The 233,484-nt window shown below is 43.8% G+C and overlaps 2 protein-coding genes across 2 annotated transcripts; both read left to right on the top strand.

The window, feature by feature from the left end:
- Positions 1–74,041: 74,041 nt before the first annotated feature.
- TIMELESS (timeless circadian regulator) lies at positions 74,042–209,163 on the top strand. Its single transcript, XM_082247164.1, has 31 exons — positions 74,042–74,183; positions 91,787–91,940; positions 93,070–93,184; positions 94,967–95,029; positions 104,953–105,054; positions 108,514–108,669; positions 109,475–109,608; positions 111,643–111,730; positions 117,486–117,662; positions 119,902–120,119; positions 123,128–123,231; positions 123,365–123,534; positions 129,639–129,761; positions 129,842–129,993; positions 130,096–130,193; positions 137,313–137,436; positions 137,811–138,012; positions 139,652–139,803; positions 139,896–139,981; positions 146,233–146,356; positions 147,379–147,461; positions 155,672–155,814; positions 159,735–159,945; positions 163,387–163,455; positions 176,940–177,058; positions 196,542–196,746; positions 197,267–197,321; positions 197,741–197,808; positions 200,237–200,300; positions 208,675–208,745; positions 208,834–209,163. Exons 1-31 carry the CDS (start codon positions 74,087–74,089, stop codon positions 208,938–208,940), a joined length of 3,834 nt encoding a protein of 1,277 aa, XP_082103290.1. The 5' UTR covers positions 74,042–74,086; the 3' UTR covers positions 208,941–209,163.
- Positions 209,164–225,147: 15,984 nt separating this feature from the next.
- APOF (apolipoprotein F) lies at positions 225,148–226,350 on the top strand. Its single transcript, XM_082246917.1, has one exon. It carries the CDS (start codon positions 225,225–225,227, stop codon positions 226,248–226,250), a length of 1,026 nt encoding a protein of 341 aa, XP_082103043.1. The 5' UTR covers positions 225,148–225,224; the 3' UTR covers positions 226,251–226,350.
- Positions 226,351–233,484: the final 7,134 nt, after the last annotated feature.

Genomic DNA, 233,484 nt, shown 5'->3' with positions numbered 1-233,484 from the left:
AAGCACGCCCGTCTCCCTCTCATCATTATCATCATTATCCGAGTCTTGTTGCTGTTACCTAGCTGTTCATTGATAATTCCGGCCTTCCTGAAAAGCTCGGATGACACTGGAGACGGATACCTTCACCCAGGCATCCACGATCCACTGGCAGATAGTGGCGTAACTCGTTTGGCGTTGCCTCCCTATCTTGGTGAATGTGTGTTCGCCTTCTGTCATCCAGTCTCCCATGCAGCTCACAATTTAACTTTAAACGACCTGTTGACACCAATATCTAGCGGCTGGAGTTCTTTGGTTTATCCGCCCGGAATGATGGCAAGCACCGAATTAGTTTTCTTCACTTGGGTTTTGACAGTATCGGTCAGATGGGCGCGCATGGAGTCACAGATCAATAGGGATGGAAATTTGTGTAAAAAGCCATCCGGTCTCTTGACGTAAACCTCTCTCAGCCACTCAGTCATCGTCTCCTTGTCCATCCAGCCCTTCGGGTTAGCCTTGATGATGACGCCAACTGGAAACTTTTCTTTTGGCAAAGTCTTCCTCTTGAAAATTACCATGGGTGGTAGTTTCTGGCCATTAGTCTGGCAACCGAGAACTACAGTGAAGGATGACTTCTCGTTTCCTGTAGTGCGTATAGATACCGTACTGGTCCCTGTTTTCTCAAAAGTACGGTTTACGGGGATATCAAAGGTGAGGGGGACCTCGTCCATGTTGGTGATGTGTTCTGGCTGGATCTTCTTTTCATTGATCTTGTTCTTGCAGTAGGTGCGGAAAATGGCCAGCTTTTCTTCGTAATCCTTTGGCAGTTGCTGCGAGATAGTAGTTCTTGTGCGGATGGAGAGATTATGCCTTTTCATAAAAACAGAAGCACCAAGAGGGACCTCCTTGAAAGTTGTTGATCTCCGTGTCGCGTGCTATCGCTGTTGCTTTGAGTCGAATCGACACAGTAGAGACGCTTCTACCTGCGGTTCTCTGTTCAATAACCCACTGTTCAATTTTGTCCTCCAACTGTGGCCATCTTGCTTTGTTTCCTCGGGAACTCAGTTTGGTCTTCTTTACCTGGCGCAGGGCGTCTTCTTGCTTCCTCCACTTCTGTACCACTGATTTATTAATGTTGAATTCTCTCGCAGCTGCTCTATTTCCATGTTGTACTGTGTGGCTGATAGCGTTGAGTTTGAAATCCACTTCGAAAGCATGTCTCTTAACAGGAGCCATTTTTGGGGCAGCGGGTATAGAAAATGAATGAATGAATGCACACTACGTCACACCTCCTGACTACGATGGCCGTAATGCTCAATCCAAGCAGTGCAGCTTCGTAGCTTACCAAGGCCGTGCTAAAACATTTTGACAGATTTTTGAGTGCCGTGTACCACATAAATCAGTTCTAGGTCAGAAAACACAGCCATACATTAGGCGCACCGCATTTTAAGGCACACTGTCAATTTGTGAGAAAATTTAAGGATTTTAAGTGTGCCTTATCGTCCGGAAAATATGGTAAGTAAGTTGTGTCACAGTAGATGAATCTGGTTGAATAGAAAAAAAAACATATGATACAGTCCATCACGCAAATGACAAAGGAACAAAAAGTTGAAAGCATATAAAACCAAGAGCATGGCATGGACAGTTATCCTGTGCAACATAGTAGATAACCTACATTCAACCCGGTATGATAATATACAAAATAACTGTCTTTTTTGTAATGTTGTACTGAAAATAAAGAGAAAAAGTAAAGGAAACAAGAAGAGAGAGCTATTCCTGCCAGTTTCGAGTCCCACTCTGTGTACTGAACATGATAATCATGGCTGCTGAGCCCTGATTACCGTGGTCAGTTTACTTGCCTCTGTCATCTGCAGCTCTCCTGTGGCTGTCTTGCATTTATCTAGCAAGGTTACATTGTGGTATAAGCAAGGAAGCTGGGCCTCTGCAGTGTATAAATGTGCTTTTACTATACAAATATACTGTACATACAAAACTATTACAATATTAGGAATACAATACAAGACTGACAGATATAACAATTCCTAGCAAATAAACAGAAACTATGGTCTATACAAAAGTACGCTGAAGTGTTACTTAACTCTGGTTACTGTGTGTTTGTGATCTCTTTTGACAACACGGACTCAGGCTTCTTCTGGAGATCAGGCAAAAACTTCTTTAGGTATCTTTGGCTGGTACAGACCTTACTTCTTTGGTCTTAAGGCATAATGGCGTCCTGTCCAGCTTATGCCTGACAACCTTTTATATGTCAGGTTATCAAGCTTTTGTTGACAACTGTTACCAACTTGTTTACCTTAACAACAAAATAACAGACTGCTGCACTGTACCATTTTCAATTAGAGAGGCGTTCTCAAATTCTACCTCAAGATGGCACCCTGGTCTATTTGACCAGGTTATATATGTCAGGTATTGCTTACGACAGCTACACAACAATACACTGAACAACAGTCAACTAAAATACAACAATGGTATATAAGTTCCCATTATTTTCGGACAGCCTGTGTACTTGTTACCAAGGCATTAGTTTGAGAAGCATCCATTAAAACACAACCTGATTTCTGTTTCTGTGAAAATCATTATTTTGATATATAAATATTTATATCAAAACGCAACACATTCCGCCCTTGATTTTTTTCTCCCATATTTCTGCCACTAAGAAGGGGTTTCAATCTTTGGCTAAAAGTTCATTAGAAAGTCCATTTTAAACAAGTCCAAGCTTGTAATACATCAAATTGCTCTCCACAGCTCTTGCGGTCTATCATTCGGTCCATCATGGAGCCACTTTTCTCTGATCTTCATATAGATCAAATCAGAGACAGCCTGTGGAGTGGAAAACAAAGCAGATTATCTGTTCCTTCTAATAATACCAAAAGAGTAGACCTCGGCCCTTAAGCTACAATCTCTCCTCTAACTGGGTCTATAACCAACACTTTGCAACCTGCCTGTATCCACTTCTCACCCTCCCAAAGAACCGATAGGGAGGAGATTAACTATATGGATATTTCCCAGAAGATCACTGCTGTTTATTTTGGAAGGTCTGATGTTATAGAGCCTCACTTTCAACTCTTGCCGAGAAGTATCCACTAACCAGAGTCCCAGCCACTGTCCTGAAGCTCATCTGCATATGCAAATATAACCTCAAACCTTCCTGCCAGATTCCCTCTCATTCCTAGATAAGCTTCAGCTATGTCACTCTTGGTTTCTATGTAATGGGAAGCAGTAACTTGGTACCTGTTAAGCCCTGTTCTTTCAGGAACCCTATGTAAGTACTGAACTGTACACTCCAGCTGTGGAATCTGTGCCCCAGCCCCCACCATCCACTCATATGGTATGCTTTTGGCAATTGGCTAGATCTCTACAACATGACTGCCTGTTTGAGGATCCGATTCCCCCCCCTAAATGTATATGTGGATCTAAGTTTGCATATCTGGTCCTTTAATAGCGTGTAGTATCTTTTAATCAAACCAGCTGCCTTTGGATGGTATGGAATATGGCTCAACCAGTACACTCCAGAGTCTTTGGCCCATTGCTGTACTGTTGATTCAGTGAAGCATGAGCCCTTATCACTTTTGACTTGTTTGGGTCAGCCATAAGCAACAAGTTTCTTGAGCAGTTGAAGCTTTGCAACTTGATCTGCATGCTTGCAAGGATGAACAAGCAAACGTCCACAATAGGTGTCCACTGCAGTGCAACAATATCTCAGTCCAGTGTTTCCCCGGGGCAGGGGGCGGATGAAGTCAATCTGTCAAATCTCTGCAGGCCTCTTGTCCCTCTTAATCGACCCAGTAGACTATTTTTGTAATGGCCATTATTGCACTTCTCCACACACTGTACATTTCCCTATTACAGTCTTTATCATGTCCATGGATATGGGCAATCCTCCCTGCTGTGCCCATTCATATGTTGCTTTCTGCCCAAAATGGCCAGATTACTTGTGGGCCCAGTTGGCCAAGTTCATCAAGACAGGATCAATTGGCACAACTGCATTCATATTGGCAATTTTGTCTGCCACTCTGTTCTACGTCGCTAGCCTGTGAGGCTCTAGGGAGCGAGCGCGTGCCGCCGGAGGCTCGCTCACGGACCCCCCGCGCGTGTGCCCGCGGACCCGATGTCCGCCAGGCACTCGCAATTGTCCGTTACAGCGGGAGAAAGGCAGGCGGCTAATGTAAACACAGCCGCCTGTCATTCTCCCCTGTGTAAGAATGGAGATCATACGGTTCTGCTATGTAGGACCGTTGATCTCTGTTCTTACACCAGTAGCCACATCCAATCACAGTTGGATCAGGGGATCCCCTGATGACGTCAGCGCGTCTGACGAAACGTGCGTCGGGAACGTGAGACCGTGGAGTTCCGGGTTGGTGATACGTAGGAACAGAGGAGCGTCCCGTACACCGAACCCATGCTGAATTTACCCCATGAAGGCATTCTGTTTATGATGTTTGAGTAAGTGCATTTCTATTAATAAACCCCAATATCAGAACATACTACACTATCGGAGTCTCCTTATCTTTTTCCCTATACCACCCTGGAAATACTTGGAGTTCCTTGTGCGAGCTGAGCCATATAAAGGGACCTGAAGGATAGCTTGGAGGCATTTGTGGACCATATATGCTGTTTTAGACCCCCTGTAATTAAGGGGTCCACCAGCTTCGGTAAGAAGTATTTACCCTGAGCACTGGGTGGAGAAAGTCCCTATGGTGGAGGTCCCTCACTTGAAGCTAGAGTGATATTCAGTCATTGCTGAGAGATCCGTATTGCACCGGGCACTTTAAGGACTGTTGATTTATTTCACTAAGGACTTTTTCACATCATATTTATTTATTTATTTATACTTATTTATTTATATGTTTATGCACACAAGCACTTTTTTGGTTGTGTTTTAAGTGTTTGAGCGCAATATATTCACCCTTTTTTCCACTATTTATGCGTATACACGTTTTTATTGCAGCTTGCACTATGGAAGTAATTCCTCACACATATAATTAATATTTGATTAATAATTTAACTAATTTATTATCGAATATCACCATTTGCGCAGTTTCTTTTGGGCTACCAATTTGTCATTCAAATAAAACAATAATAGCAAATATCCTCAATATAAAATGCTCAAGTAATACGATAGGTGAAATGACATAAAATGACAATGAATATATATAAAATATATAATTGTGGGGTGATAATCAATTATAAATAATAGTCCATGTGCAAAAATGTGCAAGAATTGCTTCAAAAGGAAAAGTGACTTTCGTGATTCTTCACAGTAATCAAGTGACTTTCGTTGAACTCCTAAACGTGTCACCAGAAGTGAGCTATATCCTCTAGTATGTGCAATGGCCGCTCACCTCCAAAAACACCTTTAAAGGCGTTTAGACAATCACTGGAGTGGGATATGTAATCCTCCTCCACAGGCTTCTATTGGTATCTCTGGGATGTCCTTTGTATCTTAATGGGTGTTGTCCGCCTCGTTTGTTAATGGGCATTAATCCTCCAGATATTCTTAGTACACTCAGAATAATGAATGGGTACTCATAGTGAAGTATATCAAGGTATTATATATATATATACATACAGTGCCTTGCGAAAGTATTCGGCCCCCTTGAACTTTTCAAACTTTTGCCACATTTCAGGCTTCAAACATAAAGATATAAAACTGTAATTTTTTGTGAAGAATCAACAACAAGTGGGACACAATCATGAAGTGGAACGAAATTTATTGGATATTTCAAACTCTTTTAACAAATAAAAAACTGAAAAATTGCACGTGCAAAATTATTCAGCCCCCTTAAGTTAATACTTTGTAGCGCCACCTTTTGCTGCGATTACAGCTGTAAGTTGCTTGGGGTATGTCTCTATCAGTTTTGCACATCTAGAGACTGACATTTTTGCCCATTCCTCCTTGCAAAACAGCTCGAGCTCAGTGAGGTTGGATGGAGAGCGTTTGTAAACAGCAGTTTTCAGTTCTTTCCACAGATTCTCGATTGGATTCAGGTCTGGACTTTGACTTGGCCATTCTAACACCTGGATATGTTTATTTGTGAACCATTCCATTGTAGATTTTGCTTTATGTTTTGGATCATTGTCTTGTTGGAAGACAAATCTCCGTCCCAGTCTCAGGTCTTTTGCAGACTCCATCAGGTTTTCTTCCAGAATGGTCCTGTATTTGGCTCCATCCATCTTCCCATCAATTTTAACCATCTTCCCTGTCCCTGCTGAAGAAAAGCAGGCCCAAACCATGATGCTGCCACCACCATGTTTGACAGTGGGGATGGTGTGTTCAGGGTGATGAGCTGTGTTGCTTTTACGCCAAACATAACGTTTTGCATTGTTGCCAAAATGTTCGATTTTGGTTTTATCTGACCAGAGCACCTTCTTCCACACGTTTGGTGTGTCTCCCAGGTGGCTTGTGGCAAACTTTAGACGACACTTTTTATGGATATCTTTAAGAAATGGCTTTCTTCTTGCCACTCTTCCATAAAGGCCAGATTTGTGCAGTATACGACTGATTGTTGTCCTATGGACAAAGTCTCCCACCTTAGCTGTAGATCTCTGCAGTTCATCCAGAGTGATCATGGGCCTCTTGGCTGCATCTCTGATCAGTCTTCTCCTTGTATGAGCTGAAAGTTTAGAGGGACGGCCAGGTCTTCGTAGATTTGCAGTGGTCTGATACTCCTTCCATTTCAATATTATCTCTTGCACAGTGCTCCTTGCGATGTTTAAAGCTTGGGAAATCTTTTTGTATCCAAATCCGGCTTTAAACTTCTCTACAACAGTATCTCGGACCTGCCTGGTGTGTTCCTTGTTCTTCATGATGCTCTCTGCGCTTTAAACGGACCTCTGAGACTATCACAGTGCAGGTGCATTTATACGGAGACTTGATTACACACAGGTGGATTCTATTTATCATCATTAGTCATTTAGGTCAACATTGGATCATTCAGAGATCCTCACTGAACTTCTGGAGAGAGTTTGCTGCACTCAAAGTAAAGGGGCTGAGTAATTTTGCACACCCAATTTTTCAGTTTTTTATTAAAAAAGTTTGAAATATCCAATAAATTTCGTTCCACTTCATGATTGTGTCCCACTTGTTGTTGATTCTTCACAAAAAATTACAGTTTTTTATCTCTATGTTTGAAGCCTGAAATGTGGCAAAAGGTCGATAAGTTCAAGGGGGCCGAATACTTTCGCAAGGCACTGTGTGTATATATATATATATATATATATATATATATATATATATATATATATATATATATATTGTCATTTCACCTATCGTATTACTTGAGCATTTTATATTGAGGATATTTGCTATTATTGTTTTATTTCATCAACATTTTTACACTTTATATATTTTATACACCTATTAATGCTCCATCAGCTTGAGTTATCTTTTCACTAAAGTCACAAAGCTTATTTGCATCTATTCCATCACTTTATTCTCATCATTTTACACCCATTGGTGTAGGAATATATACATTTTTATATATATTTATATCCTGTTGGATCTATATGATTATTTAGTGAAATAAGCGCCGATTACCCCCCCCCCCTTTCTTTTAATTCCTGTTAGTAAGTGGTGACACTACAGAATTGGCTGTCTGTTTCAGAATTTTTGTTGAAATCTACAAATTAACTCCCACCCCTCCTATATCTTATACCCCATTGGTAGCGCATTGGCCTCCTTTTTCCTTTATTTCAGTCCTTTAAAGATCACCCAGCTGTCAGTGTAGATAGTGACATGGGAAGAAGAACCCTCCTGAAGAGTCATCACTATTGCTTTCAACTCTGCATACTGACTGGACTCTCCAATCTTGGTTTCCTGCAGGACTGAGTCTGTACTCGGGTTGTAGGCTGCTGTTGTTCATTTACGCCCAGACGAGGTGACTATGGCTGAACCATCAGTGAACCATGCTGACTCCTTCATTTTTTCTGACAGAGACTCAAAGGGTGGAGTCTCTTGAATGGAGAATGACTGCAACACAGGAATTTATTCCTCTGGCTGAGTGCTGGTAAAAGTAACAAGCCCTGTCAACTATTATAAAATGTCTCTGACATACCCAGCTGCAATATTCCCTCTTTCTTGAAGGTACCACTTCAGTTTCATCAATGTCTGGTTCTTGGCAACAGCTGCCCTATTGGTCAGTCCATTATCTCCAATCCTGCTATTGGCAATGCAGTATGGATGGTGACTTTGTCCTTTCCTGTAATAGTCTCTTTGTGTTGAAGTGCTGTGTAGGCCCCAAAGAGGTACTTCTCTAGGGGCGTGTATCTCTTCTGTGCCCCTGTCAGTTGCTTGGACCAGCATCTGAAGGGTATTGCTCTCTGTCCTTTCTTTGCATTTGGCTGCCACAGATTCCAAGATATGGTACCATCCTGCTCCACTACATCCAGCTGAAATGGTACTCCTTGTCCCACGGGTCCCAATCCCTGATGCTGCAAAATGGCTTCTTTAGCAGCCAGGAATGCGATCCACTGCTCTGAACCCCATGAGAACTCAGTCTTTTGCCTTGTGACATTGTATATAGGCCTTTAAAATCAGTCCAAGATGTAGGATGAAAGATCTCCAGAAACCCACAACTCCAATGAAGTTCTGTGCCTCCTTTTCGGTAGTAGGGGGTGACAGTGCCTGGATAGTTTGCATAACTGTCTCTGGAATTTTCCTCTGTGGCCCAGTCCACATCATTCCTAGGAATTTCACCTCTGTGGCAGGTCTGTGGACTTTGTCTCTGTTGATAGTCCACAAATCTTTGGAGAATTAACATAATCTTCAGGAAGCAAGGTGAAAGTGTACTGGAGGCCATCCCACACAAAGGCAAACTGGTTCTGACACTCTGGGTCTATCAAAATAGAAAATAACCCAATAATGTCTATCACAGCATTATATTCTACTGCCTTTTTAGCAGTTTTCTCAATGTTTCAGATCATATCAGGTACAGCTGGCTTCAATGGAGGTGCCACTTTGTCTAGACCTCTGTATACCACAGTCATTCTATAAGTCCATCAGTTTTCTTTTCTGGGAACACCAGAGATGAGAAAGGACTTACAGCAGGTCTAAGGATTCCTATGCTCAACAGTCCTTGAATAGTCTCCCCAATTTCTTTGTGGCCTCCAGGAAGTCTGTACTGCTTAAGACAGACTGGTTTCTCTGGTGGAGGAATGAAGACAGGTCCATTTTGCATGACCTCTGATCACAGCCTTCACCGCTATAACCAGATACGCAAAAGTGTAACTTCAGCTCCAGAATCAACTAAAGCCATCACATGTGTAGGAGAAGATGGCTTCACCCACCATACAGCGACAGGTGTTTATGGAGCGTCGGTTTCCTGCTATCACAGGAGACCCACCTTCCCTTCATAAAGGATAAGGAACCTCCCAATCCCCTTTTCTTAGTCTCTCTAACTCCTCCCCAGGATAAAGGGATTTGGGTTCAGGTGCAATTTTGGGAATTGATTTGGGACTAATAGGAGGGGGGTCTGTTCTGTCCTCTTAAAATCTAGGCTGATGCTATCTTCACTAGGCATAGTGTTTCTAACCCTGACAGTTTACCCCACTAAATGTTTCCACCTCTTCAGCATTTATCTCATCTTTAGGTACTCCTGCGTTTAATAGGTCCACCCATAAGTTTTTCCAAGTCTGGTTTTCTCTTCACTTCGTCTTCTCTCCCACATTCCCTATCTTTTCTGGAAAAGTTATTTTCTGCCTGTTTTCCTCCTGTCTGGCCTTGACCTTATCTACTGCCCTAACAGGTTTTGTTTTAGTCTCCTCTAGCTCCCCCAACTGGCTTAAAAGGGTAGTGGCTTCATGAATCTTGACGTTTAACCCCAGGCCTCCCAACAAGGACAATAACGGAGCCCTGTGTTTTAGTGGCGCAGACTTCAATAGCTTAGAGCGCAGAGCAGACGTGAAGGGTTCCATATTTGTACCCATCTGTAACGGAAACGCCGACCCACACTGTACTTGTGGACTTCCATCAGTATACGGCTTCCTCCAAGTCGTGGACATAGATATCAAATCCTAGCCGCCCCCATACAAAGCTAGCCGACAACTTAGCTTATATAAGTTTTGGAACCGTTTATTCAAACACAGGCACAAAGAGATATACACTGTGGGACAACCCCCCCTCCCCCTTAGCAGCCAATACACATACACATATACATCCCATAATAAGTTGATCTTAAGGCAGACAGAAACAATAGAACAATGGGATACAGGTACTTAACAATAACAAACCCCACCCCACCTCATTATCTAGCAAGGGTCTATGAGACACTCCTGCAATATTCTAGAAATCTGAAAAGGCAAATTGTCTATCTCTATATACTTCTCGAGGGACATTGTTCAGAAATATTATTGTCCCAAGTGAAAGAGGCCCTTCACTCTTTCAACACAAACCACACTTATAGAACCCAGGATAACCCGGGTTAACAGGAAATGCTGAGTCCGGTGTGGTTGTACAGCGAGTCTGATTAGCGCAGACCCGGCTGGGGTTCTTGGTCACCCTGTGCAACTAATAAACACAGGGTGACTTACACATGAGGGGCCGGAGAAGCTGGACAAGGAGTTTCCTGACCTCTCTAAAGTAATCTGGGTTCCACGAGCCCCCCAGCCAAAGTGACTCCTGTCACACCATCTATTCTGGAAACATATTTATACAACACATCTCACGTAACCTGGAAATACCCTCTCCTATGTTTCTCCAGGAGTAGGAATTTTCCAGGTCACTAGGACTAGCGTATACTCGGACTATCCCATCTCTCAGGAGGTCTAACAGTAAAAAATTCACACTAAACTCTTGGGCTTTTCGCATGGCCTTACGCAATTGTGGATCATGGGTTAACACTCCCATAGCCACTGTTTCCTTGCCTGATAAAACACTGTGTCCCTTCATCCCACAGACGTAGGAGTCAACTCCTAGGGGTTTGATTTGTTTTGCCAGCTTATGGAGTTCAGTTTGTGTAAACTCCATTACTTTTTCAAATTACACATCTCTGGGGTTGCGATAATGAACCACCCCATCTGCCATATCCTTTATCATGCTGCCTTTTCCTATGCTTAGTAATGAGAGGTCTGGCACCCTTTTTCTTTCCCATTGGATGATCATCATCAGGAACATCAAACTATCTCCTCATCCTCACTATCATTTGAGGAGAGCACACCCTCACAATTCCAGTTTTGTTACGTACCCTGGCTTTACGAACAGGTTTATGGCCCTTCCTTTTCCTTAAGGCATTAATTGATTTGGTCATGAAGGCTGCACACTGCACTTGCAAAGCATCAGCCCAACTAGCAGTTTAACGCACACACTCCAAAGCAACTGCTAGCTGGTCTTTAAATGCCCTATTCTCTGCCTCTGCCTTCTCCCTTCTCTTTGATTCAGTATAAGAGAGCATGAAAAAATTACCAACCCACTATGGACACTGTCCTCTTCTGTGCTTTCCCTAAATCCAACCCCTTAAGACTAAAATCTACAAAATGATCTGAGACTTCATCCCCCCAAGTCTTATTCAAGTGAGAAGCATACTTTTCAAATTCTTTAGCTTGAGGCTGCTACTCATTGTCTCTTGCCCAGATAGGCAAGCTGCACGCTCCCTTCTGGACACCAGAATCCTCTGCAGCCTTGCTTTTCCCAAACAGCTTACACAGCATTTTTACCTAGCACAAGGTACACGACACACTACAGAGGAACAGGTCTGTCTCAGTTAACTTATAGTGCAGGTTGCCGACATTTATCTAGCAAGGTTACTTTGTGGAATAAGCAAGCAATCGGAGACCTCTGCATTGTATAAATGTGCTTTTACTATACAAAAATGCTGTACATACAAAACTATTACAATATTAGGAATATAATACAAGACTGACAATTCCTAGCAAATAAACAGAAACTATAGTCTATACACAGTAAAAGTACACTGAAGTGTTACTTAACTCTGGTTACTATGTGTTTGTGATCTCCTTTGACAACAAGGACTCAGGCTTCTTCTGGAGATCAGGCAAAAACTTCTTTAGGTATCTTTGGCTGATACAGATCTTAAGGCATAATGGTGTCCTGGTCTTAAGGCATAATGGTGTCCTGTCCAGCTTATGCCTGACCACCCTTTATATGTCAGGTTATCAAGCTTTTGTTGACAACTGTTACCAACTTTTTTACCTTAAAGAGGTTGTAAACTCGTTTAAAAATTTTTTTTTTTACAACCTGCAAGAGAAAGACATAATGAGCTAGTATGCATCGCATACTAGCTCATTATGAAATACTTACCTTAGAACGAGCCCCCGCCGTGCCGCTCTCTTACCTGTATGACGGGCGACATGACATGTCGCCCGTCTTCCGGGATCGCGGCATCCGGTCATCTGATTGGCCGGAGCCGCGGTGACGTCACTCCCGCGCACGCGCGCGGGAGCCGACGGTCACGGCACGGGGCTCTGAAGGAACGGCACGATCAGCCGTTCCTTCAGAGCGCATGCGCCAGTGACGTCACTGGCTGCATTAAAGGTAAATATCTCCTAAACGGTGCAAGTTTAGGAGATATTTACAGTACCTATAGGTAAGCCTTATCATAGGCTTACCTATAGGTACAACTTCCTGAGGAGGGTTTACTTCCTCTTTAACAACAAAATAACAGACTGCTGCACTGGAGCATTTTCAATTAGAGAGGCGTTCTCAAATTCTACCTCAAGATGGCACTCTGGTCTATTTGACCAGGTTATATATGTCAGGTATTGTTTATAACAGTTCCACAATAATACACTGAACAACGTCATCCAAAATACAACATTGGTATCTAATTTCCCATTGTTTGTGGACAGCCTGTGTACTTGTTACCAAGGCATTTGTGGAACAAGTATCTAAAAAAATTGAGACCGCTCCCAGGCAAAAATGTACACCTCAATCTTACCGGATCCTAAAAACAAGCAATAATCTATTTACAAAAGAATAAAGACATAATAAAGCTCTTAGACCAGGGTGGGAATATTGCAGTTATGAACTGGGAACATTATGAACAGATGTGTTTTCACAAAATAAACGGAGAATGCACCTATATCGACTAACCGGGTAGATTAGTTCACCAAAGAATACAGGGCACTGATTGGTCAAGCATACCAACAGGGACTTAACAAAAGTACCTTGGAATTTCTCAAAGTAAAGCATCCGAAAACACCTATATGTCCTAAAGATTCACAAGTGTCTATTGAAACCTCTCGATGCCCTATTGTTTATTGTTGTAGTGGTATAAAAATCTGGTAGTGATGTACACCTCGAAAATATAAGAGAATCAAAAGGAGGGGTTTGGGAATTATAAATTAATAATAAAAGCGGTGACTGAATTATAAATATAATTAATAGACAGTGCCTCTAGCCGTTTAAGGCAAATATTAACCACTTAAGGACCGCCCCACATACATTTACTGCGGAAGGGCGGCCCTTAAGCGCAAAATCACGTACCTGTACGTGATTGTTTTAGAAAGTCTCTAGGGGGCATGCACGCGCCCCTGGAGCCGTGCTCCCGCTGTGATTGGCCCCCAGCCATCCGTGATTGTTCAGGAGAATGACAGAAAGTCGGTCTGCCTATGTAAACAAGGCAGACCGCCATTCTGTCAGACAGGAAGAGAGAGATCTTGTGCTCCTTCCTGCAGTCAGTCCATCCTCCACACAGTTAAATAGCACTCCCTAGGATCATACTTAAGCCTTTGGATTGCCCCTAGTGTTAACCCCTTCCTGCCAGTGTCATTTATACAGTAACAGTGCATATTTTTAGCACTGATCACTGTATTGGTGTCACTGGTCCCCAAAAAAGTGTCACCGGGGGCCGACTTTATTAAACCTCCAGCTTAAGACTGCTTTGGCTTGTTTATTTATCGCCACATTCCAATCAATTAACTCCTGCAGTGGCGAATTGGACAGCGTGACAGCAACAATGAATTCCGCCTTCAGCAGCGTTGAGCTACGCTTAATGGCGATCACGGCTTGTCAAATTCTCATACTTATGTCTATGTGCACAGAGTAGTCTTACATAGCACTGTGGTCTAGTGGGTTTGTGCACATATCCTCTGATGAATGCATCTCCCTCTACCGTAGGTTTGAGGCTGACCATCTCCACCTAACTTCTTTTCTGTATTATTTTTGTTTGTTTAAAAACTCTAACGGATTGGATCATTTATATTGCTACAAAATTTACATCATGTACATACACATAACATACACTGTGAAGCACTTGCAAACTTACATTATGTTCAGCGATTTCATAATCTCATCTGTGTATAGATTCGAACTAATGCTTGCACAGTGCAGAGCAAAGCATTCTAACCACTACACCACTTCAGGTCCACATTAAAAACTCACACGTTTTCTATGGTCTTCTTCCTAGATTCCCTACAATGTTCAGTACCTTAGCTATATGTGCATTTTAGCCTTAACACACTCCTTTCTTTTTACCAAACAGCTCTATTCTGCAGAATAGCTAAGTGCTGTGCAACTTAACTACAGTTAACAATGTCATGCAACGTCATGGTTTCAAATCCCAACAATCACTACACTTGGATCTCTTTTCACTATCATTTTTTTTTGTTTGTATATTTTTTTTTTGGGGGGGGGGGGGGGGGTCTACATAAATATGCAGAGCACTAATGGAACAAACAATTTTAACTGTATGAGTGTGGTCCTATTTTTCTGGAGCTGCAATTGTTTACACATTTACCATGGTTGTTGAATTTCAGGAACAACAAAACATATATGTGTCTGGTATTGGACTCTCTCCATATTTTAACAACACAGACCCTCATAGTCCAACACTACACTTTGCCTCACACCTCAACACAACACTGTCCCATCCCTACCCTACATTCCAACCCCTCACATCACCAGTACAAGCAGCATGCAAAGTGCAAAGCTCCGGCATTGGCAGCTTAAATCTGTAGCCACCCACGAAAAAATAAAGACATGTTCTGTTCAAAAGTATTTATTTTTCATGGAATTACAGCATAAGGAGGGATGCAGCAAGGTAATATTGACAGTCTCCAGTCCGTGTGCCTTTACTGCGCCAGCCCACGATCTTTGCTCCATGGCTACATTAGGCAAAGATACGGGATTCAGATATCTTGAGCAAGTTCATGCAGAGTCGAGAAGCAATTCTGCACCTCTACCAGCTCATAGAGGACAGGCATGGCCAGGTTGCTGTTCAGCTTCCAAGCCACTTCTGAAGTTCCAGGGTGTTCATGTTGGTGATCGAGGCCAGTTCTGGGCTTGTGCCTCACAAAATATCCACTGACCACAAATGAAGATGAGTGGGGTCCATGAAGGTGGGTTTCTACCAGCTACAACCGCAAGCAGTACCACTGCTGGAAAATTAAAGCAAAGGATAAGCCATTTCATCATGAAAATCACATCTTACTGCCCGCTTGCTTCATTTTTAACTTCATTTATTTTCTACATCACGAGTGAAATTACACATTTTCACGCAACTTACACAGATTGATAGTGGACACCACTAATTGCCAGTAGCATACCAGTTTGGGGCATTTCCAGAGCATGTGTATAAAATCACCTGTGTGCAATTTGCACTTGGGACACAGGGGCGAATGACGTCAAGCCCACGTGTGAAGTTGTTGCAGAGTTCTATAGATGCGGTGTAACACAAACAGGTGAGAACGTTTATGACTAGCAGATACAGAGACCAGAGGGCCTGCCTCAAGTATTTGCTCCCATCGATCACCATCAATGGGACCAAGATCTCTTTCCCACTTCATCCTGAAGGGGAGCAGGGAAGAGTTCTGCAGGTAAGATAACAGAGTATTATACATTCTAGAAATTATACCTTTCTTCTCCCTGTCCCTAAAAATTGATTACAGAAATGGGGATTCAATCAACCTCAGTGGGGTGTGTCGGCCCTGACTCCGAAGTGCATGAAGTAAATGCATGTATTGATATCTACAGTTTATAAGCTGCAGGAACTCTGCCTGTAACTGAGCCAGAGGTTTAATAGCTGGGCCGCACAGCTGGGAGAAATATTTAACCCCAGCTTGTATCCACCCAGGGAAGGTACCCAACCTAGCTAATTCTCCATAAAAGTAGTTATTCCACAGAGGGGTGAGAGCAAAGAAGCCAGAGAGGCCCATGCCCATATCCTTAAATGCTAGATCAGTATTCCTTGAAACCTGGGAAAAAGCTGCATCTACTTTGGGCTTTTTATTCCAAACCCAAGATTCATCCTCATCAAAAGAGAATCTTTTCTTAACAAATATAGAGAAAAAAGGGGCCCTCTCTGGATCATTCCATTCTCTCTTCACAGCCTCTGACAGGACCTTGTGCACAGGAAACCAAGGCCTTGGTACATTTTATCACGAAGAGATAACTAGACCTTATCTTGTTGAATGTTCAGGGTAGTATAAATTGTTTTTAACAAATTGCTCACATCCTCCAGGGACAACTTGTTTCCAGGGCTGGATGAGCCTAGGGGTTACTGGAGCTGCAGTTTTAGGCCTCTACCCTCAGATAGATCACCTGTCACACACAAGTAGCAAACCATTGTGTTTTATCAGCAGCGCTATAACCCCGGCTTATTCCTTCTGTCACTACTGGCACCAAGAGTTTCTGCCTGGGAGCAGGGGGCAGGTGCATTGTGCTATGTCGATTGTGAGATAGTGAGACACAGGATCAGCACAACACCGTGCTACACAGAGGATGGAGGAGGCATGATTGCTCCTCCTTCCTGTCCTATCCCTGACCTGCCCCACACTCCAACCCCATGATGTGCACACACTGCCAGTGAACGTGGTTGCTGTGTGGGCATGTGGAGGGGCAGATTTAATTGCAGAGCGGAATATTTGGTGAGTGTTCGCATGCAGAAACCTCCTTCACATTTCCAGATGTCTCTTCTGCTGCTTCTCTCTCCTAGACAGTTCATTCAGACATGGAGCTGCAGTTTGGCCCTGCCCCCTCTCTCTCCTGATTGGCTAACTGACTTTGACAGCCGCAAGAGCAAATGGCACTCTGGCTAATCAGGAGATTTGACGGCCGAGGGACTCGTGGACATTGCTGTACAGAGATAGGGCTTAAAGCGGTAGTATACCGCTTTTTGTGATTTTTAACTACAGGTAAGCCTATAATAAGGCTTACCTGTAGGTACAATTAATATCTCCTAAACCTGCACGGTTTAGGAGATATTTGTGCTGCATACAGGCGCTGACACGAGCGGCGCTTGCGCTCTGAAGGTTCGGCGGACCTTCAGAGTTCCTTGCCAGGAAGTTGCTGGAAAATCACTCCCGCGCACATGCGCGGGAGTGACGTCATCACGGCTCCGGCCAATCCCAGCGCCGGAACCGCCGAACCCGGAAGAGACGCCGAGGGATCATGTCCGCTCCCACAGCGGTGTACGGGGGTCCGTGTCGGGGCTTCGTTCTAAGGTAAGTGTTTCATAATGAGCTAGTATGCGCTGCATACTAGCTCATTATGCCTTTGTCTTGCAGGGTTTTTTTTTTTTTTTCCTTTGAGTATACTACCGCTTTAAGTATTAGGGTGTGCTGGGGAGGCTGCTTTACACAGAAGGCTTTTGAATGCATTAAGAAAAAAAAAAACTTCTGACTTTACAACCCTTTTAAGGATCTGATCCCTCGCCGTATCTGAGGTGAGGAGAGAGATTAAAGCGGAGTCAACCAGAACTCTAAGTTTCTGTCTACATGGGTAGAAGCCAAGACGGGCTTCAGGCTGGCAACCAAAGAATCCCATGCACTGCGTAACAGGATATCACCTCTCTTTTCCATGAGATTTTTCAATGCACCCATGTCATCAAAAGCAAGATCCGCGTTTTTGGACATATTGGAGAGTGGCAGGTCCAGCTTGGGGCTTATTCCATGATTGTTCAACAACCTCATTGAAAGGAAACCTCCTTTTAAGGCTGCTGGAGAAATTTTTTTAATTCTAATTTGATCGTATCAAGAAGGTAATCATGAACAGGAAAAACCCTGGATTTTTTCCTATGCATCCCCAGATACATAAAATTGTGTTTGGACAACTGCACCTTTTCCTTCGCATTCACATTAATGATTAAAAAATCATCCACACCCTCCAATGATAATTTATTTCTGGAGCCCCTGGTGGATTCACCACTTCTAGTCTCCCCTCCAAGCTTGACTCTGCCTAGGAAGACTGGGGAGATCTGGCTTCCTCCCCGACTCCTTGCTTGCCACCTTCTGAGAACTGGTGTCTGCAGAAGCTGCCGGCAAGCTAGGGTACTGAACGTGCGAGGGAGTCTGCATCTTATCCGAGACTTGAAAGAGCTAAAAGTAGAAGATAACTCATCCCTAATGGATGTCAGGATTTTATGACAGGCTGTGGTAGACTCATCTTTAACCAGACTGTCCACACAAGTGCAGCATAGAGGTTTGCTCCATGTTGTACCTGGCTTTGCTGCACACACAGCACACTTCCTCTTGGGAGCCTGCGTCTGGACCTTGTCCTGTGCCTTGGCTTAAAACCAGAAAACACAGTACCATCTAGACGAGACATAGGATCCCAATTCTGCAAAAACACCCAAAGTGCCTGAGAGAAAGAAAGGTACCCGCTCACCCGAGACTACTCTTAGCCCATGCAGAGAGAGGAGAGACCCCACAAGATTTGCAAGAGGGAAGCAACCCCAAAATTACCTGTGATTAGCTGGTACCAGAGTGCCATTGCACTGCAGGAGGATTAATCATGCTCAAGTCTGTGACCCACACAACCTCTGCTGGGTCTGCAACGCCATTTACAGCCACCCAGGATAACAGCCCCGGTTTGTCCTGAAAGGAGACCGGAACCAGCGTTTTCAGCACTCGCTGATGACATCAGTGTCAGCCTGGATTTGACTCGCCTGTCACTGCCTCAGTCAGCCTGGAGCGTAGGACTCTGCTCCCAGCAGGAAACAGGCAGGAGCCACACATCCCATGCACAAACCGGGACACGATGCACCCTCAAACTGTGGGATGTGACGCTGCCATAATGGTCCAGGCCCTCACCAGGCAATGAAAACAGGGGACCCACAGCCACACAGACTGCATGGAGAAGGTATCACGCTGTGCACAAAAACAACAAGGACTGCACCAAGCACTTCCTGTCCCCCAGAAACAGCCTATGAGGTCCACAACCAGTTCCAGGAAACATGTGAACCCCCCGTGCGAAGGAAACATTAATACAGAATGGAAGGCCTGGAGGACCACCTAGGGGGGGTGGGGTTAACATGTTTTCTGTGCTGGTGGGAGGAGCACTATGTCTCATGGGTTGTCCTGAAAAAGGAAGGCTGGAGTTCCCCTTTAAAGAATCAAATGTACCCAAACATTCCATTTTACTCTGGTGGATGAGCTGGTTTGCCCACCCAGCGCCTTTGTAGACTGAATTTCCAGAAGTGAGATCTCTTTACCGAAGAACACAGTTCCACCAATCTACCGCAGCTCCTACAAGGGTTTTATACCTCCCAGTCAGATAGTCCTGCACTCCACTGACTGCTGCATTTTGTCAGAATTAGCAAAAGAAAAAAAAAAAAAAAAAAAAAAGAAGAAGAGAAGTAGAAAGAAAGGAGACGACATCTCTAAAACTAAAATATGAGGGAACACTCCACTCCACCCCCACTGAGATAAGCACAGAGTGGACACCACATACTTCCTGGAAGGGGACATTGTATCTTTATTGGGTGAAAAACAACAGAAAGTGGTTCTAGAATATAGGGGACGGAGGGGCACAATATATTTTGTGGTGGTGAGCAACCCATTTACTCCAAATAATACCAGCACTTCCATGTCCACTTCTTTCCTTTTTACCTTAACCTTTTGCTGATCACCTAATGCAACAGGAAAAGATGAGCATTTGTTAACCACTTGACCTCTGGAAGATTTACCCCCCCCCCCCCCTCTCCCCCATGACCAGGCAAAAGGGGAACCGACAATTTTGAAAAAATAAAATAAATCATACATATGCTATTTATATAGAATTTTACTTTCTGCTATAAAACATATCCAATAAAAAAAAAATGTCTTCATAAATTTCAGGCCAATATGTATACTGCTACATGTTTTTGGTAAAAAATAAAAGTGTCCCAATAAGCATATATTGATTTATGTGAACCTTATAGTCTATGAACTATGGGATACATTTATGAAAATTTTTAATTTTTTTAAACTAGTAATGGCGGCAATCAGCGACACTTTGTGGGAACCAGCGACACTAATACAGTGATCAGTACTAAAAATATGCGCTGTCACTGTACTAACGACACTGGCTGGGAAGTAGTTAAACATTCAGGACAATCAAAGGGCTAACTGTGTGCCTAGCCAGTGTTTGTGTGTACACAGTGTGGTGTTTTCACTAGGGAAAGAGGTTCTAGTCCCTGCTCTGAAAAGACACAGAATTCATACTCCCCCCCCCCCCCCCCATCAGAACTGAGATAATCCTTGCGTACATAGGCATATCTCAGTTCTCTGTGTTTTACGAAGATCGCTGGGTGCTGGAGGATATGGAGTCCCCAAGACCTGTGGATCAGCTTCTGTTATGAAATATCACAGCAGAAGCAGCCCGCACGCACCACCTACAGGCAGAAATGCCTGGCACACAGCTGCTTCCCAGTGGCAGTAAAAGTGCTATAGGGCAGTCAGCAAGTTTTTTTTTTTTTTTAAATTGGAGCCTGAAACGCGTTGCAGCCATGATCAGTGGATGGCTGTTGCATTTCACAGTCACCTGCAGACTATTGCTCCAGCCCCAAGCATGTAGAGAAACAAGCCTTCTGTTTTGGGGTGACAGGAAAATAAATGGACTACAAGAGCAGGTGACAACTGCTGTCTGGCTCACACGTGGGTTTGGGTCCTAGTCTGAAAATGCCCAAAAGCAGAAAATTCTAATTCATTGGCAGTTTATCCTCTGAACAGTATTTTCAAATCACTGACCTGGAAGAGATATACAGTCAGTGATGTCAGAACACCTTTCTGCTTGCTTGTTCCAGAACATTGATGAGGGAAGTAGAAGCCATTAGATCTGTATGGCAGCAAGACAAATTGCAGTTTTAAGATGCAAGGACTGAAGTGGCGGCCTCTGTATTTCCTATGGCATAGATTCTCTTGTATTGTACACATGAGGTGACCAAGTCAAGACCTCTGGCAAGGAGATCTGAGTGGACATTCCCGAGATTCTGCAAAGTTCAATAGGGATTCCAACCATACTTGAAAGAAACTTCCCAAGTGAGACCCCTGTTATGTTGAGCCTTGAAATAAAGGACATCTGCGCCAATCAGATTGCATTCATCTCTGTTCGTTTACTGAGCATATACCTTGTACGAGGGATCGCAGTGGTTACAGGAGAACTGCGATGATTATTACAGTTGGTTACACGTTTTTATAACAAAGTGATTACATTGAAGTCTATGGTGGGCATAAACCCAAGATACACAATTACACAATACATTCCTTTACTGATGGCTTCAAAAAACACATATGGTCACCTCGACCTCTTAATGGAGTCGAGTGAAAGGTTAGTCTGACATTAGGGGAGATTAATTATGTGAGGGGAATAACATCTTACGCCTCACCCGCCCCAACTTCTTACCTGATCCTTCATCACCAACTTCCCACCTGACCCCCCTCCCTAACTTCCCACTTGACCCCCCATCCCAACTTCCCACTTGACCACCTGACCCCCCTCCCCAACTTCCCACTTGACCCCCACATCCCAACTTCCCACCTGACCCCCTCATCCCAACTTCCCACCTGACCCCCTCATCCCAACTTCCCACCTGACCCCCCCCCTCAACTTCCCACCTGACCCCCATCCCAACTTCCCACTTGACCCCCTCATCCCAACTTCCCACCTGACCCCCCTCCCAACTTCCCACTTGACCCCCTCATCCCAACTTCCCACTTGACCCCCTCATCCCAACTTCCCACCTGACCCCCTCCCCCAACTTCTCACTTGACCCCCCCAACTTCCCACCTGACCCCCCATACCCAACTTCCACCTGACCCCCATCCCAACTTCCCACTTGACCCCCTCATCACAACTTCCCACCTGACCCCCTCCCCCCCATCACCTGTCCCAACTTCCCACCTCACACCCCCCCCCACCGACTCCACTTCCCACCTGACCCCCCCGACCCAACTTCCCACATGACCACCCCCCCATACCAACTTCCCACCTCACCCCCCTACCTCCCCGTCCCACCTAGCCCCCCCCACTATCCCCAACCCCACTTCCCACCTGACCCCCCCCACCTTCCCACCTGACCCCCCCCCCCCATATCCACCGACCCAACTTCCCACCTGACCCCCCCCCGACCCAACTTCCCACCCCCATACCAACTTCCCACCTGATCCCTCCCACCTCCCACACCCATCCCAACTTCCCACCTGACCCCCATCATCTGTCCCAACTTGTCACCTGAACCTCCCCCCACATCCCCCGACCCAACTTCCCACCTGACCCCCCCCACATCCACTGACCCAACTTCCCACCTGACCCCCCCACCGACCCAACTTCCCACCCCCATCCCAACTTCCTACCCTGACTCCCCCATCCCAACTACCCACCTGACCCCCCATCACCTGTCCCACCTGTCACCTGACCCCCCCATCACCTGTCCCAACTTGTCACCTGATCCCTCCTAATCACCTGTCCCAACTTCCCACCTGACCCCCCCCCCCCACATCCCCAACCCAACTTCCCACCTGACCACCCCCCCGACCCAACTTCCTACCTGACCACCCCTCCATACCAACTTCCCACCTGACCACCCCCACCTCCCCTGTCCCAACTTCCTACCTGACTCCCCCATCCCCAACTTCCCACCTGTCCCAACTTGTCACCTGACTCCATCACCTGTCCCAACTTGTCACCTGACCCCCCATCACCTGTCCCAACTTGTCACCTGACCCCCCCATCACCTGTTCCAACTTTGTCACCTGACCCCACCCCCCAACCCAACTTCCCACCTGACCCCCCCCGACCCAACTTCCCACCCCCCAACTTCCTACCTGACTCCCCCATCCCAACTTCCACCTGACCCTCCTCACCTGTCCCAACTTGACAACTGACCCCCCAATCACCTGTCCCAACTTGTCATCTGACCCCCCCAATCACTTGTCCCAACTTCCCACCTGATCCCTCCCCCATACCAACTTCCCACCTGACCCCCCAATACCAACTTCCCACTTGACCCCCCTTCAACCTCCCCCGTCCAAACTTCCCACCTGACCCCCACACTGTCCCAACTTCCCACCTGACCCCCCACATCCCCCAACTTCCTACCTGACCCCCCCCACATCCACCGGCCCAACTTCCCATCTGACCCCCCATATCAACTTCCCACCCCCCCATACCAACTTCCCACCTGACCCCCCCACCTCCCCTGTCCCAACTTCCTACCTGACTCCCCCATCCCCAACTTCCCACCTGACCCCCCCATCACCTGTCCCAACTTGTCACCTGACCCCCCCCCATCACCTGTCCCAACTTATCACCTGTCCCAACTTCCCACCTGACCCCCCCACATCCCCCGACCCAACTTCCCACCCCCCCATACCAACTTCCCACCTGACCCCCCCATCCCAACTTCCTACCTGACTCCCCCATCACCTGTCCCAACTTGTCACCTGACCCCCCCTAATCACCTGTCCCAACTTCCCACCTTACCCTCCCCCCCACATCCACTAACCCAACTTCCCACCTGACCCCCCACATCCACCGACCCAACTTCCCATCTGACCCCCCCACATCCACCGACCCAACTTCCCACCTCACTCCCCCATCCCAACTTCCCACCTGACCCCCCCAATCACGTGTCCCAACTTGTCACCTTACCCCCCAATCACTTGTCCCAACTTGTCACCTGACCCCCCCAATCACCTGTCCCGACTTGTCACCTGACCCCCCCAATATCATCCCAACTTGTCACCTGACCCCCCCAAATCACCTGTCCCGACTTGTCACCTGACCCCCCCCCAATCCCGTCCCAACTTGTCACCTGACCCCCCCCCAATCATCCATCCCAACTGATCCCCCCCATACCAACTTCCCACTTGACCCCCCCCCCCACTGTCCCAACTCCCCACCTGATCCCCCCCCCCCCACTGTCCCAACTTCCCCCCTGATCCCCCCCATACCAACTTCCCACCTGACCCCCCCACCTGCCTACCTGACTCCCCCATTACAACTTCCCACCTGACCCCCCCCCCCCCCATCACCTGTCCCAACTTGTCACCTGACCCCCCCAATCACCTGTCCCAACTTGTCACCTGACCCCCCCAATCACTTGTCCCAACTTGTCACCTGACCCCCCTCCCTCAATCACCCGTCCCAACTTCCCACCTGACCCCCACCCCATCACCTGTCCCAACTTCTCACAGGATCCCTATTACTTCCCTCTTAGCAGAACCTCAGCCCGCATAGAGGAAGCGGGTGTAGGTCATGTCACACTGGAGACCCAAGTTTCAAGCTACAAATTACCCGCCAACTACTGTCGCACGTCTCAGAGCGGACTGTCTCATAACTCCAGTTGCGGTAGGGGTGGACGGAAACTCAGGAGTCTTTGCACATACTGGTGGCTCAGTTTATAAACACTAGGAGCTCTGATACCATCTATAATAAAGATATGAAAGATCATTTAATGAAGCTTGCCTAAGGGTAGGAAGAAAGTACCCCATGATAGAGTGTACCCCCCCCCTCCAGTGTGTAGGCTGGTAGGATCCAAGGCTGGGCTGACACAGGGGGCTGACTGGAGGTTCCCGCGCCAGTGCGGGCTGTCCCATCCTGTGAGATTGTGGGGGGGACGACGCTACAGAATGGAGATTGGAAGGCGAGGAGCATGTCCTTGTCCCTTCGTGTGTTAGACACAATGTGGCAGGTAAGTGACTGTGCGCTCAGCACTGGGTGTCAGGAACTCGGTGGCTCCACGGATACTCTGCAACTCCATATCCCAGCATGCACAGCACCACGCTGCCTCTGTGTTGTGGATGGGAGATTTCTGAGTGTCTCTGTACTGTATAGGACTGTATCAGCTATGGAAGTACAATGTGATGTGTGCTCATTCATCAGTTATATGTGAAGGCAGCAGTATTGCGCTCTGGGCTCCATTCCCGCTGTGTGCCGTGGGGCTCCGTTCCCGCAGTGCGCCGGGGGGCTCCGTTCCCGCAGTGCGCCGGGGGGCTCCGTTCCCGCAGTGCGGCGTGGGGCTCCGTTCCCGCAGTGCGGCGTGGGGCTCCGTTCCCGCAGTGCGCCGGGGGGCTCCGTTCCCGCAGTGCGCCGTGGGGCCATATTCATTGTTGGGGGTAACTAGTTACAAAGTAACTGATTACAGTAACTACATTACTTTTTTTGATAACGAAGTAACGTAACTAGTTACAATACTAATATTGGTAACTACACTACTTTACTAGGCTATAGGAACGCGCTTTCCTGCGTTACCCAAGCCGTGCGATACAATCGTTATTTCGAAGAACAGAGAGGGATGAAGTTTATGACTTTTTGTTGCACTTTATGTTTTAGGGCCCTTTCACATGGGCGTTCCGCATGTCCGCAAATCATCCTATTTTTTTCCGGATGATATACGGACATAATGTAAGTCAATGGCATTGCGGAGGTCATCCGCTGACATCTGATTTTCATCCTGTCAGTTCTGTTCCGTTTTTTGGAACAGAACCCTATTTTTGTTCCGTTCAAAAAACAGGACGCAAAATGGGATGTCAGCAGTGTCATCCGCTGACATCCGCAATGCCCATAGACATACATTATGTCCGTATATCATCTGCAAACGGATGGGATGATATGCGGACATACGGAGCGGATGACACAAGTGTCATCGGCTCCCTGAAAAAAAAAAAAAAAAAGCACCGGAGCGGAGAAAAAAAACTGAACGGCCGAGTGAAAGAGGCCTTATTCTGTTTTTTTTTTCAGGTTTTGTTCTCATGTTTCCCAAAGCCTGTGTTTATACAATAAACTCTATGCAGAAAGAGTGTCACGTATCTTCTTCTACACGGTCAATTAAGAAAGAGGAAAGTAAAGTAATAAGTAGTGAAGTTACTTTTCAAATGCAGTAACTAGTAAAGTAATCTCATTACAATTTACAGAAGTAACTAGTTACATTTTTTGAGTAACTACCCCAATACTGGCCATGTTCCCGCATTGTGCCGTGGGGCCATATTCCCGCATTGCGCCGTGGGGCCATATTCCCGCATTGCGCCGTGGGGCCATATTCCCGCATTGCGCCGTGGGGCCATATTCCCGCATTGCGCTGTGGGGCTCCGTTCCCGCTGTGCGCCGTGGGGCCATATTCCCGCAGTGCGCTGCAGGGCTCCGTTCTTGCAGTGTGCTGTGGGGCCATATTCCCTCGGTGTGGGTCTCGGTTCCCGCGGTGCGCCGTGGGGTTCGGTTCCCTCGGTGCGCCGTGGGGCTCGGTTCCCGCGGTGCGCCGTGGGGTTCGGTTCCCGTGGTGCGCCGTGGGGCTCGGTTCCCGCGGTGCGCCGTGGGGTTCGGTTCCCGCGGTGCGCCGTGGGGCTCGGTTCCCGCGGTGCGCCGTGGGGTTCGGTTCCCTCGGTGCGCCGTGGGGCTCCGTTCCCACTGCTTGACGTCTGTTGGACGGTTCCGCCACTTGGACTCATCCATCAATGTATATGTGAAGGCAGCAGCATTGTACTATGGGCTCCATTCACACTGCTATACAATATTAAAATATGGCCTGATGCACCTCCATCCTAAATAACATAGAAAGTTGCAACAGTTTGCCCTTGGGACTTTAAATGAGGTGCAATACGCTCAGTGATGAGATATAAAATGCAAGTTTATTAGTACATACAATGTCAACAAGTAAACACGGACAGGTACCATATTGTCAAACAGATTTGTGATGTTATACATAGTATATTATATATGCATAGTCAGGTGCAGTATTCTATAGAACAATCCATGGTAGGTATTAAAATGCATCCTGGTAGCCCGACGCGTTTCGTGAACAACCGTTCACTTCCTCAGGGGTTGATGCGATACATAAATTCTATGAAATAAAACAGTTTGGGGTATGTAATAAAGATAATAGGTAATGTACTAATGCAAAACACCAAGGGGCCCATACTTAAAAAATCTTTTGAAAAATAAATCGCATGCTCATATTCCGTTGGCTGCCTCTGGGAATGTCTATCCCGGGAGCTGTGGGCCTGGGATCCACGAGGGCCTGCCAGGACAAACAGACCATACACAAGCACAATCCAACATGCTGTGGCAACCACAGTGATGGCTATAGGAGACATATCTATGTATCAGACTCCTTTCTAAAGTGTATATGAATAGTAATATCAGCAGTCAATACAAGGAGTATAATAGTGTACAATATGTAGGGGTATCAGCCAGTACAGTAACATTTGGAGTGAGCCTGAGTTCAAAAAAATATATACAGTATATATATGATGCTCGCTCAGAGTAATTGCTATTAATGGGCAATAAAGCAAAAAAGTGTGAAAAAGGATCAATGATGTGTGATTAAAGGAAAAAACAAAACAAATAACCCCCAGGGATCAGAGGCCTCAGAGGAAAAGGTAGTGAATCAAGGTGACCTGCCTAAGTGGGAATATGTAGCAACATTGACTGATGTGCACTCATATGACATCCTAGGTGCATTGAATACATCATAATATGTAAGGCATATTTTTTGCTTCGCTGCGGGACTTTTTTTTTTTTTTTTCACGGAGCGGATGACACTTGTGTCATCCGCTCCGTGTGTCCGCATATCATCCCATCGGTTTGCGGATGATATGCGGACATAATGTATGTCTATGGGATTGCGGATGTCAGCGGATGACACCGCTGACATCCGATTTTGCTTCCTTTCCGTTTTTTGAATGGAGGAAAAAATAGGATTCTGTTCCGTTCCAAAAAACGGAACAGAACTGAAAGGAAGAAAATCGGATGTCAGCGGATGGTATTCCGCTGACATCCGCAATGCCATAGACATTCATTATGTCCGTAAATCATCCGCAAAAAAAAAGAATGATTTGCGGACACACGGAGCGGCCGTGTGAAAGGGCCCTAAGGGTCAGAGAGAATTGGAGAGAGGGAAGATGAAAATAGACTCCAAGTTGATTTGGTACTGAAGAAAGGAAAAAAAGGGGATAAACGGGGCCTCCAAGTCGCCAGTCTCAAAGACTGAAAAAGTGGATGAAAGTGCCCTACCATAGTGAAGCAATACTCTGGCAAGAGGTTGCATGTATCATCACCGTGGAGCCACCGAAGGCAAGTGCAGCGCTGGGTGTGGCTGACTCGGGAAGAAAGAAGCATCCCAGCAATGGCCGCCATCACGTGGGAAAGATGGCGCTGAGCACACATCCAACCACACCATGGTGCGACCTAGCCACATGGACCGATGCAATGATATTACTGCGGGGGCGCCAGCGTCCTACGCTGGGTCCCCCACGTGACGCCAATGTTCTCACAGGCACTATCCGCCAAAGATGGGCGGGCGGGGACCAGAAGGATGAAGAAGCATCACAGCTCCCGGGACAGAGACTCCAATTGCGGCTCCAGGGAAAAGAGCATGGGATAATTGGTTGGAAATTCACATATAACAGTATAGCCATAAAGGCACAAACAAAAATGCAAAAAAATACACGGTCCAAAGGGTGTAGCAAGCCAGGAATGGGCAAGAGGTGTCTTCCACCTAATATACTGTTGTGCTCATAAGTTTACATACCCTGGCAGAATTTGATTTCTTGGCCATTTTTCAGAGAATATGAATGAGAACACAAAAACTTTTCTTTCACTCATGGTTATTGTTTGGCTGAAGCCATTTATTATCAATCAACTGAGACTTGTTCTCCATAAGATCTGTCTTGCTGTTGTTGATAGCACACCGCATTGGGCGGATCCACACCAGCTATTCTGTCTAATAGCGACTTTTGAATCTGTTCCCTACCATAGACTGTCAATTTAAAAGTAAGGCTGACCTAATGGGGAACAAATATCTCAGTTCCCCCATCAGGCTCCACCAACCCCATGTATGGGCATTACCACTATTCCTGGCCCTTTGATTACATTTCGTTTTTGGCTAGGGAATATTCTGCCCAAAAGCTGAATTGGGCCAGGGATACAGTAATGTGTGGGAAGCTCTCACATTCATGACAGCTTCCCAACACAGACCAGCCCATCTCTGAGCACTGGCAAACCCCTGTACACCAGCTCAGAGTGCCATTTTCCAGTCCTGTGAACTGGCAGGGATTATTTATAGAAGAATCTTTTGCTGCCATAGTGACAGCTCCTTAAAGTGGGGGTAGTTAGGATTACCTGAAATTGACACCTGTGTTGGTAATATTACCAAAAACCACAGGTTTTGATTTAGGCCCCTTTCACACACGCTGTCCGTTTTGTCTGTTTTTCATCTATTTGTTGACGTATGAAAAACGGAAATCAATGCATCTCTTTGGAAAAACGGATGTAAATGGGTAATCATCCATTTACATCAGTTTACATCCGCATCTGTCATCAGTTTTTTTTTAAACTGATCAAAGGCCTATTTTTCTTCTGTTTAAAAAAGCGGATTGGACGAAAAATTGATGTAAACTGACAAATGGTCAGATTTTCATCCATTTTTGCATTGGTAGCAGATATAAAAAAAACTGATGAGAAACTGATAAATACTTCATCCATTTTGACGTGACTGAACTAATGAAATGAACGGTCCGCATGTGTGAAAGGGGCCTTACTAAAATTGGAGAGTGCAAAATCTGGTGTAGCTGTGCATGGTAGCCAATCAGCTTCTAACCTCAGCTTGTTCAATTAAGCTTTGACAAAATAACCTGGAAGCTGATTGGTTTCTATACAGAGCTGCACCCGATTTTGACCTCTCCAGTTTTAGTTAACCACTTCCCTACCGGCGTATAGACAAATGATGCCGGCAGGTAGTCTTTACTGATCCGGGCGGACGTCATATGACGTCCGCCCGCTCTCGCCGCTACTGCGCGCCCCCGGGGGCGCGGTGATCGGGGGTGAGGCTCGTCCCTCGGACTGAGCTCAACCCCGATCAAGGTAAACAGCCAATGAAATTGGCTGTTTACCACGTGATCGGCTGTGTCAATCACAGCCGATCACATGAGCGGCTCCAGCGCAAGCCGCTCGTTCTCCCTTCAATGCGCACCCCCTGGGGGCACGCAGCGCGGCGATCGTGGACGACGCTCGTCCCTCGGACAGAGCCCATCCCCGATCTAGGTAAAGAGCCAATGAAATTGGCTTTTTACCACGTGACCGGCTGTCAATCACAGCCGGTCACAGAATGTCAGTACCTTTCACCTACCCATCAGAGTACCCGAGTACCTGACGCCTGAAGTACCCGAGTACTTGCCGCCTGCTCATCAGTACCTATCACCTATCAGTATCAGTACCCATCAGTACAGTATCACCTATCAGTATCAGTAATACTCATCAGTAGCCATCAGTACCTATCACCTGCCCATCAGAGTACCTGTCGCCTGCCTATCGGAGTACCCGAGTACCTGCCACCTGCTCATCAGTACCAGAGTACCTGTCACCTGCCCAGCAAAGTACCCGTGTACCTGTCACCCTTCATACAGCCACCATGCCAAAGTCCAAAAAGGTTTATATACATCCTCCGTTTAAACCTAAATACCGGTGTTATGGTAGCAGATAGCTGCCATAACCCTGGTATTTTTTTGAACGGTGGACAGTTGGCTTTTCGGTTAGGGTGGTCCCAGCGGCGCATTCGCCGTGGGATCACCCTTCCGGGATGGCGAAAAAGGTGCCCCCCTTCTGCCGTGTTCCAGTCCTTTTTTTCCGCTTACCGGACCCACCGGCAGCGAGGAAAACGATCCGGTCCCGGATCCTCACAGACAGGATGCCTAGCAACGGGTTTAAAGGTCCCTTTTTTTTCCATTTTATTTTATCTTTTTTTTTTTTTTTTTCAATCTTTTAGTGTACTTGTGAGATCTGAGGACTTTTTGATCCCAGATCTCACAAAAAAGAGGTCCCGTACCTATTTCTATTACAAGGAATGTTTACATCCCTTGTAATAGAAATAAAAATTAACAATTTTTTTTTTTAAACGGTGTAAAAATAATAAATTAATAATAAAAAAAAAAAAAAATTAAAGCGCCCTGTCCCCGCGAGCTTGCGCGCAGAAGTGAACGCATACGGAAACCCCACCCACATATGTAAATGGTGTTCAAACCACACATGTGAGGTATCGCTGCGATCGTTAGAGCAAGAGCAATAATTTAAGCCCTAGACCTCTGTAACTCTAAAGGCCCGTACACACGTACCGATCGTCGGCATACAAACGTCGGTGGACGAAGGATCTGCCGATTGTACGCGTGTTAGTATGGTGCCTCCGACAGATGTCTGCGCACAATCCGCGGACAAAAGTCTTTCTTGCAAACATGAAAATTTTTGTATGCCGACACCAGAACGGACGATTGTTCGCCTGTCAGTACACAATTCGGCCGACAGACCGCAGATTTGCAAGACTGGGCATGCTCAGAAAATAGAAAACACAGGGAAAGTTAACCATTACATGACATCACTTCTGCAGTCGGCGGACAAAATTCTTGTGCTGTCCTTGTGCTGTCTTTGCACTTTTCAGCAGACACCGACATCCCGGGGAGAAAAGAGGAACATTTGTATGCCGACCATCGGTACGTGTGTACGGGGCTTTAGATGGCAACCTGTAGAAATTTTTAAAATGTCGCCTATGGGGATTTTAAGTACCAAAGCTTGTCGCCATTCCGTGAGCGTGCGCAATTTTGAAGCATGACATGTTGGGTATCTATTTACTCGGCGTAACATTATCTTTCACATTATGGGAAAAAATTGGGCTAACTTTACTGGTTTCTTATTTTTTAATTAAAAAAGTGATTTTTTTCCAAAAAAATTGCGTTTGGAAGACCGCTGCGCAAATACGGTGTAATAAAAAATATTGCAATAATCTCCATTTTATTCTCTAGGGTCTCTGCTAAAAAAAAATATATAATGTTTGGGGGTTCTAAGTAGTTTTCTATCAAAAACAACTGATTTTAGCTTGTAAACACCAAATGTCAAAAATAGGCCTAGGCAAGTGGGTAGGATGTATGATGGTGCTCCTTGGATGTTGGGCCCCTCTATATGGCTAGGTTGTGAAAGAGTCTCACACATGTGGTATTGCCATACTCAGGAGGAGTAGCAGAATGTATTTTGGGGTGTCATTTTTGCTGTGTACATGCTATGTGTTACGAATATTCTATAAATTGACAACTTTGTGCAAAAAAAAAAATTTTTTTATTTTTTTCCCACATTTTCCAAAAACCTGTGGAAAAAAATGACATGTTCAAATGACCCATAATGCCTCATAGAATATACGTTGGAGGGTTTGCTTTCCAAAATGGGGTCATTTTGTGGACTTTTCCATTTTATTGGTGCTCTAGGGCCTTCAAAAGTGTGATAGGTAGTAAGAAAGTTTTATGTGTATTTATGCTCCTAGAACGCCTGAAGGTGCTACTTGGATAGGAAGTCTCTTTTTGTGGCCAGGCTGTGTAAAAGTCTCACACATGTGGTATCACCATACTCAGGAGGAGTAGTGGAATGTATTTTGGTGTGTCATTTTTGCTGTGTACATGCTATGTATTAGAAATAGCTTATAAATTGACAACTTTGTGGGGAAAAAAAAATGTTTTTCTTCATTTTCCAAAGAATTGTGGGAAATAATTATAACTTCAAAAAACTCACCATGCCTCTTACTAAATACCTTGGACTGTCTACTTTACAAAAAGGGGTCATTTGGGGGGTATTTGTACTGTCCTGACATTTCAGGGCCTCAAGAAAGGAGATAGGCCGTCAGTACATCTGGTAAGATCAATTTTCAGTAATTGGTACCATAGCTTCTAGACTCAATAACTTTCACACAGACTAAATAATATACACTAATTTGGGTTAATTTTACCAGAGATATGTAGCAGTATAAATTTTGGCCCAAATGTATGAAGAAAAATAAATTTTTTGCAAAATTTTATATTAGAAACTAAAAAAAGTGTTTTTTTTTTTTCAAAATCTTTGCTCTTTTTTTTTTTTTTTTTTGCTTATATCACGAAAAAAAAAAAACCCTGTTGTGATCAAATACCACCAAAAGAAAGCTCTATTTGTGTGAAAAAAAATTATAAAAATGTTGTTTGGTTACAGTGTAGCATGACTGAGCAATTGTCATTCAAAGTGTGAGTGCTGAAAGCTGAAAATTGGTCTGGGCAACAAGGGGGTCTAACTGCTCTGTATGGAAGTGGTTAATCAACCCCGCAGTATCTTTTGAGACTTTTGATGCCAGCTGTTTCCCAGGGTTGTAGTGAATAATTCTATGTATTGCGAAGGGAGCAAGTGTATCCAGGGAGGATGAGAGTGCACTATTGTAGATTGAAATGGCATTGTCAGGGCAACACAAGTAGATTTTGTCATAGAGGCAGTCAGTTGCAGAGTAGAGAAGAGAAGGGTTTAACCACTTCCCGCCCGCCCTATAGGCAAATGATGGCAGGAATGTGATTGCATTATCCTGACCGGACGTCATATGACGGCGGCAGGATAATGCGCTCTGCATGCCCCCACAGGGGGCGCGCAGAGCGGCGATCGGTGCTGCAGTGTGTCACTCTGACACACCTCATCTCCGATCTCGGTAAAGAGCCTACTGATGTAGACTCTTTACCATGTGACCAGCTGTGTCCAATAGTAAATAGGAAGTGCCGTTGATCGGCTTTCTTCAGTTCATGCCTGACAGGCACGAGTAGAGGAGAGACGATCTGTGGCTCTCCTGACAGAGGGGGGGGGGGGGGTCTGCACTGGTAATCAGAGCATTGATTACCAGTGCAGACCCTTGGGGGGGGTGCCACTAGAACCACCAGGGATGCCCACCTATGACCCCAGGGATGCCCACAATGGCCACAAGGGATGGCAATCGGGTTTAGGGAGCCCGCCAGTGTCCTCCCCATCAGTGCTGCCCGCCAGTGTCCTCCCCATCAGTGCTGCCCACCAATGCTGCCTATCAGTGCCCACCAATGCTGCCTATCAGTGCCGCATATTAGTGCCACCTCATCAGTGCCTGTCAGTGCGGCCTCATCAGTGCAGGAAAAAACTTATCTATTTACAAAATTGTATACCCTAGACAAAAACTTTTTTTTTTTTTTTTTTCAAACTTTTCGGTCTTTTTTTATTTGTTAAGCAAAAAAGAAAAAAAACCTTGCGGTGATCAAATACCACCAAAAGAAAGCTCTATTTGTGGGAAAAATGACATAAATTTGGTTTAGGTACAGTGTTGCATTATAGCGCAACTGTAATTCAAAAGGCAACAGCGCTAAAAGCTATAAATTGGCCTGGACGGGAAGGGGGAAAAGTTCCCGGTATTGAAGTGGTTAAGTAGGAAGGTTTCTCCAGGTGCAATTCCCAAAGTGGCCAGTGGCTAGCACATGTGGTAATTGTCAGCTGCAAGTACATGTAGCACATGTGTAACTGCCCTTCCATGCCCAGGGCATGTACAATAACCACCCAGCGCAGTTAGGATAATTCCTCACATTAAGGGCTCATTCGCGTGGGCGCAGTGAGCTGTGCACTATGGAAAAATGTGCATCTCTTTGGCCAGAAGTGACGGGTGTTTGTGTACAGCCATCTGTACAAATCAATGAAAGGCTGTGGTAATTGCTTGGACATCTGAGTGTTTACTTGTCTACAGGGACAGATGAGCTGCTTTCAGTGCAAACGGTCTGTGTCCAGGGGGTGCATATCCATCCTTGTACACAAGTAATCGCTTTGATGTGCAGTTACCAAACATACAGCCACAGCCTGTCATTGATTTGTACAGGGGGGTTTATGCCAACAGCTGTAACTCCCGGGTGCAGAGGTACACAATTTCATCACATTTGTTTGTGCTGCATCAACCAATCACAAACCTAAGAAAGCAAGGCCTCCCATTGGTTATGGGCAGGTACATCTTTATAGGAGAATTTTACCCAAACCAGTGGGATCAATACGGTCTGGTTCCCCTCCCTGCAGCCTTGCCATTTTTAATAGCGTACAGCTCTCTGCGACAATGGAAATAGGCCCATATTCAGTGCACCAAGCCAAATATCTATCTCATCTCCACTGACTCTGGCCCAGGGGTAATCTTGGCTTCATGGTGTCCCATTTCCTGTGTAAATATTCCCTGGCAACAAAGCCATGACCCATCTCCCGTGTCCCTATTGACGGCTCTACTGTTTCTGGACTTCTTGACCTGCTTGTAGCCTGCTTTAAAATTTGGTGTTTTCTTTTTAACCTTCATTGTCCCTAATTCCACTGGCACACACCTCCTGTTACATTCTGGATGCTCTCTACCATCTTTACAGTCTACCAACCACCTTGGTTTATTTTTGGTCTGAACAAAGTTTACCAGAAACTGTGGGAAGCTGTCACACGATAGCATCCCACGCCACCCCAATCAGTTGGGACATTCCCCATAATTGTCCCAATATCATTGACCTAATATAGCGATATGGTCATATTAGGTTAATGATGTCACAGGAATCCTTTTTCCTTTGTGTACGTGTGGGACGGTGAATGGCCTGGCCTAAGCTGATTGCATCCACATTGGCCACATCTTGTGACATCCGAGTTCATCTCTAGTCTGCATAACTGCTGACACATTCATAACGTTCCCTGAGGTGGTTGGCAGATTGTAAAGGTGGTAGGGGGCATATAAAATCCAGATGTGATTTTATTTACCGTCTTATATCCTAAAAAGCGCAAATCATTTCCAGGGTTCAAAGGGCCCCCCTTCATCACGACATTGTTCTGTTGAACAAAGTATGTACTGGACTTAAATGGAAGATTCTGATGGGTTATTGGTGATTGCCTTTAGCTTGGATTAACTAAATAGCATTTAGAGTGATGATACTAATTACCTCTCCAGTTTCCACCCCCCCCCTCCCCAGTTCTTTCAGTCCAGAACAACTCTGGTCTCAGCCCTGGCCCTCAGGGCACACTAACAGGCCAGATTTTAAGTATTACCTTGGGGAGATGCAGACTAGAGTACTGCAATCACTGAGCAGCAAATTATATCACCTGGGATGTATTTCAGTTTTCTTGACAACCTGGCCTGTTAGTGTGCCCTGAGGACCGGAGTTGAAACACTGGTCCAGAACACACTTATGCCCTTTCCCCCCTTTCCGATAATCGTACGACAAAACTCGCTTTCTACCTGATCCCACGATAATCTGATCGTTAGTACACGGCTTTCGACAGCCGATCACGACAGTTCATCCAACAAAATCCGAAGGGACAAACAGGAAAACTTCTGTCGTACGACAGCCTCTTTTCATCAGTACACTATGCGTCCGCTAAAAATCGATCGACAAAGACCGCGCATGCTCAAAAACACTAAAATGGCACAGAAAAAGCCTGGCTGCTATTGTTTTTGTTTTGCACCATCTGATGCGTAGCTAAGCAACCAGGAAGCTTTTCCAGAATCGTACGACAAAAATCATAAGGTTTGTACGCATTGTTGAATTCGATGTCAGTATCATGCAACAAGATGCGAACGATAAGTCATCCGATTATCTGAACGTGTGTAAGGGCCCTTTCACACACGTAGTCCATCAGGTGGACTCAGTTTTGCTCAGCGGGGGATCGATCCACCGATTCCCCGCTGAGCAGGAGGATGATAGCTGTGTCTCCACTCACAGCTGTCAGGTCCCCATGCATCTCTATGGGGGAATCTGATGGGAACGTACCGTCTGTCCGTTCTCATCCGAACTGCTGGACGGATGGAAAATAGGGTTTCCATCTGTTCAGATTTGATGGAATGGATCGGACGTCAGCAGACATGTCTCCGCTGACATACGATGCCCCATAGACATGCATGGGGGAACTGTTCAGATCCGCCAAAAAACTGACGGGCGGATCTGAACGGTCCGCCTGTGTGAAAGGGGCCTAATAAAAAAAAAAAAAAAAAAAAAAAAGGCCTCAGAGAGAGATTTTAGAAACTGGCAGGATCAACAGGTATTTACTCCCGCCAATATAAAAACTCTGCTCAACAATTCTGAACTTTTGAATTTCGCCTTACTTTATCTTAATGCCAGTGCTCATTGTGATAAATAGAAGGGTCAAACTGTCCAGCAAGGGCACAGAAAGCAAATAAACCTTAACAATACAAAAAGGTGCGCTCAGCTGCAAATATGTGAAATCAAAAAACTGCTGCAATCAAACACTCCTTGAATAGTGAGGAGAAAAAGACATAAAATAAAAAAGATGCGCCGTTTAACTGAGATATTATCCTAAAAATGATTAGGTAACCGATGCAATAAACAATGTGCAATAGGCAAAATCAAACCATAGTGAATGTTCAAATTTTGGGCAGTGTCACTAGATAAGTGACAGTTTTGTTGTCTAGAACAGTGTATCAAGTTAATTACATAAAAAAGACTCCCAGACAATGCTTTCTGAGAGGAAACGCATTGGATTGGAGCTAGCAAAGTGACGTCAACTAGCGTGGACCGCACTGCAGACGGTTGTTCAAGACTTTATCCCATATCACTCAAATTCATTGTCCCTGATGTAAGTACAATTTTTATTTAATAAATCAGCTTTATATGCATTAAAGAGGAAGTCAACGCCTCCTTTTTGTTTTCTTTTTTTCTCCCTGCAAAGTAAATGCATAATGTGCTAGTATACATCCCATACTAGCACATTATGTGACATTTGCCTGCAACAAAGCCCACGTTGTCCCCGCTGCTGGCTGCATCCATCTTCGCCCGTCTTCCTTCCGAGTCTGCAGACTCTGGCTGTATTACTGGCCGGAGCCATGTGATGTCACTCCTGCGCATGCACGCTGGAGCCGCCGGTCACAGCACAGGGCTCTGAAAAAACGGCACGGGCGGCTGTTTCTTCAGAGCTCATGCGCCAATGATGTCATCGGCTGCATGCAATGTAGATATCTCCTAAATGGTGCAAGTTTAGGAGATATTTACAGCACCTATAGGTAAGCCTTATCATAGGCTTACCTATAGGTAAAAGTCATCAAAGTGGGTTTACAACCACTTTAATGCACGATGAGCATCTTCCATTATCTTTTATAACCACATGCTGTTATAACGAAATTAAGGAGCACCATAAGCCTGGATACATTCCCTGGAGCTGGCTGATCATTTTGTCTTCAGAGGCGTTTCAACTCACACGCATATTATCTCTTGGTGGGATCATTTGATTCGGTAAGTGGCCAATTTTCACAAATGGAGCACAGCGGTGACACTTTCCATTGTGGATTATTTCAGTTTGTTGTATTTGCATGTGGGAAAGTTGGAGCATCATCTTTTCACTAAATGCATTGAATTGTGGAGCACTGGACTATTTTTGAACTTTTTTGCACCATTTTTTATTTGTCAGATCGTGGCTACTTTTTCACAAAAATATTTTTTTTGATGTAATTCACTTGATACACTGTTCCAGGCATCAAGAGTTTCATTTATCTTGTGACACTTTGCCATTTGAACATTCACTATTGTTTGGTTTTGCTCATTGCACATTGTTTATTGCATCTGCAGGCTGAAGTCGAAGTGCCGGTTCACATTTCTCCAATCACAGAGATTGCATGTAATTCGGAGCGCACTGCTCCTAAATTACATGCGATCTCTGTGCAGTGCAAATTCAGCCATACAGTTTGTATGGCTGAATTCGCACCGCAATCGCACCTAACACGCACAGGACCTTTTTTTTGGTCCGCAGCAGAATCTGATCGCATGGTGGTTCACACTAGTGCGATCCGATTCTGTGCGAACTTTCAGATCACACTGCGATATGCGATTTGATCTGGGGGTGTCGTTAACTTTTAATTGACACCCCCAGCATATCGCATACGGCAGTGTGAACTGCCAGGGGTGCAGATGCGATGTGGGAACACGCTGTATATTCGCAGCGTTCCCGCATCGCACAAATGTGAATCGGAACTAAAATAATCTGATCTCTAAAATAACTCAACGATACAATGTTTCTTTTTACCTCTTTCAGCACATGTTGATAAACCCTGCCAGCTGCTTTTTTTTTGACAGCTGTGAGCAGGGAACGGTTCCTCACTTGTTACATATATCGTGGAAATTATGGATTAAGATTGTGAGGAGTTTGATTCAAGATCTGGATTTTTTTTTAATGATTAATTGTGCAGCTCTATATACACTTTAAGGGCCCGTTTACTCTTGCGGTTGAGGTAGATGGTGGTGAACACAGGCAGTTGGGTTGCTTTTTTGCCTCCCTTAAGCTGAAAGGCAACTATACAGAGGTGTACACATATCCCCTGTTGCATTAGGACTGTAGTGCTGCCACCAAATGCAGCTTAAAGTGGAACTTTACCCATAACCAGGTGCTAAAAAAAATGTTCTTTACAAGAAACCTACAGTCCACATTAATATTTATGTTTCCAAAATTAGTATGTGCTATAAATTGCCTCCAGCATTGCTCCTGTCTCTTTTTGCCGGAGGCTGTATTTTGTTGAAGCCCAAAGCCCCAGCAGTATATCATAAATCAGGACTAAACCCATTGATTTAGGCCCCATTCACACTAGTGCGACTTGTCCCTCGATTTTGGACCGCAAAATTTCATGACAAATCGTTTTCCATTATTTTCAATGAGCCCCATTCATATCAGTGCGTTTTGAAGTCGCACCGACTTCAAAGTAGTTCCTGAACTACTTTGCCACGATTTTAATGCGTTTTGAGGCATTTAGCCTTGCCATTGCTTGCAAAATCACGCCGCGAAATCGCAGGCAAAATCGCGGTAAAATTGCGTCGCATAAGTGTGAAAGGGGCCTTAACGGTTTCAGAAAACACATTCCTGGAGTGCTGGGATTGCGAACTGTCACATTTGCTTGTATTTTTAACCAACTGTCAAATCATCAAATGGCTGGTGTCATGACGGATCACCTGTGCAGCACCATGACAGTTGCAGATCAAACAGAAGCAGCTTCCTTTGCTGTAAAGGACAGGAGGATTTAATTCCATTTAAAGTCTGTCAGCAGATCGGCCTCTACAAACTCAGCAGTACCTAAAAATGAAGAGCAAGTGCAGGGCAGGGTGAGATGGTGTATTACTGGATTTTACACAGTATGGGCACTTATTTCTAATGTTTTACATACAGTAGCTATAACTGCCCAACCTAAAGTCATCTAGCAGGACCTAATTTTATTTATTTTTTGCAAATTCTTTTTATTAGTTTAAAATGGGTACAAAACAGAGCCTCTGGGCATACCCCGGCTCAAAATATATACACAAAGACACAGAGTTGTATATTAAAACCTCTAAAGATAACACAACCTTAAGCTTGCTGCAAGAAGGGAAAAATTATATGTACCCCTGCACACAGAAAAAAAACACAGTCCATATGAATAACCGTTAGCTCTACCTTGCCGTCAGTGGTCGGTCACTCTTCTCTACAACACCAAGGAGCCTGTAAAACCAGGACTTCATTTTCTGACTAAAGTTCTACTTTATTCAAATGAATGGGGCTTGTCCACAACTTAGTGTAATTCACAAAATTGTGGCAGGGTGGAGGAGCATTTCTATGGGTAAAACAGCCTGCGGGGAGGTGAGATGTTGTCTTTCACTGCCTGTTAACCACTTGCCGACCGCCGCACGACTATTTACTGCGGCGGTCAGCCCCTCACAGGCAGAGCGACGTAGTACTACGTCACTAGCCTGTGAGGGTCTAGGGAGCGAGCGCGCGCCCCCAGAGGTGCGCTCCCGAGTGGTCACGGACCCCGCCGCGCGTGTGACCGGCAGACCCGATCGTCCGCCGGTCACTCGCGATCGTCCGCCGGTCACTCGCGATCGTCCGCCGGTCACTCGCGATCGTCCGCCGGTCACTCGCGATCGTCCGCCGGTCACTCGCGATCGTCCGCCGGTCACTCGCGATCGTCCGCCGGTCACTCGCGATCGTCCGCCGGTCACTCGCGATCGTCCGCCGGTCACTCGCGATCGTCCGCCGGTCACTCGCGATCGTCCGCCGGTCACTCGCGATCGTCCGCCGGTCACTCGCGATCGTCCGCCGGTCACTCGCGATCGTCCGCCGGTCACTCGCGATCGTCGGTGGAGAGGGAAAAAGGCAGGCGGCTAGTGTAAACAAGCCGCCTGTCATTCTCCCCGGTGTATGAATGGTGATCATACGGTTCTACTATGTAGAACCGTTGATCACTGTTCATACATCTCAAGCCACAGCCAATCACAGTTAGAATCACGCCCCTAGGGACACACACAGCCCCTCCCTCTAAAAAAAAAAAAATTAACCCCTTCACTGTCAGTGTAATTTTACAGTAACAGTGCATATGTATAGCACTGATTACTGTAGAAATGTCACTGGTAACCCCAGAAGTGTCAAAAATGTCATTCAAGGGTCCGATCTGTCCGCCGCAATGTCGCAGTACCGCAAAAGAAATCGCAGATGGCCGCCATTACGTGTAAAAAAAAAAAGTGACAAAAATCTTTCCCTTTGTTAGTAAACGCGATAACTTTTGCGCAAACCAATCAAAATACGCTTTTTGCGATTTTTTTTTTTTTTTTTTTTTTTTTTTTTTAACAAACATATGTAGCATAAAACAAATTGGCCGAAAATGTAAATAAATGTAGATTTTTACATTTTTTTGGGGGGGAATTTCATATAAAAAAATGTGAAAAATATTGTTATTTTTGCAAAATTGTCGCTCTTTTTTTGTTTATAGCGCATGATCAAAAAATCGCACAGGTGATCAAATACCACCAAAAGAAAGCTCTATTTGTGGGAAAAAAAGGACGCCAAATTAGTTTGGGTACAGCGTCGCACGACCGTGCAATTGTCCGTTAAATCACGCAGTGCCGAATCGCAAAATAGGCCCTGGTCAGGAAGGGGGTAAAACCTTCCGGGGCTTAAGTGGTTAAACACCTCTAAACAGCCATCTACCATGGGTGGCTTTTCAGAGCTGCTGAAATGTGGCTGCATATCCAAACGTAGCCTAATGCAGCAAAAAGAAATCTATGATCAAAAAGGCTGGTCACAAACTTTGACGGTGGAAGCCAAACCTAAGGGAAGTATGTTTAAATTTTTTTTGTCGAAATGATGGGTGGGCCAACATTTAATAAGCAGACTTTACATATAATTTAAGGTAGTTGGAATATACACTGCTCAAAAAATTTAAAGGAACACTTTGATCAGATCTCAATGGGGAAAATTATCACGCTGGATGTCCATACTGATATGGACTGGGTAATGTGTTGGGAACAAAAGGATGCCACATCGTTTGATGGAAATATAAATTATCAACCTACAGAGGGCTGAACTCCAAACACTCCCTCAAAAATCAAAAATGGAAAAAATGATGCAGCAGGCTAGTCCATTTTTCTGAAATTTCATTGCAGCAACTCAAAATGTTATTTAGTAGGTTGAATGGCCCCACATGCTTGTATGCATGCCTGACAACATCAGGGCACGCTCCTAATGAGACAACAGATGGTGTCCTGGGGTATTTCCTCCCAGATCTGTACCAGGGCATTACTGAGCTCCTAAACAGACTGTGATGAAACCTGGTGGGGTCGGATGGACCGAAACCTAATGTCCCAGAGGTGTTCTATTGGATTAAGGTCAGTATAGCGTGGGGGCCATTCAGTGGTATCAATTTCATCATTCTCCAGGAGCTGGTTGCATACTCTCGCCACATAAGGCCGGGCATTGTTGTGCACAAGGAGGAACGCAGGACCCACTGCATCAGCATAGGGTTTGACAATGGGTCCAAGAAATTTATTCAGATTCCTAATGGCAGTCAGGGTGGCATTGTCTAGCCTGTAGAAGTCTGTGCATCCCTCCATGAATATGCCTCCCCAGACCCTCACTGATCCATCACCAAACCGGTTGCGCTGAATGATGTTCCAGGCAGCATAACATTTTCCATGGCTCCTCCAGACTTTTTTGTCAGTTACATGTACTCAGGGTAAACTTGCTCTCATCTGTGAAAAGCACAGGATGCCAGAGGTGGACTTTTCAATTCTGGTATTCAATGGCAAATGCCAATCGAGCTCCACATTGCTGGACAGCGAGCACAGAGCCCACTAGAAGACGTCGGGCCCTCAGGGCACCCTCATAGAGTCTGGTTCTGATTGTTTGGTCAGAGACATTCACACGAGTGGCCTGCTGGAGGTCATTTTGTAGGGCTCTGGTAGTGCTTATCCTCCTCCTTGCACAAAGGAACATCCCAGTCCTTCTGATGGGTTAAGAACCTTCTGAGTAGAGTTATCTGCCTGTCTCCTAGAATCCCCTCCATGCTCTTGAGATTGTGCTGGGAAACACAGCAAACCTGGAGGAGTTGGATTGTGCAATTTCTATAGGGTCCAGATATCTCCTCATGCTACCAGTAGTGACACTGACCCTAGCCAAATGCAAAACTAGTGAAAAACAGTCTGAAAAAATGAATAGGGGAAAAAAAAATTTCAGTGGCCTCCACCTGTAAAACCATTCCCATTTTGGGGGTTGCCTCATTTTTGTCCATCTAATGCACCTGTTCATTTCAATGTATTGCATTATTAGTGTTTGCTGAAGAACATTTCATATCATACACGTGGGCCAATGAGCATAACCTAAAACATTAAAACAGATTACTCTTGTAGCAGGTGAATGGCAATGTTGTTGAGAAACGAGCAGTGCAGACTTTTATTACATATGGGAAAGGTTTGTATAGCATAGATAGGTTGGCTATAAGCCTAGAAAGCAGTAGTGGGATAAAGCGCCATGTGGAATGAACATGATCACTGTGCTCACTGATTCTGCATGGATTGAGCTGTGATTTCTGTTTGCCTATTCATAGTATCACATGGTGCAGTGTCCTTTTCGAAGGCTCTCACGTGGGTTTAGCAGCTGAATTGAATCTCTTATTAAGATCAAGCTGTGTACTACATAGCCCCTCCTCTAGAATCTCATCCTCATTTTCATCCTCATTCTGCTAAAATATATTGCTTCCTATATAATCTAACCTCTTAACCACTTGCCGACCGCCGCCCCAATATATATGGCGGCGGTCAGCCCCTCCCAGGCAAAGTGACGTACCGGTACGTCACTAGCCTGGGAGCGAATAGGGGGCGAGCACGCGCCACCGGAGGCGCGCTCCTGCCCCCGCTCGTACCCGAAGAAGCCGGCGCGTGTGACCGGCGGACCCGTTGTACGCCGGTCAGTCGCGATCGTCGGGTGGAGAGGGAGAAAGGCAGGCGGCTAATGTAAACAAAGCCGCCTTTCACTCTCCCCTGTGTAAAAGCACTGATCACTCGGTCCCGCTATGTAGGACCGTTGATCTGTGCTTTTACACACAAAGCCACATCCAATCACAGTAAATAACACGCCCCTAGGGACACACTTAACCCCTCCCTCTCCAATAAAGTTAACCCCTTCCATCCCAGTGTCATTTTTACAGTAACAGTGCATATGTATAGCACTGATTACTGTAGTAATGTCACTGGTGCCCCCAAAAGTGTCAAAAATGTCAGTCAATGGTCCGATCTGTCCGCCGCAATGTCGCAGTACCGCAAAAAAAAATCGCAGATTGCCGCCATTATTTGTTAAAAAAAAAAACAAACAATAAAAATGACATCTTTCACTTAGTAAACACAATAACTTTTGTGCAAACCAATCAAAATACGCTTTTTGCGTTTTTTTTTTTTGTTTTTTTTACCAAACATATGTAGCAGAAAACAAATTGGCCTAAAATGTTAAGAAATTTTTAAATTTTTACATTTTTTTTTGGGGGGAAATTTCATATAAAAAATGTGAAAAATATTGTTATTTTTGCAAAATTGTCGCTCTTTTTTTTGTTAATAGCGCATGCTCAAATACCACCAAAAGAAAGCTCTGTTTGTGAGGAAAAAAAGGACATCAATTTCATTTGGGTACATCGTCGCATGACCGCACAATTGTCCGTTAAAGTCACGCAGTGCCGAATCGCAAAATAGGCCCTTGTCAGGAAGGGGGTAAAATCTTCCGGGGCTTAAGTGGTTAAAGTGTTACTAAACCCACAACCGTAAAATCAGTCTGTGTATGCAATAAAGCATACTTGTTATACTCACTTTGGAACCTAAGGGGTTAATTCTGTGCAGTGTGTAAAAAGGCGGTTTGATCCTGTCTTCTCTGATCCTCCATAGTCCCCAATTCATCTACTGATAGAACAGGCACTCTGCACATGCTCAGCTTTGTGTGTATTGCTAGAGAGTTTTTTTTTTTTTCTTGAAAAGTGCATGTGATCAGCACAGGGCCAATCTGCACTGTCAAGACAGAGGGTCAGGGGTCCTGCAGCCTCATAGGACAGTCAGAGTAGAATAAAAAAGGTTTTTCTCTTTTGTTCCTTGATGGACACAGCGCTCCATATACAAAACCATAGGGTTATATCGCCCCCTGCAGGAGTAAGACACTAGGCAGAAAAAAGACTTGGCTACGCCTATGGGCAGTCCTAGGTGGTATACATCCCCCCTTTCTGCTAGGCCTTCAGTTTTTTTCCTGCCTAGTCAGGAGTAAGGACCTAGCTCCCTCCTGGAATCTCTGGTTCTGGCAATTTTTTTTTTTTTTTTTTTTTTATGCCTTCACTTCTCTTAAGCTTCTGCCAAGACCTACAGGATCAAAGAAGAAGGGATTCCAGTCATTTTAGTGGCCCCGGACTGGCCTCGCTGACCTGGTGCATCTAGTTGCCAACGTTTCCTTGGAGGGTTCCTTTCAGGGAGGATCTGCTGTCCCAAGGGCGGAGGATCTGCTGTCCCAAGGGCGGAGGATCTGCTGTCCCAAGGGCGGAGGATCTGCTGTCCCAAGGGCCAATCTTCCAGCCTGCTTTACAGTCGCTGGCTTTGACAACTTGGCTGTTGAAAGCCAGGTGCTGAAGGATAAGTGATTGATTGTCTGAATCAGTGATTCCTAGGCTGTAAAAGCTAGGAAATTTAGTTCTTGGAAGATCTACCATCGTACATGGAAGACGTACATTGGTGTGAATCCCTTGGGGTTCCTCCTCGGTCTTTTCAGTGGCTCGGATCTTGACCTTCCTTCAACGGGGGGGTTATACAGAAGTTGGCCTTGAGTACTATCAAAGGCGAGGTGTCGGCCTTGGAGGTTTTCTTCCAACAACCCCTGGCTACATCTTTTGTGCATACCTCTCTTCAGGGTGTTTGACACTTGGTCCCTCCGGTGTGCTCTCCCTTGTCACCTTGGGACCTCGATTTGGTACTTTCAGTTTTCTAGAAGTCTCTCTTTGAGAATACTTCTTTGGGAGTTTCTCCTGCTTACGCTGTCCCAGACGGTGGCCTTTTTGGTGGCTATCACCTCTGTGCGCAGGGTGTCAGACCTGGTGACGTTATCCTGTCCACCTTATTTGGTGATTCACAGGGATAAGATGGTGCTTTGCTCCTGTTCCTAAGGTGGTCTCTGATTTTCATTTGAATAAAGACATGGTGTTGCCTTCCGTGTGTCCTAGGCCATAACATCTGAAGGAGATTGCCTTGCATGCCTTGGATGTGGTCTGGGGCTGGGCAATTAGGGTGAACATGGCAGCTTTAAAGTTGAACAAAGTCTTAAGAGTAAAAAACTGCTAGCAGGCAAGCTCTTGATCGCAGAAGAGACATGCAATATCTCTTCTGCCAATAACTAAAACCTACCTGCCTGCTCAAAGTCTTCTGTAGAATGTACACAGAGCTGCACATACGATGTTCAGTTTACATACTGGCTCAGTGCTTGTCTAGATAGACAAAGACTGGCACCCAGTAGAAGCTGGGGAGAAGTTGTGGGTGCTGGAAGGGGACCTTGTGGCCATCAGACTGATGAAGAAGAGGTATGTACAGTAATTTGGAGTTTATTTCTGTTTTAAGAAGAGTGGTTGGGTAAAAACCAGTATAAAAAAAAAGCAGTAAAAATGTGACCCAGCTGCATGTTTTTACATCGACCCTGCACACACACCACAAGTGTGCACAAGTATAGGGGAAAGTTTCCGCGCTATTGGAGGAAATTGAGTAAATAAATGACTGCAGCCTACCTCAAAAATATAGATAACTATATTTAGTGAATGTGGGGAAAAGGGAGGTAAAATGGCGCTGTCAGACTAATAAATAGGAAATCTAAATATATCTTATAAGTGCACTGGTGATAAAGTGAATAAAAAATCAAGGTATATAAAACTTAATATGGTGAGTCCTTAAAAAGTGTAAATATGTTTAAAAGAAATTAGTAAAAAAATATGTATATATATATATTATCGTGATAAATAGGTGAATAAGAAAATTAAGATATAAGTAATAAATTATTGAAAATCAATTCAGTAAGTGATCTTAAAGGTGTATATATGACTTCATACAAAATACATTAAATAAATAAAGTGATGTTTTAAATATCCTCCATAAACAATTAAGGTGCTAATTAATCAAATATATATTGTGCTAGTGGCCCAAACAATAAATAGCTTTGTATAAAACTGTACACAATCAATTCATAAATAGTGTCCCAGCAATTTAAATAACATAAATAAATAAATGTAAAGAGAATATATAGAAAAATTGTCCATATAAATAGCCAAATATTAAATGGTGCTGCAAATGTAATTGAGTCCCAAGATGGGAAATGAAGCAGGGATTTTAACAAGAAAAAATGGATTCCAGGAGTTCCAGACTGATGGGGGTGCTCAATACAGGAATAAGTGCTCCCCTCCTATTACTCCCGCACTCACCAGATGGTGGTACCCCCACAGGGGTAATCAGCGTTTGGGGTGACTCTCAAAGGTCCCTCCGAAGGCTGGCTAGTAATCCACTTAATCCCGACTTCATATGCCGTATTTTTCTCCAGGGGAAAATTGATGAGAAATCCCTCCTCTTAAAGTACTCCAATATATTTGAGAGATCCGGATGAGGAAAGAAAAAAGGGGCTCCAATAGTGAAGTATTGCAAAAAATAGGTGCTTTATTCATATAAATTTACAATACTCACATTCATTAACAGAAAAACGGTGCATGTATGTCCTAGGGACCGCAACACCCTCGTGTAGCGGTAGTTCCGGGACGCGGTGCGTTCCACCGGCCGGATGTGCGTCTCAGTCAACAGGAAGCGGAACTGACGTAACCACGCTCTACGTGTTTCGTCATCAATGACGTCATCAGGAGCAGCGTATGGTCACGTCAGGTCCGCCCAGTGTTATACTTCCTGGTTGCCGGGCAACGTTAATTGCGAACTCCATGGCCGCCAATAGGAGAAAACCTTTTCGGCGCGTCATGAGTTGCCGGGCAAGGACATATTTAACATTTAAAAAGGATAAAACGGACATAAATTCTATTGGTTAAAATGTCAAGCATCATCTGTTACTAAGTGGAATTGAGATGTCTAGCAATAGTGAAAGAAGATACGATATATAAATACTAACAGAACTGTTATATATTTAAAAAGGCATGATGGAATGTAAACGATAAATAAATATTAAAAATTTATATAAAATTAAATATAAAAACAACTTCATTTTTAATTATTAATTGGAGATATCTTAACGATAAGTAAATGGATACTAGAAATAAATATAATTGGACCGGAGTCCATTAAAAGTGCATCCGTGCAGTTTTAAGGTAATAAAACAAGAAAATATATAAAAATCATTAAATTCAATTAACGGGAAGAATATTTTATAAAAATGGTTGCGATATAAACGCGCCTCCTTTAAAAATAAATTTAAAGCATACTAGTTATGGTAATTTATAAGATGTTTTTTTATAAAATATTCTTTTTGTTTTATTACCTTAAAACTGCACGGATGCACTTTTAATGGACTCCGGTCCAATTATATTTATTTCTAGTATCCATTTACTTATCGTTAAGATATCTCCAATTAATAATTAAAAATGAAGTTGTTTTTATATTTAATTTTATATAAATTTTTAATATTTATTTATCGTTTACATTCCATCATGCCTTTTTAAAGATATAACAGTTCTGTTAGTATTTATATATCGTATCTTCTTTCACTATTGCTAGACATCTCAATTCCACTTAGTAACAGATGATGCTTGACATTTTAACCAATAGAATTTATGTCCGTTTTATCCTTTTTAAATGTTAAATATGTCCTTGCCCGGCAACTCATGACGCGCCGAAAAGGTTTTCTCCTATTGGCGGCCATGGAGTTCGCAATTAACGTTGCCCGGCAACCAGGAAGTATAACACTGGGCGGACCTGACGTGACCATACGCTGCTCCTGATGATCTCATTGATGACGAAACGCGTAGAGCGTGGTTACGTCAGTTCCGCTTCCTGTTGACTGAGACGCACATCCGGCCGGTGGAACGCACCGCGTCCCGGAACTACCGCTACACGAGGGTGTTGCGGTCCCTAGGACATACATGCACCGTTTTTCTGTTAATGAATGTGAGTATTGTAAATTTATATGAATAAAGCACCTATTTTTTGCAATACTTCACTATTGGAGCCCCTTTTTTCTTTCCTCATCCGGATCTCTCAAATATATTGGAGTACTTTAAGAGGAGGGATTTCTCATCAATTTTCCCCTGGAGAAAAATACGGCATATGAAGTCGGGATTAAGTGGATTACTAGCCAGCCTTCGGAGGGACCTTTGAGAGTCACCCCAAACGCTGATTACCCCTGTGGGGGTACCACCATCTGGTGAGTGCGGGAGTAATAGGAGGGGAGCACTTATTCCTGTATTGAGCACCCCCATCAGTCTGGAACTCCTGGAATCCATTTTTTCTTGTTAAAATCCCTGCTTCATTTCCCATCTTGGGACTCAATTACATTTGCAGCACCATTTAATATTTGGCTATTTATATGGACAATTTTTCTATATATTCTCTTTACATTTATTTATTTACCGTATATACTCGAGTATAAGCCGACCCGAGTATAAGCCGAGGCCCCTACTTTTACCATAAAAAGATGGGAAAAATGATTGACTCGAGTATAAGCCGAGGGTGAGAATGCAGGGTGGCGGGCATGGTACAGGAGAATGCAGGGTGGCAGGCATGGTACAGGAGAATGCAGGGTGGCAGGCGTGGTACAGGAGAATGCAGGGTGGCTGGCGTGGTACAGGAGAATGCAAAGTGGCTGGCATGGTACAGGAGAATGCCGTGTGGCTGGCATGGTACAGGAGAATGCAGGGTGGCAAGCATGGTACAAGAGGATGCGGGGTTGCGGGCATACGGCTGCGGCTGTGTTTTCACTTACCTGTTCCAGAGGCGCCTTCATTTTAAAACGTATACGTTCGGCTATTCCCGGCCTGTCCCGAGCGGCGGCGGCGGCGCATGCGCGGTGACATGTATACGCCGGGCGGCGCCATTTTTAAATCTTAAACACATCGGAGCGGCCGGGAACTTTTTTTTTTGACTCGAGTATAAGCCGAGGGGGACATTTTCAGCACAAAAAAAGGTGCTGAAAAACTCGGCTTATACTCGAGTATATACGGTATTTATGTTATTTAAATTGCTGGGACACTATTTATGAATTGATTGTGTACAGTTTTATACAAAGCTATTTATTGTTTGGCCCACTAGCACAATATATATTTGATTAATTAGCACCTTAATTGTTTATGGAGGATATTTAAAACATCACTTTATTTATTTAATGTATTTTGTATGAAGTCATATATACACCTTTAAGATCACTTACTGAATTGATTTTCAATAATTTATTACTTATAGCTTAATTTTCTTATTCACCTATTTATCACGATAATATATATATACATATTTTTTTACTAATTTCTTTTAAACATATTTACACTTTTTAAGGACTCACCATATTAAGTTTTATATACCTTGATTTTTTATTCACTTTATCACCAGTGCACTTATAAGATATATTTAGATTTCCTATTTATTAGTCTGACAGCGCCATTTTACCTCCCTTTTCCCCACAAGTGTGCACAAGGCCTAAGAAATATAATGTACCTTTTTCTCCTCACTAGACGAGATGTGTGTGTGTGTGTGTGTGATTATATATTTGTTTATTTTTACAATAGTACGCATTTTGAGATCTATATTAATCAAAATGCGTACTATTATTACCGGGCTCTACTGCGAATACAAAGTTTTATTTTATTTTGTTCATCCCACAGACTTAATGAAAAATCGAATACTGGTTTAGCCTCAGTGCTAATGAAAACCTCATCTTGCCCTTTGAACATACTAGTATCTTGGGTACCTGTCTGAAAAAGGGGAAATGATTGTTAAAAATATCCTGGGAAGCTGCAGCGTTCAGTCCCAGTATATAAGCCAGTTCAGTAGCACAGTCCCTAACTAAGGCCTGGTTGCCACCTATGTAGGTTGCAGTTTGCATATGCCAGGTGAATTTTGTGTTTTTCAATGCACGTTTTTGATCCATTGAAGTCTATGGAACCAAAAAACAAAAAAAAGTCCCTGGCCCTTTCCATAAAATGCGTAGATGTGAACGTGTCCTTAGAAAAGCATGCTAAATGGACTGTGGTGTGTTTTTCAAAATGGGGAAAAAGTCCTAAAAAATGCATATATGTGAACCAGGCCTAAATGGTCGATCTATTCAGAGGTACAAAAGATGCCTGTCCTTAAACCCCACTTTACCTTTTTGGTAAAAAGAATAATCAGTGGTTCTGCAGGTCTTAAAAAGAAGAAATCGGCTGTGGCTGCATTACTCGCCTCCTCCTCTCTAGTGCTGTCCTCTGCAGACTTAGTATCAACCAACCCAAATCGTCATGGACACTACTCCTGGGATTGTCACCACACCGGCTTGGATGTGCATTACTCCTGGACCGGGAGTTGCTCACATGTCAATGCGTGAGCCCTGCTCTGTCCACAAGGAAGGGTCGCCCATTACCACTGCCAAAAGAGAGCTTTTGATGTCCCTGGTGTGCCTCCTGGGTTCTTCAAGGGTGCCTTGGCAAAATGCCTAAAAATTGCTACAGGTTTTTACTTTGCAACATTACAACACTGGGCACCATGCAGGACAGGTCATGCCATTGGCATCCTTACATCCTTGGGCACTATGCGGATCAAGCCACTGACACCCTGACAACCAATTACATCACTGGTTGATAAGAACGACCGGTGCTTGCATAGAATCCTTGTTTACTCTTCCCGTCTTCATCAGCTCTGGGGTCATATTGGCAAGTAGAAAAAAGAGAAACTGAAGGAGAAGAGAAACGCTAGCATACTAGTCAGTACATGTTTGCAATTGTGGAGGAATAAATCTCTTCTAATGTTGGATGGCCCATGTGTATGGAAATTGCTGCTATATGTAACACTATTAGTTTGTTTTTGTTTTTTTGGAATGGGGTGTCTCGAGATTGTGCAAAATTTTAAAGGGTGTCGCAACTGAAAAAAGGTTGAGAAACACTAGACTAGAAGACTGCAGAATTTAAAGCAGAACTTTACCCATAACCTGAATAAAATAATGTTCTTTAGCAAGGAATATACAGTCCACATTAATAATTATGCAACCAAAATAAGTGTGTGCTGTAAATTGCCTCAGGTATTGTTTGCTTTTCTTCTTGCTGGAGGCTGCCATTTTGCTGAAGTCATGAGCAGCAGTAAATCTTTAGGTTCGCAGTAGATTGGCCTTTTTTTCAAATTCGCCGCAGTGTCTAAAAATCAACTGAGCATATGCAGATCAGGGTGAGACAGCGTATTACTAGATGTTAAACCGTACAGGCACTTTATATAGGTATACCTGCAAAAGGAGCCAGCCTGAAGTGATTTGGCAACACTTAGAGCGGAGTTCCGGCCTCAAAATCGATAAAACTCGATTTTGGCCCATCCGCTTGCTAAGGGGAACCTTCCACTTCCTCCCTCTGCGGCCGCAGCCTGCGCCGTCACTTCCGGTTTGCGATGACTCCTGGGAGCCGAACGTCATCTCTCCCAGGAATCAATGCGCCTGTAACAGCCCCGCTCGTCACTTCCGGTGCAGGTGCGGTATTCACTGCTAAACAGCTTCTGGGCATGCCCAGAAGCTGTGCAGGGATGCCGCGCCTGCACCGGAAGTGACGAGCTGGGCCAGTGCAGTGCATTGTGGGACTCCGACCTCACGAAGAGGACACGAAGATGGACGCTGCGGCTTCAGCTGCCCACACCTAAGATGGCAGCGCTGGAGAAGAAATTTTCAAGGTAAGTATTTCTTCTTACAGGTAAGTGCGACCTGGGACAGTTCAGAGGATATCCATTATGGAATGTACTAGCCCTGACTATCCCGGGGGGTATTTTTATCTAAATTTCACCCCTGAGGCCGGAACTCTGCTTTAAAGTGTTTGCTACCCCAACACTTCATATCCCTGATGTGTGCCTGCTGTACCATGTACTTGTATGATAAAGTACCCTGTCCTCTTTGTATTGCTTCTTTTATGTGAAATCCCTGGGGTTCCTGCTAATCCCTCTGCTTGTATGTTTTATCTATACCAAAATGTTTTGCCTTTTTCTATTTTAAACTGAATGGGTTGTTTTTACGTAATGACCATTTGCAATCACTTAAATTTTCTGACTAAAGTTCCACTTTCAGATATTTTTTCCTTTTCATTTTAAGATTTTTTTAAAAATGCATTTACTAGGGGGTTTACGAAGAAGGGGGCAGGTTGAGGCACAGCCATGTGATCACTAATATTGGTTCCATAGTGATTGCTGCATCTGGGATTCACTGTTGTGGAGGTGTTTTCTACTTGCACGTTTTTGCAGCACTTCCCTAGGAGTGATATATATCACAGGTTGTATGGGACTACCGCATTCATAATTATATGGCCTTAGGCTGGGTTCACATTAGCCACGGCTCAGAGCATGGGTCCGGCGTGTCTGTTCACCGTTTTTCAGTTGTGAATCCGGTCTGAACTTTTTTGCTGAATTCGCACTTGAAACTGACCAGAAGACGCACAGGACCCTTCTGCAGCTGCAGCCGCCCCATAGGTGTGAACCGGATCCATTGAGAGCCAGTCACATCTCCTGTCATGCGAATTGGATGCGGGAAAACCCACATCCAATTTGCCTGAGTTTCTTACCTTATGGTTTTTTATTGTTGTTCTGATTCATTAAGGTTTTTTTCTCCTGATTTGATAATTGCTGAAAACACCACATCAGTTCACAGACCGTTTTCTGATTATTTGATGACTGCTGAAAGCACATACAATATCAGTTTACAGACAGTGGTTATTACTCACAGATAAACTATTGGTGATTTATTTTTTATACACACTTATAGTAACTAGTTTTCCTATCTTCTAGACTATTTCTAGAAGCACATCTGTGTCCCCGTATTCCTTTTGTTTCAGTGTGAAATGTAGCTTAATATTCCACTCGCCGTCATCAAATCACATATCATTTTGAAACGAAGCACACATTAATTTAGTGGATGTGTTGTTGTATTTCAGTACTTTTTAAAAGCCCTAATTGCTTATGTCACATGTTCAGCATGAAGGTGGAAATTATTTGATCCACTTACAAAGAAGCATACACTGGTATCAATGTGACGCAGGTTGCTGACCTATTTTTCTTTTAATTCAATTTTTTGTGCAGCCAGTTGCATTGTGGATTGTGTTTCATTGCAGATCTTTACATGGAAACATAAGGATTGTTATGTAGTGTCACGTTTCCAGAAGTCGGTCACCATTGTACCAGTCAGACCCGGAGCTGAATGAGTTGTATTGGTTGTACTGGCTCAGCGTGACACTGCTGGTCCCCGTGTTCTGGAAAAATCTTACAGCTGAACACAGGGACAGAAACATTCTGAGTATCATGTTATATTTTCTTGCCCTCAAACAAAACACATTTTTTTTTCTTTAAATTAAGTGGTCTTTGTGATCGCAAACACAGATTTGGATTGGACATTGTATCTTGCAGCCACTTCAAGATCTGTTCATTGCTGTCTGAGGTCAGGTGGTGTTGCTACATAGAGGTAATATATGCGGCTATTATTTTTGGTATTGTTTTCTACTACTATTGCAAGGTAAACCTAGTCATAAGAAAGGTTTAGGGTGCATTCACACTTGGAACTTCACCCTGCCTCTGATTACATGAGAGAACCTCAGCGGCAGTTCCCGTGATTGGCCTTAGAGGCAGCATCATTGAAAGCAATGGGAGGCTACCGCCTCCCTCAGCTAATCACGTACTCTCGCAGACAGTCTACATTCAGGGCTGATCACTGTCACTGCATGAGCGATTACCTGCAAGTATTACGGGAACCCTCGCTTGGGTTTTCTCAGTAATCAGCAGCAGGGTGCTTTCGCAAGCGCAAATGTACTCCTAATGCTGGGTACACACGGGAAGTTTTTTCTTCGTTCAACGCAGTGGGCTGAACGAAAAAAAAAACCATACAGGTCGCCGCACTAACACCTTTAATGTTAGTGTGGCATCTCCTCACTGAGTTATTGTGTTCTGACAGGGGGACTAGCACCTCCTCCAGAACACATTCAATGGCTGCGAGCGCTGATCGGATGCTGGGTCTCACAACCGGCTTCTGTTGGATGAGAAGCTGTACACACAGACCAAAAGTAAGCCGGTAACGGCTGAGCCAACTGCTTTGACAGTTTTTGGCCTGTGTGTTCCTAGCTTGAGTTCACTAATTAGATTTTTTTTTTTTCTGTTATGAACAGGTGAAACTAGAACGAAAACTGGCCAGTAATTTATCTTTTCTACTGGTGACTCGACTAGTTAGATCTCCAACATAGTATTTCTGAGCTCTATACATTAAACCCCAAACTCTGGGCAAAAATATTTTTCACATGCAGTGGGTGCTCGTCTTCTCTTTCCTTCATTGACGGACAGAGCTCCTGATTCTTCTTAACCATTGGATTATACTGCCCCCTACAGAAGTAGGTCACTAGGCAGAAAAAAATCTGGACTACGCCTATGGGCAGTCCCAGGGGGTATACACCCACTCTTCGCTATAGGCACTCAGTTTTTCTGCCTAGTCAGGAGTAAGGACCTAGTTTCTTGCTGGGATCTCTGGTCCTGGCGATTTTTTTTTTTTTTTTTTTTCTTTTTAAATGGAATTTTTTCCTATCTTTGTTATTTTGTTCCTGTGAGAAGCTACAATCAACTGCTGGACTGGCTACAGACTGGATAATCTAGATCCAGAGGGTCCCCCCAGTCTGGTCAGCGAGTATGTGCAGACTGCAGCTCCGCGCTAGGTCGGCCGTGACATAGCCCCACTGGACAGGGGCTGGCCTGCAAGTTAAAAGTCTTGCGGGGACGCATACGACCTGGCCTCGGCCTGAGTCTCCGCGTTTCTCCTGGCCGACAGTACACACATTACGATGGAGCGGTGGTCTGTCCGGAGCGGTGCCCACCCTGTTCTTGGTATGATAAGTAGCTGTCCCCCCTCTACTCCTGGAGGGTTGGAGGGTTTTAAGGGTGGACGTGGGCCCATCCCTGGGACTGTGGGACCCCCCCCCCCCCGCGCCTCTTAAAATTTTGGTGGTCACTGTGGGTCTTTCGCCTCCCTTTCCCCCTTACTGGGTGAGGTTATGAGCTGGCTGTGTTGCCACGTGCCCTTAAAGGGGGCTGGTTGGAGTTGATGCTTATCGGGTTTTTCCTGGTGTGCAACGGGGGGTTGAGCAGGGTTCCCTGCCACCCTGGGGGTTTGTGACTGGGGCAGGGATGTCCTCTTGTTGAGAGCTGGGGGAGCAGATAGTTTAGCTTCCGCGGGTATGCGCCTCACGCGGACAATCCGGCCAAAAAAACTTAGGCCGTGGCTTTGTGGCCTACTAGTCGGAAACTACGTCAGGTGGCCCCTATGAGGGTGGCTGAAGCCACTGCCTCCCATTTGGGCATCCGCCCCCCCCTCCGCTGCCTCTGGGTGGCTGGCTCTGCTGGGGCTTGCGTCCAAGCGGCTGGGCACCCACAAAAAGTTAGGCCACAGCCTGCAGGCTTTCTAGGCCATGCGGCCGAAAATGAAAATGCACTAGTGGATGCACTGTGTGTCAGTGCGTGACGCTTTAAAAATGGAAGTTGCGGGTGATTCTGCATGCTGCGCCGTTCCCTTTAGGCACTCACAGGCCCTCCAAAGCGGCGAGGGTGTTCACTTTTCCGCTTACTTTGACAACATTGTCACAAAACAGAGGGGTTGTCCAAAACGCAGTGGTTCCTAAGCGCTTTTTGCTTGCGTTGTTCTTCACGTGAGGATTAACTGCGTTTTTAAAGATGGACGGTCCCACCTGTAGTGGACATGTCGGTTTCCAGGTTAAATAAAGCTACCTTCATTCAGATTGATGTGTCCCTGGCCTTTAAATATCCAGCTGATAGGAGGGTGGAGGCCCTGGCCCGCCATATGTTCGCTGTGGCTGGTGTGGCACTTAGGTCGGTAACTACAATTTCCCTGGAGTAGCAAGGTCTGACTGTGTGGGCTAAAATTTTACGCTGGGACCTGGGGGGAAAACCGCTTCCCCCTGTCTTGCGGAGCTGGTGGATAAGTTGGTTTAGGTGGTACAGTTTATCTGTTATGCCTCTTTTGATGTGGCTTCTTTGATTTTTAGGCTGTCTGTGTCAGCAGTGGTCCTTCGGCGTACTATCTGGCTGAAATATGGTACGGACCAGACTTCTACACTGAACAAAATCATAAACGCAACACTTTTGCCCCCATTTTTCATGAGCTGAACTCAAAGATCTAAGACTTTTTTTCTATATACACAAAAGGTCTATTTCTCTCAAACATTGTTCACAAATCTAAATCTTATCTAAATCTTATTAGTTAGTGAGCACTTCTCCTTTACCGAGATAATCCATCCACCTCACAGGTGCGGTATGTCAAGATGCTGATTAGACAGCATGATTATTGCACAGGGGTGCCTTAGCCTGGCAACAATAAAAGGCCACTCTAAAATGGGCAGTTTTATCACACAGCACAATGCCACAGATGTCGCAAGTTTTGAGGGAGCGTGCAATTGGCATGCTGACCGCAGGAATGAGACAAACAAAAAATAAAAATTCCCAGTTCAATTTGCTAACCAGTTTGTTTACCAACCAAATTAACCTGTCTTAACAGTTTGCGTCAAAACAGCGGTTTAGTTACACGCATGTGTAAGCTGCAGGGCCACTCCATGGCACCCTGTATTACCTGCAGTCCTAACTCTAGTAAATTTATGAGAGTCTTCACAGTGGAAGCACATGCAAGCTAATGGATAGATAGGGGGCAGGTGAGCCTGGAGGTGATCCATCCCTCCTAAAGTTACTTGGGGGCATAATGGAAGCCCGGCCAGTGGTATTACAGCAAAGGCATCCAGTATGTCCACTGTCCATATGTTGACTGCAGGAATGTCCACCAGAGCGGTTACCCATGAATTGAATGTTCATTTCTATACTGTCTCCAAAGGCATTTCAGGGAATTTGGCAGTACATCCAACCGGCCTCACAACCGCAGACCATGTGTAACCACACCAGCCCAGGACCTCCACATCCAGCATCTTCACCTCCAAGATCTTCTGAGACCAGCCACTCGGACAGCTGCTGCAACAATCGATTTGCCTAACTAAAGAATTTCTGCACAAACTGTCAGAAACTGTCTCAGGGAAGCTAATCTGCATGCTCGTTGTCCTCATCAGGGTCTCGACCTGACTGCAGTTTGTCGTCGTAACCGACTTGAGTGGGCAAATGCTCACATTTAATTGCGTCCGGCACTTTAGAGAGGTGTTCTCTTCACGGATGAATCCCGGTTTTCTTAGATCTTTGAGTTCAACTCATGAAAAATTGGGGCAAAAACAAGTGTTGGGTTTATAATTTTGTTCAGTATAGGAAGGCCTTGCCTGGTCTCCCCCTCGTAGGGGATTGCGTGTTTGGAGCTTCCTTGGATGACATCGTTAAGCGTCTCACAGAAGGGAAGAGTACTCCTCTTCCGCAGGCTACCAAGGAAAAGGAGCCCTGTCGTAGGCGTTGGCAATTCTCCTTGGCTCATAAGAGGTTTTTTTCATCCCTCAGGGTCTCAAGACAAGGGATCAAAAGTCAGGGCCTCCAACGGCGGTTCCAAGAGGACCTGGTCTGGCAAGCCATAGACGGGCTTTTCCAGACCTGTGGACAAGGCTGCCTCTACATGAAGGGGCACCCTCAGCCATATCTGGGGTGGGGCGATGTCTTCGCTGGTTTCTGGATCCATGGACCTCCCTGGTATAGGACATGTGGGTCCACAAAGTTATTCGCTCAGGCTATGAGATCGAGTTCAGTCTTATCCTCTGCATAGGTTCTTCCCTTCCAACCTGCAATTGTCCCCAGATTACTTATAGGTATCTTTGGGGTAGTGCAAGACTTTTTCCTTCAAGGGGTGATTGTTCCAGGTTCCGATTTTGGAACGTTTTCAGGGGTTTTTACTCAAACCTCTTTATAGTTCCCAGGAAGGAAGGCAAGATGCATCCAATTCTGGACCTTAAGGCGCTAAACTGCTTGTGTGAGTACAGAAGTTCCATGTGGAGCCCATTCACACGGTAGTGGCGTCCCTACTTCATGGGGATTTCTTCTCTCTTCTATTGACATCAAGGACGCCTACCTGCGCATTCTAATATGTGCCGATCACCAACGCTTCCTCCATTATGCCGTGGGCGAGGAGCATTATAGGTTTGTGACGTGGACCTTTGGTCTCGCCACTGCTCCTCAGGTCTTCACAAAAAGGTTGGCCCCATGCGGGCATTGAGTCAGTGGGGGATCGAAGTACTGGGGTACCTGGACAATCTGCGAGCGGAGTCTCCCACTGCTCTGAGTGACAACTGGAGATTGATCTGCAAACTCTGGGGAAGTTCGGTTGGATTCCGAACCTTTTAGGATTCTGCTTTGCTTCGGTCTACCAAAACTGGACTATCTTGGTCTGACTCTGGACTCGGCCTCAGCCAAATATGTTATTTTGCAATCATAAATAATGCATATATGACATGGTATTTAAACTATATAACATAAAATGAATGCCTTAATGGAAGATTTATGAGACTTTTATGTAAAGTTCTCTCCGCTGAAGGCAAGCAAATATTGGAAAAAAATTCAAGTAACTGTGCTTCTCAATGCAGTTTTCAAACAAGAAATATGCATTTCCGCCACTAGGGGGCACTGCAGGGTAAAGACTGCAATTTAGTTTGATTGTGGGCTGTATCTTGTACCTTCTACAATTGGGTTGTTGTTGGGATACAGTATATGATCATATCTGTCCTCTAGGACCTTAATTGACAGGTCAAAGGGTACATTTGTCTGACAGATGAGCTTAGATTTATAACCTTTAAATGATTCCCATTAACCACTTCAGCCCTGGAAGGTTTTACCACCTTAATGACCAGGCCATTTTTTGCGATTCGGCACTGCGTTATTTTAACGGAAAATTGCGCAGTCGTGCGACACTGTATCCAAATACAATTGATGTCCTTTTTTTCCCCCACAAATAGAGCTTTCTTTTGGTGGTATTTGATCACCGCTGCGATTTTTAGATTTTGCGATAAACGAGCAACAAGTTTGAAAAAACATAATATTTTTTACTTTCTGCTTTAAAACATTCCCAATAAATTTTTTTTTAAAAATTAAATATTTTTATTAGTTTAGGCCAATTTGTATTCTGCTACATATTTTTGGTAAGAAAAAATCCCAAAAAGCGTATTTTAATTGGTTTGCGCAAAAGTTATAGCGTTTACATACTACGGAGTAGATTTTTGGACTTTTTATTATTTTTTTTATTAGTAATGGCGGCAATCAGGGTTTTTTTTTTTTAGCAGGACTGCGTCATTGCGGCGGACCGATCAGACCCCTAACTGACATTTTCGACACTTTTTGGGGACCAGTGACACTAATACAGTAATCAGTGCTAAATAATATGCACTGTTACTGGCAGGGAAGGGGTTAATACTGGGGTTGATTAAAGGGGTTGAATGTATGCCTAATGTGCTTGCTGACTGTGTGTGTGTGGGTGGGTGGGGTTCTGTGACATGCACAGAGAGATCACAGTTTCAGCTTAGCTGAAACTGCTGATCTCTCCCTGCCTGTCTGACAGAAGATCCGCCTGCTTTGTTTACATAAGCAGGCAGGTCTTCTCTTTTTCGAATGATCGCGGCTGGGAAGCGGCAATCGTCGCTGCTTCCGGCCTGCCTCCCACTGTGTCTAAACACAGCGGGAGCGCGGCCAAAACCACTTGCACTCGGTCTCGTAGTACTACGTGACTGTACGCAGTGGAGCCGCCCTGCCGCAGTAAAAAGGTGGCGGGCGGTCAGCAAGTGGTTAATGTTTTCCACCATCACAGCATAATGTTTCTTTATAGTCTGGTCAGTAAATTGGTTTTTCTTTTCCTCCGATCAGTAGTATGGTGAGACTAATATCTAGAGTTTGGAAACAGTCCTTGCTATTCCATTTATAATAAATTAAATAAATTAAATTTGCAAAAGCAAGTTTAGCTTGTTTACTGAATAAGCTGCACTTTTATTTCAAGCATAATACTTTTACATGCACTGCATTTCACGTTCCCAGTGTAACAAAATTGCATTCAATTTGTAAAACTACTCCACACTGAATATTTTTTAAAATTTTCTTTTCCCAAAAATTTCCATTTTTTTTTTTCAGGGGGGTAAAAAATGTTTTTTTTTTTTTTTTCCTCATGGCTCAAGTTTCCTGGAAATTTTACATTTCTGCCAAACCCCACAGCACATCAATGTGAACCTGGCCTAATATATAGCCATGTATATATTTTGGATAGAGAATGGTCTTTTTTTTAAATTTCTTTTTATTTATTTATTCATATTTTTTTTTTTTTTTTTTTTTTTTTACTATTGTCAGTAGATATTTCTTCCCCTCCTGGCCTATAGACACAACAGGACGTGAGAGGTAATATTTTGAGTGTTCAGAAAATCTACTTTTAGACCTCATGCACATGGAGCTTTTTTTCCCCCCAAGTCTGTGATGCACCTCTATGTAACTCTGTGTCTATTCATACATTGCAATTTACGGGCATATTACAAGAGAAGCATTTGCAGGCAGAGAAAGAACCCACCAAAGGCACGTTCTTGAGAGAAGAAAAAATGAGATGACACGTCTGAATGTGCAAAGACTCTAGACACACAGTGTTAAAGGAAAAATAAATGTTATACTCCCCTAGGTTCCCATGTTGCATCTGTTCCCCACTTGCTTCTAAGATTGACAACTAAGTGATCAAAGACCGCCGATTGTTCAGTTCTCAGTCTTCACTGAGCAGAGAGCCGGTGACTGTCAGTCAGTGGCTCTCTGCTCTGCCCCTCCAGTGTGAACTGAAGCGATGGGCTGTTGAGAGGACGGGAGCAGCTGGCTCAGTCTCCCAGCGGCTCACTGAGCGGCTGATAAAGCTGCTAGTCCAGGCATCTGGGTGGTTCCTGACTGTAAAGTTGGGATCTTTCCCGAGCCTGGACAAGCTGAGTGACATCAGCCAACAGCAGGCTAAAATCCGCTGTTGGCTAAAATGGTTCATAGGAGTGCAGAACTAAGTGTTCTCCTGTAACCTAAAGAAGAAGTATAGCCAAAATACTTCTCCTTTAATGCATTCCAGTGGCCAGAATAAATGAATATTTTGGCCAGTATGATGCATGTACTGTACACTCGAATGCTTTACGCACATAAACACAAAATGTACAATACACTTTTTAGAATGTTTTTTTTTCTAAATGCTGTGTTTTCCTGCCATCAGTTCCGGTTTTCAGAGACGCTTTTTTAGACGCTCCGTGTGCATGAGGCCCAGGTGTCACCAGTCCTGGAAGATTTCCCCTCTAATTCTCTTCTTTTGGCAACTCAAAAATTTGATTTTTTTTCACAAAAAATTTGTTTTTAAATATATTGTATCCTTTTATGTCATGAGTTTGTGCTCTGCGAACAATACAACATATTTGACTTCTGCTTCTCAAAAGTTTGTTGTTGAATTATAATATAACCGACATGGCAGGGTCCATCCTATCTGAGCTTTTGCATCTGGAAAATCACAGTTTATCCTTGTCGAATATTCCTGACCTGATTTTTGTCTGTTGGCCTTGCTGTCATGGTGTGCTTCTTCTAGTAGAACGGTTAAGAATGTAGGTTAGTTTAGTGAGGGCCTCTGTGTAAATGGACCGCTTGCATAAGCTTAGTTATGTGATGTGCCGTCCCTTTTTATTCCCTCCTACCCCTAGCTCATTGTGCACTTTCTCTGCTCCTTAATATGACAGCTTCTTCTGTGATGAACAGTGGGAGATCAGACTGTGGCTGCTGCACACTGCAGACAAAGCCTGAAGTTTGCTGATGGGAAGGTATGGACATAATACATTGCAGGCAGGTTTTGTGTTCAAATGACATCTTCTACATAAAGTTATCAGCATAAACATTTGAGATCATTACGGTATTAGGTGTTTAGTTTTATATGCTGTTTTATTTAGTCTGTGGTTGCCTTTTAAAAAGTCAGAAAGTAATTGAAGATTTTATTAAAAAAACACACCAATTTTACACAAAATTTTAAAATTTTACACACCAATTTTGTTTCACTATAACTTTTGTACTTGCAATCTTTTTGTTGAAGAGTTGTCTAGTAGAAAAAACCCATGGCATCGGCAGAATAGACTGTTTTAATCACATGATTGTATAACTCTTTGCTTGAGGTTGTTAATGCATGTTAGTTATGTGTATATTTATAAAAGCTGTGAAAAACCTGTGCCATATATTGTGTCACTGCAGCAAACTTGTGATAACTGTAAATGGGAGACTGTTCTGACAGTTCACTTTGTAGAAAAAGTAATATATATATATATATATATATATATATATATATATATATATATATATATATTCTCTCTCTCTCTCTCTCTCTCTCGCGCTCATTTATATTTTTATTTATTTATATATATATATATATATATATATATATATATATATAATGTGTGTATGTGTGTGTTTTTTTTATATATATGGTATGTGTGTGTGTGTATGTATGTATATGTGTGTGTATATATATATATATATATATATATATATATATATATATATATATATATATATATATAATATTTATATACTATTTATATTCTCTATCTCTCTCTCGCGCTCATTTATATTTTTATATATATGCGAGAGATAGAGGATGTATATATATATATATATATATATATATATATATATATATATATATATATATATAATCTATAGTGTATGTGTGTGTTTTTTATATATATGGTATGTGTATGTATGTATGTATATGTATGTGTGTGTGTGTGTGTGTGTGTGTGTGTGTGTGTGTGTGTGTATATGTATATATATATATATATATATATATATATATATATATATATATATATATATATATATATATACAGACCAAAAGTTTGGACACACCTTCTCATTCAAAGAGTTTTCTTTATTTTCATGACTATGGAAATTGTAGAGTCACACTTCAAGAGGTAGTCACCTGAAATGGTCTTCCAACAGTCTTGAAGGAGTTCCCAGAGATGCTTAGCACTTGTTGGCCCTTTTGCCTTCACTCTGCGGTCCAGCTCACCCCAAACCATCTCGATTGGGTTCAGGTCCGGTGACTGTGGAGGCCAGGTCATCTGGCGCAGCACCCCATCACTCTCCTTCTTGGTCAAATAGCCCTTACACAGCCTGGAGGTGTTTGGGGTCATTGTCCTGTTGAAAAATAAATGATGGTCCAACTAAACGCAAGCCGGATGGAATAGCATGCTGCTGCAAGATGCTGTGGTAGCCATGCTGGTTCAGTATGCCTTCAATTTTGAATAAATCCCCAACAGTGTCACCAGCAAAGCACCCCCACACCATCACACCACCTCCTCCATGCTTCACGGTGGGAACCGGGCATGTAGAGTCCATCCATTCACCTTTTCTGCGTCGCACAAAGACACAGTGGTTGGAACCAAAGATCTCAAATTTGGACTCCTCAGACCAAAGCACAGATTTCCACTGGTCTAATGTCCATTCCTTGTGTTCTTTAGCCCAAACAAGTCTCTTCTGCTTGTTGCCTTTCTTTAGCAGTGGTTTCCTAGCAGATATTCTACCATGAAGGCCTGATTCACACAGTTTCTTAACAGTTGTACTAGAGATGTGTCTGCTGCTAGAACTCCGTGTGATATTGACCTGGTCTCTAATCTGAGCTGCTGTTAGCCTATATATATATATATATATATATATATATATATATATATATATATATATATATATGCGAGAGATAGTGTGTGTGTGTGTGTGTATGTATATGTATGTATATGTGTGTGTATATATATATATATATATATATAATATATGTGTGTGTGTGTGTGTATATATATTTTCTATGAATCAAAGTTGACAAATGTAGTCAAGACAGTTGCTGTCACCACTAAAGTAGATAATATACCATAGGGTCATTGTAACCTTCACCGGTTTTCTTCAGCAAAAAGTAAGTCTTCACATGGTTCATGTGTCTTAAAGGCAAAACTTTTTTTCGTTTTGGATAGAGTAAGGGAGGGTTATAACCCCTGTCATGTATTTTTTTTGCCTTCTATATCCCATTGGGGAAATTTCTCTGTCCCTCAGCCAAACAGGAAGCGAGAGGGAATCCCTGGTTGACACTAAAACGAGTGCTCCCACTGGAAAATTTCCCCTCTTTCCGGTTTTGAGATCAGCCCAAAATTTTAGATTTTTATTTAGGCCGCGTTCACACCTGAGCGATATTCAACTTGTAAAACGTTCAGCTCTGAAGATCCAAAACGCCCAACAAGCAAAATTCCATTCATTTCAATGGCCCCTGTTCACATGTGAGCTTTCTGTCGCCTGAAGCAAGATGCCTGTCGCTCAAAGTACATGAGCTTCTTTTTGGCAGATTACAAGCGTTTTTGACATTATAGACTTCAATAGAAACGTCGGACTTGCACAGAAAAACGGTCAAATAGCAGCTCTTCACCCCCAATTTCCTGTCCCTCTCCTCCCCCTAGTGCTTTCTATTGGCTAAACAAAAATACCTGAAGCTGTAAAATACTTATAAAACACTTCTAAAATGCTTTAAATAAAAAGAATAAAACAATGCCTGAAAAACGCCAGTAAATTGATACGTTCAGGTGTGAATGGAGCCTTACTTTCACTTTCGATGATGATGGTAAACAATACAAATCAAGAGGGTGAATCTCCCTAATGGGGACACAGACAGCTTTAAAAACTGACAGGGGTTCTATTCCCTCTCCACCCTGTCTAAAACTGAAAATAAAGATTTGCCTTTAGTGACACTTTACCCCTTTTGCCCTGATGACACCCTGTGAGGAATGGTAGACATTTTGTTTTGCTTTCTAGTGTCCGGCTAAATCTAAAGGTAACTCCAATTTCTTGGGGAAAAAAGTAGCAAATTAAAAAAATCAAAATATAGCATATACAGTTACCAGACAGGAAGTCGTATTATAGTTGAATTTTAATCCAAATGACCTTTCCTCTTCAATCTGCAGCATTGTAATTTTCTGTAAAATGCAATATGTCAGCCTGGAGGCATTTTCTACACAGATTGTGTACAACGCGTCCCCCAGAAATATTTCCTGCTTGTGTGATTGGCTCACTGATTTTCCCAGAAGTCTACACTAAGATAAAAGTCAGACTTTTGGCATCCTGTGCAACACAAATTTCATTTTTGGTGAGATGCTCCCAAAGGGAAATCTTGTCTAAAGGGATGCAGACTGCAATTTCCTAATTGGAGCCCTGCAGGTGCAGCAGCTGATTGATTATAAAACCACGCCCGTATAGATTCACTGAGCACATGGACACAGACAAACAAAAAGCTATTTCTTTAGAATAACAAAAGGTAGGAATCTGAAACAAAGTTGAATATCCCTACAATGTACATAGATCACCCAGAGGGGAATGTTTTTTCTTTTGCAACAAAAGTGGAGTTACTCTTTAATTCTAAAGATTGGGTTTGTGGTCCAGCAACATCATGACACAAAATATTTGATGTAATCTTACATGGGACCTATCTGCCCTCTGCCCATATTCCCTCCCTCGCTTGATTTCAGATGTCGGGGATACCCAGGAACAAACTCTGATGACATTCATCTTAAAGCGGAACTAAAGGGTGAATACATACCTATCCAAAGGTCTCCCTCACTGCCATCTTCCTCTGAGCGCCAGTCTTCGGGCCTCTTCATTGGTCAGCAGGGTATGACACAGCTCAGTTTACCAGCGCTGGAGAAGACAGCGAGCAGGCAGGTAGGTGCATTTTATTGCAGAAGAGACCGGTTTCTTTTCTCAATAAAAGCTTGCTTGCTATGTCTTACAGGGGAATGTCAGTTCTGCTTTTACCACAGATTGGTCCTGATGTGACATAAGTTCAAATTAAAATACTCCAAGGAGCGATATTTTTTATTCATAGAAAATGTAGCTCCTTTTCTAGGGTTTCTTTTGAAATATCCACTTTAGGTTCTGCCTATTTTCTTTTCCTTTGTCATGCTGTGTTTAATTCTTCTGCTATTTGTGCATATACAAGACTACAAAGATCTACTTATCTGTGTAGTCACATGTACAGTACCTCTAATTAAACTTCCCTTTTTCCTCCAGAGAAAACCCTAAAATAATTTTCAGGTCTGAAGGAACCCCTGGTTTAACCTATTCACTGGGGGTCAGTGGGAAGAATGCCCTTCTAGCAGTGGCGGTCAGAATGCCACCCTTACAGAAAGCTAAAAAGATTATTGGTGTCATGCTGCTGACTCAGTCAAGTGGCTTTGGCCTTGGAAACTATCCATCAGAACACCATCAGATGGGAGGTCAATCAGCCACAGTTGGAGGAACCCCTAACAACCCCTGGAGGAACCCTGGTTGAGAATGGCTATAAAGTATCTAGGGAACAATGTGGAAGAGCAGCATTGTTTACTTTGTGGAATAGTACCTTTAACACATGAACTTCAGTTTTCATTGAAAGGCTTCCTCCAGACACTTAAGTTATGAATGATGTATTATTTGACCCATCTTTTGTAACTACGACTGCTATAGTGGAGCTGCACTACTGGGAATGTCACTACTGGAAATGTCAGATCACATTTCATAAATGTACAGAATTGTGATGTTTTAGAAAAATCTGTCCACTTTCTATTAAAGCGCACCTCGCTAACTGTAATGTTAAAGCAGAGTTCCGGCCTCGGGGGTCAATTTGAGCTAAAAATACCCCCGGGACAGTCAGGGCTAATACATTCCATAATGGATAGCCTCTGAACTGTCCGGGTTGCACTTACCTGTAAGAAGAAATACTTACCTTGAAAATTTCTTCTCCAGCGCTGCCATCTCAGGTGTGGGCAGCTGAAGCCGCAGCGTCCCTCTTCGTGTCCTCTTCCGTGATGTCTGAGTCCCACAATGCACTGCGCCGGCCCCGCTCGTCACTGCAGGCCCAGAAGCTGTTTAGCAGTGAATGCCGCGCCTGCACCGGAAGTGACGAGCGGGGCCGGTGCAGGCACATTGATTCCTGGGAGCGATGACGTTCAGCTCCCAGGAGTCATCGCAAACCGGAAGTGACGGCGCGGGCCGTGGCCGCAGAGGGAGGAAGTGGAAGGAACGTGAGTATATTTTCTTCTATAATAAGGTAAGTGACAAAAAAAAAATCGCCAGTATCCATTTCTTTTTCAGGTTCCCCTTAGCAAGCGGATGGCCCCAAATCGATTTTATCAATTTTGAGGCCGGGACTCCACTTTAAGAATGTTACAGAAGTCTGTTATGAAAATGTTGATCTCGGGCAAGTTTTGAGCTGATCTTATTCTGAAGGAATGCAAGATAGCGAGTACATAAATGCTATAATGGCGATGCTTTCTCTGTACAATTCTGGTTAGAGAAAAAGCAGAGGGATTAAAGTAGAACTAAAGGCAAAACATTTTCTTCATTTTGGACAGAGTAAGGGATGGGCTATAACCAGGGCTTGACAAATCCCAGTCAACATAGGGACTAGAAATTGCATTCTGGTGCCTGGATTTTTTTCAGCTGTCCGCATCCACTCGCTTACCGCACTATAGCTGAAGGACGGCTACAGCGTGGTTGTCCAGTTCTGGGGGGGGGGGGGGTCGTCTATTGATGTCCTCCCAGAAATGCGTGCTCTGTGATCGCTGTGTCCTTTGAACACAGCTGATCGAGATAAAGGGCCAATCACAGCGCCCCTTTACCATATGATAAGCTGTGTACAATCAAATGAACAAATGCTGGTTATCGGCATTTCCTTTCCTCAGCGCTGTCCCAGCCTGAGACATCTGTGACTAGCCTAAATAAAAATCGCCTGGTAGCCTTTAAAACGGAGTTCCACTCAAAAGTGGAACTTCCACTTTAAGTGCTCCTGACCCCCTGACATGCCACATTTGGCATGTCATTTTTTTGGGTGGGGGGGGGGGGGGGCGCGGGTACCTAGTTTTGACAGATACCCACTCCCACTTCCAGTGGGGCCGCCTAGGTGGCTCGGGCTCCATGCAATCTTCTGGGACATGTCACAGGTTCACGAAGATCGCCTGGCCAGTCACGACGCGCAGCACGACTCGCGCATGTGCAGTGCGCACCCGGCTGTGAAGCCACATGCTGTCACAGCCGGGTGCCCACAGTAGTGATGCCGACGCCACGGGGCGAAGACAGATAGAACCGAGGCTATCCATCACCCCCCCCCCCCCCCCCCGGCCGCATCGCTGAACCGTGGGACAAGTGAGTGTGTGTTTATTAAAAGTCACCAGCTATATTTTTTTTTGTAGCTGCTGACTTTTAATAAACACAAAAGCCAGTTGAACTCCGCTTTAAGGCTAGGGTGACATAAACTATGCAATTGTCAGTATGTAATTTGCATTTTTAAATTAATAACAAATAAGCATTATCTAAAGAGCTGTGTTTTTTAATTTTTTTTTTTTGCACTTCGTGCCGGTTCACATATGTGCGGCTGCGGAGATCGCATGTAATTCGGAGCGCACTGCTCCTTCATTACATGCGATCTCATGTGCGGTGCAAATTTCAGCCATACACTTTGTATGGCTGAATTCACACTGCATCCGTGCCAAAGAAGCACAGGAGGCATTTTTCACACTTGTGCGATCCGATTCTGTGCGAACTGTCAGATCGCACTGCGATATGCGATCAAACTGGGGGTGCCGTTAACATTTAATTGACACCCCCTGCGTATCGCATATGGCAGTGTGAACTGCCAGAGGTGCGGATGCGATGCGGGAACAGGCTGCATATTTGCAGCGTTCCCGCATCGCACAAGTGTGAACCGAGCCTCATGGTTGCATGGAGGTTTTAATAAAATGTATAGCTCTGTGATCATGTAAAGATATTGAAGAACCTACATGAAATGCTCTTTAGCGCCCGAAAGCTAATTGCACCCACATGGATTCAACCCTCGTATCCCACTCTTGCAATGTGGATAACGGATGTTAACCAATCCTTACCACATAAGGTTATTTACGCCAACAGGGGTTGCCCTCAGTGCTACCATAAGATTTGGGACAGGTGGCTCCAGGCCTCGGACACCTGTTCCTCCTAGTACTTATTGACCATCGTTGTATTTACTTATGTTTGGAAATGCTATATTTTCTTTGCCTTGCACCCTGCTATGCATCTCATTCCTTTTTTCTTTACGGCAGGACCTGCTCACATATGCTCTGAGGTTTTTTTTACTGTGTACTTTGCCTCGCCCGCTTTGGTGGGCCCATACGTTAATTTTGCTTGTCATTCCGTTGTGTATGACTCTGTTATATGCCTTTTTATGCTATATCTGTATTGTTGTTTTGCACAGAACCCAATAAACGTTTGTTTAAAAAAAAAAGATATCAAAGAAGAAATCTCATTAAAGCAGAGCTTCACCCAAAACAGGACGTTCCACTTTGTCTTGCTCCTCCCTCCTCTTCCACATTTGGCAGGCCTTTTTTTTTTTTTTTCATGGAAGAGGGGGTACCTAGTTCTCCTCTCCTTCTCCCTCTCCGCAGTCTTCTGGGACACATCACAGGTCCCAGAGGATTGCGGGACCATTCACAAAGCAGGCAGCTGGCTGCCACAGATAAAATGTCAGCACTGGGAAGGTGGAGTGACGAACTAGCCCGGTTGAGGACAACGCTGGATCCCTGGACAGGTCCAGTTATTAAAAATCAGCAGCTACAGGATTTGTAGTTGCTGACTTTTATTTTTTTCTGAATGGAGAACCGCTTTTTTAATTTACCACCTCCAGGGGATCAAGTGTATAATAGCACTTGGCTCCATTGTATGGGTATTTCTGTTCGGTAAGTGGGGTCAGCCAGCACAGAGCCCCGACACTTTCTAAACTGAGTGATCTGTCACTATTATGAATGAACAATCGGTGCTGATCAGTTGTTCATAATAGAAACAGATCATTCAGAGCTTTGGCTGTGTGTAAAGTATTTGCCCTGTAAGTGCAAATATGGAGACAAGCCATAAATAAAAATGGGGATTTAGTCCCACCATATGGCCATATCCTGCTCAAGCCCACCACTGTGTCAAAGTACCCCATTATCAGTGGGTCCTACACTATCCATAAAAAAGGGGTGAATCCAGCCTCTCTAACCCTTGGAGGGCTTGAGCACGATATGGCCATATGGTGGGACTAAATCCCCATTTTTATTTATGGATTGTCTCCATATTTGATAGTCATTTCTTTTGCATGTGTGCACTATTCTTTTTTAATAAGTTTATTACCCATACATAGGGTTCCGAACATGAAAGCAAAGTATAAAACACTCCCTGGTGGTCAGCCTTGCGGGCTGCGCGTCCTTCTCGCGGAATCAACGGGCTTACTTCCGGCTTGCGTTCCACCCAGGGTAGCGTGATGACGTTATGCGGTCCAAACTGACGCGTTTCGTCACATCCGGTGACGTCTTCAGACGTGACGAAACGCGCCAGTTTGGACCGCATAGCGTCATCACGCTACCGCTACCCAGCCAACCTTATATAGTGGATATAGTGCTTGTTTAGTCTAGGGGATCCCCTCTGGCTGTGTGTCTGGACCCTTGTTGTGTCATTACTTGTTGTTCAGCTATGCTGAATTGTTATATGATACCTGAGAGTAGAAGTCTGGCACAAAGGTGGACACGGGCAGAGGTGCATGGTAAGTATTCATCTATATTGCCTCCCCTAGACAAAATGAACAGCATATGTTGGGGGTGGAGCTGTCAGAATTTTTTTCACTGTAGCCTGCTGAATGGGCATTGAAGCCCCATCTTCTTTGTATAACCAGTAGGAAAGGGAGCCCCAGGAAGCGCAGAGTAATCTTCCTGGCTATGCAATGTGGTGCTAATATCTGAATAACAAGAGGTACTGAATAGACTTAAAAATCCTTTGGTAGTAAAGTAGTGAACTAATGGTCAACTGTGCATTTTAAGGCCTGCTATTTCCCTGTCTTCTGATGGTGACCTACAGCAGCAGTCCCTGACACTCCAGTTAATGTGTGAGACAAGGTAAAACTATTAAGAATAAATATATAACCTTATTATGCATACAGTAAGTTGCAATAATAAAAAAAAAAAAAAACTGAAAATGTATTCCTTTGAAAGACCAGCTGTAATGGGTTATCTTTTTTTTTTTATTTATTTTTTCCCTCAAGCTCGATAGTAGAATATATATTTTGCTCTGTTTTTATCATTTGTTTTTTATTTATTTTATTTACAGGACAGTCTGATCTTAGGATATTGCCCATCAGCCAAGAAGTGATCTTTATCAGGTAAGAATGTTATTGCAGTGTTTTTAAAGCAACCCGTCAGCTGTTTTAAATTTATTGCACCCATCCCTCCCTGTTTGCCTGAAACTCACAGCTATAATCAGTCCTGTCTTTGTACTAGGTAGAAAGAACAGCTCCTAGTGCTGAAAGGAAAGCACCCATTCAGTTTCGTAGGAAAGCAGTCATATTTTCTTGGGGCATTCCTTGGGCTGGCCATAGATGATATCATTTTTCTTTCCTTCTACCACGGGTGTAAGGAAACAAAATCTCTCAGCCCCCCTATCAACACAGCCATTGTTGATGGGGGAATACCTCCTGCTGCACTATTGTATTCTAGAAGCAGGAGGCGCGGAGAGCATTCCCGGCCAGCAGAATACAATGGTTACTGCTAGCAGCTATAGCTGCTGGCAGTAACTGTTTGTGAAAAAATCTGATATGCTTGTTGTACCCATGTTGATCGATCATTCAACTGGAATACAATCAGCTTGCCCATACATGGTTAGAATCTGGGCAGGTTCAGCAGGGACTTCAATCTCCATTGCCATCTTAGTGTAGTAAATTAAGCTTAGTAACAGCTTAGTAGAAATGTAAACAAGAAAAATGTAGAATTTGTTTTTTGTTTTTTTGTTTTTTAATTTTAGAAGAAATGTACTTGTTTGGCATTGAAACGGCGCTGCAAGATATCCCTATTTGGCAAAGCAGAGTCAGCATGGCCTCAGCGACTTAGCCTCGGGAGGATGCGGCCAGTGGATGCCGCCACTTCCTAGAACAGTGGGGCGCTTGCACGGGTCGTCCTGATATCACTTCCAGGTGAAGGGAGATCTCCTAGGCGATGCGTTTGCAGAGCATGCGCTCCTTCAGGCCTCTCCTAGGCGACGATTTTGCGGCGCATGTGCTCCTCCTTCAGGCCATAGTTTATCACGATCGTTACCAGTGGGGATCAGTCATATCTCTTTTTTTGTACCAATAATTTTGTCCCATTTTGTCAGCAGGGACTTAAACACTTGCAGTGTATACAGAGAGTCAACATTTTACTTTTTTTTGTTGGAGTGCATTTTTGTACGGATTAGGAAGGACATTCACTTTTATGTTATTTGTACTTCACTTTTACAGATCTGGGAGGGATGCTGCTGCTTCATTGTTGAGGTTGACTCTGGAAAGCTGTATTGTCCAAATGTAGTATTGTAGTGTGCAGGAGAGGTGTAGGCTCTTGCTATCCCCTCAGATCCCTGGATCACAGTACTGGCTGAACAAAATTACAATTTGACATGTAAAATCATCCAAAATATGTATATATACTGTGTGTTTAGCTAAAAAAAATATCTGATACAACAGTCTTTACAAGTCAATACATAGCTCCTATAGGTTAGCTCCTACTATCTCAGCTATTGTTGTGTTTGGATCAGAGAGAGCTGAAATTGTTTTGAACATTTTTGTTTAAATCGTTTTTCCTTTTACATGTTTATATGCCTTCTAACTCTTTTAATGTACTTTTCAATTCAACAGCTGAGAGACCCACAGTTTTTTTTTTAACGTGGCAAGAAATTTATGGACTTGTACATGATGAATTGTGAACTGTTAGCAACATGCAGTGCCTTGGGGTACCTGGAGGGAGATATCTACCACAAAGAACCTGATTGCCTTGGTAAGCAAAACATACTTATGCAAAATTGATTTAACCTTGCTATTGTTTCTTAATAAAGCTAATGTAAAAATATTTTAAGCCCAACTCCTCTCAACTAAAAAATTAACCCTTGAAGTGGGGCTGTGCCAGCACTTCAAGGGCTATTTGCAAGTTTATGTCTAGGGGAACAATAAATGAAGACTTGCATACCCAATCCTCCGCTTCACCCTTCTGCTAGACCAATCCCACATTGTCTCCTCCCCCGCGCTCCAGCGCTGTCCTGATGTCGTCAAGAGGCCAAGTGACAGTCTACTGCCAGACCGTTGGGGAGCACCATCTGCCAGAAAAGTGGAGGATCGGATAAGTAAACGTATTACACCTCACCTCTAAACAAAGCAAGCTTTTAACAAATGTATTGTAGGGGCAGCCCCACTGCAAGGGATAATTTTACTTTTTCCCCAGAGTTGGACTTTAAAAAATAATGCTGTGTATTTGCGCTGTACATACACTTAACCACATGTTTGCACAGTGCTAATGCTTGTTGTGCCATGATTGTGACTGCTGCCATTTTCCTGCCACATATACCTCCTCACTTCCGTGCAGGAAAGGATCAGTGCATTGTTGGCTAGTCAAATCATATACTCCTCCCCAACTCTGTCCTTCCCTGGTACCTAAAATCTAAATTACTCTTGTAATATGCAGTTATCACTGTTCACCTTAATCCTGCCAAAATTGTCCTAAAGATGTATCTGATGGTGAAACATAGATTTAGTTCAGGTAGAAACTGGGAAATGGTCTGATGTTGTCTATTACATCCACTTCCATCCCTAAATCAAGCAAGAAAGAGAAAAATGGCCCAGATGGGACTTTAATTGAAGTGGATGCATGAGTCCCTGATGCCTAAAAGTAGATTTTAATGAGTAAAAAACAACAGCAATATTGATATAAAAAATCATATAACATGGAGTGAGCAGGATACAAACAAAATTGTCTTAAATATATTGTACAACATAGTAGAAAACTTGACGCGTTTCGTGGGTCTGTAGCCCACTCATCAGGAGTATATACAGGTAAACCTGTCAAAGGAATAAAAGACTTGTATGTAATGTCAAAAACCAATAGATGTTGGGGATAAATCAGCAAGTATGGATTTTCAACAATTGTATGACCCAAGTGGGGAAACCATACTTCATTGGAGCCATATTTCACTAGTAAAAGCAACATTGCCATATGGTGGGTGCGCTAATTGTCTGACCCGGGAGCTGAAGGAACATGAGTCCACGGCAATGAGACGGGAAGCCAGGCTAGGACACTTGTGGTAAATAATGTCTGAGCATGTTTCATAACGTAGCACTGAGTAGAAAAATGTAGGTATTTTATATCAGAGTATAAGAAGTACAATGTATCACTTAGTAGTAGGCAGAAAGGATATGAATATATAGCACAAGGCAAGTGCAAAGGCCAAACCAAACCCAAAAGAAAGTGAACTAAAATCGCAGAGTGTGCTTGTCTGAATGTGATCAGAAGAGGGATAACAGCGAAGTGTGGAAGATAGAAAGGTGAACGAGTATCAGAGTGTGGGAGATACAATGTATCAATTAATAATAGCCAGTCCAAACCTAGAAAAATGTGACAAAATATGCTTGTCTAAATGTGATCGAATAATAAAAAGGGGGACAACAACAATGTATGGAAGATGAAAAGGTAGGGGAAGGAAATATATTTCACTGGGTTCTACCATTGCAACTGAGAACTATATAACTGATATGTCAGAGTATAAAATTGTATGTGCTAGTAGCAAGGGTAATGACACAATCAGAGGATAATGTGTATCAAAGTATGTCCAGGTGGTGCAAGTATGAGAACCCAGAAAATTAAATGAATGGTATGAAATCCCAGGATTGGGGTGTTGTAACCGTGAGAAAAGGAGGGGGAGAAAAAGGAAAAGTCAAGAGGTGACTGAGGTCTCATGGATAAAGGAATGAACAAAATTTAGTGAGAAATGAGTGAACAATTGGCAGACTGTGTGATAAGATGAAGCCCAAAAGCAGCATCAAGGAGTGCTATGCTGAAATAGGAGTGTGTTGTGTCCATGCCATTCCTCACCTGGGAGCCTGCATCCACTGCAGAAGGGTCGTTGTTCCGAACACCATGTAATGGTTTGGGCAAGCACACGCCGACAGCATGTGCATATCCAGTGGAAGCAGCCAGGATTTGGCCAACAGTCACAACCAAGGATAGTAATCTCTGCATATAGATGTGGACGCCACAGGAGTGGTGAGTGCACATGAATAGCAGGACCATGGTGCCGATCTATAGGCAATATATAATTGCTATCAATTAAAGTCCCATCTGGGCCATTTTTTCTCTTTCTAGTTCAGGTAGAAGATGACACCAACCTTTCCTTTTTCTCTGTTTTTCCTTTTCTCCTTTTTCATTTTTTCTCTCCTCCTTCCCATGTACTCTATTTACAACTTCTCAGATATATGCTGGAGGTGGGGGAGTAGGAAGAGAAGAAGAGGGAGACTTTTTGGGTGGAAGAATTGGTAGAGTAGAAGAGAATATTACAAATGACAGCAATAAATTTTGTAACGTATAATGTTAGAGGAATGAACTCATCGGAAACATAAAATCTTGAAGGTAAACATCTGGCTGCTGACATAGTATTCCTTCAAGAGACCCATATTTCACATTCATCAAATATAAGGCTATACTCAAGGGACCACCCACATGGTATTATGCAGATTCCACAACACAAAAAGCAAAAGGGGTGGCCATTGGTTTGGCAAGAGGGGTGAGCTTTCTCCTTAGTGGAAAGGAGGGTGAACCCGGAAGGGAGATACCGTTTTTTGAAGGGGAAATTACAGAATTGGGAAGGCACATTGGTGAATGTACCGTATTTATCAGCGTATAACACGCACTTTTTCCCCTGAATATATAGTGCAAACAATGGGTGCGTGTTATACACCGATATTTTTTTTTTTTTTTTAACAACGTGCGGGGGAGGGGGGGGGGGGCAGGGATCGGCAGTCCAGAGGAGAGGTGTTAGGCTGGCCGCCCCACCTCTCCTGGCCCTGGGACAGCCCTGCCAGCTTACCCTGCAGTTAATAAAAATCCACCGCCAGCCCCTTTTTATAGATCCTTTCTACATCACATCACATCACATTACTGTCACTTAAAAGCAGTGCCTCTAAATACCTTGTAAGCTTCCTTCTCTCTCTGTCTGCTCTCCTCCTCCCGCTCCTCCTCCTAGCTTCAGATTGGAGGAGGAGAGCGATCACATGCCTGCCATTAAACGTCACAGGAGGAGGACAGCGGTCACATGATCGGATATGAATGATCGGCGCTAACAAGGTATTTAGAGGCATAGATTTACATGCTTGTTCATTGATTCATCTGCAATACAAGCTGGTATCCATTTGTTCATCTGCTGCCTGATGTTGCTATATCTCTGCCTTATGTGATCACTCTGATTGAGGGTCATATACGTCCGGTAAACTGCCTGAACTCCCACAGGGTGACTGCTGTGTGCTAACTGCTCTTTCACACTGGTGTTGGACATCTTTTCTATATACATTTCATATGGACTTTATTTTATTTATTCAGTTTTCTATGAGTTGTTGGGGCTGTCCCAGGAGACTGGGGGTCTCCTGGGAGTGGAGGGGGGCTGTGCAGTGTAAAGGGGGTTATAATAAAAGGGGATATTTACTTTGCATGGGGGTAACTGTGTAATGTAAAGGGGGGCTATATAATGAAAAGGGGCTGTGTACTATTATTTTTAATTGTTTAAAATCTTTCTTTCCTAAAACTTCCTTCCTAAAATGAAGGTGCGTGTTATACGCCGGTGCGTCTTATACGCCGATAAATACGGTATATGCCCCTAATACAAACCCAATAGGATATTTGGGGAGGATGATGGGTAAATTGATGGAATTTAAAAAAGGATATGTGATCATGGGGGGCGACTTTAATTTTTGTCTTGATCCAGAAGTGGACAGCACCTCCCAAGTACAGGAGAATATGAATTCCCAGTTGAAGATGATAAAGAAGGTCAATGTCAAGAATATCAATGTCAAATGTCAGATATATGGAGTGTACACTGCACCCAAAAATACGTGATTACACATACTATTCCACTGTACATGGGACATACTCAAGGATCGACTATATGGTGATCGATCATAGATTAATAGAGTCGGTGATCAAGACAAAAATTTAAATAAAAACATGGTCAGACCATGCGCCGGTAACCATGAGGATTTAAACACCAGGGAGACCACTCAAAATGAATGCATGGAGACTAAATGAGGAATTAATAACCGATAAAGAGCTGGGAGAAGAAATAGAAAAAGAGCTTGAACTATATTTTGAAATAAATGAGACAGAGGAGATTTCAAAAGATATAATATGGGAGACACATAAAGCATATATTTGAGGTATTTTAATATCTAAAGGAGCCCAAGAAAAAAGGAAAGAACAAAAAACAAGGATAGATTAATAAAAGAGATATATGAACTGGAACAACATCATAAGAGAAGAAAGGATGCAGAGGCCCATCATACTCTCGTAATAAAAAGAGATGAATTAAAAGAGCTGCTGCAACAAGAGATCAGACAGGCGTTCAATAGAATAGTCAAAGAAAGATATCAGTGGGGAAATAAAATCGGAAAAACCTAGCAAAGACCCTAAAAAAAAAAAATCAACTAATTTTATAGAGCAGATAAAAAGCGGTAACGGGGAGATGGTTCAATCTACGACTGTAATAGCCAGAGAGTTCCAAAAATATTATGGGAGAATATACGCCGTAAAAAGAGAGGGGAAACAATAAAGTGAATTAAATATAACAAAGAAAATAAAGGAGTATTTGAAAGAAGCAAAGATGCCCATAGTACAGGAAGGTAAACTAGCAAGATTAGAAGGATAGGATTGGCCTTAAAGAATACTGCATTAGGAAAGAGCCCAGGACCAGATGGTTTTACTATTGCCTATTACAAAAGGTTTAAAAAGATTTTGATTCCAAAATTTAGGGAATACATAAACGGACTAGGGGCTTGTTAAGAGATGAGGAAAGAAGCCATCTTAGCCTTCATTACAATTATACTAAAAGAAGAGAAGGATGCAACATTATGTTCAAGCTATAGACCGATCTCTCTCCTAAATGTAGATATAAAATTATTTACAAAAATCTTAGCCACAAGGATGAAGGGATTAATGCCGGAATGGGTTCATAGTGATCAAGCAGGATTTATCCCAGGGAGACAGGGGAAGGACAATGGGGTAAGAACAATACATTTACTGCATCAAATGGCAAAGAATAAGCCCCCAGGTTTGATACTGTCAATAGATGCTGAAAAAGCATTTTACAGGGTCAACTGGGAATTTATGAGAAGAACTTTGGAGGGGATAGCAATAGGACCGAGGATGATGGCTTGGATAAGATCGTTATATAGTCACCCTACAGCAAGAGTAAGAATCAATGGGAGCCTTTCAGAACCATTCAAAATGTGTAATGGAACGAGCCAGGGATGCCCCCTCTTGCCGATTTTTGTTTCTCCTATCTCTGTAACCTTTGGCGATAAGGAATAGCCCGGACATAAGGGGTATAGAGGTTGGAGACGTAGAGCATAAAGTAGCGGCTTATGTGGATGACATTTTGCTCTACATCTCCAATCCAAGGATAACTTTACCAAATTTGATGAAAACACTGACATATTATGGTGAATTATCTAATTTAAAAATTAACCCTACAAAATTGAAGATCCTGAATATAAATGTGAGCAAACAGGAAGAAGGGGACCTACAATGGGAATTCCCTTTTGTATGGAAAAAACAGATTTAAAATACCTAGGAATAAAAATAACATCACCTGAGAAATTATATAAAGCAAATTATATCCCATTATTAAATGACATAAGAACATAAATAAAAAAAACTGGCAACACGTCCCCTGTCATGGATAGGATGAATAAATATTATAAAGATGGCAATTCTACCAAAGATAACTTAGAAGTTTCAAATGATACCAATACCCCAGACATATTTCAAGACCTTGAAATCTCTTATAACAAGGTTTATATGGGAGAAAAAAAAACTAGAATTCAATATGCTGTATTAATTAAAGATAAAATGCAAGGGGGCCTAGCAGTACCAGACTTTAAAAAAATATTACTACGCGACAGTACTTACACGGGTTCTGGAATGGGGTAAGATGAAAAGTGATAAAAGTTGAGTGAAATTAGAAGGCACTTTTAGTAAAGCACAGTTAGGAAAAAATATTTGGATTCCCGCACAATATAGAAGACTAGATACAAAGGGGCACACACAATAACATTTCAGGAACTTCAAATTTGGGATTTAATTCACAAAAAAGAAAATTGGAAATACAATTCACCGTTAATCCCACTAAGGGAAAAAAAAAATTTCCACCAGGAGAGGGGAAGTTATATGGGAAATGGATAGGGGATGACGATGCACGGTTAAAGGATATAATGGAAAAAGGAAAAGTGTGTATACTATTAGATTTAGAGCAAAAAAAAAAAGAATTCGAAGTTGGATGAATGGCGATACTGCCAGTTGACACATTTTGTTGCATCGTTGCCACAACCAGTTAGATCAGAGAAAGAACTGCTTCCCTTTGAACATATCTGTGTCTCAGAGGATGCAAAGAATAGTATTTCTAATATATATAAAATTTTGTTGGCAGCAATGGAACCGGCAGTACCGCCATACATAGAAAAATGGGAAAAGGAATTGGGAACAAGGGGTGAAGATTACCAATTAGAAAAAAGCATGAGTATGGTACATGGCTCGGCAGTGGATATTAATACAGCTGAAATGAATTATAAATGTATATCCAGGTGGTAAAATACACCAGATAAAATACATAAGTATCAGATTGGGAAGTTGCCACATTGTTGGCGGGGATGCAAGGTGTTGGGAACAATGTCACATATATGGTGGGATTGCCCAAAAATGAAAAAAATATTGGAAGGGAGTGTTAGATCAAATTAAGAAGATTAGAAATATAGAGGTACCAGAAGAACCATGGTACGGTTTATTCCATGGTATAAAAGGCTCAGTAAAACAATATAAAACGTTAATTCCTTATTTAATGAACGTAGCAAAAAGTTTAATACCTCTACATTGGCAAAGGGAAGAGGCTCCAACTATAGGTGAATTGATTAAGAAGGTGGAGGAAATGAGAAAATTAGAATATTTAGGGAGTGATGGGGAGGATGAGATGAGGAGGGGTTTAGGTATTTGGGATAGCTGGAAGAAGTATAAAAAAAACTAGGGGAAATACTGAGTTGAGGAGAGGGGAGGAGGGAATTTAGAGTTTTTAGGAGGTACAGAATATATGAAAGAAAGCGAGGAGGGGAGGGGGGTGAGGTGGGAAGGGTAGGAGGAGGAGGGGGGAGGATAAAATGGGGTACAGTTAAGGGAGTGGTTAATGTATACTGGTTTTGTATGTTTTCTTTTTTATTGAAGTAGATGCATTATGTATACAATGTTTTTGGAAAATAATAAAGAAATATAAAGAAAAAAAGAAGATGACACCAAACGGTTACCGCTTCTGATTTGCAAGATCAATTCCAAGTTCTCAGAGGCAAAGTTAGACTGGGGCAGTAGAAAAGAACTTGCAAAACACATGTAAGTTATCTTGCAACACAGTTCAAGGATAGCCTTGTTATAGAGAGGAGAAGCTAAGGAAAGGGAACTTTTGAGACAAAGGGTAGATTATAACCTGGAGACCAAAGCTGGCCCCAGCAGGCTAAAGGAACCAATTCCTCCGTCCACACATTCTAGATGAGGCAATCCTCCTCACTGTGTTATTGTATTCTGACAGCAGGACTCCTCCGTCTTCAGCATACACTGATCAGCAATAATCAAGAACATTTTTCCCAACAAGCCTGTTCGTGAGAAGTCGATTGATGGGCTGTTTTTAATTTAGATTTTTTTTTTTAACACTAGAATTTTATTTTTGTTTGTTACCAAGTGAAATACTACTAATGCACTTGTTTAATTCATTTTAAATCACTCCCACTTACCTAGTGTGCTCTTTGTTGCAAACATTTGGTACCATGCAGTAAGGATCTCTGTTTATTTTTTTAAATTTGGAATAAGAAAATGCTTTTCTTTCCTGTAACTTATCTGAAATTTAATCTAACCTACACATCTGTAATAAGCTCTGTGTTTGAAATTAATAGATCCAACAGAGCATTTTTCCTTGTTGAGGCTTCCGTCATCTGTTGCATGAAATTACCCTGCAAAACGTTTAAGAAATGGCAAGCTTATGTGGACTTAGCAGTTCCATTTCCTCAGTTAATATCAGGATAGTCACCCATAACAATATGCTTCCCAACCATTTGAGTCAGCGAAAGGAGCCGAGACTCTTCCTCGTCTTTTGTTAGGAGGCCTATAACATACTCCCTATAGAATTTACTATTTGCTGCTCTTTTAGGCCCTTTTCACACTTGTGCGACTTTTCCTACGACTTAGGACTGCAAAATCGCATGACAGCTCGTGCTCCATGATTTCCAATGAGTACCGTTCATATCTGTGCGACTTCAAGTCACAACTTCAGAGTAGACCCTGCACTACTTTGGTCCGACATTTTTTGAAAATAAATTTTTATTGAAAAATTTAAATGTACAAAACATAGCCTTTGGGCAATCCCCGGTTAATTAATACAAAAAAATGTAGAACTGCTAAAAACACCCCCTATTATAGAACACAAAAAAAAGGGGGGAAAAACAACACACCTTCCATACACCTCGTTCTGTCATTCTCTTATAAAATCACTTCAAGGGTTGATGAGTTATAAGGAGATTCCTGTTCCCTCTCAACTATCACGATATTGTATCGGAAGAATATTAACTCGTGTTTAGAATCTTACTTGAACAAATGAAATGTGAGTCCCTGCAGAGGAGTAAATTCATTCATATAAACTAAACCTTATCAGGGAGGAATGAATTCAGTCTGTTGACTGCTGATCATCTGTTGTACACTCTGATTCTGTCCACAAGTGCCAGACCTTCTCAAATTTTCTAGGGCAACCCCGGGACAAATAAGTAGCTTTGTATAGAAGTACAACCTCATTGATTAAACACATCCAGAAGGGCAGATTTTGGGCGGTGTCTAAATCTCCACTTGAGCACTATTGCCTTCCTGGCATAAAATATTAAGAGACCCAAAAGAGTATGCATCGCCCTACTAACTGCCAGACAGTCAACTAAACCCAGGAGGCAAATGCCAAGTTTTACAGGGACATGTATAAATGTCAGGGTAGACATTAACTGGGTCATTTTCCGCCAATAGCTACTAATCTTAGGGCACTCCCAAAAGATATGGGCAAATCCAGCAGGGTCACTAGAGCATCTCCAACTGCATGAAGAGGAATTAGGGTATATACGATGTAGTCGTTGTGGTGTAAAATAAATTCTGTCGTCCTGGAGGAGATCCTCCAAATCATCCTGTTCCAATATAAACAGAGGACCCAAATTGCGATGCATAGGCTTGTCGGAGTTGCAGGAATCGGAAGAAAGCATTAGGCAGTGTAAATTTATCTTTCAACCTATCAAATGTAAATAGTGCACTCTCATCGCAAGAATCTGAAAGGTATCTGATTCCTTTAGCAGCCCAGAGACCCGGGTTTGGTAAGGAATGAAATTCCAGTAGCTTGGGATTGAACCAAAGCGAAGTTGATGGGTTATCTCTTACCCCTCACTATATTGAGTTTAGTATTGACAGCATGCCAGGCCTTAATAACTGCCCTCAAAGTGGCTGTGGGGGCGGGTGAGAGACTCTCAGACCCCTGTAGAGGAGATTACGGAGGGTCTCCTAGGATCCTGAATACGCAGCTTCTAATACTACTGAGGCATTTGTGTCATCAGAGATGAGCCAGTTATGAGCGTGGGTAAGCATGGCTGCCAAATAGGTATAAGTCTGAGCAAGCCAAACCCCCTTGCATGCAAGGTCTGCATAACTTTCCTGCTAAATCTAGCTGGTCAGGATCGCCGCTGCTCTGCCCCGATCGTCGGGGATCTAGTGTGGAGATCCGCCCGCCTGTGTAAACACAAGCGGGCGGATCTCCTCAGTGACAGGGAGTGACAGATCGGAGTGTTCAACATAGCTGGACATCCGATCTGTCCCTGTCTCACACAGTCACCTCCCCCCCCCACACGTTAGTAAGCACTAGGCATACATTAACCCCTCCCTCCCCAATAAAATTAACCCCTTCCCTGCCAGTGTCATTTTTACAGTAACAGTGCATATTTATAGCACTGATTACTGCAGTAATGTCACTGGTACCCCCAAAAGTGTCAAAAATGTCAGTCAAGGGTCCGATCTATCCGCCGCAATGTCGCAGTCCCGCAAAAAAAATCGCAGATTGCCCCCATTACTCGTTAAAAAAAAAAAAAAAACACCAAAATTGACAAATCTTTCCCTTTTTGTTAGTAAACGCAATAACTTTTGCGCAAACCAATCAAAATACGCTTATTGTGATTTTTTTTTTTTTTTTTTTTTTTTTTACCAAACATGGGTAGCAGAAAACAAATTGGCCAAAAATTTTTAAAAAAATTGTTTTTTACATCTTTTTTGGGGGGAATTTCATATAAAAAAATGTTAAAAATATTGTTATTTTTTCAAAATGCTCTTTTTTTGTTTATAGCGCAAAAAGTAAAAATCGCACAGGTGATCAAATACCACCAAAAGAAAGCTCTGTTTGTGGGAAAAAAAGGACGTCAATTTCGTTTGGGTACGGCGTCGCACGACCGCGCAATTGTCAGTTAAATTCGCACAGCGCCGAATCGCAAAAAGTGGCCCAGACGTAAGACCGCAAAATGCTCTAGTGGTAAAGTGGTTAAAAAAGGATTTTGGTAGCTACTCTGAGGCGTGCCTAAGACTGCATAATAGAACTGGGAGGATTTTCATTTTAATCAAATTCTCCTGATAAGGGATAAAGGGAGATGTGACCAGGCTTTCAATCTCTGTTTACACCACTGAGGACCTGGGGACAAATTAGGATGTCTAAAATCCTTAGTGTTGGGAGAAATATTGATCCATAAATATTTAATAGTTTTTGCCCATTGCAAAGAAGAATTGGGGTCAGCCAACCTTTTAGCCCCACAGTAGCCTCAGTAACACAAGGGATTTACCCCACTTAGTATGTAGACCCGAAAGGGCCACAAAGCAGTCCAGGATCTGTAGTGCTTCCGAAAGTAAAGGGCCAGGATCCTGTAGAAAGAGAATTAAATCATCTGCATTCTGAGACCTCTGACTCACGCTGTTCCAGTTGTTTGCCTCGAGTGGTCTGCGAGGTCACCCCTGCTTCGTCCCCTTCTGGATCGGAAAAGGGAGATGAGAACTTGCCATTCAGCTTAATGCTAGCTACAGGGACTTTGTATAATATCTCAATCCACATCCGAAAGACCGGGTCGAAACCAAAGAGCTCTAACACCTGCATCGAGTAACCCCATCGGACTGTGTCGAAAGCCTTATCGATATCAAAGGCTACGAAGACTCTCGAGGCAGTCTCTTCAGGCTGAAGCTGGAGATGTGCGAAAACCCTGCGGATAGTAACATCCGTGGATTTGCCAGGCATAAAGCCAGTTTAGTCAATGTTGATGATTGATGGTAACCCGTGCATTATCCTGTTGGCTAGTGCTTTGGTGAAAATCTTTAGGTCTTAATTTAGAAGTGATAAAGGTCTAAAGCAGGGGTGGGGAACCTACAGTTCAGGGGCCGTATGCGGCCCGCAAATTCATCTGGTCCGGCCCCCTGTGCAGGTGAGTCTTTGTCTCTCAGCTGATCTGTCAGAATGGAGCTGATGTTTCATGTATATTTCCGGCTCCGTTCTGACAGACTGAGTGAGTCACAGGAGCAGTGATATCAAATGCACTCCGCCTGTGACCAATACAGGAAACATCACCTCTTCCTCCAGCATGGCACTGCTACACTTCTCCTAGCCAGCATTTCCCGCCAGCAGCACACACAGCAGTACCAGCCAGAACCAGCAGTACACACAGAAGTACCAGCCAGAAGCAGCAGTACCCACAGCAGAACCAGCAGTAAAAGCCAGAGCCAGCAGTACCCACAGCAGTACCACCTAGAGCCAGCAGTACCCACAACAGTATCAGCCAGCAGTACCTACAGCACAGTACCAGCCAGCAGTACCAGCCTGAGCCAGCAGTACCAGCCTAAGCCAGCAGTTCCAGCCTAAGCCAGCAGTACCAGCCAGCAGTACCCACAGCACAGTACCAGCCAGCAGTACCCACAGCAGTACCTACAGCACAGTACCAGCCTGAGTCAGCAGTACCCACAGCAGTACCAGCCTGAGCCAGCAGTACCTACAGCAGTACCAGCCTGAGCCAGCAGTACCCACAGCAGTACCAGCCAGCTGTACCCACCAGCAGTACCAGCCAGCTATACCCACCAACAGTACCAACCAGCAGTGCCCACCAGCAGTTCTTTTCAAAACTTACCACCACAAAAGTCGACTGCGCTCCAGACTGACTGATGCAAACCTGAAAAACCAGTTGCGAGTAGCATCATCATCAATACCAGCTAACATCACACACCTCACCAAATAGAAGCAGTTGCAGCCCTCACATTAGGGGTGAGTTAATTAAATGTTTGACCAAATATAACAGGCTAATTTTTAAGGTGATCATTTTGTACGGCCCCCGAATGATTTTATAAATACCCAAATGGCCCTTGGCAGAAAAAAGGTTCCCCAACCCTGGTCTAAAGGAAGAGCATTGCATCATGGTGCAGAGCCTTATTAGAGGAAATGTATTCACCTCTAGCATGAGCCTTGCATGCCTCTTACACCACATCAAGGGAGGAGGAATCCTCACTGTTTTGCCTATATTAAGAAATTTTAGGGAATACCATTTCCTGAACCTTGGGGTCCCAATCCAATGTGGCGCCAGTCTCCAACATCCTGGGTCCCTGCTCTTACATAAAGATAGCCATATTTAGAGAGGGGAGTGGTCTGAAAGACCTGCAGGGAGATAGGAGGCCGCGAGAACACAGGAGAGGGCTGAGGCAGATCCAAACATTAAATTGATACGAGAATCTGATTTATGGGTTACTCGAAACATGAGAATAAAATTGACCCGGATGCTTCCACCGCCAAATTTCTTGCAAATTGAGAACATCTGCCCAGACAGCCAAAGCCAGGGGAATAGCTCTGGTTGGGTTGGATGTGTCTAGCGTATTTTCCAGAATAGCGTTGAAGGATTAGATACTGTACCTGGAGAGGAGCTAATTTGGTATATATCTGGTAAAGGATGGTGTAATCAAAGTGGGTGGGGGGACATATACATTAATCATTAATGCCAACCCAATCTTTTAAAATTTTATGAGGAGGTGAGCTGTGAGCTAGATAGGGGGAGACCTGTGGATGTGGTGTATCTGGATTTTGCTAATGCATTCGACACAGTTCCCCACAAACGCTTAATCTACAAGGTTTGTTCTTGTATAGAAAACTGGTTACATGGGCGTATCCAAAGGGTGGTGATAAATAAATAACGCATGCTCAAACTGGTCTGGAGTGGTATGTGGGGTCCCCCAAGGCTCAGTCCTGGGACCAATTTTGTTCAATTTATTCATCAATAGCCTAGAGGACGGAATCAATCTTTAGCTCAATCTCGGTTTTTGCGGATGACACAAAAGTAGGCAGGGCAATAACTTCTCATCAAGACATAGAAATCTTACAGAATGACCTAAACAAAATAAAGGAGTGGGCGACTACATGGCAAATGAGGTTTAATGCAGAGAAATGTAAGGTATTGCACTTGGGGGCAAAAACTATAAACGCAAATTATGCTCTGGGGGGGGGGGGGACCTCTGGGGGAATCCAGGATGGAGAAGGATTTGGGGGTTCTAGTAGAAGATAGACTAAGCAATAGCATGCAATGTCAAGCTGCAGCTGTCAAAGCCGGCAGAATATTAGCATGCATAAGGAAGGGGATATATTCCAGAAATAAAGCTATAATACTGCCACTTTATAAAACCCTGGTCAGCCCACACCTGGAGTATTCTGTCCAGTTCTGGTCGCCAATCCTCAGAAGGGATGTGCTGGAACTGGAGAGAGTCCAAAGAAGGGCAACTAAATTAATTAGGGGATTGGAGGACCTTAATTACGAGTAGTGATTGCAAGCGCTTAATTTGTTCTCCATGGACAGGAGACGCCTGATAGGGGACATGATAGTGATTTACAAATACCTCAATGGTGATCCCAGCATAGGGGAAAACTATTTAGTCTTAAGTAGTGCAAGAAGACACATGGCCACACAATGAGATTAGAGGAGAGGCGGTTTAACCTTGGGCCCTGTTCACACCTGAGCGTATTTCAGCTCGTAAAACGCTCATCTCTGAATTCTCAAAACGACCAACAAGCAAAATCCCATTCATTTCAATGACCCCTGTTAAAATCTGAGCGTTTTGTCTCCTGAAGCAAAACGCCTGAAGCTCAAAAAAGTACATGAGCTTCTTTTTGGCAGATTACAAGCATTTTTGTTAGATGTCAATGCCTGCCTCCAAACACTGGTGCAAAACGCCTGAAAAAAGCCCATAAAAAACACCTGAAAACGTTATGCTCAGGTGTGAATGGAGCCTTGAGCTGCGTAAAGGGGTTCTTCACTGTAAGGGCGGTGAGAATGTGGAACTCTCTTCCACAATTGGTGGTAGCTGCGGGAAGTATGGCTACTTTAAAAAGACTCTTGGACGTGCATCTCACAGATCAGAACATTGAGGGTTATGAGAAATGATCACGCCACTGACGCACACACACCTGTATAGGTTGAACTGGATGGACTGTTGTCTTTATTCAACCTCAACTACTATGTAACCAATGCCCATCTTTGTGCATACAATTGCAGAATCAATATGAGGTATCTACCCCCCCCCCATCAGTAATGACTTGCTCCACTAAGTAAGGGAGTGACTTATTCAGGAGGATAGCAACTCCTCTCGCATAAGTGGAGTAAGTGGCATGGAACCCCTGCTTGACCCATGTTCTGAGCCAGAATTTTACTACCTGTTAAATGAGTCTCTTGCAAAAATAAGACATGTGGTTTATGAGACTGCAGGTATTGAAAAAGCAGGGACCTCTTCACTTTGTGGTTCAGGCCACGTATATTCCAGGAAAGTAACTTTATGTCCATGGTTGTTGTAACAGACCAAGAATCTCCAGGAGGGAGCCACACAGGATGAACTCCAGTAATGTGGAAGCAGAGGACAGGAGACCAACACATCACCGCCTGAGGACATACCTGGAAGGGTAGCAGCAGATCAGGAGGAGAAGCAGATTGTAGATCCGGAGTGGGTGTATGGTTAATAAGAACCAAAAAAAGAACTACCTACTGCTTAGCGTTCCCCAACAAACAAGCCAAGGCAGTTTAAATACCTAACCATTAAAAAGAAAGGCAACAAAAATTGTCTACTGAGTTAGAGTTCTGGGATTTAAAGGCCCAGGTTGTGTCTGAGCTAGGACAGCAGACGAAGGTAGCGCACGACCCCACAAAGTTCCAGACAAAAGGGGGGTAGAAAATTTGAACTGTAAACGTCACCTACCAGAGCAGAGGACAACACCGATTAAAGGAAGAATGCGCAGGAGCAGGATGGACAACTTTACCCACGCTCAGCATATAGAAGGCCAACCTACATGCCATAGGGGGATGCAAAAAAGACATCCAGGCAGTCCTGCAAGGTGACCATGTGGGTGAAGGATGACTGGCATCAGGTCAGAGAAGTCTGCCTGCATATAACCATTATAGTAGATCAGCACTGCTCTGTACCTTGTAACAGGGTTTATCTTCAGCAATCTTGGAACTTGATAATCAGGGACCATAGAATGGCAACAGTTTCCATGGGCACAACTTGAAAATTGGGCGCACGGATTACTGTAGGGTAAGGAGCCAGGTGTCAGCCACGTCAGGGGATTCGAAAAACTTCACCGATCTGCCATGTTGTACCCGGAGGTGACTTGGGTAGAGCATGGAGTATTTATTGTCCCGTTCAAGTCGTCTTCTGACATCTGTGAAGGTCTAGCGATGCCTTTGCAATTCCACTGAGAAATCAAGATAAAGATGCACTGCCGTGTGCTCATAAGAGAGAGGGGATGCTTGCGGGCCTCACTAAGGATGCAGTCACGGCCTCTGTAATTGAGGAACTTCACCAGGAAAAGCCATGGTTGAGCCCCAGGTGTGCTGCGGCTGGTTGGAATTCTGTGGGCCCTCTGCACCACATATTTTGGGGGGACCTCGGTCAGATTGAGAAGGGTCTTAAAGAAGGCCTCCGCAACTCCGCTGAGTGACCCCCCCCCCCCCTCCGCCCCCTCTGGAAGGCCTAGGACTTTGAAGTTGCTCTTAAGGCGGTTTTCTGCATCATCAGATTTAGCCACCAGGGTTTCGTTGTAATGTGTGAAGGGCAGCATCATGTTGGGCAGTAAGATCTTCTGTGGTGGAAATCAGACACTGTCTCAGAGAGTCTGCCCCTAATTTTATCCAGATTTGCCCTGATGACATTGCATTCCACAGCCAGATGGTCAATGAGGACCAGGAAGGAGGATTTGCTCTGCTTTGTGGCCGAGAGGGTGACTGTGGTATCCCTTGCCTGTGGTGGCTGAGAAGCCGCCAGGTCCGCCGCCATCTTCATGTCCGCTAGCAACACTCTGAGCTTATCCAAAATGGCGTCTGGATTCTTTGGTCCAACTTTGATGCGTTTTGAGGTCAATCGACCTCAAGATTTCATAGACATTGCTTCAATTTTGGTCAAAATAGTGGCAAAAATTGCCTTTTAGGTTGCACATGTGTGAAAGGGGCCTAATGGAGCTTCAGCCATAATGTCTGCACCAACACACTTCTGTCCTCTATCACAGATATCCTCTCGCAAACGAACTTTCAAATCATTCTTCACATAATCGTTGTTCTACACACTATTCTGCCAATTCCTTCCCTCCGAAATGGAGTGTACCCCTTAATATTTGCAGCCCAGTTGTGTGAGATGTTCAACCAGGTTTCTGATATTCCTAGAAAGTGCTCCTCGAATAACAAGTTCTAGTTCATCTATCTTGTTTGCCAGGCTTCTTACATTTGTAAACACACCTAATTTTGTCTTAGTATTTTAACATTCCATTATTATTCATTTTTTAACCATAATTTGATGGGAATACTCTTTTTGTGTTGGACTGCAATTTCTCTGCCATCTAGTTTGAGCCCCGCAACCCCTCCTATTTCAGCCCCTTTGATATTTTGTTCCCCTGTAAATCCTTTCTCTCCATATGACATATTCATTTCTGATACCTCCCTCCAGATCCTAGTTTTAAACCTTCTCCAGCCATCTAACCATTTTCTCCACCAACAACACTGCTTCTTCAAAGATACAGCGGAGAAGGGATTGTAGCCACCCTAAGACAGGAGGTGTGTTACTGGATGGGTCAACAGGTGAAAATAAAGAGGGAACGCGCTTAAAAAAACAAAATAAATGTCGCAACCACATCGAAGGGTCTATATGATACATTTTTGTTCTTGGGGTTGGTTACGCTTTAATTCATATAAACAATCCTTTAGGTCTTTTTCATGATTTCTAACAGTCATTCATCTTTTCCTCCATAGAAAGCGTGAAAGATTTAATCCGTTACCTGCGACATGAAGATGAAACCAGAGATATCCGGCAACAGCTGGGAGCAGCTCAGATCTTACAGAATGATCTTGTGCCTTTAGTCATACAGCATCATAATGACAAACAACTCTTTGATGCTGTTATTAGGTAATGTAAAGTTCTGCATCTTAAGTTTTCTGTGTATTATACAGCATTTGCTCAAAAGAGACTTGCTTAGCTCTCCTCTGGGCACTGAAGTGTTATTTCACACTACTGCATTTTATGGTTCATTCATGCATACAGGAGGCACTGTGTAGCCTGTGGTATCCTACAGTGTTGTCTGCAAAAAGCTGCAGAGAACATTCCATGATAGAAGAAGCTAGTCAGACTGACAGGTCATATGACTGGATTCTTCTCCTCCCATAGAAGTAAAAACACCCTTCTTTGTGGGGTTAGGTTTTACTTTTAGTTTTATTTAGGTGGAATCCTGGGCAGAGAGCAAAATTTACTGTTGAATTACATTCGTTTACTATTTTATCAGCCAAAAGGTATGCAATTTTGTAAAGCTAATCTGTCATACTGCATATCCAATAAGATTAATCTATTGCGGTTTCCTAGTTCGTATTTACTGCTTCCTTGAATAACTCGGCTTCGTGATATGCCATACAAAGAATTTGTTGCAGTAAATCTATCATCATAAAGGTACAAGGACTAAAAAATGTTTCCTCCTCCTAAAAAAGGCCAGTTGCCTGGCTGTTTTACCAAGTCACTTACTTGGAAACCGTATTCCGATCAAAAAAGTCCTTATCTACATGCTTGTTCTGGATCCTTGACAGAGTATTGATGCCAGAGGGTTATAAAGGTAGCCTCACAACTTGCATTTTCAGAAGAAGAACTTTAATATCGTGACAGGTTTCCGTAAAGTAAAACAAACCTTTATGGGGTTGGTGGATAAGATAGCATTTGCAGTGCTGCCTTTTTAAGCAAAAAATACAAGTTTTGTATATGTCTGCACCTATATGCATATATGATTTATATACCATACACCACAAGCCTTTTAAATATCACCTATAACTGTAACCTACAATAAATTCCATAATTTTCCATTAAACATATGATAAATTGTATATATTAGATGATTAATTAGGTTTTTAATCTATGTAAACATTTTGATCTTTGTCAGTTTATGTAAATATTTAGTTAATCTATTATTTTTCTAATCTGTAAAATACTCATGGCTTGTAATGTAAATTGTAATGGAACTATTTAGTCATTTTAAAAATGTTCTAAATTGCAGGTTGATGGTAAATCTTACCCAGCCAGCTGTTCTGTGTTTTGGGAAAGTTCCTCAGGATCCCACCTTCCGTCATCATTATTTGCAGGTTGTGTCATATTTGCAGGCGTATAAAGAGGTGAGTTCATACATAAATGTAAAGTATTAATCAACCCATTCAGGCATTATAAAACACAGGACAGCTTGATTTAAGATAAACAGTGTGTTTAGTGAGTGGGTATAAAAGGAAAATGACACTAGGAGAGTCTAAGACTATTTTTTTGATTGGAAGATATTTTCTTAATGATATATGTAGAAATATTTCCAGGCATTGGGCCTGATATGGGTCTGCCATGGTTACCATTAACACCAACAGCACATTTAAGCTGATTGCCCAAGTGTGAGATCTGAGACAATGAACAGTCCGGCATCTTTGGTTGTTTTTATTTTATATGGAGAAGGGAATGAGTGGGATACTCCTCTGGCTCAACTAGGTACAGATTGGGACACTTGAAGAAAAATGCCTTTAAACGATGGCTTGATGCTGGCTGAATGCCGACCAACGCTTGCTGGCGCTTGAAATCACTGACTTGCTGTACTGTACTGAAAGCTGACTTTTGACACCTGGTGTGCTATTGGTCAGGTTTCCTCCACTGTCCAATGAGAGCCCTCATTGGGACACAGTGGGAAGACTCCCCAACCCAACAGGCACACCTGGGTACACATACCAGCCTAGCTAAAAATCATGGCCATGCTGATAAGCAGACAAGGCCCACTCTACTTTACCTAGCACCTACCTTGGATGGTGCTACATATACATATATATATATATACATACATACATACATACATACATACATACAAACATACATACGTACCGTTTTAACTCCAAACATCTTCCAATGAAAAATTATCTGGATACAGCTCCTTTTCGTTTGAACATTTTCCAGCAGGTGAACAGTGGATGACAGGGCCAATCACATAGCAAATTTTGGCCAGCTGGTTTATCGGGAGTGTATGGCCAGATTTATTAGAAGTTATTTTTGTACTCGTTGGATGACCAACAGAGAAAGGAGAAAAGAGGGAGGATGCTATTGATGCCCCAAATTTCACAAGTGAGGGGGGAAAAAAAAGAGAAGGATTTATAAACCTGTCTGATCAATTGTTTCTCCCAAAGTGGTCTGTTGGTGGTGTCCCTAAGCACCCATAAACATGAGGTGCTCTTCTCTTTGTATAGGTAGCCTTATAACTGCCTCTTGAGTGTTTGGTTAGCAGCTGAAGGTTGTATGGAAGCATCAAGTGAAATAAATTGTCTAGTTAACCATCTGCACCATTTGGTTTTACTTCAGATTAAACCTGCTTTAGCTGAGATGTGTCCCCAGGTTGTTAAAAGAAAAAAAAAAGGTTTTCTTAGGGCCCATTCACACTGTGGGCAGTTACCTGCATTTTTCCCATAGTTTTCTGCATGTCGTGTTCACACCAGAACGCAGTATTTCACTGCGTTCCAGAGTGGTGCAATACTATGCAACATGTTTTTATAATATTGCACAGCTCTCGATGTCCCTGTTTTTCACTGTATAGCAAGGTCAGGGCACTGTGCTGCTGTGCAGTGACATGAATGAAGTCTCACTTTGTACACTTCACATAAAGTTCTGTGAAGAAAAAAAAAAGGGAGCTGTGTGATGTGATAAAACTGCGCATAATACTGGCCCCTGCCACATGGCTATGCAGCTCAAAAAGCTAGTGCCCACACACCAGTTTAGTGTGCATGCAGCTTTTTGGGCTGTGGGGTAGTGTGAACGGGCCCTTAAGTTTTATGTTTTGTGGTGCTAAACTCATTGAGTACCATGCATTATGAATGTGTGAACATAGCTTTCCTTTTACAATCTTTTTTTTTTTTTTTTTTTGTTCTTTTTTTTAGGCATTTGCAAATGAGAGACTCTTTGTAGTGCTGAGTGAAAAGCTATATGATTTGCTGCAGATGGTAAGAGCTGATACATAAATTGTCAAATCTTTCTTTTTAAAGTTCAGATGAAGATCTAGGATTCATTTCCCTACCGAAAATTTGATTTTTTTAACCTACCATAAAATCTTTTTCTTGGAGTTCATTGAGGGAAATGGGAATTAATCACTTTAGGGTTTTACTGCTGTCTAGAGATGGACAGGGCAAACAAAAAATAGTTTGCGAGTTCAGGGTAACCTCTCCGCCTACTAGCATTCCTTACACCAGCTATTCATGGAGCAAAGTTCAGCTGGTTCAGTAGGGACCGGCCGAATTTCAATTCATGCATGGGCACTGTGGTTACACAGAAATCAATCTACTAATAGACTTCTGTGCAATTTCCCTGTCAAGTTTTCCCCGCTTGATCAGCGCCGAAGACTAAAGCCGGCAGGACTGATCAGCGTATTCTGACAGCAGAGAAGCTTCCCCCGCTGACGAGACACTAGTCCAGCAGGAAGGATTCCCCCATCTGTCTTGAAAGTGTGGATGGGGGAATCTAGGTTTATTTATTTATTTGTTTGTTTAAACCACTGGTTGACCGAGAAAAAAAAAATGTACTCATGTACTACACTGTATGTGATGCCTTTTGTTTTGTGGGGTGGTGGTGTCAAGAGCGTGATAAAAGAAGGCAGCTCAATGGACTCCAAATAAAGGATTTTACAGTAAGTACCCAACTTATACATCACAGGACTCAGGGTATCTTAATATCCATTACAATAGGGTTATGCTGTTGAGTTCAGGTGATTGATCACTGACAAAAAATAAATTTCCTCCTAGCTAGGCAAGGCTTTAGTTTTTAATAGAAAAAATGGTGACAAGCAGGTGTGTGTTCTTGATGTCCACACAAGCCAATAAGGCTTTTTTCACACCTATGTATTTTTTTGTGTGTTTTTAGTTTTGCAGAAACACACTACAGTCCATTTAACATGGTATCCTATAGGTCACGTTCACATCTGTGCATTTTATGGAAAGGGCCAGGTACCAGCAGGATGTGTTTTTGGTTCCATAGACTTTTAATTAAACAAAAACACGTATTGAAAAATGCAAAATGCACCTGGAATATGCACACTGCAACCTGCATAGGTGTGAACCACACCTAGTTCTTCCTGGTGAATGGTAGACATGGTGGATTCAATGTGGGATTTCTGAGCTTGAATTAGGACATTAATTTGGGATTAGGATTCATGAACAGGTTGGAGTACAACCCCTGAAACTGTTTTGCCATAGGAACTGGGGCAATTAAACTTTGATATAAAAAAACCTGAGAGAGCTACCTCGAGATCTGCTAATCTGTGTGAATGACACGGGAAGGTTGAAAGTGATAAACCGAGTAGAGGGCTGGGAGCCCCTGGGAACCACCTGAAGGTCTTCTCTTAACCACCATCGAGGGATGAGCCTTCCCAGACTGTGGCTTAGGCTTCTGTGGCTGAAGGAAATAGATTGCATAGTATGAATCTTATAGTATGCATTGCATACTAGCACATTATGACAGACATGCCTTAAAACAAAGCCCTCCAGCATGTTGTCACTGCCTGTCTTTCTTCCATGTCCATGGGCTCCGCCTGTTTGAATGGCTAGCCACTGACGTCACTCTCACATGTGTGCACGGGAGTCATGTCCGTAACACAGAGATCTGAAGGGATGGCATTGGTATGCTGTTCCTTCAGAGCACATGCACCAGTGACGTCACCAGCTGAAGAAACCGTGAATTTAGGAGTTACTCCTTGTACCTACAGGTAAGCTTTATTATAAGCGTACCTGAAGGTACACGTGTCCCAGGTGGTGCTTACTACTGCTATAAAGTAGCAGTCGTTTTGCTACAAATTTTCTTTGACCAAGTCATCATCCGCAGTGGTGACCTCATCCCCTTTAATGGATTTTCACCAGTCAGCCAGAGTTTGTCATTTTCAAGTAAATCACAGTTAAGAAACGGCGAAGAACCTGCCAGTGACAACTGAGCTATAGAGAGGCCCTCCGTCTACTTATTGGTTGAATCCCTAAAGACAGGTGAATCCTCTACAGGAATGGTGGCTGATTTGTTAAAAAGTGGTCTGTCCAGCTGTGGATGCAGTAGTGTCCTGCCTTAGCAAAGTCCTCTTCTATTAGGTACAGAGCTAAAAAGTGCTTGGGGAGGGCAAACGCCTTGTCAGGTTTTCTCCAGTTTCTGTAGTGGATGCACTGGGAAAGCCTTGAGCGGCAGGCTTCTCCTCTAGTTTCAGTGGTTTGCACTTCATCAATAGTCGAAATGGTCTCTCTTAATTTGGGAGACCTATCGGAAGACTGCAAGTACCCTGTTCGTGTTTATTAATATAAGCAGACAAATGGCCAATACTGGGAAAAAAATGCACTTTTAAATATTTTGCACATTTTTAATTCAAATTAGAAATTTGTTAAATTGTTTTTTTTTTTTACACACTGTAATGCTTTTTAATACTAATTCCTTTTCTGTGCAACAATGGTACACAAAGAGCTATGGTGAAACGGACACAGTACCAGCTGCAGAAGTTTCAAACAAGCCTGCAGCTGTGCACAAGCACCATGATGCTGTCATAGCGATTCCTTTATTAGTAATCAGACTTACTGGTTCCTAATCATTATTCTGAGACCTGTGGCTCTCAGTGATGGTTTGGTGTCTGAATTAGAAGCACACAGTGGTTCACGTTGCTAGTTCATGTGAGGAATGTAGATTAACATTCCCAGAGCAATGGGAAGCTGAGTTTAAAGCAGAATTTAACTCCCTGATTTAACAGCTTCCCAAAATACTTATTTCTCTTATGTCCTCCGACAGTCGCCGCCCACTCATACAGTCTTCACCAATGGGTATTGACCTCTTATCCATAGGAGCAAGCTAGGCATAAGACTTGTTAAAAACAAAGCATTTACATAGACACACCTATGGGGGCTGTCCCACTGGTCCAATACCCCCCTGCTATCAGCCATCCCAACTCAGTTTGTCTTCTGCCTAGTTAGGAGTGAGATAGGCTCTCCCTGTGCTGGGGCTACAGTCTCAGCCTTCTTTTTTTTTTTCTTTATGATTTTATTTCAGGGAATGTGTTTTCTCTTCACATTACTAGCTGTTTATTTCTCAGCTTTTAGTTAGTCACTTCTTCAAGATGATGGCGTTGCGGAGCTGGGAGTCGGACTGGTCGTCCTGGTTTTCCAGGACAGGCGGCCTGATGGAATCCCAGCCCGCCATCGAGCATTTCGCAGGCTATGTGTTCGCCCTGACCTCGCAAACGACCCATCCCTGTCCTCAGGGATGCAAGCCTGCGAGGTGACTACCTCGCCTGGACGTCTCCCCATGGTTCTCTGTGCACTGTTAGCGTCCTGCGTTTTTGGCTGACGGCACCCCTGCCATCTGAAGGTGGGCGGTTTCCCATCGATGAGAGGCACCCCACGCCATCGGGTACAGGTAAGTACATTCTGTGTGGGGCCTCTGGGGCTGGCAGTCCTGTGTGTCTGTGTTATCCCCTCATGTCTGTGCGTTTTTTGGACTCCCTGATCCCGGTCCCTGCGGGGGTTTTTCTCACAGCCTGTGCGCTGTGTGGGTATGTGGGGGTTCCTCTCCTGTATCACTTTAGGGTGTTTTTTGGAGGTACAGACACGTGTGGCGACCGCTGCGGGGTAAAACACCGCCGGTCCGCCATTCTAGGTGTGGGCAGCATGTCTGGCGCTTATACAGCATTGTATGTGGTGTGTTTTGGCGCCTTGCGGCGCCATCTTGTATGTGGCAAAACGTTCGTTCCGAGCACATGTCGGCGGCCATTTTTCCTGAAGCCTCCCATTGCTTTATATAGGCAACCATTTTTCCATGGCCTGCAGTCTCAGTTCAGTCTCTTGTGGTGACATCATTTCCTCCTTCTGCTCAGAAGAGATCGGCTGCGGTGGTAACACTTTGTGGGGGTCTGTCTGCTGTTCTTTTTTTGTGTGCTAATACTTCTGGCCATCAGTCTATCCTGCTCAGGGGTCTGTTTGTCACAGTCTTGTAGCGGTGGGCTGCGGGGGTCCGCGGCGCGCTTAAAGGGCCAGTACTTAAAAAAAAAAAAAAAAAAAAAAAACTTTTTTACTATGGAATCTCAGGACAGAAAATTTCCCTCAGCCTTAGTGGGGGATTCGGGTTCATCTGAATCTTCTGCTCTGACTACTTTGCTGCAGTGGCGACTTTGGTGTCCAAAGTGGATATTCTAAAGACTGAACGTGCTGACAGAAAAGGGCCTAGTTTTTCCTTGTCTTCTGATTCTGAATCTGATATGGTTGCCATAGGTGGCGTGCCCCTTGAAGGGTCTCGCTCTTCTCTGTCTGAGGGGTAGGCAGGGGTGGATGATTCCCCCCCTGGGACGGCCGAGGACCGCGCAGCTATGGATGCGCTAATTCTTGCCATTAAGGAAACACTACATTTAAAGGATGAGCCCAATCTTCCGGGAATTGTGTCCTCTTTTGGTACACATAGGGCCCCGCAAGGCGACGCAGGTGTTCCCTTGCCCCGCTGAGTTTCACGCTACTGTGAATGATCAATGGCGTCATTTAAAACGTACCTTTGTGGTGCCTAAGAAGTTTCAACTCCTTTATCCCTTCAAGTCTCCTACGGATTCGCGATGGTGTGTGGCCCCTCAGGTGGATCACACGGTGGCCAGATTAAACAAGGCCACTCTGGTACCCACGAAGATTCTCCGGTGTTTAGGGATCCTACGGATAGGAGGATGGAATCCCTTGCCCGCCATGCCTACATGGTGGGGGGTTCCCTTCTGAAGCCTATTTTCGCCTCTGTCATGGCGGCTCAGGCTGTGGCGGATTAGACCAAGGTGCTAAGACGCACCCTCGTGGCTGATTCTGCTCCCCCTACTACCGTGGCGATGGTGGACCAGATTTATCAAGGAGTCATGTATTTGTGCGATGCGGCCTTAAATGAGGCCCCATTAGCTGCGCGCCTGTCCAGTGTCGCGGTGATTAACCGTCTCTTGATATGGTTGAAAAGCTGGTCGGCTGACCAGACTTCAAGAAAAACTGTGGCTGACATCCCCTATGCGGGGTCTCGCCTGTTTGGGGAATCCCTGGATGAATTGGTTAAAGGGGTCACTGGGGGCAAGAGCACTCTGCTGCCCCAGAATCCTAAGGGCAAGTTTTTCCTCGGTAAGCGGGGTCCTTTCGTGCCTTCAAGGCACAGAACAAGGGGAAACCCTTCAAGGGCCAGGGTGGCCAGAGAAAGCCCTGGGCGGGCAAACCTAAATCCGGCCAAGCTGGTGCGGCGGCCCAGTCCGCCTCTGCCTGATGGGGCGCCCTCACCTGTTTCAGGGGTGGGGGGACGTTTGCGCAGTTTCCTGCAACCTTGGCTGCTCCGAATTCCGGACAGGTGGGTTCAGGAAATCATTCGATCAGGTTACAAGATCGAATTCCTTTCACGACCGGCGGACAGATTCTTTCCCTCAAATCTTCATTTGACCCCAGGGCGGTTACAGGACCTGCATCAGGCGGTGCAAGATCTCCTCGCCCAGGGGGTGATCGTCCTGGTACCTCATCGGTACAGGTTTTTGGGGGTTTTACTCGAATCTGTTCACTGTGCCCAGAAAGGAGGGCAAGGTGCGTCCAATTCTGGACTTAAAAGCTCTGAACCGCTTTGTGCACGTTCGGAAGTTCCGCATGGAATCGCTTCGCTCGTTGGTAGCCTCCCCGAATTCCTGGCCTCTATCGACCTGAAGGATGCGTATCTACACATCCCCATTTTCGAGGGTCATCAGAGGTACCTCTGATTCGCTATCGCGGAGGAACATTATCAGTTTGTGGCGTTACCTTTCGGTCTCGCTTCGGCTCCAAGGGTGTTTACCAAAGTGCTGGCTCCCGTTCTGGGCCTGTTAAGGGCACAGGGCATTGCGGTCTTGTGATATCTGGACGATCTCCTGTTAAGATCGAGTGCCAGCCAGAGCCTGCTGCGCAATCTGTCCACTACAGTTCAGACGCTTCAGGAATTCGGATGGACCATCAACATGCAGAAGTCGACCTCGTCTCCTTCTGTTCGTCTCCCATATTTGGGAATGGATCTGGACTCTGCTCAAGCGAAGGTGTTCCTTCCGGAGGACAAGCTCCGGACCCTACAGAGCGAGGTCAGGGCCCTCAGGGAAAACAAATTCTCGTCACTCAGGACCTGTATGCGGTCCCTGGGGTTGATGGTGTCAGCCTTCGAGGCGATACCGTTTGCACAGTTTCACACGTGGTCTCTCCAAGCGGAGATCCTGGCCAGATGGGACAGGCTCCCTCAGTCTTTGGACCTGAGAGTGTCTGAGTCACTAAACCAGAATGGATCTTCGGTGGTGGCTTCAGTCCCCGGCTGTGGCGGACGGAAAATCCTTCAGTCCGTTACTGTGGACAGTACTTACCACGGATGCAAGCCTGTCGGGCTGGGGTGGAGTCCTGGGGAACCTGTCTGCCCAGGGCACTTGGTCGGTGGAGGAATCCTCACTCCCCATAATCCTATTGGAATTGAGAGTGATCAGGCTGTGCCTGCTCCATTGGTCGGATCGTCTTCAGGGCTGCCCTGTGCGGGTGCAGACGGACAATGCCACTGCGGGGGCTTACATCAATCACCAAGGGGGCACCAGGAGTGCCCGGGCGGCCCAGGAAGTGACCAGTATTCTGTCTTGGGCCGAGACTCATGTCCCGGCAATATCGGCAGTTCACATTCCGGGTGTAGAGAATTGGCAGGCCAATTTATCTGAGCCGCCAGACCCTGGACCAGGGGGAATGGTCCCTGCACCCGGAGGTTTTTCAAATGCTGTGTGTGAAATGGGGATCCCCGGATGTGGATCTGTTCGTGTCTCGGCTAAACCACAAGGTGGAAAGGTTCGTGGCAAGAATGCGCGATCCTCTGGCAGACGCCTCGGATGCACTGGTGGTGCCTTGGCATCAGTATCATCTGATATATGCCTTTCCTCCGATTCAGTTGCTGTCCAGGTTCCTTCGCAGGTTGGCCTCGAAACCAACATTGGTGATTCTGGTGGCGCCGGACTGGCCACGCTGGTCCTGGTACGCGGACATCGTTCACCTGGCCATCGAGCCTCCATGGCGGCTACCAATGCGAGAAGATCTTCTGTCTCAGGGACCGATCTTCCATCCTGCTTTACAGTCGCTGGCTTTAACGGCGTGGCTGTTGAAAACCAGGTCCTGAGAGACAGGGGTCTCTCCTCAGAGGTCATTCCTACCTTACTCAAGGCTAGAAAAGCCTCGTCCGGTAAGATCTATTACCGTACATGGAAAGCTTATTTTGCCTGGTGTGAGTCCAGGGGCTTCTCTCCTCGTTCATACTCGGTGGCGAGAGTGTTGGCTTTCCTTCAGTCTGGTGTGGACCAGCGCCTTGCGTTGGCCACGATTAAGGGCCAGGTATCTGCACTGGCTGTCCTTTTCTGTGGCGTCTGATTCTTTGATTCGCACCTTCATTCAAGGTGTGCGTCACTTGGCCCCTCCTCGAAGGGAGCCCTTACCTCCATGGGACTTGAACTTGGTTCTGTCCGTGTTACAACGTTCCCCGTTTGAAATCAGGGAAATCTTGTTATCTCTGCTGTCTAAAAAGGTTGCCTTTCTTGTGGCGATCACTTCTGCTCGCAGAGTGTCGGAGTTTTCGGCCTTGTCTTGCCGCTCCCCTTACCTGGTGGTTCATAGGGATAAGGTGGTCTTGCGACCTAACCCCTCCTTTCTTCCAAAGGTGGTTTCTGATTTTCACCTTAATGAGGACATTGTTTTGCCTTCGCTCTGTGCGAATCCTAAGCATCCTAAGGAGGTTGCTTTGCATTCCTTGGATGTTGTCAGGGTGATCAGGGTTTATCTGTCATCGACTGAATCCTTTCGAAAATTGGATTCTCTCTTTGTCCTTCCTGAGGGACCTCGGAAGGGTATGGCTGCGTCTGTGGCGACCATTTCAAAATGAATCAGACAGACAATTGTACAGGCCTATTCGTTGAAGGAACGGGTACCGCCCTTCCCTGTCAAGGTGCACTTTACCAGAGCGGTGAGTGCGTCCTGGGCCTTCCGGCATCAGACTTCGGTGGCCCAGGTGTGTAAGGCTGCGACTTGGTCGTCAGTGCACACCTTTTTCAAATTCTACAAAATTGATGGTCTGGCATCAGCTGATGCCTCCTTTGGCCGCAAAGTTTTCTGTGCAGTAGTACCGTGAGGGGACCCTGGTTTTATTGCGGGTCCCTGGCTGTTGGGGTTGTTTATCCCCTTGGTTATTTGCTTTCCTGGGTTGTTGCTCCGGTTGAGCCTTCTTTTTTTGTTACCCGGAGGGTTACCTTTCTGTTCCTTTCTCTGATGTGGGTACTGCGTTGCCTTTCTGACGGTTGCGTTTCCCACCCCTCATGTCTACACTGCTTTGGGACATCCCATTGGTGAAGATTGTATGAGTGGGCGGCGACTGTCGGAGGACGTAAGAGAAAACTGAATTTTTGTAAAATTTTACCGTAAAATTCCTTTCTCTGAGTACTCCGACAGTCGCCGCCCCCGCCCCTCTTTTTGGGGTTCTTGGACTCTTAACAGCTTGCTACCAAACTGAGTTGGGATGGCTGATAGCAGGGGGGGTATTGGACCAGTGGGACAGCCCCCATAGGTGTGTCTATGTAAATGCTTTGTTTTTAACAAGTCTTATGCCTAGCTTGCTCCTATGGATAAGAGGTCAATACCCATTGGTGAAGACTGTATGAGTGGGCGGCGACTGTCGGAGGACTCAGAGAAAGGAATTTTACGGTAAGATTTTACAAAAATGGCGTTATTTAAGGAATGCTGTGATTGGTAACAGTCACCTTTGCTTTTGCTCTCAGCTTAACCACTTCTGGAACGGAAGGATTTGCCCCCTTAATGACCAGGCCATTTTTTGTGATCCGGCACTGCGTTACTTTAACAAACAATTGCGCGGTCTTGCGACGCTGTACCTAAATAAAATTTGTCTCTCCCCCCCCCCCCCCCCCCACAATTAGATTAGAGCTTTCTTTTGGTGGTATTTGATCACCACCTTTTTATTTTTTGCGCTATAAACAAAAAAAGCGACAATTCTGGAAAAAAAAACAATATTTTTCACATTCTGCTACATAACCTTCCCAAAAAAAAATTTAAAAATCTAATTTTAACATTTTAGGCCAATTTGTTTTCTGCTACATATGTTTGGTAAAAGAAAAATCACAATAAGCGTAATTTGATTGGTTTGCGGAAAAGTTATCGCCTCTACAAACTACGGGAAAGTTTTTTTATGTCATTTTTATTGTTTTTTTTTTCTTTTTACTAGTAATGGTGGCGATCTGCGATTTTTAGTGGGACTGCGACATTGCGGCAGACAGATCAGACCCCTAACTGACACTTTTGGGGGGGACCAGTGACATTACTACAGTAATCAGTGCTAAATATAGGCACTGTTACTGTAATAATGACACTGGCAGGGAAGGGGTTAACCTAGTGGGTGATCAAGGGGTTAAAAATGAGCCTAGGGGAGTGATTCTATCTGTATGGGAGCAGGGCTTGTGAAATGATCACAGAGACCTGTGTTCCTATATAGCAGGATCACAGGTGCTCTATGATCATTCCAGAGAGAAGAATGGTCAGCTGTGTTTACAACAGCTGCCTGTCCTTCTCTCCCAAGCGGGGAAGGATCGCGGGTGTCAGGCGGCAATTGGAGCCGCCTGCCCCCTGCATAGGAGTCCCCGCTGCCGAGTGAAGCCATCAAAATGCTGGTGGGTAACTGATCATATGAGCAGCACCATGGCAACTGCAGATCAAACAGAGGGTAAGATGGCATCCTGATTGGCTGTAAAGGATAGGAGGGTTTAGTTCTGCTTTACAAATGGGAGTGTATGGGGAATAATGTCTTAAAAAAAAAAAAAAAAAAAAAAAAAAAAGCTTATTTATAATCAATTGTTTCTGCTTCATAGGACTGGGAACAACGGGAAGAAGAACATAACTTATTAATTGAAAGGATTCTTCTTTTGGTGCGCAATATCCTTCATGTGCCTTCTGATCCAGATGAAGAAAAGGTAGTAATTGGCTTTTAGGGCTTGTAAAATTAGAAATATATTAATAATGTTTTGCTATTTTAATATTTGTATTTATGACCGGTACTTCTATACAGTGGGGAACATTTGTATTTGATCCCCTGCAGATTTTGTAGGTTTGCCCACTTACAAAGAAAAAGGGTCTAAAATATTTATTTTAGGTATATTTTAAATGATAGAGACAGGATATCAACTTACAATCCAGAAACAACACATAAAACAAATGTTAAAAATGTAGTTGCATTTCTTTGAGTAAAACAAAGTATTTGATCCCCAAGCAAATCATGACTTAGTACTTGGTAGAGAAACCCTTGTTAGCAAGCACAGATGTAAGACATCTGTGGACCATCCTGTTTCCAGACTTAACAAATCTACTGTAGTCATGGTCGAGGAGTCCCCAGTCTTTACAGACCCTGTGGATAGACGAATTGAGTCTCTGTCCCGCCATTTACATGTGATAGCGGGCTCGATACTTAAACCAATATTCGTGATCGCTCTGGTGTCCCAGACCATAACGGAATGGGCAAAGTTACTAAAAAGTGACTTAGAAATGGAACAGCTCTCTCTGGGCCTGACAGAGCTAACGGACCAAATGGTCCAAGCCCTACTATTTATATGTAAACCGACGCTAGATGCGGCCCCCTTGTAGCCAGAGTGCCTGCAGTGGGGGTAGCTATTACATGCAGGCCTCAAAAAATAAAATCAGATCTCCCCTTTTCGGGAGACAGTTTGTTTGGTTTCTCATTGGATGAGTTCATCCAAGGACTCACAGGCGGGAAGAGCACTCTTTTCCCTCAATCCGCCAAGGGCAAGTCACAGCGTAATAGACGGGGGCCTTATTTCACAGCCCACAGGCGGCCCTTTCGTGCACGCAAGAGAATCTAAGCCATTTAGGTACTCTGGGGGTGTTCCAAGAAGACATGGTCGGGTAAGCTGAGAACAGGCTAATCCAGACCTGCAGGCAAATCCCCGTCTGCATGAAGGGACGCCCTCTCCCATATCTGGGGTGGGGGCAATTCGTTTGCTGTTATCCATCAATCTGTCCTCTCTGCAGACTTGCATGCAAGCCTTAGGCCCAATGGTGTCAACCTTTTGAGGCAGTTTCGTTTGCTCAGTTCCACACGAGACCCTTACAATTCTTGTCAAATGGAACCAAGATCCAAAGTCCTTGGACACTATGATTCGGTTGAGTCACAACACAAAGACTGCTCTTCTATGGTGGCTTCACTCGTTAGCACTACGACAGGGCATGTCCTTTCTCCCATTTTATTGGACTGTGGTAACCACAGACGCCAGCCTGTCTGGCTAAGGAGGAGTGCTGGGGAAGCTGTGTGTCCAGGGGTCCTGAACAGTAGAAGAGTCTAGACTTCCGATCAATATTCTGGAACTCCAAGCAATAAAGCTTTGCCTGACAAATAAATTACAGAGTTGCCCAGTCCGGATTCAATTGGACAATGCTATGGCCGTGGCTTACATCAATCATCAAGGGGTGTCTTGGCGGCCCAGGAGGTGGCCGATATCCTGAAATGGGCGGAAAATTTTGTTCCAGCCCCTTTCTGCAGTGCACATCCCAGGTGTGGAAAACTGGCAGGCGGATTACCTGAGTTTTCAGGTGTTGGATTGGGGGAATGGTCTCTGCACCCAGAGGTGTTTCACCTCCTTTGTGTCCGGTGGGGGACACCCGACATAATTACATAGTTACATAGTAGTTGAGGTTGAATAAAACAGTCCATCCAGTTCAACCTGTACAAGTCTGTGTGAGTCAGTGGCTCGATCATTTCCCATAACCCTCAATGTTGTGATCTTTGAGATGCAATGCACTGTTTCATTGGGCAACTATGTGGCAAATGAGGTTTAATGTTGATAAATGTAAATTTATGCACTTGGGGGCTAAGAATATGCATGCATCATACATACTAGGGCGAGTAGAACTAGGGGAATCCATAGCTAAGAAGGATCTGGGTGTTCTGGTAGATCCTAAGCGTAATAATAGCATGCAATGCCAATCTGTGGTTTCCAAAGCAAGTAAAGTCCTTTCTTATATTAACAGAGACTAGAGAGAGATATAATTTTGCCCCTGTACAAATCATTAGTAAGACCTCATCTGGAATAAGCAGTTTAGTTTTTGGCACCAGTTCTTAAAAAGGATATCGGGGAACTGGAGAAAGTGCAGAGAAGAGCAACTGATAAGAGGCATGGAGGAGCTCGGCTATGAGAAAAGATTAGAGGAACTGAATTTATTCTCTCTTGAGAAGAGGAGATTTAGGGGGGATATGATCAACATGTATAAATACATAACGGGTCCATATAGGGAACTTGGTGTTGAGGTTTTCATTTTAAGGTCAACGCAGAGGACAAGGGGGCACTCTTTACGTCTTGAGGAAAACCCATTTTGTCTCCAAATACGGAAAGGTTTCTCACCGTAAGAGCAGTGAAAATGTGGAATAGACTCCCTCCAGAGGTGGTTCTGGCTAGCTCACTAGATTGCTTTTAAAAAAGGCCTGGATTCTTTCCTGGGTGTACATAATATAAATGGGTACCAATATTTATAGGTAAAGTTGATCCAGGGAATATCCGATTGCCTCTCAGGGGATCAGGAAGGAATTTTTTTCCCCTGCTGTAGCAAATTGGATCATGCAACTGCGGGTATAGGATTGTGTATATAGGATTGTATGGTTGGGTTTTCTTTACTGCTTTTTTTGTTTGTTTGTTATTGGTTGAGCCAGATGGACTTGTGCCTTTTTTCAACCTGAATAACTATGTAACATTTGTTCTACATAGCCATAACACCTGTCTTTGCTGTAGACTGATATACCAGGTATACCTAAAAATTGAGACTAATGGTGGAAATCAGCATGTATACTATATATACTATCTATAGAATAATCTAATCTATAGAACTGCACAGTCCTTTTAAAAGGGTTTCTGTTTTATAAGGAACCTCCTATAGTGTTCTAAAATATACTTCTGCTAATTTATCACCAGGAGAAAAGGGTGCTCACTACTGTTTGAAGGGTTAAAAAAAAAAGTCTAAACAGTGGCTGAAGCTAAAAGTTATTTTCAGCTTTGGAAGATCCAGATCTAAACCATCTAACCATATCTCTCAGGTCCCTACTTACTTGGACTAGTTACTTTCTTCGTGTTAGATTCCTAATTTATTTTATATCCCGAATGCAGCAGGACTGTCGATCTCTTATAGTACTTTTGCTGTAGTAAGAGAAATGAAATTCCAAGGTGTGAGGGAACAGAATAGATCTATGACTGGGTAATCCTTCTTCTATAGGTCTTTATAGATAAGAGGAGTAGCAGGTGTTTAGCACCTCACATACAAGTGAAATATCACTTTTGAATGGGCTAATCCTTTAGAATTATACTGAATTGGGAAATCCTATGTTGTGTTGTATTCCTGGGTGGACACATTTCTTGTGTGCTGTATTCCAGGGTGTAGATGACGATGCAAGTGTTCATGATAGAGTCCTGTGGGCAATCCACATGAGTGGCATGGATGACCTTGTGAAGTTTTTGGCAAGCTCTGAGACCGAGCAGCAATGGAGCATGCATGTGTTGGAAACTGTATCACTCATGTTCCGAGATCAGGTAAGTGACTGCAAGATTCCTATAAACGAACCCTGTATACATTTTTCTGTATCCTTGTTTCTATATAATCTTATCGTGATACTATTCCTTACGTCTTGACTTACTGTTAGCCCCCATTCACTTTGGTGAGACTTGTCATGCGATTCGACAGGTCCAAATTGCATGACAAGTCGCATCCAATTGTCAGCAATCGAATCGTTCAAATTGGTGCGACGTCAGCTTTGTGGTACCGCATCAGTTCCTGTATTATTTTTGGCGATTTAAGGTCCGACTTGCATAGACATCTATGCATGAAGTCACACAGATGCGATTTTGAAATTGTGCAATTTCAAGTTAAATTGCACTATTTCAAAGCCGCATTCATTGTGAACCGGGGCTAAATCTGCTCCCGCACAATGAAACGTGAGTTTGTTAAGCTTTTTGTGTATATCATTGTTTTTGTCTTTTGTAGAGATTGGACATGAATAAAGCATATCTTAAAAAATGTATATATTTTTTTATATTTGGTGATTAAATTTGTGTCAGCCAAATAGTGCCTGAACATTCTAACTGTGACCATCACCATACCCTACAGGCACAGAGTATATTCAATGGCAATTCCAATGCTTCTAATTAGGCTGTAAGTGGTGTATTTATCATGTGCTGCATGATGTGACAATTACTAGTAAGTGGTGACAGGATTGCATCCCTAAAGAAGACCTAAATGGCTGCCTGTATAATTCTGTAAACCTAAAAAATATTATTTTCTTCTACAAAATGTTGTCAATATGTATTGGAAAGCTATTGGTATTTTTTTTTTTTTTAGAATGCAGAGCACTTGGCATCAACTGGCCAAGCTCGTTCCTCTGTAGAAAGAGTGACAGATATGAAAGAACTGGAGATCCTGCGGCAGAGGGAAGTGGCAGAGAAAAAAAGCAGAGTGTTTCAGCGTGGCACACGGTGAGACTTCACAATATTAAATCCATGGAGAGTATGTCACCTATATTGCTATAATGGGTTCAAGGAAAGCAAATAAAGCTGTAGTTGTGTCAGGTGTTATCCGTCCCAATGTTTTGGGGGTTTTTTGGTGGTGGTACAGGGGATAGACTCCGGTTATGAACACTGATCCTGCCCAAAGTTGTCTGAGCCGAGTACCACTTGATTTTTTACTTTAAGGCTCCTTTCACACTATCCGTCCGTCGGACGGATTCTGTTTTTCTCAGCGGGGGATCGAGCCGCCGATCCCCCACTGAGCAGCAGGAGGACAGCTGTGTCTCCGCGCTGTGTGCGGAGACACAGCTGTCAGTTCCCCATGCATCTCTATGGGAGAAATCGGATGGGAACGGACCGTCGGTCCGTTCTCATCCGATCCCATCCGATCCGCTGGACGGATGGAAAATAGGGTTTCCATCCGTCCAGATTTGACGGATCGGGTCGGATGTCAGTGGACATGTCTCCGCTGCCATCCGATGCCCCATAGGAATGCATGGGGGGACCGTTCAGATCTGCCAAAAAAACATACAGGCGGATCTGAACGGTCCGCCTGTGTGAAAGGGGCCTAAAGGTCTGTGCTGATTGATAAAAAATCTTTCAATTGGTATGTAGTTGGGTTTTGCCTTTTGCTGAAGGACATTTGCAGTGACGTCATTAGGGTTGGTGTCATCTGGTCCAGTAAAACATGGTTTCCCACCCCCCCCCCCCCCCCCAACAAAAAGAAAGAAAAAAAAAAAAAGATTTTCCCGCTTTTTGAAAGTGTGCCAAAGATGCAGCATCCGGGACTTTTGGTGCGCTTTCAGAAAATGCAAAAAAAAAAAAAAACGCTCAAACTAATAGAAATCTATAGGCCTGCAGCTATTACTGCAGGTAAAATGTAGCAAACCCCCTTTACATTACACAGCCCCCGTACCTCTGGTTCCCTTTACATTACGCAGCCCCCGTACCTCTGGTTCCCTTTACATTACACAGCCCCTGTACCTCTGGCTCCCTTTACATTACACATTCTCCTGTACCTCTGGACCCATTTACATTACACAGCCTCCATACCTCTGGACCCGTTTACATTACACAGCCCCCATACCACTTTACATTACACATTCCCCGTACCTTTGGATCCCTTTACATTGCACAGCATCCGTACCTCTGGTCCCCTTTACATTACGCAGCCCCCCCACATCCCTGGACCCCTTTACATTACACAGCCCCCCCCAAACACACCTCTGGACCCCTTTACATTACACAGCCCCTACTCCTGCAGCTTTGCCCCTTCCTACCTTATTCCAGCATGCAGTGAGAGATACACAGCAGCAGGAGAATAAGAGAGAAAAACAGCAGCACTGAATGGACAGCCAGAGCTGCCACAGTTAACTTTCCAATTTAACCAGCAGGTGATTGGTTGCTAGGACCATCTTGCTAGAATTACCTACTGCTTAACTTCCAAAGTAACCTCCGGCAACTCCCACTGTTTATTTAGCACTACTGGTTTCTCTCTCCCATTCTGCCTCCTGTTTCGCTCTGCTGGATTAGTGACTGGCGAAGGCAATCTGGTGGCTGGCCCTGGGTGTCACCCCTCTGGCGGGTGTCACCAGGGTGCGGTCCGCACCCCCATAGCGACGCCATTGTACATTTGATCTGTCTAAGCTCATTTATCAAAAGCACAAGAATCAAAATTCCTTTTTAGCAGGATAAATGAGCAAACACATTAATGCATAAAACTATGTTTGTGCATGTTTGTGGTTGTCTTTGTAAGTGCTGACAAGTCAGTTATTTACCTCATATGCATTTTATTAGTTTTAATGGGCCCAATGACCTCTCCATATTCATAAAGGCAATAATAGATTTGTATGGTACATGTTAGTAGGATGATTTCTATAACTGTATTTTATGGAGGCAGTAAAGTGATGCTTTTAGACAGATGTGCTACAGGGTCCACATATCTTCGTGGTTGAGATCTGACCAATGTGGCAACAGCATTAAAAGTTTGTTTTCTGTTCACAGGCATTCACGATTTGGAGGTTCCTACATTATTCAGGGTTTGAAGTCAATTGGGGATAAAGATATCATATACCACAAGGGACTTCACAATGTAAGTGTCAACTTGGACCATTTTTGCTTCTAAACTCTACACTTTTCCTGTAATCTGTGGAAAGTAGTACACCTTGAAAGCTAAAACTATAGGTGACTTTTATTTACACTATCCTACACTTTTTGATTTTCTTTTTCCTGCTTTTTGTCCCCTAATTTTACAGCTGAACGTGAAATTATCAGGACCTAAAATTTACCCAACTTTAGAAATAATGCTAAATTGTTGAAATGACTAATTCCCCGGGGGGAAGAGAAACAATCCAAGGGTGGCCAGCCACCCCCCCCCCCCTTCCCCCAGGTGTGGTAGGCTGAAGTACCCTGTGGCTGGACAGGACTGAAAGCTGTACTAAGTGGTATTCGTGTTTAACTCCGTATGCATTCAGGGACCTATGCTCAGAAAGCAGGTATTTTCACATGAGTTCTCCGGCCTGCCATAGACTTTGACAGGCTTCAGGCAGCAGGGCTGGTGCTCCCACACACTAGAATGGGAGGAACAGAGACAAACTGCCTAGTGTGCAAGGAGTTCTACAAGTAACTGCTTTAATCTTTACATTATTTCTGTCTCCTTTTTGAGCCTTTAAATCCTATATGCCCAGGATTTGGCTAAGGCCTTGACTTCTGGCGTTTGTTTTTTCTTCTTCAGTGCCAGTCAACTTTGACTGGCACTGAAATGATGTGTGAAGGATGAAGTAGGTCTTAATGCCAGCTTGGGTGGACATTAATGTTCTGTGCACATCCTGGGCCTAACATCAAGGGCTCCACAAGGAGACAAAAATGAATCTGAATATTAAACAAGGTACTTGCAGATGGCACAAAGGGGGGTATGATTTGCTAATGCTGGAGAGTGAGAAAACGAGTGAAGCTCTGCATAGAAACCAATTAGCTTCCAGATTTTTTTTAATTGAACAAGCTGAAATTAGAAGCGGATTGGCTACCATTTACAGCTGTACCAGATTTTGCACACTCCAGTTTAAGTAAATCAACCCCAAAGTGTCTGTGCTTCAGCAAAATTGTTAACTTATATACTTTTCAAACCGTTAAGGTTTTACTTTATAAATAATGCTTTACACGAATCAGGAGGTCACATCAGCATTAACAAATCACATTACTGTATTTCTTTTACGTAAGACTTACGGATTTCCATACCATAGATTTAAAAAAAAAACTGACCCAGCTCCCAGGACAGTGCAATGTAGTGGCTTTCGTTTATTGAAGACTGTCTGTTTTCAATCAACTGTGACGTTGGAGGCCACAAAGTGCTGCCCACATTATACATAGATGATTAAAACCTGTAATTATAGATTAAAATCTATAATTAGAAACAGATTTAATATAGTAACAGAGTTTAAAAGGGGGTTTACATTGAAGCGTTTGTTACCCCAACACTTCATATTCATGATATGTGCCTGTTGTACCATGTACTTGTATGAGCAAGTATCCAGTTCTTTGTATTGCTTCCTGTGTGTGACATTCCTGGGGTTCCTGTCAGTCCCTCTACTTTCCTAATGAAAACTGATCAGACTAAGCAGGAGAACACATCATGGTCAGTTCTCTAGCTATGCTAGTAACTCAGCCTGCTCTCCTCTGATGATCACGCGCCCCTGCTGCACAGCCATTCATTAGGAAGCTTCGTGTACTGCTGCTTCTACTCCCCCAGCTGTTTTGCAGCCAAAAACATAGGAAATGTGATCACTTATAAAAAATGGAAAAAAGGTAGTTTCTTGCCAACCATTATGTCTCTACTGCCTTCTTGTCTCTTACTTAAGATACTTCTGTGCATATTTGGGGGAATGGGATCCCCCATATGGGACAGTTATGGTTTCTGGCAGTGGGAAGAGCCTTAGAAATCATATACTTCAGGTTAAAAGTTCTATCATTGCGTAGAACAATTTACAGCAGTTACGCTTTAGTGACGTTTTGATATCATGGTCCTTAAGCTTTGCATAAATATCATTAGCTAGGTGGTCAGCTAGATGGCTGCCTCATAGAGTTCATGATGTCTTTGACAATCTATATGCAGTTTATAGCCGGATACTTGTTCTTCCTTTTTATATGAGTTTGTATTTCCGTGGGGGTCTCATGGAAGACCTAACCCGATTGCCACGGTTTTCTTTCGGTCTCTCCCCTTCCCGTGCTTATGTGCCACTATTATTGCATGTTAAGAGTAGACATATGCCGGTTTTCGGTAATTCTATATAACGCGGTATTGCATACCCACGGTATTGTTATTGTGGCATTTTTAAAATACCGATTTTCTCTGCTCCTCAGTCTGACTTGTGAATTGATACATTTGGATGACTCATTCTTCACTCAGCAGTTCGCTCACTCAATAGAAAACAGCTCTGGTAATATGATCCTAGAGTGAGAGACTTGGCTCCTCCCTGTAACCAATCAGACTGCTCCCACTCAGCACATACCCACATGCTTCCTTCCCGGGCTCAGAGAGACACAGTGAGAGACACAGTGCCTGTGTTCTAAAATTTTCTCGGACCCGTGAAAAAATCGGACCTCGTCACTTCCGGTTATGGGAGTCTCAAGTGCGCATGCGCACAAGACATTATCTTGGTTTGGTAAACTTATAACACATAGCGGGCAGTTGAATGAGAGAAGGCGGGGCTGAGGTGGGACGGAAGACACCGCCGCGTCATCTGCAGAGCTGAATAGAGGAGGCGGGACGGAGGTGCGGCCGTGTAATAAATGCAGGACTTTAGCGACTCCTTGTTTTATTATCTTTAGTAATTATCGTATTATTTATCCTTAGGATTTCATTACATTTAGTATTTCTTATTTTGTATTATAGAAATACTAAATGTAATGAAATCCGAAGGATAAATAATACGATAATTACTAAAGAGAATAAAACAAGGAGTCGCTTAAGCCCTGCATATATTACACGGCCGCACCTCCGTCCCGCCTTCTCCGCCAGCTCTGCATATGTGCCTCCCTCCCTAATGTCTCGATGACGCGGCGGTGTCCTCCGTCGCACCTCAGCCCCGCCTTCTCTCAATCAGCTGTCCGCTCTCTGTTATAATTTTTCCAAACCTTGAAAAATGTCTTCTGCGCATGCGCACGGACGACTCCCATCAGCTGTATTGTGATGCTCTGTCACCGGAAGTGACGAGGTCCGATTTTTTTTCACGGGTCCGACAAAATTTTACAACACCTGCCTTCTACAAGTGTCTGCAAGTACTTTTACCATACACTGTCACTAGATAGACAGATAGATGGAGAGATAGATAGACAGATAGATGGAGAGATAGATAGACAGATAGATGGAGAGATAGATAGACAGATAGATGGAGAGATAGATAGACAGATAGATGGAGAGATAGATAGACAGATAGATGGAGAGATAGATATACAGATAGATGGAGATATAGATAGATAGATAGAAATCCATACACGGGCATAGCAGCATATATATATATATATATATATATATATATATATATATATATATATATATATATATATAGATGCACAGGCATAGCAGCCCACATTACATTATTATATAGCCATCAAGCAGTGTCTGGCCTACCTGGTGATGACTGGTCCTGGCGCTCCAATCCGATGGCCTGGTCATTAAGGGGGCAAATCCTTGCGGCCCAGAAGTGGTTAAACCTGCAGGAGGAGCGGTGTTTTTATTTGTAAATTACTTTACTATTGGTTTAGGCCTGGTTCACATGTATGCAGGTTAGCGGTTCACATGTATGCGGGTTAGCGGTTCACATGTATGCGGGTTGGCGGTTCACATGTATGTGGGTTAGCGGTTCACATGTATGTGGGTTAGCGGCCCATATCTGCACAGGGATAGGGATAGCAGCCCATTGATTTGAATGGGGTTGGGCTGCTATGCCTGGGTTTTCAGCTGAAAAAAGCCGCATGCAGAATTTTAAAAAATGCAGTGGCGGTGAACCCCATCCTGCTTTTGCACCATGCGACTTACTTGCAGTTCCTGCACACGCAAACTGTTTTTAAATGCTGGGCCCATGTATTTAATATGCAGAAAGCTTGCCAGAGCAGGAACTGCAGGTAAGTCGCATGGTGCAGAAGTAGGATGGATTTAAAGGCCACTGCATTTTTTTAAAATGCTGCATGCACCTTTTTTCTGCGTAAAATGAGGGCATAGCAGCCCGTTCAAATCAATGGGCTGCTATGCCTGTGCAAATGTGGGCCGCCAACCCGCATACATGTGAACCAGGCCTAAAGCATGTGAAAAGTAATTTACAAATAAAAACACCGCTCCTCCTGCAGGTTTAACCACTTCTGGGTCACAAGGATTTAGCCCCTAATGACCAGGCCATCGGATCAGAGCGCCAGGACCAGTCATCACCAGGTAGGCCAGACACTGCTTGATGGCTTATTTTAGGCCTGGTTCACAGAGTCTGTACTGACTGACTATATAATTATGTGCAAAAGTGAACCAAAGTCCCTAAATTCAGCAATGAAATTGAAGTGAGGTAGAAATTTAATAATTTAAGTTTAATAATTGAATACCGTGATAATACCGTATACCGTGACAAAACCCTAATCAATTAATCGCAGCATGGAAATCTGATATCGTCACATGCCTAGTTAAGAGCACGTGAGGATTGTTCACTACTCTGCCAAGGGATCTTTTCCCTTTTGTTCTTTTCAAAACAATTAATAAAAAGGATTGAAACAGAAAAAATTGTATTTATAATGTGGTTTTCTAAAATTTTTTTTTTTTTTTTTTTTAAATTTTATCTATCCAAAAATGTTTTGCCTTTCATTTCTATTTTTACCAGTTTACGACCGCCTGCATCCTGTAAATACAGCTGACCGTTCTTCTCCCTGGAATGATCATAGAGCCCCTGTGATCCTTCTATATAGGATCACATGTCTCTATGGTCATTTCAGAAGCCACGCCCCCCCACAGTTAGAATCACTCCCCTAGGCTCACATTTAACCCCTTGATCACCCATAATGTTAACTCCTTCCTTGCCAATGTCATTATTACAGTAACCGTGCATATTTTTAGCACTGATTACTGTAGTAATGTCACCAGTCCCCCCAAAAGTGTCAAAAATGTCAGGGGTCCGATCTGTCCACCACAATGTCGCAGTCCCGCAAAAAAAACGCAGATTGCTGCCATTACTAGTTTAAAAAAAAAAACATAAAAATGACATAAATTTTTTCCATAGTTAGTAGACACGATAACTTTTGTGCAAACCAATCAAAATACGCTTATTGCAATTTTTTTTTTTTTTTTTACCAAAAATATGTAGCAGAAATCAAATTGGCCTAAAATGTTAAAATTTTGATTTTTACATTATTTTTTTTTTTTTTGTTTGGAGAATGTCATATAGCAGAATGTGAAAAATATTGTTTTTTTTTTTTTTTTTCAAAATTGTCGCTCTTTTTTTTGTTTATAGCGCAAAAAATAAAAATCGCACAGGTGATGAAATACCACCAAAAGAAAGCTTTATTTGTGGGGAAAAAAAGGACATCAATTTTTTTTTGGGCACAGTGTCACATGACCGCACAATTGTCTGTAAATTAACGCAGTGCCGAATCGCAAAATAGGGCCTATTCAGGAAGGGGGTAAATCCTTCCAGTCTTAAAGTGGTTAAACTGAATGGGTTGTTTTACAAGGTGATAGTTGACATAAACTTTAAGCTGATCTCTTTCAAAGGAAAAAAAAACAGACTAAGGTTCCTCTTTTTCTGTTGTGTAATAAACTTTATTAACTAAAAAATGTATAGCATGTAATGGTGTTGCTGCATTTTTGACAGTTCAAAAATTATACTCATGATCTTGGAAAAGAAGTAAGAAGAGTCCCTAAAAGAAAGCTACAAGCCAAGGATACAGAGGTCCGCCACCGGTCTGCCCTCAATGTGCGTCTCTTCCTCAAGGAGTTTTGCATTGATTTCCTGGAAAACTGTTATAACAGGCTTATGTACATTGTGAAGGTGAGCAATGACTATCTTGGGTGGTATCATCCTATTACTTTTCTGGGGTGTGTTTATTTGGGACCTAATTTCTATATGGCAAGTGTCGAGCCACAATATAGTTAGTCAATCAGTGATAGCAAATATAGCTACCATTCCTATTAACCCAAAATAATTTTTCATCTTTTTTTTATTACTACTTAGATACAGAAAAGAGAATATGGGTGTGAGTTAAAGGAGATGTCATGAGATAAACATGGGTGCTGCCACTGCTGAGCTCTCTTGAAAATGCTGTTTGCTTGGCACTTCTGGTCCTGACCTTCATTCAAAAACGTGTCAATGACCTAGAACAACAGCTACAGTGTCCTGAAAAAGTATTCATACCCCTTGAAATTTTCCACATTTTGTCATGTTACAACCAAAAACATGAATGTATTTTATTGGGATTTTATGTGATAGACCAACACAAAGTGGCATATAATTGTGAAATGGAAAGAAATTAATGGTTTTCAAACTTTTTTACAAATATCTGGAAAGTGCGGTGTGCATTTTTATTCAGCCCCCTGAGTCAATACTTTGTAGAACCACATCTCACTGCAATTACAGCTGCAAGTCTTTTTGGGTATGTCTCTACCAGCTTTGCACATCTAGAGAGTGAAATGTTACCCATTTTTTCCTTGCAAAATAGCTCAAGCTCTGTCAGATTGGATGAAAAGTGTCTGTGAACAGCAATTTTCAAGTCTTGCCACAGATTCTCAATGCGATTTTGGTCTGGACTTTTACTGTGCCATTCTAACAAATGAATATGCTTTGATCTAAAATATTCCATTGTAGCTCTGGCTGTATGTTTAGGGTCGTTGTCCTGCTGGAAGGTGAACCTCCGTCCCAGTCTCAAGTCTTGTAGACTCTAACCGGTTTTATTCTATGATTGCCCTGTATTTGGCTCCATCCATCTTCCCATCAACTCTGACCAGCTTTCCTGTCCCTGCTAAAGAAAAGCATCCCCACAACATGATGCTGCCACTACCATGTTTCTCAGCGGGGATGATGTGTTCAGGGTGATGTGCAGTGTTAGTATTCTGCCACACATAGCGATTTGCTTTTAGGCCAAAAATTAAAATGTTGGTATCATCTGACCAGAGTACCGCCTTCCACGTTTGCTGTGTCCCCTACATGGCTTCTTGCAAACTGCAAACAGGACTTCTTATGGCTTTCTTTCAACTATGGCTTTCTTCTTGTCAGTCATGGGCCGCTTCTCTGATTAATGCTCTCCTTGCCTGACCTGTCCGTTTTAGGTGGACGGCCATGTCTTGGGAGGTTTGCAGTTGTGCCATACTCTTTTTTCCATTTTTGGATGATGGATTGAACAGTGCTCTGTGAGATGTTCAAAGCTAGGGATATTTTTTTATAACCTAACCCTGCTTTAAACTTCTCCACAACTTTATCCCTGACCTGTCTGGTGTAGTCCTTGGCCTACATGATGCTGTTTGTTCACTAAGATTCTCTGACAAACCTCTGAGGGCTTCACAGAACAGCTGTATTTATACAGAGATTAAATTACACACAGGGGCTCTAGTTACCAACTAGATTTTAGTTAGCGGGTATCAGAGTAAAGGAGCCTGAAAACAAATGCACGCCACACTTTTCAGAATTATTTTTTTTTTTTTTTAATTTGAAAATCATTTTCCTTCCACTTCATATATATGTGCCACTTAGTGTTGGTTTATCACATTAAGACCCAACGTTTGTATACTAGCCTGGCAGCTAGCATTTTGCATTGAGTTCAGCATTGGCAGTCCACAGTTTTAATAACAAGCTTACTTTACAAGAGAAATGTTGGGGCTGTTGAAGATTTCTTTATCAAAATGCTAATTTGCTTTTTCTTGTGGGGTTCCTCTGTTTTCCATTTGAATTACTCATTGGCACAGAACATGTAGAGAGTTCTTGCATGCCTTTTCCCAATACATGTTCTATGTAATTCAGAAAAATAGTCATTTTAGGATGAAAATTACAGGTCTCTGTAAACCAACTGGTATATTCTTGGGTTGTGAGCAGAAACCAGAGCCAAAAGGGAACGCTACACCAATAGGGGACCATCATAACAATCTCCACTTTGGGTTTTGGGATTTGAACCCAGGACTTCAGTGTCATAAGGGCACAGTGCTAACCACTAATTCAACTGTGCATAAAATAGAAGTAGCTGGACAAAGAAGCGTAGTCAGACATTCATTGTATGATTTGTTGGGATCTCCTCCTATAGGATCACCTAATTCGGGAGAAGGCTCAGCAGCATGATGAAACCTATTACTTGTGGTCGATGGCTTTCTTTATGGGCTTCAATAGAATTTTCCGTTTTCGACCAGAACTTGTATCTGAAACAGTTAGTGTAAGAACATTCCATTTCATAGAGCAAAACCTCACCAACTATTATGAAATGATGTTGACAGACAAGAAAGAGGCTACCTCCTGGGCGCGCAGGTAGGATTCCTTTTGTTTTTCAATTTTTCAATGACTAGTATGTTGCCAGTAGTCAAATGCACTCAGTCAAGGCAGAAGTCTTGTCAACAATGTTCTGTTTAGTTTTTGAAGGTAAGAGAAATGTACAAACTGCTAGTAGAATAGTTATAAAAAAAAATTGGGGGGGGGGGGGGGGGTTAATATGTTGTATTTCCAGTGATCCCATATTTTAAGTTATTATTACAGTGTTTATCTTAAAGCCACTCTGTGGCTAACTGAAGGATTCAGACCAGGGTACCCTGTAAAAGAAGAGAATACTCGTGTTTCTGGTGGGTAGTGACTCCAGTCTTTGTTCTGTTGCAGAAAGAAGACCACCACTGCTATCCAACACTTTTGATTGCATGTCTGCCTGTTTGTCCCATGTTATACATGTGTATGTACAATATGTTTTTATGGTTGCTCTTTCCTGGCATTTTTATTGGTTACTTATCAGAATGCTCATGACAATTCACATGTGGCCAGGGACAATGCACATTTCTGAAACCCTAGTTATTGTTATGATTAAACAGGATTTATATAGCTCCAACAGTTTGAACAGCGCTTTACAATGTGAGGGCGGACACTACAGTTACAATCTAATTCAATAAAGGAGAAATCCGAGGGCCCGGCTCGTTAGAGCTTATAATCTAAAAGGGAAGGTCAAGTGATACAAAAGGTAATAACTGTTGGGGATAAGCTGATGGAGAAAATAAAAGTTGTTAGTCTGAGGCAGGATAAGTATGGTTTTTAATTTTATATGTTGTTTGGTCACTTTGTGTACAGTGCTGAAGTGTTTTTTTTTTTTTTTTTTCAATGTCCTAATTTTAACAAAAAGGACTTTTTTTAATTGATGTTTTGTTTAATGCCATGTGTGTCATTTTTAGAGGGCGACACCTTTTGTGAGGCCCATCTCTAAGAGCAGGAGAGTGGTGTCTTTTTTTTTTTTTTTCTTGGAGGTTTTTAGAGGTTAGCCTAGGTTCACACATATGCAGTGCAGGAAACTCACCGTGTTTACGATCCGCTGTGGGTGTCAATACAGAGCGAGCACCCCAAAAGGATCCCAAACCCAGCGTGGTTTGCCCTCACTGGACCGTATGGTACAAAAAAACTATGTAGTGCAGTTGTGGCGCAGCTCCAGAAAAGGGGCCTGCACTTCTTTGGTTCGATGCAGCCTAATTGGAGCCCTTTTAAAATGGAAGGGCTCAAATCACACCACACTAAATTGCATGTGAATTGCACAGGAATGTTGTGTGGTTCCTGTGCGATTTCACATGTGGGTTATAGTGTGAGTCGGGGCTCATTGTTTGAATGTGTGTATTGACTTATAATTACAAAAAAGTTGGGACACTGTACAAATTGTGAGTAAAAAAGGAATGGACTAATTTACAAATCTCATAAACTTATATTTTATTCACAATATAATATAGATAACATATCAAATGTTGAAAGTGAGACATTTTGAAATGTCATGGCAAATATTGGCTCATTTTGGATTTCATGAGAGCTACACATTCCAAAAAAGTTGGGACAGGTAGCAATAAGAGGCCGGAAAAGTTAAGTGTACATATAAGGAACAGCTGGAGGACCAATTTGCAACTTATTAGGTCAACTGGCAACATGATTGGGTATAAAACGAGCCTCTCAGCGTGGCAGTGTCTCTCAGAAGTCAAGATGGGCAGAGGATCATCAATTCCCCCAAAGCTGCGGCGAAAAATATCAATATCCGAAAGGAGTTTCTCAGAGAAAAATTGCAAAGAGTTTGAAGTTCTCATCATCTACATTGCATAATATCATCCAAAGATTCAGAGAATTTGGAACACTCTGTGCATAAGGGTCAAGGCCAGAAAACCATACTGGATGCCTGTGATCTTTGGGCCCTTAGACGGCACTGCATCACATACAGGAATGCTACTGTAATGGAAATCACAACATGGGCTCAGGAATACTTCCAGAAAACATTGTCGGTGAACACAATCCACCGTGCCATTCACCGTTGCCAGCTAAAACTCTAGGCCAAAAAAGAAGCCATATCTAAACATGATCCAGTCTCTGGACCAAGGCTCATTTAAAATGGACTGTGGCTAAGTGGAAAACTGTTTTGTGGTCAGATGAATGAAAATTTGAAGTTCTTTTTGGAAAACTGGGACGCCATGTCATCAAGACTAAAGAGGACAAGGACAACCCAAGTTGTTATCAGCGCTCAGTTCAGAAGCCTGCATCTCTGATGGTATGGGGTTGCATGAGTGCGTGTGACATCGGCAGCTTACACATCTGGAAAGTCACCATCAATGCTGAAAGGTATATCCAAGTTCTAGAACAACATATGCTCCCATCCAGACGTCGTCTCTTTCAGGGAAGACCTTGCATTTTCCAACATGACAATGCCAGACCACATAATGCATTAATAACATCATGGCTGCGTAGAAGGATCCGGGTACTGAAATGGCTGCCTGCAGTCCAGATCTTTCACCCATAGAAAACATTTGGCGCATCATAAAGAGGAAGATGCGACAAAGAAGACCTAAGACAGTTGAGCAACTAGAAGCCTGTATTAGACAAGAATGGGACAACATTCCTATTCCTTAACTTGAGCAACTTGTCTCCTCAGTCCCCAGACGTTTGCAGACTGTTATAAAAAGAAGAGTGGATGCCACACAGTGGTAAACCTGGCCTTGTCACAACTTTTTTGAGAAGTGTTGATGCCATGAAATTTAAAATCAACTTCTTTTGCCCTTAAAATGATACATTTTCTCAGTTTAAACATTTGATATGTCATCTATGTTGTATTCTGAATAAAATATTGAAATTTGAAACTTCCACATCATTGCATTCTGTTTTTATTCACAATGTGTACAATGTCCCAACTTTTTTGGAATCGGGCTTGTATATTTAGCTCTGATTGGAAGCATTTAACTGAATACTAACAGACTTGATTGCCATCTTTTTAACAGTATTTTAAATCTGTTTTTTTGTCTGTCTTGTTAATGTAGAATGCATCTTGCCCTAAAAGCTTATCAAGAACTTATCACTACCATCAATGAAATGGATCATTCGAAGGATGAATCTGTGCGAGAAAGTAGCAAAGTTATTAAAAGTGAGTTATACTGAGCTTTGATGACTCCTAATTCGCAATGTCTTCTTCTAAATATAGTATAGTATGTTGATATATTTGTTTTACAGTCTAAACATTGTATTGCTAAAAGTCTTTTTTGTGTTTGTATCCGCAGACAATATATTCTATGTCATGGAATATAGAGAGCTATTTCTTGCCTTGTTTAGAAAGTTTGATGAAACAAAACAACCACGTTCATTCCTAAAAGATTTGGTAGAAACAACCCATTTGTTTCTCAAGATGTTGGAAAAGTTTTGCAAAGGAAAGAGAACCATAATGGTCCAGGTAATTCTACCATGAAATTTAACTAGTTTTAGAATGCTACTTAAAAAAAAATTTAGTTAGAAAATTAAGTCCTGATAGGTCATTTCAGGCTGGCCCCCTTTTCAGGTAAAGCTATGTTAAACATTATTAATAAGTGCCTATACTGTTTAAAATCCAGTGAGGCACTGTCTTACCCTGCTCTCTGTTCTCAGCATTGTGCTGATAATCAGGGACACACTAGAGGCAGATCAGCTAAAAGCCTAAATATATACTGCTGCTGAGGGGAGGAGGAAACCACAGGAATGACACAGACTGCCAAGGGAGGAGAGATTAGGGAGGGAGAAGATAAAAGGAGAGGTAAGAGGACAAACTGCTGCCAGAGAGAAACACAAAAGAATAAAACTTACAAGGATAGTGTCTTATCTCCCCGATTTTAGACTATGAGCCTCCAGTCTGTCAATTCTGAACGCTGATCCTGCATGGTTGTTTAAAGCGGTATTAAACCCAAAAGCAAACATTTTATTAGATTAAAGCTTACTAATTCATTACTTAGATGTGGTGGCTACATGCATTTTCTTTTTTAGCCTTTCTTTTATTTTTATACAATAAAAATGCGCTCAGAGTAACAAATGATCAAAATGAAAATGAAAGCTGCTAGCAAAAATTTGCTGGTGACAAATAAAAGAAATAAGAAAAATGCATATGCAGCGCTTTCATACAATAAACCAAAAGTCCAATACAGTCCCAGGAGAGCATCCAGAACCTGGTAAAGGCACCACAAGTGCACTAAATAACACAAAGGGTGGTAAGAATATGTCCTCCACCAAAATCACATCACTCAAAACCTCTTGCCTTAATGTTTGTGAGTATTCTAATGCATTAACCACTTTACCACCGGAGGATTTTGCTGTCTTACGTCCAGGCCACTTTTTGCGATTCGGCGCTGTGCGACTTTAACTGACAATTGCATGGTCGTGCGACGCCATACCCAAACAAAATTTACGTCCTTTTTTTCCCACAAAGATAGCTTTCTTTTGGTGGTATTTGATCACCTGTGCGATTTTTTTTTTTGCGCTATAAACAAAAAAAGAGCGTTTATTGTGAATGAAAACAGCGGGAGCGCGCCTCCGGCGGAGCGTGAGTGCCGCCTACAGGGGGAGGAGTCCAGCGACATAGGTCTACGTCGCTGGACGATAACGAGCCACTGTGCCGCAGTAGAGGCACAGTGGCCAGAGGTAAAGTGGTTAATAAATCTAGACCTGTTTTAAATACTGTGCAGTGAGGTTTATTTTACCCCTCTATGCTGCATGGTCTGACATCATTTTTAGTGGAACATTCCAGGCCTGACAATTTTAAAATACGAGGAGGCTACTGTAGATGCACCTTTTGGGGCAAAGGTTAAATTGAGCACAGCGTACCTCTCTTATTCAGGTGGTCCTCAAGGGTGGGTGAGAGGCTTAAAACGATGGGATATCGGTGGAGGACATCTTATCACCCTTTGTTTTACTAGTGCACTTGTGGTATGTTTACCAGGTTCTGGATGCTCTCATGGGACTGTGATGGACTTTTGGTTTATTGTATGTAAGCATCGTATATGTATTTTTCTCTTTCGTTTATTGACAGACACGGCTCCTTATCTTCTTGACCATTGGGTTATACTGCCCCCTACAGGAGTAGGAGATTAGGCAGAAAATGCTTGACTACCCCCTGGGAATGCCCCATAGGCATATACTCCCACTCTCAGCTATAGGCACTCAGTTTTTTTCTGCCTAGTCAGGAGTAAGGACCTAGTTCCTTGCTGGGATCTCTGGTCCTGGCAATTTTTTCCCTTTTTAAATGGAACTTTTTCCTATCTTTATTTTATTTCTGTGAGAATCTACAATCAACTGCCGGACTGTGCGACAGACTTGATAATTTATATCCAGAGGGTCCCCTCAGTCTGGCAGTGGTCCTTCTGCATATTATCTGGCTGAAATGCTGGTCTGCGGACCAGACTTCTGAGAAGGCTTTATCTGATCTCCTCCTTGTAGGGGATCACCTGTTTGGAGCTTCCTTGGATGACATCATTAAGGGTCTCATAGGGGGAAGCGTACTCTTCTTCCGCAGGCTACCAAGGGCAAGGAGCCCCATTGCAGACGTGGGCCATTCTTCTCGGCTCATAAGAGGCCTTTTCGCCCCTCAGGGTCTCAAGACAAGGGATCCACTGGAGGTTCCAAGAGGACCAGGTCTGGCAAGCCACGAGCGTGCTTTTCCAGACCTGCAGACAAGGCTTCCTCTGCATGAAGGGGCACCCTCACCTATATCTGGGGTGGGGGGAAGTTTTTGCTGGTTTCCTGATCCATGGACCTCCCTGGTACAGGGCAAGTGGGTCCACAAAGTCATTCAGTCCGACTACAAAATCGAGTTTTGGTCTTATTCTCTGGAAAGGTTCTTCCCTTCCAGCCTGCACTTGTCCCCAGATCGCTTATGGTGTCTCTTTGGGGCAGTGCAAGACTTGTTACTTCAAGGGGTGATTGTTCTGGGGCCGACTTTGGAAAGTTTTCAGGGGTTTTGCTCAAACCTCTTTACAGTTCCCAGGAAGGAAGGCAAGGCACGTCCAATTCTGGACCTCAAGGTGCTAAATGGCTTTGTACGGGTACAGAAGTTCCGAATGGAGTCCATTTGCACGGTAGTGGCGTCCTTACATCAGGGGGATTTTCTCACTTCTGTCGACATCAAGGACGCCTACCTTTACATTCAAATATGTGCCAGTCACCAGTGCTTCCTCTGCTTTGCCATGGGCGAGGAGCATTATCAGTTTGTGGCATTACTCTTTGGTCTCGCCTCCGCTCCTCGGGTCTTCACAAAAGTGTTGGCCCCGGTGCTAGCATTGTTGCGTCAGCAGGGGATCGCGGTACTGGGGTACCTGGACGATCTTCTGCGAGCGTAGTCTCTGACTGCTTTGATGGGCGACTTCGAGATTACTCTGCAAACTCTGAGGTAGGTCGGTTGGATTCTGAACCTTCAGAAGTGTGCTCTGGTTCCGTCTATAAAACTGGACTATCTGGGTTTGACTCTGGACTCGGCCTCAGCCAGAGTCTTTCTTCCTTTGGAAAAATTCCAAAGGAAGAAACACTCCAGACATTGCAGGGGGCAGTTCAGCTTCTGTTGTCCAGCAGACGGCCATCCCTCTGGGCTTGCATACGGGTGCTGGGCCTGATAGTGTCTACCTTTTTGAGGCGGTTCCGTTTGCACAGTTCCACACAAGATCTCTGGAAAAAAGATTCCGGTGAAATGGGACAAGAATCCACGGTCTCTAGAGGTGGCTTCGTTCCCTGACACTTAGACCGGGAAATTCCTTTCTCCCCCTGTACTGGACGGTTGTCAACACAGATGCTAGCCTGTCCGGGTGGGGAGACGTCCTCGGCACAGATTGTGCTCAGGGGATCTGAACTTTTGAAGAGTCCAGACTGCCGATTAATGTACTGGAACTCCAATCGATCAGACTTTGTCTGGATCCTTGGTCAATTCGTCTTCAGGGGTGTCTGGTGCAAATTCAATTGGACAAAGTCACGGCCGTGGTCTATGGCAATCACCAAAGGTGCACAAGAAGTGTCCTGGCGGCTCGGGAAGTAGCTGGCATTCTAAGGTAGGCAGACCGATTCGTTCCTGCTCTCTCTGCTGTACACATTTCAAGGAAGGTACAGAGGTTTGTGGCACGGTCTGGGGATCCTCTGGCCGACGCCACAGACGCATTCTAGTGGCTCCAGACAGGCCTTGCTGGTCTTGGCACGGCGATCTGATACAGCTGGTCGCCAATGCTCCTTGGAGACTTCCTCTCAGGGAAGGTCTACTGTCCCAAGGGCCAATCCTGCTTTACAGTTGCTGGCTTTAACGGCTTGGCTATTGAAAGCAAGGTGCTGAAGGATAGAGGTTTCTCTGAATCTGTGATTCCTACGCTGTTAAAGGCTAGAAAATCGACCTCTTTGAAAATCCACCATCATACTTGGAAGGCATGGACCTCGGAAAGGGTTGGCCGCTTCTGCCACGACCATTTCCAGATGGATCAGACAGACTGTGATTCAGGCCTATTCCATTAGGGGTCAGGTTCCTCCTTTCACTGATGTGTTGGCATCTGTGGATGCTTCTTTTGGCTGCAAGGTTTTGCTGCTGTTTAGAGGACCTGGCCCTCTTTGAGGGTGTATTGTTTTTTTCAGGTGAGCTCCAGTTGTTTATGGTTGAGTTCCATGTTATCTGGTTGGCTATGGTTTAGCCTTGGGATTTTTTTTTTTGCTGTTCCCACCCCTCATGTTTGATACTGCTTTGGGACGTCCCAATGGTCAAGAAGATAAGGAGCTGTGTCTGTCGATGAACGAAAGAGAAAAGGGGATTTTTCACTTGCCATAAAATCCATTTCTCTGATGTTCATTGACCGATACAGCACCTACCCCTCTGGATTTGGCTTTCTTCTGACACTGCTTATACCACTCATACTGAGTGGCTATAGCTGAGAGTGGGAGCCTACCCCCTGGGACTGCCCCGTAGGTGTAGACAAGCTTTTTACTGCCCAGTGTCCTCCTGTAGGGGGCAGTAAAACCCAATGGTCAAGAAGATAAGGAGCTGTGTCCTTAAATGATTATCATAGAAATAGATTTTACAGTAAGTCAAAAATCCAATTTTTCTTTTATTTTTACCTGGTGATCTGGCCAAGTAAGTCTGTTATTTTTCAAAAGAACAAACTCTTTTGCAGATGTAGCTGTTAGAGGGATGAGACAAGCCATTTACCACTGGCAGAGGTGCTTACAATGGTCCGTTTTTTATTTATGTGAAAACTTTCTGCCAAAAGAAACAAAACTGTTGCTGTAACCACTTATGAAGTTTGGCTTCAATTTGTTTGTGTATTTAATTCTGCTAGAACATCCAACACCCCTCTTCCCACAGATTAACAATGCTGCTGTCCAAAGGTACCCCCTTATCTATAGTAGAGGCAGTCTCTCTGCTTTAAGGCCACTGACTTACGATGTAGTAAGCTAGGACAGTTTGGGGGTTGGCAGTGATCCAGATCTGTCAGGTTCCCTTTAAAGGCTATTTCCCCCCCCCCCCCCCCCCTCCTCAACTTGAACAAGCGTAGTCTGTCTGCCTACTTCCTGAGCAATGAAATTAAGTTGAAGAACAAAATACTGCTTTGAAAACTAGGTTGACCATTCTTAAAGAATCAATTCCGCTCCTGTACGTTGAGATTTGTGTACAAAATTGTTGGGAAGTATAACAGGGATTTATATAAACATCTTTATTTGATCCAGAGTACTTTTTCTTGTGTATTAGCCAAGACCAACTAGTCAGATAGATCCTGTACTAGTTTGAGAGTGAATTCTGATTGGTTGGAATTAAAATTTCTCACTTTTCGATTTAAGGGATAAGTTCACCTTTTGGGATCATGTTACATGTTCCATGTTCCACCCCTCCCTGTGGCAGCATTAAAGGGAGAAGCTCCACCCACACAGCAGCGTCGTTCACACACACAGCTCAGTGTGTCTGAATGAACTACAAGTCCCGACAACCTTAGCGGCTGTTGACTTGTAGTTCTTAATGCATTGCCATTGTGCTGTGGTAGTTCATTGAGTCTTCCTGTCAGGAAGTATCGGCTTATCCACATAGGATGTACGGGCAAGCAGATACACCAACAGTGTTCAGGAGACCTGCATGGCATCAGCAATCTCACTGGTGCAATGTTTTACAGGCCCCTACTACAAAAAATAATAAATGCTCATTCTTTTCCCTGCAAAAAAAAAAAATTTTCTTTTTTTTAACGAAGTGAACTTTTCCTTTAAACTTCCTTGCTAAATAAGGACGATGGTGCCACAAAAAAATGTCATACAAACCTGAAATCTTTTCTTGCAGCCAGTGGTTGTTAGTAATCGGTTGTTTTTTTGTGTTTATAACTCGGAACAACAAACCAGAATAATATTTTACGAATTTGACTCAAAGTAACCTAAATCTGATCAATTCAGAACTGCACATTATCACACTGTACACTGTCATTTATAGTCTTATTCAGGGCTTTGAAGAGGGTCTTGTAGATTTGCTTATGATGACTTCAAGTGTCCAGTAAAAGGAAGCCTGATGTTTGTGTTCTCTTTACATAGAACCGAAGAGTTAAAAGAAAGAAAAAGAAGAAACCCAGCAGGAGTGAGGAGCAGCAAAAAAGTCCAGAAGAGCTGGAGGAAATTTGGAAAACACTTTCTGAGAGGTTGAGCAGCTGTGCTACGGTAATGTCTGTTTGTTTCTAGGAACCATTTGTACTAGTGGCTAGGCATTCTTTTCTGATTTTCCTGTCCAACTAAACTAGGGTGCAGAAGGTCTACCAGAAGAAGTTGTTCCCTTTGATGCAGCCTCTGAAATACCTGTAGAAGACCAAAGGAGTGAAGCTTTGGTACGAATTCAGAACGGCCTTTTAAGTGGGCAAGCTGCAGAGTCTCTGGTTCTGCTCCGTTCTGCCAGGTAAGCATTGTACTGCTGTAGTTCTATTAGCAGACGTACAGATTTTCACTTAATGTAAAAAAATATGTAGTAAAGCTTACCACCTGTGACTTTTTAACGCAGGGAAGTCTGGCCAGAGGGCGATGTGTTTGGATCGTCCGAATTTGGACCAGAGGAAGAAGTTGAACTTCTCAAGCAAATTTTTTTTGCTGATCTTCCCAGTAAGTATTGTTCACTGTCCCTCAGTTGTAATCTTGTGCAAGTAAAGCTTAAAGCGGAGTTCCGGCCCCAAAATCTACATAGTCGATTTTGGGCCATCCGCTTGCTTCTAGTCACCTGAAACAGAAATGGATAATTACGATTTTTTATTTTTTTTACTTACCTTGTAATTGCAGAAAAAAATACTCCCCTTTCTTCCACTTCCTCGGCGGCCGCGGCCCGCGCCGTCACTTCCGCTTTGCAATGATTCCTGGGAGCTGAACGTCATTGCTCCCAGGAATCGATGCGCCTGCACCGGCCCCGACGTCAGTTCCGGTGCAGGTGCGTCATACCTTGCTAAACAGCTTCTGGGCATGCCCAGAAGCTGTGCAGGGATGACGCTGCAGCCCCGGAAGTGACGGCGGGGCCGGCGCAGTGCATCGTGGGACCGACGAGGACGCAAGAAGACACAGAAGAGGATCACGCTGGTTTCAGCTGCCCACACCTGAGATGGCAGCGCTGGAGAAGAAATTTTCAAAGTAAGTATTTCTTCCAAAAGGTAAGTGCGAACCAGGACGGATCAGAGGCTATCCATTGTGGAATGTACTAGCGCTGACTGTCCCGGGGGTATTTTCATTGAGATTTTTATTTGGTGACTAGAACTCCGCTTTAATGTTGGATTTTTATTTATGGGTTACTCACTACTCTTGTCTGAATTTATTTTCTGAAGGGTATATTTTATTTTCAATGAGTGCAGAATTTGAGTTCTAATTTACCTGGAAGTAAATATTGATAAGCTTTTACAAAATTAAAAAAACATATCTCTCAGTATATTTGTATTAGATTGACAGATTTGCAAATTAACCTTCCAGAGGGAATTCCCCTGCTTCTTTTAGGGCCTTTCAAAGTTTTACTTAACCCACATCATGAAAAAAAACTATTGATAAATCCAGTATATACTCACTTAATCACTATGGGATTCAATTCCTTTCTTCTGCAAAAAACCTGGTTGATCCTGCTGCTTTCCATCTCCACCTTCTGTTCATGTCCCCAATTCAGCTAGGGATTTTGCAGCTGTGGTGGCAACTCTGCACATGCTTATTTTCAGAGAGTTTCAATGCTGAGCATTTCCTTCTTATCACATCTGAGCAGCTCATGTGACTATAGAGTCACACATGTGGGCGTATATACAGTGGAAAATGACAACCCACTTTCTCCTTTCTCCTCCATGCCCACTAACCAGCTAAACACAATGGGGGTGGGATATTACATGTAGAATGATGGAGGCTCTTGTTCTAAGACACAGGCTGGATGGGCCTGACCCAGCCTGTAACTGACAGAAATCCGCACACACCAATGTATTGCCTAAAAATAATAAAGATTTAATTTCAAATGTATTTTTGGCCCACCTCAAATACTTACCTGAGTGATCCAGTGCTGCGCCTGAGAGCAGCAGCACTGCTCTTTGTCTTCTCACAGGGACAATGGCTCCTGCTGCTGTCAAATCCTGTGAGGAGGGGGGGTAGCGCTTAGGGCCAAGTTACACTGTGTATGTAAATAGACGCACATAGCCCAGCTCAGGATCAAACCCACACATGAGCCACCATAGGAAGCAGCTTCCTATGGTGGCACACGCAGGAGAGGAGGAACTGAGAGCGCCGGCGGGAAACCCCAGAAGAGAAGGATCGGGACAGCTTTGTGCAAAACCATTATATAACATGTTATTTATAAAAAAAAAAAGATTAAAAATAATCAAACCTTTACAATCACTTTAAATATCAAATAACCATGCCCTAAGGCCTCATTCACACTGGTAATGACATGCATGCATTAATGTTCATTTAGAGAACATTTCTAAATGCATATAAATATATGTAATGATTTTAAATGGTGTAATTTACATTGTGCATTTAACTGTATTTAGCTGAAATGTAAAAAACTTTGTCTGAGAAGCATATCAAGTTGGTTTATACCAGACACAGAAGGCTGTAAATGTAGCCTAACCTCCCTCCAGTCACTACTCTAGAAACCACTTAAAGCAGAAATAAAGTCTTTAAAAAAAAAAAAACGTATGAACAGTCCGGCTCTTTATTGCAGAAGAGACATATGTTGCTTATGTAATAAAATGAACTTCCCAGCCTTTTTGCAGTCTTCTAAGTTTACATTCCTACCTGGGTTTAGATTCCCAGCTTGGTGTCTGTGTGCCTTGGTGAAATGACTCTTTCGCATATGTGAGAGATATGTCATCCAGCACTGGCCAATCAAGGAGGCCGAAGAATGCACCATTAGCAGGAACACCAGGGATTTAACAAAAAGGAAGCAATGCAAAGAGAACAGGATACTTTTTATAACTAATCGATAACTAATAAACAGGGATTTGCTAAAGCTGTAAATAGTTAATTGAATGTTTTAGCAGGGGATCTAAAGCAGAACACTGCAGTATGTCATGAGTTATCTTAAAGTGGATGTAAACCTGATTCATGAAATTTGACCTAAGCACTTATATCTGTAGCGTTTTCTTTTCTCTCTCCAAAGCTCCGAGTCCCTTGTCTTTCTGCGATTTCTTTGCTCTGTTATCAGCATGATAACTTCTGACAAGTTCTGTCAACCAAGATAAAACCAGCCTGAAATTTATGTTGTGGGAGGTTGCTATAAAAAGATTAGCAGAGAGCTTGTCTTGACACTTTACAACTGTGCACATTCCTTCCTTCACCTATGTGGAGGGGGTGTATGTGTGTCTTTCCTCCAATCGGCTGTCTCCCAGTGTATGTCAAGAATCCACTTCTACTACTGAATGAAGAAGAAATGTTAGAATTCTAAAGAATATTGCAAGCTAAAGATAGCAGATATACATGTAAAACTTATGTAGGAAGATTTTTATAATCCCGGTTTATTATCGGAGGCTGTTCACTTCCCAGGGTATATGTAAGGGTTTACATCCACTTTAATGGCTGTTGGTAGTAAACATCCAAAAGGTTTTTAGCACTTCCCATTGAGTGCTTTGGGATCAGGCATTGTAAAATTTTGAAAGCATTACAGATTTCCCACACTGGGATCTCAGGGATATTTTAAACCCAGTAGCAGTACATGGTGTGCAATAAAATTGATATTGTGAAGCCATTTAGGCTTGGTCTTCAACCTCCTCCCACCCGGCCACTGCATATAAATGACTGGGTGGGAGCTCAGTCATTCTGAGTGGACGTTCTCATACGCCCCTCAGAAAGAAGCGCCTGCTCGTTGCCTCGAGGCCACGCAGCAGCGTGATCCTGTAAAGGCTGTGATCACAGGACACAGCCAAGTCGAGATCGAGATATGGGCGCTGTGATTGGACCTCCCGATCATGTGACGGCTGTGTCCAATCACAGCCTTCACAATGTAAACAGATGCTTGTCTCTGTGACAGTTCTCTCCACTGAGCTCAGTGAGAGCTCTGTGTGGGGGGTGGGGGGGGGGGGGGGGTGGGGGAATCTGCAAGATCTGTGACAGCTTTGTGCGTAAGGATGATTTTACAGACAGAGCTGTCACAGATCCCCCAAAAACATTACACCAAGCACCACTGACACCGCTTTACCCATATACATCTTTCGGTGTCCCCATGAAACATCTGTACCAGTGCACAAAACATCTGTCAGTCCCCATAACATCTTTACCCGTGCACAAAACATGTCATTGTCCCATCATATCTGTACCAGTGCACAAAACATCTGCAATAGTGCACCATTGTGATATCAACATCTGTCAGTGTACCAGTGTCCCACCAATAAATATATAACATATTTAATGCGCCCCCATGCTTGCGTGTAAAGGTGAACACGCACATTGATCCCGTACACATACGTAAACTGCGATAGCACCACACGTGAGGTATTACCGCGAAAGTCACAGCGAGAGCAATAATTCTAGCACTAGACCACCTGTGTAACTTTTCAAATACCGAAGTCTGGTGCCATTTCACTAGCGTGTGCAATTTTAAAGTGTGATATGTTTGGTATCTATTTACCCAGCGAAGCGCCAAATTTTATATTTTACTGAAAGTTTGGGTATTATATTGTCTCTGTGTGCATTGAAATTTATAAAAATGTATTTGTACATTAGTGTGTAAAATTGCGTACAAAAAAAACTGCTGCGCAAATACTGTGTGACCATAAAAGTTTGCAAAACCCACCATTTTATTCTCCAGGGCCTCTGCTACAAAAAGATATAATATTTGAGGGTTCAAAGTAATTTTCTAGCAAAAATACTGATTTTTTACTTAAACAAAAAGGGTCAGAAGAAGGCCTGGTCTTAAACTGGATTATGGCTGAAGTTTCTATTTGGATGTTGCGCTTATCTATGTGGCAAGGCTGTGAAAAAGTCTCACACGTGCTATCGCCATACTCGGGAGGAGTAGCAGAATGTGTTTTGGGGTGTAGTTGCAAGTATGCCAATGCCGTGTATGAGAAATAACTTGTTTAATATGACATTTTTGTGGAAAAAAAAAAATTCTTAATTTTTCAAAAAATTGTGGGAAAAAATTACAACTTTAAAAAACTCGCCTCTTACTATATATACCCCAGACTATCTACTTTCCAAAAAGGGGTAATTTGGGGGGTATTTGTACTGTCTTGACATGTTAGGGCTTCAAGAATTTAGATAGGTAGTCAGTACATCAGGTGTGATTAATTTTCAGTGATTGGTACCGTAGCTTCTAGACTCTAACTTTCACACAGTCCAAATAATATACCCTGATTTGGGTTATTTTTACCAAAGAAATGTAGCAGTATAAATTTTGGTCAAAATTTAAGAAGAGAAATTACTTCTTTTTTAAAAATTGTATAACCGAAACAACACTTTTTTTTTTTTTTTTTTCAAAATTATAGGTCTTTTTTCATTTGTAGCACAAAAAAATAAAAACCCCAGTGGGCAATAAATACCTCCAAAGGAGACCAATATTTGTGTGAAAAAAAAATAATTTAATTTGGGTATAGTGTTGCATGACCGCCTAATTGTCATTCAAATTGTAAGAGCTGTGAAAATTGGCCTGGGAAAGAAGGGGGTCAAAGTGCCCCAGTGTTGAGGTGGTTATTGATAACTCAACTGCAAAAGACCTCTTCCCAAATTCAAAATCTCTAAAGTTTACATATAATCCATAAAATTAGATATGATAAAGCTACATTTCTGTTGGGTATATTTTTTGATTGTGGAAGAAACTGAATGGTTTAAGATTATATATGACTAATCTATCATATTCATGAGACGGACTAGTTGTCTTCCACCTCCTGGGTGACCTGCCAATCTGAGGGATATCATGTTTAGTATCGCTGGAATGGAGATTGCATACTGTACAATAATATATGGGCTACCAGATCACGACATGGGGTACACTCAAAATATTAATACATTTAGAAAACTGTATCTAACAGGAGGAGCAATTGAATGATCATAAAGACTGGGACATCCCATCGCCCAGTCCTCAGGCCTTCCCATTGGTCAGATCATTTCGGTCAACACCCTCTTTTGGGACCAGAAAAGTGAGACTACATTAGTAGTCTGAAGCTTTCTCTTGTACCATCAAGCAAGGAACATCAGCCAAGGTTTAGGAGAGCCACTGATCCGTCTTGCTCATTGGCTGGACTTTGCTAATCTCAGAGCCAGGACTTTAAGCATTTTCATTGTTAAAATCTTTTTGTTTTTCTGTTGCACTCCGTTGTAATACCTTTTTTATGTAGATCTTTTATTTGCACTGTTTTTACCTTTTCTGTTGTTAAACAATGTTTTTTTAAAATGGTTTACATTGTCTCAAATTTGCTAACGCTTAACTCCTGTCTCTTTGAAGAGCGCTACTCTTCTGTAAATCTCTGGAATATTGCTGTATGTGATGACTGTGTGTATTACTGACATTTAATAATGGGCATAATTATTTTTGTGAATGCTGATATTTACAATAGAGTAAGGGGTTGACTGCTTAGTTAATGAAACCCAGTGACAGTGAGGTGTGAGCTATTTTTCACATGCTGATTAAGGTGGCTCGGATCTGATGCCACATCCATCACACTTTATCATTGTCATTAGCAAAGAGATCACTAGACATCTAGATATCTGAGGTTTAACCACTTAAGGACTGGTAGGTTTTACCCCCTTAAGGAGTTTTAACTTTAACTGACAATTGCGCGGTCGTGCGACGCTGTACCCAAATAAAAGTTGATGTCCTTTTTTTCCTACAAATAGAGCTTTCTTTTGGTTGTATTTGATCACCTCTGCTGTTTTTTTTCTTCTTTTTTTTTGCGCTAAAAACAAAAAAAGCGACAATTCTGAAAAACACAATATTTTTTTACTTTCTGCTATAAAACATTACCAATAAAAAACATTAAAAAATCTAATTTTTTCATCGATTTAGGCCAATATGTATTCTGCTACATATTTTTGGTAAAACTAAATACCAATAGGTGTATATTGATTGGTTTGCGCAAAAGTTATCGTGTCTACAAACTAGGGGAAAGATTTAATGTCTTTTTTATTTATTTATTTATTGTTTATACTAGTATTGGTGGCGATCATCGATTTTTAGCGGGACTATGAAATTGCAGCTGACAGATCAGACACCTAACTGACGCTTTTGACACTTTTGAGGGGACCAGTGACATCACTACAGTAATTATTGCTAAAAATATGCACAGTTACTGTACTAATGACACTGACCGGGAAGGGGTTAACACCAGGGGTGATCAAAGGGTTAAATGTGTGCCTAGGGGGTGCTTTCTAACACTGTGGGGGATGTACTTACAGGATAGGAGGAAACACAGGATACCTGTGTTCATCACTGACAGAACAACGGTGTACCGTGTTTACTTCGGCAGACCGCCTTTCTGTCTCCATGGGGCGCAATTGTGGGTGCCCGGCAGACCCGCTGATTGGCTCCCCCTCTAGCTAATTGGCCCCCACTAACTGCTACATGAAACGACGTACAGGTATGTCGTTTCACGTAACAGAGAGGACCTGCCGCAGTATAACTATGACGGCTGGTCGGCAAGTGCTTAAATAAGACTCCTGTATGCTTACGAGGGAGGTTTTAATCATTGACACCTAATTTTGAACATCTAATTGCATTGATTTTGAAGTGGTTGTAAATGTATATGTAATTAATTTTAAAATGTTTAAATGCAGGATCATCTCAGGTTGAAGATAATGAGGAGCAAGAAGAAGAGGAAGATGAGGAGGAAATAGAGGAGGAGCTCACCTCAGTTCAAGTGTCTGAGAAGGAGTTTAACTTTTTGGACTATATGAAGAGGTTAGTTCTTTTTTAAATCTATTTTTATTAAAATCTAATCTAGCAAAGCAGGCATAGTTAACAGCTCCCTTATTCTATGAGTACCCTGGTCTGTTTGGATGGATTTTGCAATTATTTCTTCAGATCATTTAGATTTCTTCATTTTCTTAGTATATACAGGAACACAATGAAACATGGTGCTTTAGAAAAGTTGTGCTATTGCTCCCAGTATTTACAGATAATGCTCAGTTTTACATCTAGGATCTGTTCACCTTGGCTTTTTCCTCTTTGCCATTATACATGAATGTTGTCCATTTTATAGCTACAATGTTGTGTTGTCTTTAAATTATTAAGGGTTTCTTACAATCTGGTAATAATAACTCTATACTGTGCAGATTTGCCAGCTCCAATGTGGTGAAGACCTATGTTTTGCTGCTGAAGACCTATCCGCAAAACGGCTCCCATACCAACCACTGTGTGGTGAAGATGTTGCACCGTATTGCTTATGACTTGAAAATGGAGGCGCTGCTTTTTCAGCTCTCGGTTTTCTGTGTTTTTAATCGTATCCTCAATGACCCTGTAGCTAGTGCCTTCAAGGTAAGGAATCTGAAAGATTTTTAGTTAGTAGATATAAGTGAACTCCCATGAGTCATCTGAATGCAATTTGAGGATCTTTTTTGAGATCTTTAGCTCCAGTATGGTAGACTAGACAGCTTTTAGCTGTTAAATCACAAGCTTTTGCTTTACTGTTTGAGATACTTTGGCTGTGTGTCCAGGGATTAGACCCTAGAGGCCTATGCTGACAATATGGGGTTGATTTACTAAAACTGGAAGGTGCAAAATCTGGTGCAGCTCTGCATAAAATCCAACAGCTTCCAGGTTTTATTGTCGAAACTAAATTGAACGATTTGACGTTAGAAGCTGATTGGCCACCTTACACATCTACACCAGATTTTGCACTCTCCTGTTTTAGTAAATCAACCTCTATGTGACTCGGTGAGGCCTCTTTTCATGTATTATATGTATAAAGCCGGCACACGAAAAGGCTGCTTCCAAGTAAAATTCTTTATTCCAGCATGGATAGCGGTGACAGCATGACAAATGCTGACGCATTTCGGCTTTATGCCTTCCTCATAACATAGCATTTGTCATGTTGTCACCGCTATCCATGCTGGAATAAAGAATTTTACTTGGAAGAAGCCTTTTCGTGTCCTGCTTTATTCATATAACATTTGGTTTGGACGTTCAGCCTGAGCACCGACACTTAGCTCTTTATCTTCTCACAGTGCGGTGGAGCTAGGGTGAGTTGTTTATGCCTTTTTCATGTATGACCCTTTTGTAAATGTGAATATTTTGATGATTCTTGGCATCATAAAGTTCTGTTTCATCCAAATACTAGTCAGGAACTTTGTCATATGCAATTAAAGGAGTTCTGTGGTGACAGCATATACTTTATTTTATAATATAAGCATTGTAACAGCAATAGCTATTATTGACAATTGAATATTCTAAGCCCTGGCACTGACTGTCAGATCTGCCAAAGGCTGAAAAGTCTGCCAAACCTGAGCAGCTGAGCAACCACTGAAAATGGATAACAAAATATAAATACAAGATGTTGCACTTCAAAGTATACCTGGGGACTGTAGATCAAGTGACCCTTGTACCAAAGAAAGTCACCATATACTAAAGATTCACAGAATCTTGATCAGGGTCACTTGATCTACATTCCTATGTATACTGTGAAGCACTACCTCTTGTCTTCATTTTATTGACAATCCGGTACAAGCTTGCTTGAAAAATCTCCTTTCATATTGTGAGTGCTGCCTTTCCGCTAGCCATCCACAACATCCTGAATTCCCTGCATGCTTTGCAGCTTCTCCTTTGCTGTTTACTTTCAAAGTCAAAGAACTATCCCATGGTACCTCGCTGCCCTTAAGCTCTGAATCCTGTACTGCCTCTGTTTTCTAAAATATCTGCTGCCAGCACATCTGGGGTTCGGAAGGCACGCTGTAATACAGCAACGCACACTCGCAGAGCAAAATGGATTGTATCAAAGAATACATAGAAATAAAAGTATGGGATTCTTTACAAAGTAAGTTTACAAATTTCACAACCATTCAGGGTAATGTGAGCAGGCTCAAAATAATTGAAATTCAAACTGGAAATTAAAATATGATTTTATGTTTTGACCATAGATATGTGTGCTGATGGCATTTTTGCCCCTTCCATTTTGCAGGAACTAGTAGCATTTTCTAAATTTATCCTGAATAAGTTCTTTGCACTTGCTGCTACGAACAACAAGGCCTATGTAGAGCTCCTTTTTTGGAAAAATACTACTGTAATTCGAGAGATGACAGAGGGTTACCGCAAGCCTGGTGAGGAAGAAAGGTGAGGTTCTAGCAAGGTGAATAGTGCTAGTAGGAGTACAACACTCTGTATACAATAGCCATGTACTAATAACCAACATTCTCATTATTCAGTGATAATACTCGAAAACGTATAAAATGGACACCAGACGAGGAGGACGAACTTCGATCCTTGTACTTTCAGTATAAAGAGATTGAAGGTAAAGGCTCCTTGTGTTATTATTTTTTCTATAAACTGTTAAAATGGATTGTGCTATGTTTGCTTAAAGTGGTTGTAAAGGCTGAAGGATTTTTACCTTCATGAAATATGCATGAAGGTAAAAAACCTTCAGTGTGCAGCTCACTTCAGTCCCCCCCCCATACTTACCTAAGCCCGATTTCGATCCAGCGATTGTGTATGAGACCCAAGGCTCTTCGGGGTCTCTCCCTCCTGATTGGCTGAGATGCAGGAGCCATTGGCTCCCGCTGTTGTCAGTCACAGCCAGTGTGTGGTGGGCCTGATCCGTGCTCTGTGTCCTGTGACACAGCCAGCTTGGGAGCGAGCACGCATGAGTGCCCCTACAGCGAGCAGCTTGCTATGAGGGCACTTGGCAAGGCGGAGTGGCCCAGAGTGCCAGCGGGGGACCTGAGAAAAGTTGGATTGGGGCTGCTCTGTGCAAAACCACTGCACAGAGCAGATAAGTATAACATGTTTTGTTATTTCTTTTTTTAAATAACATTTTATCCTTTACTTTAGGCAGTCGTTTGAAAAATTACCATTTTGCATTGAATTCCAAATGAAAAATTGCTTTGCACTGCCTGGTATGTGGGGGTGCCAATACCTTTATAGCTGTAAATTTGCAATGTAAATCTAAGGCACTGCTAGTTTTAGGAGATTTAGGCCCATTTCACACTTCTGCGACTTGTCTTGCGATTTGGAACTGCAAAGTCGCATGACAAGTTGTTCTCAAGATTTCCAATGAGTACTGTTCATATCTGTACGACTTCAAAGTAGTCCCTGCACTACTTTTGGCCGATTTTAATGCATTTTGAGGTCCAAAGACATAGGCATTGCTTCAAGTCCAGTCAAAATCACGCGACTTTTAAGGGGCCTTAAGTGGAGTACACAGGCAAAATGTCAGATGGCATCATCTGAATCAATAGAACTGTCAGGCATGTCTGGTGGCATCTGCCGGCTTCTGCGGAATGGGCACGACAGAAAAAGGTCTGCCGATCCGCATCTGATCAGTGCTCTTAGCCGATGACTGAGAGCGCTGATGGGTGTGTTCTGTCGAGGGGGTCATGCCCCTATCAGAACACAATAGCTTGGCAGGGGAGATTGCAGTACTATCCTCACATAGTAAGTACAGTGGCTCCTCCCGAGCTGTCAGATTTGTTTTTTTGTTTCAGCCCGCTGGGTTGAACAAAAAAAAAAACTTGTAGTGTGTACCAGGCTTTAGAGTGTAGTGTGTACCAGGCTTTAGAGTTTTGTTGCTTTCACTACTGTGCGGTTTACTGCTTTCCTTGCTGGAAGCTCTGACAAAGCCTCCTCCATACAAAGACGGCAGGATAAGACATGGTAGGTGAGTAAAGAGAATAAGTCGGTGCGGAAGACCACAGGCAATAGTTGTCTAGTCCTTTTCCCTCTGCTTGTTTTGGGCACTGTTTTCAGAGCTCAATGCCTCTTTAAATGATTTTAAATACAGTGCTTTGATAAAGTATTCATACCCCTTGAAATTTTCCACATTTTGTCATGTTACAACCAAAAAATGTAATTGTATTTTATTGAGATTTTATGTGATCTACCAACACAAAGTGGCACATAATTGTGAAGTGGAAGGAAAATGATGAATGGTTTTCAAAATTGTTAACAAATAAATATCTGAAAAGTGTGGCATGCATTTGTATTCAGTCTACCTTTACTCTTATACCCTTAAAGTGTAGTTCCACCCTAAAAAAAGATTTTTTAACAAAAAATACCCCTAGGACAGCCAGGGCATTAAAGCAACGATAGCCTCTGAATTGTCCCCTGTTTAGCTTATCTGTAAGAAGAAAAACTTACCTTGAAAATTTCTTGCCCAGCACTGCCATCTGCGTTGTGGGCAGCTGAAGCCGGAGCGTCCCTCTTCGTGTCCTATTCCGTGATGTCGGAGTCCCAGAATGCCCTGCTTGTCACTTACGGTGCAGGCGCGTCATCCCGCAGCTGGTTCTGTGCAAGCCAAGAAGCTGTTCTAATTGATTCAGCAGGGAATGACGCGCCCGCATTGACTCCTAGAATTGATGACGCTCATCTCCCAGGAGTCAATGCAAAGGAGGAAGTGACGTCGGGGGCCGGGGCCGCAGGAGGAGGAAGTGGAAGGAAGGTAAGTTAATTTTCAGGAAAAATAAGGTAAGTGAAACAAAAAAAATATTAATTATCCAATTCTTTTAGGATGTTTTAATGTAATCGATGAAGCAAAGTTTCAAAATAGGGTGGAACTCCGCTTTAACTAAAATCTAGTGGAACCAATTGTCTTCAAAAGTCAACTAATCAGTAAAAAGGTTATATAGTAAAAAGTGCAGCGCTAAACAAAATTAGATAGATATGAATATATCAAACAATAATTATCTAGTGAGGTATAAAGTGTAAAAGTGCCAATTTTAAATAACCGTGACTCAAAGTCCATATAATGATTATAAATTCCACAAAGAAATGAGGATGAAAATCCCGGTGTAAACACTATATTAGAAATGGATTGTGCCACCATCTGTGCTTCAATCACCACTATGTGACTGTCCACCCCTCTATAAGGATAAACTGCTTACCAGAGAGTATGGACTCAGATACCATTCGTACTGATTCGACAACGCTTGAGTGTACCCAAAGGTGATGTTTGAAGGCAGCTCTGAAGGTTTCCAAGCGTGATTCCACGATAGGACCGCCACTCACAAAATAGTGTCATACAATGCGTTGGACCATAGAGATAAAAGAAGCCTCCACATAATGTAAAACTGTAACCTCCAATTTTATTTAAAAGGTAAAAAACATACATAATATCCAAGATGGCACGATCCATTTCTATTACAGCGTTTACTCCGGGATTTTCATCGTCCTTTCTTTCTGGACTTTATAATCATTATATGGACTTTGTCACGATTATTCAGTATTGGCACTTTTGCACTTTATACCTCACTAGATATTTATTGTTTGATATACCGTATATATCGGCATATAACACGCACTTTTTCCTCCTAAAAATGGAGGAAAAAGCAGCAGTGCGTGTTATACGCCGATCTTAAAAAAAGAAACCGGCCAGGAAGCATTGCCGAGAGCAGAAGGGGCGGGCCGGGCCGAGGAGAAGGAAGGACTAGCTGTCTGCCATAAGAGCAGAAGGGGGCGGGCCGGGCCGAGGAGAAGGAAGGACTAGCTGTCTGTCATAAGAGCAGAAGGGGGCGGGCCGGGCCGAGGAGAAGGAAGGACTAGCTGTCTGTCATAAGAGCAGAAGGGGGCGGGCCGGGCCTAGGAGAAGGAAGAACGAGCGAGCACAGTCATCGGAAGTCCCGCCTATGACAGACGTCACACGTCTCGGCAGAGGAGGCGGGACTTCTCCTCGGCCCGGCCCGCCCCTTCAGCTCTCGGCGCTCCTTCCCAGCTTTTTTTAAAACAAATATGGTCAGTTCCAATGGCGCTTGCGAGGCTGCATGGACACTGCTGGTGGGCTGCATACATGGACACTGCTGGTGGGCTGCATTATGGACACTGCTGGTGGGCTGCATTATGGACACTGCTGGTGGGCTGCATTATGGACACTGCTGGTGGGCTGCATTATGGACACTGCTGGTGGGCTGCATACATGGACACTGCTGGTGGGCTGCATACATGGACACTGCTGGTGGGCTGCATACATGGACACTGCTGGTGGGCTGCATACATGGACACTGCTGGTGGGCTGCATACATGGACACTGCTGGTGGGCTGCATTATGGACACTGCTGGTGGGCTGCATTATGGACACTGTTGGTGGGGTGCATACATGGACACTGCTGGTGGGCTGCATTATGGACACTGTTGGTGGGGTGCATACATGGACACTGCTGGTGGGCTGCATTATGGACACTGTTGGTGGGGTGCATACATGGACACTGCTGGTGGGGTGCATTATGGACACTGTTGGTGGGCTGCATACATGGACACTGCTGGTGGGCTGCATTATGGACACTGCTGGTGGGCTGCATACATGGACACTGCTGATGAGGATGCATTGTTGGACTGCTGATGAGGCTGCATTCATGGGCACTGGTGAGATATCCTTTTGATTTAAAAAAAAAAAAAATGTTCTGAGTTCAAAGCTGTTTATTTTAAATTTAAGCTTTTTTCCTGAAATTTCTCTCCAAATATTGGGGTGCGTGTTATACGCCGGCGCGTGTTATACACCGATAAATACGGTATTTATATTCATCTAATTTGTTTAGCTCTGCACTTTTTACTTTATACTTTTATTGCAACGTTTTGTCCATTGTAGTGCAACCAGCTGTACACATAATTTGAATTAGCGGGGTATTATTTCACATACAATCAGTAAAGAGTCCACCTATGTGTAATTTAATCTCACTATAAATACAGCTGTTTTGTGAAGCCCTCAGAGGTTTGTTGGAGAACCTTAGTGAGCAAACAGCATAATGAAGGCCAAGGAACACATCAGACAGGTCAGGGATTAGGTTGTGGAGAAGTTTAAACAGGGTTAGGTTATAAATAATATCCCAAGCTTTGAATATCTCACAGAGCACTGTTCAATCCATCATCCGAAAATGGACAGAGTATGGCACAATTGCAAATCTACCAAGACATGGCTGTCCACCTAAAACGGGCAGGCCAGGCAACGAGAGCATTAATCAGAGAAGCAGCCAGAACGCCTTTGCTAATCATAGAGGAGCTGCAGAGATCCACAGCTCAGGTGGGAGAATCTATCTACAGGACAACTATTAGTCGTTCTCCACAAATCTGGCCTTTTTGTAAGAGTGGCAAGAAGAAAGCCATTGTTGAAAGAAAGCCACAAGAATTCCTGTTTGCAGTTTGCGAGAATCCATGTGGGGGGACACAGAAAATATGTGGAAGAAGGTGCTCCGGTCAGATAAGACCAAAATTTAACTTTGGCCTAAAAGCAAATTGCTATGTGTGGCAGAAAACTAACCTTGCATATCACCCTGAACACACCATCCCCACTGTGAAACATGTTGGTGGCAGCATCAAGTTGTGGGATGCTTTTCTTTAGCAGGAACACGTAAGATGGATGGAGCCAAATACTGGGCAATCTTAGAAGAAGCCCTGTTAGAGTCTGCAAAAGACTGCATATATGAATTTATCGAACTGTGCCACAGACTGTTGGCTCCTTTTCTGATACACAATGATAGGGACTCATATAAAAGAAACTGCATTATACAAGGTGTGTGGCTGGTTACTCCCAAATCAAGTTACCTACTATATGGGGAGGGGGGTGGCTAGTTTAGCTCCGAAATGTTGGGGCTCAAAAAAGGTAAACTGAACCTTGTTTTGAGCTTTGTTGATGTACTTTTTTATTAATTAAAATATAACATTACAAGTCCTAACCAGATGGTATTTGGTCCCTGCTCGCCTAGCCAGGATGTATACCACAGCTTCTGCGGAATGCTTCTGAAATTGTAAACTGAGAGGTTCTATGCTGCATATATGGTGGGAGTTCCCTCAGATTAGGGATTTATGGAACAGGGTGTTGGTGCTCCAGAAGCTAACTGGGTTGTCCATTGAACAGCAGCCTGGTTTAGGGTTGCCCCCCCACTAGCGTCTAAGATCACAATAGCAGGAGCGTGGAAGACACTATTCAGAAGCATGAAACATAAAATCTCGTGGCTTGTGATCCATGAAAAAGTTGCTAGTATTGTTAATGACCGTCAGACCCTCTTTGAACGTACCTGGGAACCCTGGGCAATATACCTCCACATTCCTCTATCTCGGACTGCCAGCACAGTAAGGTCTCCGGGCCCTTCCTGTTTAACCTAGATTTTCTTTCTTTTTTAAGGTTTCTTCCTTTCCTTCTAACTTCCCTTTCTTTTTCTCTTCTGTTTTACGCTGTTTTTTTTTTTCCTGTAATTTTGGTTCGCTAGTTTTTTTTTTTTGTGATTTTATTTAAGTGACACTCTTGGTGCCTATTGAGTTCACCTACATGTGATAATGTTTATAAGATGATACCTTCTAGGGTTTGTACTTTTTTTCTACTATGAGTTTTGGTACTGCTACTTTGTTATCACACCTCATCTTGGTAGTATGTTTCCTACATTAAAACTAATATTACTAAAATTATTAGGTTACCATTTCAGTACTGGAGGTTCGTTCTCTTGAGTTGCATTCCTGTACTCTGTATTTTCCTGAAAGGTGCTGCGATGCCAACTTTTGGTTGTTTATACTTTGCTCTACCTTAAATAAAAACCTTTTAAAAGTTAAACTATAACATTACAGGTGCTGATGTTGTGGACAGTATCTTGGCAAACCTGAAGCCTGGATCTCGAACTAGGAAACAAATTATTAACCATCTTGTGCAGATGGGACTTGCGGACAGTGCAAAGGATTTCAAAAAAGAAGTGTAAGCAATAATCTCTTCTTCTGTGCATCTGATAGTAAGATAATTGCATTCTCTCATATATTCCATAGGTGTTCACATTAGCATTTACTTGCTCCTAGACAGTTCTTTGCTCCAGCAGGCAATGTTATTTTTTATGTCAGATTTAAATTTAGTTTTAGTCATAGTCTTTTTACTAAAATGCCATTTTTATTTGTAGTCATCTAAATTATTTTAGTTTTGTCATAGTTTAGTCAACTAAAATTGAATGGGTTTAGTTAAATTATAATACATTATTTAAGTATTTCTCTAGAATTTCGAAACTCCTATTCTCCTGGAGTAAAAAATCTAATAACATGTAGTGGGGATAGGGAAGTAAATGGGAGTGAGGGAGTGCACAGGGCAGAGAACTCAAATTATATTTTTGTTAAATTTTCATCACTGAAAACATGCAGCTGATGAAAATTATGACAAAAAAATCCTTGGCCAGCAGGTGTGTGCTTTTTTATGCTAATGACCAAGGCTCCAACCACACCTGAGCGATCAGAATTGCGGGCGGAAAACGCTGTGATTCTGCCGTGATTGAAATCGTGGGACGCTTGTGCGATGCCATTACTTCTCAATGGTACCCCAATCGCAGCGCGATTTTTGCCCACGATTTTTGCCGGACAAATGGCTTTAAAATCACGCAAACAAAATCACGGGACGCCTATTGCCCAAAAGAAGTTAAGGAACATCTTTTGGGCCACAGTTGTCCCGCGATTTTGTATGCTTGATTTAACCACGATTTGTCAGCCGACAATCGTGGCAAAATCATGCCACGATTGGGGTACATTGAGAAGTAATGGCATCGTACAAGCGTCCCGCGATTCGGATAGCTCAGGTATGAATGGAGCCTAAGTGCTTGGGTAGATAGCCAGGCATCTGATGAGCTTTCTGTGTATGTTACAGCCTTGGTAACATCAGTTTATATGAATGTATATCAGAAATGACTGGCTGCTACCACAAACAAATCTTGAATACTTTCTGTTTTTGCATCTTTTCAGTAAGGGAACTCGAATTGTGCTCTGGACAGAAGATCAGGAGATGGAACTTCAGAGACTTTTTGAGGAGTTTCAAGAAACAGATGGTAAATCCAATATTTTGTTATAGAATGTATTCCATTGTTTAAAGTTAAGGTTACACATTTTGTCATGAGCCAGCGCAGTTTATCAGTTTCTAAGTTCCTTCCAGCCTTTTGGAGTCAACTCCTGTACTAAGCCAAAATAGGTCTGGTATAGAGAATTCTGGCCAATCAGCCTGTTCCCTGTCCTCACCTTAGTGAGTTGGCGATGTTATTCCCCTTGGCCTACTTTTGTTTTCTGTTCAGTATATGTTAGGAGGGCTTGGACTGAAAAAAAAAAATTCTGTGTATGATCTGCTTTGATGAAGGAAAAGGATAATTCAAGTTGCCTTATGGGCTCGTTCACACCATATGTGCATAAAAACTGATGGGAAAACCACACAGATTTTACTTGCAGAGACATCAGATCACCTCAGTCTTCATGGCCGTGGACATCACCTTGACATTTAGTTTTCATGCATGTCAGTTATCTGCCCTATTCACACCAATGTTGATGTCATTGTGACGGAACCGACCCACAATGCGCTTGAGTGCTTCCGTCAGTATACCGCTTCCTCCAGTCCTAAATCTAGATATCAGATATTATAGCAGCATATTGCAACCAAGAACTAGGCAGAACTAGTTTTAGCTACAAAACTGGAACAGTTTATTGAACAAGAATACAGGCTTTTTATACACTACACACTCAGGTGAGGCTTATCACGTTCTCATATGTAAACACAACTGTATACAGAAATATAATTTACACTATAAATATTAAGTTAGTTAAACAACTAACCACCTGGACAATCAGGGATCTCATTCCAGGTCAGACTTGCCGGCATCAAGCTAATAAAGTACAATACACATTATTAAAAGTGTAAACCCATCCCCTAGCAGACAATAAGTGAGTTAATTAGCACAATTAACAATACAAACAGTGATCTACCCCTTCTAACAACTACTAGCTGACAATGGTATAATTACCATGCTAATTAACTCAGCACTTAAACCAACCTAGGTGAGCAGACTGGCGGCAATAAGGCTAAAACAAAGTGCATTACATATTATTCGAAGTGTAAACACAGAACACCTTCAGACAATAGCAGGAGAACCCAGTAACAGACTTTTCAGCATCAAGCTCACAAAGTACAATACACATTAGCCGAAGTGTAAACACATCCCCTAATAGTTTGGTAGCAGATAATAGATGTGTTAATTAGCACATTTAACAATGTGTGGAAGAAAGGTGGTTGAGCTGATGATCTTAACATCTGCTATGAGTCGGACTGTGTGGAGAAGTCCTTATTGGTAATGGGCAGCTAGGGACCCCAGGCTCAGTCTGTGTCTTGGGAAGACATGGACTTAAATCCAAAGTAACATTACTCTAAGGGTTCCCTTAAATGCCAGGGCCCATTGTCAGTAGACAAGAGGCTAGCCTGATGTCCCCTCCAAAAGCTTCTGTCCCGGGTGAGTCTATCACAGTCCTGTCAGTTTTTTTCCCATGCAGAAAACTGCATACACGTTGCAGATTTTTGCTCAGAAACAATCTGCACGTGATAGCAGTGTTGTGGTGTGAACAGGGCACATAGAGAACAATATTATTTTTTTGTGCCCGTGCAGAAAAACTGACCATGGTGTGAACGAGACCTTATTGTTCAATTTTACACCCTTCTTTTTTTCATATTGCCATACTAAGGTTATTGGGCTCATATTTATAAGACTGCATTTACACTAAAAGTGATAACTTTGACATGTTTTAGGGAAAAGAGAACAAACTACAGAAATTTAAGAAAAAAATGTACCAAAAACTGGCAGACAAAAATCCCTGTGCCAATCATACCTGACTTTCACCTAGGCTAGTTCCTAAGGCCCCTTTCACATAACCGTTCAATCGGGTCGGCCTGTTTGTTTTTCAGGCAGACCCAATCGGGCTCTCTATTCTCCTCTATGGAGCGGCGGATGTAAAGGGACTTGGGTCAGTTTTCACCTGCCTAGCTCCAATCTAAAAGATAATATTTTCTTAGTCAATGTAAACCCCATTCATGAAATCTGACCTGGGCACATATATCTGTAGTGTTTACCTATCTCTCTCCAAAGCCCTAAGTCCTGTGTCTTTCTGCTGCTCCATTCCTCTGTTATCAGCATGACTGACAAGCTCTCCGATACAGAAGATAAAAGCAGCTAGAAATTTGTGTCAGGGAAGGGACTTAGGAGACAGAAAAGCAGGGAGTTTGTCTATTTACAGCACAGCTCTGCATGTTTGTGTCGTCCAGCATGCCATGATTTTGGAGTTTCCCATTGAAGTCAATTCGGCGGCCATTTTCTTGTAGCCTGTTGAATGGTGATGCGGCGGTGGTCTCTAGTGGCAGTGACAGCACTTCCTCTTCCTTTCTGATCGCAGCATGGCAAACAGCTTGGCGCTCTGTATTCTGCTCTGAGTAGGTGGTGGTGAGTCCCTGCGGGTATACAGTTCCCTCTTCTGCCATAGCAGCGCCGCTGGTGCGCTGGGACTTGCAGTACCCCAGCGGTAGCTGTGTGCGGGGGTTTTTTTTGTGTGACAGTTGTTTGCATATTAAGGGTGGCCTCCGGTTTAACCATGGAGTCCCTGGAGCAAGTATCACCACCTGACCCACTTTCAGAAGCTGCTGGACCCTCCGGATATCAGTCTACCCTGGCAACCATGACGGCGGTCCTACAGTCACTTGTGTCAAAGGTTGATATGGCCTTTCAAAAGCGGCCTAGCAAGAAGTGCCCCCTGCCTTCTTCTGTATCCTCTGCCTCCTCAGAATCTGAGGTGGATTTGGCCGCCACGGACGCGAGTCAAGCCACTGGGTGTGCGTCAACGCAGCCTGAGTGGTCTGACAGTGAGGATGGTTCCTCTTCCACTACAGGCGCGCATGAAAAGACGCTTGTGGAGGCACTGATTCTATCAGTACGGGAAACTTTGAAAGGGGAGGACACAGCTCATGTTGCGTCCGTTTGCCCAGTTTGGCACCCGTAGACCATCCAAGCTGACTAAGGTGTTCCCTTTTCCTGACTATTTCGACGAGATTGTCGCTAGTCAGTGGGGATCTTAGAAACCCATGGTTGGATTACCTAGCGTTTCGCTAGGAGATATCCCTTTTGAGGAGTGTCTTTTGAAGAAGCTGATGGTTCTACCAACAGTGGACTCTTGGGTTTCCAGCTTAAATAAGGCAACGCTACTTCCGGTGGAGTATTCCCCGTCTTTTAAGGACCCTGTGGACAAGAGCGCTAAGGCTCTTGCACGATACCATTTCACCCTGACAGGTTCAATTTTGAGGCCGGTGTTTGCTATCACCTTGGTCTCCCAGATCTAAATGGAATGGGCGAAACTCTTACACCAGGATCTGAAAGGGGGTCAACATCCTCCTAAGCTGGTGGATCAGTTGATACAGGGGCTACAGTACATCTGTGATGCATGCTTGGTTGCTCGGCCCCTTTGGCTGGCAGAGTGTCTGTGACTGCGGTGATCCTCCGCTGCACGATTTGGATGAAGGACTGGTCGGCTGACCAGGCTTCCAAAAAGGTGCTGACTGATCTACCGTTTGCAGGAGACCGTTTGTTCTGTGCTGCTTTTGAAGAAAGAATTAAAGGTCTTACGGGAGGTAAGAGTACTCTGCTTTCACAGGTTAGCAAGAGCAAAGAGCCTCGTCATAAACCAGGTCCTTTCTTCTCGGCTCACAAACGGCACTTTCCTCCTGCAGGCTCGCAGGGCAAAGGAATAATAGCCCACCCGTCACATTGCAGTGGGTTCTAAGAGGCCCTTGGCTGGGAAGTCAAAAGCGGGTTCCACTAGTTCCGCAGACAAGCTATCCTCTGGCTGAAGGGGCGCCCTCATCCCTATCTGGGGTGGGGGGACGTCTTTCCTTCTTTCCAAACCCGTTGACCTCTCTCATTCAAGACAAATGAATCCACAAGTTGATTCGGTCCGGTTACAAGATCGAGTTTTGGTCCTTGCCTCCGGCAAGGTTCTTTCCTTTCAACTTACGTTTGTCCAGGGATCGGCTGCAGGGCCTCTACGGAACAGTGCAGGATCTGCTATCTCACTAAGTAATTGTCCCAGTTCAGGAGTTGTAACGTTTTCAGGGATTTTGTTCAAATCGATTTACTGTTCCCAGGAAGGAAGGCAAGGTCTTGGATCTCAAGGCCCTGAATCGCTTTGTGTGGGTTTAGACATTTTGAATGGAGTCCATTTGCAGGGTGGTGGCATCCCTTTATCAAGGGGATTTTCTGGCCTCTCTCGATATCAAGGACGCTTACCTTCATATCCCAATATATGTAGGGCATCAGCGTTTTCTTTCTTTCGCCGTGGGAGAAGAACATTATCAGTTTGTGTTAGGGATAGACCGATATGGTTTTTTCAGGGCCGATTTGGTCACAAAGTATCAGTATCGGCTGATATGGACCGATATTTTGTACATTTAAAGTTTTAAAAAATTAAGACACTTTTTGACACAAATCTGGTACTGAATATGTAATGTTTATTAACATTTTTGACATTAAAGGCTCGTTCTTCACACCTTACCTGCATGAAAACTGATAGGAAAACCACACAGCTTTCACTTCAGTTTCACATCATGTGAATGAACGAGTCCTAGAAGAGTAGACAACTGTGAAAAAAAAAGTGCTGGGAAAATAATAACTAAAGGCTTCCTAAAACAAAATTTACATAAACTGCTGCAGTAGTGCACTTACGGTCTGCAATGATTAAATCTAGTAGCTGCGGTGCAAAAGACAGTGGACTGGACACTAGTACTACTCACTTTCAATACTCCCAGTTAGGTAGAACAATATTATAGTGCAGAAAGCATGTTCACCAGTTAAAGGCTTCTGTTTTTTTCATGTATTGCTGCCACTTCACTAAAAACACGCTCACTTGGTACTGAGAAAGGAGGAGCAGAAAGGTATCTTCTAGCATGAAAAGCAAGTCTTTTGTAGCGTGCCTCTTTTTCTTTCCACCACTGAAGAGGATCACCACTTCTATCAATTACTGGTTCCTTCAAATAGAGATGAAGTTCATCATCCAGAGTAATTATTGCAGATTCAGAAGAATCCTCTGCATGAGGCCCCAATAAAACACTGAACATGGCATCTATTCGACCAGGATGAAGTTTCTCTTCTGTCCGTTGTCTTTTTGGACATTTTTCTCTTTTTGCAGCACCCTGCTCTTCCAGATGGATTGCTGGCACCCTATAGTGGGTAGCTTGCTGGCACCCTGTGGTGGGTGGCTGGCTTGCTGGCCCCCTGTGGTGGGTGGCTGGCTGGCTTGATGGCCCCCTGTGGTGGGTGGCTGGTTTGCTGGCCCCTGTGGTGGCTGGCTGGCACCCTGTGGTGGTGGGTGGCTTGCTGTCTGTCTGGCACCCTGTGGTGGGTGACTGGCTGGCACCCTGTGGTGGCTGGCAGGCAACGTGTGGTGGGTGGGGTGGCTGTCTGGCTGACACCCTGTGGTGAGTGGCTGGATGGCTCACACCCTGTGGTGGTGAGTGGCTGGCACCCTGTGGTGGTGGGTGGCTGGCTGCCTGGCTGAACCCTGTGGTGGGTGGCTGGCTGACACCCTGTGGTGGGTGGCTGGCTGACACCCTGTGGTGGGTGGCTGGCTGACACCCTGTGGTGGCTGGGTGGCTGACACCCTGTGGTGGGTGGCTGGCTGACACCCTGTGGTGGCTGCGTGGCTGGCACCCTGTGGTGGGTGGCTGGCTGGCTGGCACCCTGTGGTGGGTGGCTGGCTGGCTGGCACCCTGTGGTGGGTGGCTGGCTGGCTGACACCCTGTGGTGGGTGGGTGGCTGGCTGGCTGACACCCTGGGGTGGGTGGGTGGTTGGCAAAGGGGCTGTGAGTGGCTGGCTGCTACAGTGCCTGTGGCTGGCTGGCTGGTACAGGGCCTGTGGGTGTGGGTGGCTGGCACCGGGCTGCTGTGGGTGGGTGTATGGCTGTGTTATACACTCCCTAGAAACTCCAGACGAGGCTGTCCAAGGCGAGGGAGGTGGCCTAAGAAGGCAGAAGGTTAGGCCCAGTGCGCGGAGGCGCGTGGCGCAACATACGCAATGACGTCAATATCGGCAAGCTTCGGGGATGATACGGGTATAATGGGAAAGTGAATATCGGCTTTGCCGATAATCGGTCGATCCCTAATTTGTGGCTTTACCCTTTGGTCTCGCCTCAGCTCCTCGGGTGTTCGCAAAAGTTTTTGCCCCGGTGTTAGCCTTGCTCAGGCAGAGGGGGATTGCGGTGCTGGGGTACCTGGACGATCTCATTCTGCAAGCAGAGTCTTCGTCTGTTTTATAAGATGAGATGGACATCACTGTGCAAACTCCTGCAAGAGTTCGGCTTGATGCTGAATTTTCAGCTATCGGCTCTGATTCCGTCCATCAACCTGGACTACCTGGGCCTGACTTTGGATTCAGCCTCAGCCAGGGTGTTTCTTGTGGAGGCGTAACTGCTGAAGTTGCAGCATGCGATTCGGCTCCTGTTGTCCAACTGTTGGTCGTCTCTCAGGACTTGCATGTAAGTGCTGGGTTTTATGGTCTCCACCTTCGAGGCGGTTCTGTTTGCTCAGTTCCATACCAGGTCTCTGCAAAAGGAAATTCTTGCCAAATGGGACAAGAATCCTAAATCTCTGGAAAATCTGATCCCGTTGAGTCGGGATGCGAGGGGATCCTTGCTTTAGTGGCTCCGTTCCCCGGCAATTTGACAAGGGAAGTTCTTTCTCCCCCTGTACTGGACAGTGAGTACCACAGATGCCAGCCTGTCTGGGTTGGGAGGGGCCTTGAGCATGGATTCTGCTCAAGGGGTTTGGACTCGGGATAAGTCCGGTCTGCTGATCAATAACCTGGAGATTCAGGTGATCAGGCTTTGCCTGTCCCTGTGGACGGATCGTCTGCAGGGGTGTCCGGTAAGAATTCATTCAGGCAATGCCACGGCTTTGGCATATATGAATCATCAAGGGGGCACCAAAAGTGCCCTGGCTACCAGGGAAGTAGCCGGCATTCTAAGGTGTGCAGAATATGTTCTCGCCCTCTTCTGTGCACATTCCAGGGGGTGGAAAATTGGCAGGCAGACTACCTCAGTCGGCAGGTCCTGAGCCCGGGCGAATGGTCTCTTCACCTGGAAGTGTTTCAACAACTGTGTCTTTGGTGGGGGAGTCTGAATGTGGACCTGTTGGCCTCTCGTCTCAACCAGAAGGTTCAGAGGTTTGTGGCAAGATCTTGGGATCCTTTTGCTGACCCCACGGACGCTCTGGTGGCCCCTTGGGGTCAGTATCGTCTGATTTAAGCTTTTCCTCCACTACAGCTTCTGCCGAGGCTTCTGCGCAGAATCCAGGCAAAAGGGATTCCAGTCATACTGGTGGCTCCAGACTGGCCTCACTGGTCTTGGCACACAGGCCTTGTGAGGCTGGTAGCCAATGTTCCTTGGAGACTCCCTCTCGGAGAAGATCTTTTGTCTCAGGGCCGATCTTCCATCCTGCATTACGGTCACTGGCTTTAATGGCCTGGCTATTGAAAGCCAGGTACTGAAGGATAGAGGGTTGTAGATAAGGTGTAGATAAATGTTTGGCTCTGGGCACCATCAAGGGCCAGATCTCTGCCTTGGCAATTTTCTTCCAAGTTTTTGACCAAGGGTCAAAGAAGATATGGAGCTGTGTCCGTCAATGAACATCAGTGAAAAGGATTTTACGGTAAAACAAAAATCCATTTTTTTGCGCCCTTATGCGTATTTTCCGCTTGAAAGCTCTTCTCAATAGCGGAAGTTTGGTAGGGGGAGGGGGTTTCTGCCTGTAAGCTTATATGCCTGTAAACTCCTGAAAATGCCTACGGCTAATATGGAGGGAAGTTTCCAGGCAGAGAAGAATGAGAGCTCAAAAAAACTTCAAGAGGAAGTAAACTTCCATCTTTAAGTTTTACCTGTAGGTAAGCCTATATTGAGTCACAAGGCTGGAGCCGTGAACCCGGAAGGAAGACCAGGAAAGATGGATGCTGCCTGCAGCGATGGCATGACATCACTGGAACGCTTCGTTTTCAGGTAAGTTACTAGCACATTATGCCTTTGCCTTGCAAGTAAGTTAAAAAAAAAGTGCAACGGTTTACAACCACTTTAAACACCTGTAAGAGCAGTTTCTTTGAGCTGCAGTGTGCATGAGCTCTTATGTTTATCATTGGTAAACTTAACTAGCCTGTTGTGGCCTTGTCAAACATAACATTTTTATTTTCATTGCAGATACTCTGGGGAATATCATGAAGCATATTACAGCAAAACGTTCCAAAGCTAGAATTATAGAAAAACTAATAAGCATGGGCCTTGTGTTTGACCGGAAAGAACTCTATAAGAAGAGGAAGAGAAAAGGAAAATCTTCGGGCATAGTATGTGACTTGTTCCTCCAGATATGTTTCTTACCTATTTGCACATATTTCTGGACAACACTGAATATATATATCTACAGTTAAATGTGTCTTTTTCTGCTAGAAGACATTTTACAAATGGGAGTTTTCTTATTTGGGTGGACAGTGTGAAATTTGTCTTCAAATGTTTTGAGTTATAAGTCCAGTGACTAAAGCAGGCCATAGATTATGCAAATTATTTTCCTGCTACCACAGAGCTATTGTGCCCTCCCAGTGGGGGTGGGGGGGGCTTTGGAAGCTGTCCTGCTGGAAGAAGACAGTGATTACTGCTAGCTGCTAGAGCCACTGGCAATAATTGCAGGCTAAAGATCCAACATGCTGGTTATAAGTAGAACAATAAATAGACTTGGGTGCCTGCCCATAGATGGATCGAATCTCTGCCGATCCCTGTTGAAACGGACGATATTCCAACCATCTATGGCTTGCTTTAGTCCACTCTTAGTAAGTTTTCTGACCAGTTTTATTTATCCGAATCATGAAAATAACATTTTTATTTTGCCCTTGCAGGTGTTGTTTAGCATACCCATGAACATACAGTATCTCACAAAAGTGAGTACACCCCAAATATTTTATTATATCTTTTCAACACTGACAACACTGATGAAATGACGCTTTGCTACAATGTAAAGTAGTGAGTGTACAGCTTGTAAAACTGTAAATTTGCTGTCCTCCCACAATAACTCAAGACACAGCCATTAGTGTCTAAACTGCTGGCAACAAAAGTGAGTACACATTTGTAAGTGAAAATGTCCAAATTAGGCCCAAAGTTTCATAATTTTGTGTGGCCTCCATTATTTTTCAGCAGTGCCTTAACCCTCTTGGGCATGGAGTTCACCAGACCTTCACAGGTTGCCACTAGAGTCGTCTTCCACTCCTCCATGACGACATCACGGAGCTGGTGGATGTTAGAGACCTTACTTGGCCAGTCCATCACCTTTACCCTCAGCTTCTTTAGCAAGACAGTGGTCGTCTTGGAAGGTGTGTTTGGGGTCGCTATGTTGGAATACTGCCCTGCGGCCCAGCCTCCAAAGAAAGGGGAACATGCTCTGCTTCAGTATGCCACAGTACATGTTTATATTCCTGGTTCCCTCAATGAACTGTAGTTCCCCAGTGCCAGCAGCACTCATGCAGCCCTAGACATGACACTCCCACCACCATGCTTGACTGTAGGCAAGACACACTTGTCTTTGTACTCCTCACCTGGTTGCCGCCACACACGCTTGACACCATCTAAATAAGTTTATCTTGGTCTCATCAGACCACAGGACATGGTTCCAGTAATCAATGTCCTTAGTCTGCTTGTCTTCAGCAAACTGTTTGCGGGCTTTCTTGTGCATCATCTTTAGAAGAGGCTTCCTTCTGGGACGACAGCCATGCAGACCGATTTGATGCGGTGTATGGTCTGGGCACTGACAGGCTGACCCCCCCCACCCCTTCAACCTTTGCAGCAATGCTGGCAGCACTCATACATCTATTTCCTAAAGTGAACCTCTGGATATGATGCTGAGCACGTGTACTCAACTCCTTTGGTCTGTTTTGAGTCGAACCTGTCCTGTTAAACTGCTGTATGGTCTTGGCCACCGTGCGGCAGCTTGGTTTCAGGGTCTTGGCAATCTTCTTATAGCCTAGGCCATCTTTATGTTGAGCAACAATTTTTTTTTCAGATTTTCAGAGGGTTCTTTACCATGAGGTGCCATGTTGAACTTCTAGTAACCAGTATGAGAGAGTGAGAGCGATAACACCAAATTTAACACACCTACTCCCCATTCACACCTGAGACTAACACTGAGTCGCATGACACCGGGGAGAAAAAATGGCTAATTGGGCCCAATTTGGACATTTTGACTTAGGGTTGTACTCACTTTTGTTGCCAGCGGTTTAGACATTAATGGCTGTGTGTTGAGTTATTTTGAGAGGACAGCAAATTTACACTGTTATACAAGCTGTACACTCACTACTTTACATTGTAGCAAAGTGTAATTTCTTCAGTGTTGTCACATGAAAAGATATAATAAAATATTTACAAAATGTGAGGGGTGTACTCACTTTTGTGAGATACTGTAAATGTCTCTCTGTCTACTTTCTTTTTGTTGCAAAGTTCTGTTTCTTTCTTCCTTTAGGGCCCATTCACACTGTTGTCACTGGCAATTTTGTGCACCAGATCAACGTGCTTCAATGCAGGAGATCATAGAAGGCAATCCTCTTCTATGTGCCCCATTTACACCACAACACTGGTGAGATGTGAGAAATGCTGCATTTTTCTGCAGCACATCAGATGGCACCGCAGCGCTTTGCAATGTGATCCTGTGTAGAGACCATAAAGTGCGAATTTGTCACACTTTTTTGTGAAGAAAGAAAAAGATTAAAACGTGTGATGCACTGAAACAGCACATCACACCACTCCTCACAGGTTGTTACAATGGATACTGGCCTGCACACTACAACAGAGCATGTAAGCGTGCAGCTAGTACGAATGGGCCCTAGGAAAGAGCTTCTTTGCTGAGCTGGTTCCATCAGTCACCTAACTAGACCTCTAGCCTGCTCACACACAGACTGTAGCTTGTTTAGTTCAGAATTCTTCTGTCCTACCACAATTTCTATTTTATTCTCAGGCATCAGTTAAAGTGTTATTAAATCCAAGACGCTGCATTCACTATAGCTGGTCTCCCACAGTACACAGAACATGGAAATGCAATTATTTTAGTAAATCTAAACTGCTAAATACCTTTTCTCATCCGCAGTATATAGCAGTCTTGTGACTTCTATCAGTGTCTGGTTAACGTTTGTAGGAGGAGTTTTCATACTGCACTGAGCTGATCTATCAGGATCCAGGACCCCTGACCCTCTGTCCTGACAGTGCCCAAGAAAAAAACTAGCAATACACCCCAAACTGAGCATGTGCAGCCTGACTCCAAAGGCTTTGTCTTATCTGGACATGTTCTGGAGTCAGTGGAAAGAGGGGAGGATCTGTGCATACAGGATCAAGCAGCCTTTTTACACAATACAGTGGATTAACCCCTTAGGTTCCACAGTGAGTATAACAAGCATGCTTTACTGCATATACAGACTTATTTTACTGTTGTGGGTTTAGTAACACTTTAAGCTTTGTGACCTGTCTGAGCCAATCAGGCCTGGACACATGCTTTCCCCTGTGTAAGCAGAAAGTGCTATCATAGCAGATAACAGGTAAGTAGAATATAGGTTTACACTGCATAGACCTTACTATTACTGAAACTTGGCTGAGTTTAGCAATAATTACCCAAACCCCAAAGAGGCTGGAGACTGCATAAATAACTCATCTAGTTCTCACAAATTATTTTAAAATTTTAGGCCTTTAATTTTGATTTGAAAGCGCATGATTTTCATAGGGATGTGTTTTTGCTATCATGTTGTATGCCATCATTTTGTACAAACTTGACTAGATCTGTGTCCAATGTTTGCAACTGAATTTCAGGCAGATAAAAAAAAAAAAAAAAAATCCACAAAAAAAGTTGTTACAAAAAATGTAAAATGTTACAAAAATGTTGATGCATTTTTACATAGAATTCTTTCTCATGATTCTGTCTAGATATCAGCCTTCTTTGATCGTTTTCTCTCTTTTTAATATCTACATTAAAGCAAAATTGTGCCTTTTGCGATGACAGGGAATTCCAAATTTTTAGGATTTATAAGGACTGTATATCTCTCAAGCATTAATGAACTCCATTTATTAATAGTTTAGGTCAAGCCAAATGTTAAAGCATATTCTTTCTTTAGCAGGCTTTACGGTCAGTTAGGTTACTTTATAAAAGCCTTTTCATGTAGGTAATACAAACATATATTTTCTTATTTTATGATGAATGTATCTACTAAAACTTAGTTTGGCTTTTGCCTGCTTTTAGTCTGAAGAAGAATTTCTACGTGATCTTGGAGTAGATGAAAGAGATATTGATGCTGAAGAGGAGGATGAGGAAGAAGAGGAGGACAGTGAAGAAGAGGAGGAACAGGAAAATAGCAAACCACAACACAAAACAAGAGAGACGTTGGACAGAAGGAGTGGATCACTTGTGGATCGGAAGATACAAAATATTGTACGGAACTTGCATCAAGAAGGTGAGAGCTGTTAATTATATTGTTTTCAGAAGAACATGTTTAAAGTGATACTGAAGTCTCGTCTTTTTTTTCTTTAACCACTTGAGCCCTGGAAGGTCATGACCAGGCCATTTTTTACAATACAGCACTGCGTTACTTTAACTTGCAATTGCGCGAATGTGGGACACTGTACCCAAATAATGTATTTTTATTTTTTTTCCCCCACAAATAGAACTTTCTTTTGGACGTATTTCATCACTTTTGCGCTATAAACAAAAAAAGACCAACAATTTTGAGAGAAAAATAAAACAACTATTTCTTACTTTCTGCCAATATGTATTCTGCCACATATTTATGGTAAAAAAAAAAAATCCCAACAAGCATATATTGATTGCGTTGCACAAAAGTTATAGCGTCTACAAACTATGGGATAGATTTACGGAATTTTTATTTATTTACTAGTAATGTAAATGTTCATATGCAGCGCTAAAAACAAAAAGCATAATAGTCCATAATGATTGATGAAAACGAAGAGGCGAAATGAGATCCTAACACCAGCTTCAGTGGGAATGAGCAGCACACCACAGTACCAAACAAATCTGCTTACCAGAGCCAAGGAAGACCATAGACATATATAGGATAAAGCGTGAGCAACATCAATGGTTAAATGAACGGCTTCACATCAGACACATTCACTTGGCAGGAATCAATCAGAATCCATCCTCCATGCAGACCCCACTCTTGCGCTGGATATATTGATGAGAACTCTCACACATAAAGGTGATGCCCCCCCCCCCCCATTTCAAAGGAAAGGAGGGTCTGCCTAGAGCGGTGCCCACCTGGTTCCTGGTATGATAAGTAACTGTTTCCCTTCTTCCCTTCTTCCCTGGAGGGTTTTGGGTTGGACAATAGCCCCTCCATGGGACAGTCAGACCCCTGGGTCCCCCCCCCTCGTTAGGCACCCCCCTCTACGGTCTGGTGGTCCATCAAAGCTGGGGCTGTGGGGTGGCCTGGTCCACCTCTTGGGGTGGGGGCTGGGTGCTGTGCTGGCGATGGGGGGGCGGGTGCGCCGCCGTCGATTGGTTGTGGGGACTCCTGCCAGGGCCCCCCCTTCCTGCCTGTGCCATTTTCTGAGGCCCAGGGATCCCTCCTGGTGCCGTGCGGGGCTGTTTTTCTTGTAGCCTGTGTGCTCAGTGCACAGCGGCCCTGTTTGTGTAGTCCGATGCCATTTTGTGGAGGTTTGCCATTAAAAATAGCGGCGGCCATGACAGTGGAGTGTTCTGGGTGGCATTTTCGGCGGTGGGAGCCTCTCCTCATACCCTGGTGCTGACTCCTAGATCTTTTCACTTTACTTCACATAAGACCATATGGCCCAGCAGGCCGCGGCCTAATTTTTTGTGGGGGTCCAGCCACAATTGCATGGATCCTCAGCCCGGCAGAAGCCCAAAGGAAGAGTGGGGGCTTTAGCTACACGCGCTAGGGCTGCCCCCCTAACGGCGGCGCCCAACTCGGCCGCATGGCCTAGTAGGCCGCAGAACACGGCCAAAATTTTTGAGGGCGCCAGCCCCAGCGAAGCAGACCACCCAGGGCAGCGGAGGGGAAGGCAGATGCAGTGGCTTTAGCCTCACGTAGCGTTCAGGGGCCACCTCGTGTCTCTTCTGAGTAGTAGGCCGCAAATCCGCGGCCTAAACCTTCGCCAGGATCCGCCCGCATGAAGCCCGCAGATGCTAAACTATCCCCTTCCCCAGCCCAACAACCGCCGCAGGGATCCCAGAGGACATCCCTGCCCTAGTCACCAACCCCCTGCTCAACCCCCCCCCCCCCCCCGTTGCGCACCAGGAAAACCGGGTAAGCAGCTCGGTCAGCAGCAACTCCAACCAGTCCCCCTTTAGACCATGTGGCAACAGCCAGCTCATAACCTCACCCAGGGAGGAGGGGGGGGGGGCCGAAAGACCCAAAGTGACCGAAATATTAGAGGAGCTGGTGGGGAAAGGGAGTTGGAACCCAGGGGTCTGACCATCCCAGGGAGGGGCCCACGTCCACCCCAAAACCCTCCAGGGGTAGTGGGGGGACAGCTTACCATACCAGGAACAGGGTGGGCACTGCTCCGGAGGGGACACCGTTCCATCTTAATGTGGGTGCTGTCGGCCAGCAGGGAGCCAGTTCGTATGCGTCCGTGCAAGACGTTTAACTCGCAGACCAGCCCCCGTCCAGTGGGGCTATGTTGCGGCTGACCTAGCGCGGAACTGTGGTCTGCACGCGCTCGCTGGCCAGACTGGGGGGGACCCTAAAGATCTATATCCAGTTCGTCGCCCAGTTCGGCACTTGAGTATAGTTCTCACAGTAACAAAATAATAGAAGGAGGAATAAAATTCCATTAAAAATGAAAAAAATTCCAGGACCAGAGAACCCAGCAAGGAACTAAGTCCTTACTCCTGACAAGGCAGAAAAAAACTGAGTGCCTATAGCTGAGAGTAGGTGTATACCCCCTGGGACTGCCCATAGGCATAGTCAAGCTTTTTCCTGCCTAGTGTCCAACTCCTGTATGGGGCAGTATAACCCAAATGGTTAAGAAGAATCAGGAGCTGTCCGTCAATGAACAAAAGAGAAAATGGGATTTTTGACTTAAGGCCCGTACACACGTACCGATCGTCGGCCGAAAAGCGTCGGCCGACGACCGATCTGCTGATTGTAGGCTTGTTAGTATGATGCCTCCGACAGCCGTCAGCGCACATTCGGCCGAAAAGAATCTGTCTTGCAAGCATTAAAATTTTTGTATGCCGACACCAGAGCGGCCGATTGTTCGCCAGTCAGTACAGAATTCGGCCGACAGACAGCAGATTTGCAAGACTGGGCATGCTCAGAAAAGAAAAAATACACGGAAAGTTAACCATTACATGACATCGCTTCTGCAGTCGGCTGTAGTCGGCGGACAAAATTCTTGTGCAGTCTTTGCACTTTTCAACAGACACCGACAGCCCGGGGACAAAAGACGGTCGATCGTTCGCCGACGATCGGTACGTGTGTACGGGGCTTTACTGTAAAATCCATTTCTCTGATGTTCATTGACGAACACAGCACCCACCCCTCTTTGGAGTTGGCTTTCTTCTGACACTTCTTGTAACAAAACTGAGTGCCTATAGCTGAGAGTGGGTGTATCCCCCCTGGGACTGCCCATAAGCGTAGTCGAGCTTTTTTCTGCCTAGTGTCCTTCTCCTGAAGGGGGCAGTATAACCCAATGGGTAAGAAGAATCAGGAACTGTGTCCGTCAATGAACACCAGGGAAATGGATTTTATGTCAAAAATCCCATTCCCCCCCCCCCCCCCCCCCATCGATACAATGGGTAAAATTCCTTGTATTTAGTTTAATATCTAGTTTATCAATATTTATATATCGTTGAAACGTTTTAACTCTTTCAAAGGATTGTTAAGCTTTATGTAAGTTTTTTTTCTTGTTTTTAGGCTTATCTGGTCCAGTGTTGTGGCTTCAGAACTGTCTGAATCGGACAGCAGATGACAAAGAGGAGGATGGTAAGTGACTGATGTAAACCACTATATGTAATAAGTTGACTGGTTTAAACTGTAAGCACTGAGACCCTTTGCTTTTATGTAATGATTTTGGACATATAAAGTGGCATTGCCCTTGTTGCAGAGTTAAATAGTGTTAAGGTTGTAATAATAAAGATAAAAAAACGTATATGTACCAGTTGACCAATTCCTCCTGTGCACACCTGCAAACCTTTGCAACAGCCTGGTAGGTACATAGGTCTCTGGCTTGGCCCCCTTGTAGTGTTGGACTACAACAGGGCAATGGTGTGGAGCAAGAACATAACTAAAGCATACAGAACAACAACACAACCACTTCTTTGCCAATGATTTGTATTTCTCTTACGTCCTCTGACAGTCGCCGCCCACTCATACAATCTGCACGTCTAAGTATTGGCCTTATCCACAGGAGTAAGCTAGGCAGAAGATTTTGTTAGAATATACACAAAACTTTGCATAGACACACCTACAGGGGGCTGTCCCTCTGGTCCAATAACCCCATCTAGCTGCATTCCCAATTCAGTTTGTTTCTGCCTAGCATAGGAGTAGGCTGGCTTCCCTGGCTGGGGCTGCAGTCTCAGCCTTTTTTCTTCTTATTTTTTTCTCTCTAGAAAAGCCAGGTCTTGAGAGACGGAGGTCTCTCGTCGGCGGTCTTTCCTACCTTGCTCGAGGTCAGGAAGGCCTCCTCAAGTAAGATTTACTATCCTACCTGGAAGGTTTATTTTGCCTGGTGCGAGTCGCAGGGTTTCCATCCTCGCTCCTTTTCGGGGGCGAGAGTGTTGGCTTTCCTGCACACTGGTGTGGAGCAGCGCCTGGCACTGACCACTATTAAGGGCCAGTTCTCTGCGCTTGCCATTCTGTTTTCAACACCCCTTGGCGTCAAATTCCTTAATACGCACCTTTATGCAAGGGGTGCGTCATCTGGCTCCCCCTAGGAGGGCACCCTTGCCCCCCTTGGGACTTGAATTTGGTTCTGTCTGTTTTGCAATGTCCTCCCTGTGAAAACATCCGGGAGATTCCTCTGCCGGTGCTGTCACGGAAAGTTGCCTTTCTGGTGGCGATCACATCTGCTCGCAGAGTGTTGGAGTTGGCGGCCCTGTCTTTCCGCTCCCCCTTTCTGGTTGTTCACAGGGATGAAGTGGTCTTGCGACCTCATCGGGCCCTTCTTTCGAAGGTGTTTTCAGACTTCCATCTCAACGAGGACATTGTCTTACCTTCACTGTGTGCGAAGCCTTAGCATCCTACGGGGTTTGCCTTGCATTCCTTGGATGTGGTCTGGGCGATCAGGGTTTCCCTGTCGTCTACTGCATCCTTCAGGCTGTCGGATTGTTTTTTGTTTTTCCTGAGGGACCTCGGAAGAGTACGGCTGCATCTGTAGCTACCATTTCTATATGGCTCAGACAGACGATTGTTCAGGCCTTTTCGATTAGGGATCAGGTTTCACCCTTCCCTGTCACTGCGCACTCAACCAGAGCGGTTAGTGTGTGTGACTGGGGTTTTGCGCCATCAGGCGTCGGTGTCTCCGGGTGCAAAGCGGCGACTTGGTCGTCTGTGCATACCTTTACAAGATTTTACATACTTGATGTCCTGGCATCAGCAAATGCCTCTTTTGGCCGCAAAGTTTTGAGTGCGGCAGTGCCTTAGGGGAGACAGGGTAGTTTTTGGCCTGTCTCCTCCTGTGGGGGGTTTCCCCCTTTTTTTGTCTTTTTTTTATTCCAGGGTTTTCGCTCCTGTTGAGCTTTCTTTTTGCCCAGTGCTTACCTTTCTGGTTCGGAAAAGGTTATTTTCTCTGACCTGGGTGCTGCATTGCCTTTTTGACGGTTACGTTTCCCACCCCTCACATCTACACTGCTTTAGGACGTCCCAGACGTGCAGATTGTATGAGTGGGCCGAGACTGTCAGAGGACGTAAGAGAAAATAGAATTTTTGTAAGAACTTACCGTAAAATTCTTTTCTCTGAGTCCTCTGACAGTCGCCGCCCCCATCCCTCTTTTGGGGTTCATGGATCTCTATACTGCTTGCTACCAAACTGAATTGGGAATGGAGCTAGCCGGGGGTATTAGACCAGAGGGACAGCCCCCTGTAGGTGTGTCTATGCAAAGTTTTGTGTATATTCTAACAAAATCTTCTGCCCAGCTTACTCCTGTGGATAAGGCCAATACCCAGACGTGCAAAATGTATGAGTGGGTGGCGACTGTCAGAGGACTCAGAGAAAATAATTTTACGGTAAGTTCTTACAAAAATTCTATTATTTTCCTACCCGTCACCTGCAAGACTTGATGTATGGAAGTAAGAGGGTAAACAATGGTAAATGTCTTCCCTTCATTTAGTGACACATATTTTTTATATGAATAAATGCTAAGTTGTAGGATTTTGTTTATTGAAATACTTTGGTTTTATACGTCTTAACTTTATAATGACTTAGAAATTGACACTTGTCTAAAAGAATACTGATGATGGCCATACTCATAGCAGTTTTCTATACTTTTCAACCAGCTTTCTGTGAAAAAAACAAAGAAATATGTGAATGCAATCTACATTCATCCCTGCCACATACTGTAGATCATGCATTTCCAGAGTCCTGCCCACGGGCCGCTTAAATACGGCCCCACAGGTAATTTGGAAAAAATGTATTATTGTGGCCCCTTTGAATCCCCCCGCGCTGCTCAGGACCCCTGGGATCTCTGGATCTTTGAAAGCCGCGGGACTGCACGTATGCCATATTAGTTCTTTTACCATTAATTTTATACATCCTGTTACTTGTGAATAAACTATTGTTAACACCGACCGCCCGCCCCCGCCACCTTTATATCCCTTGCTCGGACAGGACCAGCGCCCTCTCCATGATAATTGGCATAACACTTGGGGGTCAAGTAGCAGCTGTGTGGGAACAAAATACACCAGGAGGGATGTTCAAAAGTATCAGTCACACAAAGGTTAACCCCATATAAGCGCTATATAAACCCACCGATGATGATTACTGATGGCAGCAATACAATAATAGTCATGAATGATGCCAATGTAGTAAATAGAACACTGAAAAGTTGTCAGGGCAACCCTAAGAGCAGTAGGCACTCCTCACGCTCCCCTGCATTGGGTCACCGCACATGCCGCTCACCACCAGCGGCACTATAGCGGTTCAAGCCTAGTTTTGGTCCTCCTTCCTCCAGAGTCTGATGTCAAGTCCGGATCCCCTTCCTGGTTGGCACTCATCGAGGATGAGCAAAGTGGCCATAGACGGCGATCCTCCTATACCAGGCATTTTGTGCCCCCTTTTCCACCCTTCCCTGTCCAGGATTGAGGCATTCCATTATATCCTCACAGCCTGAGCAAGGCTTTATGCCTTCACACACACTGGATGGTCACCAAGCTGTGCGTTTTTAACCCTTTATTTTGGCTTTACCATTGCAGATCCAGCGGGGGTCATTGTTTAAGGTGTACTTCTGTTTTATACATACATGGAACTGATTATGAATAAAACTTTTCAATGTTCTATTTACTACATTGGCATCATTCATGACTATTATTGCTGCCATCAGTAATTATCATCGGTGGGTTCATATAGCGCTTATATGTGGTTAATCCTTGTGTGACTGATTAGGGAGCACGCATGCTCCGAATTGAGATGAACACATTGTAAAATCTCAGTTAATGTCAGTTGGCCTAAATCAGTTATAAATCTATTTGGACACAACATGTATGCTTGGTGTTATGTTTCTGTTCATATTTTTTAACTTAAAATTTGACAGGCAACCTTTATTACCAATAATATGTAATGTACTTTACAATGTTCCTGACATATATTTCAGCTTCCTGCATTTTTTTTTTTTTCATCTGGCCTTCAGATATGAAAAGCAGAGCGACTTAACACCCGTTTTAATTTCGTCACATGGATGACAAATCTAAAGTATCCCGTTTGCAATCAACTTGGCATAAAATAGTTAATTTGTATTTAACTTTATTGGTCCAAAGAATGTCAGGCAAAATGGTCGGCCCTCATGCATGTTCACTTCATCAAATCTGGCCCTCGTTGAGAAAAGTTTGGACACCCCTGCTAGATGTTCTGTAAATAATAAAACTGTTAATTTAGAAAATATTATGGTTTGCAAAGGAGAGAAGCTATATGCTTTTCTAGCTTCTTTTCTTTTTTCTTATGGCTCTCTAAAAATGTTAGCTTGTTCATCTTCTCTGTCCCACCTTATACCCTATTTGTAAATGTTTTGTTTTCTCTATCCTGCCTTTTAATCGAATAGTCTGTATAATCTAATATATATACGTCTTCTGCATCCATCCTACCCCCAAATGACCGCTTTTTGGAAAGCAGACATTCCAAGGTATTAAGAGGCATGGTGAGTTTTTTGAAGTTGTAATTTTTTTCCACGAATCTTTGCAAAATTATTATTTTTTTTTCTTTTTTCACAAATTGGTCATATTACCAAGTTATTTCTCACACACACAGTATAGGCATATTTCCAGATACACCCCAAAATACATTCTGCTACTCCTCCTGAATATGGCGATACCACATGTGTGGGACTTTTTCACAGCCTAACCACATACAGAGGCCCAACATCCAAGTAGCACCTTCAGGCGTTCTCGGAGCAAAAATTACACATACAATTTCCTGACAACCTATCACACTTTTGAAGGCCCTGGTGCACCAGGACAATGGAAACACCATCAAAATTACCCAATTTTGTAAAGCAAACACCCCAACACATAATCTAGGAGGCATAATGCATCCTTTGAACATGTCATTTTTTTCCACAAGTTTTTGGAAAAATGTGGAAAGAAAATGAAGAAAATGCACTTTTTTTTTTTTTTTTTTTTACACAAAGTTGTCCATTTATAAGATATTTCTAACACATAGCATGTACATCGCAAAAATAACACCCCAAAATAATTCTGCTACTCGTCCTGAGTATGGCGATACCACATGTGTGAGACATTTTTCACAGCCTGGCCACATACAGAGGCCCAACATGCAGGGAGCACTTTCATTTCCTGACTTCCCATTACAATTTTGTGAGGCACTGTAGGGCATTGCTAAGCACTGATGTGGCATGGATGAGCACTGGCGTAGCATGGATGAGCACTGGCGTGGCATGAATGTGGCACAGATGAGCACTGATGTGGCACTGATGAGCACTGACGTGGCATGGATGAGGCACGGATGACCACTGACGTGGCATGGATGTGGTACAAATGAGCACTGATGTGGCACTGATGAGCACTGACGTGGCATGGATGAGGCACGGATGACCACTGACGTGGCATGGATGTGGTACAAATGAGCACTGACGTGGCATGGATGAGCACTGAGGTGGCATGGGTGGGCACAGATGAGGCAAAGATCAGATATGGAGGAGGCAAAGGATGGGTGCAGCTGCATTTTCTCTCCTCTCCTCGCACGATGTACCGATCACTGTGTACAGCGTGCGAGGAGAGAAATGAACCGGACATGCGCCGGTTTGTTGATAAGTGATCGCTCCGTCATTGGGCGGAGTGATCACGTAGTAAATGGCCACTGTCATTGGCCCTTTACCGCAATCCGTGATGCGCTGGGTCCGAGCATGGACACCCCCGTGTTCGCGCCCCAGGGGGCGTGCAGGAAGCACGATTCTGGGAGGACGTCATTATACGCTCTCCCAGAATAAGCCGACCGTGCTTTAGCCATCATTCAGCTATGGCCCCGTCGGCAAGTGGTTAATAGACTGTTAACTTTTCTGTATCCCTCCCTTTTACTTTAATAGACTGTCTAGTGTCCAATATATTGTATGCCTATCGAATACCTCAAATTTGTAAGCTCTTCCCTTCTGTAAACCTCTTTTATACTGTACTTTTATTAATTGTAAGCTCGTTTACCCTTAAGGTATATAATATCTATAAGAATTGTACCACTGTTTGTGTCCCCATAAGAAATATTTCACCTTACTTTTTGTCTAGGTCATACGTGTCAGAATTCAAATGAAAAATCACTTCTTTCAGACTACAGGCAGCATTTTTAAAATTTGAAAAAAATTCCCAGTGTGGATACTGCAACATTTAAAAGCTGACAATGGTTCTATTACTTTCCCCCTAGAAAAAGTTTAGGCTGGCCCTGTGCTTTTTTTTTAGGATTGCTAGACCGACTATAAGTGACTTTTCAAATAATGTGAGCAAAAGGCCACAGACACACATTATCCTGACCTTACTTCTTTCCAAGGGACTTTAAATTACACTCCAGATAAAATTTTTAAGAGCAGATGGGGAACATACCACCTTTACAGAAGACCAACAACAACATGATATTTGCACAATAGCACAAAAAATGCTCTTATAATGGCAATACCCGGAAAATGGAATTACAAAATTCTGTCCTTCTGGTATAGGGCCCCTGTGTCTTTGCATTAGATAAATGCAAAAATGCAGTCAACATATTGGAGATGTCATAAGTATAGCGGATCTTTTATGCATATTTTTTGATACTGCTCAGAAATACAAAATATGCTGGAGACAGGTGCACCCCTTGATAACCTAAATCATGGATACCTCCATTGCCTACACACCTGCAACGTATCCCCCCACAGCCAGCCTTGTAGCACACTTGACAAAAACCCTCCTGAAACCCCTCAATAAAAGCCTAAGTTTTCAAATAAAAATAAAAGGTAGAAAACAAAGTAGACCGAAGAGGCATGACTTGCCTTCAATGTGATGTTTCGCTTATGCTTCTGTCTTCCAGTTCAGTAATAATTTTCCTCCTCTGATGCCCCCACCCCTGCCGCCATAATCTTTTGGTGCAGCAGAGGTTAAAAGAACTAAGGAGCTGTCAGAGGCACTCATCAAGAGGGCCCGACTATATCCGCCCTTTCTGCTTCGCTCCTTCATTCATAGAAGCAGGTACTACAGATTCTATGAATGAAAAGCCATTTATGAATGGAGAATGGGCAGATTAAAAGGTGTTCCATTTTCATTCAAAGATTGTGTTCCATTCATAAAAGCTGTGGCACCGGGGGGGTGTGGCCTGGAGCGGCATGGAATAGGACGCGCGAGAGAGTAGCTCCGCCGGCATATAATCCTCTTCACTATTATCCTGAACCCCGGGATCCTCTGCAGCCTCCCCGATATCACAGGTTGCCCTCTGGACCGTCCGCAGCATGTCGCCGCCCAAAAAAACGGCGGACACGGCCGCCAAGCTGGACAAATACCGCCGCACAGAGAAGGACTCCCAGTCCCAAGATGTTGCCCAGGCGGGAGCGGAGGTGAGCGCGGCGGGAGCAGACACTGCCAAGGTACTTGAGGCTATTTCACAGTGCCAGGCTTCCCTGACCTCACGGATTGAGGAGGTGAAGATAGACATCTCCCTGGTCCGCCAGGATCTCCAGGCGGTGCGGGAGAGGGTGGCTGAGACAGAACAGAGAATCAGCACTGTGGAGGACTCCCTGCCCCCCCTGCAAACTGCTTCTGATCGCCTCCAGCTACAGGTCACCCAGCTCCTGCTTAAGCAAGATGATATAGAAAACAGGCTGCCGAGGTGTAATATTAGGCTTATAGGACTACCTGAGGGGGCAGAAGGGGCTCAACCGTCTGACTTTTTAGAAAAGCTCCTGATTGATACATATGGCCGGGAAGCCTTCTCTCCTACTTTTGTGGTGGAGAGAGCCCACCGCCTGTCTGGCAGACCACCGCCGCAAGGAGCACCCCCCCGCACCTTCATAGCTAAACTCCTGAATTTCCGGGACAGGGATGCTGTGCTCCTTCTCAGCAGGGAGAAGGGCAATATCCCCTTTGGTAATGGAAGATTGGCGATATTCCCTGACTTTTCGGCGGAGGTTCAGAATAAACGGAAAACATTAATTGAAGCAAAACGTAGGCTCCGCATAAAGAAAATCAGGTACGCCATGCTGTTTCCTGCCCGTCTCCATGTGGAGGGTGACGATAGAGTGCACTTCTTTGACGACCCAGAAGCTGCCGTTTCCTGGTTGGAGCATCTCGAGGCTCGAGGTTGACCATGCCTTGTGCCTCTTCTTCCCCTTTTTTATGGCAGAGTCTCCCCGGATCTACTGGACTCCTTACTTGTTCCCCTTTCACTTGCTCTGACTTGCGGTCTCCGCTTGCCCCCCCGGGCCCTCTGGCTCCTGGCCTGGAGCTGCGGCCGTGTCGGAGGGTATCTGGAACTATTTGGAACTGATTTGGCTCACGGGCTGGGAGGCTCATGACCCCCTTCATACCTTTGCTTCACCTAGCCGGATGCAAGTACTATTTTTTTTTTTTTTTTTGTTTGTTGTTTTCCTATTTCCTCTACATCCGGCATGGACACTCCTATCCGTACAAGCCGGTGGAGCATTTGGAATCTCTCACTGTTTGTCCTATACGCATGCATTGCTACCCAGCGAAGTTTCGCTCCCCATGTTCGCCTATGTTAGGCGCTTTCCCCAACCTCCCCTCTGTCACCGCACCGGGTGGCAGGGGCGGTGGCTCCGCTGGGCCAGTGTACTACTGTGCCCCTTGTTTCTACTGGAATTTTTTTTGCTGCTCCTCCTTTTTCTTTTTCTTTTCCTGCTGGTGGGCCCCGTTTTTTGGGTCGCGCCAGGTGTTTGATTGGGTTGGGTTCTCGAAAGCCCGCACCAGTTGGGTTAGGTGCAGGGCGGGGAGGGTGGGCGAGTTGTCTTTATTGTTGATGTATGTCATGTTCTACTTTCTCTTGAGCACTTTGCAATGCATTTTACTACCTGTATTGTATGTTTTTTTACAGCTGGGTGTGATTTTGACCTTTTTTATTAATGATCTGTGGTTGCCAGATGTGTTACTGTTGGGTGGAGGTTTGGGTCGAACGGAATCCCCGGAGCTCCTGCAAACTGTTCTTTTAGCCCCGTCCTATGGCGCACCTTAAATTCCTTACCTGGAACGTCCGGGGCATGAGAGATAAACTTAAAAGGTCGGCGGCGTTTGACATCCTAAAACGCCTCAGGGCCGATGTCATAGTTCTGCTCGAGACCCATCTAGATGGTGCTCTCCACAGGGCGCTGAAACGCCCGTGGATAGGCTGGACGTTCCAATCCCTGTTTACTTCCCACTCCCGCGGAGTGGCAATTTTGGTCGCCAAATCAGTACATTTTGAGCTCCGGGGGTCCTCAGTAGACCCACTGGGAAGATATGTGTTTTTGGACGCACTGTTACATGGTGAACCCTATTTGCTGCTGGCCTTCTATGTGCCCCCACCTTTTGCGGCCACTATATTACTAGAGGGTCTGGACTTCATGATGCTACATCCCCGCACACCAGCAATCTGGCTCGGGGATTTTAACAACACCATGAACCCCAGTCTAGATAGGTTACACACCTCCGGGCCTGCACAGCCCCAACCCACGACCACCAGATTTGCCCGCCTTATGGCAGAATTTAATTTGCTTGACACCTGGAGAGTTAGGTACCCCTCCCTCAGGGCGTACTCCTGCTTCTCGGCAGCCCATAATTCCATGTCCCGTATAGACTTCATTTTTATTTCCCCCTTTTTGCTCCCCAGACTTTTGGACGCAGGCTTTTCGGCCCGTAGTCTCTCCGACCATAGCCCCTATTGGGTCACGCTTAAGATTCAGTGTGAACGTGTTCGGCCGACTTGGCGGCTGAACCCGTTTTGGCTCTCCCTTATCCCTGAGGGGACTGACCTGGCCGCCGTGTGGCAACACTTTTTTGCTGACAATGGTGGTTCGGCCTCCCCCTTGGTGGTCTGGGAGACCTTCAAGCTACATGCTAGGTCGACCCTGACGTCCACTATCAATGCCATTAAATCGGACTCTGCCCGGGCTTACGTTGAAGCCACCGGGACCCTGACAGCCGCGGAGGCGGCGTTTGCGGCTGATCCGACTCCGGCTGGAGCGGATCAATTAAAACTTTTGACTAGAGTTGTGGAACAACTGGATTTTGAGAAGGCTCGCAGGTCCCTTTTTTTCCAGAAACAAAAGTTGTATGAGCATGGTGAACGCGCGGGCAAACTTTTAGCATATCTGGTTCACAGTAACGACAGACCTCCGGTGGTAATCACCCTGCACTCCCCCCATGGTCCCCCCATTTCTGACCCCGGGAGGGTGGCGAGCTCTTTCCGGGACTTCTTCCAGGACCTGTACACCTCCACGGCTCCGGTTGATGACTCGCCAATCCTACCGTTCCTGTCCCCAGACGTTCTCCCCCAACTGACGGCTGACCAACTGACTCTCTTAGAGGCCCCGCTAACACAGGATGAGATCCTGGAGGCTATGGCCAGGTTCCCTAGGTCCAAGGCACCGGGTACGGATGGCCTGCCTATAGAGTTTTACTCCACTTACTCCGATGTATTAGTGCCACACTTACTGAATATGTTTGAACATGCCTTTGAAACTTCCACACTGCCTCCCTCCCTACGAGAAGCGTTAATTGTGCTTATCCCCAAGCCGGGTAAAGACCCCCACCAGCCTGCCTCCTACCGCCCGATTTCTCTACTCCAGGTAGACGTCAAGATACTGGCCAAGGTCCTATCGATCAGGCTTAACAAAGTTATTCTGTCTTTAGTCCATGCAGACCAGTCGGGTTTTATGCCGGGCAGGAACACCTCCTTCAACCTGAGGCGCCTGTTTATGAACCTACAGGCCAATCATGACAATGCTGGCTCCAGAGTCGTGGTGTCCTTGGACACGGCAAAGGCCTTCGATTCGGTTGAATGGGGCTTCCTGTGGCGGTGTCTGGAGGGATATGGCTTTGGCCCAAACTTTATCCGTTGGGTCCGTGTTCTATATCAGGCACCGCTGGCTAAGGTTTTGGCCAATGGGTGCACGTCAGCTGGATTTCCCCTCACCAGGGGTACTCGGCAGGGCTGCCCCCTCTCTCCCCTTCTATACGCGTTGGTGGCCGAGCCGCTGGCGATCGCGATACGGTCACACCCCGACATACATGGTCTTAGGGTGGGTGCCCTGGAGGAAAAAATCGGTATGTATGCCGATGATACATTGCTATACCTGGCCGACCCGGGCACCTCCCTCTCCGTCGCTCTCACCCTTATTGAGCAATTTGGTCGTTATTCGGGATTAAAAATTAATTGGGACAAATCTCAAATCTTGCCTATCGATGATATACCCCTTTCCCCATTGACCCGCTCTTTCCACTTCAGGTTGTGCCCCGTATTAAATATCTGGGGATCCTGGTGACCAACTCCTCGGGTGATTACATACGCGATAACTTACAACCCCTCTTTGCATTGCTGAAATCCAAGACCCAGACGTGGGCGCGCCTCCCTCTGAAAAAAAAAAAAAAAAAAAAAAGCTGTGGCACCGGCTTAATGAAGGGCAGAGCTTGACAGAGTATGCATAGTCGGGCACTCTTCATTAAATCCTGTGACAGCTCCTCCTTTCTATTAACCCCCCCCCACTACATCAGTAGTTTATGGGCTGGTATCATAGGAGGAAGATTGCTACTGAACTAGAAGACAGAAGCACAGGGGATAATGTTTCTTTGAATTCACAAAAGATAATTGCTCTTTTGCAAGCTCCTGACCATCTTCTATCTCAAGAATGCAATTGTATGGTTCTTGGATCTCAAGAGAATCAACAAGTTTCTGTCAGTGAGAACAAGTCCTGCTGCTCCAGGTGAATCAACACAGCTGTAGGAGTATGGGGTGCACGCCCTGTCACTGCTGCAGAAACCTATGGAAAGGGAAAAGATTGGACGGCTGCACACCCATATGATGGTTTACAAACATTTATTGAAAATCATCCATAAAAACAAGTCACAATTGGCATATCCATGATAGAGACTTAAAGTCAGGAGAGATTAAATTGTTTTTTAATAATGTCCATAATTTGGTGGATTTGCCAATCAATTATCCTGATTACCTGAAAGGCGTAGGGGAGTAGGATTGCCTGAAAGGCGTAGGGGAGTTTAGGTAGGGTGTCCATTTTGACAGCATTTATACGGCCAAGCCAGGAAATATTTTGTTTATCATACGTGTGAAGACACGTGTGGATCATCCTAGCCAAGGTAGAATAATTCAGATCTGCTAACGAGGACAAAGAGGTAGCAATTTGGATGCCCAGGTATTTAAAAGCTTTCGGTTGCCATTTGAACGAGAAGTTAGATTGCAACTTATGTAGACTATTTTTGGGTAAGGATATGTTGAGGGCTTCAGTTTTATTGTAATTTACTTTAAAGTTACTCACTAAGCTAAACTCCAAGAACGTTTTGGTTATGGCAGGTATAGATACTAAGGGATATATGTAATAAAAGGTCGTCCGCATATAGAGATAGTTTATAGTGTCGCCGACCAACCGAAAGACCCATAATATCTGGGTTTTGTCTTATGGCGATAGCAAGATGTTCCATCGTTAATACATAGAGCAACGGCGAGAGGGGACATTCCAGACGGGTGCCATTGCATATCCATATCGGATCCGATAATACGTCATTAGGACAAACTCTATCGGTGGAATGTTCATATAGAGCCCGACTCTTACAAAGCATGTTGGAGCCAAGGCCCACTTGTTGGAGTGTGCTCTCCAGGAACTGGTTCTTCTCAAGACATCCACACCCACCCACCCCCCTTTCTGCTAGCGGCCACACAGCGTATGCATTACAGATTCCAAAAAAAAAAAAGTATTAAATACACATTTTTTTACCTGAAAATTATTATTTTTCTAAATCTTATCCTTTAATCACTCGAACTCTGAAGGTTATTTTTCTGGTTGCCATTACTTCAGCTCGCAGAGTTTCAGAATTGGCTTCTCTTTCCTGTATCAAACCATTCCTGGTGCTCCACCAAAACAGGTGGTTCTACAGCCTCCTCCATCATTTTTACCTAAGGCGGTTTTTTCATTCCATCCCAGTCAGGACATTGTATTGCCATCCTTCTGTCCTAAGCCTTAAGCTGCACATAGAGTGATTTGAAATGTGGCTGGTTCAGCAGGGACTAGCCAAATGTTGATGCATGTATGGGCACGGTCGTTTTACCAAACTTGACCTTCAGATCGACTTTTATATAACTGCCCTGCTAGAAGAGGATTCCCCCATTTATCTTGAATGTTTGAATGAGGGAATTGGGACAGTTTTTTTTCCATTCAACTTGGTGATTGAATGAAAAAAACTGACTAATATATATATGGGCTGCCTTAGATGCGGGGGGACAAAACTCTACACTTCGATGATTTTACACAGCAGGAAATTTCCTGTCTTTTTTTTTTTCTTTGTGTCCAATCTTCTGAAGAGGGCAGCATAACCCCATGGTCATGGATATGACGATGCTGTGTCCTGCGATATACTCTAAAAAAAGGGTTTTAAAACAAAAATACATTTGTTATAGTGAGATCTAATCATGCGTGTCTATCCTAGGAGATTAAATGCTCTCCAAAATTAGGTATCCTTTTATTATAGCCTAGGGTTGTGTGATTGAATTGGTATCTTACTCCGGAGAATATTTTACTATAATGTAAAGTTTGAAATTGATGAAGTGCTTTTTGTCATCTTAGGTTCTTCTCAGTCAGTTCCTCTTGTACCATTGACTGAGGACAATGAGGATGCTATGGAAAACAAAACATTCCAAAAGCTATTAAAAAAGGTTGGAATACGTCCACCAGCAAACGAGCAAGTAAGGACATAGGTTAATATTTTAAGAAGTGTATTTTGTTGTTATGCCAACATCCATGGTTTTTGCAAAATGTCATCTGTTTTCTAATGTAACTGTGTAAGTGGGTCCTGGAAATCTAGCTTTGGGTCAATTGCAAGATTAAAGTCTCCATCCACTATAAGGTAGACTTGTGTACATTGTTGTACTTTTGTGATCATTCTTTGAAATGCCAGTTTCTGGCCTTGATTATGTAAATACAGATTGGCAAAGGTAAAAACTGTATTAGGCCCCTTTCACAAGGGGTGGAATCCAATTAGAGCAGCTTGGGATCTGTCTGCTGAGCAGAGCGAGTGGATGACAGGTCCGCGAAACCTCGTTTATGCAGACCAGACATGGATCAAGTATGCTCTACTCTATGGGAGGTCAAGTGTGATAGACTCCGCTATCCTCTTATACCCGAGTGACCTCTGATCCACCTAGATGGAGGTGCCCCCCCCCCCCCTCTTCCCTTCCTCCTGGCCTGCCAGGCTGCATGCTCGGATAGAAGTCTGGTATGCATTTTGGGGGAATTTTCTATTACCGACATTTTGTTTACATTTCAGCTGTCATTGGGAAGCCCACTGCTTAACAACCAGCTAGTCTTCACACACAATTCAAATTAGTCAATAATTTTTTAACCGATTCGAATCGTACCGAAAATGTGGAATTCTTTAAAAAAATTAATAAACAAAACAAAATTTAACAAAACTAAACAAATTCTGAGATGGATCAACAAAAATAAATTAGTAACGTAATGAATCTGAACAAAACACATTTTTCAGTTCTGCACATGTCTAATAAGAAGATTAAACAAAAGTTTGTTGGTGATGTTGTACACGGTTATACTGCAAAGCTTGGTTTGGACACAGGTGCACCGTTAAAGTGGTATTAAACCCAAAACTGAAAATGTATTATATTGCAGCTTACCAAACATTAGATGTGGTGGCTTTTTTATTTTTTAGGCTTTTCTTTCTTTTGTTTTCACTTGGTGATCCTGCCAGTAACATGCTTTCTGTATTAGGGTGCCTACACTCTGGATGAAAGAACAACAGAGATACCTTTGGACAGCAGCATTTTCAGCCTGGTTAAAGGGTAGTGTAGATGCACTAACAAATTAAAGCCAAACTCCAGCTAACACGGTATAGGCAGTTACAGTAACAGTTTTTACATAAGTGAAAAGCCTGATCATTATAAACACCCTGTCAGTGTTAAATGTTTTGTCTCCACTTTCTAATTGGTACATCTGCAGGACAGCTTGTTCTGTTGAAAAACAACAGACTTACTGGTCAGATCATCAGGTGAAAATAAAGGAAAAGAACTCTAAAGAAAAATAATGCAGCCATCACGTCTAAGAATTGGCTAGCTGCAATAAAATAAATGTTTGCTTTTGGGTTTAATACTGCTTTAATGCTAGACAGCATGATCAACTGGCTTTACTGCTCCTAGGTGTTATCTGTTAAAGATTCCATCATAGCATGTAATAATAACTTTCTTGGTTTGAATCTCTCAAATCGGTTGTTATTGAGCCCATTACATAAGCTGGTTTTCGGAACTCCTGTATGATTGATCTCCCTTTCCAACCAAAGAAAAAAAAAGAATGATGACTCACTACAAAAATCTTAAAATTCAAGCTTTTTACATGCTAGGCTCACCCCTCATCATTAACAAATAAATATTGACATAGCAGTGTACCAGATTTTATTGTACTTCCCAGAATATAGGGTATCTAAATATCCATTATGATAGGGTTATGCTGCCACCTCCAGGTGATTGGACACTTGCAAACAATGACAGGAAATCATTTCCAAGGCATAACCCCTCCCAACTAGTCAAGACAGTTTTTCTCTTTAGTTCATTGACGGACACTGCTCTTGATATTCTTAACCATTGGGTTATACTGCCCCCTGCAGGAGTAGGACACTAGGCAGGAGTGGCTACGCCCAAGTCTGGCTACGCCCATGGGCAGTCCCAGGGGGTGTACACCTTCTCTCTGCTATAGGCACTCTGTTTTTTCTGCCTATTCAGCAGTAAGGACCCAGGTCCTTGCTGTGATCTTTGGCAAATTTTTTATTTTTAGATAGAACATTTTTTCTCCTGGATTTTCATTTTCCTGTGAGATCTACAATCAACTGCCGGACTGGGCGATGGGCTGGATAATCTAGATCCAGTGTTCACCCCAGTCTTGCCAGCATGCGCGTGCAGTCCTCAGCTCCGTGCTAGGTCGGTCGCGACATAGCCCCACTGGACGGGGGCTGGTCTGCAAGTTAAACACCTCGCGAGGTCGCATACGACCGGGTCTCGGTCCGAGTCGCAGCGTTCCTCCTGGCTAACGGCCCCCCCATTTTGATGGAGAGGGGTACTGTCTGGAGTGGTGCCTGCCTGGTTCCTGGTATGGTCAGTAACTTTACCCTCTATCCCCTTGGAGGGTTTTGGGGTGTACGTTGGCCCATCTTTGGGATAGTCTTACCCCCAGGTTCCCCCGCCTTCCCATCAGGCTCCCCCCTTTTCCTGTTTCCCCCCATCGTACCCCCCCTTTCACATATGCTGGGGCTGTTTGGGTGGTCTGGTCCACCTTCCGGGGTGGGGGCAGGGCGCTAGCTAGCAATGGGAACCGGGGGTGGGGACCAGACAATCGACTGTATGGGGGGGAGGTTGTACCTAGTGGGGGCTCCCGCCAGCCAGGGCGCCCTGTCCTATCTGGATCTGTCCTTGAGGCCTGGGTCCCTGTAAGCCACTTTGTGCTGCCATTTTGTTGTAGCCTGTGGGCTCTTTGCACGGTGGCTATGTTTGTGTAGTCCGTCGGAAATTTTGCTGTGGAAAAGCCACGGCCATTTAAGTGGAGCCCTGTGGGCGGTGATTTCAGGGGTGGGAGCCCCTCCTCATCCCCTGGTGCGGACTCCTGGATCCTTTTACTTCCTGATCGCCGCACATGTAGTGCAGATTATTCTGGTGACTGCAGGTGCCTGTTTCTGCTGGATGTTGAGTCTGGTGGGGTCCTCTCCCTTCTGCTGAGGATCCCTTGGTTCTTGTGCCTGATGACCAGGTGGTACTGCCAGTGTTTTACACTTTGTGGGGTCCCCCTGGTGACTCATGGAGTCTTTGGAGCACATCTCCCTCTCTCTGAGGCTGCGGGGCCCTCTGGGTCCCAAACATCTATCATGCACTGACGGCGGTCCTGGAGTCCTTTGTGTCCTGGGTGGAGGTGGCTTTTGGGCGACGGGCTAGCAAAAAGCACCCCCCGCCTTCCCCTGTCTCATCAGATCCTGAATCAGATTCGGCCGCTGCGGACGTGGGTCTCCCTGCTGGGCCTGCAACCTCGCGCCCGGAAATTCTCTGACAGTGAGGATGATTCCTCCACATCTACAACTGCACACGAAAAGGCGCTGGTGGAGGCACTGATTGTATTTCTGCATGAGACCCTGAAGATGGAGGATGCAGCTGCGACTGGAGGTTCAGGTTCCCTTTTGCACTCACAAGCCATCCAGAGCGGCAAAGGTGTTTCCTTTTTCCTGCCTATTTTGACAGAATTGTCACTAAAGAGTGGGGATGACCAAAGCGTCTCCGTGGGGTCTCTAAGCGCTTTACTAGGCAATACCCCTATGAGGAGTCCCTTCTTCAGAAGTAGACTGTGCCATCAGTGATGGACCCTCTAGTTTCCAGATTAAACAAGACAAGCATAATTTTGGTTGAAAAGTCCCTGGCCTTTAAGGATCCGGCTGACAGGAAGGCGGAGGTTGTGGCCTGCAATATGTACACTCTGGCTAGTCCGGCAATGAAGCTGGTATTCACCATTGCCCTGATGTCGCAAACTCTGACCGAGTGGGCTAAGTTCTTATGACGTGACCTGGAGGGAGAATAGCTCCCTCTGCCTTTGCTGAGCTGGTGGACCAGCTGGTCCAGGGGCTGCAGTTTATCTGTGATGCCTCTTTGGATGTGAGATCCCCTGTTTGGAGCTACCATGGATGACATCATTAAAGGTTTCACAGGGGCGAAGAGAACTATTCTTCCGCAGGCTACTAAGGGCAAGGAACATTGTTGTAGATGTGGGCCTTCCTTCGCGGCTTAAAAGAAGACGTTTTTTCATCCCTCAGGGTCGACTGACAAGGGCTCGAAGCCCTTCAAGGCCTTCTCTGGAGAATCCAAACAAACCTGGTCTGGCAAGCCGAGAGCGGGCTTCTCTAGACCCGTGGACAAGGCTCCTTCAGCAAGAAGGTGCGCCCTCACCCGTATCGGGGGTTGGGGGGACGTCTTTGCTGGTTTCCTGACCCGTGGACTTCCCTGTTGCAAGACAAGTGGGTGCACAAAGTCATTCAGTCCCGCTACAAGATTGAATTTTGCTCTTACCCCCCGGCAAGGTTCTTTCCTTCCAACTTGTGCCTGTCCCCGGACCGCATACAGGGTCTGTTTGGTGGCGGTACAAGACCTGTTACTTCAAGGGGTGATTGTACTGGGTCTGACTTGAGCGTTTTCAGGGTTTTTACTCAAACCTGTTCACGGTTCCCAGGAAGGAAGGCAAAGTGCATCCAATCCTGGACCTCAAGGCACTAAACTGCTTTCTGCGGGTGCAGAAGTTCAAAATGGAGTCCTTTTGAACGATGGTGGCATCCCTACTCCAGGGGAATTTCTTCGCCTCTATCGACAACAAAGATGCCTACCTTCACATTCCAATATGTGCCAGTCACCAGTGTTTTCTCCGCTTTGCTGTGGGAGGGGAGCATTATCAGCTTGTGGCGTTAGCCTTCGGTCTCACCTCTGCTCCTCGGGTCTTCACAAAAGTTTTGGCCCCGATGCTAGCCTTTTTACACCAACGGAAAATCACGGTACTGGAATCACGGTACTGGGCTACTTGGTCGATCTCCTTCTGCGAGCGGAGTCTACTTATGCTCTGGTGGAATACCTGGAGCTCACAATACGAACTCTGCAGGTGTTCGGCTGGATTTTGAATTTTCAGAAGTCTGCTCTGGCTCCGTCCACAAAGCTGGACTATCTGGACCTGACTTTGGACTCGGCCTTGGCCAGAGTGCTCCTTCCTCTGGACAAACTCCAGAAATTGCAAGCTGCAATTCGTATCCTGCTGTCCAACAGATGGTCATCCCTCTGGACTTGCATGCGGGTGCTGGGCCTGATGGTGTCTACCTTTTTGAGGCAGTTCCGTTTGCACAGTTACATACGAGGTCCCTGCAAAGGGAGATTCTGACCAAATGGGACAAGACTCTGCAGTCTCTGGACATTCAGATCTGGCTGAGTTGGGGAACGAAGGAGTCCCTGATATGGTCAAATCTTTCCTCCCCTTGTATTAGACAGTGGTCACCATGGATACCAACCTGTCTGGCTGGGGAGGCGTCCTCGGCATGCATTCTGCTCAGGGGATCTGGACACTGGAAGAGTCCAGACTACCGATCAATGTCTTGGAACTCCGAGTGATCAGACTGTGTCTCAACCATCTGGCGGATCATCTTCCGGGGTCTCCAGTGCGCATTCAATTGGATGGCAAGGCCGTGGCTTATGTCAATCACCAAGGAGGCACAAGAAGCGTCTTGGCAGCTCTGGAGGTAGCCAGCATACTAAGGTGGGCAGAACGGTTCGTTCCAGCCCTCTCCGCCGTACACTTTCCCGGGGTGGAAAATTGGCAGGCGGATTACCTCAGTCGGCAGGCGTTGGACCAAGGAGAGTAGTCCCTTCATCCAGTGGTGTTTCATCAGCTATGTCTCCAGTGGGACACCACCGAGGTGGATCTGTTGGCATCTTGGCTCAACAGAAAGGTGCAGAGGTTTGTGGCTCGGTCAATGGATCCTCTGACGGATGCCACAGACGTGCTGGTGGCCCCGTGGAGTCAGTATCGTCTAATTTATGCCTTCCCTCCTCTCAAGCTTCTGCCAAGACTTTTCAGCAGGATCTAGGCAGAAGGGGTTCTGGTCATCTTAGTGGCTGCAGACTGGCCTCGCCGGGCTTGAAATGCCTATCTGGTGCGGCTGGTCGCCGATGTTCCTTGAAAGCTTCCTCTGAGGGAGGATCTACTGTCCCAAGGACCGATCCTCCATCCTGATTTACAGTCGCTGGCTTTGGTGGCTTGGCTGTTGAACTCCAGGTGCTGAAGGATAGGGGTTTATCTGAGTCGGTGATTCCTACCCTGTTAAAAGCTAGGAAATCTACTTCTAGGAGGATCTACCATTGCGTGGTGAGTCTCTTGGGATTCATCCTTGCTCCTGCTCGGTGGCTCGGATCTTGACCTTCCTTCAACTGGGGGTTGAACAGAAATTGGCCTTGAGTACTATCAAGGGCCAGTTGACTGCTTTGGCAGTCTTCTCTCAATGACCTTTGGCCACACACTTCCTGGTGCGTACCTTTCTTCAGGGTGTCTGATATTTGGGTCCTCCAGTGTGGGTTCCGTTGCCGCCTTGGGATCTCAATTTGGTGTTTTCGGTTCTCCAGAAGCCTCCCTTTGAGAATCTTTGGGAGATTCCCCTGCTTACGCTGTCCCAGAAGGTGGCCTTTTTGGTGGCTATCACCTCTGCGCGCAGGTTGTCGGAACTGGCAGCGTTATCCTGTCTTTCACCTTACCTGGTGATGATTCACATGGATAAGGTGTTTCTTTGCCCGTCTGTCGTTCCTCCCAAAGGTTGTCTCTGATTTTTATTTGAATACATAACTTGTGTTACCTTCCCTGTGTCCCAGGTCAAAAAATCCGAAGGAAATTGCCTTGCATGCCTTGGATGTGGTCCGGGCAATTGTGGTGTACCTGGCAGCTACGGAGTCTTTCAGGAAGTCAGACTCGCTATTTGTGCTCACGGATGGACCTCATAAAGAGTTGTCTACTTCCTCTGCGACCATTTCCAGATGGATCAGACAGACGGTGATTCAGGCCTATTTCCATCAGGGGTCAGGTTCCTCCTTTCCCTGTCAAGGCGCACTCTACTAAGGCGCTCAGTACCTCCTGGGCTTTCCGTCATCAGGCATCAGTGACACAGGTTTGCAAGGCGGCCACCTGGTTGTCGATGCACACTTTCACAAAGTTCTATAAAGTGGATGTGTTGGCATCTGCAGATGCTTCTTTTGGCTGCAAGGTTTTGCAGACTGCTGTTTAAGAGGACTTGATCCTCTTTGAGGGTGTATTGGTTTTTTTCAGGTGGGCTCCAGTTGTTTTGGTTGAGCTCCTGTTGTCTGGTTGGCTACTGTTTAGCCTGGGGAATTTTTTTGCTGTTCCCACTCCTCATATGCTTTAGGACGTCCCAATTGTTAAGAATATCAGGAGCTGTGTCCGTCAATGAACGAAAGAGAAAACAGGATTTTTGACTTACCGTAAAATCCATTTCTCTGATGTTCATTGACGGACACAGCACCCACACCTCTGTGGATTTGTAATTCTCGTGACATTGCTTGTAACTAAACTTGAGTCCCTACAGCAGAGAGGGGGATTATACCCCCTGGGACTGCCCATGGGCGTAGCCAGACTTTTTTGCTGCCTGGTGTCCTGCTTCTGTAAGGGGCAGTATAACCCACTAGTTAAGAATATTAGGAGCTGTGTCCGTCAATGATCATCAGAGAAATGGATTTTACGGTAAGTCAAAAATTCAATTTTTTGTGTCTGTGCAGTCTCTGAACATTAAACGGCTAGCTTCTCAGTGGATCCATCTGGGATTAGGAGACTCTCTTTTCTGGATCCATTGCCTGTGGCTTACTACTCTTAGAGGAATGGTACCCAGACATGCAGGGAGAGCCTGTAATGTTGCCATTTAGCACTGATTCCACGTGACTGGACCTTGGGTAGTGATCCTAGCTGGGGAGTAGGGTCTCTGAAGACCCTTGTGGCATTGCCCACTGTGATTGGTGAAGTTGGGATCCCCCTTGGGAGTCCTGCAGCATGGAACAGTGAATAACCTGGCAGTAGCCCTTCTTGTACCCTCTCCTCAAATCTGCTCTTGTGACCCCTCAAGCCCCTCCTACACAGGATGGAACGGGACTGAACAGTGGACTCTTCTCCTAGTTTTCTTTACTTTTTTAAAATTTAGTTTAGCTTAATTATTTTTTCAGGTTTACATGCGCTGTAATGACTTCTCGGGCTGCCAAGGTGTAACATAGTAGTTGCAGTAATAAGGGGCAGTCCAGGAAGTGCCTGGCACCAAATGCAGAAGGTGAAGCATTTCCTCTGCCCCTCTGCATTCACTTACAGCTAAGTTAGACCATACGCGAGAATGCGCAGTGCGAGTGATGTCACAAGTGGTGCAGGGCTCCCTGGAGGTGTCCATCTTGAGAAAGAATCATATGTGGCAGCAGCAGAGCAGTTTCCCTGCAACCCTTTGGAACTACAGTTCGCACAAATTATATCCTAAAAAAATGGTGCCTGCACTTAGTGGGGAAGGTGGGGCACTGGCAAAATAATAGGAGGCTAATTTCCTGGGGTATTTGGCACACTGGTACATTTTTGCGCAGTGTCCTCGTTTTGACTTTGACCGCTGTTTTACAGTACGAGTCCTACTGTAACTATCGGTGGACTGCGTTCAATTGATGGCAGAGAGGAGGGTATTTAGGGAGCGAGGAGTCCCAAATACCTTCATCAGGCATGGAGGAAACTGGACATAGCCTCCCTCGAAATCTAGTCTCCGGGAATAGGTTGGTTCTGAGCGTCTGACTCCCTCCACTTGTCTGGTTTGTCCGCTATTTCCAGACACCTTCTTCTAGTTTCTTTTGTGTCAAGGGAGGAAAGTGGAAGCTTTTCCCTCACCTCCCCTCTCCTTGTTAACAGAGCAGGAACTTGCAGAGGATGAGGAATATTCTGGTAGAAAGGGAATGCGAAAGAATACTCATCTGAGGAATATGCTCTTGAGGAACCCAAGAATAAAGTTTGCAGATTCAGAAGCCTTTGAGTTTTCTTTATGGAAAGTGGTCCAGACTAAATTGTTATGCCTTATCTGTTTGACAATATTTTCCCGAACTATAATTATGACCAGTTATTTTCATTAATCAAATTTCTTTTTAAAAGAATAGACCAAGCTATATGAACACAGACGAAATAGGGAATATATATTCACAACAAATAGTTAGGTATGGATGACATAAAAACAAAATCTTACATAAAATTCTTAATTACCGGTATTTGCAACACTCGCTAATGAGTTTGGCTCAACAATATGGTTGAAATGAAAGGATTAATTTCTCCCAGTCTACGTGAATACCATATAATATAGAATTATTTATCAGATAAAAATGTCTGCAATTTGTGTAGCCAACAGTTACTCCTCTGCAGTTGGAGCGAGAGACAAACTACGTAAAACTGGTTTGCTAATATAGTGCCGAACCAAGATGGTAAAATTTTTAAAAATAAAGTTAAAGAAAAATCTACGATGGTTGTTGCATCTGGGGGATCACAATCTAAATATCATTAGCACTCAATATACAGTATTCAAATAATCAATGACAAAATCAATAAAAGCTATTTACCCTTCCAAAATGGCTGCTGGCGCACAATGGTCATTACCAGAGTACCTTAGATTGCTGCCTTCTCCAAAATGGTGGCTGTTTAAGGAGGAACTTGCGTCCTTAAAGTGTCAAGAGTATGAGGCGCGATGATGTGGGTATGAAGTATGATGGATAAAGTGTGTCAAGTGTGTGATGGTGATGATCCTGTTTAAGGTGTCCCTTATTCCTATAATACTGTTCTAGACAATAGGCTCATAAAAATGTTAAGCAGCCTAGCCCAGAAGGTAGAACTTCTTTCCATTTGTTGGGGCAGATAAAATGAACTTCCTCATGCGATTAGGCATTTGTCTCTTTTAAACACCAAGTGTCATCCTAGAGCAGAAATATTTGTTCTGAATTATTCTTATAAATGATTTGTTGTAAGAATATCCATTTTCTCATGGTACTGGTGTGGCCATATATTTCTAACCTATATCTGGAAGATTCAGAGGATCTGGTAAGGCCATTAGAGGAGTATCCATTTCTTATGCAGCAAATTATATTGATTAGGAATAAATGTTTCTCTTTCATTCATTGACAGACGCAGCTATTCAGGATTCTTGAACCATTGGGTTATACTGGCCCCTACAGGAGTAGGACACAGGCAGAAAAAATAAATTGACAATGCCTATAGGCAGTCCCAGGAGGTGCACTCCCCCTCCCCTGTCTGCTATAGGTACTTTTTTCTTCCTATTCAGGAGTAAGGACCTAGTTCCTTGCTGGGATCTCTGGCATTTTTTTTCCTTTTTATATGGCTTTTTTCTCCCGTTTTTTTTTTTTCCTGTGAGATCTATAATCCACTGCCGGAATGGGCGATGGGCTGGATAATCTAGATCCAGCAGTCACCCCAGTCTGGCCAGTGAGCGCGCGCAGACCGTTGCTCTGCGCTCAGCCAGCCGTGGCATAGCCCCACTGGACCTGCAATTTAAACATCTCGCAAGGTCGCATGTGACCGGGTCTCGGCCTGTATTGCAGTGTTCCTTCTGGCCGACGGCTCCCCCACTTCGGTGACGAGGAGGTTCCTGTCTTGGGAGTGTTACATGCACGCTTTTGGGGTGGGGGGCCTTTTTTTTGGTCTCCTTGAGACAGCTGGGGGGGCAGGTGGCTCTGTAACCACGGGTCTGAGTACCACGGGGTGAGGCAGGCCGAAAATTTAGGCGGCGGCTTTGCGGCCCACTAACTGGACCTTGTATGGTGCAGCCCCAGTTGCGGCGGCTGAAGCCGTCGTGCCACGGGACACGGTTCCCTGCCAATCGCGTTTACACGGCCGAAACTTTAGGCCACTGCCTACCGGGCGGTGTAGCCGGAAAATATAGGCCCCCCCCCTTCTGGTAGGGCGGCTCTGGGGTAGGGAAAACAGGGTCCCATGCAGGTTTAGCTGCCATGGGAATGTGGGGCATCCACCTTTCCTGATGGCACTGTGGGGGTAGCCTGTCTTTGGGTCTTCCCACATCAGCAGCGGGCGGCTCCCCTTAAGGGGGTTCATGTGCGGCCTCTGCTCGGAAGGGCGCCCCGTGGGGGACTCTCTTGTGGGGTCCTGTTGGTGTCCCCCCTCTTTTCTGACCTCAGTCAGTGTCCCCTGTGGGGGGATTGAGTCACCGACCCCCTGTGAGAGGGGTAAGGATGGCGTTGGGTGTTTGCTTAGCAAATTCGCCCCCTGCTCTCTCCTGTCTTATCAGATCCTGCCTATGGCGAACTGGCGGATCACTTGGTCCAGGGTCTGCGGTTTGTCTGCGATGCATCTTTGGATGTGGTTCCCATGAGTCTCTAAGCTATCTGTCTCGGCAGTGGTGTTTAGGTGTATTTTGTGGCTGAAGTGGTGTTCTGCGGATCAAACCTACAAGAAGGCCCTGACTGAATTTCCTTTTCAGGGCGTACCTCTTTTCGGGGCTAGCCTGGATGACAATCTGATGGGGGATAAGAGTACCTTCTTTCCAGAGTCTGGGAATGGGAAGACGCCTCACCGGCAGTGCGGAACTTCCTTTTCAGCCCACGAGAAGTTTTTTTTTGTTCCTCAGGAACTTCAGAAACAGATTCCAAGCCCCTCAGAGCCTCTTCGGGAGTTTTTCTAGCAGCCTTGGTCTGACAATCAGAGTGCAGGCTTTTCCAGTCTTGCTGACAAGGCCAATTCCGCATGCAGGTTTGCCCCCATCCATGTCCGGAGTGGGGAAACGTCTTTGCTGGTTCCGGGGCCGTGGACCTCCCATGTGATTTTGTCCCGTTCCAAGATAGAATTCCATTCTTGTCCTCTGGAAAGGTTCTTTCCTTCCAATGTGCACCTGCCTCCGGATCAGCTGCAAGCTCTGTTGTAGGCAGGGCAGGACTTGTTGTCCCAGGACGTGATCGTCCCGGTTCTGGTGTCGGAACATTTTTGGGGGGTTTTACTCTTACCCTTTCATGGTTCCCTGGAAAGAGGGAAAGTTTGTGCGATTCTGGACCTCAAGCCCCTGAACCATTTTGTGCGGGCGCAATACTTTAGGGTTGAGTCCTTTTGAACGGTGGTTGCGTTCCTGCATCAAGGGGGTTACCTGGCTTCTTTAGACATTTAGATGCCTACCTGCACATTCCAATTTGCACCCGGCATCAGCATTTCCTCCGCTTCACTGCGAGAATGGAGCACTATCAGTTTGTGGCATTTGGTCTCGCCCCCACTCCTCGGCTCTACACCCAAGTGTTGGGCCCGGTCTTAGCGTTGCTGCGTGATCGGGGAATTGCTGTGCTGGGGTACCTGGATGACCTCTTGTGGCCAGAGTCTCCGTCGGTTCTGACGGCCGATGTGGAAATTACTCTCCAGATTTTACGGGAGATAGGGTGGCTTCTGAATTTACGGAATTCTACCCTGGTTCCCACCAGGAGATTGGATTATCTGGGGCTGACTCTGGATTAAGGTCTAGCCCGAGTGTTCTTTCCAGTGGAAAAGTTGCAGAAGTCGCATTCTGCGATTCCACTGTTGCAAGCCCACAATTGGTTGTCCCTTCGGGCGTGCATGCGAGTGTTGTGCCTGATGGTGTCCACCTTCAAGGTGGTTCCGTTTCCACAGTTCTACATAAGACTCCTTCAAAAGGAGATTCTGATCAAATTGTACAAGTGCCCCAAGTCGCTAGACAATGTGATTTTTTTTTTCTGAGTTGGACGAAAGAGTTCTCTGGTCTGGGGCTGCGTGCATCCCCGGGGCAGCGCACAGAGTGTTTTAGCAACACTCGAGGTGTCCGGCATTCTCCAAGGGGCAGAACGTTTTTTTCCCAGCGTGGAAAATTGGCAGGCGGAGTACCTCAGTCGTCAGGCGTTGGAACAGGGGGGAATGTTCCCTTCATCCGGACGCGTTTCATCAGATTTGTCTGCGGTGGGGCACCCCCCGAGGTGGATCTGTTAACGTCTCGGCTCCACAGAAAGGTGCCGAGGTTCGTGAATAGGTCGCTAGATCCTCTGGAAGATGTCACGGATGCTCTGGTGGCTCTGATTTACGCCTTTCCTCCACTCCAGCTTCTTCCGTGCTTTCAACGCAGGATTGAGGCCAAAGGGATTCCGGTCATTTGGTGGCTCCGGACTGGCCTCACCTGTCTTGGTACGCCGACCTGGTGCTACTGGTCGTCGACACCCTCTGGAGGCTTCCTCTCAGGGAGGATCGGTGGTCTCAAGGGCTGATCTTCCATCCTGTTTTACGGTGGCTTTGACAGCCTGGCTGTTGAGAGCCGGGTGCTGAAGGACAGGGGCTTGTCTAGCTCAGTGATTCCTACCATGTTTAGGGTGAGGAAATCTACATCTTGGAAGCTTTATGATTGGACGTGGAAGGTGTACATTTCCTGGTGTGAGGTTTGCAAAGTCCATCCTCGTTCCTTTTTGGTGGCTCAGATTCTGGCCTTTCTTCAACGAGGAGAAGCGCTCTAAGTGCAGACAGTTTATTGATATATAAGGCAATATGTGTAGTAACTCACTAGACATAAATGGCTGAGTCAGTGTTGTTGGGAGAAAAGAAAGCCGGCTGCCTCCCGCCTCAGTACACGATAAGCGGTCAGATGTGAATGACCGGCGGCTGCGATGTTACGTTGGTAGCTGGACACTCTCCCGTCACCAGGGGTGGTGTGATCCGACAGCGATTATCCGACAGCGAAGAGCGGCTCAGTGCATATGGACTATCCCCTCTTGTCAACACGCTGATCTCATACAAAACAGTAATTTCCCTCTTTTTTTTGTTTCATTCAGTGCATAGTTTTTTGTCCTTTGTCCCCCTCCCCTCCTTGTTTGTATTAGATTTATCAAGCACATCTCCTGTGTTGGTGGTTTTTAGCGCTCTGGTTATATACATATATACTTGTTTCTTCAACGGGGTGTTAGTCTTTCAAGGTGCTCAAAAGCCAGTTTGATTGAGTGTCTGCCTTTGGCAGTCTTTTTTTTTTTAAAGACATTTGGCTTCCCATTCATTGGTGCGTACATATATTCAAGGGTTTCGTCATTTTACTCTGTATGTTCTCCTCTACCACCGTGGATTTTTCTAACCTGTTTCATTCCGTTCTTCAAAAACCACCCTTCAAATCATACAAGAGATCACTTTACTTACGCTGTCACAAAGGTGGCTTTTTTGCTGGCTATCACCTCTGCTCGCAGGGTGTTGGAAGTGGCAGCTTTGTCTTGTTGTTATCCCTATCTGGTGGTTCACAGGGCTAAGGTGTTCTTATGATCACAGCCATCGTTCCTTCCTAAAGTCTCTGATTTCCATTTTAATGAAGATCTTGTGTTGCCTTCCCTGTGTCCAAGGCCAAAACATCCTAAGCAAGTTGTGTTGCATGCCCTGGATATGGTGTGGGTGATTCAGGTGTATCTGGCAGCTATGGAGTCTTTTCGGTGGTCAGACTCACGGTTTGTACTTACGGATGGGCCAAGAAAAGGGCTGACCGCTTCCTCTGCGACCATTTCAAGATGGATCAGACAGAAGGTGACTCAGGCCTATGCGATCAAAGGTCAAGTTCCTCCTTTCCCTGTCACTGCACACTCTACTCGGGCGCTTAGTGCTTCTTGGGCCTTCCATCATCGGGTGTCAGTGGCGCAGGGTTGCAAGGCGGCCACTTAGTCGTCGGTGCACACTTTCACTAAATTCTATAAGGTGAATGTGTTTTCATCTGCAGATGCTTCCTTTGGCCACAAGGTTTTGCAGGCTGCTTTTTAGGGTGTATTGTTCAGATGGGCTCCTGTTACCTGGTTGGCTATTGTTTAGCATTGGGATTTTCTTGTTGTCCCACCCCTCATGTTTTGGCACTGCTTTGGGGCATCCCAGTGGTCAATAAAATCAGGAGCTGTGTCCATCAATGAACTAAAGAGAAATGGGACTTTTGATTACCTCAGTCTGCAGGCGTTGGACCAAGGAGAGTGGTCCCTTCATCCGAAGGTGTTTCATCAGTTGTGTCCCTGGTGTGGCATCCCCGAGGTGGATCTGTTGGTGTCTTGGCTCAACAGAAAGGTGCAGAGGTTTGTGGCTCGGTCACCTGATCCTCTGGCAGACACGCTGGTGGCCCTGTGGGGTCAGTATCGTCTGATTTATGCCTGCCCTCTCAAGCTTCTGCCAAGACTTCTACGCAGGATCGAGGCAGAAGGGATTCCAGTAATCTTGGTGGCTCCGGACTGGCCTCGCCAGGCTTGGTACACCGATCTGGTGTGGCCTCGCCAGGCTTGGTACACCAATCTGGTGTGGCTGGTTCCTTGGAAGCTTCCTCTCAGGGAGGATCTGCTGTCCCCGCAACCAATCTTCCATCCTGCTTTACAGTTGCTGGCTTTGACGGCTTGGCTGTTAAACGCCAGGTCCTGATGGATAGAGGTTTGTCGGAGTCGTGATTCCAATGCTGTTAAAGCTAGGAAATCTACTTCTAGGAAGATCTACCATCGTATGTGAAAGTCGTACATTGCATGGTGTGAGTCTCTTGAGGTTCATCCTTGCTGTTTCTTGATGGCTTGGATCTTGACCTTCCTTCAACGGGGGGATGAGCAGAAACTGGCCTTGAGTACTATCAAGGGTCAGGTGTTGGCCTTAGCGGTCTTCTTTCAACGGCCCTTGGCCACATACTGGTGCATACTTTTCTTCATGGAGTTAGGCACTTGGCCCCTGAAGTGCGGCCTCTGTTGCTGCCTTGGGACCTCAGTTCGGTGCTCTCGGTCCTCCAAAAGCTTCCTTTTGAGAATCTTTGGGAGATTCCCTTGCTTACGCTGTCCCAAAAGGGGGACTTCTTGGTGGCTATTGCCTCTGCGAGAAGGGTGTCAGAATTGGCAGGCAGCGTTATCCTGTCGTTCACCTTTCATGGTGGTTCGCAGAGATAAGGTGGTTTTTCGTCTCTTTCCAGAGGTTGTGTCTGATTTTTATTTGAATGAAGACCTTGTGTTGCCTTCCCTGTGTCCCAAGCAAAAACATCTGAAGGAAATTGCTTTGCATGCCTTGGATGTGGTCTGGGCAATTAGGGTGTACCTGGCAGCTACGGAGTCTTTTAGGAAGTCGGACTCTATTTGTGCTCATGGATGGGCCTCAGAAAGGGTTGTCCGCTTCCTCTGCGACCATTTCGATGGATCAGACAGACGGTGATCCAGGCCTATTCCATAAGGGGTGAGGTTTCCCCTTTCCCTATCAAAACGCACTCTACTAGGGCGCTCAGTGCCTCCTGGGCCTTCTGTCATCAGGCGTCAGTGACACAGGTTTGCAAGGCGGCCACCTGGTCATCGGCGCACACTTTCACAAAGTTCTATAAAGTGGATATGTTGGCATCTGCGGATGCTTCCTTTAGCCGCAAGGTTTTGCAGGCTGCTGTTTAGAGGATCTTGTCCTCTTTGAGGGTGTATTGCTTTTTTCAGGTGAGCTCCGGTTGTTTTGGTTGAGCTCCTGTTTACCTGCTTGGCTATAGTTAGCCTTGGGAATTTTATTTCGCTGTTCCCACCCCTTATGTTTAACACTGCTTTGGGACATCCCAATGGTTACAAAGATCAGGAGCTTTGTTCATAAATGAACAAAAAAGAAAATGTGATTTTTGACTTACCATAAAATCCATTTCTCTGGATTTCTGCATGGAGAGGGAGTATACTCCCTGGGACTGCCTATAGGTATAACCAGACTTTTTTTTCAGCCTATTGTCCTACTCCTGTAGGGGACAGTATAACCAAATGGTTAAGAAGATCAGGAGCTGTGTCCGCCAATGAACTTCAGAGAAATGGATTTTATGGTAAGACAAAAAAAAAAAATCAAATTTTTTACCTATATATATTCTGATTACACATCTAGGTAGAAGCAGAAAACTAGATAGATGGATCTATTCAAAACACAATTTGTATATGTAAACCATTTCTACATATGGGATATTTCTAATTGGAATATTACCTACTAGATGATTATTATGCCAGCAAACAATACAATCATAACTTGATCTATTTCATGGGATATAATGTATGAGGTATAGTCTTATAATCATACACTTTTAGCTATATGCAGATATAATGTGATTCTCAATAGAATATTATCCTAAACACGTAAACAAAACTTCCAGATTTCCCTTTTGGTATAATATGGTCCGCGGAGGTTGTACATCAATATTTGTTACTATTTCCAAATATTTTAAAATATTGTCTGAGCTGTGTGAAATTGTTATAAGATGAAAAAAACAGTTCTTTCTATGAGGGAGCTTTTGCTCCGTTTCTTTCCCAGAGTTGAGACAATGGCCTGGTCATTGGATAACTAATTTTGCTGTCTTTTCATCGAAGTCTGTTAGGAGATGTCCTTCTAGGTAAACATTCCCCCAAGGTTTTCTCATCGGACCTTGTTTGAAGGTGGTATTCTCACCTGGCAGAAGCATTTGAGTTTGCTGTGTTTCAAAGTTTTATTACCCATTTAAGGCTCTTCAAATACATTCTACTTAGTGACCATAGAATGTAGTTATCCTTGGCTATTATCCTGAGTTCAGCAAACAGCCAGTTTACTAACCTTTAACAGGGTGATAAAAAACACGGGATTTTCTGTTTGAAGACTTATGTGAATGTCCGGAGTTTAACCACTTGCCGACGGCCTGTTTAGACACGGCGGGAGTCGGGCTGGAGGAGGAGAGGCGATTGCTGCCTCCCTTCCCCGATCGTCGGGGAAACTGTGAGAAGACCCGCCTATGTAAACAAAGCAGGCGGATCTTCTCAGTGACAGACAGGAGGAGATCACAGGATTCAGCATCGCTGAACCTGCGATCACTGTCTGTGTCACAGAACCCCCCCCCCCCCCCACACACACACACGTCAGTAAGAATGAGGCATACATTTAACCCAGTGATCACCCATAGGGTTAACCCCTTTGCTGCCAGTGTCATTATTACAGTAACAGTGCATATTTTAGCACTGATTACTGTAGTAATGTCACTGGTCCCCCCAAAAATGTCAGGGGTCCGATCTGTCCACCACAATGTCGCAGTCCCGCTAAAAAACGCAGATCACCGCCATTACTAGTAAAAAAAAAAAAAAAGAAAAGAAAAAATGACATAAATCTTTCCCGCAGTTAGTAAACGCGATAACTTTTATGCAAAGCAATCAAAATACGCCTATTGCGATTTTTTTTTTGTTTTTTTGTTTTTTTGTTTTTTTAAACAAAAATATGTAGCAGAAAACAAATTGGCCTAAAATGTTAAAAAATTTAGATTTTTAAATTTTTTTTTTTTTTTTTTTTTTTTTTTGGTAATGTTATATAGCAGAATGTGAACAATATATATATTTTTTAAATTGTTGCTCTTTTGTTTATAGTGCAAAAATTAAAAATCGCACAGGCTATCAAATACCACCAAAAGAAAGCTCTATTTGTGGGGAAAAAAGGACATCAATTTTATTTGGGTACAGCGTCCCACGACCGCGCAATTGTCTGTTAAAGTAACGCAGTGCTGAATCGCAAAATAGGGCCTGGTCATTAAGCAGCCAAATCCTCCGGTCTGAAAGTGGTTAATGTCCAAAAATATTGGCCAATATCGGCCGATACCGATGACAAAAAAAAATGATATCGGTCGATCACGAATGGGTACATCAAACCACTTGCTTCCAGTCTTAAAGTGGTTAACCTTTGTTTCGAGGCTTATTCAGTCTTTAACCTCCATATGAATTTTATGAAAATAGTCAATTTCTTCATAATAGTTCTGACTAATTTAAACCTACTGCTGCCTGTGTTCTCTAATACAAGGGTTACAGGTTTTGGATCACGGTGTCCACCACAACATCATCAATCTTTTTCCAGTTTATCCTCATTAGAAAGATGTTTTGTAGGTGAACTAGACTTATTCTGACAGTGTTCGTTCCACTAAAAATGTTTGCTAAGAAATGGAGTGTGCCTTCGGTGGACCTGACAGTTTCTTTCTCAACAAGACACGAACAGTTGCAGACATCTTGAGGCCTTGTTTGTATTTTCCTTTGCTCCTGTGAGGGCAGCTCTACAACTAGCATTGGCGGCTGCAAGTGTGCCAGAGCCTTAAGGTGAAATCAACTCAACTTGCCGTGTTTGGAGGAGGAGGAATGCTGCCTATGACCCCATCAGGCTTCTGTAGCTCAAGTTTATAAAACTGCTTCTTGGTCTTCAGACCACACTAAAGTGAGGTTCTAACCTGTTCTGGTTTAGTTGCCTTGTTGCCATGCCCTCATATTCAGTGCTTTGGATCATCCTTATTGTAATGGATATTGTGTCCTGGGATTTTCCCACCCCTTTTTCTTTTTGGTTCATGGCTTGCTACAAAAACTGAAGCCTTGCCTAGCTGAGTGGGGTCATGTTTAGGAACAGATTTCCTATCTTTCATTTACCAATTAGTTTCCAATAATCCGAAGGTAGCAGCATAGCTCTAACATAAGGGATATGAAGATACTCTGTAATGTATCCAATAAAACAAAATTTTACAGGTAAACTAAAAATCCCATGTTTCCACTTGTTCAGTTATTTTCTTCTGGAATAAGTCTGTGAACTACAAAATGTATAGTGAAGTTATTTTACTACATTTAAAATCTAAATATATATATATTCTTTCAGGAATCCTTTTGGCGAATTTCAGGAAAATTAAGTGCTGAGAAACTTCGGGAGGCAGCCAGTTCTCTTGTTTTGTCATCTCCAGAAGAGCAACCCATTGATGTTCCAATAGACTCTGATGACCAGGGACCCAATCTAGAGAAGAGAGCTGAGGCGTTGCGTGCTCTCTTACTTGCCCGAAAAAAGACAACCGCAATTGCACCTCAGGGTAAGAGGGTACATTTTTTTTTCTTTGATGCCCTAAAAAATTTGTTCAACTTAAACACAATGCATAAAAATACATTGTTCTCTTTCTGAAACTCATTTTGAACATTATATTGCCAATATAGTTTGCATGTTCAAATACAATTTTTATTTTGTGGTGTTTAATTGTACTTTACTGTAGATCTTTTAAGCTAAAGTATAGTATTTGGCTGTGTGGTACTAACAGTAGCAATAAAAAGGTAGTGGCTTACCTGAATCTTGATTTCTAAGCAGGCTCCTTAATCCGGCTTTTTAGGATGTTGCATGCTATTACAAGGGATGGGCTCAGGTGTGTTCGGATCGTAGTCCCAACCTACCTGAGCAATCTCGCCAGGTGAGATTGCTCAGGTGGGTTGTGACTACGATCCGAACACGCCTGAGCCCATCTGCAATCATTAACCTAGTACTTTCAGGTGTTTTTGTTTGTTTTTTTCAGTAGTTGTGTTTTTTTTTATTATTTTTATTTTGTTTCATTTTGCTGCCAGAAACGGAGCAGACATCACCTAGTGCATCTGCAGATCCTGAAAAGTCAAGTAAAAGGTATATAGAGGTTTTGTTTTTTGAAGTTTAAGCAGGCTTTGCATTTGAGTAGCAATGTTCACTTAATCACTTTAGGAATTCTCTCCCATCTCAAATAAATAACTTCTGTGTCTAAGCCTCATATTGCGAGATTTGAGCTTCTTGCCATTCCCTGAGCTCTTGTCAGAAGGATGGTGAGGTCATCCGCTGTAGTATGAAAGCTGGGAGAAACTAAATGTAAGTGTCTTAACTAACTACCACAACCCCCTCCCCCCTCCAAGGGTTGTTTCTATTTTGCTCATTCTTGGCAGTGGTTTCATATAGTGAATAAGCAATCTTTGCTTGGAACTCTTGAAGTCTGCTTTAAGTTGATTAACATAAATGAAGGGTATCATTTTAGGCATTTTCAATGAAACATTGTTGCATTTTTCCTTTCATAGGGTAAAGGCTAAAAAGAAGAGCCGGCTAGTGGACAGTGATGATGAAGAGCAACCAGAAATAGATGATGGTTTGTTGCTTATTATTGATATTAATATCACAAATGCCTAGACTTACAACATATCTTAAGCTGCTTAATACATAATTCATTAAAAAACAATTAGACAAAGTTAAACTACATGCAGTTTTGTGTGGTAAATACAAGTGATCTCTTGCATGCAAGGTTACTATTGGTGACTGTTAGATGTGTACTGGTGATATAGAAGCTGCACAAAGCTGATCCTTTTATCATGTGACAGGCCTTAAATTAATTTAGGTTTATGTATTTCTCTTTTTGGATGGCATCTCCTCAGCTATCTCAAAAGATGACTGACCATTACATTAAGCAATACAGTGAAACCAGTTAACCAGACAAAGGGTAAATACCTCGAATGCTGGTGACTTTTAAGTTTTAGGATACTGACCTATACTCACGCTTTCTTTACCATACTGATATCTCCTTTCCTTAGGAACTTTTTTAATCATTATTAAATGGCACAAATATTTTTCTCACAAAGTGACAATGTTACAAAATTGGGTTCTGGCATTAAAAAAAGGCAAGGTAAACTCCCACAATGATCACCAAATAATTTTTCATTCTGATTCATTCACAATTGAAGGGAGGACAGGGCTTAGGAGCATTTGTCCCTCTGGTAGTAAAAATAATATATTGGGCTGGTGGCCTTAAATGGAGATGCATTTAAACCTGCAGTCGGTGACAACTGCTGCGCAGTATTTAGCGATCTGCTCTATTTTCTGAACAAATGAAAACAATAGACCTGCGCTTAGTAGGATAATGTATCGAAAAGCAGCAGACACAATTCACTGGTGGTCGAATACTGGCATAAAAACGTACAAAGGTTCAGCGCTAAAAACGAACAGAAAGTCCTTGACAGAAAATTCAACAAAGTCCAATAGGTGTGGGGTCCAAAATAGGAAATCTTGTTCGAGATCCTCCACCAACAGATCTACACACACACGGAGTCTTACATCCAGAGTGGACCTCTACATACAGTGGTCGAATGCACCTGTTACAGAATCCAATCGATCACACAGCAGCACTCTTCCACCTTTAAGCAGATTCCACTTCATATGGCCCTCAATGGATATAACGTTCCACCCAGAGTGGACCTCTACATATAGTGGTCGAATGCACTGGTTTGCAGCAGTGGTCCTCAACCCTGGCCTACAGGGCCCACTAACAGGCCAGGTTTTAAGTATTACCTTGGGGAGATGCAGACTAGAATACTGCAATCACTGAGCAGCAAATGATATCACCTGGGATGTATTTCAGTTATCTTGCAAACCTGGCCTGTTAGTGGGCCCTGTAGGCCAGGGTTGAGGACCACTGGTTTACAGGATCTAATCGATCATACAGCAGCACCCTTAAGCAGATTCCACTTCATATGGCCCTCAATGGATATAATGTTCCAACATAGATAGAAAGACACTTCAGAGTGTAATATGTTCAGTATAAAATGTATTAAAATCTGTATGTAGTGGTCCACTTTGGATGGTAAGCATCAGTGTGTTTACATCTGTCGGTGGAGGATCTCTCACAAGATTTTCTATTTTGGACCCCACACCTATTGGACTCTTTTTTGTTGAATTTCCTGTCAAGGACTTTCTGTTAGTTTTTAGCGATGCACCTTTTATATTTTTATGCTCTTATTTTCTGACCTGCTATCACAACGACCGACAAAGGGAATTCTGTCATTGCCTTCCTTTTGCGGCTTTGAGATGTTATGTGACTAAATTCCAAAAGCTGCATAGGACGTCACTGGTGAAAGAATGCAGAATTGTGAAATGTCTTGTGCTCATTGGTAAATGAAGCTGAATGATAAGGATTGTTTATGATGATGCAATGAAATTTTGAGGATTCTGTTTAGGTGAGCATATATTATTTTCACTGAGCAGCAGTCATGTTGTTCCGCTCTTAAAATACATTAGTTTACAATCCCTTGCATTTAGCATTCGTATGGGAAAATGTTTGTTACAGTAAACCATGTTCTCTAAAGCACCCACCTTTCAACATGACCACCAGTTGCTGAAGCATCATGGCACACTTTGTGTGATTACATTTTTCCATAAGAAATTTTCCCTACCATTAAAAGGCCTCCCAGGCCAGAAGTTCCCAGTACTCCCTTGTCCCATTTATTGATAGTACTTTGAAAAACAATACAATACATGCGTGATTATACATAAATATTCAGCAGTCCTGCTGTTTCCACAGCCAATAGATGATTGGATTACGTGGTGTTAGTGTGCAGCCAAAATTTTTAATGTAACAAGTTTCTGAAGTATTTTACTGAATCATAAATCAGGTGGCATATACACACTGAGCTGACAATGCTGATGAGTATGTGTGTATGTACAATTTTGGAATACAAGGACCTTTTGTTTTTATGCATTCTTCTTGCTGTGTAGAGTGTTGCTCATATTTTGACTTAACATTTCAGCTATTCAAGAACTTGAAGATAATCCTCTTAGCATGTCTTCTGCAACTGATGCCCAGAATGATAGGTAAGGCTGAAATCTGGACCTGAAGAGTTTTACCTTGCCAAACATTTCTGGAAGCCTTTTCCCAAACTGAAAAACATATTATGTGTAGCAGTATTAATTTAAAATGGCAGCAGCTAGAGGAGCAGGAAAACCTATTCTCTTTTAAGAAAAAAAAATCTCAGTAGTGTTCACCAATATCTTTCAGTCAGATTATGTAAATGTATTGTACACGAAAAAAAAAAAAAAAAAACATTTTGTTGTCCATTGAGAGACACAGCTCTTATGACTTTGAAGGATAAGTCAATTCAAAAATGAACGCTAAACCTGCTCTGTGCCACATTCTAAGACTATTCTATCTAACCCTGTAAAGCAAAAATCACTGTACTTACCTTTTTCTACATCTGATCCGCTCCGGTCCCACGCTAATCTTTCAACGGCGGCTTCAGCGTGGAGGCGGGTGCAGGAGAGGCACTCGACAATGGAAGCCCCATAGTAAGTCTATGGGTGATGTCACTTCCCATTCATTTCACAGCCGTTGTTGGTTCTCTCATGCACGTCGCTGAAGACCAGATCGGGTGTAGAAAAGGTAAGTATAGTGATTTTTGCTTTACAGGGTTAGAAAGAATAGTCTTAGAATGTGGTAAAGAGCAGGTTTAGCATTAGTTAGTTTTTGAGTAGACTTTTCCTTTAATTACTTCCCATTTTACACCCTGCAAACCTTCTAGGACCAGAAAAGTTTTTACCTTTCTGCTATGAGCCTGTTTGTTTGGTAATAGCTTTATTACTTAGGATAACCTATTTAACGCATATACAACCCCAATTCAAAAAAAATTGGGACACTGTGAAACCTACGTAAAACCAGAATGCAATGATTTGCAAATCTCATAAACTCATATTTTATTCTCCAATAGAAAAAATATCAAATGTTTACAATGAGAAAATGTACAATTTTTAAGAAAAAAATAATTTATTTTGAAATTGATGGTAGCAACGGGTCTCAAAAAAGTTGGGACAGGGCAACAAAATGTAAACAATTTGGGATAATACCCCAACCTGCGAAAAACTGGATAAACGTAATCTTCTAAATATGGAGCAGCTCTTTTTATGGCTAATTTTTAGCCTAATAGTAAAACCAATTTTTCTTTTTTTTTTTTAATTAACCGTGCTCCCAAAGTGTATAAGGTGCTGTAAAGTGCTTAAACAAATGTAATATCACTTTAAATTATAGTAAAATAAAATAATGAAATAAAATGTTATAAAGGTGCAGTGTCCATATTTTATGTGCTATATTAGAATGTAGTTGTGATTTATTGCACTATGAGAGGAATTTGCTTTTACTTTTCCACATTAATTGGAACGAGGGTCCATTACTGGTAGTTCCTGGTTTTTGATCTTTGCACCTGGTATACAGGACCAAGAAAGAGATATCCCTTGTTTGCTTTGTATGACTACCTGGAATGGGGGTCATCTAATTCTAGTGAGTAGGATGTGTGCTTAAATATTGGTGAAGGAAGACACAGGAATTTCTACTCACTGATGGTGAAAGTTATATGAATATTTATAATTATAAGAAGATTAACGTTTTTAGGAGATTTTTGGTGGTTGCACCTTTGGGCATTGCAGACTATGGACACTGCACCTTTATAACATTTATTTTATTTTTTTTTTTTTCAATTGTATTATATTTAAAGTGATATTACATTTGTATAAGCACTTTACAGCACCTTGTACACTTTGGGAGCACGGGTAATTAAAAAAAAAAAATTAGTTTCACAGGGCAACAAAAAGCTGGCAAAGTAAATGGTGCAAGGAAGAGCTGGAAGAACATTTTGCAACAAATTATGTTAATTGGCAACAGGTCAGTAACAAGATTAGGTATAAAAAGAGCATCTTAAATAGTCAGAGTGTTTTAGAAGTAAAGATAGGCAGAGGTTCAACAATCTGAAAAGCTGCATCTAAAAATTGTCCAACAGTTTCAGAATAATGTTCCTCAACATAAAATTGCGAAGACTTTAAATATATCATCATCTACAGTACATAAAATCATCCAATAATTCAGAGAATCTGGAGAAATCTCTGTGCGCAAGGGACAAGGGCCAAAATGCAATATTGGATGCTCATGATCTTTGGGCCCTCAAGCGGCACTGCATTAAAAACAGGCATGATTCTCTGATGGATATCATTGCATGGGCTTAGAAATAATTCCAAAGATCACTGTCTGTGAACACAAGTCACTGTGCCATCCAAAAATGCAGGTAAAGCTCTACCATGCAAAGAAAAAGCCATATCTGAACATGACCCAGAAACACAGCCGTCTTCTCTAGGCCAAAGCCCATTTAAAATGATCTGTTTCAAAGTGGAAAACTGTTCTGGGGTGAGACAAATCAAAATTTGACATTCCTTTTGGCAACCATGGGTGCCGTGTCTTGACTGAGTCTATAACTCTGATCAGCGGATTACAATCTGCTGATCAGAGTTATTAACCTAAAATGTGACCGCCCCACCCCACCTACAGCATTGCTTGCAGCTAGCAAGGCCCGTACGGACCTAATTTCTCCCCACCTGCCAAAAGCTCATGGTCACTTCAATGACCATGAAATTATAACAAAATTGTTCAGCAGATTCTGCTGAACAATTCTCTTACTCTGAATGAATAAAACAAATTTAAGCAGCGCTAGCAATAAATTAGTGAAAATATAAAATTATGAAATTATGTTAAAACCAATCTATATCATTCAAAAATAATAATATAATGTTAAGTTAACATTAAGTGCATAAAATTACTGCAATAATTATATAAAGTGCATAATAAACTAAAAAATTATTAAATATAATTTTCAAGTGAGAAGATTAAAGTGCATAAATAAATAATTTAGTGAAAAAAGTCCTTATTGATGATCCAATAGGTGCCAAAGTGCCAAGTGAATAAAGGTGCTTATAAGGTGAAGGTGCCCTCTTGGTTCCCCACTCACTGGATTATGATTGTAAAAAAGCCCTTGGTATTATTGCACATTTGCCCAGGATCTGATGTGGGGTTCCTCCGATGTGACCTCCAAGTTGAAATCGTCTCCGATATCACCATTAAAAGAAAAAAGGGCCATACATCGTGAAGTACGTAGGTATTTTTTATTTCCCCAAAAAACGATTCAATACTTACAGGATAAAAAGGTTAAAAAGCATGTATCAAACAAAGCAAGTGGCGCCGCTCGTAGCGTGCGTTCCACATACAGGAAGTTCCCAACCGGAAATGACGTTACGTCCGCAACCGGAAGTGCGTCAACGCGTTTCGCCGTCACACACAGCGTCTTCAAAGGACCTTGTGTGTGACGGCGAAACGCGTTGACGCACTTCCGGTTGCGGACGTAACGTCATTTCCGGTTGGGAACTTCCTGTATGTGGAACGCACGCTACGAGCGGCGCCACTTGCTTTGTTTGATGCATGCTTTTTAACCTTTTTATCCTGTAAGTATTGAATCGTTTTTTGGGGAAATAAAAAATACCTACGTACTTCACGATGTATGGCCCTTTTTTCTTTTAATGGTGATATCGGAGACGATTTCAACTTGGAGGTCACATCGGAGGAACCCCACATCAGATCCTGGGCAAATGTGCAATAATACCAAGGGCTTTTTTACAATCATAATCCGGTGAGTGGGGAACCAAAAGGGCACCTTCACCTTATAAGCACCTTTATTCACTTGGCACTTTGGCACCTATTGGATCATCAATAAGGACTTTTTTCACTAAATTATTTATTTATGTACTTTAATCTTCTCACTTGAAAATTATATTTGATAATTTTTTAGTTTATTATGCACTTTATATAATTATTGCAGTAATTTTATGCACTTAATGTGATTGATACATTATATTATTATTTTTGAATCATATAGATTGGTTTTATCATAATTTCATAATTTTATATTTTCACTAATTTATTGCTAGCGCTGCTTAAATTTGTTTTATTCATTTATTCTAAGAATTTTTCTTAGTGTTTGCAGCAGCTGCACACTTTCACAGTTCATCACTATAATATCACTATTGTGCAGCGCGGGTTTAAATTTGTTTTTTCATTCAATTCTCTTACTCTGATCAGCGGATTACACATTTGTGATATTACATTTGCATAACCTCCCCTCCCAATGCCGCCGCTTCCCTATCCCCAGCCTCTCCACCTCCCACCTCCCGCCACTCCCTGTCACCTAAAACTACTCACCACACCCTCCTTTCCTATCCCATTCTCCCCCCAGCAATAATCCCCCCCCTCCCCCCACTCGATCAGCCAACCCAATCGACCTGCAGCAGCTACCTTTAGAAGCTGGCATCCCTCTTCTGCCGCTCCTGCTGGCTTCAGGTGCTGCTGGAGATTGGGGGGGGTAACAGAATGTTCCCCCCTCGACAGGCCGATTTTCCCCTTGTACCGCCCCCATCCCCCCCAGCAGCTTCTCCTCCCGTTGCCTTTAGCGGCTGACCAGCACTGTGTCTGGCCAGCTATAATGCTGAGGGGGGGGGGGTGCTGGGGCTTGGTACATGTGTTTACCAGCCCCCTCCCTGTAGTGGAGTGGGCCAAGGCAACCACTGCTACCGATGGTTTCTGTGTCCACTGACAGCTCAACTGATCATAGTAAACCAAGAGTTTACTATGTCAGACAGACAGTTTATGAGTGAATAAGGAGTCTCTATACAGACTCCTTATTCCTTCATGTAAAGTGCTGCAGAGAAAGGGACTTTAAGTCCCTTTTTTTGTCTGAAAAAAAGAGATATGGGGGTCTGTTTAGACCTCTGATATCTCACTAAAGTCCCCCCCCCCCCCCCCCCAAAAAAAAAAAAAAAATATATATATATATATACATATAATTGTAAAAAAAATAAAATAAAAACAACATGAAGCAGACTCTGTCACGCAGATTCACCTGCTCAGCAAGGGATCTCTCTGCTGATCCCCGCTGAGCAGGCAGATGACAGGTCCGCTCCGCTGATGCAGAGCGGACACGGACACAGCCCACTGTTCTCTATAGGGCGGTCAGATAGAAACGGACCACCTGTGATCTGCTAGATGGATGGGGAATGGGTTCCCAAACCGTCTGGTTTTACTGAACCGGCTCGGATCCGTTGCAGGCGGTGTAAACACACATGTCCATTTACATCAGCCTCTCCATAGAAAATAATGGGTGGTCCGATTGGGCCTGCTTGAAAAACGGACAGGCAGACCCGATCGGTCTGCTTGGGTGAAAGGAGCCTAAGGCCTTGTTCACACCGGGCATACACAGTGTACTTTTACAGGGATGCACCAGAATAGGATGTTCACACCCATGCGATTCGATTCCTGTCCAAAATCACAGTTCGCACTGTGATCTGCAAACCAATCTGGGGGTGTCATTAACTTTGTATTGACACCCACAGCAGTTCACAGAGGGCAGTGTGAGCTGCCAGCGATTCAGGTGCGATGCTCAAACCCGCACTGGATTTGCAGGATTTCCCGCATCGCACCAGTGTGAACCGAGCCTAAGGAGACTTTTCAAATTCTGAAAGCTGTAAGTGAAAAATGGTAACCTCTGGAATTTTAGAGTAAATTGTTTTTATTTACAGTTTTGCGTACATTCAGTTTTCTAAATTTCACAAAAAGGTGCAATTTAAAATGTACAAATATTTGTTCAAATTTTTGTTATTTATTAACTCAATACAGTTTTAACCTTTATAGTTAGTAGGAATTTTGTACATTTTGCCATGTATGAATTCACAATTAATGATTTGAATATATTTTTAAATATTGGTTTGATAAACATTTCAGTAGCACCTTCTTTTTATTCTACTGGCCATGTGCTTTCAGAAAATATATGGTTTGGGGGTCTTTTATAAACTCTGGAAGCTGTAAGTGAAAAAGGAAAATGTCTAATTTTTTGACAAATGTTTGCATACATCCGACTTTTACTCTTCCTCAAAAGGCGCAATTTAAAGTGTGCAAATATTTTTGTTATTTATTAACTTAAAGTGGAGTTCCACCCTATTTTTATACTTACCTCCATCTTCTCGCTCCGGGTCACCTGAAAAAGAAATGGATAATCGCATATTTTTTTTTTTTTTACTTACCTCGTAGCGAAGAAAATATACTTACCTTACTTCTTCCTCCTTCCTCGGCCACGGCCCGTCGTCACTTCCTGGCTCTGCAATGATTCCTGGGAGCTGGACGTCATAGCTCCCAGGAATCATTGCGCCTGCACCGGCCCCGACGTCAGTTCCGGGTCGCGCGCGTCATCCCCTTCTAAACAGCTTCTGGGCATGCCCAGAAGCTGTGGAGGGATGACGCGCGCGACCCGGAAGTGACGTCGGGGCCGGCGCAGAGCATCGTGGGACCAAAGAAGGCGGAAGAAGACGCCGAAGAGGACGCGCTGGCTTCAAGCTGCCCACATCTGAGATGGCAGCGCTGGACAAGACGTTTGCAAGGTAAGTATTTGTCCTAACAGGTAAGTGCAACCCGGGACAGATCAGAGGCTAGCCATTGTGGAATGCACTAGCCCTGACTGTCCCGGGGGTATTAAAAAAAAAAAAAAAAAAAATCCAGGGTGGAACTCCGCTTTAATAGAGGTTTAGCTTTTATATTTAGAAGAAACTTAGCAGGTATTTTGTAAATGGGCTGTGTTTATATCTGCTAATAATGCTTTTAGTGCATTTTTAGTGAAAATATTGTTTTGCCAAACAATTGCGCAAATATTGCGGGGCCTTAAAAATCAGTAGTGCCTTCCATCTAGTCTACTGGCCCTTTGCTTTCAGAAAATGTATCGTTTACGGGGGTCTTTTAAAAACTCTGAAAGCTGAAAGTGAAAAGTGAAAACCAAAATTTGGTCTTTTACAGTTTTGTGTACGTTCAATTTTCACCATTTTGCAAAAAGGTGCAATTAAAAATTTACAAATATTTGTTAATGAACTAAATACAGGTTAAGCTTTTATATTTAAAAGGAATTTAGCAGGAAATTTGTAAAATTTGCTGTGTTTGTATCTGCTATAAATTATTTTTAGTGTATTTTTAGCGAAAATACTGATTTGGTAAACATCTGCTTAAATATCGTGGGGGCCTTAAAAAAATCAGTAGCACCTTCCTTTTATTCTACTGGTCTATGCTTTCAGAAAATATATGGTTTGGGGGGGTCTTTAACAAACTCTGAAAGCTGTGAGAGAACAATGAAAACCTTCAGATTTTTAGAGAAATTTGGTTATTTACATTTTTGCGTACGTTCAGTTTTCACCATTTTGCAAAAAGGCGTAATTTAAAAACTTCGAATATATATTAACTAAATACAGGTTAAGCTTTCATATTTAGTAGGAATTTGGCAGGAATTTTGTGAAATTTGCTATGTTTACATGTGCTAAAAATAAATTTAGAAATTTTTTAGCATATATATATATATATATATATATATATATATATATATAGTCTTGATAAACATTTGCGCAAATATCGCAGGGTGTTAAAATCAGTAGCACCTTCTTTTTATTCTACAGTCATGTGCCTTAAGAAAATATATGGTTTAGGGGGTCTTAAACTCTGAAAGCTGTAAGGGAACAATGAAAACCTGTAGATTTTTTGAGAAATGTGAAAATTTTCAGATTTTGGGTATGTTAGATTTTCATCATATCGCAAAAAGGCGGAATCTAAAATTTACAAATAGTGGTTATTTATTAACTCGATACAGGTTTGCTTTTATATTTAGCAGGAATTTTGTAAAATGTGCTGTGTTTTTATCTGCTAATAATGATTTTAGTGTTTTTTTAACATTTGCCCAAATAACATTATGTGCTAAAAATCAGTAGCACCTTATTTGTAGTCTAAAGGTCATGTGCTTTTAAAAAATATATGGTTTGGGCGGTCTTTAATAAACTCTGAAAGCTGTAAGGGAAAAATAAAAAAAGCAATGGAAAAATTGCAAAAATTGCCTGGCCATCTAAGTTAAAAAGTGGAGCAAAGGGCCTGGCAGCGAAATGGTTAAACATTTGACATGTTTTCTATTGTGAATAAAATATAAGTTTATGAGATTTGTAAATCAATGCATTCGGTTTTCATGTAGCTTTTACACGGCGTCAGAACTTGTTTGGAATAGGAGGAGTTATAATTTTTTTTTTTTTTCCACTTGCTGACCAACATACATATTAAAACTTTTCTTGTCAGCAAGTGGTTTTTCCGCTCTTCAGGTCGTCTCCTGAACGCACGTTTTTGATTTCTTTTTTTTTTCCCCCTAATATGCCTGCAAACACCTGCAGTATGTGTGCATTGACACATGTGCTAACATAGAGGTGCTTTTAAAAAAGGTGTTTTTGTTTTTTAAGGCCAGTTTATACAGAGAACCACTTTATAGAACAAACCTGATGAAGCTTACAAAGGCTTTTTTTTCCCCCCCAGGCCAAAGCTAGCCACCAAAAGAAGCCGACTGTTAGACAGTGATGATGAGGAAGCAGGAACTGGACATGAAGGTTTGTATAGTCTTACATACTAAACATACTGTTTGGCTCTAGATTCTCATTAATCATTACGTTGTTTATACTTTTTTACCCTATATAGGGGAGGAATCTGTTGGAATTCCAAAATTAGCCTCTGATTCAGAGCCTGAGGATGATGTTCGACCAACTAAGAAAAAAAGGCTACGAATTGAAGACGACGAAGATTAAATCAGTAACAACTCAGGGAGAACATACTTTATATTTTCAAGCTGTTTTCATTTTTTATCAGTGGAATGATATAACCGAAATAACATGGGCTTACTGACAATAACAAACTGTGAGAAGAATCTTCAGAAATGTTAAGCTCTATCCACACTGGGATGAAGTCAGTGGTTTGAATTGTTTATAAAAGTTGGACATTATAGGTTTTAAGCTATTTTCTTGGACTGTGTACACTTATCTCGTAGAAAACATTTCCAGGTTTTTTTAATAATTGACTGTTCTAGGTTAAATATTAAGCATATATAATAAAATTGTGCAGAATAACTTCTGAATCCCTTATTTGTGCATCTGTATTTTGATATGCCTTATTCTGAGCAGATATTTGAAAAATAATGTAAATAGGTGTGCACATTGTTCCTCTTTTGTCTATTGAGAGATACAGGTTTCTAAAAACTACTGGGTTGTATTGCTGTCCACAGGAAGTTTCTTCCCTATGGGCTATAACTCCTACTACATCCACAATGCTCAGTTTTTTGCAAGTGTTCTGAGGAAGGTGGGTGTTTTTTCCAGCTCTTCTAACTTAAAACCTTTTTTAAGTGAATTTCATGGATTCCTCAGTCAACAGCAGCTGGTTAGATCAGACTGACCTGCCAAGTCTCACAATTGTAGTCATTGCTTTTGGTTTTTACCAGCCAGTGTGCTTTTGGATCTTGCTGTGACAGCCCATCCGAGCCTTGAAGTGCCCTCTGGATACCTTGTCTCACATTGTATTGTTTTCCAGCTTCAATCTAATTTGTCACTGTGAAACACTTTGTGTTCAAGTACCTTTGAGTTGTATGCTACAGCATGCAAAGGGTTAAGCTGGTGTACTGATGCTGGTGGCATCTAGCAGTATGGAATATCTTGAATGCACTCTTCACTTTCCTTCTCTCTTAGCGTAGTACAAGGAAGCATCGCTCTGCCGCTTTTGTCTTCGAGAGACATATGGAACACTAACCTGTGTTCGCTGCATTGCCCGCATGCATTGATGCATTTAGAGCTCAACCGGCCAGTGTTGAGCCAGCTATCCAAATTTTTTGTGATTAGACCTAGCCTCCCGCCGGGAGCCAGTTTTGTGCCTTTTGCTATTGCGGTTGCAGTATGTCTAATTGTATTTACAGGGGGGATTGCCAAAGAGACCTGGATAACCCCAGCCTGCCGTCTTCCCTTGGGTCCTGCTCTGCCTGCATTGCTTCCTTTGATAGTGAAAAGGATCACCACAGCTGTAAACCCTTTAATTTGTTTTGGCCTCAGACTTTTCTTCCAAGCACACTCTTTTCTGTCTGAGATTTCCACTCCCTTGGTTCTAACCATGGAATTTTTCCCTTTAACCACTTCCCGCCTTCCCTGTAGGCAAATGACGGCGGGAATGTGGTTGTGTTATCCTGACCGGACGTCATATGACGTCGGCAGGATAACACAGCTCTGGGCGCCCCCTGGGGGCGCGCAGAGCGGCGATCGGTGATGCGAGGTGTCAGTCTGACGCCCTGCATCTCCGATCTCGGTAAAGAGGCTACTGACGTAGCTCTTTACCATGTGATCAGCCGTGTCCAATCACGGCTGGTCACATCGTAAACAGGAACAGCCATTGATCGGCTTTCCTTAGTTCGTGCCTGACAGGCACGAGTAAAGGAGCGCCGATCAGCGGCTCCCCTGACAGGGGGGGGGGGTCGACACTGGTAATCAGATCATTGATTACCAGTGCAGACCCTCGGGGGGGGGGGGGATGCCACTAGATCCACCAGGGATGCCCACTATGACCCCAGGGATGCCCACTATGACCCCAGGGATGCCCACTATGGCCACCAGGGATGGCAATCAGGGCTCAGGGAGCCCCCCATTGCCCTCCCCATCAGTGCTGCCCACCAGTGTCCTCCCTGTCAGTGCTGCCCACAAGTGCCCATCATTGCCATCCTTTAGTGTCGCCCACCAGTGCCCATTATTGCCCACCAGTGCCGCCTATCAGTGCCCATTAGTGCCCATCAGTGCCGCCCGTCAGTACCGATCAGTGCCGCCCACCAGTGCCGCCTATCAGTGCCCATTAGTGCCCGTCAGTGCCACCTATCAGTGCCCGTCAGTGCCACCTATCAGTGTCCATCAATGCCGCCTATCAGTGCCCAGCAGTGCCGCCTATCAGTGCCCACCAATGCTGCATATCTGTGCTACCTATCAGTGCCACATATCAGTGCCTCTCAGTGCCGCCTATCAGTGCCACCCCATCAGTGCCTCCTCATCAATGCCTGTCAGTGCAGTCTCATCAGTGCTCATCAGTGCAGGAAAAAACATTTATTTACAAAATTGTATAACATAAACAAAAAAAATTTTTTTTTTTCAAACTTTTCGGTCTTTTTTTATTTGTTTAGCAAAAAGGAAAAAACCCACAGGTGATCAAATACCACCAAAAGAAATCTCTATTTGTGGGGGGAAAATGACATAAATTTGGTGTAGGTACAGTGTTGCATGACCGCGCAATTGTCATTCAAAATGCAACAGCACTAAAAGGGGAAAATTGGCCTGGGCAGGAAGGGAGGGAAGTGCCCTGTATTAAAGTGGTTAATTATGGAGTGGTTTAAATTTCCCAGTGTACTCAGCCGGAGGCAAATCCCATCTGTAGAGGTTGCAAAGTGGCAAGCCGCACCCTCTTCTTCTAAATCTGAGCTAGACTTGCCTGCAAAGCTGGTTGCTGCTAATTAATCTGTGGTTGCTGTAAATGTACTTTTCTCTATCGTTCATTGACAGACACAGCTCCAAATATGCTTGACCATTGGGTTATGCTGCCCCCTACAGGAGTAGGACACTAGGCAGGAAAAAACTTTACCATGCCTATGGGGCAGTCCCTGCAGGCATAACCCCACACATTCTGCTATAGCCCTCAGTTTGTTTCTGCCTAGTTTAGGAGTAGGACCTAGTTCCCTGCTGGGACTTCGGTCTTAGCTGTTTTTTTTTTTTTTTGGGAACCTTTTTGTAAGACTTTATTTTTTAGTTAGTGTCCCTGAGAGAACTACAAGCAACAGCCGGCTGGGTTTCGGACTGGATATACTAGATCCTTAAGGTCTCCCAGCCTGGCCAGTGAGCGTGAGCAGGTTATAGTCCAGCACTAGGCCTCGACACGACAGAGCCCCGACGGACGGGGGATGGCCCACGAGTGAAACACTTCGCCAGGACGCACACGACCTGGGATTCCCTGAGTCACAGCGTACCCCCTGGCCATCAGCACTCCCACCCCGGATGGAGAGGTAGTCTATTCAGAGTGGCACCCACCTAATGCCGTGGTATGGTGAGTAAGTGTCCCCCCAATTCTTGGGTGGACGTGGGCCCCCTCCCAAGGAAATTTGGACCCTTGGGTATCCCTCAGCTCTCCTGGCCTCTCGGTGATACCAAGTCCCCCTTCGGCTGTCCCCTCCCCCCCAAGTAGGTTCCTACCTATGGGGGTCTGATGTATTGCAGCCGCTGTGGTGGTTCTGCGGGGGGGGGGGGGTGTTTTGTCCTGGTGGGATCTCCTCCTGGGGACCCCCCGATGCCTCTGATGACCCCCCTGGTGGGTCCTGGAGACCGCATGGTGCACCGTGGGGGCTGCCATTTTTTGTAGTTTTCTGCTCTGCATCAATGTAAAAAGTCTCTCATTGAAATTCATGGGGGGCTAAAAGTTGACTTGGAAACGGAGCAGCTCTCACTGGGCCTGATGGAGCTAACAAACCAAATGGTTCAAGCCCTGCTGTGTATATGTGATGCGGCGCTGAATGCGGCTTCACTGGTAGCCAGAGTGTCTGTGGTGGGGATTGCTATTGGACGCATGGTGTGGCTGAAATGCTGGTCTGTAGACCAGACTTCTATAAAGGCTCTTTCTGACCTTCCCTTTACGGGGGACAGGTTGTTTGGTCAACTCATCCAGGAAGGATCCAAAGTCCTTATGGGTGGGAAGAGTACTCTTCTACCCCAATCCACCTAGGTCAAGGCACTGCGTAATAGATGGGGGCCTTCATTTACTGCCAGTAACAAAAAGAATAGCAAAAGGAGCTATGCAAAAGTAGGGAAGAAACCCAGGCGGTATTAGGCATAACAAATTAATTACTTTATTGAAAGAAGTATAAAAAATTGACACATGTATCGGCAATTAGTCACAACAAGGACATACAAACAATTAATAAAATACCCCAGGTGGTGTACCAGGTTAATGAAAGATAGCGGGCTAGTTATCTGACACTAATAAACATGTGAACAACCATACATAGCTGATAAGGTAAGGTGAAAAAATGCAGTATGGATCGGTATATGTCAAACGGCTTCAGAGCAGTGAGTAATATACTCCCAAATTTCATTACTCATGTTTAGGTGAATCCCCTGGGTTCCTGCATACTGCCTTCTCCCTCACTCACCAGCGGTAAGAACATTAAATGAACTGTACTATGCACCTTATTCATGTGGAAGTTATATCTGCCTAGTTAGAAGCAACAGTGTGGAGGAATTGCAGCAGCACCTGATCGTGATAGCATATAACACGTTTGACCCTGGGATGGATTTCTAAACGGGATGGTCCTTCATCTGCTATATTTCCATTTGAACTGCATTATCTTGCCCACGTTGTTTGCTTGCAGGATAAGCCTCATATTTTGGTGCTTATATCTACACTTCTTGGTGGGAATAATCCAGCTTTCCTTTTGTGGGACTTAGTGGACTGCATTTATTAGTGTTCCACATATACATCAGCTGTTCCCCTTTGGGGTGGATCACTAACCCGGATGATCTGCATTGATCTCTACATTTCCAATTTCTGGACTGCCTTTCCCATCCCACTTCATTACCCAAGATGTTTATTGGATTTCAGCACCTCCACAATGTTCTAACACCGCTAATTTGACATATACCGATCCTTGCATTTACCTGACTTTGCTGATCGGATCGGCTGCTGGTTATGTGAATTCACTTGTGAGTTTTCTTTCAAATGATGGTGACGCCACCTAGTGGCCAAATTTAGTATAGATCCATACTGCATTTTTTCCCCTTACATCCAGCCTTATCAGCTAAGTATGGTTGTTTACATGTTTATTAGTGTCAGATAACCTGGTACACCACATGGGGTATTTTATTAATTGTTTGTATGTCCTTGTTGTGACTAATTGCCGATACATGTGTCAATTTCTTATACTTTTTTCAATAAAGTAATTCATTTTTTAAGCCTAATACCGCCTGGGTTTCTTCCCTACTTTTGCATAGCTCCTGTTGCTATTCTTTTTGTTACTGGTAACTCAATTTTGGGAATCTCACACCCCCACCCTTTGTGTAGGGGTGAGAAGGTGAGGCTATTATTCCCCTGCGATATCCCAGTTTTACTGTTTTTTGCCTTCATTTACTGCTCATAGACGGCCCTTTCGTACCTCCAGGTCGCAGGAGAAAGGAACTAAGCCATTCAGGTCTTCTGGGGGTTCCATGTAGACATGGTCGGGTAAGTCGAGAACCGGCCAATTTGGATCTGCGGACAAATACTCGTCTGCATGAAGGGACACCCTCACCCGTTTCTGGGGTGGGGGGGACGTCTTCGCTTCTTTTCAGTACCATGGACTTCCTTGATTCAGGACAAATGGGTCCACAAACTTATCCAATCGGGTTACAAGATCAAATTCCAGTCTCGACCATCAGACATGTTCTTCCTGTACAATCTATGCCTATCTCCAGACCGGTTAAGGGATCTAAGAGAAGCGGTACAAGATCTGCTGTCGCAAGGGGTGATTGTGCCGGTTCATTCTCGGCAACACTCTCAGGGGTTCTATTCAAACCTGTTTACTGTGCCCAGGTAAAAAGGAAAAGTACGTCCAATCCTGGACCCAAGGCTCTGAACCGCTTTGTGCAGGTACAGAAGTTTTGAATGTAGTCCATTCGCACGGTAGTGGCGTCTCTACACCAAGGAGACTTTTTGGCATCCAAAGATATCAAGGATACATATCTACACATCCCTATTTATGCTGGACACTAGCGTTTTCTTTGCTTCAGTGTAGAAGAGCATTATCAATTTGTGGCGTTACCCTTTGGTCTCGCCTCCGCCCCCAGGGTCTTCACCAATGTGTTGGCTCTGATGTTTGCATTACTGCGACAACGGGGGATTGCGATACTGGGGTACCTGGATGATCTCCTATTAAGAGCAGACTCACATTCAGCCCTGTTGAGCGACTTGACAATTACTGTACGGACTCTACAAGAGTTCAGATGGAACATCAATTTAAAAAAATCTGCCCTGGTACCATCCTTAAGACTGGATCATCTGGGCCTGACTCTTGACTCCGCTTCCGCAAGGGTTTTTCTTCCCACAAGCTGCAACAGTTGAAGGGGGCGATTAGTTTGCTGTTAGCCAGCAATCTGTCCTCTCTGCAGACTTGCATGCGGGCCTTGGGTCTGATGGTGTCAACCTTTGAGGCAGTTCTGTTTGCTCAGTTCCACACGAGACCCTTACAAAGGGAGATTCTTGTCAAATGGAACAAACATCCAAAGTCCTTAGAAACTGTGATTCGGTTGAGTCACAACACAAGGACTGCCCTATTATGGTGGCTTCACTCGTTAGCACTACGCCAGGGCAAGTCCTCCCTTCCACTGTATTGGACTGTGGTAACCACAGAAGCCAGCCTGTCCGGCTGGGGAGGAGTGCTGGGGAAGCTCTGTGTCCAAGGGTCCTGGACAGTAGAAGAGTCCAGACTTGCGAACAATATTCTGGAACTCAGAGCAATAAAGCTTTGCCTGAGTCACTGAACAACTCGTTTACAGGGTTGTCCAATCCGGATTCAGTCGGACAATGCCACGGCTGTGGCTTACATCAATCATCAAGGGGGCACCAAGAGTGTCCTGGCGACCCTGGAATGGGCAGAAAAGTTTGTTCCAGCCCTTTCTGCAGTGCACATACCTGGTGTGGAAAACTGTCAGGCGGATTACCTAAGTCGTCAGATGTTGAATCAGGGGGAGTGGTCCCTGCACATGGAGGTGTATCATCTCCTGTGTGTCTGGTGGGGGACGCCTGATGTCGACCTGTTTGCTTCTCGACTCAACAAGAAGGTTCAGAGGTTTGTAGCCAGGTCAAGGGATCCATCCTCTGGCTGATGCCACAGACGCACTGGTGGCTCCTTGGGGTCAGTATCGACTGATCCATGCGTTCCCTCTGCTGAAACTCCTGCTGAGGCTTCTGCGCAGAATAGAGGTGGAAGTGATTCCGGTCATTCTGGTGGCCCCAGACTGGCCTCGACGGTCTTGGTGCGCAGATCTGGTAAGGTTGGTCGCCGGTGCTCCTTTGGAGACTTCCTCTCAGGGAAGATCTGCTGTCTCAAGGGCCGATATTCCATCCTGCTTTACAGTCGCTGGCTTTAACGGCGTGGCTGTTAAAAGCCAGGTATTGAAGGATAGCGATCTTTCTGATTCTGTGATTCCTACACTGTTGAAGGCTAGGAAGTCTACTTCCAGGAAGATCTATCATTGTACATGAAAATCATACATCTCATGGTGTGAATTGCTGAAGGTGCATCCTCGCCTGTTTAAGAAGGCTAGGATTTTTTCCTTCCTTCAAAAAGGGGTTAAACAGCCGTTGGCTTTGGGCACTATCAAAGAACAAGTGTCGGCTTTAGCTGTGTTTTTCCAACGTCCTTTAGCTACGCATGCCTTGATTCACGCTTTTATACAAGGCGTTCGCCATATGGCTCCTCCGAGGCGATCCTTGTTACCTCCGTGGGAATCTTAATTTGGTATTGTCTGTTCTTCAAAAACCTCCTTTTGAGAACATTAGGGAGATCCCTCTGCTTACTGTCTCAGAAGGTCTTGAACAGTGTTGGTGCCTCAGGCCAAGGGGGGTGGGACTTTATGGGCTTAGTAAGACAATTGTGTAAAAAATATTGAACAATTTATTGAAAATAAAACATAAAGTCGTTGTAACAACACTTAATCATGTGTATGGGTTACAGACCCATAAGTGATGGTGAATTAGGTAAGAAAGAGGTGACAAGGTGATGTGGTGACAATTGTAAATATGTCTCTCTGTTAGTCCGTGCTTGTGGATACAGCATGGGGTCTGCAGGGAGAGTATATCTTTGAGTTTCCTATGCGTTTTGGCATATACAATACATTGCCTTTGTCAAGGAAAGTTTGTCCACCATATTTGAAAAATATAGTAGGTAAACTATCAAAATATATTATGCTTCCTGTGCATGGTTTCCATTGGTTGCATAATTAAATACATACTTGTAACATATGTGTCTGATCCTGGAGCCCTGCGTCCGATCTTTTAAGTTAATCACACAGGAATTGGTGAGGATATATCGCTGCTGTGGTGTGTAATATAGTGATTATGTTAGGTAGTTGCTTAGACCTTGGACATTCACACCCAGTTCTAACTGTCTCAGAAGGTTGCCTTTTTGGTGGCTATTACTTCTGCCCGCAGAGTATCTGAATTGGCGTCGCTGTCCTGCCGTTCACCTTATCTGGTGGTCCACAGAGATAAAGTGGTACTTCGACCTAATCAGTCATTCCTTCCTAAGTTGGTTTCTGATTTTCATCTGAATGAAGACATTGTGCTGCCTTCACTCTGTCCTAAGCCCAAGCATCCCAAGGATATTGCTTTGCATTCTTTGAATGTGGTTCGGGCAATTAGAGTTTACCTGGCGGCTACTGAATCTTTCAGGAAATCAGACTCTCTCTTTGTCCTCACCGAAGGACCTCAAAAAGGTTTGGCTGCGACCATATCCAGATGGATCAGGCAGACAGTGGTTCAGGCTTATTCACTGAAGGGTCAGGTTCCACGTTTCCCTGTGAAGGCACATTCTACTAGGGCATTGAGTGCCTCTTGGGCCTTTTGTCATCAGGCGTCAGTGATGCATGTTTGCAAGGTGACAACTTTGGTTGTCGGTGCACACGTTCACAGAATTCTACAAGGTAGATGTGTTGGCATCCTCGGATGCCCCTTTTGGCTGCAAGGTTTGGCATCAGTCTAAAAGAGAAGCTTTTCTCTTTGAGGGTGTATTTTGTTTTTAGGTGAGCTCCAGTTGTTCCCGGTTGAGCTCCATGTTACCTGGTTGGCGAAGTTTAACCTTTGGGAAATTACGTTCTTTTTTTGCGTTGTTTTTCCTACCCCCCATGCAAATACTGCTTTGGGACGTCACAATGGTCAAGAAGATATGGAGCTGCGTCTGTCAATGAACGATAGAGAACTGGATTTTTGACTTACCGTAAAATCCTTTTCTCTGAAGTTTATGACAGATGCCCCATCCCATTATGAGTGGGATGGGTTTTTTTCTTCTAAATACTGCTTGCAACAAAACTGAGGGCTTTAGCAGAGTGTGTGGGTGTATGCCTGCAGGGACTGCCCTGTAGGCGTGATAGTTTTTTCCTGCCTAGTGTCCTACTCTTGTAGTGGGCAGCATAATCCAATGGTCAAGAAGATATGGAGCTGTGTCTGTCAATGAAATTCAGAGAAAAGGATTTTACGGTAAGTCAAAGTACCATAAATTAGCATCATGCAAAAAACTGTACATTTTATTGTACAACCTACTAAAACTCAAACCGTAAAACCTAAAAAAGAATTCATCATTAAGTAGTTATATCAAAATTATAGGACAATGTGTTTTTTTTTTTTTTCCAATTCTTTATTTTCGTCACAAGGCAACGATACAGCATGTATCAGAGCTAACATGTCCAGTCAAATTTTCAACCATGTTCCAATATAGTCAAATTGCAATACAACACATTGTCTAACAGAGCAGTGAAATCCCAACTAAGAGGGTGGTAAATGGTACATGCCAAGTTACCCCAGGAGACTAGGCGGTCGGTTGTCTCTGTACCTTGTGTTTTGTAGAGAGAGAGGGGAAAGCGAAACTGGGTAAGAGAATAACAGTAGAAAGAAAAAAAAAGGGGGGGGGAGGTGGAAGTACAGGGATGAATAGAGCATGCATTCTCCCCCGAATCGGCAAGCCAGCAAAGCAACTTCCATATGCCACAGCATGACCATATTTTAATATTGATGTAATAGCTATTTGATAATGGATATTTTATGTTTTCCTGTATGGCGTAGGATGTACAATAAATATTATAGTTTTTAACAGCATACGTTCATATACTTTGAGTGCCTTAAGGTTTTTACAGTGATTTATGTTTGTTCTTGTTCTGGACTGACCATCAGCACCGACTCAGACAAAGCCTAGGCATATGTTGACCAAAGATGGACAAGAAGCCTGGCTGTGGCAAGGCAAGTCGAGCTCATCGTGACTTCTCCACTGTGTACATTCCTGGTATGGAAATTTGTCAGACAGTTTTTCTTGGTCTACCCTATACCCAGAAGGGTGATCTCCAAACCAGGATGTGTTCCAGGACTGTTGTCTTTGGGGAACTCCAGACATGGATTTCCTAATATCTCTGTTAAACCATAAACTGGACAGGTTTGTTTCCGCATCCGGGGATCCACTAGTGAACACAGTGGATGCATGAGTGGTTCTGAGATTATTGCAGTCTTATCTTTCATCAATTTGAAGGGCATTTTGGTGGTTCCTGTAGCCCTGTATTGGCACAGGACAGTGTGGTATGTCAACCTGGTGAAGTTACAAGCGGACATGTTGTGGGCTTGCAGATTTTTATCTTCCACCTGCTTCTCAGTCACTGGCTTTAAGGACATTATTGAGGCTCAGATGCTAAGAGACAGAGGCATTGCAAAGTCTGCCATTCCTATCGTGCTGACACCACCCAAGCCCATTTTCTGCAAGGTGTATAATCAGACATAGAAGGCATATTTGGTGTTGCGAGTCCAGCAACTTCCACCCCAGACACTGGTGTCTCACTACTTACTTGAAGTTCCCCCCCCCCCCCCCCCCCAGTGGATCACACATGTGGCTCCCCCTGTCAAACCCTCTCTGACTTTGTGGGATTTGGACATAGTCCTGTTATTCAAAGCCCCCCCCTTGAACCAATCAGGGTCAATGTTCAACAGGTTCTAACAAGTATAGGGTCATCTTGAGACCCAGGTATTCTTTCCTTCCAAAGGTAATCTTGTCATTTTGCTTTGATGAGAAATTGTCCTGTCCTCGTGTCTGAGCTGAAGGTGTGTACTTTTCAGCCAGAGCCTTGTTAAGACCGATTCCCTCTTTGTCATCACAGAAGGTCCTAAGAAAGGATCTTGGGCTTTTTACACATTTTCTTAATGGATTCATTAGACCAATGTCCAAACTTATGGTCTATAGGACAGGGTTTCCCCTTTTCTATGAAGGTTCACCCCACTAGGGTTTTGAGCGCCTCTTAAGCTTTTTAGCATTAGGCCTCTGTTTTTCAGATCTGTAAGGTTAAGAATTGGTCTTCTGTTCACACATTCTCAAAGTTTTTTTTTTTTTTTTTTTACTAAGTGGATGTCTCTGTCTCTGCCTCTGCTGAGGACTACTTAGGATACAATAGTGATGCAGGTGGCTCATGGAGTTGCCACGGTATTTTTTTTTTTTTTTTTGGGGGGGGGGGGGGGGTGGAGCTTTTAGCCTTTGTGCTTTGTTGCTTTCCTTTCTGCTGGACTGTTTTTGGACATCCCAGTTTCAGAATCCTGTGCCCCTTAAAGTGTGATAGAGGAAAAAAAAAAAAAAATGTTTGTACTTACCATAAAATCTGTTTCTTGAAGTCCTTTTAGGGACATAAGTCCTAACCTTCTTGTGCTTATGGCTATTGCTCTTGGTACTGATTGCTACAAACTGACGCACACTAATAATTATATTATAGGGGGAGTTATAGCCCATAATGGTGGCCTACAATTTTTTTTTTTTTCCTTGTTCGCATCCAGTCCTCTTGGAAGTGTCAATATAACAGCTGTTTCAGAATCCTGTGTCCCTCAATGAAGAAAAAATTTTACGGTAAGTACAAAATTTGAATTTTCTTAACTCAATTTAGACTGTCATACTATAGCAAGTAGCTGCTGCTTTTTCTCTAAAATCCAAATACGGCTGTACTGCGCATTCGCTCATTTATACAGACTCTTTAGGGACAGTAAAGTATTTACTGTGACCTGCATATAGCTTTCGCTGTCCAGGTCTTTAGTGGGTCTTGATTGTTTACAGGGAATTCTTCCTTTTATAGTTTAGGAATAATTTAGAATTGTATCGTTACCAGAGGGTTTAAAACTATTTAACTATTAACGTTTAAAAGAGGTATACTGTGTATAGTCAAAGCATACAGGTTTTTATATATTTTTATAACATCAACATTGTAATAGCAATACAAACAATAGTTATTATTTACAATACAATATAAGCGTACTTGAAAAAATCTCCTTTCATATTTTGAGAGCTGCTTATCTGCTGGCCATCTTTTTCCACAACTGCCTTTGTTTCTTGCTTGCTTTGCAGCTTCTTGTCTGCGGTTTACTTTTTATTTCTAAGAACTACATACAGTATCTCACAAAAGTGAGTACACCCCTTACATTTTTGTGAATAGTTTATTATATCTTTTCTTGTGACACTAAAGAAATGACACTTTGCTACAATGTAAAGTAGTGAGTGTACAGCTTGCATAACTGTAAATTTGCTGTCCCCTCAAAATAACTCAACACACAGCCATTCATGTCTAAACCATTGGCAACAAAAGTGAGTACACCCCTAAGTGAAAATGTTTAAATTGGGCCCAAAGTGTCAATATTTTGTGTGGCCACCATTATTTTCCAGCACTGCCTTAACCCTCTTGGGCATGGAGTTCACCAAAGCTTCGCAGGTTGCCACTGAAGTCCTCTTCCACTCCTCCATGACGACCTCACCGAGCTGGTGGATGTTAGAAACCTTGCGCTCCTCCGCCTTCCTTTTGAGGATGCCCCACAGATACTCAATAGGGTTTAGGTCTGGATATATGCTTGGCCAGTCTATCACCTTTACGCTCTGCTTCTTTAGCAAGGCAGTGGTCATCTTGGATGTGTGTTTGGGGTCATTATCATGTTGGAATACTGCCCTGCGACCCAGTCTCCGAAGGGAGGGGATCATGCTCTGCTTCAGTATCTCACAGTACATGTTGGCATTCATGGTTTCCACAATGAACTGTAGCTCCCCAGTGCCTGCAGCACTCATGGAGCCCCAGACCATAACATTACCACCACCATGCTTGACTGTAGGCAAGACACACTTGTCTTTGTACTCCTCACCTGGTTGCCGCCACACATCCTTGACACCATCTGAACCAAATAATTTTATCTTGGTTTCATCAGACCACAGGTCATGGTTCCAGTAATCTATGTCCTTAGCCTGCTTGTCTTCAGCAAACTGTTTGAGGGCTTTCTTGTGCATCATCTTTAGAAGAGTCTTCCTTCTGGGACGACAGCCATGCGGACCAATTTGATGCAGTGTGCGGCATATGTCTGAGCACTGACAGGCTGACCCCCCCACCCCTTCAACCTCTGCAGCAATGCTGGCAGCACTCATACGTCTATTTCCCAAAGACAACCTCCGGATATGATGCTGAGCAAGTGCACTCAACGTCTGTGGTCGACCATGGCAAAGCCTATTCTGAGTGGAACCTGTCCTGGTAAAGTGCTGTATGGTCTTGGTCACCATGCTGCAGCTCAGTTTTAGGGTCTTGGCAATCTTCTTATGGCCTAGGGCCATCTTTATGTAGAGAAACAATTATTTTTTTTTTTTTTTCAGATCCTCAGAGTTCTTTTCCATGAGGTGCCATGTTGAACCTACAGTGACCAGTATGAAAGAGTGAGAGCGATGACACCAAATTTAACATACCTGCTCCCCATTCACACCTGAGACCTTGTAACACTTAACGAGTCACATGACACCGGGAAGGGAAAATGGCTAATGAGGCCCGATTTGGGCATTTTGACTTAGGGGTGTATGCTTGTTGCAATCGGTTTAGACATTAATGGCTGTGTTGTTATTTTGAGGGGACAGCAAATTTACACTGTTATACAAGCTGTACACTCACTACATTGTAGCAAAGTGTTATTTCTTCAGTGTTTTCACATGAAAAGATATAATAAAATATTCATGAAAATGTGAGGGGTGTACTCACTTTTGTGAGATACTGTGTCATGCCTGTACTGCCTGTTCCTCCTGAAACTCCTCTTCTCAGCTCCTCTGTAGTTCCGAAGGCAAGCTCTGTGAAGTCGGTGACCCAACAGAATTCAAGAAAGTAAATGAGTAGGGATCTTCTCAAAGTATGTTTACAAACTTCAGGATCGTTCAGGTTAATAGTAGTAGGCTAGCCAAATTGAAAACCTGAAATTCAATGCAGAAGTAAATATAATGATTTTAAACCATCGCCAGTGTTTTATTGGGCCTTTTGCCCACCTGCAGTTGGACTGGGTTTGGAAATGGGCAAGAAAGGAAATTGATTTTTATACTCCTAAAATCCTTTCTTGGTGTCCCAAAAGGGACACAGGTCCTACCTTCTGCATTTATGAACATGCTCTCGGCAATGCTTGCTGCAAATCTGAAGTAGGTTGATGTTAAGAGTGGTTATCCAGTGCTGGCCTACAGTTGTTCTGTTTGCCTGTGTCCAATGCTCTTGTAGGCGGCAGTATAGCTGGAAGGTGTATGACTTCCTGTGTCTCTTAATGGGCTCCAAAGAAAGGATTTTACGGGGAGTACAACAATTCTGTTTTTGTTCTGGCCGCACAATTTCAAAGCTAAGCTTGGCTAACTGCCGTCTTTGTCTAAGGCGCATGCCGGAGCAGCCTGTAAGGTCATACTTGTACAGAGGAATGGCAGTTGACACTAAACTGAGTTCCAAACCAGAATTGGTTGTGCTGCGTTTGAAAAAAGTTAAACTAACATTAGGGGAGCCAACAAAGCAGAATCTTTTGGCTAAGAAAGGTAATACACCTTATGCTATCTTCTCTTAGGCAAGACGTATAAAGATCCTTTAACACCATATTGCACTTAAAAACTCACTGCAACACATCACAAATGCATGCGCGGTGTTGTGCATTCAACATGCATTTTTTTGTGCATTGCGTTTACATGCGCGTCGGCATGCATTTTCACGTCATCTGTTCTAAAGTGACAGATTCCTGGAAGGGTATAAATACTAGCAACAATTTATTTTTGTATCTTTACTTAATGTTGTATTGTTTTTGCATGTATTCATGTGTATTGGCTTAAAATGCAGGCAGGTTGCATTTTAAAGCAACACTACAGCACACATGTACACAACATTGTGGTGTGAATGAGGCACATTGAAAATAATTGATGTGAAAAAGCTCTTAATTTTGAAAGCACACGTTTTCTATAGGAAATTAGTGTGCCAATGTCTTCTAATGGCGATCAAATACATGCACATGCTCATAATGTTTCTGTGGCTTCACATCGTTACAGCTGTATAAAAAGAAAAAAGGATAATAAAAATCCTATTTTTTTTTTAACCTGCAATTCCTTTAAAATCATTTGAAATATAAACCTATTGCAGCAAGAAAACCCACAGCAGCCAAAGTAACATATACATTACGTGTGAGCTTATGGTCATTTTTCATTGTGGGTGATAATTGCTGGTAATCTGGCAAGGTTTGTTATGATGAAATTTCTAGCTTTTGAGGCACTGTGACGTTTTATGTTTACAAAGTGATACTGATAGGACTTTAAACAGTGGGCAGAGATATGGCCATCCTTTCACGCTAAACATTCAAATTCCAGAAAAGATTTGAGGATAAACTCTGTTTAAGGTGAGTTCTACTGTTTTCCTCTGTTCATTTTTTTCTTTTTAATTATTATTCTAAAGTATCACTTAACTATTAAAGTATGTGTCCAAAAGCTTATACTCAATCTATTTATATGTCATTGGGAATCTTAAAGCAGTATTAAACTCAAAAACAAAAATGTAATATCTTGCAGCTTACCAATCCATAAACATGGTGGCTCAAAGCAGTGTCCAAGTCCATACAGCCACTGCGTATTTCAGCCTGTCATTCTTTTTTACAGGCACTTAGCAGTGAGCTGTATGCAGCATATCTGCTTCCCTTGCATACAAAAGCCCGATGTTGCAAGACTGCCCTGTGTGAATGAGCCATTAAAGAACTAATCCAGGCAACCAGTGAAACTAATTATTGGGCTACTAAATCCTATCCAGCTAATGATTCAACTGTGCTAAAGTCAGAAAATTCTCTCTAATTACTTTAGAGGAAAAATATTACCCTTTTGGAGGTTTTTTTCTGTTTATTTTCTCTGTTTTGGATATTTGTCTTTTGTAACAGGGATTACAACTAACTTTTTGCTGCTTTTGCTATCTCCTACCAATGCAGATATGTTGTAATCGCACAATTTTACCGGAGATATGGAACAGACATTTGGTTTGGTATTCCTTCTGCTTTTAAGTCCATATGTGTACAGCAAGCCACTTAACACACATACCTTGCAAAACATATCCATAACATCTGAATCCCTGGATGGACATGGTCATGATCTTCTTTTTAACAGTTTTTCATGGGCAAAAGGAAATCAGTCTTGTGCCAGCCTCCAAAAAGAATGTATGAATTACCTTGACTTACTTCCCCCAGCTTCATCACAGTTCATCAAACCAGCACTGGTACTGGGCTTGATGAAGGTTGGCTGCTTGCTGGAAACTGACCAACTCTTTATTGATTTACTGAAGAATAAAGACACAAGAGAGATATATGAATTGCTTGATGAACAGATGAAGACCTTTATCCTCCAACCCCATATTTACCATCGCAATGCTGAAAAACATGTTGTAGAAGTTGAAGTACTGAAATTCAATTTGGACTCTTTTCTACCCTCAGCTCTACATTCACTTCACCAGAAGTGTTCTGGTTTCCATAAAAAACAAAATGTCTTCCTGAATGGAATGAACTTGGGAGTGCATAAAACAGTGCAGGAGGCCAAAATGTACTGCGACTATCTAGGATCATCCTGTGCTGGTGTTACTTCAAATGCTGGAAGATACTATACTGTTTCACAGAATGGCGGATATATTATGCCTCAGAAGGGAACAAGAGTGTGGCTGCATCACTGCAATGATGCCTATAGGAGAAAGCGTTCAACTGCTCCTGAGTGCATTAGCGACAAAGAATTGCGTGTTCATAAAGTGATGAAATGGATTCCAGTGGTCAGTGGTTGGTACAATGCTGGTAGTGCCATTTATTATGCCACACAGGGCTGTTCTGAAGTAGCAGAAGATCGTGCGGTTGAAGCTTCTCTAGATCTAGGCTATGATGCTGTGGTAGCTGCCACTGCTGGTTCTCTTAGTGTTGTCGGTGTTGGTGTTGGTGTCGCTGTAAAGCCTGCAATTAAATCTGGTGTGAAAAAAGCCATAAGCTATTTTAAAAGCGAGTTACAATAATGACATCCTACAGCAGTCCTTTGTTACTACCAACAGCAAATATTTCTAAACTTTTTAAAAAAAGAGAAGTAATAATGAAAATAACTTTATCCATCCTACCTAAAGGAGAGCTACACTCTCATGTACCTGTTGCCCAAAGGCTCCTTAATCCTCTACTGTAATTGAGCAGAACAATCCAGGGATCCGCTTGATTAAATGTATTGTTATAAACAGATGCCACTGAGGATGGGGAGAATCTATGGGCAATGTGATTGTGAAAGTGCACCTGTCCTTTAAACATTTTCTGCAAACCGGTTGCATTAAAATACCAAAAAAACAATTAGCTGTGACCAATAAAATTGTGCTTATTCTACAGATGAATTTTACCATATACCCTTAATTGCTGCTCAACATCCATAAGTGCTTTCACTTCACCCCCAAAAAATATATGTAAAATGATGTAGCACAAACAAATCATAAAATAAAGTCCATAGCATAAAGTGCATCTATCACCAATGTGCTATGTCGAACGATACGATGTGCAAATCCACCAGATGTCATTCTTGCTGTGTATGTATCCACTACATGTAGGTAATAAGCGCTCACCTCCCAGTATTAACCTCAATAAATAAAGGTCCAATACGGCTCTTTTTGCCCTCTCGGGCTATACTGTATTCACTGTTGCACAGAATGGATACAGACATGGTTACATCAAACCACTTGCTCCACACTACAAACTGTGTTCTATTGAGGAAGCCCAGTGTGTGGGCATAATGCTTATAGGGGTGGAGCCATGCTGGTACGTTGGAGTGAGGCAATCTGAGGGTCAGGCGACTCTGTGGTGTGGAGCAAGTGGTTTGATGTACCCATTAGTGATCGACCGATACCGATTTTTTTTTTTGTCATCGGTATCGGCCGATATTTGCCAATATTTTCGGACATTAACCACTTTCAGACCGGAGGATTTGGCTGCTCAATGACCAGGCCCTATTTTGTGATTCGTTACTTCGAGATATTAACAGACAATTGCGCGGTCGTGCGACGCTGCACCCAAACAAAATTGATGTCCTTTTTTTCCCCACAAACAGAGCTTTCTTTTGGTGGTATTTGATCACCTGTGCGATTTTTAGTTTTTGCGCTATAAACAAAAAATTAGCGACAATTCTGAAAAAATAACAGTATTTTTCACATTTTTTATATGAAATTCTCAAAAAATAAAAATGTAAAAATCTAAATATTTGACATTTTAGGCCAATTTGTTTTCTGCTACATATTTTTGGTAAAAAAAATTGCAATAAGTATATTTTGATTGGTTTGCGCAAAAGTTATTGCGTTTACTAACTACGGTAAAGATTTGTCATTTTTTTTTGCGGGACTGCAACATTGCGGCGGACAGATCGGACCCCTAACTGACATTTTTGACACTTTTGGGGGTACCAGTGACATTACTACAGTAATCAGTGCTAAAAATATGACACTGGCAGGGAAGGGGTTAACTGTATTGGTGATCAAGGGGTTAAATGTGTTCCTAGGGGCATGATTCTAACTGTCAGGGGGTGTGGCTTGGGAAGTAATCCCAGAGACATGCGATCCTATATATAGCAGGATCACATAGCCTCTGTGATTACTTCAGTGAGAATGACAGACGGCTGTGTTTACATCAGCTGTCTGTTCTTCTCTCACAGCTTCGGGAGATCGCGAGTAGCCAGAGGCCATCGGAGCCGCTGGTCACACGTGCTGGTTTCCCAGTTAACAAGCGGGGGCGGGAGCGCGCCTCCGGCGGCACGCAATCGCCCCCTAGCTCCAACCAGGCGAGCGCCATACATGTACGACAGTTTGCCTGGTAGCGCCAGCCTGCCGCCATACAACTGCGGCTGGTGCGGAAGTGGTTAATTTTTTTTTTTTTTTATGTCTACAGGTACTGTGGTGGAGGGATCTGGGGGTCTAAAAGACCCCAAACCCCTCCTCTGCACTTAAAAGCATTCAAAACGCCAAGTTTTGGGCTGTTTTGAATGCTGTGAGTTTTTGAATTTGGCGCCGCCAGTACCCGGAAGTGATGTCATGTCGGCGCCAAAATTCAAAGAAATGGAGACCCGGTCAGACGGCGGCGGTGAAGGAAGGATACCCGGGTCTCCCGGTAGGACAGGAGACCCGGGCGAGCCGCGGGAGGAGGGGGACGTCCCCTCCCGCTCCTTGGAATGACAGCTGAGCCGCTTCTCAGCCGCATTGGTTGTCATTACAAGACAGTGTAATGTCTTGTAATGCACTTTCCCGAAATATAGGTAAATCAAAACGCCGATTCCGATATGGGGAAAGTGCATATCGGCCCTCGATATATCGGCTTTGCCAATAATCGGTCGCTCTCTAGTACCCATGTCTATATTGAAGCCTCTATCATAGCACTTTGTATGCCTATTGAAATTGAGTGTGATTTATCTGGGTGTTTAAGCCCTGGTTCACACTAAATGCTGCTTTGAAATCACACTACTTCAGGGCGATTTCAAAGCCGCCAGTGTGATTTCATGTGCGGCTTGCAAACATATGTGATTTTCATGAACAGATGTCAATGCAATTCATGCATGAAATCGACAAAAATAGTGCAGGAAACTTTTTTCAAAATCGGTGCAAGTCGGAGTCGCACCGATATGAACGGTTACTTAGCTAGAAATGGGCTGTGACTTGTCATGCTACTTTGATCTGACAAATTGCATGACAAGTAGAACCGGTGTGAACGGGGGCTCAAAGCATTTAAATACAGAAAGCAGTAATATTCCCATCCTATTTTTACATGTAATCCATATTTGAGTGTGGTGCCAGCCAAAGAGGAGAAAGAACATGTTGTGGAACAGCGAATAATATAGCCAAAGGGAGGGCAAAAAGAGCCATGTTTGACCGTGATTTATTGGAGTCAATATTGTGAGATGAATGCTTAAAGTGGAGTTTCGGCCTATTTTGCAACTTTAGTGATTCCTGGAGCGCTCGCTATGCTGATCAACAATTGGGCATTTTCAATTTTTTTCCGGGGGTCCTTTACCTTATTTTCAGGGCATTTTTGATTCTACTTCCTCCTTCTCCCCGCTCTGTGGCCATGGCCACCGACATCACTTCCGCCTTTGCATTGCATCCTGGGAGCTGTTTATCATCACTGCCAGGAGGCTGGAGTCAGAAGAACTCCCAGAACACTCCCTGGAATCAGGGAGAAGGACACAGCAAATTACACTGCGGCTTCAGATGCCCACATCTAAGATGGCCGCGCCCTGATAGCGTTTTTAAAAGAAAGATTTTGACTAAAATCCAATACTGTACACCTTGTAAGTATGATAATAGCGGTTCTGTAAAGGGCGATAGATTAGTATTATAGGGGTATTTTTAGTTAAAAAAGGTATTTGAGGCAGGAACTCCGCTTTAATAACTACACGTGAATTTGAAGATGGTATCATTCATCCTAGCAGATTGGTGATGGATGTTATGGACTTTTTTCTATGATTTATTTGTAGTATATTTAATTCCACTACATCATTTATTTTGCATATAAATATGCTGAATTAGCAGCGAATGAGAACCAGAGTTTAGATTAAAATAATTGCTACAGTTTAGTGAATTTAGCCGCTGTCCTTCAGACTTGCCGTAAAACCGTTCTTTCAAATGCATTTGGTGAGGATACCGTTTTAGTCAAAATTAGTATTACATTATCTAATGTTTAATTTATTTTTCTTTATTGACTTTATTGCCTTCCGCATTCCAATAGACCTAGACTAAAATAAAATGTTTGGTATGTGCGCTCCTAGGTCGCAGGAAGTAGAGTTAAGGGTGCCACATCCTAAATCCTTCTTTCTACTAGACTAAAATAAAGCAAAATATAGATTCTTAATACAACGTAAGACACAACTGCATTTATTATAGTGGCTTATTCCTCCAGTCAGTTTCCTGTATAGTAGCTATGATTAATTACTTTTTCTGTTGTACACTGCAGTCTATAAAGATTTTTACTAAAAAAAATCCTGATAAATCTGCACTTCTGTTCTATCTCCTGTGTCATTGTCCATTATTATAATATATAGTACAATTTTTAGCAGGCTTTTTAGTAAAGCAAGGAGCACAGTGCAGAAAGTGCCAATCAGAATTAATCGCTTAGTGTTTGCAGTGATTTCCTTTCAGCAATGTGAACTCTGTTCAGTTTCTGTAGATTACTCCTCTGCTCTTTGTACTGCATTAATAACTAATCCTAATCTCCATTACAATTTTTATAGTAAAACATATGATTTTGTGTAGAAAACAGCAGAGAAATGATGTAAAGTGTGGTACCACCTATTAACCAACTTTGATTTTTACTATAATTATACAAACAAAATATTAATCCTGATTGGCTGGCATGTCCTATAAGTAGTTGCAAGTAAACACAGTAGCCTTACTCCACTTTGTTTAGCTGGTGTAATTATTTCAACATTTTTTTTACAAAGAGGAAACCTTTAATATCTCACCTGAGATTTCCTGGTGCCCTGCCCTAGATAAAACCACAACTACGTGACATGGGCAGAGTTCTCCGCTGCCAACACATCTTTACATACCATTACGATTATGTAATTAGAGAATTCTGCATATTATGACTTGCTTGGTATGTCAGCAAAGAAAAAGATAAGGCACAGACACCAAGCCAGCTACCGCCATAAGAAAGTATAATCCCAAAGAAAGGGCCTTTCCTGACCCCCAGCTGTGGGCAGCTGGCCACTGAAGCGCCAATCATTTAGCCCAAAGTACTATTCCCTTTAGTTCAATCCAGAGTCCACATATGTAGTCTGGATGAAATCTTTCCTATGTATACAAAGATCACTCACAGATGGAGGTATGCTAGGTATTAAAGTCCGCAACTGGGTGCATACCACAGGAGACAATATATTGTGACAAGATATGCACTTTGACAGTGATGTCCCTTAGTCTGTATCGGTAGAAAGGTTTAAAGCGGTTGTATCCCGCTTTTTGACACTTTTACCTACAGGTAAGCCTATAATAAGGCTTACCTGTAGGTACAAATAATATCTCCTAAACCGTGCCGGTTTAGGAGATATTTACAGTGCATGCAGCCGCTCGCGCGAGCGGCGCATGCGCTCTGAAGGTCCGGGGGGACCTTAAATTAAGTTGCCGGGAGCTTGCCGGAAAAATCACTCCCGCGCGCATGCGGCCAATCAGCGCGCTGGAGCCGTCTCTTCCGGCCAATCAGCGCGCCGGAGCCGCTGAACCCGGAAGAGACGACGAGGGATCATGGCAGCGCCCGCATCGATGTCCGGGGGTCCGTGTCGTGGCTTCGTTTTAAGTTAAGTTACACATAATGGGCTAGTATGCGATGCATACTAGCTCATTATGCCTTTGACTTGCAGGTTTTTTTTTTTTTTTTATAGGGTTTACAACCGCTTTAATACTGTGTCTAAGGTCCAGCCTGTTTTAAATTGCATCCAAACCCCAGATGTACCAAAGGAAACACAGCTGATATGATCAAAATGTATTGAGACACCAGCAGGGGCAGGCAGTACTCAAAGGTGCTGACAGATCCTTTTAATATCCACTTGATTTGAACTTCTGCTTTACCCGCATGCATGCATCTGCACATTCTGTGGTTTATTAGACCCTCAAAATGTTTATATTGATATCGCAGACAAGCATTTTAGTCTGTGTCCTGCATCATTGACATTGGTTACTGTGAGAATGTTTGTAAACTGGCCAGCACAAAGATGAAGGTTCACTAATGGCCCGTACACACGTACCGATCGTCGGCATACAAACGTCGGCGGACGAAAGATCTGCCGATTGTACGCTTGTTAGTATGGTGCCTCCGACAGCTGTCTGCGCACATTCTGCGGACAAGAGTCTTTCTTGCAAACATAAAAATTTTTGTATGCCGACACCAGAACGGACGATTGTTCGCCAGTCAGTACAGAATTCGGCCGACAGACCGCAGATTTGCAAGACTGGGCATGCTCAGAAAAGAAAAAACACAGGGAAAGTTAACCATCACATGACATCACTTCTGCAGTCGGCTGTAGTCGGCGGACAAAATTCTTGGGCAGTCTTTGCACTTTTCAACAGACATCGACATCCCGGGGACAAAAGACGAACGTTTGTATGACGACGATCGGTACGTGTGTACGGGGCTTTACAGACATCTTCCTGTATGATGAAAAAAAATCTGTGAGTGCTTAATTGATCCCTTTTAGGAAAAAATGACTTTCAATGTAAAATTGTCTTGAATAAAAAATATGGATTTTATATAAATCTTTCGTTCAAAATTGTGTTTGTTGCCATAAAGTCCCAATTTAAAGAGGGGTTTATTTTCTTGCATCACAAGTATAGGGATGAAGGCAACCTGTATACCCTCTCTATGTGGATAAAATTACTAATGACAGCTCTGGTGGACATTCCTGCAGTCAGCATGCCAATTGCACGCTCCCTCAAAACTTGTGGCATTGTGCTGTGTGATAAAACTGCACATTTTAGTGCCGGTTCACATTTGTGCGATCACAGAGATTGCAGGTAATTCGGAGCGCACTGCTCCTAAAATTACATGCGATCTCTGTGTGGTGCAAATTTCAGCCATACAGTTTGTATGTCTGAATTCGCACCGCAATCGCACTAAACACGCACAGGATCCTTTTTTTGGTCCGCAGCAGAATCGGATCGCATGGTGGTTCACCCTAGTGCAATCCAATTCTGTGCAAACTTTCAGATCACGCTGTGATATGCGATCTGATCTGGGGGTGTCATTAACTTTTAATTGACACCCCTAGCATATCGCACATGGCAGTGTGAACATTCAGACGGTAGTGTCAGAATTTGGTGTAAACAATTGAGTACCGTCTGATACTTTTTTTTAATTGCACTAACATACATGAAAGCATGGATCCATTCTGCCTTGTATCATTGGCTCAGGCTGGTGGTGGTGTAATGGTGTGGGGGATATTTTCTTGGCACACTTTGGGCCCCTTAGTACCCATAGAGCATCATTTAAATGCCATGGCCTACCTGAGTATTGCTGCTGACCATGTCCATCCCTTTATGTCTACAGTGTACCCATCTTCTGATGGCTCCTTCCAGCAGGATAATGCACCATGTCACAAAGCTCAAATCATCTCACCACTGGTTTCTTGAACATGACAATGAGGTCACTGTACTCCAATGGCCTCCACAGTCACCAGATCTCAATCCAATAGAGCAACTTTGGGATGTGGTGGAACGGGAGATTCGCAGGGTGTCAGCAGGGCCG

The sequence above is a fragment of the Pelophylax lessonae genome (genome assembly GCF_965119305.1).
Source record: "Pelophylax lessonae genome assembly, chromosome: 2".
Lineage (NCBI taxonomy): Eukaryota > Metazoa > Chordata > Amphibia > Anura > Ranidae > Pelophylax > Pelophylax lessonae.
The sequence above is the reverse complement of the archived record's forward strand: the minus strand, read 5'-3'. Positions and strand labels throughout refer to the sequence as shown.

Excerpts from the sequence above, each read along its gene's own strand:
- TIMELESS (XM_082247164.1), top strand. The coding sequence starts at position 74,087 with ATGGACTTGTACATGATGAATTGTGAACTGTTAGCAACATGCAGTGCC. Across the intron at positions 91,941-93,069 it reads CTCTTTGATGCTGTTATTAG|GTTGATGGTAAATCTTACCC; the intron begins GTAATGTAAAGT and ends TCTAAATTGCAG. Across the intron at positions 105,055-108,513 it reads CTGATCCAGATGAAGAAAAG|GGTGTAGATGACGATGCAAG; the intron begins GTAGTAATTGGC and ends GCTGTATTCCAG.
- APOF (XM_082246917.1), top strand. The coding sequence starts at position 225,225 with ATGGAACAGACATTTGGTTTGGTATTCCTTCTGCTTTTAAGTCCATAT.